The sequence below is a fragment of the Peromyscus californicus genome, unplaced genomic scaffold (genome assembly GCF_007827085.1).
Source record: "Peromyscus californicus insignis strain IS unplaced genomic scaffold, ASM782708v3 Scaffold_12__1_contigs__length_115047231, whole genome shotgun sequence".
Lineage (NCBI taxonomy): Eukaryota > Metazoa > Chordata > Mammalia > Rodentia > Cricetidae > Peromyscus > Peromyscus californicus.
Window position 1 is genome coordinate 78662036 of NW_026294413.1, and position 241726 is coordinate 78903761.

Genomic DNA, 241726 nt, shown 5'->3' on the forward strand with positions numbered 1-241726 from the left:
CTAACTAGCTCTTCTTCAGTTCACCAAAAGTCATGTTGTCATTCCCAGGGGCCTTCTCAGAAACACTAGGAAAGACCTTCAGCACCTCCTCCTTACAAAGCCAGAGATCTCTTTCTGATTCATTAAATATTTTCACTACTTCATGTATGGGAAGTTGAAGACTCACTTCAAAACACATCCCAGGCAATGACTGTCCCCTTCTTGAGATCTCTAATCAATAACATGAGAAATAAAGATTGCTAGGGAATTAAGTCAGAATGGTGGGAAGGAAAGAACGATCCCCTGATGTCAACAAGAACATTGTGGAGGATCCACAAGGCTGTTTTAGTATGTGAATATGGAGGGAGGTTGTGGGTGTCCTGTCAGAACAAAGAAATGTCCCTTAGTTAATGAGAAAAATTTCCCTGAATCATCAGCACAATAAATTCTAGCCAACATGATATTAGCAAATGTGTGATCAACTAGTGACATGTCAGGCTGGATGATAAGAACTGGGACTCTCCAGGTAAGCCCTGGGACACAAGAGCAAACACTCCCAGGAAGAGTGATGGTCCATTCCTCCACTCAACTGTGAGGAAACATGAATGACTAGTGAGAGGCCAGACAAAGCTATGGAAGGACAAATGTATCACAGTCATGGGGACAGTATTTAGTGTGTCACTGCTATGTTGCGCCACCAAGTGCTACACAAAGACTAATAATTCCTTCATCTGGAGCCACCTGTGACAAATCACATGACCTTAGGAAGGAAAGGGGGGCACAGCCAGCTTAAAGAATACTCATCGGAGCATGTGAAGGGCAGGCAAAGGACACAAGAGACATATGAGGGGTCCTTTGCCCGAGACCTTTCCCAGAGCCGTCTTCACACTTGTGAATTTCCTGGCAGTCCTGAAATGGGGAGCTAGCATCCTGTTCAGCCTGGATTGCAAATTCTTCAGAAGACTGGACTGTGGATGCAGAAGTGTACTTGGTGGACCCAAGAACAAATGATGATGTGGGGTAAACTATGTCCATTCAGATGTTATATCACCCTGACATCCAAGTTAGACAAAGTTAAGTATCTCAGTAATTTTGAAGTCTAGAAGTCAAAGCACAGTAACTGCCCTATGCACTACCTCATCTCAGTCAAACCTGACACACTGAAGGATACTCAGGATGTAACTGACAGATGAGTCTTTGTCCTAGCTGTTTCTCCAAGACCAGACTTGAGTCTCCCCCACTGTGAATGTCAGTTCTCCCATCTCTCAATAGCGAGGTGGATATCTCAGAAGTCAGCAGGTTTCCTCTGTCTCCCTAGACAATGTGACCCAGGGGACATCCTCCTAAGGCTTATTCACAGCTACAGAGAATGCACTGTAGCTTTAGAGCACTCAGCCAAGTGCTTTGAAAAACCAGGATCAAATTGCTACTGTCACACTCAGGTAGTATATGGATGCCCGCCTCACTTGCTCTATGTTTCAGACTCTCATGTTAATGGGGAAGCCATGAAGGGGCAGAACATGGTCATCAGTTCACAAAGCAGTCCTTAATGATAGTCCAAGACACCCAGAGCTGGCAGAATGGGGACAGTATCCGTCCAGGTCCAATGAATCTAACAGCTCTCAGGCTGAACTGCAGACCTGTGTGCCATCAACAGTTGGTAACTCAGAAACCACAGGGGTCATTTGAAGACAGCAGCACTTGGTGGATCCTGCCCTGCTGGCGGCTGTGATGTCAAGTATGAGAACCTCAGGATTGCCAGAGTACTCTCCTTTCCCTATTATTATTGGCACACAACTAAAGAACTCCAGTGTGTGGAGGAGGGAACACAGTTATGGTACAGAAATCTCATTAACTCCTCTGTGCCTCCTTCCCCACTCAGAGTGAAAGCAGATGGTACCCAGCAAAGCAGCTAAAGCCTTGTCAATTCCTGATTCTGCCAAACTAACCCTCATGGATCCTTGATCAGGGTCTGCTCTTTAGGAATCCAGAGCAGGATAGGCCTATTCCTTCCCACAAGTTCCCAGCTCTTGAGCCCTAGCTCTGGAAGGCTCAAGACCATCACATCCAGAAAGCTGGCCAGCCCTACTGGACTCACTGTGTCTTCCCCAGCACCAGAGATTTCTCCATGTTTTCCAGTGAGACCTAGGGCCTGCTTCTTTCTTCCTTGCTCTGGTCTCTCCACTCTGTGTACTCTCTCTCTCAACTAGACGCCTCAGTCTTGACCACATCTCTGTAGGTGAACCTTATAGCACTGAACTAATGTCCTAAGCTCACGGGGTGTTGCTACAACACTACTGACATCACAGGGGATTCCAAGAGCTCCCCAGGAAACAGTAGAATTCCAGAGAAGAGACTGCTGATGTCATGGGGCACAGCCATTGCTTCCTTGCTGATTCTTCCTCAAATGACCAGAAGCTGAGCATTTTTTTCCAGGAGTCTCTGCTGTGACACAGGGGAAGCCATTCAGCTCCTCCTCCTTCCAAAGCTAGAGATTTCTCTCTGCTTCATTAGAATCTTTTCACTACTTCACACATGAGGAGTTGAAAGCTCATTTATAAACACTGACAATAGTTGGCCCTTCCCATCCTATGGGGAGGCTACTCATTACCCCCACATTTCCCCAGAATGCTCTTGAGTAGGAGCAGCTGGAAATATTACTTAGAAGTTTAGAGGTGGGAGAAACAGACAGAAAATACAGGATAACCTCCAGGGGGCCTGGCTGTCGCTGCACTAGGGTATTTAAAGAAAACCTAAGGGGTGGAGCAAAAGACCTCACCCCAGCACAGCCAAGTGCAGACTATCTCAGACACCTGCACTAGGGCCAGTGGTCCAATCATCCTCTCTATGCAGACCTGCTGCATAAAGCCACTAGGAAACCTAAAAATGGGCTCCAATCCCATTCTAATATCCATACCCAATAATATGAGAAATAAAGCATGCCAAGAATTGGTCAGGATTATGTAGAGGAGGAGAGTTGAGTCCCCTGAAGTAAACAAGTGCCTAGAGAAGGGTAAGGTTAAGGGAAGGTGGCCATTGGGAATTTGTAAGTGAACTGAGACTCTTAGGAGACACAAACTGTTCTAGAATGTCCTCTCTACATGCCTGGTGTATTAGTCAGGGCTCTGTAGAGAAGTTATAAAATGAATCTCTCTATATATTGAAAAGGGATTTGTTATAATGACTTACAATCTGTACTCTGGCTAATCCAACAATGGCTGGCTATAAATGGAAAATCCAAGAATCCAGTAGTTGCTCAGTCTGCAAGTCTGGATGTCTCAGCTGTCTGCAGTCTATGCTGTAATCTCAAAATGTATGCTCTAATGAGAGTGAAGGAATGGATGTGCTAAGAAGGTGGAGGAAGCAGAGAAAGAGGAAAAGCTTCCTTCTTCCAGGTCCTTCTATAGACTTCCAGCAGAAAGCATGGTCCAGATTATATCTCAATTAAAGATCTGAATTAAAGGTGTGACTTCCTACCTCTAAGATCTACACTAGAAATAGATCTACCTACTTCAAATGAAGCAAAAATGGCCCACAACTTTGCCCTCTATTTTCTGGGTGTTAGTTGACCATAGATGTAGTCACATTGACAACCAAGAATAGCCATCACAGGTGTATTCTCCTGTTCACTGATACTCATGAGCAAATGACTTAGAGAGTGAAAGCAAGGAGTGATGATGATCAAACATCACATCTCAAACACCTGTAGATCTCTCGTCATGATGATGTTCAGTGGCCTTTTTATGACCATGGATGGCTAAAATAGGATGAAATGCCAGTCTGTGGTTTCTTGGGTAGGAGGGATCAACTAGAAACCCAGTTACAAAAGAATCCAGTCTCTCTATAATTGAAGATTTGGAACCAAATAATTATGTTATGTTTGGTAGAACTGTTTTGGAAAAGGGTCCAAGAGGCAGAAAATGAGTACTCCTTCCTTAAGGAAATAGGAAGAAAGCAAACACACTGGACAGAAAGAGTGGGGTGTCAGAAGTAGCCTGTGAATTTGGACTTGAACTCCGCCAGGCCACATCTTGCTTACTCCATGCATTCTGAGAAAGGAAAAAACTCCTACTAAAGATAGGAGAACCCTGGGAAGATGTCTGTGGGGTCTTCATTGTAAACAACAGCTAGTAGCCTCCTATTATTTTCTAAGCAAAAATGATTTACTAAGATTTGATGTTGCTCTGGTGGTCAAAGAGGCAGGATTTGGAGACAGCAGCAACAGGAAACAAATCATACCCCAGAGTTAAATCATGTTACAGAGCTCACCCTTGGCACTAGCATGATGAGCATGGCACTACAGTGTGTGCCACCAAGAATATTGTCTTTGTGCCTAGTGCTGGTTTAGAAGTTTTCAACATCTATGGCTCCGAAAATTGGATACAGCCTTCCCCAAATCATCAAGCAGAATGGGCTCATTCATTTCTTTAGAATATAAGCTTATAAGGGGCAGGAATTCTGATGGGAACTCCTCCACCAAAACACTGCAAGGATGGCCAAAAGTGCTGTCAACCATCAGCTACTCCCCATGACTACCCTGCAGCCTCCAGAAGGGACTTCAATAGTCAAATTTACCAACTTTTCCTTTGTGGCTTGTGTGATTGTCACTCATTTTAAAGAGAGTTACATTTTCCAACATAAATACTTTGTAATTATTCTTCACACATCAAAATTTCACTTTGGGCATAGAATTCTATTCATAGAGGGTCTATTTTCTTTGCAGTAGGCTGAAGTTAATGTTTTCCCCTTTATGGCTTGCTGTGATGGCTAATCTTGGCTGTGTACTTGACATGTAGTTGAGAATTTGACTTCTTCAGACTAGCTTGCAGGCATGCTTCTTGGGCATTTTCTTGATTGCTAATCGATGGAGCAGGGCTCCATCCTCTGTGGGTAGTGGCATCCCCAGGCATGTGAGCCTGGCCATAGAGGAAAAGTAGCTGAGCAGAGCAGTAAACAGCATTCTCTGTGGATTCAAGCCCCTGCTTTGGGATCATGCCTTGGCTTCCCTTGATGATGGACTGTAACCTGTGAGGTGAATAAACCCTTTACTTTCCCAGATTGGCTTTTGGATATTTATTAGAGCTTCAGAAAGCTAACTAGGACATTTGACATATACTCAGGGCATGCTCTGTTGGCCCATCCTTTTCATTGCGGCCTGTAGCCTCTTCTTTCACCAATTACAAAGTTTGGGGACACTGCATCTGTTGCCATATCCAGTCTACCAATCTCACCCACTGCTTACATAACTCTACAAAATATTTTTTTATTTTTTTGTCAACATATGACGTATTTCTCTCTAATATGGCATGCTTCCCTAATTTTCCCTTTTAAAATGTACCTCTGGATGTTCCTGCACTTTCTGCTTTATTAATTATCCTTTGCCTTTAATAGTGCAGTTATTGTTAGATTATGAAGTTCCAAAGAAAATAGTGATTTTTTTGTACTCACATTTTCTAATTCAAGATTTATTGAATTAGTATTATCAATTTAGCAAAATTGACCTTTTCTATTACCTACTTATCCACCAAGTTTTAAAACCCCCCATTCATTTCAGTCTTGAAGGTCTCTCAGAACATCAGCTCTAAGGGTCTTGAATATATTTAGATTTCTCTTGGGTACTCCATAGCTATTTTATTAATAGTGTCTTTAAAAGTATGCTAATCCAAATGTCTAATGTGTTTTAAGCCTATTGTGAGTGGAATTGTTTCCCTGATTTCTTTCTCAGTTTGTTTGTCATTGGTGTACAGGAAGGCCACTGAGTATTTTGCATTCTTCCACTTTTATGAATGTATTTATCAGCCTTAAGGGATTTCTAATAAATTATTAGTTTTATTTGTTTAGAATCATATCATCTGCAATAAGGACATTTTGAATTGCCTCTTTTCCATTGGTATCTTCTTTATCTACCTCAGTTGTCTTATTGCTCTAGCTAAGAGTTCAAGTACTGTATTGAATAGGGTTGGAAAGAGAGAATAACCATTTCTTGTTCCTGAATTTTTTGAAATTGTTTTGAGTTTTTTTTTCTATTTAGCATGATGTTACCATGGGCTTGTTGTACAATGACTTTGTTATGTTGAAATATATCCTCTATATACCTTGGTTCTCCAGGACTTTCATCATGAACGGAGGTTGGACTTCTACAAAGGCCCCTTTATTTAATACTCTGATGGTCATGTAGTTTCTGTCTTTTATTCCTTTTATGTGGTGGAATAAATATGTTGATTTATGTCAGTTGAATTATCCTTGCAGGTCTGGGGTGAAGATGATTTGATCATGGTGGGTGATTATTCTTTGATGTGATCCTGAACTTGATTTGCAAGTATTCTATTGAGAATTTGTGTGTATATGTTCATCATCATAATTGTCCTGTAATTCTATCTACCCATCTATCTATCTATCCATTATCTATCTATCTATCTATCTATCTATCTATCTATCTATCTATCATTCTACCTATTTATTTACATTTTTATCTATCTATGTTTCTATCTGCCTCCCTCTCTCAACATCAGTGTGTTCCTGGCATAAAGAAGAATTTGGAAGAGATCCTTCATTTTTTATTTTATTGGATAATTTGAGAAGTTTAAGTTGTACTTCAAATGTCTGGTCAAATTCCACACTGATTTTGTCCTGCAATAGTCTTCTTTTAGTTAGGCAATTTTTAATTACTGTTTCTATATCATTAATTAGTAAGGGACTATTTAAATTATTCATGTTATCTTGACATAACTTTGGAGGATCACAGACATCTAGAAATTCATCAATATTTTAAAACGCGTTTTCCAATTTGGTAGAATGAATATTCTTAAGGACTGAATCCCCCTCCATGTCTCCTTTATCCTCCTGTGTTTTATTATTTTCATCCTCCTCTTCCTATTGGTTAATTTGGCTAAAGGTATGCCCATTTTGATAGTGTTTTCAAACAATGGACTCTTTGTTTTACTGTATCTTTATATTTTTCTGTTTATTTCACTGATTTCAGCCGTATTTAATGGGACATCTGTATCATACCCTTTCCACAAGGCTCAAAGACCATCATGAAAGATGAGGCAGAAAGATTGTAGGATCCAGAGGTCATGGAAGACTAGAGCAAACAGTGTCTTCTGGCCATGACAGGACCACTGCACTCATGACCCACAGCACCTGTGGTCATTTATACAACATCAAGCCAGTCAACTTTCAAGCATAGATTGGGAAGGGTACTTGAACCCCTACTCCTGACGGATGACCTACGGATAGACAATGACTTCTGGGAGAAGGAGAGTCAACTTTCTTCAAGAGTCTGCCACTGGAGTTATTAAAACATAATTTAATAATAAAGATACAAAGTTGGGCATCACAGAAGTGGGGGCAGATTTGAGGTGAATTACTTGGAGTTGGGGGGGTGAATATGATCAAAATGCAGTCTATGCAATTCTCAAAGAATAAGTAAAATACATTGAAGTATATTCATTAAATTATTAATGTAAAGAATGTATTATTATATAGGGATCTTTTATTAAATAACTTTAATGAATTCTGTGAAATCCATTGTGTTTCTCCACTTGTGGGTTCACCCAGGGAGCATTATCTATTCTGCTGCTAATAGTGTTTTATTCCAAATGGCAGCCTACAAAATTGATAAAGGATTTTTTTGTTTTATTTTTTGAGACAGGGTTTCTCTGTGTATTTTTGGTGCATGTCCTGGATCTTGCTCTGTAGACCAGGCTGGCCTCAAACTCACAGAGATCCGCCTAGAGCTCTGACTCACTAGTGCTGGGATTTAGGTATACACCACTATCACAAGGCTGGGAAAGGGATTTTTTATCAACTACATATACAATAGAAGGCTAATATCTAAAATATGTAAAGAACTAAAAGAAACCCCTGGATATCAGGAAAATGAATGACACAATTAAACTTGAGTTACAGAAAAAACAGAGAATTTTCAGTAGAGGAAATTCTTGTGTCTGGGAAACAGTTTGAAAAAATGTTAAGTATCCTTAGTCATCAGGGCAATGCAAATCAAAACTATTGAGACTTCACATTACATGAGGCAGAAGAGAGGAGATTAATAAAATAAACAACATCTAATGTTGGCCAGGATATGGAGTATGGAAAACCCTCATCCATTGCCGGTGGGAATGCACACTTGTACAGCCACTATGGAAATAGGTGTAGCTGTTTCTTGGGAATCTAGGAATCGATCAAGACCCACCAGCTCTGCCACCCTTGGTGTAAACCTAAAGGATGCTTCACCTACCACAGAGACACTTACTTGATCAACCATGTTCATTGCTGCTGTATTTATAATAGCCAGAAATTGGAGACATTCTAGGTGTCCCTCAACACATGAATGTCTAAAGAAAATATGGTTCACTTACAGAGATGGGCTATTACTAAGCAGTTAAAAAGGAAAAAGAAATCCATGAAATTTGTAGGTAAATGGATGAAGCTAGAAAAAGTTATCCTGAGTGAGATAACCCAGACACAGAAAGACAAATAAGGTATGTTTTCACTTATATATGGTTGTTAGCTGTTGAGTCAAAGATAAATAAGTTACAATCTGTATCTGCCCAGGTTAGGGATGTAATAAGGGACTTAGTGGGAGGGACAGATCTCCACCTAGGGGAATAGTATAGATTGTTATAGATGGATGAAGGACAGAGTCTGAAACAGGATGGTCAAATGAGGGGGGAGAGAGAAGAGGGGGCTGTGAAGAAGTATAAGGAGGGAGAGGTAAAATTAAGGGCCATGTGAGGGATCTTATGCAAGTCTAATACAGTAGAGCACTCTAATATATATATATATGAGGGATGTAGATGGAACAGCCAAAAAGAAAAAAACAAAAAAATCAGGAAGACAGAACCCCAAATGAATATCTCTTGTCACCAAATGAAGCTTCCAATATTGGTGCTGGGTTACATTTAGTCAATTTGTTGGCCTAATGAGACCAATTGGACCCCATAAAACCCAAGGTATTGTAAGGCTATTGGTTGCTCTCCATAAAATGACAGGAAGGTGCTATTCTTGAAGATGACACCATCACAACTCATTGAACATAGATCAGTCAAGCTGATGCCTCCTTAAATCCCTCACCACATATGGACTAGATTTCATGGCAGTGGAAGGGACTCTGCTCATGATCAAAGAGAAAAGTAACACCAACCCAGCTACAATGGTGACTGCATCCAAGATATGATGGTTCCGTAGTAACAAACTAGTCTGAGAAACCAACCAATATCTGTCTTGAATAAGGCCCACTCCATGTGAGATGGAACTCAAGCACTCTGCGTGTCAACAAGACCTGAGACTGGATAGGCCAGGGTCCACAGGGAAAACCAAATACTACTGTTCTGCTTAAGGAACATAGCAATAAAATGACTCCTAACAATATTCTGCTGTACTCATAGATAATGCCTTTCTCAGTCCTCATTAGAGCACCTTCCTCCTATGGCAGATGGGAACAAATACAGAGACTCTCAGCTAGAGCATAAGAAGAGTAGAAGAGATCTTGGAACACTAAACCCTAAACAGGACATCTCCACACAAATTCCTTCCCTCAGGACTTAGAGAACCCTGTGGAAGAGGAAGTGAAAAGAATGCCACAGAATACTGCAGATGGCAGGGCAATGCATTGTCCATCTACTGAGGTGAAGCACAGATGTGGAGTGGAACCAGACTAACCATGAGAAGAGCTGCACTGCATGTGTTGTACAGGGTATAGCTGGAGAAGGAGGAATGCCCCATCCATTTGGAGCTCAGAAGATCACATGAGTACCAGATGCTGGACATTGGGCTGTAGGATTTGAATTAATAAGATGAATTTTGGTATTCTTCCCATCTGAAAATTTCTGTGCTCCAGCTCTTTTCTTGTGGAATAAGAAAATATCTAATTTTTTTATTTTGTTTTACCAGATCCAACTAATAGACTTTTGTTTTGTTTTGTTTTTTAGAGACCTTGGACTTTTGAAGTGTTCTAATTTTAAAGATTGTGGGATTTTTTAAAACTTATACTGTGTTTTGAATTATGATATTAACATAAGAAATTGGAGAACAAGAAATAAATGGTTATGGCATTCGGGTGATGTGTGTGTGTGTGTGTGTGTGTGTGTATGTGTGTGTGTGTGTGTGTGTGTGTGTGTGTGTGTGTGTGTGTATGCGTGTCTTGCTGACAAGGAATAGAAACCCCTAGTTAACTTTATGTGTCAACTTGAAGCAGCATAGCAACAATGGAAATGAGAATCTCAGTATAGAACCTGCATGGATCAGAAGGCACATTAATCACAGAGAAATTTTCTTTCATAGTTTTACATTATTATACTGGATAAACATTTTCTGTATTACAATAAGTTTACAGCATGTGTAATTTGTATTTGATAATAACTTTTATGGCCTGAACACTTAGGTTTGGATAACCTATGAAGGGATTTTTTCCTAGGAAAGGTTAATTTTCTCACCTAGATTTTGGAAATATTGTGGGCACCGCTTCCCTGTAATATATAAAAGAAAGCACCTAGGAAATAAGATTAAGTTTCAAATTTTCGTTGAAACATATTTCATGTTATTATGTAAAATAATGGGTTTTTTTAATTTTATTGGATAATTTAATTTAATTTTACATATCAGCCCCGGATTACCCAGTCCCCCCCCCCCCGCCCATTCCCCTCAGTCCACCTCCCATTCCAATCTCATCCAGGGCAAGTACTCCCCTGGGGATTGAGTTCAACCTGTAGTTTCAGTTCAGGCAGGTCCAGTCCCCTCCTTCCAGGCTGAGCTAAGTGCCTCTGTATAAGCCCCAGGTTCCAAACATCCAGCTCATGCACTGAGAACAGGTACCAGTCCCACTGCCTGGGTGCCTCCCAAACAGTTCAAGTTAATCAACTGTCTCACTTATCCAGAGGGCCTGATCCAGTTGGAGGCTCCTCAGCTATTGGTTCATAGTTCATGTGTTTCCATTCGTTTGGCTATTTGTCCCTGTGCTTTTTCCAACCTTGGTCTCAGCAATTCTCGCTCATACAAACCCTCCTCTTTCTCGCCAACTGGACTCCTGGAGCTCCACCTGGGGCCTGGCCATGGATCTCTGCATCCGGTTCCTTCAGTCACTGGATGAGATTTCTAGCATGACAATTAGGGTGTTTGGCCATCCTATCACCAGAGTAGGTCAGTTCGGGCTTTCTCTCATCCATTGCCAGTAGTCTATTGTGGAGGTATCTTTGTGGACCTCTCTAGCACTTTGCTTCTTCCTATTCTCATGTGGTCTTCATTCATCATGATCTCTTATTTTTTGTTCTCCCTCTCTGTTCTTGATCCAGGTGAGATCTCTCGCTCCCCAAAGTTCTCTTCCCCAAGACCCTTGCCCTTCATTACCCCCACTCACGTCCATGCTGTTCATGTAGATCTCATCCATTTCTCTGTCATTGGGCAATCCCTGTGTCTTTCTTAGGGTCGTGTTTTCTAGGTAGCCCAGGCTGGCCTTGAACTCACAGAGATCCGCCTGGCTCTGCCTCCCGAGTGCTGGGATTAAAGGCGTGCGCCACCACCGCCCGGCTCCCTGTGTCTTTCTTAGGGTCCTGTTTTCTGGGTAGCCTGGAGTTGTGAGTAGCAGTCTAGTCATCTTTGTTTTACATCTAGTATCCTCCTAGGAGTGAGTACATACCATGTTTGTCTTTCTGAGTCCGGGTTACCTCACTCAGGATGATTTTTCTAGATCCATCCATTTAGCTGCAAATCACATGATGTCATTGTTTTTCTCTGCTGAGTAGTATTCCATTGTGCATATGTACCACATTTTATTTATCCATTCTTCAGTTGAAGGGCATCTAGGTTGTTTCCAGGCTCTGGCTATTACAAACAAGGCTGATATGAACAAAGCTGAGCAAGTGCCCTTGTGGTATAATTGAGCATTCCTTGGGTATATGCCCAAGAGTGGTATAGCTGGGTCTTGGGGGAGATTGACTCCCAGTTTTCTGAGAAAGCGCCATATGGATTTCCAAAGTGGTGGTCCAAACTTGCATTCCCACCAGCAGTGGAGGGGAGTTCCCCTAGCTCCACATCCTCTTCAGCATAAGGTGTCTTCAGTGATTTTGATCTTAGCCATTCTGACAGGTGTAAGGTGGTATCTCAGAGTTGTTTTGATTTGCATTTCCCTGATGATTAGGGATGTTGAGCAATTCCCTAAATGTCTTTCAGCCATTTGAGCTTCCTCTGTTGAGAATTCTCTGTTTAGTTCTATAGCCCATTTCTTAATTGGACTATTGGGCATTTTGCTGTCTAATTTCTTGAGTTCTTTATATATTCTGGATATCAGCCCTCTGTCAGATGTGGGGTTGGTGAAGACCTTTTCCCATTCTGTAGGCTGTCACTTTGCCTTGTTGACTGTATCCTTTGTTCTACAAAAGCTTCTCAGTTTCAAGAGGTCCCATTGATTGATTGTTTCTCTCATTGTCTGAGCTACTGGTGTTATATTTAGGAAGTGATCTCCTATGCCAATGCGTTCAAGACTACTTCCTACTTTCTCTTCTATCAGGTTCAGAGTAGCTGGATTTATGTTGAAGTCTTTGATCCACTTGACTTAAGTTTTGTGCACCGTGACAGATATGGATCTATTTGCAGCCTCTACAGCTTGATATCCAGTTATGCCAGCACCATTTGTTGAAGATGCTTTATTTTCTCCATTGTTCATTTTTGGCTTCTTTGTCAAAAATTATATGTTCATAGGTGTGCGGATTAATGTCAGGGTCTTCAATTGGATTCCATTGATCCACATGTCAGTTTTTATGCCAATACCAAGCTGTTTTTATTACTGTAACTCTATAGTAGAGCTTGAGGTCAGGGATTTTGATGCCTCCAGAGGTTGTTTTATTTTACAGGATTCTTCTGGCTATCCTGGGTTTTTTTGTTTTTCCATATGAAGTTGAGTATTATTCTTTCCAGGTCTGTGAAGAATTGTGTTGGTATTTTGATGGGGATTGCATCGAATCTGTAGATTGCTTTTGGTAAGATTGCCATTTTTACTATGTTAATCCTGCCTATCCATGAGCATGGGAGATTTTTCCATTTTCTGACATCTTCTTCAGTTTCTTTTTTCAGGGACTTAAAGTTCTTGTCATATAGGTCCTTCACTTGCTTAGTTAGTGTTACCCCAAGGTATTTTGTATCATTTGTGGATATTGTAAAGGGTGATGTATCTCTGATTTCCTTCTCAGCCTGTTTGCCAATTGTATATAGGAGGGCTACTGACTTTTTTGAGTTGATCTTGTATCCTGCTATGTTGCTGAAGATGTTTATAAGCTGTATCAGTTCCTTGGTTGACTATTTGGTGTCACTCAAGTATACTATCATGTCATCTGCAAATAGGGAAAGCTTGACTTCTTCCTTTCCAATTTGTATCCCATTAATCTCCTGATGTTGTCTTATTGCTCTGGCTAGAACTTCAAGTACTATATTGAATACGTATGGGGAGAGTGGACAGCCTTGCCTTGTTCCTGATTTTAGTGGAATCGCTTTGAGTTTCTCTCCATTTAATTTGATGTTTGCTGTTGGCTTGCTGTAAATTGTCTTTATTATGTTTAGGTATGTTTCCTGTATTCCTGATCGCTCCAATACCTTTATCAAGAAGGGATGTTGGATTTTGTCAAATGTCTTTTCTGCATGTGGTGCGATGATCATGTGGGTTTTTTTTCTTTGAGTTTGTTTATATGGTGTATTGCATTGATGGACTTTCGTATGTTGAACCACACTTGCATCCCTGGAATGAAGCCTACTTGATCATGGTGGATAATTGTTTTGATGTGTTCTTGGAGTCTGTTTGGCAGTATTTTATTGAGTATTTTTGCATCAATGTTCATGAGGGAGATTGGTCTGTAGTTCTCTTTCTTTGTTGCATCTTTTTTTGGTTTGGGAATCAGGGTAATTGTAGCCTCATAGAAGGAGTTTGGTAATGTTCCTTCTGTTTCTATTGTGTGGAACAATTTAAAGAGTATTGGCATTAACTCTTCTTTGAAGATCTGGTAGAATTCTGCGCTGAAACCATCTGGTCCTGTCCTTTTTTTGGTTGGGAGACTTTTAATAGAATCACTTATTCTATTTCCTTAGGGGTTATTGGACTATTTAAATAGTTTACCTGGTCTTGATTTAACTTAGGTATGCGGTACCTATCCAGACAATTATCCATTTCTTTTCGATTTTCCAGTTTTGTGGAGTAGAGGTTTTTGAAGTATGACCTGATGATTCACTGGATTTCCTCATTGTCTGTTATGTCCCCCTTTTCATTTCTGATTATGTTAATTTGGATGCTCTCTCTCTCTGCCTTTGGTAAGTTTCGATAAGGGCTTGTCTATCTTGTTGGTTTTCTCAAAGAACCAACTCTTTGTTTCATTAATTTTTTTGTGTTGTTCTCTTTGTTTCTATTTTATTGATTTTAGCTCTCAGTTTGATAATTTCCTGGCATCTATTCTTCCTGGGTGAATTTGCTTCTTCTTGTTCTAGAGCTTTCAGGTGTGCTGTTAAGTTGCTAGCGTGAGATTTCTCCAACTTCTTTATGTGGGCATTTAGTGCTATGAATTTCCCTCTTAGCAGTGCTTTTATAGTGTCCCATAAGTTTGGGTATGTGGTGTCTTCATTTTCATTGATCTCTAGGAAGTCTTTAATTTCTTTCTTAACCCATCGGTGATTTAGTTGAGCATTATTCAGTTTCCATGGGTTTGTAGGTTTTCTGTAGTTTTTGTTGTTGTTGAAATCTACCTTTATACCATGGTGTTCTGATAGAATGCAGGAGGTTATTCCAATTGTTTTGTATCTGTTGAGATTTGCTTCATGGACAATTATGTGGTCGATTTTAGAGAAAGTTCCATGGGGTGCTGAGAAGAAGGTATATTCTTTTTTGTTAGGATGGAATGTCCTGTAGATATCGATTAAGTCCATTTGAGCCATAACATCAGTTGAGTCTTTTATTTCTCTGTTAAGTTTCAATTTGGCTGATCTGTCCAGTGTTGAAAGTGGGGTGTTGAAGTCTCCCACTATTAATGTGTGGGGTTTTATATGTGGTTTAAGCTTTAGTAATGTTTCTTGTACATATGTGGATGCCCTTGTGTTTGGGGCATAAATGTTCAGAATTGAGACTTCATCTTGGTGGATCTTTCCTGGGATGAGTATGTAATGCCCTTCTTGATCTCTTTTGATTGATTTTAGTTTGAAGTCTATTTTGCTGCATATCAGGATGGCTACACCCGCTTGCTTCTTAAGATCATTTGATTGGAATGTCTTTTCCCAGGCTTTTATTCTGAGGTGGTGTCTGTCTTTGAATTTGAGGTGTGTTTCTTGTATGCAGCAGAAAGATGGGTCTTGAAAGCAAAATTAGTGTAACTCAAGGAGGTGGTCAGCTTCATTGACTGTCTCAATCCATTATCAATGGTAAACTTCAGAAGCAAATCATTTATTTAAATTTAAACATCATTAAATTAAGATTAATAATTAATATGAAGTTAATTGCAGTCCATCAGAAGTTGTCTTAGAATAACATGATATATGAAAATGAGCAAGGCAGAGGAAAGTTGTATACTTTCAAATGTTTGTTAATCTATCAATCCAGATAATTTATTACAATGATTGTTTGTTCTTATTACATATCAAACAAGTCAGCTCTTTTGCTGTGGATGATGAGACTTAATGACTAAGGGGAAAATATAACAAATAAATTTATTTTTATATTTTCAAAGGAAAACATCTTGTCAATATAATGGTATATTATAGATTGTGGAAATTGTACATGAATTATTTCCAACGGCTTTAGAACAAATTATTGGCACAGGGTAGACCTTTTAACATTCCTTGTTGGAGATATCTTCTATTGATATCTCTTAAAAAGCTGAGAATTATTGTAAGTACATACCATGGAGGCAAACTTTTCCCTATCCTTCTCTTGTGGAGGTATAGTGAAGGAACAGTTTTTTAAGACAATAGTATAACAGGCCATTCTTTAGGTAACAGAGAAGGCAAAGGCATTCTAGGCTGTAGAGAGCCCATTGATTGAATTATTTTATTTATGGCTCTCAGATGTGTCAGCATTCTCCATTTTCAATCACAAATACAGGAGAATTCCAAGGACTGAAGTCCCACAACACCTCACAGGTTACAGTCCATCATCAAAGGAAGCCACGGCAAGATCACAAGGCAGCGGTTTGAAACCACAGAGGAACATTGCCCATTGCTCTAGTCAGCTACCTTTCCTCTATGGCCTAGGCTCTCTTGTCTAGGGATAGCACTACCCAGAGGGCTGAGCCTTCCAAAATCAAATAGCAATCAAGAAACTGTCAAAAAAGCATGCTGCAAGCCATTCTGATGGTGTAAGTTCCTCAACTATGTGTCAAGTAGACTTCCAATATTAGCCATCATAGCAAGCCATAAAGAAGAAAACATAAGCCTCAGTTTGCTACAAAGAAAAAAATTGATCATTGATGAATAAAATTCTATGTCCAAAGTTAAACTGCAATTGTAGAAAGAAAATTTAAAAGGATTTATGTCAGAAAATGAAATATTTAAAATATTGAGTGAAAATAAGCCCGAGTCGCAAAGGAAAAGTTGATACATTTGACTATTGAAATCCTTTCTAGAGGCTACAGGATGAGCATGGGGTGGGGAATGTTGGCTGACAGCACCTTTGACCATCCTCACAGTGTTTTGATGGAAGATTGAGAAGCCCTTACCCTTACTGCAGAGACCAGGTCCCAAATACAAGCCTGAGACATCAACTGGATGCCAGAGCTTATGTTCTAGAGAAATGGAGGAGTCCATTCTGCTTGATGACTTGGGAAAGGCTGCATCTCATTTTCAGATCTGTAGATGTTGCAATCTTCTGAAGCAGCACAAGGAACATTGTCTAAAGCCAGTATTCTTGGGGACACACACTGCAGTGCCCTCGCTCACCATGGTAGTGTCAATGGAAGCTCTGCAATAAGATTTAGTTCTGGACTATTATGTGGTTCCCAGTGCTGCTGCTTCCAAATCCTGCCTCTTTGACCACCAGTAAACTTCAAATCCTAATAAACCATTTTTTCTTTGAAAGCAATTGGAGTCTTCTAGCTGTTGTATAGAATGAAGACTCCACAGAAGTCTTCCCTGGCCCTCTTGTGTTAAGAGGGAATTTTGGCTTTTTGTGGTTTTTTTTTCATTTGTCTTTCCTTTTCAGGAAGAATGGAGTGAGCAACAAGGGGTCTGGAGGATTTAAAGGGCAAAACACATGCCCTAGTAACCCCACTCTTTCTGACTGTTGCAGTGTGTTTGCTGTGTTGGGCCTTTCTTCCTCTTTCTAAAGAACACACATTTCTCACTCCTAGGCCCCTTTCCACCATAGTTACTAAAAGGGACATCATACTTATTTCAATGTCTAATCTCACGCTAATCCCTTGTTCCCAAGAACCAGAGATGGGTGTTTAGTCCTATTTCAGCCATTCATGGTCATAAGGAGGCCAATAAAGTCATCATGACCATGGGATCTACAGCTGAACTAGATGTAACTTATGATTATTGTCACTCCTTCCTTTCACTCTCTAAGTTAGCCATTTGCTCAAGAATATTAGTGTAGAGGGAAATACAACCATAATGGCTATTCTTGGTTGTCCATGATATACATATGATAATAACCAAAATCAAAATATATAGAGCATATCTATGGGAGATTTCATTTGAAGTAGGAGGATCTACTTCTAGTCCTGCTCTTTGAGGTAGGAAGTCCCACCTTGAATTCAGACTTTAACCCACATGTAATCTGGACTACTCCTTCTGCTGGAAGGTTATATAATGAAATGGAAGAAGGAAGATTTACTCTTTCTCTGCTTGCTCTTGCCTTGTGAGCACATACATTCTGTAGCTAGAGTTTTCCTACCTGGCCCACAGTCAGGACAAATCTCTATCACCTGCCAGTCCCACAGCCGTCAGACCCGACCAAGTAAACACAGAGACTTATATTGGTTACAAACTGTATGGCCGTGGCAGGCTTCTTGCTAACTGTTCTTACAGCTTAAATTAATCCATTTCCATTAATCTATACCTTGCCACATGGCTCGTGGCTTACCAGCATCTTCACATGCGGCATGTCATCATGGCAGCTGACATTGTCTCTCTGACTTAGCCTTCCTCTTCCCAGGTTTATTCTCCTCCTTGTCCCACCTACACTTCCTGCCTAGCCAATGGCCAATCAGTGTTTTATTTATTGACTAATCAGCAACACATTTGCCATACAGAAGAACCTACTTCTTTAAGATTACAGCATAGACTGCAGAAAACTAAGACTTCCTGTCTTGTGGACTGAGCAACTACTGGATTCCTAGACTTTCCATCATAGCCATCCTTGTATAGTCTGGACCACAGCCTGGAAGTCATTCTAACATATTGCTTTTCTAGATATAGAGAGATTCAGTTTATAACTTCTATTACTCTAGAGATCCCTGACAAATACACCAGGCATGTAGAGAAGGCATCCTAGAGCAGTTTGTGTCTCAGCGATGTCACAGATTCCCAATGGCCACCTTCCCTTAACCATTCTTCTGGTGATGCTTTGGTGTTGGCCTTCTTGGCTCCTATAACATCTCAGTAATGACAGTAAAATAGTGAAAATTCCACTTCTCTCAAATGGAATGCAGAGTAATACAATTAAATGAGTGCCTCAGATGGAGAGATTCTAGGATAAGTGAGGAATGGACACAAATCCCCATGTCTTAGCTTTTGTGGGCCATGACCAGGCTCCTGACCCACATGAAGATCAGAGGACAATTTGTCAGAGGTTTGTTGTCTCCTTCAATCATGTGGGTCCCAGGGAAGGAACTAAGGCCTATAGGCCTGGCAGCAGGTACCTTTGCCCACTGAGCCAATTGTCCAGCTGAACACATCATCCATGGAATTGAATGAGCTTTGTATATATATACATGTTCTGTGTGTATATATGTTCTTTATTCATGAAGAGTAGATTATTTCTACCCTTGTTTGACAGCACCATTTTGGGACTCCACAGGATTATTTCCTCCACACATTAACTCTTCGATTCAGTCTCAGATGTCAGAACAGGTTCAGGGGAGCTTCACAAGAATACAGAACTCATCTGGAAAAAACTCTTCATCAGTACACAGTGGGATCATGTGGGAAAAGAGCAGCATCAACCATCCCTCTCCCTTCCTAGCCTTGCACAGGCGTGCTCTCCATCAGAGGCACATGGCTTTTCTGCAGGCTTCATCCCCTCTGGCTCTTCTGAAGCTTCCTCCCAACACTTAGCTGGAGTGTCAAGAGGGACTCCTAACCACACCTCCACCACCAGGAGTGTCGTCTTATTTCTGCATTTCATCAGATGGCCCTAATGTTTATTGTCATCCAATGTGAGATGTGAGAAATCTGCTCCAACGCTGACAATAAGTGATGCTGGAGCAGGATCCTGAACCCATGAACGCCTTACATGGATGCATGGCATCCTAAGACAATTACCACCATGCCTACATCATATATTTGTCCCTACAGAACTCCTGAACTTTCTCTTTGGTTAGTGCTGATTCATTCCAACTAATACAGCACACGTGACTAGAAAGAAAACAGCCAAGTGCAGGAGCTGAAGAGATGACTCCTTTACTTTGAGTAATTGTTTCTCTCCCAAAGAAAAAACAGAGTAGCTAAAAAGTATCCTCCAGTTTCAAGAGGAATTTGATGCCCTCTTCTGGCCTCTGGTGGAATTGCATGCATGTAGTGTACAGCCCTTCAGCAGGCGTAAGGCCAATACATGTAAAAAAAACAAAGAAATCTTAAAAAGAGATTGCTTTAATGCATCATTAAGGCCTACAGCAGCAAAAAAAAATATATGACCACTTATCTTTGAATTCAATCTGTCCATTATTTGGTTATCACACAAGCTTTATTTCAAGAAAATCAGAGGCAGATAGCTCTGGTTTTTTAATACGTTTTTTTAAATGTTTTATTGATTCTCTCTTGTTTTCACATCATGCATCTCAGTCCCACTCTTTCAACTCCCTGTTCCCTTGCATCTGTGCTGTGCCCGTGATACCTCCAATCTAAAATAAAATAATACAAAGAAAAATGCAAAATCCAAAACCAAAAGAAAACAAACAAAAATCTTGCTGAGGAATATGTAGTGTGGCCCAGTGAGTCACATAGTACATCTTTTAGTCTATACATCTTATTTTGTAAGTGTACTGGCCTCTGACTTCTCCTATACTGTCAATAATCCACCCTCACTGGGACTCCTCTTTTATAGAATTGGTGTCTGTGTCATGGAGATACTGCAGCTCTGATCTGCAGATCTGGGCCATTCACGTGTCCTGCAGTTCATAGATGAAGAGTGTGTTAGGGTGGGATAACTTGTAGCCCTTGTTCTGAACCTGGGTGGCACCTGGGTTAGTGAGTCCACCGCTTTCCCTCATCTTCACCACCTGAGTAAGCTCTCCAACTCTGCCCCAGCTAATTCACCATATGCAGCAGGCAGAAGGAACAGAGCCCAATTCTCCTCCTTTATGCCCTCACATCTGGGTCACCCATACTCAGACCACAAGAACCAGCTCTGCTGTTTGAACTGGCAAGGTGCTGGGCCAATTTTCCCAATTGTTACAGATGGTCAGGGACAGACCCAGCTCTTCTGTTCTCAAGCCCCAGAGGACAACTCTCCCACCAGCTTCAGATAGCATGTGCTCAGGTGGGGAAGGCATTTTCCCTCACCCTTACCAACCAGTTAAAAGAAGGGGAGCAGCCGGGCGGTGGTGGCGCACGCCTTTAATCCCAGCACTCGGGAGGCAGAGCCAGGCGGATCTCTGTGAGTTCGAGGCCAGCCTGGGCTACCAAGTGAGTTCCAGGAGAGGCGCAAAGCTACACAGAGAAACCCTGTCTCGAAAAACCAAAAAAAAAAAAAAAAAAAAAAAAAAAAAAGAAGGGGAGCAGAGTCAGCTCTTCTGCTCTCATACCCTCATGACCAGCTCTCCTGCACCACCACTAACAAGGACAGCTCTACATGCTGCTCAGTCCAGGTGCAGGATCCACTCTCCAAGTGCTGCAGTTGGTGAGGGGCAGATCCAGTTCTCCCTAGTGCTGCAGCCTGTGAGGGGCAGGGTTAACTCTTTGAATCCCTATCCTGTTGTCTTCAGTGGTAACAGGAGCCACTGACACCAACATAAACTGAAGCTGTGGCAGGGTACAGGTTCCAGATATGGCCCTTAGCAGCAGCCTAGACCAGGAGGCCACCATGGCCCCTGGTGGCAGCATAGGCCACTGAGAGCTGTATGGCCCTGGAAGAAGTATAGCCCTAGAACATTAACATGATCTTAAGTGGCTACTCACACACTAACTATTTCTGTGTATCTCTTGGTTGACAACTCAGGCCATGGACATGAACATAGAACCAGGTTGCATTTGCAACATGGACCTAGACATGATCCTAGGCTGCATCCTGAGTCTGCATGTCTCCATGGCCCTGTTTGGCAATGCAGGTCACTCAGAACAGCATGGACTGAGCAGCAGGCCCCAGATATGTCCATGTGACTGCCAAGATTCCAGGAATTTGCCATGTCTTTGATGGCATTAGGAGCCTGGTATATCAATGCAGACCCTGGTTTCAGCAGAGATATGGACCCAGATGTGGCCCTTGGCAAGCTTCCTGGCACATATTTCACTATGGTCCTTGGTGACAGCATAGTTGTCTAGAACACACACACTGCCCCTGTGGGATCATATCCTTGAAGTACGATAGTCACAGGTGGTGCCCAGACTGAAGGTGGCTGCAAAGACCTCAGTGATACCAGGAGTCACAGATATCAACACATATGCCCACATCTGTGTCAGGGCCATGGACAAGATATGGTCCTTGGATGCCCAGACAGGGACATCACAAAGGCCCGCATGGCAAGCAGGTCTTGGAGTTTTTGCATACTCCCTTAGTAAATGTTTGGATTTCCTGAGAGGCATTAGAGCAGTATTGTTGTGTTTCATTAATATGGTTCACATGATCATTTCATAAAATGTGTATACAGAATACTATAGTTTAGGGATAACTAAAATTGTGTCCAGAAAGAACAGTATGGATACTTTTTCTATCAGGAAACGGGCATACAGAGTTGGAAACACCATCCACATCCAAAGCCCTGTGTATCCCTGCCTTGGCTGGGAACTCACTATGTAACCCAAGCTGGGCACACTAAAGTTCTGGAGTTACAGATGGTTCTGGAGCTATAGGAGTGAAACATCACACATGACCTAGAAATTGATATTAAGAGGGAAGAATTGGAAACTGTCTGTCTAGAACAACTTGACATCAAGATAGTCTTCCGTGATGGATTTCCCACCACATGGGGAGGGCTAAGGACTCAGTGAGCTTGCCAAAGTCATGGACATTAAACTGACAGAAAAAGTCTTGCTTATCAACATCTCTACCCTTCACATTGTTGTATCCTTCACAGGGAATACATTCTGTTGACTGTCATGGTTCTGAGTAACTCTTCTCTCAGATTTTCTGTATCTCAAGTTCGTTAGTGATGCTTTCTTTTGTTCAGGAGTAGTGAGTCAATAGACCATGGATCTGATGGGGCTGGACCACCTGGAGGTCAGCTGGTGTCTGTCTCACTGGTGAGATCACAGCTGAAAGGGGTGTCTTCATCTGAGAGGACCTTGACCCTAGGGTGGAGAATGTTGCACGATCAAGCTGACTGCGGCTTCTATGGCTTCCTCAGTTTTCCCACAAGAGCTGCTGACAGTGAAGGAAAGGATATCATACCTAAAGCAGTTTGACTGGGACACAGCTAGATAAACTTTGAGCCCAGAGCAATACTGACCAGAGAAATCAGTCTTAAGAGTTCAGAATGGGAAATCACATTTTTATTTACAAAAAAAAAAAAAAATACAGTCATTTTACTCAATTGTGCCTTAAAAGGAGCACAATATAAACAGTAAACAGCCTTATCAAAATACCAAACAACAAGAACAAAAGAAAGAACAAATGAATTCAAAACCTCAAACCATAACAAAGAAAACCAAAAAATCCAAACCAAACAAAACCCAACAAAACAATGAATCAAAAAAAAAATTAAGCTAAGCAGCTTGCTTAATTAAAATAATAAGATTAGGTTAATCATGCAACAGACTTTGAAGCACAGACCAATAGCCTGTGGCTGGCCTTGGAAACATGGTAGGAAGGCAGTCGCAATTGTAAAAAGCATTTTCAAAGCAAGTATAGCCATGCTTCCTTGGAATCTCATAGGATGTCTTCTTCTGAGGAAGCTACGATCCATGGGTTCAAGTTGCCTGTGGCGTCTTTGGCCTCCTCAGTTCTCTCATAGCTGCTGTGAGAGAAGGAAAGGCAATCAGTCCCAGAAGCAGCCTGCCTGGGCCACAGGCTAGACAAAATTAGGTCTATTCACATTGGAAGCCAATGTCAAGAGCCCCCAGTCCCCATGAATGCCATGGTTGCAGGGGTTGGAATGCAGTGGTGGCTCACTTGCCTGTGATACTTCCTGCTCCTGCTCCAGCAGCTCTGTATGCAGGAGGCTCTCATCCTGGGCTGTGACATGTTCCAGCTCATGTTGCAGATTTTCTGACCTAGAGGAGGAAGGCAGTTAGGGAACAGGCCTGGTGGGGACCTGCTATATCAGCTGTTGAGCCTGAACCAGCTCTAGTCAGCTGGACAGTCCAGCATGACCTTTCTGCTGAGGTCATTCCCTGCATTTCCTAGCTGAGAAATGTCAGCTTATACCTGGGTCTGGGTTTTATTCTCAACTAAATTCTACTAGAAAATGAACTGAGAACTACACTGTGCTGGGCAAGATATTCAGCATGTTTTTCCAGTTTTTTAGATATATTGTTGTGAGAAAAAATAACAGTGTCTGATAAACAGTTAAGGGAAGATATAGATGGCCCTGATTAGATACCAGGTGAATGAGCAACCTGGGAAACTGAATGTAGACCCTCTAGAGAGCCTACAAAATAAAAGCAGTGAAGGTTCTGATTATTCCTCCAGCACAGAGACCTGCCTGAGTTCAACACCTCAACCCCTAAATAATCTCATGTCCAGAAAAGTCTTTTCACAGGAGACAGATGCACAGTGCAGAGAGCCTGTAATCAGCAAGAGTGTGCTGCATGCAGATCTGCCCAAGTAGGAAATTTTCTGTAAAGGTGATGTTCTAAAAGGAAAATAAAGTGTCAGGAACACACTCTATCCTCCACAACTAACCCTGCTCCTGCTAGATTGAGGACTACCATAGTGAGATTTATGGGGAGACACAGGGGACACTGAGAAGATACCTGAGAGCTCAGAAGGGAATAAGGGGTACACATTCCCCAGAAACATTAAAGATCAAACATAGTGTTTCCTGGAGAAGTTCTTGTTAACTGGGCCAGCACAATACCCTGAGGTGGTCTTTCCTTGGCTGTGGCTGAGAGCCATCCAGATGGGGAGAATCCCAAAAAGGACAGAGATCCAGGTACAGGTGACCTACATGGTTCTAACCACTCCTCCCAGCTTGGGCTCCTACCTCATCTCAGAGACATTGAAGTGTTGTTGCAGCTTTTCTGTCAAGTCCCTTTGCTGGGTGGCCAGCTCCTTCTGCTTCAGCAGGTCCTTCATTCTTTCCTCCAGGTTTTCTTGCTCCTGTTCATTAGAAGATTGTGTTCTCAGTGGACTTTTGCTCACTCACATGGACACACATAAAGTCATGAAAGCACACAAGTACATGTTGCACACATACAAGCACACTGTAATGCACTAACATGTTTAGTTTCCCAGCTAATGCTAATATAAAGAGCAATCACCAGAAATACTATTGAGAAGAAGATTAACTTTTCTTGGATGAGAAATGAACACAGTGAGCATGAGAGATAGGCAGTTGAGACCCTGAATTGCCTGTCCTGTAACCTAATGCACAGGCAGGTAGACCTCCGGGGTCCTGGCCCATTAGCCAACCCTGCTTAGGAAGTTCCCCAAGCTGTGCAGTATAGGAATGTTCCCCAGTACAGGACCATCACATGGTGGTAGACCAGACCACTGATCTTGTTCAGGGCTTCCCAGTTGCCCTCAAGTTGAGCAAATTCCTCCAAGAGAAGCTCCCTTTACCACAGGCTGCCTCACTTCAGACACAAAGCAATGAGCTCAAAAAACTTGAAAATCTCCACAACCAGGATCCAAAAGGAACAGTTCCTCCCTGTAAGGTGATCATTTCAGAAGTTTGTATGAGTAACAAAAGGCTGACTAAATCAGAGTCAAATGATATTCCATGGAAGGGCTCAACCACACTGTACTACACTCTTCCAATAATGGACATCTAGATAGTTTCTACTAGAGGCTACTCTGAGGAACACTGCTAAAACTCTGCTGCCCTCTAGCTTCTCTAGGGACATCTACTTCATGTTCTGGATCACTGTGTCACCTGGGGATTGCAGTTCAACCTTCTGAAGAATTGTGTGTGGCTTCTCACTGCACTATATCATTTTATATGACCAGTAATGTCTGAGGGTTCTCATTTCTCCCAGCCCTCATGAGGCAGATTTTAACTCAGAATGAAGAACTTTGAAGAAAAGCAGTTACTGAGTGCTGCAGGCATAGCACATGGTGAGTTCTTTAGACCATCATGAGCCTAAGTTGGGTGTGCTGAGACAGCCCCCTTCTCACACCTCAGCATGGCTAGGGGACTTCTGCTGGACTTGGATGCAGAAAAATGCACACTGCAAGTCAGAGTCTCTCAACAAATAACATCCAGTCCAAGCTCCACAGCCAAGGTAAACTGAGCCAAGGTTAGGCAAAAGTGGAAAGAAAGTGGTAGCAGGCAATGTGGATGAGGACAAGACAGGACACAGAGAAGACAACGTAAGCCACAGACCATTGAGTATACAGTCACCATTCACCCAGGGCAGAGAAGGGACACAAACTCTCAACCAGCCAATCCTGCCTCAAAGACACAATGGCCTCAATTTCCTGTACCAAGTTCCTTTGGTTTGCTCCAAGGATTTCCTTGCAGATAAAAGTTTTTGACTCTACAAATACTGAAAACCACTGAATTACAGCAGTTTTTCTATCCTTTCATTCTAGAGAGATAGGTGGACATGTAGAAAGATGGGCAAAAGAATACAGAATTTGATAGATGCCAAGTGTGTGGGCACAGTACATTCTCAATAATGTTGGGTCTCCATCATCATGAAAGATGTTTCATGAATAAGTTTGGAGAACTACACACACATACACACACAAACAAGTTTACACATTCACACACAGAAGCACATACTTGCACTCATAAGCACCCATACTCTCAACACACAGAAGCACTTACCCATACACATACAGGAAACATGGGCAGAGAAACACCCATTAACACACACAAGGTCATAAACACAAACATAAAGGAACACTACTGTAGAAAGAACAGCCAGAATTCACACACACACAGAAGTTCACCCTCACAGTTGGACAGAAATGCAAACACAGATACAAACACACACACACACACACACACACACACACACACACACACACACACCCTTCCTGAACATATGTCCAAGAGAGGACTGCTGCCTTGTAGCAGCTTTTCTGCTCTGGGGGAGGTCATGGGTCTTCCCTGCTATGTACCAGTCTCTTAGATTCAGCCAGCCTCTGCTACCCTGGCCTGCACTCTTTTCCTTCCATGAACTTTATGCATCCCAAGACTCATTGATCCCACAGGCTGCAAGGTAATCCATCATAATCTCTTCACTAAACTTACCCTAGCTCCTCCAAGAAGACCTGGATAGCTCAAGTGAAAGAGATTGACCCATGGTCAACACCCAGGAGGTTGTCAACAGATTACAGTGCATATGATATGAATTCACCCCAATGGCATTCAGAAGGAGGCCAGTGACATCACCTGCAGTGCTTTTCAGGAACACAGTACTCCACACAGCTATGAGAGGCAATCTGTTCCAAGACACAGCCATGCACATGATATAGTCAGCAACACAATGTCAGCAAAGAGATGCACTGTAGGATTCCGTGTTGTGAAGCCAATGAGACAAACCAGACACTGTTGTGTTAGCTTTGTGTAGTGAAAAGGAAGAAGTCTAATTTTATTTTTAAAATACCCGTATTGTTTTATTTTTGTTATTTATTAAAAAACACATGTATACCAATCAATAAAAGTGTATAAACACAGCCGGGCGGTGGTGGCGCACGCCTTTAAAACCAGCACTCGGGAGGCAGAGCCAGGCGGATCTCTGTGAGTTCGAGGCCAGCCTGGACTACCAAGTAAGTTCCAGGAAAGGCACAAAGCTACACAGAGAAACCCTGTCTCGAAAAACCAAAAAAAAAAAAAATGTGTATAAACACAACAGAAAGCAATTTAAACTTACTACAATTACATGAGACAAGACAAAAGAACCCCTTGGGAAGAGAGGAGACAGAGTGCTGGCCAGGCAGAATGGACCAAACAGAAATTTTTAGGTTCAGTGAATGACCTGGGCTCAAGGGAACAAGGGAGTGAGCAACAGATGACAACATAGGATTTCATTATGTAGCCTCTGAACACACACATATGCACACATTTACACATGCCTGCATAGATCACACACCGACCACAGAAATCAAAAGTGAGCAGAAAACAAGGAAGGGTACATCGTATTGAGTGAACAATTGAAGTTAGACTATGCACATCACATGTTTCAGCAGAGACTTACAACACAGCCATCCGTCACTTGGGAACTAAAAATGCCTAGAGGAGAGCACACAGCTTAGTCAAACTATGTTGAAGTGATTGGAGAAAATGTTCTCTTGAAGCCTCAAATCTGTCACTTCAACCCTCAGGCTGTCAAAATCCTCCCACATCTCTGGTCATTCAGTCAGCTCCAGACTGGAAACTCCAGGATGGGAGAACTGTCCAGCACCACCCACAGAAAACAGGCTGACAAGCTGATACTCAGGCCTCTGACAGTATGGACCAAGAGTTAAGCTAAGGAAAGAGAGCACACTGCGATGTAGGAAGAAAGGAGAAGACCACATGCCTCCCCAAAATTGACCCCACAATGAGAACTACTCACTTTGCACTGGCCCTGGGCTCTAATTCTTACAAGCTCTTTCGTACCTGAGATCTCACATGACATCTGCAAAGCAAATGAGCCACAGGCCACTGACCTAATCAATGAGAGCTCTGTGATATTCTCCAAGTAGCTCTCTGCATAGCAGACTGGTAACATAATAACATGTAGGTGTGTTATAGCTGACTGACCCATCTCTCTGAATGTACTGCAGCTTCTAGCAGAGCAGGAGGGTTTGTTTGCCAATCATCCAGTATCTTGAAAGAGGCTAACTCTACAGAGAGACTTGTGAATGATCACAGATGAACAATTGGATGGTATGTAAGTGGGAGTCTGCATGGATGGTGGATGGTTACATGGGTGTCTCTATGTCTATGGTTGGACAGGTGGGCAGCCTGCCCCTAGTGCCTCAGCCTACCTGCTGCTGCTCAGCACAGGGGTCACAGATCTTCTCATGAGCCTCCTTCAAGAGCTTCTTCACCTCCTCACAGGTCTTTTGCAGTTCAATCTGCTCCTTCCACAGCTGTGTGTTCTGGATCGTCAACACACGTACATTCTTCTTTAGGTGATTACACTCTTGTAGGAACCAGCCGTGGAGGTAACTGAACCACCAAAAAAAACCAAAAAAAACAAAAGAAAAGAAAAATGGTGAGCCTCAGAGAGGCTGCATTTGCCATCTCTATTTCTAAATGCTATGAACCCTGAAAAATCGGAGGCCCAGGACAGCACAAGAATGGAGCTCTCAGTAGCCAAGCCAGCATCACTCAAATGCAGGCCAAATCCAGAGAATAACCAAATTCCCGATAGATTCAAATTACTTCTGAAAATCCTGGTACCGAAAGGGATCCTGTGCCTCTAAGAACAGGGTGCAGCCCATACCTGTGTTTAACTGTTCATGGTCTTGGGAAAGCATCAGCAGATAGAGGGCAAACACTCTCTGAAGGAGGGCAGAAGTCCCAACCAGAATAAATTCTCTCTACAGATCCCAGGCAAACCAGATCTGTGATGCTCTAACCAGAGCCCTGGAGGCCCTGGGCTTCAGGACATCCCCTTCATGATACAAAGGATATTCCTATCTAAGGGCTCCCACAGCTGGACAATGATGGGAGGGACTCAGTGTTTTTCCACACTTAACAAAACTGAGTCCAAGAGGCACAAATCCAAGGGTCACAAAGGAGGATGCTGGCTAAGAGGCACACAGGCTAGAACCAGAGCCTTCACTTTGAGTCAAGGACAAAGAAAGGCAGAAACAGTCCCTCCCAAGCCAGTAGGCACTTACCTAAAGTATTCAGTCTCCTCAATCAGCCCCTTGCACTTGTTTAAGGCATCACTAATCTCCATGGGCAATTTCTGGAGAGCTGACATCACCTGCTTGTGTTCCACTTCAAGCATCTCGAGTTCAAAATTTAGCCTGTGGTAGGGCATGGACCCAGGAGGGAAAAAAACCCATGAACACAGGCCAAAAGGAACACATGAAAGAAGCTGTGCCATGGACTACCCCAGTCCAGTGGATACCAAATCTTGGCACTTAAACAGTGGGACCTCCTGGTGCTTATTAAACATCCTATCCTGTCCCCAGGACAGAACAGCCAGGAGGTCTAAGGGGAGGAATCCAATGATGCATGAGCACCCACAGTGGGCTTGGAGCTATAGATAAGCGCTCTAAGAAGTTCTCAGGAGTCTGTGTCACATATGTGGACTCACCAGAAACCTATGGGGACATTCTCCTGTCTTCAGAACAGGGATTCTCATTCCTGGGTGTCTATTGCTACACAGAGGACCAGAGCACACAATCAGTACTTCCAGGAGGGAGCCCCAACTTCAGGATGGTTTTGTAAACTTCACATGTGTTTCGAATGTTCGACCAAGCTGAGCACAATGCTCAAAGTGGGGTTCCCTGGACTCAGCAGTGCCATCATCTGGAAGCTATGTTAAATCCTCAGACCATGCCCTCAGACTCTCAGGAACACACACACACACACACACACACACACACACACACACCAACCCACATGAAATCAGGATGCCCAAGAAATATTGGCATGAGGCATTGTTACAAAGTATAAGAAGACCAGAGGGGAGCTGTGATGAGCTCCAGGCCTTCCAGCCACATCCTGAGATGGATGAATGGACCAGGCCTCTCCAGCTGCTGACAGGAGCTTTCAGTTTGCAATCATCTGCTGGTCAAGTACAAAGACTCAACACTAACGCACAACACCTAGCATCACCCACAAGCCACACCTGTCAAGACCTCTTGAAATGCATGATGAGAGCTCACACACTACTGTCCCTATCCTCAGACTGTGATTCAAGCCTTAGGCTCTGCTTTTCATTGGAGGAAGCAGACAAGTCTGCATCCCCATCTCACTCCTAACCAGGCTCCAAGTTCTGCATCTCAAAGGAACTCATGAAAATTAGTTTAGGCAGCAGGACACCATGGATTCTCAGCCTCTGATTCCTCAGGAAACCTGGCCTTGATACTGTGGTGTCATGATGGCCAGCAGAGAACTGGGAATAAAGACTACCTGTTGTTCAAATCCTTGTTTGTGTAATTGGCCAGGATTCCACGCATCTCATTTCTCTCACATTCCATATCATGTAGACGAATGGTGAGTTTCTCTAGTTTTTTCATTTCCTGCTCCTGCTCCTGCTCAGTGAAGGTGGAGCATTGGGATGGTGCCACCCGAGTAGTCCCTGCAGGTAGACAAAGACAAATGAACTTGTATTCTAGAATGGCATAGGGCCAGGAGAGTCCATGCTGAGTCCCAAGACGAAGCCTAAGGAAGAGAAAATGCTAGGAACCCTGTGAAGCTTCCAAACAGCAGGGCAGCTATCCTCAAACTGGGGCCCCTGAGCTCTGTCTCTGTCCTCAAGCACTGTGGATAATCTTGTGCCTCCCTCCGTATTGCAGCCCTCTGGTCCTGGAAGGCCTAAGCAAACCCAGCCATGTAGAATTGGAGGACAGGGTCAGGTCATATCTGATGTGATGCAGCTAAGTCCTGTTGTCCCTAGAAGTTAGCAGCACCAAGGCCTGATCACATGTCCAGGACCAAAGCATCTGAAGATGTGCTGTGTGGTCAGGGGAGTTCCTTCCCTTCCTTTTGGAATAATATTCCCATGGAAACTGAAGAAATCGACTGGGATGAAGTGCAGCAACACCCTACCCAGAGAGAGCCATCTCAGCAGTCAATCTGTTCCTCCTGCCCTTCTTTGCCTCTAAGAATGAAATGAAAGAATTCCCAGCTGCAGCCTGGACAATTCATAGCTCTCCAGAAACTAAGCATCAGAAACTCTTGACTCTGGGTCTGCTCTTTAGAAAGCCAGAGAAGCTGGTTTGGCCCATTGTTACTCAGAAACCCCCTGCTGCTGAGCTCTACTACCAGAAATCTCAGTTCAAGTTCACTTCCTCCAGCAAACTTCTCCTACTCTGCTCAGGAGTCACTGTGCCTTAGACAGATCCATCTGTTTCTCCAGGTTTGACACTGAGGCCAGCTTCCTTCTTCCTCTCTTTGGTCTCTCCATGTTCTCCATTCTCTCTCCCAAGCAGCCTGCTCAGTCTTGCCAACTGAGTCTATGAGAACTGAATGAATAACCCACAGGCATTGGTGTTACCACAACACGGGTGACATCATAGAGATTACCAAGGACGCTCCAGGAGACAATAGAATCACCATAGAAGGGATGATTAGGGTCACCTCCAGCAGACCTCAACTATCAACTAACTAGCTCTTCTCCACTTCACCAGAACCATGTTGCCATTCCCAGGAGCCTTCCCAGAAACACAAGGGAAGACCTTCAACACCTCCTCCTTACAAAGCCAGAGATCTCTTTCTGTTTCATTAGAGTATAATCACTACTTCATGTTATGGAAGATGAAGACTCACTTCAAAACACATCCCAGGAAATGACTGGCCCCTTGTTGAGATCCCCAAACAATAACATGAGAAATAAAGTTTGCTAAATAACATGAGAAATAAAGGTCAGGATGGAGGAGAGGAAAGATCAGTCCCCTGATGTCAACAAGCACATTGTGGAGGATCCACAAGGCTTTTACTGTATGTGGGTGTGGTAGAGCTTATGGGTGTCCTGTCAGAACAAAGAAATGTCCTTTAGTTAGTGAGAAAAATTTCCCTGAATCATCAGTACAATAAATTCCAGCCAACACAATATTAGCTAATGTGATCAACTAGTAACATGTCAGGCTGGAGATGCTAAGAACTGGGGTTCTCCAGGTGAGCCCTGAGACAAAAAGAGTAAACACTCCCATTAATCATCCATTCCTGCACTCAAGATTGAGGAAAGATGAATGGCTAGGGGGATGCCATACACAGATATGTAAGGGCAAATGTGTCACAGTCATGGGAGAGACTGTAGTGTGACACTGCTATGTTGCTTCACCTAAAGCTACACAAAGACTAATTTCTTGATCTGGAGCCACCTGTGACAAAGCACATGCCCTTAGGAAGGAAATGGGCACAGCCAGCTTAAAGAATACTCATCGGAGCATTGAAGGGCAGGCAAAGGACACAGGAGACATATTATTAGGGTTCATTTGCCCTAGACCATTCCCAGAGCCGAAGTTCACACTTGTGAGTTTCCTAGCAGTCCTGAAATGAGGAGCTAGCACCATGTTTAGCTTGGATTGCAAATTCTTCAGAAGTCTGGACTGTGGATTCAGAAGTGTACTTGGTGGTACCAAGAACAAATGATTGATGTGGGGTAAACCATTTCCAATCAGATGTTATATCACACTGAAAACCAATTTAGACAAAGTTAAGTATCTCAGTAATTCCCTATTCTAGAAGTCAAAGCACAGTACCTGCGTTATGCACCACCACATCTCAGTCAAACCTGACACACTGAAGGATGCTCAGGAAGTAACTGGAACATGAGACTTTGCTCTAGCAGCTTCTCAAAGACAAGCCTGAGTCTCTTCCTCTGTGGATGTCAGTTCTCCTATCTCTCTATAGCGAGGTGGATATCTCTGAAGTCAGCAGGTTTCCTCTGTCTCCCTAGACAATGTGACCCAGGGTGCACCCTCCTAAGGCTTATTTATTGCTACAGAGAATGCACTGTAGCTTCAGAGCCCTCAGCCAAGTGCTTTGAAAAACCAGGAGAAAATTGCTACTTTCATACTCAGGTAGTGTATGGATGCCCGCCTCACTTACTACACACTACAAACTCTCATGTTAATTTGGAAGTCATGAATGGGCAGAACATGGTCATCAGATTCACAAAGCAGTCCTTAATGATAGTCCAAGACACCCAGAGCTGGCAGGATGGCAACAGTATCCATCCAGGTCCACTGAATCTAACAGCTCTCAGGCTGAACTGCAGACCTGTGTGCCATCATCATTTTGTAACTCAGAAACCACAGGGGTCATTTGAAGACAGCAGCACTTGGTGGATCCTGCCCTGCTAGTGCCTGTGATGTCAAGTATGAGAACCTCAGGACTGCCAGGGTACTCTCTTTTCCCTATTATTATTGGCACATAACTACAGGACTCCAGTGTGTGGAGGAGGGAACACAGTTATGGTACAGATATCTCATTAACTCCTTTGTGCCTCCTTCCCCACTCAGAGTGAAAGCAGATGGTACCCAGCAAAGCAGCTAAAGCCTTGTCAATTCCTGATTCTGCCAAACTAACCATCATGGATCCTTGATCTAGTTTGCTCTTTAGGAACCCAGAACAGGATAGGCCTATTCCTTCCCACAAGTTCCCAGCTCTTGAGCCCTAGCTCTGGAAAGCTCAAGACCATCACATCCAGAAAGCTGCCCAGTCCTACTGGACTCACTGTGTCTTCCCCAGCACCAGAGATTTCTCCATGTTTTCCAGTGAGACCTAGGGCCTGCTTCTTTCTTCCTTGCTCTGGTCTCTCCATGCTGTGTATTCTCTCTCTCAACTAGACGCCTCAGTCTTGACCACATCTCTGTAGGTGAACCTTACAGCACTGAACTAATGTCCTAAGCTCACGGGGTGTTGCTACAACACTACTGACATCACAGGGGATTCCAAGAGTTCTCCAGGATACAGTAGAATTTCAGAAAAGAGACTGCTGATGTCATGGGGCACAGCCTTTGCTTCCTTGCTAATTCTTCCTTTACCAGAAGATGAGGTTGCCTTTCCAGGAGTCTCTGCTGTGACACAGAAAAGGGAAGGGTAGGGAAGGGAAGGGAAAACTGAAGGGGAGGGAAGGGAAGGGGAAGAGGGGACGGGGAGGGGGGAAGGGGAAGGGAGAAGGGGGAGGAAGGGGAAGGCAGAGGAAGGGGAAGGGGGAGGAAGGGGAAGGGGGGAGGAAAAGTAAGGGGGGAGGAAGAGGAAGAAGGAGGGATGAAGGGAAAGGAGGGAGGAAGGGAAAGGAGGGAAGAAGGGAAAGGAGGGAAGAAGGGAATGGAGGGAAGGAGGGAAAAGAGGGAAGGGAAGGGAAGAAGGGAGGGAAGCTCCTCCTCCTTCCAAAGCTAGATATTTCTCTCTGCTTCATTAGAATCTTTTCACTACTTCACCCATGAGGAGTTGAAAGCTCATTTATAAATACTGACAATAGTTGGCTCTTCTCATCCTATGGGGAGGCTACTCATTACCCCCGCATTTCCCCAGAATACTCTTGAGTAGGAGCAGTAGCAAATATTACTTAGAAGTATAGACATCGAAGAAACAGAAAGTAAATACAGGATAACCTCCAGGGGGCCTGGCTGTCTCTGTCCTAGGGTATTTAAAGCAATGCCAAGGGGTGGAGCAAAAGACCTCCCCCCCAGCACAGCCAAGTTCAGACCATCTCAGACACCTGCACTCAGGCCCTTGGTCCAATCATCCTCTCTATGCAAACCGGCTGGGAAAAGCCACTAGGAAACCTGTAAATGGACTCTAATACCATTCTAATATCCATACCCAATAATATGAGAAATAAAGCATGCCAAGAATTGGTCAGGATTATGTAGAGGAGGAGAGTTGAGTCCCCTGAAGTAAACAAGTGCCTAGAGAAGGGTAAGGTTAAGGGAAGGTGGCCACTGGGAATTTGTAAGTGAACTGAGACTCTTATGAGACACAAACTGTTCGAGAATGTCCTCTCTACATGCCTGGTGTGTTAGTCAGGTCTTTGTAGCACAACAGAAGTTATAAAATGAATCTCTCTATATATTGAAAAGGGATTTGTTATAATGACTTACAAGCTGTACTATGGCTAATCCAACAATGGCTGGCTATGAATGGAAAGTCCAAGAATCCAGTAGTTGCTCAGTCTACAAGTCTGGATGTCTCAGCTGTCTGCAGTCTATGCTGTAATCTCAGAATGTATGCTCTATTGCCAGTGAAGGAATGGATGTGCTAAGAAGGTGGAGGAAGCAGAGAAAGAGGAAAAGCTTCCTCCTTCCAGATCCTTCTATATGTGTTCAGCAGAAAGCATGGTCCAGATTATATCTCAATTAAAGATCTGAATTAAAGGTGTGACTTCCTACCTCAAAGATCTAGACTAGAAATAGATCTACCTACTTCAAATGAAGCAGAAATGGCCCATAGGTCTGTCCTCTATTTCTGGGTGTTAGTTGACCATAGGTGTAGTCACACTGACAACCAAGAACAGCCATGACAGTTGTATTCTCCACTTCACTGATACTCATGAGCAAATGACTTAGAGAGTGAAAGGAAGGAGTCATGATGATCAAACATCACACCTGCATCACTTGTAGATCTCATGTCATGATGATGTTCAGTGGCTTTTTTATGGTCATGGATGGCTAAAATAGGATGAAATTCCAGTCTGTGGTTTCTTGGGTAGGAGGGATCAACTAGAAACCCAGTTACAAAAGAATCCAGTCTCTCTATAATTGAAGATATGAAATCAAATAATTATGTTATGTCTGGCAGGAACTGTGTTGGAAAAAGGTACAAGAGGCAGAAAATGGTTACTCTTTAAAGAAATAGGAAGAAATCAAACACTGGACCTGTCAGGAAGAGTGGGGTGTCAGAAGGAGCCTGTGAATTGAGACTTGAACTCCTCCAGGCCACATCTTGCTTACTCCATGCATTCTGAGAAAGGAAAAAACTCCTACTGAAGAAAGGAGAACCCTGGGAAGACATCTGTGGGGTCTTCATTGTAAACAACAGCTAGTAGCCTCCTATTGTTAAACGATTTATTAAGATTTGATGTTGCTCTGGTGGTCAAAGAGGCAGGATTTGGAGACAGCAGCAACAGGAAACAAATCATACCCCAGAGTTAAATCATGTTATAGAGCTCACCACTGACACTAGCATGATGAGCATTGGCACTACTGTGTGTGCCACCAAGAATACTGGGTTTGTGCCTGGTGCTGCTTTAGAAGCTTTCAACATCTATGGCTCTGAAAATGGGATACAGCCTTCCACAAATCATCAAGCATTTGACCTCATCCACTTCTTTAGAACATAAGCTTATAAGGAATAGGCCTTCTGATGGAAACTCCTCCACCAAAACGCTGCAAGGATGGTCAAAGGTGCTGGCAGCCAACAGCCACAACCCATGTCCACCCTGCAGCCTCCAGAAGGGGCTTCAATAGTCAAGTTTACCAACTTTTCCTTTGTGGCTTGAGTGATTGTCACTCATTTTAAAGAGAGATACATTTTCCAACATAAATTCTTTGAAATTATTCTTCATACATTTGAAACTTCACTTTAGACATAGAATTCAATTCATAGAGGGTCTATTTTTTTTTTCTTGCAGTAGGCTGAAGTTAATGTTTTCCCCTTTATGGCTTGCTATGATGGCTAATCATTGCTATCTACTTGACAAGTAGTTGAGGTTTGACTTCTTCAGACTAGTTTGTAGGTATGCTTCTTTGGCATTTTCTTGATTGCTAACTGATGGAGAAGGGCTCAGTCCTCTGTAGGTAGTGGCATCCCCATGCATGTGAGTGTGGGCCATAGAGGAAGGGTAGCTGAGCAGAGCAGTGAGCAGTGTTCCTGTGTGGTTTCAAGCCCCTGCCTTGGAATCTTGCCTTGGCTTCCCTTGATGATGGACTGTAACCTGTGAGGTGAATAAACCCTTTACTTTCCCAGATTGGCTTTTGGACTTTTATCAGAACAACAGAAAGCTAAGTAGAACATTTGACATATTCTCTGAGCATACTCTGATATTCCATCAATTTCTATGTTGCCTGTAGCCTCTTTTCTCACCAATTACAAAGTTTGGGAACACTGTATCTGTTGCAATATCCATACTACCAATCTCACCCACTGCTTACATAACTCTACTAAAGTGGTTTTTGATTTTTTTATTATCATATAACATATTTCTCGCTAATATGGCATGCTTCCCTACTTTTCTCTTTTTAAAAGTAACTTTGATGTCCCTGCCTTTTCTACTTTATAAATTATCCTTTGCCAAATAATAGTGCACTTATTGTTAGATTATGAACTTCCACAGAAAAGGGTGATTTATTGTACTGACATTTCCTTATTCAAGATTTATTGCATTAGTATTATCAATTTAGCCAAAATGACCTTTTCTATTACTTACTTATCCACCAAGCTTTAAAAACCTCCATTCATTTTGGTCTTGAAGGTCTCTCAGAACATCAGCTTTAAGGGTCTTGAATATATTTAGATATCTCTTGGGTACCTCATAGCTGTTTTATTAATAGTGTCTTTAAAAGTATGCTATCCAAATGTCTAATGTGTTTTAAGCCTATTGTGAGTGGAATTGTTTCCTTGATGTCTTTCTCAGTTTGTTTGTCATTGGTATACAGGAAGTCCACTGACTACTCTGTGTTAGTTTTGCTCTCTTCCACCTTTATGAATGTGTTTATCAGCCTTAAGGGACTTCTGAAAATTTTTAGTTTTATTTGTTTAGAATCATATCATCTGCAAATAAGGACATTCTGACTTCCCGCTTTTCTATTTGTATCCTCTTTATCTACTCAGTTGTCTTATTGCTCTAGCTAAGAATTCAAGTACTATATTGAATAGGAGCGGAAAGAGTGAATATCCATTTCTTGTTCCTGAATGTTTGGAATTGTTTTGAGTTTGTTTTCTATTTAGCATGATGTTACCATGGGCTTCTTATACAAGGACTTTATTATGTTTAAATATATCCTCTATATCCCTAGATTCTCCAAGACTTTCATCATCAACGGAGGTTGGATTTCGACAAAGGCCATTTTTTTTCATATACTCAGATGGTTATGTAGTTTCTTTATTCCTTTTATGTGGTGGAATAAATATGTTGATTTATGTCAGTTTAATTATCCTTGCAGGTCTGGAGGGAAGACAATTTGATCATAGTAGATGATTATTTTTTGATGTGACCTTAAACTTGATTTGCAAGTATTCTATTGAGAATTTGTTTGTATATGTTCATCAGGGTGATTGTCCTATAATTCTATCTACACATCCATATATCTATCTATCATTCTACCTATCTATTTATTTACATTCTTACCTATCTAAGTATCTATCTCTCTCTCCCTTGCAACATCAGGGTATTCCTGGCATAAAGAAGAATTTGGAAGAGATTCTTCGTTTTTTATTTTATGGTATAATCTGAGGAATGTTAGTTGGTCTTTAAATATCTGGTCCAATTCTACACTGATTCTGTCCTGCTCTTTGCTACTTTTAGTTGGGCAATATTTAATTACTGCTTTTATATCATTAATTAGTATGGGACTATTTAAATTATTCATGTTATATTGATACAATTTTGGTGGATCACAGACATCTAGAAATTCATCAATATTTTTGAAAAGCTTTTTCCAGTTTGGTGGAATGAAGATTCTTAAGGATTGACGCCTCCATATCTCCTTTTTCCTCCTGTGTTTTATTATTTTCATCCTCCTCTTCCAGTTGGTTAATTTGGCTAAAGGTGTGCCCATCTTGTTAGTGTTTTCAAAGAATCGACTCTTTGTTTCATTGTATCTTTATATTTTTCTTTCTATTTCACTGATTTCAGCCATATTTAATGGGACATCTGTATCACACCCTTTCCACAAGATTCAAAGTCCATCGTGAAAGATGGGGTAGAAAGATTGTAGGAGCCAGATTTCATGGAGAATTAGAGCAATCAGTGTTTTCTGGCCTTGACAGGACCACTGCACTCATGACCCACAGCATCTGTGGTCACTTACAAAATATCAAGCTGGTCAACTTTCAAGCATAGAGTGGGAAGGGTGCTTGAGCCCCCACTACTGACCAATAACCTAAGGATGAATAATGTTTTCTGGCAGAGGGAGCGTCAGCTTTTTTCAAGAGTCTGCCACTGGGGTTGTTTAAAAGTAATTCAATGATGAAGATGCAAAGTTGGGCATCACAGATGTGAGGGCAGATTTGGGGCGAATAACTGGGAGGTGTTGTGGGGTGCATATGATCAAAATGCAGTCTATACAATTCTCAAAGAATAAGTAAAAATACATTGAAGTATATTCATTAAATTATTAATGTAAAGAATGGATTATTATATAGGGATCATTTATTAAATAACTTTAATGAATTCTGTTAACTCCAATGTTTCTGTCCACTTGTGGGTTCACCCATGGAGGATTATCTATTCTGCCACTAATACTGATTTATTCCAAATGGCATCCTAAAAAAATGGAAAAAGGATTTTTTTGTAATTTTTTTTTGAGTCAGGGTTTCTGTGTGTAGTTTTGTTGCCTGTCCTACAACTTGCTCTGTAGACAAGGCTGCCGTCGAACTCACACAGATCCTCCTGGCTCTTATTCATGGGTGCTGGGATTAAAGGTGTACACCACTATCACAAGGCTGGGAAAAGGATTTTTATCAACTACATATCCAATAAATGGCTAATATCCAAAATATGTAAAGAAGTAAAAAAAGAAACAACTGGGTGTCAGGAAAGTGAATGACCCAATTAAAAATGAGTTACAGAAACAGAGAATTTTCAGTAGAGGAAATTCTTGTGTCTGGGAACAGTTTTTAAAAATGTTGAGTATCCTTAGTCATCAGGGCAATGCAAATCAAAACTATTGAGACTTCATGTTACATGAGACAAAACACATAAGATTAATAAAATAAACGACATCTAATGTTGGCCAGATTGTGGAGTAAGGGAAACACTCATCCACTGCTGTTGGGAATGCACACTTGTACAGGCACTATGGAAATGTGTGTAGCTGTTTCTGGGGAAGCTAGGAATCAATCAAGACCCAGCTATGCCACTCTTGGTGTAAACCTAAAAGATGCTTCACCTACCACAGAGACACTTACTTGCTCAACCATGTTCATTGCGTTTGTATTTATAATAGCCAGAAAGTGGAGACATCCTAGGTGTCCCTCAACACATGAATGTCTAAAGAAAATATGGTACACATACAGAGATGGGCTATTACTAAGTAATTAAAAGAAAAAAGAAAACCATGAAATTTGAAGGAAAATAGATGGAGCAAGAAAAAGTCATCCTGAGTGAGATAACCCAGACACAGAAAGACAAATATGGTATGTGTTCACTTATATATGGATGTTAGCTGTTGAGTTAAAGATAATTAAGCTACAATCAGTATAACCAAGTTTAGGTATAGAGTAAGAGACTCTCAGGGAGGGATATGTGTCCATAAAGGGAGAATAGAATAGATTGTTATGGATGGATGAAGGATAGAGTCTGGAACAGGATGGTCAAATGAGAAGGGAGAGAGAAGAAAGGGTAAGTGCAGAAATAAAAGGAGGGAGAGGTAAAATTAAGGGCCATTTGAAGGACCTTATGGAAACCTAGTGGAGTAGAACCACTCTAAAATATATACATATATGAAGGGAAACTAGATGAAATCGCCAAAAAAAGAAAAATCCAAAAAGCAGGGAGACAGAACCCCAACTGGATATCTCTTGTCACCAAATGAAGCTACCAATACTGGCAATGGGTTACATTTAGTCAATTGGTTGGCCTAATGGTCCAATTGGACCCCATAAAACCCAAGGTATTGTAAGGCTATTGGTTGCTCTCCATAAACTGACAGGAAGGTGCTATTCCTGAAGATGATACCAATACAACTTGTTGAACATGGATCAGTCAAGCTGATGTCTCCCTAGATCCCTCACCACCTATGGACTAGATTCCAGGGTGCTGGAAGGTACTCTGCTCACTATCAAAGGAGAAAAGTAAACACCAACCCATCTGCAATGGTGACTGCATCCAAGATAGTGGAACAAAGCTTGTGGGAGTAACCAACCAATATCTGACTTGATTAAAGGCTCACTCCATGAGATGGACCTCATACCAAGCACTGTGTGGGTGGACAAGACCTGAGACTGGATAGACCAGGGTCCACAGGAAAAACCAAATACTACTGTTCTCCTTAAGAGGCATAGAAATAAAATGACTCCTAACATTATTCTGCTGCACTAATCGATAATGTCTTTCTCAGCCCTCATCAAAGCAGCTTCCTCCGGCAGCAGATGGGAACAAATACAGAACCCACAGTAGATTATAGGCAGAGAAGAAGAGATCTTGAAAACTCAACCCTAAACAAGACATCTCCTACCAGACTCCTCTTCTCAGGCCTTAGGGAACCCTGTGGAAGAGGAGGTGAAAAGAGTGCCACAGAATACTGCAGATGGTGAGACCATGGTCCATCTACTGAGGTGAAGCACAGATGTGGAGTAGAACCAGACTAACCATGAGAAAGCTGCACTGCATGTGTTGCACAGGACAGAGCTGGAGAGGGAGGAATGGCCCATCCATTTGGAATCCAGAAGATCACGTGAGTATCAGATGCTGGACACTAGGCTGTAGGATTTGAATTATTACAGCTTGATTTTGGTGTTACTACCGTCTGAAAATTTCTGTGCTCCAGCTCTTCTCTTGTGGAATAAGAAAATATTTAATTTTTTTTTTAGTTTTTTTTTTAGCAGACCATTTAATAAACTTTTGTTTTGTTTGTTTTTTAGAGGCCTTGGACTTTTGAAGTGTTGTAATTTGTAAAGACTGGAGGATTTTAAAAATTACACTGTGTTTTATATTATGATATTAAGATAAGAATTTGAGGAACAAGAAATAAATGGTTATGGTGTACAGGTGATATTTGTGTGTGTCATGGTGACATGGAATAGAACTCCTAGTTAACTTTATCTGTCAACTTGAAACAGCTTAGCGACAATTGAAATGAGAATCTCAATATAGAACCTGCATGGATCAGAAGGCACATTAATCACAGAGAAATTTTCTCTCATAGTTTTACATTATTATACTGGATAAACATTTTCTATATTGCAATTAAATTTTCAGCATGTGTAATTTGTATTTGATAATAACTTTTATGACCTGACCAATAAAAGTTAGAGATTGCATAACCTATGATGGGATTTGTTCCTAGGAAAGGTTAATTTTCTCACCTAGATTTTTGAAATATTGTGGATGCCCCTTCCCTGTCATATATAAAAGAAACTACCTAGGAAATAAGATTGAGTTTAAAATTTTTGTTAGGGGTTGAGAGATGGCTCAGCGGTTAAGAGCACTGGCTGCTCTTCCAGAGGTCCTGAGTTCAATTCCCAGCACCCACATGGTGGCTCACAACCATCTGTAACAAGATCTGGTGCCCTCTTCTGGCCTGCAGTTACACATGCTGTATACATAATAAAATTTTTGTTGAACCTTATTTCATGTTATTATGTAAAATAGTGTTCTATAAAGGAAGATTAGTGTAACTCAAAGAGGTGGTTAGCTTCATTGACTGTCTCAATCCATTATCAAGGGTAAACTTCAGAAGTAAATCCATTTATTTCAATTTAAACATTAGTATTATATTAATGTTAATAATTAATATGAAGTTAATTGTAGTTCATCAGAAGTTGTCTTAGAATAACATGATATATGAAAATGAGCAAGGTAGAAGAAAGTTTTATACTTTCAAATGTTTGTTAATTTCTATCAATCCACACAATTTATTACAATAATTGTTTATTGTTATTGGATATCAAGCAAGTTGGCTCTTTTGCTGTGGATGATGAGACTTACTAATGGGAAAATATAACACATTTATTTTCATTTCTTCAAAGGAAAAGATATTGTCCATATAATTGTCTATTATAGATTGTGGAAAACTGTACATGAATTATTTCCAACAGTTTTTGAACAAATGAATGGCACAGGGTAGGGCTATTTAACATTCCCTTTGGGGAACCTTCTATTGATATCTCTTACCAGGCTGAGAATTATTATAAGTACTTATCATGGAGGCAAACTTTTCCCTGTCCTTTTCTTGTAGAGGTATAGTGAAGAAACAGTCTTTTAAGTCAACAGTATAACAGGTCATTCTTTAGGTAAGAGAGAAGGCAAAGGCATTCCAGGCTATAGAGAGCCCATTGACTGAATTATTTTATTTATGGCTCTCAGATGTGTCAGCATTCTCCATTTTCAATCACAAATACAGGAGAATTACAAGGACTGAAGTCCCACAACACCTCACAGGTTACAGTCCATCATCAAGGGAAGCCAAGGCAAGATCCCAAGGCAGGAGCTGGAAACCACAGAACATTGCCCATTGCTCTGCTCAGCTACCTTTCCTCTATGTTTTAGGCTCTCTGGTCTAAGGATAGCCCTACCCAGAGGGCTGAGCCTTCCAAAATCAAATAGCAATAAAAAAAATTCCAAATAAGCATGCCTGCAAGCCACTCTGATGGTGTAAGTTCTTCAATTATATATCAAGCAGATCTCCAAAATTAGCCATCCAGGCAAGTCATAAAGCCTCATTATGCTACAAAAAAAATTGATCCTTGATGAATAGGACTCTATGTCCAAAGTAAAATTTCTAATGTAGGATAAACAATTTAAAAGGATTTATGTCAGAAAATGAAATATTTACAGTAATGACTGACAATAAGCCCAATCCACAAAGGAAAAGTTGGTAATTTGACTATTGAAGTCCTTTCTAGAGGCTGAAGGGTGGATATGGGGAGCAGCTGTTGGCTGACAGCACTTTTGACCATCCTTGCAGTGTTTGGTGGGGGAGTTCCCATCAGCAGCCCTACCTCTTAATGCAGAGAGCAGGTCCCAAATACAAGACTGAGACATCAACTGGATGCCAGAGCTTTTGTTCTAGAGAAATGGAGGAGTCCATTCTGCTTGATGATTTGGGGAAGACTACATCCCATTTTCAATGTTGTAGATGATGCAATCTTCTGAAGCAGCACCAGGAACATTGTCTAACACCAGTGTTCTTGGGGACACACGCTGCAGTGCCCTTGCTCATCATGGAAGTGTCAGTGGGAGCTCTGCGATAAGATTTTCTCTGGAGTATTATGTGCTTCCTGGTGCTGATGCTTCCAAATCCTGCCTCTTTAACCATCAGTAAACTTCAAATCCCAATAAAACATCTTGTGCTTTGAAAGCAATTGGAGTCTTCTACCTGTTGTATACAACGAAGACTCCACAGAAGTCTTCCCAGGCCCTCCTGTTTTAAGAGGGAGTTTTTGGCTTTTTTGGGTTGTTTTTCCATTTGTCTTTCCTTTTCAGGATGCATGGAGTGAGCAAGAAGAGGTTTGGAGGATTTAAAGGCCAAAATATATGGCCTGAGGAACCCCACTTTGTCTGACTGCTGCATTGTGTTTGCTGTGTTGGGCCTTTCTTCCTTTTTCTTTAAAGAACACCCATTTCTCCCTCCTGGAGCCCTTTCCACCATAGTTACGACCAGGCACATCATACTTCTTTCAATGTCTAATCTTCTGTTGTATAGAAACTGGATTTCCAGCTGATCTCCTCCTTCCCAAGAACCAGAGATGGGTGTTTAGCCCTATTTCAGCCATACATGGCCACAAGGAGGCCAATAAAGTCGTCATGACCATGGGATATAGCTGAACCAGATGTAAAATGATTATTGTCACTCCATCCTTTCACTCTCTAAGGGAGCTATTTGCTCAAGAATATTAGTGAAGAGGGAAATAGGACCGTGATGGCTATTCTTGGTTGTCAATGAAAATATATATGATATTAACTAAAATCAAAATATACAGATCACATATATGGGAGATTTCATTTGAAGTAGGAGGATCTACTTCTAGTCCTGCTCTTTGAGGTAGGAAGTCCCACCTTGAATTCAGACTTTAACCCAGATATAATCTGGATCACCCCTTGTGCTGGAAGGTTGTATAATGAAATGGCAGAAGGAAGATTTACTCTTTCTCTGCTTGCTCTTGCCTTGTGAGCACATCCATTCCTTCACTGGAATTAGAACCTACTTCTTTAAGATTACAGCATAGACTACAGACAACTAAGACATCCAGTCTTGTGGCCTGAGCAACTACTGGATTCTTGGACTTTCCATCATAGCCATCCTTGTATAGTCTGGACCACAGACTGGAAGTCATTCTAACAAATCCCTTTTCTAGATATAGAGAGCTTCAGGTTATAACTTCTATTACTCTAGAGAGCCCTGACTAACATGTAGAGAGGACATTCTAGAGCAGTTTGTGTCTCAGCGATGTCACAATTCCCAGTGGCCACCTTCCCTCAACCCTTCTTCAGGTGATGCTCTCAAATGGAATGCAGAGGAATATAATTAAATTAGGGCCTCAGATGGAGAGATTCTAGGGTAAGTAAGGAACAGAAACAAATCCCCATGTCTTAGCTTTTGTGGGCCGTGACTAGGCACCCCCTACCCACATGAAGATCAGAGGACAATTTGTCAGAGGTTTGTTTTCTCCTTCAATCATGTGAGTCCCAGGGAAGAAACTGAGGCCTATAGGCCTGGCAGCAGGTACCTTTGTCCACTGAGCCCATTGTCCAGGTGATCACATCATCCATGGAATTGAATGAGTTTTGTATCTATATTGATGATCTGTGTGTATATACGTTCTTTATTCGTAGAGAGTAGATTTTTTCTACCCTTGGTTGACTGCACCAGTTTGGGATCCCATAGGATTAATCCCTCCACACATTAACTCTCTAATTCAGTCTCAGAAATCAGATCTGGTCCAGGGGAGCTTCACAAGAATACAGCACTCATCTGGAAGGAACCCTTCCTCAATATACAGTGAGATCTGCTGTGGGCAAAGAGCAGCATCAACCATCCCTCACCCTTCCTAGCCTTGCACAGGCGTGCTCTCCATCAGAGGCACATGGCTTTTGCTGCAGGCTTCATCCACTCTGGCTAGTCTGAAGCTTCCTCCCAACACTTAGCTGGAGCATCAAGAGGGACTCCTAACCACACCTCCACCACCAGGAAGATCTTCTCATTTCTGCATTTTATCAGATGGCCCTAATCTTTATTGTCATCCAATGTGAGATGTGAGAGATCTTCTCCAACCCTGACAATAAGTGATGCTGGAGCAGGATCCTGAACCCATGAACACCTTGCATGGATGCATGGCATCCTAAGATAATTACCACCATGCCTACATCATATATTTGTCCCTATTGAACTCCTGAAATTTCTCTTTTTGCTTAGGGCTGATTCATTCCAACTAATACAGCACAGGTGGCTAGAAAGAAAACAGCCCAGTGCAGGAGCTGACGAGATGGCTCCTTTACTTTGAGTAATTGTTTCTCTCCCAAAGAAAAAACAGAGCAGCTAAAAAGCATCCTTAACTCCAGTTTCGGTGGAATTTGATGCCCTCTTCTGGCCTCTGGTGTAATTGCATGCATGTAGTTTACAGCCCTTCGGCAGGAAAAACATCCATACATATAAATAAAGAAATCTTAAAAAAAAAAAAGAAAAAGAATAAGAAAAAAATATTGCACTAATGCATCATTAAGGCCTACAGCAGCAAAAAAATAATGTGAAAACTTATCTTTGAATTCAATCTGTCTGTTATTTGGTTATCACAGGAGCTATATTTCAAAGAAATCAGAGGCAGATAGCTCCGGTTTTTTAATTTGTTTTTATTTAATATTTTATTGATTCTCCTTTGGTTTCATATCCCGCATCCATATTCCACTCTTCCAAATGCCTATTCCCTTGCATCTGTGCTCTGCCCTTGAGATTTCCCATCTAAAATAAAACAATATAAAGAAAAATGCAAAATCCAAAATGAAAAGAAAACAAACACAAATCTTGCTGAGGAATCTGTATTGTGGTCCAGTGAGTCATACAGTACACCCTTTCCTCTATATATCTGTTCTTGCAAGTATTCCTGACCTCTGACTTCTCCTACACTGTCAATAATCCACCCTCACTGGGGCTCCTCTTGGATATAGAATTGATGTCTGTGCCATGGAGATCCTGTAGCTCTGATCTGCAGATCTTGGCATTCTCATGCTCCTGCAGTTCATAGATGAAGAGGGTGTTAGGATGGGATAACTTATAGCCCTGGTTCTGAACCTGGGTGGTAGCTGGGTTAGTGAGCCCACCAGCTGTCCCTCATCTTCACACCTGAGCAAGCTCTCCAACTCTGCCCCAGCTAAATCAACAAATGCAGCAGGCAGAAGAAACAGAGCCCAATTCTCCTCCTTTCATGCCCTCACATTTGGGTCATCCACACTCAGACCACAAGAACCAGCTCTGCTGTTTGGACAGGCAAGTAGCTGGGCCCACTCTCCCAATTGTTGTAGTTGGTCAGGGGCAGACCCAGCTCTACTGTTCTCAAGCCCCAGAGGCCAACTTTCCCACCAGCTTCAGATAGCATATGTTCAGGTGGGGCAGGCATCTTTCCCTCACCCTTGCCAACACAGGTCAGAAGAAGGGGAGCAGAGTCAGCTCTTCTGCTCTCATACGCTCAGGGCCAGCTCGCCTGCACCACCACTAACAGGGTCAGCTCTACACGCTGCTCAGTCCAGGTGCAGGATCCACTCTCCAAGTGCTGCAGTTGGTGAGGGGCAGATCCAGTTCTCCCTAGTGCTGCAGCCTGTGAGGGGCATGGTTAACTCTTTGAATCCCTATCCTGTCTTCATGGTAACAGGATCCACTGACACCAACATAAACTGAAGCTGTGGCAGGGTACAGGTTCCAGACATGGCCCTTAGCAACAGCCTAGACCAGGAGGCCACCATGGCCCCTGTGGCAGCATAGGCCACTGAGAGGTATATTACCCTGGAAGAAGTACAGCCCTAAAATATTAACATGATCTTAAGTGGCTACTCACACACTAACTATTTCTGTGTATCTCTTGGTTGACAACACAGGCAATGGACATGAACATAGAACCAGGTTGCATTTGCAACATGGACCTAGACATGATCCTAGGTTGCATCCTGAGTCTGCATGTCTCCATGGCCCTGTTTGGCAATGCAGGTCACTCAGATTGACATGGACTGAGCAGCAGGCCCCAGATATGTCCATGTGGCTGCCAAGATTCCAGGAATTTGCAATGTCTTTGATGGCATTAGGAGCCTGGGACATCAATGCAGACCCTGGTTTCAGCAGAGATATGGACCCAGATGTGGCCTTTGGCAAGCTTCCTGGCACATATTTCACTATGGACCTCGGTGGCAGCATAGTCCTCTAAAACACACACACTGCCCCTGTGGGATCATATCCTTGAAGTACCATAGTCACAGGTGGTTCCCAGACTGAAGGTGGCTGCAAAGCCCTCAGTGGTAACAGGAGTCACAGATATCAACACAGATGCCAACATCTGTGACAGGGCCATGGACAAGGTATGGTCCTTGGATGCCCAGACAGGGACATCACCAAGGCCCAGATGGCAAGCAGGTCTTGGAGTTTTTGCATACTCCCTTAGTAAATATTTGGATTTCCTGAGAGGCATTAAAGCAGTACTGTTCTGTTTCATTAATATGATTCACATGATCATTTCATAAAATGTGTATACAGAATACTATAGTTTAGGGATAGCTAAGAACAGTATGGATACATTTTCTATCAGGAAATAGGCATACAGAGTTGGAAACAGCATCCACATCCAAAGCCCTGTGTATCCCTGGCTTGGCTGGGAACTCACTATGTAAGCCAAGCTGGGCACACTAGAGTTCTGGAGTTACAGGTGGTTCTGTAGCTATAGGAGTGAAACATCACACATGACCTAGAAACTGATATTAAGTGTGAAGAGTTGGAAACTGTCTGTTTAGAACAACTTGACATCAAGATCATCTTCCGTGATGGGTTTCCAACCACATGGGGAGGGCTAAGGACTCAGTGAGCTTGCAAAAGTCATGGACATTAAACTGACAGAAAAAGTCTTGCTTATCAACATCTCTACCCTTCACATTGTTGTATCCTTCACAAGGAATACATTCTGTTGACTGTCATGGTTCTCAGTAACACTTCTCTCAGATTTTCTGTGTCTCAAGTTCGTTAGTGATGCTTTCTTTTGTTCAGGAGTAGTGAGTCAATAGACCATGGATCTGATGGGGCTGAACCACCTGGAGGTCAGCTGGTGTCTGTCTCACTGGTGAGATCACAGCTGAAAGGGGTGTCTTCCTCTGAGGGGGCCTTGACCCTAGGGTGGAGAATGTTGCACGATCAAGCTGACTGTGGCTTCTATGGCTTCCTCAGTTGTCCCTCAAGAGCTGCTGTCAGTGAAGGAAAGGCTATCATACCTAAAGCTGTTTGACTGGGACACAGCTAGATAAACTTTGAGCCCAGGGCAATACTGACCAGAGAAATCAGTCTTAAGAGCTCAGAATGGGAAATCAAATTTTTATTTACAAAAAAAAGAGTCATTTTACTCAATAGTGCCTTAAAACAAGCACAATATAAACAGTAAACAGCCTTATCAAAATACCAAACAACAAGAACAAAAGAAAGAACAAATGAATTCAAAACCTCAAACCATAACAAAGAAAACCAAAAAACCCAAACCAAACAAAACCCAACAAAACAATCAAAAAAAAAATTAAGCTACGCAGCTTGCTTAATTAAAATAATAAGATTAGGATAATCATGCAACAGACTTTGAAGCACAGACCAACATCCTGTGGCTGGCCTTGGAAACATGGTAGAAAGGCAGTCGAAATTGTAAAAAGCATTTTCAAAAAGTATAGCCATGCTTCCTTGGAATCTCATAGGATGTCTTCTTCTGAGGAGGCTTCGATCCTAGGGTGGAGAACACCATGGGTTCAAGTTGTCTGTGGCATCTTTGGCCTCCTCAGTTCTCCTATAGTTGCTGTGAGAGAAGGAAAGGCAATCAGTCCCAGAAGCAGCCTGGCTGGACCACAGGCTAGACAGAATTAGGTCTATTCACATCGGAAGCCAATGTCAAGAGTCCCCAGTCCCCATGAATGCCATGGCTGCAGGGGTTGGAATGCAGTGGTGGCTCACTTGCCTGTGATACTTCCTGCTCCTGCTCCAGCAGTTCTTTCTGCAGGAGGCTCTCATCCTGGGCTGTGACATGTTCCAGCTTGTGGTGCAGATTTTCTGACCTAGAGGAGGAAGGCAGTTAGGGAACAGGCCTGGTGGGGACCTGCTATATCAGCTGTTGAGCCTGAACCAGCTCTAGTCAGCTGGACCTTCCAGGGTGATCTTTCAGCTCAGGTCAATCCCTGCATTTCCTAGCAGAGAAATGTCAGCTTATACCTGGGTCTGGGTTTTATTCTCAGCTTTTAAAATCTACTAGAAAATGAACTTAGAACTACACTGTGCTGGGCAAGATATTCAGCATGTTTTTCCAGTTTTCTAGATACATTGTTGTGAGAAAAAATAACAGTGTCTGATAAACAGTTAAGGGAAGATATAGATGGCCCTGATTAGATACCAGGTGAATGAGCAACCTGGGAAACTGAATGTAGACCCTCTAGTGAGTCTACAAAATAAAAGCAGTGAAGGTTCTGATTATTCCTACAGCACAGGAACCTGCCTGAGTTCAACACCTCAACTCCTAAATAATCTTATGTCCAGAAAAGTCTTTTCACAGGAGACAGATATACAGTGCAGAGAGCCTTTAATCAGCAAGAGTGTGCTGCATGCAGATCTGCCCAAGTAGGACTTTTTCTGTAAAGGTGATGTTCTAAATGGAAAATAAAGTGACAGGAACAAACCCGGACCTCCACAACTAACCCTCCTCCTGCTAGATTGAGGACTACCATAGTGAGATTTATGGGGAGACACAGGGGACACTGAGAAGATACCAGAGAGCTCAGAAGGGAATAAGGGGTACACATTCCCCAGAAACATTAAAGATCAAACATAGTGTTTCCTGGAGAAGTTCTTGTTAACTGGGCCAGCACAATACCCTGAGGTGGACTTTCCTTGGCTGTGGCTGAGAGCCATCCAGATGGGGAGAATCCCAAAAAGGACAGAGATCCAGATACAGGTGACCTACCTGTTCTAACCACTCCTCCCAGCTTGGGCTCCTACCTCATCTCAGAGACATTGAAGTGATGTTGCAGCTTTTCTGCCAAGTCCCTTTGCTGGGTGACCAGCTCCTTCTGCTTCAGCAGGTCCTTCGGTCTTTCCTCCAGGTTTTCTTGCTCCTGCTCATTAGAAGATTGTGTTCTCAGTGGACTTTTGCTCACTCACATGGACACACATAAAGTCAGGAAAGCACACAAGTACATGTATGCACACACACAAGCACACTGTAATGCACTAACATGTTTAGTTTCCCAGCTAATGTTAATATAAAGAGCAATCACCAGAAATACTATTGAGAAGAAGATTAATTTTCTTGGATGAGAAATGAACACAGTAAGCATGAGAGATAGGGAGTTCAGACCCTGAATTGCCTGTCCTGTAACCTAATGCACAGGCAGGTAGACCTCTGGGGTCCTGGCCCATTAGCAAACCCTGCTTAGGAAGTTCCCCAAGCTGTGCAGTATAGGAATTAACCCCAGCACAGGACCACTGCATGGTGGTGGACCAGACTACTGATCTTGTTCAGGGCTTCCCAGTGGCCCTCAAAGTGAGCAAATTCCTCCAAGAGAAGCTCCCTTTACCACAGGCTGCCTCACTTCAGACCCAAAGCAATGAGCTCAAGAAACTAGAAAATCTCCACAACCAGGATCCAAAAGGAACAGTTCCTCCCTGTAAGGTGATCATTTCAGAAGTTTGTATGAGTAACAAAAGGCTGACTACATCAGAGTCAAATGATATTCCATGGAAGGGCTCAACCACACTGTACTACACTCTTCCAATAATGGACATCTAGATAGTTTCTACTAGAGGCTACTCTGAGGAACACTGCTAAAACTCTGCTGCCCTCTAGCTTCTCTAGGGACATCTATTTCATGTTCTGGATCACTGTGTCACCTGGGGATTGCAGTTCAACCTCCTGAATAAGTGTGTGTGGCTTCTCACTGCACTATAACATTTTATATGACCAGCAATGTCTGAGGGTTCTCATTTCTCCCAGCCCTCATGAGGTGGATTTTAACTCAGAATGAAGAACTCTGAAGAAAAGCAGTTACTGAGTGCTGCAGGCACAGCACATGGTGAGTGCTTTAGACCATCATGAGCCTAAGTTGGGTGTGCTGAGACATCCCCCTTCTCACACCTCAGCATGGCTAGGGGACTTCTGCACACTGCAAGTCAGACTCTCTCAACAAATAACATCCAGTCCAAGCGCCACAGCCAAGGTAAACTGAGCCAAGGTTAGGCAAAAGTGGAAAGAAAGTGGTAGCAGGCAATGTGGATGAGGACAAGACAGGGCACAGAGTAAGCCACAGACCATTGAGTATGCAGTCACCATTGACCTAGGGCATAGAAGGGACACAAACTCTCAGCCAGCCAATCCTGCCTCAAAGACACAATGGCCTCAATTTCCTGTACCAAGTTCCTTTGGTTTGCTCCAAGGATTTCCTTGCAGATAAATGTTTTTGACTCTACAAATACTAAAAACCACTGAATTACAGCAGTTTTTCTATCCTTTCATTCTAGAGAGTTAGGTGGACATGTAGAAAGATGGGCAAAAGAATACAGAATTTGATAGATGCCAAGTGTGTGGGCACAGTACATTCTCAATTATGTTGGGTCTCCATCATCATTAAAGATGTTTCATGAATAAGTTTGGAGAAATACACACACACACACACACACACACACACACACACACACACACACACAAGTTTACACATTCACACACAGAAGCACATACTTGCACTCATAAGTACTCATACTCCCAACACACACAAGCACTTACCCCTATACATACGGGAAACATGGGCACAGAAACACCCATTAACCTACACAAGGTCATAAACACAAACATAAAGGAACACTACTGTAGAAAGAACAGCCAGAATTCACACACACAAAGAGGTTCACCCTCACAGTTGGAAAGAAATGCAAACAAGGATACACACACACACACACACACACACACACACACACACACACACACATACACACACACACTCACTTCCTGAACAGATGGCCAAGAGAGGACTGCTGCCTTGTAGCAGCTTTTCTGCTCTGGGGGAGGTCATGGGTCCTCCCTGCTTTGTACAAGGCTCTTAGATTCAGCCAGCCTCTGCTACCCTGGCCTGCACTCTTTTCCTTCCATGAACTTTATACATCCCAAGACTCATTGATCCCACAGTTTGCAAGGTAATCCATCATAATCTCTTCACTAAACTTATCCTAGCTCCTCCAAGAAGACCTGGATAGCTCAAGTGAAAGAGAGTGACCCATGGTCAACACCCAGGAGGTTGTCAACAGATTAAAGTGCATATGATATGAATTCACCCCAAGGTCAGTCAGAAGGAGGCCAGTGACATCACCTGCAGTGCTTTTCAGGAACACAGCACACCACACAGCTATGAGAGGGAATCTGTTCTAAGACACAGCCATGTACATGATATAGTCAGAAACACAATGTCAACAAAGAGATGCACTGTGGGATTCCATGTTGTGAAGCCAATGAGACAAACCAGACACTTCCTGTTGTGTTAGCTTTGAGTAGTGAAAAGGAAGAAGTCTAATTTTATTTTTAAAATACCTGTATTATTTGATTTTTGTTATTTATTAAAAAAAACACATGTATACCAAAGCAATAAAAGTGTATAAACACAACAGAAAGCAATTTAAACTTACTACAATTACATGAGACAAGACAAAAGGACCCCTGGGGAAGAGGGGAGACAGAGTGCTGGCCAGAGAGAATGGCCCAAACAGAAATTTTTAGGTTCAGTGAATGACTTGGGCTCAAGTGAACAAGGGTGGAACAACAGATGACAACATAGGATTTCATTATGTAGCCTCTGAACACACACATATGCACACATTTACACATGCCTGCAGAGATCACACACCGACCACAGAAATCAAAAGTGAGCAGAAAACAAGGAAGGGTACATCATATTGAGTGAACAATTGAATTTAGACTATGCACATCACATGTTTCAGCAGAGACTTACAACACAGCTATCTGTCACTTGGGAACTAAAAATGCCTAGAGGAGAGCACACAGCCTAGTCAAACTATGTTGAAGTGATTGGAGAAAATGTTCTCTTGAAGCCTCAAATCAGTCACTCCAACCCTCAGGCTGTCAAAGTCCTACCACATCTACGGTCATTCAGTCAGCTCCAGACTGGAAACTCCAGGATGGGAGAACTGTCCAGCACCACCCATAGAAAACAGGCTGACAAGCTGATACACAGGCCTCTGACAGTATGGACCAAGAGTTAAGCTAAGGAAAGAGAGCACACTGGGATGTAGGAAGAAAGGAGAAGACCACATGCCACCCCAAAATTGACCCCAAAATGAGAACTACTCACTTTGCACTGGCCCTGGGCTCTAATTCTTACAAGCTGTTTCCTACCTGAGATCTCACATGACATCTGCAAAGCAAATGAGCCACAGGCCACTGACCTAATCAATGAGAGCTCTGTGATATTCTCCAAGTAGCTCTCTACATAGCAGACTGGTAACATAATAACATGTAGGTGTGTTATAGCTGACTGACCCATCTCTCTGAATGTACTGCAGCTTCTAGCAGAGCAGGAGGGTTTGTTTGCCAGTCATCCAGTATCTTGAAAGAGGCTAACTCTACAGAGAGACTTGTGAATGATCACAGAAATGAACAATTGGATGGTATGTAAGTGGGAGTCTGCATGGATGGTGGATGGTTACATGGGTGTCTCTATGTCTATGGTTGGACAGGTGGGCAGCCTGCCCCTAGTGCCTCAGCCTACCTGCTGCTGCTCAGCACAGGGGTCACAGATCTTCTCATGGGCCTCCTTCAAGAGCTTCTTCACCTCCTCACAGGTCTTTTGCAGTTCAATCTGCTCCTTCCACAGCTGTGTGTTCTGGATCGTCAACACACGTACATTCCTCTTTAGGTGATTACACTCTTGTAGGAACCGGCCATGGAGGTAACTGAACCACCAAAAAAAGAAATGGTGAGCCCCAGAGAGGCTGCATTTGCCATCTCTACTTCTAAATGCTACTAACCCTGAAAAGTCGGAGGCCCCCAGACAGCACAAGAATGGAGCTCTCAGTATCCAAGGCAGCATCACTCAAATGCAGGCCAAATCCAGAGAATAAACAAATTCCTGATAGATTCAACTTACTTCTGAAAATCCTGGTACCAAAAGGGATCATGTGCCTCAAAGAACAGGGGGCAGCCCACACCTGTGCTTAACTCTTCATGGTCTTGGAAAGCATCAGCAGGTAGAGGGCAAACACTCTCTGAAGGAGGGCAGAAGTCCCAACCAGAATAAATTCTCTCTACAGATCCCAGGCAAACCAGATCTGTGATGCTCTAACCAGAGCTCTGGTGGCCCTGGGCTTCAGGACATCCCCTTCATGATACAAAGGATATTCCTATCTAAGGGCTCCCACAGCTGGACAATGATGGGAGGGCCTCAGTGTTTTTCCACACTTAACAAAACTGAGTCCAAGAGGCACAAATCCAAGGGTCACAAAGGAGGATGCTGGCTAAGAGGCACACAGGCTAGAACCAGAGCCTTCACTTTGAGTCAAGGACAAAGAAAGGCAGAAACAGTCCCTCCCAAGCCAGTAGGCACTTACCTAAAGTATTCCGTCTCCTCAATCAGTCCCTTGCACTTGTTCAAGGCATCACTAATCTCCATGGGCAATTTCTGGAGAGCTGACATCACCTGCTTGTGTTCCATTTCAAGCATCTCGAGTTCAAAATTTAGCCTGTGGTAGGGCATGGACCCAGGAGGGAAAAAAACCCATGAACACAGGCCAAAAAGAACACATGAAAGAAGCTGTGCCATGGACTACCCCAGGCCAGTGGATGACAAATCTTGGCACTTAAACAGTGGGACCTCCTGGTGCTTATTAAACATCCTATCCTGTCCCCAGGACAGAACAACCAAGAGGTCTAAGGGGAGGAATCCAATGATGCATGAGCACCCACAGTGGGCTTGGAGCTATAGATAAGCACTCTAAGAAGTTCTCAGGAGTCTGTGTCACATATGTGGACTCACCAGAAACCTATGGGGACATTCTCCTGTCTTCAGAACAGGGATTCTCATTCCTGGGTGTCTATTGCTACACAAAGGACCAGAGCACAAAATCAGTACTTCCAGGAGGGAGCCCCAACTTCAGGATGGTTTTGTAAACTTCACTAGTGATTTGAATGTTCTACCAAGTTGAGCACGGAGCTCAATGTGGGGTTCCCTGGCGTCAGCAGTGCCATCATCTGGAAGCTATGTTAAATCCTCAGACCATGCCCTCAGGCTCTCAGGAACACACACACACACACACACACACACACACACACACACACACACACACACCCCAACCCACATGAAATCAGGATGCCCAAGAAATATTGGTATGTGGCATTGTCGCAAAGTATAAGAAGACCAGAGGGGAGCTGTGATGAGCTCCAGGCCTTCCAGCCACACCCTGAGATGGATGAATGGACCAGGCCCCTCCAGCTGCTGCTAGGAGCTTTCAGCACACGGTAATCTGCTGGTCAAGTACAAAGACTCAACACAAACTCACAACACCTAGCATCACCCACAAGCCACACCTGTCAAGACCTCTTGAAATGCATGATGAGAGCTCACACACTACTGTCCCTATCCTCAGACTGTGATTCAAGCCATAGGCTCTGCTTTTCATTTGGAGGAAGCAGACAAGCCTGCAACCCCATCTCACTCCTAACCAGGCTCCAAGTTCTGCATCTTAAAAAAACTCATGAAAATTAGTTTAGGCAGCAGGACACCATGGAGTTTCACCCTCTGATTCCTCAGGAATTCTGGGCTTGATACTGTGGGGTCATGATGGCCAGCAGAGAACTGGGAATAAACTACCTGTTGTTCAAATCCTTGTTTGTGTAATTGGCCAGGATTCCACGCAGCTCATTTCTCTCACATTCCATATCATGTAGACGAATGGTGAGTTTCTCTAGTTTTTTCATTTCCTGCTCCTGCTCCTGCTCAGTGAAGGTGGAGCACTGGGATGGTGCCACCCGAGTAGTCCCTGCAGGTAGACAAAGACAAATGAACTTGTATTCTAGAATGGCATAGGGCCAGGAGAGTCCATGCTGAGTCCCAAGACGAAGCCTAAGGAAGAGAAAATGCTAGGAGCCCAGTGAAGCTTCCAAACAGCAGGTCAGCTATCCTCACACTGGGGCCCCTGAGCTCTGTCTCTGTCCTCAAGCACTGTGGATAATCTTGTGCCTCCCTCCCTAATGTAGTCCCCGGGTCCTGGAAGGCCTAAGCAAGCCCAGCCAAGGAGAATTGGAGGACAGTGTAGGTCATATCTGATGTGATGCAAGTAAGTCCTGCTGTCCCTAGTAGTTTGCAGAACCAAGTCCTGATAACATGTGTCCAGGACCAAAGCTTCTGTATATCTGCTGTGTGTCCAGGGGAGTTTCTCCACTTCCTATTGGAATCATATTCCCATGGAAACTGAAGAAATCCACTGGGATGAAGTGCAGCAACACCCTACCCAGTGAGAGTCATCTCAGCAGTCAGTCTGTTCCTCCTGCCCTTCTTTGCCTCTAAGAATGAAATGAAAGAATTCCCAGCTGCAGCCTGGACAATTCATAGCTCTCCAGAAACTAACCATCAGAAACTCTTGACTCTGGCTCTGCTCTTTAGAAAGCCAGAGAAGCTGGATTGGCCCATTGTTACTCAGAAACTCCCTGCTGCTGAGCTCTACTACCAGAAATCTCAGTTCAAGTTCACTTCCTCAAGCACACTTCTCTTACTCTGCTCAGTAGTCACTGTGCCTTAGACAGATCCATCTATTTCTCCAGGTTTGACACTGAGGCCAGCTTCCTTCTTCCTCTCTTTGGTCTCTCCATGTTCCCCATTCTCTCTCCCAAGCAGCCTGCTCAGTCTTGCCAACTGAGTCTATGAGAACTGAATGAATAACCCACTGGCATTGGTGTTACCACAACACAGGTGACATCATAGAGATTACCAAGGACTCTCCAGGAGACAATAGAATCACCATAGAAGGGATGATTAGGGTCACCTCCAGCAGACCTCAACTATCAACTAACTAGCTCTTCTCCACTTCACCAGAACCATGTTGCCATTCCCAGGAGCCTTCCCAGAAACACAAGGGAAGACCTTCAACACCTCCTCCTTACAAAGCCAGAGATCTCTTTCTGTTTCATTAGAGTATAATCACTACTTCATGTATGGGAAGATGAACACTCACTTCAAAACACATCCCAGGAAATGACTGGCCCCTTGTTGAGATCCCCAAACAATAACATGAGAAATAAAGTTTGCTAAATAACATGAGAAATAAAGGTCAGGACAGAGGAGAGGAAAGATCAGTCCCCTGATGTCAACAAGCACATTGTGGAGGATCCACAAGGCTGTTACTGTATGTGGGTGTGGTGGAGCTTATGGGTGTCCTGTCAGAACAAAGAAATGTCCCTTAGTTAGTGAGAAAAATTTCCCTGAATCATCAGTACAATAAATTCCAGCCAACACAATATTAGCCAATGTGTGATCAACTAGTGACATGTCAGGCTGGAGATGCTAAGAACTGGGGTTCTCCAGGTGAGCCCTGAGACAAAAAGAGCAAACACTCCCATTAATTGTCCATTCCTGCACTCAAGATTGAGGAAAGATGAATGGCTAGGGGGATGCCATACACAGATATGTAAGGGCAAATGTGTCACAGTCATGGGAGAGACTGTAGTGTGACACTGCTATGTTGCTTCACCTAGAGCTACACAAAGACTAATTTCTTGATCTGGAGCCACCTGTGACAAAGCACATGCCCTTAGGAAGGAAATGGGCACAGCCAGGTTAAAGAATACTCATTGGAGCATGTGAAGGGCAGGCAAAGGACACAGGAGACATTATTAGGGGGTCCTTTGCCCTGGACCATTCCCAGAGCCGCAGTTCACACTTGTGAATTTCCTGGCAGTCCTGAAATGAGGAGCTAGCACCATGTTTAGCCTGGATTGCAAATTCTTCAGAAGTTTGGAGTGTGGATTCAGAAGTGTACTTGGTGGTACAAAGAACAAATGATTGATGTGGGGTAAACCCTTTCCATTCAGATGTTATATCACACTGACAACCAATTTAGACAAAGTGAAGTATCTCAGTAATTCCCTATTCTAGAAGTCAAAGCACAGTACCTGCCCTATGCACCACCTCATCTCAGTCAAACCTGACACACTGAAGGATGCTCAGGAAGTAACTGGAACATGAGACTTTGCTCTAGAAGCTTCTCAAAGACAAGACTTGAGTCTCTTCCTCTGTGGATGTCAGTTCTCCCATCTGTCAATAGCAAGGTGGAAATCTCAGAAGTCAGCAGGTTTCCTCTGTCTCCCTAGACAATGTGACCCAGGGTGCATCCTCCTAAGGCTTATTCACGGCTATAGAGAATACACTATAGCTTCAGAGCCCTCAGCCAAGTGCTTTGAAAAACCAGGAGAAAATTGCTACTGTCACACTCAGGTAGTCTATGGATGCCTGCCTCACTTAATCTACGCTTCATACTCTCATGTTAATGGGGGAAGCCATGCAGGGGCAGAACATGGTCACCAGATTCACAGCCATCCTCACTGACAATCCAAGACACCCAGAGCTGGCAGGATGGGGACAGTATCCGTCCAGGTCCACTGAATCTAACAGCTCTCAGGCTGAACTGCAGACCTGTGTGCCATCAACAGTTGGTACCCAGAAACCACAGGGGTCATTTGAAGACAGCAGTACTTGGTGGACCCTGCCCTGATAGTGGCTGTGATGTCAAGTACGAGAACCTCAGGCTTGCCAGGGCACTCTCCTTTCCCTATTATTATTGGCACACAAGTAAAGAACTCCAGTGTGTGGAGGAGGGAACACAGTTATGGTACAGATATCTCATTAACTCCTCTGTGCCTCCTTCCCCACTCAGAGTGAAAGCAGATGGTACCCAGCAAAGCAGCTAAAGCCTTGTCAATTCCTGATTCTGCCAAACTAACCATCATGGATCCTTGATGTGGGTCTGCTCTTTAGGAACCCAGAGCAGGATAGGCCTATTCCTTCCCACAAGTTCCCAGATCTTGAGCCCTAGCTCTGGAAAGCTCAAGACCATCACATCCAGAAAGCTGGCCAGCCCTACTGGACTCACTGTGTCTTCCCCAGCACCAGAGATTTCTCCAAGTTTTCCATTTAGACCTAGGGCCTGCTTCTTTCTTCCTTGCTCTGGTCTCTCCATGCTGTGTATTCTCTCTCTCAACTAGACGCCTCAGTCTTGACCACATCTCTGTAGGTGAACCTTACAGCACTGAACTAATGTCCTAAGCTCACGTGGTGTTGCTACAACACTACTGACATCACAGGGGATTCCAAAAGCTCTCCAGGATACAATAGAATTCCAGAGAAGAGACTGCTGATGTCATGGGGCACAGCCTTTGCTTCCTTGCTAATTCTTCCTGAATTGACCAGAAGCTGATGTTTCTTTCCAGGAGTCTCTGCTGTGACACAGGGAAAAGGGAAGGAAGGGAAAGGGGAAGGGGAAGGGGAAGAAGGGGAAGGGGAAGAGTAAGGGGAAAGGGAAGGGAAGTGAAGAGAAGGGAAGAAGGGAAGAAGGGGAAGAAGGGAAGAAGGGGGAAGAAGAAGGGAAGAAGGGGGAACAAGAAGGGAAGGGGGAACAAGAAGGGAAGGGGGAAGAAGAAGGGAAGGGGGAAGAAGGGAAGGGAAGGGAAGGGGGAAGGGAAAGGGAACTGAAGCGAAGGGAAGGGAGGAAGGGAAGAAGGGAATGAAGGGGAAGAGGAGATGGGGAAGGGGAAGATGGGAGGAAGGGGAAGTGGGAGGAAGGGAAAGGGGGGAGGAAGAGAAAGGAGGGAAGAAAGGAAAGGTGGGAAGTGAAAGAAGGGAAGGGAAGGGAAGAAGGGAGGGAAGCTCCTCCTCCATCCAAAGCTAGAGATTTCTCTTTGCTTCATTAGAATCTTTTCACTACTTCACCCATGAGGAGTTGAAAGCTCATTTATAAATACTGACAATAGTTGGCTCTTCTCATCCTATGGGGAGGCTACTCATTATCCCCGCATTTCCCCAGAATACTCTTGAGTAGGAGCAATAGCAAATATTACTTAGAAGTATAGACATCGAAGAAACAGAAAGTAAATACAGGATAACCTCCAGGGGCCTGGCTGTCTCTGCCCTAGTGTATTTAAAGGAATGCCAAGGGGTGGAGCAAAAGACCTCCCCCAGCACAGCCAAGTGCAGACCATCTCAGACACCTGAACTCAGGCCAGTGGTCCAATCATCCTCTCTAAGCAAACCGGCTGGGTAAAGCCACTAGGAAACCTGTAAATGGACTCTAATACCATTCTAATATCCATACACAATAATATGAGAAATAAAGCATGCCAAGAATTGGTCAGGATTATGTAGAGGAGGAGAGTTGAGTCTCCTGAAGTAAACAAGTGCCTAGAGAAGGGTAAGGTTAAGGGAAGGTGGCCATTGGGAATTTGTAAGTGAATTGAGACTCTTATGAGACACAAACTGTTCGAGAATGTCCTCTCTACATGCCTGGTGTGTTAGTCAGGGCTCTGTAGCACAACAGAAGTTATAAAATGAATCTCTCTATATATTGAAAAGGGATTTGTTATAATGATTTACAAGCTGTACTCTGGGCTAATCCAACAATGACTGTCTATGAATGGAAAGTCCAAGAAACCAGTAGTTGCTCAGTCTACAAGTCTGGATGTGTCAGCTGTCTGCAGTGTATGCTGTAATCTCAAAATGTATGCTCTAATGAGAGTGAAGGAATGGATGTGCTAAGAAGGTAGAGGAAGCAGAGAAAGAGGAAAAGCTTCCTTTCTCCAGGTCTTCCAGATGTGTTCAGCAGAAAGCATGGTCCAGATTATATCTCAATTAAAGATCTGAATTAAAGGTGTGAATTCCTACCTCAAAGATCTACACTAGAAATAGATCTACCTACTTCAAATGAAGCAGAAATGGCCCATAGGTCTGTCCTCTATTTCTGGTTGTTAGTTGACCTTAGATGTAGTCACATTGACAACCAAGAATAGCCATCACAGGTGTATTCTCCACTTCACTGATACTCAGGAGCAAATGACTTAGAGAGTGAAAGGAAGGAGTGATGATGATCAAACATCACATCTCAAACACCTGTAGATCTCATGTCATGATGATGCTCAGTGGCCTTTTTATGACCATGGATGGCTAAAATAGATTGAAATGCCAGTCTGTGGTTTCTTGGGTAGGAGGGATCAACTAGAAACCCAGTTACAAAAGAATCCAGTCTATCTCTATAATTGAAGATATGAAATCAAATAATTATGTTATGTCTGGCAGGAACTGTGTTGGAAAAGGGTTCAAGAGGCAGAAAATGGTTACTCTTTAAAGAAATAGGAAGAAAGCAAACACTGGACCTGTCAGAAAGAGTGCGGTGTCAGAGGGAGCCTGTGAATTTAGACTTGAACTCCTCCAGGCCACATCTTGCTTACTCCATGCATTCTGAGAAAGGAAAAACTCCTACTGAAGATAGGAGAACCCTGGGAAGACATCTGTGGAGTCTTCATTGTAAACAACAGCTAGTAGCCTCCTATTGTTAAACGATTTATTAAGATTTGAAGTCTCTCTGGTGGTCAAAGAGGCAGGATTTGGAGACAGCAGCAACAGGAAGCAAATAATACCCCAGAGTTAAATCATGTTACAGAGCTCACCACTGACACTAGCATGATGAACATGCCCACTATAGTGTGTGCCACCAAGAATACTGGGTTTGTGCCTGGTGCTGCTTTAGAAGCTTTCAACATCTATGGCTCTGAAAATGGGATACAGCCTTCCACAAATCATCAAGCAGAAGGGGCCTCATCCACTTCTTTAGAACATAAGCTTATAAGGAATAGGAATTCTGATGGAAACTCCTCCACCAAAACGCTGCAAGGATGGTCAAAGGTGCTGGCAGCCAACAGCCACCACCCATGTCCACCCTGAAGCCTCCAGAAGGGGCTTCAATAGCCAAGTTTACCAACTTTTCCTTTGCGGCTTGAGTGATTGTCACTCATTTTAAAGAGAGTTACATTTTCCAACATACATTCTTTGAAATTATTCTTCATACATTTGAAACTTCACTTTAGACATAGAATTCTATTCAGAGAGGGTCTATTTTCTTTGCAGTAGCCTGAAGTTAATGTTTTCCCCTTTATGGCTTGCTATGATGGCTAATCATTGCTGTCTACTTGACAAGTAGTTGAGGTTTGACTTCTTCAGACTAGTTTGTAGGTATGCTTCTTTGGCATTTTCTTGATTGCTAACTGAGGGAGCAGGGCTCAGTCCTCTGTAGGTAGTGGCATCCCCATGCATGTGAGTGTGGGCCATAGAAGAAAGGTACCTGAGCAGAGCAGTGAGTAGTGTTCCTGTGTGGTTTCAAGCCCCTGCCTTGGGATCTTGCCTTGGTTTCCCTTGATGATGGACTGTAACCTGTGAGGTGAATAAACACTTTACTTTCCCAGATTGAATTTTGGACTTTTATCAGAACAACAGAAAGCTAACTAGAACATTTGACATATTCTCAGAGCATACTCTGATATTCTATCATTTTCTATGTTGCCTGTAGCCTCTTTTTTCACCAATTACAAAGTTTGGGAACACTGTATCTGTTGCAATATCCATACTACCAATCTCACCCACTGCTTACATAACTCTACTAAAGTGGTTTTTTTTATTTTTTTATTATCATATGACATATTTCTCGCTAATATGGCATATTTCCCTACTTTTCTCTCTTTAAAAGTACCTTTGATGTTCCTGCCTTTTGCACTTTATAAATTATCCTTTGCTGCATAATAGTGCATTTATTGTTAGATTATGAAGTTCCACAGAAAAGGGTGATTTATTGTACTCACATTTCCTTATTCAAGATTTATTGCATTAGTATTATCAATTTAGCCAAAATGACCTTTTCTATTACTTACTTATCCACCAAGCTTTAAAAACCTCCATTCATTTAAGTCTTGAAGTTCTCTCAGAACATCAGCTTTAAGGGTCTTGAATATATTTAGATTTCTCTTGGGTACTTCATAGCTGTTTTATTAATAGTGTCTTTAAAAGTATGCTATCCAGATGTCTAACGTGTTTTAAGCCGATTGTGAGTGGAATTGTTTCCCTGATTTCTTTCTCAGTAGGTTTGTCATTGGTGTACAGGAAGGCCACTGACTACTCTGTGTTAGTTTTGCTCTCTTCCACCTTTATGAATGTGTTTATCAGCCTTAAGGGACTTCTGAAAATTTTTAGTTTTATTTGTTTAGAATCATATCATCTGCAAATAAGGACATTCTGACTTCCCCCTTTTCTATTTGCATCCTCTTTATCTACTTCAGTTGTCTTATTGCTCTAGCTAAGATTTCAAGTACTATATTGAATAGGAGCGGAAAGAGTGAATATCCATTTCTTGTTTTCTATTTAACATGATGTTACCGTGGGCTTCTTATACAAGGACTTTATTATGTTTAAATATATCCTCTATATCCCTAGATTCTCCAAGACTTTCATCATCAACGGAGGTTGGATTTCGACAAAGGCCATTTTTTTTTCATATACTCAAATGGTTATGTAGTTTCTTTAGTCCTTTTATGTGGTGGAATAAATATGTTGATTTATGTCAGTTGAATTATCCTGCAGGTCTGGAGGGAAGACAATTTGATCATGGTAGATGATTATTTTTTGATGTGACCTTAAACATGATTTGCAAGTATTCTATTGAGAATTTGTTTGTATATGTTCATCAGGGTGATTGTCCTATAATTCTATCTACCCAAACATATATCTATCTATCATTCTACCTATCTATTTATTTACCTTCTTACCTATCTAAGTATCTATCTCTCTCTCCCTTGCAACATCAGGGTATTCCTGGCATAAAGAAGAATTTGGAAGGGATTCTTCATTTTTTATTTTATGGTATAATCTGAGGAATGTTAGTTGGTCTTTAAATATCTGGTCCAATTCTACACTGATTCTGTCCTGCTCTTTGCTACTTTTAGTTGGGCAATATTTAATTACTGCTTCTATATCATTAATTAGTAAGCGACTATTTAAATTATTCATGTTATCTTGATACAATTTTGGTGGATCACAGACATCTAGAAATTCATCAATATTTTTGAAAAGCTTTTTCCAGTTTGGTGGAATGAAGATTCTTAAGGATTGACCCCTCCATGTCTCCTTTTTCCTCCTGTGTTTTATTATTTTCATCCTCCTCTTCCTGTTGGTTAGTGTGGCTAAAGGTGTGCCCATCTTGTTAGTGTTTTCAAAGAATCGACTCTTTGTTTCACTGTATCTTTATAATTTTCTTTTTATTTCACTGATTTCAACCATATTTAATGGGACATCTGTATTACACCCTTTCCACAAGATTCAAAGACCATCATGAAAGATGGGGCAGAAAGTTTGTAGGAGCCAGAGTTCATGGAAGACTAGAGCAAACAGTGTCTTCTGGCCATAACAGGACCACTGCACTCATGACCCACAGCACCTGTGGTCACTTATACAATATCAAGCCAGTCAACTTTCAGGCATGGAGTGGGAATGGTGCTTGAACCCCTACTCCTGACTGATGACCTAAGGATGAACAATGGCTTCTGGCAGAGGGAGAGTCAGCTTTCTTCAAGAGTCTGCCACCGGGGTTATTAAAAAGTAATTCAATGATGACGATGCAAAGTTGAGAATCACAGATGTGAGGGCAGATTTGGGGCGAATAACTGAGAGGTGTTGTGGGGTGCATGTGATCAAAATGCAGTCTGTACAATTCTCAAAGAATAAGTAAAAATACATTGAAGTATATTCATTAAATTATTAATGTAAAGAATGGATTATTATATAGGGATCATTTATTAAATAACTTTAATGAATTCTGTTAACTCCAATGTGTCTGTCCCCTTGTGGGTTCACCCATGGAGCATTATCTATTCTGCCACTAATACTGATTTATTCCAAATGGCATCCTAAAACATGGAAAAAGGATTTTTTTGTATTTTTTTTTTTTGAGTCAGGGTTTCTGTGTGTAGTTTTGTTGCCTGTCCTACAACTTGCTCTGTAGACAAGGCTGCCCTTGAACTCACACAGATCCTCCTGGCTCTGATTCATGAGTGCTGGGATTAAAGGTGTACACCACTATCATAAGGCTGGGAAAAGGATTTTTATCAACTACATATCCAATAAATGGCTAATATCCAAAATATGTAAAGAAGTAAAAAAATACTGGGTGTCAGGAGAATGAATGACACAATTATAAATGAGTTACAGAAACAGAGAATTTTCAGTAGAGGAAATTCTTGTGTCTGGGAACAGTTTTTAAAAATGTTGAGTATCCTTAGTCATCAGGGCAATGCAAATCAAAGCTATTGAGACTTCATGTTACACGAGGCAGAACAGATAAGATTAATAAAATAAACGACATCTAATGTTGGCCAGATTGTGGAGTAAGGGAAACACTCATCCACTGCTGTTGGGAATGCACACTTGTACAGGCACTATGGAAATGTGTGTAGCTGTTTCTTGGGAAGGTAGGAATCAACCAAGACCCAGCTATGCCACTCTTGGGCTAAACCTAAAGGATGCTTCACCTACCACAGAGACACTTACTTGCTCAACCGTGTTCATTGCTGCTGTATTTATAATAGCCAGAAAGTGGAGACATCCTAGGTGTCACTCAACACATGAATGTCTAAAGAAAATATGGTACACATACAGAGATGGGCTATTACTAAGTAATTAAAAGAAAAAAGAAAACCATGAAATTTGAAGGAAAATAGATGGAGCAAGAAAAAGTCATCCTGAGTGAGATAACCCAGACACAGAAAGACAAATATGGTATGTGTTCACTTATATATGGATGTTAGCTGTTGAGTTAAAGATAATTAAGCTACAATCAGTATAACCAAGTTTAGGTATAGAGTAAGAGACTCTCAGGGAGGGATATGTGTCCATAAAGGGAGAACAGAATATTTTGTTACAGATGGATGAAGGATAGAGTCTGGAACAGGATGGTCAAATGAGAAGGGAGAGAGAAGAAAGGGTAAGTGAAGAAATAGAAGGAGGGAAAGATAAAATTAAGGGCCATTTGAAGGACCTTATGGAAACCTAGTGGAGTAGAACCACTCTAAAATATATACATATATGAAGGGAAACTAGATGAAATCGCCAAAAAAAGAAAAATCCAAAAAGCAGGGAGACAGAACCCCAACTGGATATCTCTTGTCACCAAATGAAGCTACCAATACTGGCAATGGGTTACATTTAGTCAATTGGTTGGCCTAATGGGTCCAATTGGACCCCATAAAACACAAGGTATTGTAATGCTATTGGTTGCTCTCCATAAACTGACAGGAAGGTGCTATTCCTGAAGATGATACCAACACAACTCTTTGAACATGGATCAGTCAAGCTGATGTCTCCCTAGATCCCTCCCCACCTATGGACTAGATTCCAGGGTGCTGGAAGGTACTCTGCTCACTATCAAAGGAGAAAAGTAAACACCAACCCAACTACAATGGTGACTGCATCCAAGATAGTGGAACAAAGCTTGTGGAAGTAACCAACCAATATCTGACTTGATTAAAGGCTCACTCCATGAGATGGACCTCATACCAAGCACCTTGTGGGTGGACAAGACCTGAGACTGGATAGACCAGGGTCCACAGGAAAAACCAAATACTACTGTTCTCCTTAAGGGGCATAGAAATAAAATGACTCCTAACAATATTCTGCTGCACTAATCGATAATGTCTTTCTCAGCCCTCATCAAAGCAGCATCCTCCGGCAGCAGATGGGAACAAATACAGAACCCACGGTAGATTATAGGCAGAGAAGAAGAGATCTTGAACACTCAACCCTAAACAAGACATCTCCAACCAGACTCCTCTCCTCAGGCCTTAGGGAACCCTGTGGAAGAGGAGGTGAAAAGAGTGCCACAGAATACTGCAGATGGTGAGACCATGGTCCGTCTACTGAGGTGAAGCACAGATGTGGAGTAGAACCAGACTAACCATGAGAAAGCTGCACTGCATGTGTTGCACAGGACAGAGCTGGAGAGGGAGGAATGGCCCATCCATTTGGAATCCAGAAGATCACGTGAGTATCAGATGCTGGACACTAGGCTGTAGGATTTGAATTATTACACTTGATTTTGGTGTTACTACCGTCTGAAAATTTCTGTGCTCCAGCTCTTCTCTTGTGGAACAAGAAAATATTTAATTTTTTTTTTAGTTTTTTTTTAGCAGACCATTTAATAAACTTTTGTTTTGTTTGTTTTTTAGAGGCCTTGGACTTTTGAAGTGTTGTAATTTGTAAAGACTGGAGGATTTTAAAAATTACACTGTGTTTTATATTATGAAATTAAGATAAGAATTTGAGGAACAAGAAATAAATGGTTATGGTGTACAGGTGATATTTGTGTGTGTCATGGTGACATGGAATAGAACTCCTAGTTAACTTTATCTGTCAACTTGAAACAGTTTAGCGACAATTGAAATGAGAATCTCAATATAGAACCTGCATGGATCAGAAGGCACATTAATCACAGAGAAATTTTCTCTCATAGTTTTACATTATTATACTGGATAAACATTTTCTATATTGCAATTACATTTTTAGCATGTGTGATTTGTATTTGATAATAACTTTTATGACCTGACCAATAAAAGTTAGAGGTTACATAACCTATGAAGGGATTTGTTCCTAGGAAAGGTTAATTTTCTCACCTAGATTTTTGAAATATTGTGGGCGCCACTTCCTTGTCATATATAAAAGAAACTACCTAGGAAATAAGATTGAGTTTAAAATTTTTGTTGAACCTTATTTCATGTTATTATGTAAAATAGTGTTCTATAAAGGAAAGTTAGTGTAACTCAAAGAGATGGTTAGCTTCATTGACTGTCTCAATCCATTATCAAGGGTAAACTTCAGAAGTAAATCCATTTATTTCAATTTAAACATTAGTATTATATTAATGTTAATAATTAATATGAAGTTAATTGTAGTTCATCAGAAGTTGTCTTAGAATAACATGATATATGAAAATGAGCAAGGCAGAAGAAAGTTTTATATTTTCAAATGTTTGTTAATCTCTATCAATCCACACAATTTATTACAATAATTGTTTATTGTTATTGGATATCAAACAAGTTGGCTCCTTTGCTGTGGATGATGAGACTTACTAAAGGGAAAATATAACAAATTTATTTTCATTTCTTCAAAGGAAAAGATATTGTCCATATAATTGTATATTATAGATTGTGGAAAACTGTACATGAATTATTTCCAACAGTTTTTTAACAAATGATTGGCACAGGGTAGGGCTATTTAACATTCCCTTTGGGGAACATTCTATTGATATCTCTTACCAGGCTGAGAATTATTATAAGTACTTATCATGGAGGCAAACGTTTCCCTGTCCTTTTCTTGTAGAGGTATAGTGAAGAAACAGTCTTTTAAGTCAACAGTATAACAGGCCATTCTTTAGATAAGAGAGAAGGCAAAGGCATTCCAGGCTATAGAGAGCCCATTGACTGAATTATTTTATTTATGGCTCTCAGATGTGTCAGCATTCTCCATTTTCAATCACAAATACAGGAGAATTACAAGGACTGAAGTCCCACAACACCTCACAGGTTACAGTCCATCATCAAGGGAAGCCAAGGCAAGATCCCAAGGCAGGAGCTGGAAACCACAGAACATTGCCCATTGCTCTGCTCAACTACCTTTCCTCTATGGCCTAGGCTCTCTTGTCTAAGGATAGCCCTACCCAGACGGCTGAGCCTTCCAAAATCAAATAGCAATAAAAAAAATTCCAAATAAGCATGCCTGCAAGCCACTCTGATGGTGTAAGTTCCTCAACTATCTATCATGTAGACCTCCAAGATTAGCCATCCAGGCAATCCATAAAGGGGAAAACATAAGCCTCAGTTTGCTGCAAAAAAAATTGATCCTTGATGAATAGGACTCTATGTCCAAAGTAAAATTTCTAATGTAGGAAAACAATGTAAAAGGATGTATGTCAGAAAATGAAATATTTAAAATAATGACTGACAATAAGCCCAAGCCACAAAGGAAAAGTTGGTAAATTTGACTATTGAAGTCCTTTCTAGAGGCTGAAGGGTGGATATGGGGAGCGGCTGTTGGCTGACAGCACTTTTAACCATCCTTGCAGTGTTTGGTGGAGGAGTTCCCATCAGCAGCCCTACCTCTTAATGCAGAGACCAGGTCCCAAATACAAGCCTGAATCATCAACTGGATGCCAGAGCTTATGTTCTAGAGAAATGGAGGAGTCCATTCTGCTTGATGACATGGGGAAGGCTGCATCCCATTTTCAATGTTGTAGATGATGCAATCTTCTGAAGCAGCACAAGGAACATTGTCTAAAGCCAGTAGTCTGGGGACACACACTGCAGTGCCCTCGCTCATCATGGAAGTGTCAGTGAGAGCTATGCAATAAGATTTGGCTCTAGACTATTATGTGCTTCCTGGTCCTGATGCTTCCAAATCCTGCCCCTTTGACCATCAGTAAACTTCAAATCCCAATAAAACATTTGTGCTTTGAAAGCAATTGGAGTCTTCTACCTGTTGTATACAACCAAGACTCCACAGAAGTCTTCCCAGGCCCTCCTGTTTTAAGAGGAAGTTTTTGGCTTTTTTGTGTTCTTTTTCCATTTTCTTTCCTTTTCAGGATGCATGGAGTGAGCAAGAAGAGGTCTGGAGGATTTAAAGTCCAAAACACATGGCCTGAGGAACCCCACTCTTTCTGACTGCTGCATTGTGTTTGTTTGTTGGGCCTTTCTTCCTTTTTCTTTAAAGAACACCCATTTCTCCCTCCTGGAGCCCTTTCCACCATAGTTACTACCAGGCACATCATACTCATTTCCATGTCTAATCTTCTATTGTATAGAAACTGGATTTCCAGCTGATCCCCTGTTTCCCAAGAACCAGAGATGGGTGTTTAGCCCTATTTCAGCCACCCATGGCCACAAGGAGGCCAATAAAGTCGTCATGACCATGGAATATAGCTGAACCAGATGTAAAATGATTATTGTCACTCCGTCCTTTCACTCTCTAAGGGAGCCATTTGCTCAAGAATATTAGTGAAGAGGGAAATATGACTGTGATGGCTATTCTTGGTTGTCAATGAAAATATATATGGTATTAACTAAAATCAAAATATATAGATCACATATATGGGAGATTTCATTTGAAGTAGGAGGATCTACTTCTAGTCCTGCTCTTTGAGGTAGGAAGTCCCACCTTGAATTCAGACTTTAACCCAGATGTAATCTGGATCACCCCTTCTGCTAGAAGGTTGTATAATGAAATGGCAGAAGGAAGATTTACTCTTTCTCTGCTTGCTCTTGCCTTGTGAGCACATCCATTCCTTCACTGGAATTAAACCTACTTCTTTAAGATTATAGCATAGACTACAGACAACTAAGACATCCAGTCTTGTGGCCTGAGCAACTACTGGATTCTTGGACTTTCCATCATAGCCATCCTTGTATAGTCTGGACCACAGACTGGAAGTCATTCTAACAAATCCCTTTTCTAGATATAGAGAGCTTCAGGTTATAACTTCTATTACTCTAGAGAGCCCTGACTAACATGTAGAGAGGACATTCTAGAGCAGTTTGTGTCTCAGCTATGTCACAAATTCCCAGTGGCCACCTTCCCTCAACCCTTCTTCAGGTGATGGTCTCAAATGGAATGCAGAGGAATATAATTAAATTAGGGCCTCAGATGGAGAGATTCTAGGATAAGTGAGGAATGGACACAAATCCCCATGTCTTAGCTTTTGTGGGCCGTGACTAGGCACCCCCTACCCACATGAAGATCAGAGGACAATTTGTCAGAGGTTTGTTTTCTCCATCAATCATGTGAGTCCCAGGGAAGAAACTAAGGCCTAGAGGCCTGGCAGCAGGTACCTTTGCCCACTGAGCCAACTGTCCAGGTGATCACATCATCCATGGAATTGAATGAGTTTTGTATCTATATTGATGATCTGTGTGTATATAAGTTCTTTATTCGTAGAGAGTAGATTTTTTCTACCCTTGGTTGACTGCACCAGTTTTGGATCCCATAGGATTAATCCCTCCAGACATTAACTTTCTAATACAGTCTCAGAAATCAGATCTGGTCCAGGGGAGCTTCACAAGAATACAGCACTCATCTGGAAGGAACCCTTCCTCAATATACAGTGAGATCTGCTGTGGGCAAAGAGCAGCATCGACCATCCCTCTCCCTTCCTAGCCTTGCACAGGTGTGCTCTCCATCAGAGGCATATGGCTTTTGCTGCAGGCTTCATCCACTCTGGCTAGTCTGAAGCTTCCTCTCAACACTTAGCTGGAGCATCAAGAGGGACTCCTAACCACACCTCCACCACCAGCAAGATCTTCTCATTTCTGCATTTTATCAGATGGCCCTAATCTTTATTGTCTTCCAATGTGAGATGTAAGAGATCTGCTCCAACCCTGACAATAAGTGATGCTGGAGCAGGATCCTGAACCCATGAACACCTTGCATGGATGCATGGCATCCTAAGATAATTACCACCATGCCTACATCATATATTTGTCCCTATTGAACTCCTGAAATTTCTCTTTTTGCTTAGAGCTGATTCATTCCAACTAATACAGCACATGTGGCTAGAAAGAAAACAGCCCAGTGCAGGAGCTGAAGAGATGGCTCCTTTACTCTGAGTAATTGTTTCTCTGCCAAAGGAAAAACAGAGCAGCTAAAAAGCATCCTTAACTCCAGTTTCAGGGGAATTTGATGCCCTCTTTTGGCCTCTGGTGTAATTGCATGCATGTAGTGTACAGCCCTTCAGCAGGAAAAACAGCCACACATATAAATAAAGAAATCTTAAAAAAAAAAAAAGAATAAGAAAAAAAATATTGCACTAATGCATCATTAAGGCCTACAGCAGCAAAAAAATAATGTGAAAACTTATCTTTGAATTCAATCTGTCTGTTATTTGGTTATCACAGGAGGTATATTTCAAAGAAATCAGAGGCAGATAGCTCCGGATTTTTTATTTGTTTTTATTTAATATTTTATTGATTCTCCTTTGGTTTCATATCCCGCATCCATATTCGACTCTTCCAAATACCTATTCCCTTGCATCTGTGCTCTGCCCTTGATACGTCCCATCTAAAATAAAACAATATAAAGAAAAATGCAAAATCCAAAATGAAAAGAAAACAAACAAAAATCTTGCTGAGGAATCTGTATTGTGGCCCAGTGAGTCATACAGTACACCCTTTCCTCTATATATCTGTTCTTGCAAGTATTCCTGGCCTCTGACTTCCCCTACACTGGCAATAATCCACCCTCACTGGGGCTCCTCTTGGATATAGAATTGATGTCTGTGTCATGGAGATCCTGTAGCTCTGATCTGCAGATCTGGGCCATTCACATGCTCCTGCAGTTCATAGATGAAGAGGGTGTTAGGATGGGATAACTTGTACCCTTGTTCTGAACCTGGGTGGTAGCTGGGTTAGTGAGCCCACCAGCTGTCCCTCATCTTCACACCTGAGCAAGCTCTCCAACTCTGCCCCAGCTAAATCACCAAATGTAGCAGGCAGAAAGAACAGAGGACAATTCTCCTCATTTCAGGCCCTCACATCTGGGTCACCCACATTTAGACCACAAGAGCAAGCTCTGCTGTTTGGACAGGCAAGGTGCTGGGTCCACTTTCCCAATTGTTGCAGTTGGTCAGGGGCAGAACCAGCTCTTCTGTTCTCATGGCCCAGAGGCCAACTCTCCACCAGCTTCAGATAGCATATGTTCAGGTGGAGCAGGCATCTTTCCCTCACCATTATCAACACAGGTCAGAAGAAGGGGAGCAAAGTCAGCTCTTCTGCTCTCATACCCTCATGGCTAGTTCTCCTGCACCACCACTAACAGGGACAGCTCTACATGCTACTCAGTCCAGGTGCAGGATCCACTCTCCAAGTGCTGCAGTTGGTGAGGGGCAGATCCAGTTCTCCCTAGTGCTGCAGCCTGTGAGGGGCATGGTTAACTCTTTGAATCCCTATCCTGTCTTCAGTGGTAACAGGAGCCATTGACACCAACATAAACTGAGAATGTGGCAGGGCAAATGTTCCAGACATGGCCCTTAGCAGCAGCCTAGTCCGGGAGGACACCATGGCCCTTCTTAGCAGCAGTCCACTGAGAGCTGTATGGCTCTGGAAGAAGGACAGCCCTTGAGACTAAGATGGTCCTGTATGTCTCTTGATTGGCAACAGAGGCCACAGACACTGGCTGTATTTGCAACATGGACCCAGACATGTTGCTAGGCTGCTTGCTGGGCCTGGATGTCTCCATGGCCCTGGTTGGTAATGCAGGTCACTCAGATCGGCATAGACCCAGCAGCAGTACCCAAGTGGGTCCATGTGGTAGCCTAATTCCAAGCATCTGAACTGTCTTTGATGGCGTCTGGAGCCTGGGACATCAATTCAGACCCTAGTTTCAGCAGGGCCATGGACACAGATGTGGCCCTTGGCAACTATCCTGGCACAGATGTGACTATGGTCCTGTGTGGCAGCACAGTCCTCTAAAACACACAAGTCACCTGTGGATCATATCCCTTTAACAGTACCATAGTCACAGGTGGTGCTCAGACTGAAGGTGGTTGCAAAGCTCTCAGTGCTAACAGGAGTCACAGATATCAACACAGATGCCCACATCTGTGTCAGGGCCATGGACAAGATATGACCCTTGGATGCCCAGACAGGGACATCACCAAGGCCCGGATGGCAAGCAGGTCTAGGAGTTTTTGCATACTTCCTTAGTAAATGTTTGAATTTCCTGAGAGGCATTAGAGCAGTATTGTTGTGTTTCATTATTATGGTTCACATGATCATTTCATAAAATGTGTATACAGAATACTATGGTTTAGGGATACCTAAAGTTATGTCCAGAAAGAACAGTATGAATATTTTTTCTATCATGAAATAGGTATACACAGAGATGACAACACCATCCACATCCAAAGTCCTGTGTATCCCTGGCTTGGCTGGGAACTCACTATGTAAGCCAAGCTGGGCACACTAGAGTTCTGGAGTTACAGATGGTTCTGGAGCTATAGGAGTGAAACATCACACATGACCTAGAAACTGATATTAAGAGTGAAGAGTTGGAAACTGTCTGTCTAGAACCACTTGACATCAACACAGTCAGTCTTCTGTGACGGATTTCACACCACATGGGGAGGTCTAAGGACTCAGTGAGCTTGCCAAAGTCATGGACATTAAACTGACAGAAAAAGTCTTGCTCACCAACATCTCTACCCTTCACATTATTGTATCCTTCACAAGGAACACATTCTGTTGAATGTCAGGGTTCTCAGTAACTCTTCTCTCAGGTTTTCTGTATCTCAAGCTCATTTGTGATGCTTTCTTTTCTTCAGGAATACTGAGTCAATAGACCATGGATCTGATGGGGCTGGACCACCTGGAGGTCAGTTGGTGTTTGTCTCACAGATGAGATCTCAGCTGAAAGGGGTGTCTTCATCTGAAGGGACCTTGACCCAGGGTGGAGAATGTTGCATGATCAAGATGTCTGTGGCTTCTTTGGCTTCCTCAGTTGTCCCTCAAGAGCTGCTGTCAGTGAAGGAAAGGCTATCATACCTAGAACAGCTTTGCTGGGACACAATTAGACAAACTTTGAGCTCAGAGCAATACTGACCAAAGAAATCAGTCTTAAGAGTGAAGAGTGGGAAATCACACATTTATTAAAAAAATACAGTCATTTTACTCAATACTATATTAAAGAGGGAACAATATAAACAATAAATAGCCTTATCAAAATACCAAACAACAAGAAAAGAAAGACAGAACAAATGAATTAAAAACCACAAACCATAACAAAGAAAACAAAAAAAAAAACCCAAAGCAAACAAAACCCAAAAAAAATCAAACAAAAAAATTAAGCTAAGCAGCTTTCTTAATTAAAAGATGAAAAGATTAGCTTAACCATGCAACGTATTTTGATGCACAGTCCGACAGCCTGTGGCTGGCCTTGGAAACATGGTAGAAAGGCAGGCACAATTGTAAAAAGCCTTTTCAAAGCAAGTATAGCCATGCCTCCTTGGAATGTTGTAGGGTGTCATCTTCTGAGGAGGTGTCCATACAAGGGTGGAGAATACCATGGGTTCAAGTTGTCTCTGGTGTCTTTGGCCTCCTCAGTTTTTTCAAAGCTGCTGTGTGAGAAGGAAAGGCAATTAGTCCCAGAGGCATAGTGGCTGGGCCACAGGCTAGACAAAATCAGGGCCTATTCACACTGGAAGCCAATGTCAAGAGCCCCCAGTCCCCATGAATGCCATGGTTGCAGGGGTTGGAATGCAGTGGTGGCTCACTTGCCTGTGATACTTCCTGCTCCTGCTGCAGGAGCTCTGTCTGCAGGAGGCTCTCATCCTGGGCTGTGACATGTTCCAGGTCATACTGTAGATTTTCTGACCTACAGGAGGAAGGGAGTAAGGGAACAGGCCTGGTGGGCCCTGCTATGAACCAGCTCTAGTCACCTGGACAGTACAGTGTGACCTTTTAGCTGAGGTCATTCCCTGCATTTCCCAGGAGAGTAGTGTCAGACTGTACCTTAGCCTGGATTTTTTCCTGTGTTTTAATATCTGCTAGTAGATGAACTGAGAACTACATAGTGCTGAACAAGAAAATCGACACATTTCTCCAGTTGTCTAGATACATTATTTGAGAAAAACATAACAGTGTATCAATGTCTGAGTGACAGTTCAGGGCAGATGTACATGGCCCTGATTAGATACCAGGTGAATGAGCAACCTGGGAAACTGAATGTAGACCCTCTAGAGAGTCTACAAAATAAAAACAGTGAAGGTTCTGATTATTCCTACAGCACAGGAACCTACCTGAGTTCAACACCTTAACCCCTAAATAATCTTATGTCCAGAAAAATCTTCCACAGGAGACAGATGCACACTGCAGAGAGCCTGTAATCAGCAGGAGTGTGCTGCACGCGAATCTACCCAAAAGTAGGAACTTCTCTCTAAAAGCGATGATCTGGAAGGAAAATAAAGTAACAGGAGCACACACTGTCCTCCAAAACTAACCCTCCTCCTGTAGATTGAGGACTACCATAGGGAGATTTGTGGGGAGACACAGGGGACACTGAGAAGATACCAGAGAGCTCAGAAGGGATTAAAGGGTACACACTCCAAAGAAACACTAAGGCTCAAACAGTGTTTCCTAGAGAAGTTCTTGTTGACTGGGCCAGCACAATACCCTAAGGTGGTTTTTCCCTGGTTGTGGCTGAGAGCCATCCAGATGGGGAGAATCCCAAAAAGGACAGAGATCCAGGTACAGGTGATCTACATGGTTCTTACTGCTCTACCCATTTTGGGCTCCTACCTCATCTCAGAGACACTGAAGTGATGTTGCAGCTTTTCTGCCAAGTCCATTTGCACGGTGACCAGCTCATTCTGCTTCAGCAGGTCCTTCAGTCTTCCATCCAGGCTCTCTTGCTCCTGTTCATTAGAAGATTGTGTTTTCAGTGAAGTGTTGCTCACTCACATGGACACACAAAAAGTCAGGGACACACACAAGTACATGTATGCACACATACTTGCACACTGTAATGCACTAACATGTTCAATTACCCAGCCAATTCTAATAGAAGGATCCATCACCAGGAATACTATTGAGAAGAAGATTAACTTTCATTGGATGAGAAATGAATACAGTGGGCATGAGAGATAGGCACAGTACTTTCTCAATAAATTTAGTCTCCATCATCATTAAAAATGTTTCATGAGTAATTTCAGAGAAAAACACAAGTGAGTTTACACATTCACACACACAAACACACACTTGCACTTTTAAGCACCCATACTCCCAACACACATACAAGCACTTACCCATAGGAGGTCATATACAGAAACCAAAGGAACATTAATGTCCAAATAATAACCAGCATTCACACACATACAGAGGTTCACCCACACAGAAATGCACAACACACATACACACACACATACAAATACACACACACACACACACACACACACACACACACACACACACACACACACAACTTCCTTAACCTAGAATGGCCAACGAGAGGACTGCTGCCTTGCAGTACCTTTTCTGATGCAGGGGGAGGTCATGGGTCTTCTCTGCTGTGTACAAAGCTCTTAGACTCAGTCAGCCTCTGCTACCCTGGCCTGCACTCACTTTTCCTTCCATGAACTTTATACATCCCAAGACTCACTGATCTCACAGGTTCCAAATCAACTCATCATAATCTCTTCACTAAACTTACCCTGGCTCCTTCAGAAAGACCTGGATAGCTCAAGTGAAAGAGAGTAACCCATGGTCAACCAACACCCAGGAAGTTGTCAAAAGACTACAGTGCATATGATATGAATTCACCCCAATGTCAGTCAGAAAGAGGCCAGAGACATCACCTGCAGTGCTTTTCAGGAACACAGCACTCTGCACAACTATGAGAGGGAATCTGTTCTGAAACACAGCCTTGCACAGGATTTAGTCAGCAACACAATGTCAGCAAAGAGATGCACTGTGGGATTCCATGTTGTGAAGCCAATGAGACAAACAAGGCATTTCCTGTGGTATTAGCACAGTGTAGTGAAAGGGAAGAAGTCTAGTTTTTATTTTTAAAATAGCTGTATTGTTTGATTTTTGTTATTTATTAAAAACCACATGTATACCAAGGCAATAAAAATGTATAAACACAAGAGAAATCTCCTCCCTCCTTTTTCTTTTTGAGCAATTGAAACTTGTGACAATTAGATGAGACAAAACAAGACAGATGGTCCCTTTGGGGACAGGAGACCCAAAGAGTGCTGATCAGCCAGATTAGCCCAAACAGAAAATTGCAGGTTCAGTGAATGACCTTGGTTCAAGGTACCAAGAGAGTAAGCAACAGATGACAACATGGGATTTCATTATGTATTCTCTAAACACACCCACAAGTGTATACATTTACACATGCCTGCATAGATCACACAGACCACAGAAATCAAAAGAGAGCAGAAAAAAGAAGAGGACATCTTATGGAGTGAACAGTTGAGTTTAGATTATGCACATGAGATCTTTCACAGAGCCCTGCAAACAGCTATCCTTCCCTTGGGGACTAAAAATGCCTAGGAGAGAGCACAAAGCTTAATCAAACTATGTTGAGATGATTGGAGAAAATGTTCTCTTGAAGCCTCAAATCTGTCACCCCAAACCTCAGGCTGTCAAAGTCATGCTACATCTATGGTCATTCAGTCAGCTCCAGACTGGAAACTCCAGGATGGGAGAACTGTTCAGCACCACCCAAAGAAAACAGAGCTGACAAGCTGATACTCAGGCTTCTGACAGCATGATCCAAGAGTTAAGCTAAGCGAAGAGACCACATTGGGATGCAGGAAGAAAGGAGAAGACCACATGCCACCCTAAAGGTTGATAATGAAAAACATTCACTTGGCATTGGCCTAGGGCTCTAGTCCTTGCAAACTGCTACCTACTTATGATCTCACATGACCCCGGAATGTAAATGAGACACAGGCCACTGACCTAATCAATGAGAGTTCTGTGGTACTCTCCAAGTATCTCCCTGCATAACAGATTCCTAATATAATGACATGTAGGTGTGTGATATGTGACTGACCCATCTCTCTGAATGTACTGCAGCTTCCAGCAGAGCAGGAGCGTTTGTTTGCCAGTCATCCAGTATCTAGTAAGAGGCTTACTCTACAGGAAGACTTGTAAATGATCACAGAAATGAACAATTTTAATGGTATGGAGTTGGGATTCTGGATGGGTGGGTGGATGGTTATATGGGAGTCTCTATGTCTATGGTTGGACAGTTGGGCAGCCTGCCCCTAGTGCCTCAGCCTACCTGCTGCTGCTCAGCACAGGGGTCACAGATCTTCTCATGGGCCTCCTTCAAGAGCTTCTTCACCTCCTCACAGGTCTTTTGCAGTTCAATCTGCTCCTTCCACAGCTGTATGTTCTGGAGTCTCAATACATGTACATTCTTCTTTAGCTGAGAACACTCTCGTAGGACCCGGCCATTAAGGTAACTAAACAATCACCAAAACATGGTGAGCCAAAGCAAGCCTCCATTTGCCTTCCCTACTTCCATGAAAAGTTGGAGGCCTGCAGACAGTACATGAATGGAGCTCTCAGTAGCCAAGCCAGCATCACTCAAATGCAGGCCAAATCCAGAGAAAAACCAAATTCCACACAGATTCAAACTACTGAAAATCCTGGTACCAAAAGGGATCCTGTGCCTCTAAGAACAGGGTGCAGCCCACACCTGTTCTTGACTGTTCAAACCTTGGGAAAGCATCAGCAGGTAGAGGACAAATACGCTCTGAGGTGGGCAAAAGTCCTAACAGGTATAAATTCTGTCTACAGATCCCAAGCAAACCAGATTACTGGAGCCCATGCCAGGGCCCAGAGGACCTGGGCTGCCAGACATCCTCTTATGCTGCAAATCATTTTTCTGTTAAGGGCTCCTGAGTTTGGTTGGACTATGATGGGAGTCCTCAGTGTTTTTTCACACTTAGCAAAACTGAGTCCAAGAGGCACAAATCAAAGGTCCAAAGGCAGGCAACTGACTCAGAGACAGACAGGCTAGAACCAGAGCCTCACATTGGGTCAAGGACAAAGAAGGGCAGAAACAGTCCCTCCCAAGCTATTGGGCACTTACCTAAAGTATTCAGTCTCCTCAATCAGCCCCTTGCACTTGTCCAAGGAATCACTAATCTCCATGGGTAATTTCTGGAGGTATGACATCACCTGCTTGTGTTCCATTTCAAGCATCTCAAGCTCAAAATTCACCCTGTGGTAGGGCATGGACCCAGGAGAAAAGAACCCCATGAACTCAAGCCACAAGGACAATATGAATGAGGTTGTGTCAAGGACTACTCCAGCCCAGTGGATGCCACAGCCTGGATTTAAACAATGGAATCTCCTGGTGCTTATTAAACATCCTATCCTGTGCTCAGAACATAAAAGCCAGAAGGTTTAAGGGGAGGAAGCCAGAGCTGCATGAGCACCCTCAGTGGGCTGGGAGCTATAGATAAGCGCTCTAAGAAGTCCCAGGAATCTGTGCCACCTATCTGGACACACAAGAAACCTATGATAACATTTCTCCTGTCTCTAGAACAGGGACTCTCATTCTGGGTGCCTATAGCTACACAGAGACCCAGAGCACACAATCAGTATGTCCAGGGAGGAGCCCCAACTTCAGGATGGTTTTATAAAGTGCACAGGTGATTCTAATGTTCTACCAAGGTGAGCACAGTGACCAGGAGGTGTGTTGTTCAAAGTGGGGTTCCCTTGCTTCAGCAGTACCATCACCTGGAACTATGTTAAGTCGTCAGACCCTGTCACATCCCTAGACTCTAAGGAACACACACACACACCCCACATGAAATCAGGATGCCCAAGAAATGTTGGGATGCAACATTGTCACAGAGTATAAGCACACCAGAAAGGAGCACTGATGAGCTCCAGGCATTCCAGCCACACCCTGAGATGGATGAATGGACCAGGTCCCTCCAGCAGCTGCTGCCAGGAGTTTTCAGTATGCACTCATCTGCTGGTCAAGTACAAAGACTCACCACAAACTCACAGCACCTAGTATCTCCCACAAGCCAACACCTGTCAAGGCATCTTGAAATGCATGTTGAGAGCTCACACACTGCTGTCCCTATCCCCAGACTGTGGTTCAGGCCACAGGCTCTGGTGTTCATTTGGAGGAAGCAGAACAGCCTGTGTCCCCATCTCACTCCTACCCAGAATACAAGTTCTGCATCTCAAAAAAAACTCATGAAACTTAGTTTAGGCAGCAGGACACCCTGGAGTTTCAGCCTCCTGTTCCTCAGGAAACCTGGGCTGGATACTGTGGTGTCATGATGGCCAGCAGAGAACTGGGCATAATGACTACCTGTTGTTCAAATCCTTGTTTGTGTAATTGGCCAGGATTCCAGGCAGCTCATTTCTCTCACATTCCATGTCATGTAACCGAATGGTGAGTTTCTCTAGTTTTTTCATTTCCTGCTCCTGCTCCTGCTCAGTGAAGGTGGAGAGTTGGGATGGTGCCTCCCCAGTAGTCCCTGCAGGTAGATAAAGACAAGTTAACTTGTATTCTTGAATGGCATAGGACCAGGAGAGTCCATGCTGAGTCCCAAGAAGAAGTCTAAAGAAGAGAAAATTCTAGGAACCCAGTGAAGCTTCGGAACAGCAGGGCAGCTATCCTCAACCTGGGGCCCCTGAGCTCTGTCTCTGTCCTCAACTGTGGTGGTATTGTGTTCCCCAAAATATTGTACACCCTAATAAACTTATCTGGAGTCACAGGCAGAACAGCCACTAGATACAAAGACTAGAAAATGGTGGCACTCACACCTTTAGTCCTGGCAATCAAGAGGTAGAAATCCCTCTGGATCTCTGTGAGTTCAAGGCCACATTGGAAACGGCCAGGCATGGTGACACACGCCTTTAATCCCAGGGAGTGGTGGTAGAAAGCAGAAAAGTATATAAGGCGCGAGGACCAGAAACTAGAAGCATTTGACTGGTTAATCTTTCAGGCTCCTAGCAGCACAGTTCAGAGCCATTCGGATATGAGGACACAGAGGCTTCCAGTCTGAGGAAACAAGATCAGCTGAGAAGTTGGCCAGTTGAGGCTAGCTGTGGCTTGTTCTGTCTCTCTGACCTTCCAGCATTTCACCCCAAGAACTGGCCTCAGGTTTGATTTTATTAATAAGAACTACTGAGATTCATGCTATAATCAACCACTGTGATTAATCATGTGCCTCACACCCTAGTGCAGCCCACACTGGTCCTGGAAGTCATAGGCTAGCCCAGCCAAGTAGAATTGGAGGACAGTGTCAGGTCTTATCTGAATTGATGCAAGTAAGTCCTGTTGTCCCTAGTCCTAGGACCAAGTCCTGATCACATGTGTCCAGGACCAAAGCATCTGTATATCTGCTGTGTGGACAAAGGGGGTTTCCCTCCCTTCCTATTGGCATCAGATTTCCATGGAAACTGAAGTAATTCACTAGGATGAAGTGCACCAAAACCCTACCCAGAGAGGGACAGCTCAGGGGTCCATCTGTTTCTCCCAATCCTCTTTCTCACTCAGAATGAATTGAAGGAATTCCCAGAAAAGCAGCTGCAGCATGAACAATTCATGGCTCTCCTAAACTAACCTTCAGAAACTCTTGACTCTGGGTCTGCTCTTTAGAAAGCCAGAGAAGCTGGACTGGCCCATTACTACCCAGAAACTCCCAGCTGCTGAGCTACCCTATTAGATATCCCAGCTCAAGTTCTCCTCCTCCAGGAAGCTTCTTGTCCCCTGCTCAGGACTCATTGTGCCTTCCCCAGAACCATCTATTTCTCCAGGTATTACACTGAGACCAAAGGCCATATTCCTTCTGCCTCTCTCTGGTTTCTCCATGTTCTCCATTCTCTCTCCCAAGCAGCCTGCTCAGTCTTGCCAACATGTCTATGGGAACTGAAGGAATAACCCACAGACATTAGTGTTGCCACAACACTGGTGACATCACACATTACCAAGGATTCTCCAGGATAGAACAGCATCTCCATAGCAAGGACGATTAGGGTCACCTCCAGCAGCCCTCACTTATCCACTAACTAGCTCTTCTTCAGTTCACCAAAAATCATGTTGTCATTCCCAGGGGCCTTCTCAGAAACACTAGGAAAGAACTTCAGCACCTCCTCCTTACAAAGCCAGAGATCTCTTTCTGATTCACTAAATATTTTCACTACTTCATGTATGGGAAGTTGAAGACTCACTTCAAAACACATACCAGGCAATGACTGTCCCCTTCTTGAGATCTCTAATCAATGACATGAGAAATAAAGATTGCTAGAGAATTAAGTCAGAATGGTGGGAAGGAAAGAACGATCCCCTGATGTCAACAAGAACATTGTGGAGGATCCACAAGGCTGTTTTAGTATGTGAATATGGTGGGAGGTTGTGGGTGTCCTGTCAGAACAAAGAAATGTCCCTTAGTTAATGAGAAAAATTTCCCTGAATCATCAGCACAATAAATTCTAGCCAACATGATATTAGCAAATATGTGATCAACTAGTGACATGTCAGGCTGGATGATAAGAACTGGGACTCTCTAGGTGAGCCCTGGGACACAAGAGCAAACACTCCCAGGAAGAGTGATGGTCCATTCCTCCACTCAACTGTGAGGAAACATGAATGACTAGTGAGAGGCCAGACAAAGCTATGGAAGGACAAATGTATCACAGTCATGGGGACAGTATTTAGTGTGTAACTGCTATGTTGCACCACCAAGTGCTACACAAAGACTAATAAGTCCTTCATCTGGAGCCACCTGTGACAAATCACATGACCTTAGGAAGGAAAGGGGGGCACAGTCAGCTTAAAGAATACTCATCGGAGCATGTGAAGGGCAGGCAAAGGACACAAGAAACATATGAGGGGTCCTTTGCCCGAGATCTTTCCTAGAGCCGTCTTCACACTTGTGAATACCCTGGCAGTCCTGAAATGGGGAGCTAGCACCATGTTCAGCCTGGATTGCAAATTCTTCAGGAGACTGGACTGTGGATGCAGAAGTGTACTTGGTGGACCCAAGAACAAATGATTGATGTGGGGTAAACTATGTCCATTCAGTTGTTATATCACCCTGACATCCAAGTTAGACAAAGTTAAGTATCTCAGTAATTTTGAAGTCTAGAAGTCAAAGCACAGTACCTGCCCTGTACACTACCTCATCTCAGTCAAACCTGACACACTGAAGGATGCTCAGGAAGTAACTGACAGATGAGTCTTTGTCCTAGCTGTTTCTCAAAGACCAGACTTGAGTCACCCCCACTGTGGATGTCAGTTCTCCCATCTCTCTATAGGGAGGTGGATGTCTCAGAAGTCAGCAGGTTTCCTCTGTCTCCCTAGACAATGTGACCCAGGGGACATCCTCCTAAGGCTTATTCACAGCTACAGAGAATGCACTGTAGCTTTAGAGCCCTCAGCCAACTGCTTTGAAAAACCAGGAGAAAATTGCTACTGTCACACTCAAGTAGTGTATGGATGCCCACCTCACTTGCTCTAGGTTTCAGACTCTCATGTTAATGGGGAAGCCATGAAGGGGCAGAACATGGTCATCAGTTCACAAAGCAGTCCTTAATGATAGTCCAAGACACCCAGAGCTGGCAGAATGGGGACAGTATCCGTCCAGGTCCACTGAATCTAACAGCTCTCAGGCTGAACTGCAGACCTGTGTGCCATCAACAGTTGGTACCCAGAAACCTCAGGGGTCATTTGAAGACAGCAGCACTTGGTGGATCCTGCCCTGCTGGCGGCTGTGATGTCAAGTATGAGAACCTCAGGATTGCCAGAGTACTCTCCTTTCCCTATTATTATTGGCACACAACTAAAGAACTCCAGTGTGTGGAGGAGGGAACACAGTTATGGTACAGAAATCTCATTACTTTCTCTTTACCTCCTCCCCACTCAGAGTGAAAGCAGATGGTACCCAGCAAAGCAGCTAAAGCCTTGTCAATTCCTGAATCTGCCAAACTAACCGTCATGGATCCTTGATCTGGGTCTGCTCTTTAGGAACCCAGAGCAGGATAGGCCTATTCCTTCCCACAAGTTCCCAGCTCTTGAGCCCTAGCTCTGAAAAGCTCAAGACCATCACATCCAGAAAGCTGCCCAGCCCTACTGGACTCACTGTGTCTTCCCCAGCACCAGAGATTCCTCCATGATTTCCAGGGAGACCTAGGGCCTGCTTCTTTCTTCCTTTCTCTGGTCTCTCCACGCTGTGTATTCTCTCTCTCTCAACTAGACGTCTCAGTCTTGACCACATCTCTGTAGGTGAACCTTATAGCACTGAACTAATGTCCTAAGCTCACGGGGTGTTGCTACAACACTAGTGACATCATAGGGTATTCCAAGAGCACCCCAGGATACAGTAGAATTCCAGAGAAGAGACTGCTGATGTCATGGGACACAGCCATTGCTTTCTCGCTGATTCTTCCTCAAATGACCAGAAGCTGAGCTTTTTTTCCAGGAGTCTCTGCTGTGACACAGGGGAAGTCATTCAGCTCCTCCTCCTTCCAAAGCTAGAGATTTCTCTCTGCTTCATTAGAATCTTTTCACTACTTCACCCATGAGGAGTTGAAAGCTCATTTATAAACACTGACAATAGTTGGCCCTTCCCATCCTATGGGGAGGCTACTCATTACCCCCACATTTCCTCAGAATACGCTTGAGTAGGAGCAGCTGGAAATATTACTTAGAAGTTTAGAGGTGGGAGAAACAGACAGAAACTACAGGATAACCTCCAAAGGGCCTGGCTGTCTCTGCCCTAGGGTATTTAAAGGAAACCTAAGGGGTAGAGCAAAAGACCACCCCCCAGCACAGTCAAGTGCCGACTATCTCAGACACCTGCACTCAGGCCAGTGGTCCAATCATCCTCTCTATGAAGACCTGCTGGGTAAAGCCACTAGGAAACCTAAAAATGGACTCCAATCCCATTCTAATATCCATACACAATAATATGAGAAATAAAGCATTACAAGAAATTGGTCACGTAGATGTGGAGGAGGAGAGTTGAGTCCCCTGAAGTAAACAAGCACCTAGAGAAGGGTAAGGTTAAGGGAAGGTGGCCATTGGGAATTTGTAAGTGAACTGAGACTCTTATGAGACACAAACTGTTCTAGAATGTCCTCTCTACATGCCTGGTGTATTTGTCAGGGCTCTTTAGAGAAGTTATAAAATGAATCTCTCTATATATTGAAAAGGGATTTGTTATAATGACTTACAGGGTATACTCTGGCTAATCCAACAATGGCTGGCTATAAATGGAAAGTCCAAGAATCCAGTAGTTGCTCAGTCTACAAGTCTGAATGTCTCAGCTGTCTGCAGTCTATGCTGTAATCTCAAAATGCATGCTCTAATGAGAGTGAAGGAATAGATGTGCTAAGAAGGTGGAGGAAGCAGAGAAAGAGGAAAGGCTTCCTTCTTCCAGTTCCTTCTATAGGCTTCCAGCAGAAAGCATGGTCCAGATTATATCTCAATTAAAGATCTGAATTAAAGGTGTGACTTCCTACCTCTAAGATCTAACTAGAAACAGATCTACCTCCTTCAAATGAAGCAGAAATGGCCCACAGCTTTGCCCTCTATTTTCTGGGTGTTAGTTGACCATAGATGTAGTCACATTGACAACCAAGTATAGCCATCACAGGTATATTCTCCTGTTCACTGATACTCATGAGCAAATGACTTAGAGAGTGAAAGGAAGGAGTGATGATGATCAAACATCACATCTCAAACACCTGTAGATCTCATGTCATGATGATGTTCAGTGGCCTTTTTAAGACCATGGATGGCTAAAATAGAATGAAATGCCAGTCTGTGGTTTCTTGGGTAGGAGGGATTAGCTAGAAAACCAGTTACAAAAGAATCCGGTCTATCTCTATAACTGAAGATTTGGAACCAAATAATTATGTTATGTTTGATAGAACTGTTTTGGAAAAGGGTCCAAGAGGCAGCAAATGAGTACTCCTTCCTTAAGGAAATAGGAAGAAAGCAAACACACTGGACCTATCAGAAAGAGTGGGCTGTCAGAAGGAGCCTGTGAATTTGGACTTGAACTCTGCCAGGCCACATCTTGCTTACTCCATGCATTCTGAAAAAGGAAAAACTCCTACTGAAGAAAGGAGAACCCTGGGAAGACATCTGTGGGGTCTTCATTGTAAACAACAGCTAGTAACCTCCTATTGTTTTCTAAGAAAAAACAATTTATTAAAATTTGAAGTCTCTCTGGTGGTCAAAGAGGCAGGATTTGGAGACAGCAGCAACAGGAAACCAATCATACCCCAGAGTTAAATCATGTTACAGAGCTCACCACTGACACTAGCATGATGAGCATTGGCACTACAGTGTGTGCCACCAAGAATACTGGCTTTGTGCCTGGTGCTGCTTTAGAAGTTTTCAACATCTATGGCTCTGAAAATGGGATACAGCCTTCCACAAATCATCAAGCAGAAGGGGCCTCATCCACTTCTTTAGAACATAAGCTTATAAGGAATAGGGCTTCTGATGGAAACTCCTCCACCAAAACACTGCAAGGATGGTCAAAGGTGCTGTCAACCATCAGCTACTCCCCATGTCTACCCTGCAGCCTCCAGAAGGGACTTCAATAGTCAAATTTACCAACTTTTCCTTTGTGGCTTGTGTGATTGTCACTCATTTTAAAGAGAGTTACATATTCCAACATAAATTCTTTGTAATTATTCTTCACACAACAAAATTTCACTTTGGGCATAGAATTCTATTCATAGAGGGTCAATTTTCTTTGCAGTAGGCTGAAGTTAATGTTTTCCCCTTTATGGCTTGCTGTGATGGCTAATCTTGGCTGTGTACTTGACACGTAGTTGAGGATTTGACTTCTTCAGACTAGCTTGCAGGCATGCTTCTTGGGCATTTTCTTGATTGCTAATTGATGGAGCAGGGCTTAGTCCTCTGTGGGTAGCAGCATCCCCGGTATGTGAACCTGTGCCATAGAGGAAAGGTAGCTGAGCAGAGCAGTAAACAGCATTCTCTGTGGTTTCAAGCCCCTGCTTTGGGATCATGCCTTGGCTTCCCTTGATGATGGACTGTAACCTGTGAGGTGAATAAACCCTTTACTTTAGCAGATTGGCTTTTGGATATTTATTAGAGCTTCAGAAAGCTAACTAGAACATTTGACATATCCTCAGGGCATGCTCTGTTGGCCCATCCTTTTCATTGCGACCTGTAGCCTCTTCTTTCACCAATTACAAAGTTTGGGGACACTGCATCTGGTACCATATCCAGTCTACCAATCTCACCCACTGCTTACATAACTCTATAAAATATTTTTTTAATTTTTTTCTCATTATATGATGTATTTCTCGCATGCTCCCCTACTTTTTCCTCTTAAAAAGTACCTCTGGATGTTCCTGCACTTTCTGCTTTATAAGTTATCCTTTGCCCTTAATAGTGAAGTTATTGTTAGATTATGAAGTTCCAAAGAAAATAGTGATTTTTTTGTACTCACATTTTCTAATTCAAGATTTATTGAATTAGTATTATCAATTTAGCAAAATTGACCTTTTCTATTACCTACTTATCCACCAAGTTTTAAAACCCCCCATTCATTTCAGTCTTGAAGGTCTCTCAGATCATCAGCTCTAAGGGTCTTGAATATATTTAGATTTTCCTTGGGTACTCCATAGCTGTTTTATTATTAGTGTCTTTAAAAGTATGCTAATCCAAATGTCTAATGTGTTTTAAGCCTATTGTGAGTGGAATTGTTTCCCTGATTTCTTTCTCAGTTTGTTTGTCATTGGTGTAAAGGAAGGCCACTGAGTATTTTGCATTCTTCCACTTTTATGAATGTATTTATCAGCCTTAAGGGATTTCTAGTAAATTATTAGTTTTATTTGTTTAGATTCACATCATCTGCAATAAGGACATTTTGAATTGCCTCTTTTCCATTGGTATCCTCTTTATCTATCTCAGTTGTCTTATTGCTCTAGCTAAGAGTTCAAGTACTGTATTGAATAGGGTTGGAAAGAGAGAATAACCATTTCTTGTTCCTGAATTTTTTGAAATTGTTTTGAGTTTTTTTTTCTATTTAGCATGATGTTACCATGGGCTTGTTGTACAATGACTTTGTTATGTTGAAATATATCCTCTATATACCTTGGTTCTCCAGGACTTTCATCATGAATGGAGGTTGGACTTCTACAAAGGCCCCTTTATTTAATACTCTGATGGTCATGTAGTTTCTGTCTTTTATTCCTTTTATGTGGTGGAATAAATATGTTGATTTATGTCAGTTGAATTATCCTTGCAGGTCTGGGGTGAAGATGATTTGATCATGGTGGGTGAATATTCTTTGATGTGATCCTGAACTTGATTTGCAAGTATTCTATTGAGAATTTGTGTGTATATGTTCATCATCATAATTGTCCTGTAATTCTATCTACCCATCCATCTATCTATCCATTATCTATCTATCTATCTATCTATCTATCTATCTATCTATCTATCATTCTACCTATCTATTTATTTACATTCTTACCTATCTATGTTTCTATCTGTCTCCCTCTCTCAACATCAGTGTGTTCCTGGCATAAAGAAGAATTTGGAAGAGATCCTTCATTTTATATTTTATTGGATAATTTGAGGAGTTTAAGTTGTACTTTAAATGTCTGGTCAAATTCCACACTGATTTTGTCCTGCAATAGTCTTCTTTTAGTTAGGCAATTTTTAATTACTGTTTCCAAATCATTAATTAGTAAGGGACTATTTAAATTATTCATGTTATCTTGATAAACCTTTGGAGGATCACAGACATCTAGAAATTCATCAATGTTTTAAAATGTGTTTTCCAATTTGGTAGAATGAATATTCTTAAGGACTGAATCCCCCTCCATGTCTCCTTTATCTTCCTGTGTTTTATTATTTTCATCCTCCTCTTCCTATTGGTTAATTTGGCTAAAGGTATGCCCATTTTGATAGTGTTTTCAAAGAATGGACTCTTTGTTTCACTGTATCTTTATATTTTTCTGTTTATTTCACTGATTTCAGCCGTATTTAATGGGACATCTGTATCATACCCTTTCCACAAGGCTCAAAGACCGTCATGAAAGATGAGGCAGAAAGATTGTAGGAGCCAGAGGTCATGGAAGACTAGAGCAAACAGAGTCTTCTGGCCATGACAGGACCACTGCACTCATGACCCACAGCACCTGTGGTCACTTATACACCATCAAGCCAGTCAACTTTCAAGCATAGAGTGGGAAGGGTACTTGAACCCCTACTCCTGACTGATGACCTACAGATGAACAATGGCTTCTGGGAGAAGGAGAGTCAACTTTCTTCAAGAGTCTGCTACTGGAGTTATTAAAACATAATTTAATAATAAAGATACAAAGTTGGGCATCACAGAAGTGGGGGCAGATTTGAGGTGCATTACTTGGAGTTGGGGGGGTGAATATGATCAAAATGCAGTCTATGCAATTCTCAAAGAATAAGTAAAAATACAATGAAGTATATTCATTAAATTATTAATGTAAAGAATGTATTATTATATAGGGATCTTTTATTAAATAACTTTAATGAATACTGTGAAATCCATTATGTTTCTCCACTTGTGTGTTCACCCAGGGAGCATTATCTATTCTGCTAATAATAGTGTTTTATTCCAAATGGCAGCCTACAAAATTGATAAAGGATTTTTTTGTTTTATTTTTTGAGACAGGGTTTCTCTGTGTATTTTTGGTGCATGTCCTGGATCTTGCTCTGTAGACCAGGCTGGCCTCAAACTCACAGAGATCCGCCTAGAGCTCTGACTCACTAGTGCTGGGATTAAGGTATACACCACTATCACAAGGCTGGGAAAGGGATTTTTTATCAACTACATATACAATAGAAGGCTAATATCTAAAATATGTAAAGAGCTAAAAAAAAACCCTGGATATCAGGAAAATGAATGACACAATTAAACTTGAGTTACAGAAAAAACAGAGAATTTTCAGTAGAGGAAATTCTTGTGTCTGGGAAACAGTTTGAAAAAATGTTAAGTATCCTTAGTCATCAGGGCAATGCAAATCAAAACTATTGAGACTTCACATTACATGAGGCAGAAGAGAGGAGATTAATAAAATAAACAACATCTAATGTTGGCCAGGATATGGAGTATGGAAAACCCTCATCCATTGCCGGTGGGAATGCACACTTGTACAGCCACTATGGAAATAGGTGTAGCTGTTTCTTGGGAATCTAGGAATCGATCAAGACCCAGCTCTGCCACCCTTGGTGTAAACCTAAAGGATGCTTCACCTACCACAGAGACACTTACTTGCTCAACCGTGTTCATTGCTGCTGTATTTATAATAGCCAGAAATTGGAGACATTCTAGGTGTCCCTCAACACATGAATGTCTAAAGAAAATATGGTTCACTTACAGAGATGCCCTATTACTAAGCAGTTAAAAAGGAAAAAGAAAACCATGAAATTTGTAGGTAAATGGATGAAGCTAGAAAAAGTTATCCTGAGTGAGGTAACCCAGACACAGAAAGACAAATAAGGTATGTTTTCACTTATATATGGTTGTTAGCTGTTGAGTCAAAGATAAATAAGTTACAATCTGTATCTGCCCAGGTTAGGGATGTAATAAGGGACTTAGTGGGAGGGACAGATCTCCACCTAGGGGAATAGTATAGATTGTTATAGATGGATGAAGGACAGAGTCTGAAACAGGATGGTCAAATGAGGGGGGAGAGAGAAGAGGGGGCTATGAAGAAGTATAAGGAGGGAGAGGTAAAATTAAGGGCCATGTGAGGGATCTTATGCAAGTCTAATACAGTAGAGCACTCTAATATATATATATGAGGGATGTAGATGGAACAGCCAAAAAGAAAAAAACAAAAAATCAGGAAGACAGAACCCCAAATGAATATCTCTTGTCACCAAATGAAGCTTCCAATATTGGTGCTGGGTTACATTTAGTCAATTTGTTGGCCTAATGAGACCAATTGGACCCCATAAAACCCAAGGTATTGTAAGGCTATTGGTTGCTCTCCATAAAATGACAGGAAGGTGCTATTCTTGAAGATGACACCATCACAACTCATTGAACATAGATCAGTCAAGCTGATGCCTCCTTAAATCCCTCACCACATACGGACTAGATTTCATGGCAGTGGAAGGGACTCTGCTCATGATCAAAGAGAAAAGTAACACCAACCCAGCTACAATGGTGACTGCATCCAAGATATGATGGTGCCGTAGTAACAAACTAGTCTGAGAAACCAACCAATATCTGTCTTGAATAAGGCCCACTCCATGTGAGATGGAACTCAAGCACTCTGCGTGTCAACAAGACCTGAGACTGGATAGGCCAGGGTCCACAGGGAAAACCAAATACTACTGTTCTGCTTAAGGAACATAGCAATAAAATGACTCCTAACAATATTCTGCTGTACTCATAGATAATGCCTTTCTCAGTCCTCATCAAAGCAGCTTCCTCCTATGGCAGATGGGAACAAATACAGAGACTCTCAGCTAGAGCATAAGCAGAGAGGAAGAGATCTTGGAACACTAAACCCTAAACAGGACATCTCCACACAAATTCCTTCCCTCAGGACTTAGAGAACCCTGTGGAAGAGGAGGTAGAAAGAGTCCCACAGAATACTGCAGATGGCAGGGCAATGCATTGTCCATCTACTGAGGTGAAGCACAGATGTGGAGTGGAACCAGACTAACCATGAGAAGAGCTGCACTGCATGTGTTGTACAGGGTATAGCTGGAGAAGGAGGAATGCCCCATCCATTTGGAGCAAAGAAGATCACATGAATACCAGATGCTGGACATTGGGCTGTAGGATTTGAATTAGTAAGATGAATTTTGGTATTCTTCCCATCTGAAAATTTCTGTGCTCCAGCTCTTTTCTTGTGGAATAAGAAAATACCTAATTTTTTATTTTGTTTTACCAGATCCAACTAATAGACTTTTGTTTTGTTTTGTTTTTTAGAGACCTTGGACTTTTGAAGTGTTGTAATTTTAAAGATTGTGGGATTTTTAAAACTTACACTGTGTTTTGTATTATGATATTAACATAAGAAATTGGGGAACAAGAAATAAATGGTTATAGCATTTGGGTGATGTGTGTATGTGTGTGGGGGGGGGTGTGGGGGGGGGTGTGTGTATGTGTGTCATGCTGACAAGGAATAGAAACCCCTAGCTAAGTTTATCTTTCAACTTGAAGCAGCATAGCAACAATGGAAATGAGAATCTCAGTATAGAACCTGCATGGATCAGAAGGCACATTAATCACAGAGAAATTGACTCTCATAATTTTACATTATTATACTGGATAAACTTTTTCTGTATTACAATAAGTTTACAGCATGTGTAATTTGCATTTGATAATAACTTTTATGGCATGACCACTTAGGGTTGGATAACCTATGAAGGGATTTGTTCCTAGGAAAGGTTAATTTTATCACCTAGATTTTGGAAATATTGTGGGCACCGCTTCCCTGTAATATATAAAAGAAAGTACCTAGGAAATAAGATTAAGTTTCAAATTTTCGTTGAAACATATTTCATGTTATTATGTAAAATAGTGGGTTTTTTAAATTTTATTGGATAATTTAATTTAATTTTACATATCAGCCCCGGATTACCCTGTCCCCCCCGCCCATTCCCCTCAGTCCACCTCCCATTCCAATCTCATCCAGGGCAAGTACTCCCCTGGGGATTGAGTTCAACCTGGTAGTTTCAGTTCAGGCAGGTCCAGTCCCCTCCTTCCAGGCTGAGCTAAATGCCTCTGTATAAGCCCCAGGTTCCAAACAGCCAGCTCATGCACTGAGGACAGGTCCCAGTCCCACTGCCTGGGTGCCTCCCAAACAGTTCAAGTTAATCAACTGTCTCACTTATCCAGAGGGCTCCTCAGCTATTGGTTCATAGTTCATGTGTTTCCATTCGTTTGGCTATTTTTCCCTGTATTTTTTCCAACCTTGGTCTCAGCAATTCTCGCTCATACAAACCCTCCTCTTTCTCGCCAATTGGACTCCTGGAGCTCCACCTGGGGCCTGGCCATGGATCTCTGCATCCGGTTCCTTCAGTCATTGGATGAGATTTCTAGCACGACAATTAACGTGTTTGGCCATCCTATCACCAGAGTAGGTCAGTTCGGGCTTTCTCTCACTCACTGCCAGTAGTCTATTGTGGGGGTATCTTTGTGGATTTCTGTGGACCTCTCTAGCACTTTGCTTCTTCCTGTTCTCATGTGGTCTTCATTCATCATGATCTCTTATTTCTTGCTCTCCCTCTCTGTTCTTGATCCAGCTGAGATCTCTCGCTCCCCAAAGTTCTCTTTCCCTAGACCCTTGCCCTTCATTACCCCCACTCACGTCCAGGTTGTTCATGTAGATCTCATCTATTTCTCTGTCATTGGGCAATCCCTGTGTCTTTCTTACGGTCCTGTTTTCTAGGTAGCCTCCCTGGAGTTGTGAGTAGCAGTCTAGTCATCTTTGTTTTACATCTAGTATCCTCCTAGGAGTGAGTACATACCATGTTTGTCTTTCTGAGTCCGGGTTACCTCACTCAGGATGATTTTTTCTAGATCCATCCATTTAGCTGCAAATCTCATGATGTCATTGTTTTTCTCTGCTGAGTAGTATTCCATTGTGCATATGTACCACATTATATGTATCCATTCTTCAGTTGAAGGGCATCTAGGTTGTTTCCAGGCTTTGGCTATTACAAACAAGGCTGATATGAACAAAGCTGAGCAAGTGCCCTTGTGGTATAATTGAGCATTCCTTGGGTATATGCCCAAGAGTGGTATAGCTGGGTCTTGGGGGAGATTGACTCCCAGTTTTCTGAGAAAGCACCATATGGATTTCCAAAATGGTTGTCCAAACTTGCATTCCCACCAGCAGTGGAGGAGAGTTCCCCTAGCTCCACATCCTCTCCAGCATAAGGTGTCTTCAGTGATTTTGAGCTTAGCCATTCTGACAGGTGTAAGGTGGTATCTCAGAGTTGTTTTGATTTGCATTTCCCTGATGATTAGGGATGTTGAGCAATTCCTTAAATGTCTTTCAGCCATTTGAGCTTCCTCTGTTGAGAATTCTCTGTTTAGTTCTATAGCCCATTTCTTAATTTTAATGTTGGGCATTTTGATGTCTAATTTCTTGAGTTCTTTATATATTCTGGATATCAGCCCTCTGTCAGATGTGGGGTTGGTGAAGACCTTTTCCCATTCTGTAGGCTGTCACTTTGCCTTGTTGACTGTATCCCTTGCTCTACAAAAGCTTCTCAGTTTCAAGAGGTCCCATTGATTGATTGTTTCTCTCAGTGTCTGAGCTACTGGTGTTATATTTAGGAAGTGATCTCCTATGCCAATGCGTTCAAGACTACTTCCTACTTTCTCTTCTATCAGGTTCAGAGTAGCTGGATTTATGTTGAAGTCTTTGATCCACTTGACTTAAGTTTTGTGCACAGTGACAGATATGGATCTATTTGCAGCCTCTACAGCTTGATATCCAGTTATGCCAGCACCATTTGTTGAAGATGCTTTATTTTTTCCATTGTTCATTTTTGGCTTCTTTGTCAAAAATTATATGTTCATAGGTGTGCGGATTAACGTCAGGGTCTTCAATTCGACTCCATTGATCCACATGTCAGTTTTTATGCCAGCACCAAGCTGTTTTTATTACTGTAACTCTATAGTAGAGCTTGAGGTCAGGGATTTTGATGCCTCCAGAGGTTGTTTTATTGTACAGGATTCTTTTGGCTATCCTGGGGTTTTTGTTTTTCCATATGAAGTTGAGTATTATTCTTTCCAGGTCTGTGAAGAATTGCATTGTATTTTGATGGGGATTGCATTGAATCTGTAGATTGCTTTTGGTAAAATTGACATTTTTACTATGTTAATCCTGCCTATCGATGAGCATGGGAGATCTTTCCATTTTCTGACATCTTCTTCAATTTCTTTTTTCAGGGACTTAAAGTTCTTGTCATATAGGTCCTTCACTTGCTTAGTTAGTGTTACCCCAAGGTATTTTGTATCATTTGTGGATATTGTAAAGGGTGATGTATCTCTGATTTTCTTCTCAGCCTGTTTGCCAATGGTATATAGGAGGGCTACTGATTGTTTTGAGTTGATCTTGTACCCTGCTATGTTGCTGAAGATGTTTATAAGCTGTATCAGTTCGTTGGTTGAATATTTGGTGTCACTCAAGTATACTATTATGTCATCTGCAAATAGGGAAAGCTTGACTTCTACCTTTCCAATTTGTATCCCCTTAATCTCCTGATGTTGTCTTATTGCTCTGGCTAGAACTTCAAGTACTATATTGAATAAGTATGGGGAGAGTGGACAGCCTTGCCTTGTTCCTGATTTTAGTGGAATCGCTTTGAGTTTCTCTCCATTTAATTTGATGTTTGCTGTTGGCTTGCTGTAAATTGCCTTTATTATGTTTAGGTATGTTCCCTGTATTCCTGATTGCTCCAAGATCTTTATCATGAAGAGGTGTTGGATTTTGTCAAATGTCTTTTCTGCATCTAGTGAGATGATCATGTGGGTTTTTTTTTCTTTGAGTTTGTTTATATGGTGTGTTACATTGACGGACTTTCGTATTTTGAACCACCCTTGCTTCCCTGGAATGAAGCCTACTTGATCATGGTGGATAATTGTTTTGATGTGTTCTTGGAGTCTGTTTGGCAGTATTTTATTGACTATTTTTGCATCAATGTTCATGAGGGAGATCGGTCTGTAGTTCTCTTTCTTTATTGCATCTTTGTTTGGTTTAGGAATCAGAGTAATTGTAGCCTCATAGAAGGAGTTTGGTAATGTTCCTTCTGTTTCTATTGTGTGTAACAATTTAAAGAGTATTGGCATTAACTCTTCTTTGAAGATCTGGTAGAATTCTGCACTGAAACCATTTGGTCCTGTCCTTTTTTTGGTTGGGAGACTTTTAATAGAATCACTTATTCTATTTCCTCAGGGGTTATTGGACTATTTAAATAGTTTACCTGGTCTTGATTTAACTTAGGTATGTGGTACCTATCCAGACAATTATCCATTTCTTTTAGATTTTCCAGTTTTGTGGAGTAGAGGTTTTTGAAGTATGACCTGATGATTCACTGGATTTCCTCATTGTCTGTTGTTATGTCCCCCTTTTCATTTCTGATTTTCTTAATTTGGATGCTCTCTCTTTCTGCCTTTGGTTAGTTTCAATAAGGGCTTGTCTATCTTGTTGATTTTCTCAAAGAACCAACTCTTTGTTTCATTAATTTTTTTGTGTTGTTCTCTTTGTTTCTATTTTATTGATTTCAGCTCTCAATTTGATAATTTCCTGGCATCTATTCTTCCTGGGTGACTTTGCTTCTTCTTGTTCTAGAGCTTTCAGGTGTGCTGTTAAGTTGCTAGTGTGAGATTTCTCCAATTTCTTTATGTGGGCATTTAGTGCTATGAATTTCCCTCTTTGCAGTGATTTTATAGTGTCCCGTAATTTTGGGTATGTGGTGTCTTCATTTTCATTGATCTCTAGGAAGTCTTTAATTTCTTTCTTAATTTCTTCCTTAACCCATTGGTGATTTAGTTGAGCATTATTCAGTTTCCATGGGTTTGTAGGTTTTCTGTAGTTTTTGTTGTTGTTGAAATCTACCTTTATACCATGGTGTTCTGATAGAATTCAGGAGGTTATTCCAATTGTTTTGTATCTGTTGAGATTTGATTCATGGCCAATTATGTGGTCGATTTTAGAGAAAGTTCCATGGGGTGCTGAGAGGAAGGTATATTCTTTTTTGTTAGGATGGAATGTCCTATAGATATTGATTAAGTCCATTTGAGCCATAACATCAGTTAAGTCTTTTATTTCTCTGTTAAGTTTCAATTTGGCTGATCTGTCCAGTGTTGAAAGTGGGGTGTTGAAGTCTCCCACTATTAATGTGTGGGGTTTTATATGTGGTTTAATCTTTAGTAATGTTTCTTGTACATATGTGGGTGCCCTTGTGTTTGGGGCATAAATGTTCAGAATTGAAACTTCATCTTGGTGGATCTTTCCTGTGATGAGTATGTAATGCCCTTCTTGATCTCTTTTGATTGATTTTAGTTTGAAGTCTATTTTGCTGCATGTCAGGATGGCTACACCCGCTTGCTTCTTAAGATCATTTGATTGGAATGTATTTTCCCAGGCTTTTATTCTGAGGTGGTGTCTGTCTTTGAATTTGAGATGTGTTTCTTGTATGCAGCAGAAAGATGGGTCTTGAAAGCAAAATTAGTGTAACTCAAGGAGGTGGTCAGCTTCATTGACTGTCTCAATCCATTATCAAGGGTAAACTTCAGAAGTAAATCATTTATTTAAATTTAAACAGAATTAAATTAAGATTAATAATTAATATGAAGTTAATTGTAGTCCATCAGAAGTTGTCTTAGAATAACATAATGTGGTGGTATAATAAATAAAGTTGCCTGGGGGTCAGAGCTTTTAGAGCCATAGCAAGTGCGTAGCAGTGGTGGTTTACGCCTTTAAGGACCTGGAGGGCGGTACATACAGGCAGTGACGAGGCAGTCACATGATTGGGTTTACAACCAATCAGAAGCCAGAACAAGGAGAATAGAGACAGAGACACAGGAAGTAGGGCTCTCTCTTTTGGAGAGCTCTCTGGGCTGAGGAGGATCCCTGAATCAGGAAGGGTGAGGCTCTTGGCTCTGACCTCTTGGCTTTCTTCTCTGAATCGGCTCTGTGTTTCTTGTCTGATAAAACCGTTGGCTACATCTCCACCGAATTACATCTACATTTGGCGCCCAACATGACAAGAATCCGTTAAAAACCGTTTAACTGCTGAGCTGGATTCACACCTGGGACACTAGGTGGCTGTTTTGAAATTCCCTCGGTTTTGTACTGTTCTACGAGGACTTGGTTATCCAATATTTTAAAGGAAACTATTTAAAAGAGAAATTTTTTTCCACATTTAAAAAAAAAAAAAAGAATGGGTTTTCTGTGTTCGTTGGAAGAAAATTGGGCTTTGTTTGCAATTTTAGACAGTCTAACAATGGAACAGCTATATGAGAAGATTAATGTTGATAGGATTATGCATTTTATTACTATATTTATTCTTATTTTACTATTTAAAAACATAGTCAATTTAAGTGCCAAGGTGACAGCTTTAGAAAAACTTGATACACCTGTAAAAACTCAGACAGAAGAAACTAACAGTGAAGTTGCTTCAAGATTGGATCATAGGGTTACAGAAAGAAAGCCTGTTTCTACACAGTCACCCTTAGTTTGTCCAGTAACCGTACAGCAGTTGCCTGATCAAATGACTACACAAAATATTTGGGCTCCAATTGAAATGTTGGATTTACGAAGGTTTAAGGAAGCAATAGTATCTTATGGCATGCATTCCCCATATGTAAAGCAAATGTTAAACTCTTGGTCAACATATAATAGGATTGTACCACAGGATTGGCGGGAGCTGGCACAAGCTGTTCTGGAACCGAGTCAAAGGCTTCAGTGGCTAACTTGGTTCAAGGATGAAGCTAAAAACATAGAAAAACAGTGGAGGGATAAAGGAATACAAGTCTGCCAGGATCAGCTTATTGGAGAAGGTCAATATGCTTCAGCACCAGCACAATGTTTATATGATGTCCAAACCCTAATTTTATGTCAAACAGCAGCCTTGAATGCATGGGACAGAGTTGAGGAACCAGGAAAAAAACTGAGTCATTTACAAAGGTTGTACAAGGCCCAAAAGAATCTTTCACAGATTTTTTTACAAAGACTGGCTTCAGCAGTAAAGAGAATGGTCCGGGATTCAGAAGCTGGTAAGATAATAATTGAAACTTTGGCCTTTGAGAATGCGAATGCAGCATGCAAAACAATAATCAGGCCGTTAAAGGCAAGATCTGCACCTTTGGAAGATTGGATTAGAGACACGGTTAATGTTGAAACTCATGAGCATGATGATACGTGGGTAGGAGAAGCAATTTCAAAAGGTTTGAGGAAAGTTAGATGTTTTGGATGTGGAAAGCAAGGACATTTGAGAAGGGACTGTAAACAGGTCATTCCTAGAAACAATGTTTCCTCAAGGAACAATAGCAACAGAATGCCCCCTCCTTCTGGAGTATGCAGAAGGTGTGGTAAGGGAAAATACTGGACCAACGAATGTAGATCAACAAGGGACAGACAGGGTAATCCTTTGCCTCAGTCTTCGGGAAACTCCCAGAGGGGCCTCATGCAGGCCCCAATAGCAAATCCAGTTCAAACCTTTCCTGCAGTCGTAGATGAAACCCCTACTCAGAGCAATTAAATAACCAAATGCCTATTGGAATAAGTCATGCTGGTCAGGATGATGAAACAGAGAGAATAGAAAATTCAGGAGAAAACATAAAGAAAATTTTTTGGCAAACTTCTATTAATGAACAAAGACCAAAATTATTGATAAAAATAAATGGTGTTTTGTTGTCTGGTTTGGTAGACACAGGTGTGGACGTTACCATAATTGCACCAGAATTTTGGCATCCAACTTGGCCTCTTCAGGAGGTAAACGTTCAACTGTTAGGAATTGGGACATTATCTCAGGTGAAACAGAGTGCAAGATGGCTCGAATGTATAGGTCCAGAAGGACAGAGAGGAAAATTGAAACCATATGTAGCTAACATAGCTATGAACCTGTGGGGCCAAGACTTGTTGCAACAATGGAATACTCAGATTAACATCCCCCCAATCTCAGAAACAAATCATAAACTAGCACATGTTTCTGAGAGAAATATTAGAAGGCGATATTCTGAATGGTCACCAACCATCCATGTTATGCAAGAACAGGGCACAACAACTGATGATCTTCCAAAGACATCAACAGCTCTACCTTTAAAATGGTTGACAGACAAGCCTATATGGGTCTAGCAATGGCCTTTAACAACAGAGAAACTTCAGGCTTTAGAAGAGCTGGTAGAAGAACAGTTAAATGCTCAGCATATTGAGGAATCAACCAGCCCTTGGAATTCTCCTGTATTTGTTATTAAAAAGAAATCTGGTAAATGGAGAATGGTAACAGATCTTAGAGCAATTAACAAAGTAATTCAGCCAATGGGCTCTCTACAATCTGGAATTCCTTTGCCTACTCTGTTACCAAAAGGATGGCCTCTCATAGTTATTGATTTAAAAGACTGTTTCTTTTCAATACCTTTACAAGAAAAAGACAGAGAAAGATTTGCTTTCACAGTGCCTACTTATAATAATTCTCAACCGGTTAAAAGATTTCAATGGAGGGTCCTCCCACAGGGAATGTTGAATAGTCCAACTCTGTGCCAATATTTTGTACAACAGCCATTGGAAGTGATACGTAAAATATTTCCTAAATCTATAATTTATCATTATATGGATGATATTTTACTAGCTGACTCAAATGCAGATACTTTAGAAAGAATGTTTGAAGAAGTAAATAAAATTTTGCCTTGCTGGGGATTGCAAATTGCTCCTGAAAAGATACAAAGAGGAGATTCTATTAATTATTTAGGATATAAAATAGAGCTACAAAAAATTAGACCCCAAAAGGTACAAATTAGGAGAGATAGACTACAGACTCTTAATGACTTTCAAAGATTATTTGGAGATATTTCTCATCTAAGAACTATTGTTGGGGCAAAAAATGATGAACTGCATAATTTGTTCAAAACCTTAGAAGGTGACAAAGACTTAAATAGTCCAAGAGAATTATCACCTGAAGCTGAGAAAGAATTGGCTTTGGTAGTAAAGAGAGTACATGAAGGACACGTGGATCGTATTGATCCAAAGCTGGATTGCATTTTGGTTATTTTACCTTCTAGGCATTCTCCTACAGGAATATTAATGCAGAGGGAAGATATTATATTAGAATGGATATTTTTACCAAATAAACCAAATAAAAAATTAAAAACTTATGTGGAAAAAATCTCTGACTTGATTTGGAAGGGAAAATTGAGACTTCGTCATTTGGCAGGAATAGACCCAGCAGAAATTGTCGTACCTTTAACTAAGGAGGACATTGAAAAATTATGGACAGAAAGTGAACCTTGGCAAAGGGCTTGCAGTAATTTTTTGGGAGAAATTAACAGCAAATATCCCAAAAGCGATAGAATTGATCTTATAAAGAGAGCTGATTGGATCTTGCCTCGAATTTTACGGGAAAAACCCATATCTGGAGTTCGTACATTTTATACAGATGCCAACAAACAAGGAAAGGCAGGTTACAAATCAGAAAATTTAAGTAAATTGGTTCAAAGTCCTTATAATTCAGTTCAAAAATCAGAATTGTATGCTATTCTGTTGGTATTAATGGATTTTTCAGAACCTCTCAACATAGTAACTGACTCTCAGTATGCTGAAAGAGTAGTGTTGCATATCGAGACTGCAGAATTTATCCCTGATGCTTCAGAATTAACTTCATTATTTATTCATTTACAAGATACAATCAGGAAAAGGAGTCATCCTTTATATATAACTCACATTCGATCCCATACTGGTCTGCCAGGCCCTCTAGCACAAGGCAATGATGAGATTGATAAATTATTGATAGGAAGTTTGCTGGAGGCCTCAGAATTTCATAAAAAACATCATGTCAATAGTAAAGGTTTAAAAAAGGATTTTTCCATAGCCTGGCAACAGGCCAAAGAAATAGTAAAGAAATGTCCTACTTGTTCCTTCTACAATCAAACGCCATTACCAGCTGGATGTAACCCAAAAGGTACTCAAAGGAATGAAATCTGGCAGATGGACGTGTTTCACTTTGCAGAATTTGGAAAACTGAAATATGTACACCACACTATCGATACTTTTTCAGGATTTCAGTGGGCAACTGCTTAGAGTTCTGAAAAAGCTGATTCTGTAATTACTCATTTGCTAGAAGTTATGGCCATCATGGGTATACCTGCACAAATCAAAACTGATAATGCTCCATCATATGTCTCTGTTAAAATGATACAGTTTTTTGCTTATTACAATATAAAGCATATTACAGGCATACCACATAATCCTACAGGTCAAGCAGTTATAGAAAGATCAAACAGAACTCTAAAGGATATGCTAAATAAACAGAAAGGGGTAGCAAAACCCCCCAGAAACAGACTGCATAATGCTCTATTAACTTTGAATTTTCTTAATACCAATGAGAAAGGAACAACAGCTGCAGAGAGACATTGGATGATAGAAAAAACTACAGAATTAAATCAGCCTATATACTTTAAGGATGTGCTGGCCTCAGAATGGAAACCAGGGTATGTGTTACATTGGGGAAGAGGTTTTGCTTTTGTTTCTACAGGAGAAGATAAGTTGTGGGTACCATCAAAATTGATAAAGGTTCGATTTGAACAAGAGAAACCTCTTAATTAGAGGAGGTGATAGTTCATCAACCAACATGAACATCCAATTTAAACTAACTTATACCAGTAACACATGTCTTTTCATTTAATCAGATAATAACTTGCCAAAAAGGAACATCCCCAAAATTAGTCTTGGGGAAAGGTTTTTGTTTTTGTCTTTTAGGAGAATGAAGGTTAAGGAATCTGAAGAACACTGGACAGATGAGACAACTGATCAGCTTTGAACTACAAGGTGCTCAGAGTAATTTTGAGAAGACTAGCTGAGATGATCCAGTCTCAAAGACTACTTGAATAAGGACTTGAGATAAACCCTGAATTTTGGCATTATACACAGACTGGATAATGAAGGATATGGTTACCTTTCCTAGAATTTGACAATTAACCTAAAATTTTTCTTTCAGGATAAAGATAACTTCGCCCATACCCAGTAGGAAGCAATTTTAACAATACGACGCCCACATTCCCAAAGAGGTGGTGTGGGGCAGGTGGTTTTTTGGTCTTTTTAATGGGTTTTGGGTCTGGGATAGTTTTCATTGTTTAGGGGGTTGGTTACAAGTTGTTGTCAAGGGGTAGGAAAAAGGCTAAGCAAAGGAGATTAGATTTAAGGTTCTTATTTAAAAAAAAAGAAAGAAAGAAAGAAAGAAGAAGAAAAAGACAATTACTAGTTTTAAGTATTTTACATTGGATTGGATTGTTTTATATTGTATACAAGTTATATATATTGGAATTGATATTGTTAGAAAATGCTATATGTATATTTCTAATTGTACTTATACCGTTCATTTAACAATGCAACTTTCTGATCCTTGAATGTTATTATTACCAACGATTAGGATATAAAGAAATGAAAGTTAGTAGTTAGACATTACAATGAACTTGTAGTCATATTAGATATGTTTTAAAAATTGAGCAGATATACAAAAGTACAATGACTATATACAATATATACAAGTAATAAATGTCTAAACAATGTCTAGTCCATTTGTATTTGACAAATTCAGAGAAAATAATTTCATTATCTATCCTATTTTGTTAAGTCCAAAATGTATCTAATTCACTTTCTATCCTAATTAATCTTCAACTATAACTAACTAACCTTCAACTATAACTAACTAATCTTCAACTCCCTCAGAGACCCAAGAAGGAAATAATATTAGCTAACAAAAATAAAAACAGAAAGTGCATGCAAGCAACTTCCAAAAAATTTGTGAGTTGACAGAAACAGCCAGCTGCCTGGACAGTCACCTGAGGTTTCTCCACAGTGTTGGGGCATCATCTTCAGCCTATAGGCTTAGCATATCTGACAGACTCATTTGTGAGGTAGGATGTACACAAGGTATATAATTTTTCTTTTGTTAGTTATAACCTTTTTCTTTTTTTTCCTTTTTATTAAAATAGAAAAGGGGAAAAAAAAATAAATACATTTTAAGATTGAAAAAAAAAAAAAAATTAGGCTTTGTATCATTTGACAAGCCAGAATACATAGAAGATAATCTCTATTTTATGTAAAGTGAACAGTTATCCTTCCAAGTGTCCTTAAATATAAACTTTCAATGAATGGTGTGATTATTTTGATCGTGCTTGTTCTCCAAATCAAATTAAATTCATTGTCTACAATAAAAAAAAAAAAAAAAAAAAAAAAAAAAAAAAAAAAAAAAAAAAAAATTGAGCAGATATATTTTAGACAGGTCATCTTCAAACCCTTCAGAGATCTACAGAATATGGCATTTGACAGAGGGATGTGGAGAAGAACGGGATGCTGAGATGAAGCCATATATACACAGCCAAGAAGAATGGACTAGAAATTATTTAGACATTGTATATAGTTATTGTACTTTTTGTATGTAGTTTTTCTTTTGTTAGTTATAACCTTTTACTTTTTTTTCCTTTTTATTAAATTAGAAAAGGGGAAATGTGGTGGTATAATAAATAAAGTTGCCTGGGGGTCAGAGCTATTAGAGCCATAGCAAGTGCGTGGCAGTGGTGGTGTACGCCTTTAAGGACCTGGAGGGCGGTACATACAGGCAGTGACGAGGCAGTCACATGATTGGGTTTACAACCAATCAGAAGCCAGAACAAGGAGAATAGAGACAGAGACACAGGAAGTAGGGCTCTCTCTTTTGGAGAGCTCTCTGGGCTGAGGAGGATCCCTGAATCAGGAAGGGTGAGGCTCTTGGCTCTGACCTCTTGGCTTTCTTCTCTGAATCAGCTCTGTGTTTCTTGTCAGATAAAACCGTTGGCTACATCTACACCGAATTACATCTACAACATGATACATGAAAATGAGCAAGGCAGAGGAAAGTTGTATACTTTCAAATGTTTGTTAATCTATCAATCCAGATAATTAATTACAATGATTGGTTGTTGTTATTGCATATCAAACAAGTTGGCTATTTTGCTGTGGATGATGAGACTTACTGACTAAGGGGAAAATATAACAAATAAATTTATTTTTATATTTTCAAAAAGAAAACATCTTGTCAATATAATGATATATTATAGATTGTGGAAATTGTACATTAATTATTTCCATCGGTTTTAGAACAAATTATTGGCACAGGGTAGACCTTTTAACATTCCCGGTTGCAGATATCTTCTATTGATATCTCTTAAAAAGCTGAGAATTATTATAAGTACATACCATCGAGGCAAACTTTTCCCTATCCTTTTCTTGTAGAGGTATAGTGAAGGAACAGTTTTTTAAGACAATAGTATAACAGGCCATTCTTTAGGTAACAGAGAAGGCAAAGGCATTCCAGGCTGTAGAGAGCCCATTGATTGAATTATTTTATTTATGGCCCTCATATGTGTCAGCATTCTCCATTTTCAATAACAAATACAGGAGAATTACAAGGACTGAAGTCCCACAACACCTCACAGGTTACAATCCATCATCAAAGGAAGCCACGGCAAGATCACAAGGCAGGGGCTTGAAACCACAGAGGAACATTGCCCATTGCTCTGGTCAGCTACCTTTCCTCTATGGCCTAGGCTCTCTTGTCTAGGGATAGCACTACCCAGAGGGCTGAGCCTTCCAAAATCAAATAGCAATCAAGAAAATGTCAAAAAAGCATGCTGCAAGCCATTCTGATGGTGTAAGTTCCTCAACTATGTGTCAAGTAGACTTCCAATATTAGCCATCATAGCAAGCCATAAAGAAGAAAACATAAGCCTCAGTTTGCTACAAAAAAAACGTGATCATTGATGAATAAAATTCTATGTCCAAAGTTAAACTGCAATTGTAGAAAGAAAATTTAAAAGGATTTATGTCAGAGAATGAAATATTTAAAATATTGAGTGAACATAAGCCCGAGCCACAAAGGAAAAGTTGATACATTTGACTATTGAAATCCCTTCTGGAGGCTGCAGGATGAACATGGGGTGGGAATGTTGGCTGACAGCACCTTTGACCATCCTCACAGTGTTTTGATGGAAGATTGAGAAGCCCTTACCCTTACTGCAGAGACCAGGTCCCAAATACAAGCCTGAGACATCAACTGGATGCCAGAGCTTATGTTCTAGAGAAATGGAGGAGTCCATTCTGCTTGATGACATGGGAAAGGCTGCATCTCATTTTCAGATCTGTAGATGTTGCAATCTTCTGAAGCAGCACAAGGAACATTGTCTAAAGCCAGTATTCTTGGGGACACACACTGCAGTGCCCTCGCTCACCATGGTAGTGTCAATGGGAGCTCTGCAATAAGATTTAGTTCTGGACTATTATGTGGTTCCTAGTGCTGCTGCTTCCAAATCCTGCCTCTTTGACCACCAGTAAACTTCAAATCCTAATAAACCATTTTTTCTTTGAAAGCAATTGGAGTCTTCTAGCTGTTGTATAGAATGAAGACTCCACAGAAGTCTTCCCTGGCCCTCTGTGTTAAGAGGGAATTTTGGCTTCTTGTGGATTTTTTTTTCATTTGTCTTTCCATTTCAGGATGCATGGAGTGAGCAAGAAGGGGTCTAGAGGATTTAAAGGCCAAAACACATGCCCTAGTAACCCCACTCTTTCTGACTGCTGCAATGTGTTTGCTGTGTTGGGCCTTTCTTCCTCTTTCTAAAGAACACACATTTCTCACTCCTGGGCCCCTTTCCACCACAGTTACTAAAAGGGACATCATACTTATTTCAATGTCTTATCTCCGGCTGATCCCTTGTTCCCAAGAACCAGAGATGGGTGGTTAGTCCTATTTCAGCCATCCATGGCCATAAGGAGGCCAATAAAGTCATCATGACCATGGGATCTACAGCTGAACTAGATGTAACATGATTATTGTCACTCCTTCCTTTCACTCTCTAAGGGAGCCATTTGCTCAAGTGTAGAGAGCCCTGCAAGGCCGCGCCTCAAAGATAATGCCAGCATCCGGCTTCCGCCTTCCCTATGGCAGGTGTTCTCTGGGATAAACAACTCCTTATTTGGCTAAGGCTAGGATCTGGCTTGCTTCCGCGCACCTGGACCTAATCTAGCTTGCTTGCATTTGTCTTGTTTGGCTGAGAGCCATCCAGATGGGGAGAATCCCAAAAAGGACAGAGATCCAGGTACAGGTGACCTACACGGTTCTAACCACTCCTCCCAGCTTGGGCTCCTACCTCATCTCAGAGACATTGAAGTGATGTTGCAGCTTTTCTGCCAAGTCCCTTTGCTGGGTGACCAGCTCCTTCTGCTTCAGCAGGTCCTTCAGTGTTTCCTCCAGGTTTTCCTGCTCCTGTGCATTAGAAGATTGTGTTCTCAGTGGACTTTTGCTCACTCACATGGACACACATAAAGTCATGAAAGCACACAAGTACATGGATGCACACATAGAAGCACACTGTAATGCACTAACATGTTTAGGTTCCCAGCTAATGCAATATAAAGAGCAATCACCAGAAATACTATTGAGAAGAAGATTAAGTTTTCTTGGATGAGAAACCAACACACTGAGCATGAGAGATAGGCAGTTCAGACCCTGAATTGCCTGTCCTGTAAACTAATGCACAGGCAGGTAACCTCCAGGGTCCTGGCCCATGAGCCAACCCTGCCTAGGAAGTTCCCCAAGCTGTGCAGTATAGGAATTAACCCCAGCACAGGACCACTGCTTGGTGGTGGACCAGATGACTGATCTTGTTCAGGGCTTCCCAATTGCCCTCAAAGTGAGCAAATTCCTCCATGAGAAGATCCCTTTACCACAGGCTGCCTCACTTCAGACCCAAAGCAATGAGCGCAGGAAACTAGAAAATCTCCACAACCAGGATCCAAAAGGAACAGTTCCTCCCTGTAAGGTGATCATTTCAGAAGTTTGTATGAGTAACAAAAGGCTGACTAAATCAGAGTCAAATGATATTCCATGGAAGGGCTCAACCACACTGTACTACACTCTTCCAATAATGGACATCTAGATAGTTTCTGCTAGAGGCTACTTTGAGGAACGCTGCTAAAACTCTGCTGCCCTCTAGCTTCTCTAGAGACATCTACTTCATGTTCTGGATCACTGTGTCACCTGGGGATTGCAGTTCAACATTCTGAAGAAGTGTGTGTGGCTTCTCACTGCACTATATCATTTTATGTGACCAACAATGTCTGAGGGTTCTCATTTCTCCCAGCCATCATGAGGCAGATTTTAACTCAGAATGAAGAACTCTGAAGAAAAGCAGTTACTGAGTGCTGCAGGCACAGCACATGGTGAGTGCTTTACACCATCATGAGCCTAAGTTGGGTGTGCTGAGACAGCCCCCTTCTCACACCTCAGCACGGCTAGGGGACTTCTGCTAGACTTGGATGCAGAAAGATGCACACTGCAAGTCAGACTCTCTCAACAAATAACATCCAGTCCAAGCGCCACAGCCAAGGTAAACTGAGCCAAGGTTAGGCAAAAGTGGAAAGAAAGTGGTAGCAGGCAATGTGGATGAGGACAAGACAGGGCACAGAGAAGACAAAGTAAGCCACAGACCATTGAGTATGCAGTCACCATTCACCCAGGGCAGAGAAGGGACACAAACTCTCAGCCAGCCAATCCTGCCTCAAAGACACAATGGCCTCAATTTCCTGTACCATGTTCCTTTGGTTTGCTCCAAGGATTTCCTTGCAGATAAAAGTTTTTGACTCTACAAATACTGAAAACCACTGAATTACAGCAGTTTTTCTGTCCTTTCATTCTAGAGAGCTAGGTGGACATGTAGAAAGATGGGCAAAAGAATACAAAATTTGATTGATGCCAAGTGTGTGGGCAGAGTACATTCTCAATAATGTTGGGTCTCCATCATCATTAAAGATGTTTCATGAAGAAATTTGGAGAAATACACACACACACACACACACACACACACACACACACACACACACAAACAAGTTTACACATTCACACACAGAAGCACATACTTGCACTCATAAGCACCCATACTCCCAACACACACAAGCACTTACCATTACGCATACAGGAAACATGGGCACAGAAACACCCATTAACCCACACAAGGTCATAAACACAAACATAAAGGAACACTACTGTAGAAAGAACAGCCAGAATTCACACATACACAGAGGTTCACCCTCACAGTTGGACAGAAATGCAAACACAGATACACACACACACACACACACACACACACACACACACACTTCCTGAACATATGGCCAAGAGAGGACTGCAGCCTTGTAGCAGCTTTTCTGCTCTGGGGGAGGTCATGGGTCTTCCTTGCTGTGTACAAGGCTCTTAGATTCAGCCAGCCTCTGCTACCCTGGCCTGTACTCTTTTCCTTCCATGAACTTTATACATCCCAAGACTCACTGATCCCACAGGTTGCAAGTTAATCCATCATAATCTCTTCACTAGACTTACCCTAGCTCCTCCAAGAAGACCTGGATAGCTCAAGTGAAAGAGAGTGACCCATGGTCAACACCCAGGAGGTTGTCAACAGATTACAGTGCATATGATATGAATTCACCCCAATGTCAGTCAGAAAGAGGCCAGAGACATCAACTGCAGTGCTTTTCAGGAACACAGCACTCCACACAGCTATGAGAGGGAATCTGTTCTAAGACACAGCCATGCACATGATATAGTCAGCAACACAGTGTCAGCAAAGAGATGCACTGTGGGATTCCGTGTTGTGAAGCCAATGAGACAAACCAGACACTTCCTGTTGTGTTAGCTTTGTGTAGTGAAAAGGAAGAAGTCTAATTTTATTTTTAAAATACCTGTATTATTTGATTTTTGTTATTTATTAAAAAACACATGTACACGCAAGCAATAAAAGTGTATAAACATAACAGAAAGCAATTTATACTTACGACAATTACGTGAGACAAGACGAATGGTCCCCCTGGGGAACAGGGGAGCTATAGTGCTGGCCAGCCAGAATGGCCCAAACAGAAATTTTTAGGTTCAGTAAATGACCTGGGCTCAAGTGAACAAGGGAGAGAACAACAGATGACAACATAGGATTTCATTATGTAGCCTCTGTACACACACATATGCACACATTTACACATGCCTGCATAGATCACACACCGACCACAGAAATCAAAAGTGAGCAGAAAACAAGGAAGGGTACATCGTATTGAGTGAACAATTGAATTTAGACTATGCACATCACATGTTTCAGCAGAGACTTACAACACAGCTATCCGTCACTTGGGAACTAAAAATGCCTAGAGGAGAGCACACAGCTTAGTCAAACTATGTTGAAGTGATTGGAGAAAATGTTCTCTTGAAGCCTCAAATCTGTCACTCCAACTCTCAGGCTGTCAAAGTCCTCCCACATCTATGGTCATTCAGTCAGCTCCAGACTGGAAACTCCAGGATGGGAGAACTGTCCAGCACCACCCACAGAAAACAGGCTGACAAGCTGATACTCAGGCCTCTGACAGTATGAACCAAGAGTTAAGCTAAGGGTAGAGAGCACACTGGGATGTAGGAAGAAAGGAGAAAACCAAATGCCACCCCAAAATTGACCCCAAAATGAGAACTACTCACTTTGCAATGGCCCTGGGCTTTAATTCTTACAAGCTGTTGCCTACCTGTGATCTCACATGACATCTGCAAAGCAAATGAGCCACAGGACACTGACCTAATCAATGAGAGCTCTGTGATATTCTCCAAGTAGCTCTCTGCATAGCAGACTGGTAACATAATAACATGTAGGTAGGTGTGTTATAGCTGACTGACCCATCTCTCTGAATGTACTGCAGCTTCTAGCAGAGCAGGAGGGTTTGTTTGCCAATCATCCAGTATCTTGAAAGAGGCTAACTCTACAGAGAGACTTGTGAATGATCACAGATATGAACAATTGGATGGTATGTAAGTGGGAGTCTGCATGGATGGTGGATGGTTACACTGGTGTCTCTATGTCTATGGTTGGACAGGTGGGCAGCCTGCCCCTAGTGCCTCAGCCTACCTGCTGCTGGTCAGCACAGGGGTCACAGATCTTCTCATGGGCCTCCTTCAAGAGCTTCTTCACCGCCTCACAGGTCTTTTGCAGTTCAATCTGCTCCTTCCACAGCTGTGTGCTCTGGATCGTCAACACACGTACATTCTTCTTTAGGTGATTACACTCTTGTAGGAACCGGCCATGGAGGTAACTGAACCACCAAAAAAAGAAATGGTGGGTCTCAGAGAGGCTGAATTTGCCATCTCTACTTCTAAATGCTACTAACCCTGAAAAGTCGGAGGCCCCCAGACCCCACAAGAATGGAGCTCTCAGTATCCAAGGCAGCATCACTCAAATACAGGCCAAATCCAGAGAATAACCAAATTCCCGATAGATTCAAATTACTTCTGAAAATCCTGGTACCAAAAGGGATCCTGTGCCTCTAAGAACAGGGTGCAGCCCACACCTGTGCTTAACTGCTCATGGTCTTGGGAAAGCATCAGCAGGTAGAGGGCAAACACTCTCTGAAGGAGGGCAGAAGTCCCAACCAGAATAAATTCTCTCTACAGATCCCAGGCAAACCAGAACTGTGAAGTTTCAACCAGAGTCCTGGAGGCCCTGGGCTGCAGGACATTCCCTTCATGATGCAAAGGATATTCCTATCTAAGGGCTCCCACAGCTGGACAATGATGGGAGGGCCTCAGTGTTTTTCCACACTTAGCAAAACTGAGTCCAAGAGGCACAAATCCAAGGGTCACAAAGGAGGATGCTGGCTAAGAGTCACACAGGCTAGAACCAGAGCCTTCACTTTGAGTCAAGGACAAAGAAAGGCAGAAACAGTCCCTCCCAAGCTAGTAGGCACTTACCTAAAGATTTCAGTCTCCTCAATCAGCCCCTTGCACTTGTTTAAGGCATCACTAATCTCCATGGGCAATTTCTGGAGACCTGACATCACCTGCTTGTGTTCCATTTCAAGCATCTCGAGTTCAAAATTTAGCCTGTGGTAGGGCATGGACCCAGGAGGGAAAAAAACCCATGAACACAGGCCAAAAGGAACACATGAAAGAAGCTGTGCCATGGACTACTCCAGTGCAGTGGATGCCAAATCTTGGCACTTAAACAGTGGGACCTCCTGGTGCTTATTAACCGTCCTATCCTGTCCCCAGGACAGAACAGCCAGGAGGTCTAAGGGGAGGAATCCAATGATGCATGAGCACCCACAGTGGGCTTGGAGCTCTAGATAAGCACTCTAAGAAGTTCTCAGGAGTCTGTGTCACATATGTGGACTCACCAGAAACCTATGGGGACATTCTCCTGTCTTCAGATCAGGGATTCTAATTCCTGGGTGTCTATTGCTACACAGAGGACCAGAGCACACAATCAGTACTTCCAGGAGGGAGCCCCAACTTCAGGATGGTTTTGTAAACTTCACATGTGATTCGAATGTTCAACCAAGGTGAGCACAGAGCTCAAAGTGGGGTTCCCTGGCCTCAGCAGTGCCATCATCTGGAAGCTATGTTAAATCCTCAGACCATGCTCTCAGACTCTCAGGAACACACACACACACACACACACACACACACACACACACACACACACACACATACACACACCCCACACATGAAATCAGGATGCCCAAGAAATAATGGCATGTGGCATTGTCACAAAGTATAAGAAGACCAGAGGGGAGCTGTGATGAGCTCCAGGCCTTCCAGTCACACCCTGAGATGGATGAATGGACCAGGCCCCTCCAGCTTCTGCCAGGAGCTTTCAGCACACGGTCATCTGCTGGTCAAGTATAAAGACTCAACACAAACTCACAACACCTAGCATCACCCACAAGCCACACATGTCAAGACCTCTTGAAGTGCTTGATGAGAGCTCACACACTACTGTCCCTATCCTTAGACTGTGATTCAAGCCTTAGGCTCTGCTTTTCATTGGAGGAAGCAGACAAGCCTGCATCCCCATCTCACTCCTAACCAGGCTCCAAGTTCTGCATCTTAAAAAAACTCATGAAAATTAGTTTAGGCAGCAGGACACCATGGAGTTTCACCCTCCGATTCCTCAGGAAACCTCGGCTTGATACTGTGGTGTCTTGATGGCCAGCAGAGAACTGGGAATAAAGACTACCTGTTGTTCAAATACTTGTTTGTGTAATTGGCCAGGATTCCACGTAGCTCATTTCTCTCACATTCCATATCATGGAGACGAATGGTGAGTTTCTCTAGTTTTTTCATTTCCTGCTCCTGCTCCTGCTCAGTGAAGGTGGAGCATTGGGATGGTGCCACCCGAGTAATCCCTGCAGATAGACAAAGACAAATGAACTTGTATTCTAGAATGGCATAGGGCCAGGAGAGTCCATGCTGAGTCCCAAGACAAAGCCTAAGGAAGAGAAAATGCTATGAACCCAGTGAAGCTTCAAAACAGCAGGTCAGCTATCCTCAAACTGGGCCCCCTGAGCTCTGACTCTGTCCTCAAGCACTGTGGATAATCTTGTGCCTCCCTCCGTATTGCAGCCCTCTGGTCCTGGAAGGCCTAAGCAAGCCCAGCCATGTAGAATTGGAGGACAGTGTCAGGTCATATCTGATGTGATGCAGCTAAGTCCTTTTGTCCCTAGAAGTTAGCAGCACCCAGTCCTGATCACATGTGTCCAGGACCAAAGCATCTGAAGATGTGCTGTGTGGTCAGGGGAGTTCCTTCCCTTCCTTTTGGAATCATATTCCCATGGAAACTGAAGAAATCCACTGGGATGAAGTGCAGCAACACCCTACCCAGAGAGAGCCATCTCAGCAGTCAATCTGTTCCTCCTGCCCTTCTTTGCCTCTAACAATGAAATGAAAGAATTCCCAGCTGCAGCCTGGACAATTCATAGCTCTCCAGAAACTAACCATCAGAAACTCTTGACGCTGGTTCTGTTCTTTAGAAAGCCAGAGAAGCTGGATTGGCCCATTGTTACTCAGAAACCCCCTGCTGCTGAGCTCTACTACCAGAAATCTCAGTTCAAGTTCACTTCCTCCAGCAAACTTCTCTTACTCTGCTCAGGAGTCACTGTGCCTTAGACAGAACCATCTATTTCTCCAGGTTTGACACTGAGGCCAGCTTCCTTCTTCCTCTCTTTGGTCTCTCCATGTTCCCCATTCTCTCTCCCAAGCAGCCTGCTCAGTCTTGCCAACTGAGTCTATGAGAACTGAATGAATAACCCACAGGCCTTGGTGTTACCACAACACAGGTGACATCATAGATATTACCAAGGACTCTCCAGGATAGAATAGAATCACCATAGGATAGAATAGAATCACCATAGAAGGGATGATTAGGGTCACCTCCAGCAGACCTCAACTATCAACTAACTAGCTCTTCTCCACTTCACCAGAACCATGTTGCCATTCCCAGGAGCCTTCCCAGAAACACAAGGGAAGACCTTCAACACCTCCTCCTTACAAAGCCAGAGATCTCTTTCTGTTTCATTAGAGTATAATCACTACTTCATGTATGGGAAGATGAACACTCACTTCAAAACACATCCCAGGAAATGACTGGCCCCTTGTTGAGATCCCCAAACAATAACATGAGAAATAAAGTTTGCTAAATAACATGAGAAATAAAGGACAGGACGGAGGAGAGGAAAGATCAGTCCCCTGATGTCAACAAGCACATTGTGGAGGATCCACAAGGCTGTTACTGTGTGTGGGTGTGGTGGAGCTTATGGGTGTCCTGTCAGAACAAAGAAATGTCCCTTAGTTAGTGAGAAAAATTTCCCTGAATCATCAGTACAATAAATTCCAGCCAACACAATATTAGCCAATGTGTGATCAACTAGTAACATGTCAGGCTGGAGATGCTAAGAACTGGGGTTCTCCAGGTGAGCCCTGAGACAAAAAGAGCAAACACTCCCATTAATCGTCCATTCCTGCACTCAAGATTGAGGAAAGATGAATGGCTAGGGGGATGCCATACACAGATATGTAAGGGCAAATGTGTCACAGTCATGGGAGAGACTGTGGTGTGACACTGCTATGTTGCTTCAACTAGAGCTACACAAAGACTAATTTCTTGATCTGGAGCCACCTGTGACAATGCACATGCCCTTAGGAAGGAAATGGGCACAGCTAGCTTAAAGAATCCTCATTGGAGCATGTGAAGGGCAGGCCAAAGACACAGGAGACATATTATTAGGGGTCCTTTGCCCTGGACCATTCCCAGAGCCGCAGTTCACACTTGTGAATTTCCTGGCAGTCCTGAAATGAGGAGCTAGCACCATGTTTAGCCTGGATTGCAAATTCTTCAGAAGTCTGGAGTGTGGATTCAGAAGTGTACTTGGTGGTACAAAGAACAAATGATTGATGTGGGGTAAACCCTTTCCATTCAGATGTTATATCACACTGACAACCAATTTAGACAAAGTGAAGTATCTCAGTAATTCCCTATTCTAGAAGTCAAAGCACAGTACCTGCTCTATGCACCACCTCATCTCAGTCAAACCTGACACACTGAAGGATGCTCAGGAAGTAACTGGAACATGAGACTTTGCTCTAGCAGCTTCTCAAAGACAAGACTTGAGACTCTTCCTCTGTGGATGTCAGTTCTCCCATCTGTCTATAGCGAGGTGGAAATCTCAGAAGTCAGCAGGTTTCCTCTGTCTCCCTAGACAATGTGACCCAGGGTGCATCCTCCTAAGGCTTATTCACGGCTATAGAGAATACACTGTAGCTTCAGAGCCCTCAGCCATGTGCTTTGAAAAACCAGGAGAAAATTGCTACTGTCACACTCAGGTAGTCTATGGATGCCTGCCTCACTTAATCTACGCTTCAGACTCTCATGTTAATGGGGGAAGCCATGCAGGGGCAGAACATGGTCACCAGATTCACAGCCATCCTCACTGACAATCCAAGACACCCAGAGCTGGCAGGATGGGGACAGTGTCCGTCCAGGTCCACTGAATCTAACAGCTCTCAGGCTGAACTGCAGACCTGTGTGCCATCAACAGTTGGTATCCAGAAACCTCAGGGGTCATTTGAAGACTGCAGTACTTGGTGGATCCTGCCCTGATAGTGGCTGTGATGTCAATTATGAGAACTCAGGCTTGCCAGGGCACTCTCCTTTCCCTATTATTTATTGGCACACAAGTAAAGAACTCCAGTGTGTGGAGGAGGGAACACAATTATGGTACAGATATCTCATTAACTCCTCTGTGCCTCCTTCCCCACTCAGAGTGAAAGCAGATGGTACCCAGCAAAGCAGCTAAAGCCTTGTCAATTCCTGATTCTGCCAAACTAACCCTCATGGATCCTTGATCAGGGTCTGCTCTTTAGGAACCCAGAGCAGGATAGGCCTATTCCTTCCCACAAGTTCCCAGCTCTTGAGCCCTAGCTCTGAAAAGCTCAAGACCATCACATCCAGAAAGCTGGCCAGCCCTACTGGACTCACTGTGTCTTCCCCAGCACCAGAGATTTCTCCATGGTTTCCAGTGAGACCTAGGGCCTGCTTCTTTCTTCCTCGCTCTGGTCTCTCCACGCTGTGTATTCACTCTCTCAACTAGACGTCTCAGTCTTGACCACATCTCTGTAGGTGAACCTTATAGCACTGAAGTAATGTCCTAAGCTCACAGGGTGTTGCTACAACACTAGTAACATCATAGGGTATTCCAAGAGCTCCGCAGGATACAGTAGAATTCCAGAGAAGAGACTGCTGATGTCATGGGGCACAGCCTTTGCTTCCTTGCTAATTCTTCCTGAGTTGACCAGAAGCTGATGTTTCTTTCCAGGAGTCTCTGCTGAGACACAGGGAAGGGAAGGGTAGGGAAGGGAAGGGAAGGGAAGGGAAGGGAAGGGAAGGGAAGGGAAGGGAAGGGAAGGGAAGGGTAGGGAAGGGAAGGGAAGGGAAGGGGGAAGGGAAGGGAAAAGGGAAGGGAAAAGGGAAGGGGAAGAGGGGATGGGGAAGGGGTGAAGGGGAAGGGGAAAAGGGAAAAGGGAAGGGGGAAGGGAAAGGGAAGGGAAAGGGAAGGGGAAGGGAAGGGGAAGGGAAAGGGAAGGGGAAGGGAAGGGAAGAAGGGAAGGGAAGGGAAGGGGAAGGGAAGGGGAAGGGAAGGGGAAGGGAAGGGGAGGGGAAGGGAAGGGGAATGGAAGGGGAAGGGAAAGGGAAGGGAAGAAGGGAAGGGAAGGGAAAGGGAAAGGGAAATGGAAGGGAAGGGGAAGGGAAAGGGAAGGGAAAGGGAAGGGGAAGGGAAGGGGAGGGGAAGAGAAGGGGAATGGAAGGGGAAGGGAAGAAGGGAAGAAGGGAAGGGAAGGGAAAAGGGAAGTGAAAAGGGAAGGGAAAATGGAAGGGAATGAAGGGAAAGAGGAGATGAGGAAGGGGGAAGGGGAAGGGGAAAGGGGGAGGAAGGGGAAGAAGGAGGGAGGAAGGGAAAGAAGGAGGGAGGAAGGGAAAGGAGGGAAGAAGAGAAAGGAGGGAAGAAAGGAAAGGTGGGAAGTGGAAGAAGGGAAGAAGGGAAGAAGGAAGGGAAGCTCCTCCTCCTTCCAAAGCTAGAGATTTCTCTCTGCTTCATTAGAATCTTTTCACTACTTCACCCATGAGGGGGTGAAAGCTCATTTATAAATACTGACAATAGTTGGCTCTTCTCATCCTATGGGGAGGCTACTCATTACCCCCGCATTTCCCCAGAATCCTCTTGAGTAGGAGCAATAGCAAATATTACTTAGAAGTATAGACATTGAAGAAACAGAAAGTAAATACAGGATAACCTCCAGGGGGCCTGGCTGTCGCTGCACTAGGGTATTTAAAGGAATGCCAAGGGGTGGAGCAAAAGACCTTCCCCCCAGCACAGCCAAGTGCAGACCATCTCAGACACCTGCACTCAGGCCAGTGGTCCAATCATCCTCTCTATGCAAACCGGCTGGGTAAAGCCACTAGGAAACCTGTAAATGGACTCTAATACCATTCTAATATCCATACCCAATAATATGAGAAATAAAGCATGCCAAGAATTGGTCAGGATTATGTAGAGGAGGAGAGTTGAGTCCCCTGAAGTAAACAAGTGCCTAGAGAAGGGTAAGGTTAAGGGAAGGTGGCCATTGGGAATTTGTAAGTGAGCTGAGACTCTTATGAGACACAAACTGTTTGAGAATGTCCTCTCTACATGCCTGGTGTGTTAGTCAGGGCTCTGTAGCACAACAGAAGTTATAAAATGAATCTCTCTATATATTGAAAAGGGATTTGTTATAATGACTTACAAGCTGTACTCTGGCTAATCCAACAATGGCTGGCTATAAATGGAAAGTCCAAGAACCCAGTAGTGGCTCAGTCTACAAGTCTGGATGTGTCAGCTGTCTGCAGTCTATGCTGTAATCTCAAAATGTATGCTCTAATGCCAGTGAAGGAATGGATGTGCTAAGAAGGTGGAGGAAGCAGAGAAAGAGGAAAAGCTTCCTTCTTCCAGGTCCTTCTATATGGGTTCAGCAGAAAGCATGGTCCAGATTATATCTAAATTAAAGATCTGAATTAAAGGTGTGACTTCCTACATCAAAGATCTACACTAGAAATAAATATACCTACTTCAAATGAAGCAGAAATGGCCCATAGGTCTGTCCTGTATTTCTGGTTGTTAGTTGACCTTAGATGTAGTCACATTGACAACCAAGAACAGCCATCACAGTTGTATTCTCCACTTCACTGATACTCATGAGCAAATGACTTAGAGAGTGAAAGGAAGCAGTGATGATGATCAAACATCACACCTGCATCACTTGTAGATCTCATGTCATGATGATGTTCAGTGGCCTTTTTATGGCCATGGATGGCTAAAATAGGATGAAATGCCAGTCTGTGGTTTCTTGGGTAGGACGGATCAACTAGAAACCCAGTTACAAAAGAATCCAGTCTCTCTATAATTGAAGATATGAAATCAAATAATTATGTTATGTCTGGCAGGAACTGTGTTGGAAAAGGGTCCAAGAGGCAGAAAATGGTTACTCTTTAAAGAAATAGGAAGAAAGCAAACACTGGACCTGTCAGAAAGAGTGCGGTGTCAGAAGGAGACTGTGAATTTAGACTTGAACTCCTCCAGGCCACATCTTGCTTACTCCATGCATTCTGAGAAAGGAAAAACTCCTACTGAAGATAGGAGAACCCTGGGAAGACATCTGTGGAGTCTTCATTGTAAACAACAGCTAGTAGCCTCCTATTGTTAAATGATTTATTAAGATTTGAAGTCTCTCTGGTGGTCAAAGAGTCAGGATTTGGAGACAGCAGCAACAGGAAACCAATCATACCCCAGAGTTAAATCATGTTACAGAGCTCACCACTGACACTAGCATGATGAACATGCCTACTACAGTGTGTGCCACCAAGAATACTGGGTTTGTGCCTGGTGCTGCTTTAGAAGCTTTCAACATCTATGGCTCTGAAAATGGGATACAGCCTTCCACAAATCATCAAGCAGAAGGGGCCTCATCCACTTCTTTAGAACATAAGCTTATAAGGAATAGGGCTTCTGATGGAAACTCCTCCACCAAAACACTGCAAGGATGGTCAAAGGTGCTGGCAGCCAACAGCCACAACCCATGTCCACCCTGCAGCCTCCAGAAGGGGCTTCAATAGCCAAGTTTACCAACTTTTCCTTTGTGGCTTGAGTGATTGTCACTCATTTTAAAGAGAGTTACATTTTCCAACATACATTCTTTGAAATTATTCTTCATACATTTGAAACTTCACTTTAGACATAGAATTCTATTCATAGAGGGTCTATTTTTTTGCAGTAGCCTGAAGTTAATGTTTTCCCCTTTATGGCTTGCTATAATGGCTAATCATTGCTGTCTACTTGACAAGTAGTTGAGGTTTGACTTCTTCAGACTAGTTTGTAGGTATGCTTCTTTGGCATTTTCTTGATTGCTAACTGAGGGAGCAGGTCTCAGTCCTCTGTAGGTAGTGGCATCCCCATGCATGAGAGGGTGGGCCATAGAAGAAAGGTACCTGAGCAGAGCAGTGAGCAGTGTTCCTGTGTGGTTTCAAGCCCCTGCCTTGGGATCTTGCCTTGGCTTCCCTTGATGATGGACTGTAACCTGTGAGGTGAATAAACACTTTACTTTCCCAGATTGAATTTTGGACTTTTATCAGAACAACAGAAAGCTAACTAGAACATTTGACATATTCTCTGAGCATACTCTGATAATCCATCAATTTCTATGTTGCCTGTAGCCTCTTTTTTCACCAATTACAAAGTTTGGGAACACTGTATCTGTTGCAATATCCATACTACCAATCTCATCCACTGCTTACATAACTCTACTAAAGTGGTTTTTTTTTTTTATTATCATATGACATATTTCTCTCTAATATGGCATGTTTCCCTACTTTTCTCTCTTTAAAAGTACCTTTGATGTTCCTGCCTTTTCTACTTTATAAATTATCCTTTGCCGCATAATAGTGCATTTATTGTTAGATTATGAAGTTCCACAGAAAAGGGTGATTTATTGTACTCACATTTCCTTATTCAAGATTTATTGCATTAGTATTATCAATTTAGCCAAAATGACCTTTTCTATTACCTACTTATCCACCAAGCTTTAAAAACCTCCATTCATCTAAGTCTTGAAGTTCTCTCAGAACATCAGCTTTAAGGGTCTTGAATATATTTAGATTTCTCTTGGGTACTTCATAGCTGTTTTATTAATAGTGTCTTTAAAAGTATGCTATTCAAATGTCTAATGTGTTTTAAGCCTATTGTGAGTGGAATTTTTTCCCTGATTTCTTTCTCAGTTTGTTTGTCATTGGTATACAGGAAGGCCACTGACTACTCTGTGTTAGTTTTGCTCTCTTCCACCTTTATGAATGTGTTTATCAGCCTTAAGGGACTTCTGAAAATTTTTAGTTTTATTTGTTTAGAATCATATCATCTGCAAATAAGGCATTCTGACTTCCCCCTTTTCTATTTGTATCCTCTTTATCTACTTCAGTTGTCTTATTGCTCTAGCTAAGAATTCAAGTACTATATTGAATAGGAGCGGAAAGAGTGAATATCCATTTCTTGTTTTCTATTTAGCATGATGTTACCATGGGCTTCTTATACAAGGACTTTATTATGTTTAAATATATCCTCTATATCCCTAGATTCTCCAAGACTTTCATCATCAATGGAGGTTGGATTTTGACAAAGGCCATTTTTTTCCATATAATCAAATGGCACACACAAAAAGTCAGAGACACACACAAGTACATGTATGCACATATACTTGCACACTGTAATGCGCTAAAATGTTCAATTCTAATAAAAGGAGCCATCACCAGGAATACTATTGAGAAGAAGATTAACTTTCGTTGGATGAGAAATGAATACAGTGGGCATGAGAGATAGGCACAGTACTTTCTCAATAAATTTAGTCTCCATCATCATTAAAAATATTTCATGAGTAATTTCAGAGAAAAACACATGTGAGTTTACACATTCACACACACAAACACACACTTGCACTTTTAAGCACCCATACTCCCAACACACATACAAGCACTTACCCATAGAAGGTCATATACAGAAACCAAAGGAACATTAATGTCCAAATAATAGCCATCATTCACACACATACAGTGGTTCACCCACACAGATAGACAGAAATGCACAACACACACACACACACACACACACACACACACACACACACACACACACACACACAGACACACACACACACACACACACAGACACACACACACACACACACACACACACACACACTTCCTGAACCTAGGATGGCCAACGAGAGGACTGCTGCCTTGCAGCACCTTTTCTGATGCAGGGGGAGGTCATGGGTCTTCTCTGCTGTGTACAAGGCTCTTAGACTCAGTCAGGCTCTGCTACCCTGGCCTGCACTCACTTTTCCTTCCATGAACTTTATACATCCCAAAACTCACTGATCTCACAGGTTCCAAATCAACTCATCATAATCTCTTCACTAAACTTACCATGGCTCCTCCAGGAAGACCTGGATAGCTCAAGTGAAAGAGAGTAACCCATGGTCAACACCCAGGAAGTTGTCAAAAGACTACAGTGCATATGATATGAATGCAGACCCAATGTCAGTCAGAAAGAGGCCAGTGACATCACCTGCAGTGCTTTTCAGGAACACAGCACTCTGCACAACTATGAGAGGGAATCTGTTCTAAGACACAGCCACGCACAGGATATAGTCAGCAACACAATGTCAGCAAAGAGATGGACTGTGGGATTCCGTGGTGTGAAGCCAATGAGACAAACAAGGCATTTCCTGTGGTGTTAGCACAGTGTAGTGAAAGGGAAGAAGTCTAGTTTTTATTTTTAAAATAGCTGTATTGTTTGATTTTTGTTATTTATTAGAAAACACATGTATACCAAAGCAATAAAAATGTATAAACACAAGAGAAAGCTCCTCCCTCCTTTTTCTTTCTGAGCAATTGAAACTTGTGACAATTAGATGAGACAAAACAAGACAGACGGTCCCTTTGGGGACAGGAGACCCAAAGAGTGCTGATCAGCCAGATTAGCCCAAACAGAAAATTTCAGGTTCAGTGAATGACCTTGGTTCAAGGTACCAAGAGACTAAGCAACAGATGACAACATGGGATTTCATTATGTAGTCTCTAAACACACCCACAAGTGTATACATTTACACATGCCTGCATAGATCACACAGACCACAGAAATCAAAAGAGAGCAGAAAAAAAGAAGAGGACATCTTATGGAGTGAACAGTTGAGTTTAGATTATGCACATGAGATCTTTCACAGAGACCTGCAAACAGCTATCCTTCCCTTGGGGACTAAAAATGCCTAGGAGAGAGCACAAAGTTTAATCAAACTATGTTGAGATGATTGGAAAAAATGTTCTCTTGGAGCCTCAAATCTGTCACTCCAACCCTTAGGCTGTCAAAGTCCTCCCACATCTATGGTCATTCAGTCAGCTCCAGACTGGAAACTCCAGGATGGGAGAACTGTCCAGCACCACCCACAGAAAACAGGCTGACAGGCTGATACTCAGGCTTCTGACAGTATGGACCAAGAGTTAACCTAAGGGAAGAGAACACATTGGGATGTAGGAAGAAAGGAGAAGACCATGTGCCACGCTAAAAGTTGACAATGAAAAACATTCACTTGGCATTGGCCTAGGGCTCTAGTCCTTGCAAGCTGCTTCCTACTTATGATCTCACATGACCCCGGAATGCAAATGAGCCACAGGCCACTGACCTAATCAATGAGAGTTCTGTGGTACTCTCCAAGTATCTCCCTGCATAACAGATTCCTAATATAATGACATGTAGGTGTGTGATATGTGACTGATCCATCTCTCTGAATGTACTGCAGCTTCCAGCAGAGCAGGAGCGTTTGTTTGCCAATCATCCAGTATCTAGTAAGAGGCTCACTCTACAGGAAGACTTGTGAATGATCACAGAAATGAACAATTGGATGGTATGGAGTTGGGATTCTGGATGGGTGGGTGGATGGTTACATGGGAGTCTCTATGTTTATGGTTGGACAGTTGGACAGCCTGCCCCTCAGCCTACCTGCTGCTGCTCAGCACAGGGGTCACAGATCTTCTCATGGGCCTCTTTCAAAAGCTTCTTCACCTCCTCACAGGTCTTTTGCAGTTCAATCTGCTCCTTCCACAGCTGTGTGTTCTGGAGTCTCAATACATGTACATTCCTCTTTAGCTGAGAACACTCTCGTAGGACCCGGCCATTGAGGTAACTAAACAATCACCAAAACATGGTGAGCCAAAGCAAGCCTCCATTTGCCTTCCCTACCTCCATGAAAAGTCGGAGGCCTGCAGACAGCACATGAATGGAGCTCTTAGTAGCCAAGCCAGCATCACTCAAATGCAGGCTGAATCTAGAGAAAAACCAAATTCCACAGATTCAAACTACTTCTGAAAATCCTGGTACCAAAAGGGATCCTGTGCCTCTAAGAAGAGGGTGCAGCCCACACCTGTTCTTGACTGTTCAAGCCTTGGGAAAGCATCAGCAGGTAGAGGACAAATACTCTCTGAGGTGGGCAGAAGTCCTAACAGGTATAAATTCTGTCTACAGATCCCAAGCAAAATCAGATTACTGGAGCCCCTGCCAGGGCCCAGAGGACCTGGGCTGCCAGACATCCTCTTATGCTGCAAATCATTTTTCTGTTAAGGGCTCCTGAGTTTGGTTGGACTATGATGGGAGTCCTCAGTGTTTTTTCACACTTAGCAAAACTGAGTCCAAGAGGCACAAATCAAAGGTCCAAAGGCAGGCAACTGGCTCAGAGACAGACAGGCTAGAACCAGAGCCTCACTTTGGGTCAAGGACAAAGAAGGGCAGAAACAGTCCCTCCCAAGCTATTGGGCACTTACCTAAAGGATTCAGTCTCCTCAATCAGCCCCTTGCACTTGTCCAAGGCATCACTAATCTCCATGGGTATTTTCTGGAGGGCCGACATCACCTGCTTGTGTTCCATTTCAAGCATCTCAAGCTCAAAATTCAGCTTGTGGTAGGCATGGCCCCAGGAGAAAAGAACCCCATGAACACAGGCCACAAGGACAATATGAACGAGGTTGTGTCAAGGACTACTCCAGCCCAGTGGAAGCCACAACCTGGCATTTAAACAATGGGACTTCCTGGTGCTTATTAAACATCCTATCCTGTGCTCAGAACATAACAGCCAGAAGGTTTAAGGGGAGGAAGCCACAGCTGAATGAGCACCCTCAGTGGGCTGGGAGCTATAGATAAGTGCTCTAAGAAGTTCCCAGGAATCTGTGCCACATATCTGGACACACAAGAAACCTATGATAACATTTCTCCTGTTTTCAGAACAGGGACTCTCATTCTGGGTGCCTATAGCCACACAGAGACCAAGAGCACACAATCAGTGTTTCCAGGGAGGAGCCCCACTTCACGATAGTTTTATAAAGTGCACAGGTGATTCTAATGTTCTACCAAGGTGAGCACAGTGACCAGGAGGTGTGCTGTTCAAAGTGGGGTTCCCTTGCTTCAACAGTACCATCACCTGAACTAAGTTAAGTCGCCAGACCCTGTCACATTCCCAGACTCTCAGGAACACACACACACACACACACACACACACACACACACACACACACACACACCCCACATGAAATCAGGATGCCCAAGAAATATTGGGATGCAACATTGTCACAGAGAATAAGAAGACCAGAAAGGAGCAGTGATGAGCTCCAGGCCTTCCAGCCACACCCTGAGATGGATGAATGGACCAGGCCCCTCCAGCTGCTGCCAGGAGTTTTCAGTACACAGTCATCTGCTGGTCAAGTACAAAGACTCACCACAAACTCACAGAACCTAGTATCTCCCACAAGCCAACACCTGTCAAGGCATCTTGAAATGCATGTTGAGAGCTCACACATTACTGCCCCTATCCCCAGACTGTGATTCAGGCCACAGGCTCTGGTGTTCATTTGGAGGAAGCAGAACAGCCTTTGTCCCCAGCTCACTCCTAACCAGGTTTCAAGTTCTGGATCTTGACTCCACTCAGGAAAATTAGTTTAGGCAGCAGGACACCCTGAGTTTCAGCCTCCTGTTCCTCAGGAAACCTGGGCTTGATACTGTGGTGTCAAGATGGTCAGCAGAGAACTGGGCATAATGACTACCTGTTGTTCAAATCCTTGTTTGTGTAATTGGCCAGGATTCCACGCAGCTCATTTCTCTCACATTCCATGTCATGTAACCGAATGGTGAGTTTCTCTAGTTTTTTTCATCTCCTGCTCCTGCTCAGTGAAGTTGGAGAGTTGGGATGGTACCTCCCCAGTAGTCCCTGCAGGTAGATAAAGACAAATTAACTTGTACTCTTGAATGGCATAGGACCAGGAGAGTCCATGCTGAGTCCCAAGAAGAAGCCTAAAGAAGAGAAAATTCTAGGAACCCAGTGAAGCTTCGGAACAGCAGGGCAGCTATCCTCAAACTGGGGCCCCTGAGCTCTGTCTCTTTCCTCAACTGTGGTGGTATTTTGTTCCCCAAAATATTGTACACCCTAATAACTTGTCTGGGGTCAGAGGCACAACAGTCACTAGATACAAAGGCTAGAAAATGGTGGCACTCACACCTTTAGTCCTAGCACTCAAGAGGTAGAAATCTTTCTGGATCTCTGTGAGTTCAAGGCCACATTGGAAACGGCCAGGCATGGTGACACACGCCTTTAATCCCAGAAAGCCAGCCTTTAATCCCAGGGAGTGGTGGTAGAAAGCAGAAAGGTATATAAGGCACGAGGACCAGAAACTAGAAGCATTTGGCTGGTTAAGCTTTCAGGCTCCTAAAGCACAGATCAGAGCCATTCGGATATGAGGACACAGAGGCTTCCAGTCTGAGGAAACAAGACCAGCTGAGAAGTTGGCCAGGTGAGGTTAGCTGTGGCTTGTTCTGTCTCTCTGACCATCCAGCATTTCACCCCAAGAACAGGCCTCAGTTTTGATTTTATTAATAAGAACTACTAAGATTCATGCTAGAATCAACCACTGTGATTAATCATGTGCCTCACTCCCTAGTGCAGCCCGAACTGGTCCTGGAAGGCATAAGCTAGCCCAGCCAAGTAGAATTGGAGGACAGTGTCAGGTCATATCTGATGTGATGCAAGTAAGTCCTGTTGTCCCTAGTCCTAGGACCAAGTCCTGATCACATGTGTCCAGGACCAAAGCATCTGTATATCTGCTGTGTGGACAAAGGGGGTTTCCCTCCCTTCCTATTGGCATCAGATTTCCATGGAAACTGAAGGAATCCACTAGGATGAAGTGCACCAACACCCTACCCAGAGAGGGACAGCTCAGGGGTCCATCTGTTTCTCCCAATCCTCTTTCTCACTCAGAATGAATTGAAGGAATTCCCAGAAAAGCAGCTCCAGCATGAACAATTCATGGCTCTCCTAAACTAACCTTCAGAAACTATTGACTCTGGGTCTGCTCTTTAGAAAGCCAGAGAAGCTGGACTGGCCCATTACTACCCAGAAACTCCCAGCTGCTGAGCTACCCTATTAGATATCCCAGCTCAAGTTCTCCTCCTCCAGGAAGCTTCTTGTCCCCTGCTCAGGACTCACTCTGCCTTCCCCAGAACCATCTATTTCTCCAGGTATTACACTGAGACCAAAGGCCATATTCCTTCTGCCTCTCTCTGGTTTCTCCATGTTCTCCATTCTCTCTCCCAAGCAGCCTGCTCAGTCTTGCCAACATGTCTATGGGAACTGAAGGAATAACCCACAGACACTGGTGTTGCCACAACACTGGTGACATCACACATTACCAAGGATTCTCCAGGATAGAACAGCATCTCCATAGCAAGGACGATTAGGGTCACCTCCAGCAGCCCTCACTTATCCACTAACTATCTCTTCTTCAGTTCACCAAAAGTCATGTTGTCATTCCCAGGGGCCTTCTCAGAAACACTAGGAAAGACCTTCAGCACCTCCTCCTTACAAAGCCAGAGATCTTTCTGATTCACTAAATATTTTCACTACTTCATGTATGGGAAGTTGAAGACTCACTTCAAAACACATACCAGGCAATGACTGTCCCCTTCTTGAGATCTCTAATCAATAACATGAGAAATAAAGATTGCTAGGGAATTAAGTCAGAATGGTGGGAAGGAAAGAACGATCCCCTGATGTCAACAAGAACATTGTGGAGGATCCACAAGGCTGTTTTAGTATGTGGATATGGTGGGAGGTTGTGGGTGTCCTGTCAGAACAAAGAAATGTCCCTTAGTTAATGAGAAAAATTTCCCTGAATCATCAGCACAATAAATTCTAGCCAACATGATATTAGCAAATGTGTGATCAACTAGTGACATGTCAGGCTGGATGATAAGAACTGGGACTCTCCAGGTGAGCCCTGGGACACAAGAGCAAACACTCCCAGGAAGAGTGATGGTCCATTCCTGCACTCAACTGTGAGGAAACATGAATGACTAGTGAGAGGCCAGACAAAGCTATGGAAGGACAAATGTATCACAGTCATGGGGACAGTATTTAGTGTGTCACTGTTATGTTGCGCCACCAAGTGCTACACAAAGACTAATGAGTCCTTCATCTGGAGCCACCTGTGACAAATCACATGACCTTAGGAAGGAAAGGGGGGCACAGTCAGCTTAAAGAATACTCATCGGAGCATGTGAAAGGCAGGCAAAGGACACAAGAGACATATGAGGGGTCCTTTGCCCGAGACCTTTCCCAGAGCCATCTTCACACTTGTGAATTTCCTGGCAGTCCTGAAATGGGGAGCTAGCACCATGTTCAGCCTGGATTGCAAATTCTTCAGAAGACTGGACTGTGGATTCAGAAGTGTACTTGGTGGACCCAAGAACAAATGATGATGTGGGGTAAACTATGTCCATTCAGATGTTATATCACCCTGACATCCAAGTTAGACAAACTTAAGTATCTCAGTAATTTTGAAGTCTAGAAGTCAAAGCACAGTAACTGCCCTATGCACTACCTCATCTCAGTCAAACCTGACACACTGAAGGATACTCAGGATGTAACTGACAGATGAGTCTTTGTCCTAGCTGTTTCTCCAAGACCAGACTTGAGTCTCCCCCACTGTGAATGTCAGTTCTCCCATCTCTCTATAGCGAGGTGGATATCTCAGAAGTCAGCAGGTTTCCTCTGTCTCCCTAGACAATGTGACCCAGGGGACATCCTCCTAAGGCTTATTCACAGCTACAGAGAATGCACTGTAGCTTTAGAGCACTCAGCCAAGTGCTTTGAAAAACCAGGATCAAATTGCTACTGTCACACTCAGGTAGTATATGGATGCCCGCCTCACTTGCTCTATGTTTCAGACTCTCATGTTAATGGGGAAGCCATGAAGGGGCAGAACATGGTCATCAGTTCACAAAGCAGTCCTTAATGATAGTCCAAGACACCCAGAGCTGGCAGAATGAGGACAGTATCCGTCCAGGTCCACTGAATCTAACAGCTCTCAGGCTGAACTGCAGACCTGTGTGCCATCAACAGTTGGTAACTCAGAAACCACAGGGGTCATTTGAAGACAGCAGCACTTGGTGGATCCTGCCCTGCTGGTGGCTGTGATGTCAAGTATGAGAACCTCAGGATTGCCAGAGTACTCTCCTTTCCCTATTATTATTGGCACACAACTAAAGAACTCCAGTGTGTGGAGGAGGGAACACAGTTATGGTACAGAAATCTCATTAACTCCTCTGTGCCTCCTTCCCCACTCAGAGTGAAAGCAGATGGTACCCAGCAAAGCAGCTAAAGCCTTGTCAATTCCTGATTCTGCCAAACTAACCCTCATGGATCCTTGATCAGGGTCTGCTCTTTAGGAACCCAGAGCAGGATAGGCCTATTCCTTCCCACAAGTTCCCAGCTCTTGAGCCCTAGCTCTGGAAGGCTCAAGACCATCACATCCAGAAAGCTGGCCAGCCCTACTGGACTCACTGTGTCTTCCCCTGCACCAGAGATTTCTCCATGGTTTCCAGTGAGACCTAGGGCCTGCTTCTTTCTTCCTCGCTCTGGTCTCTCCACGCTGTGTATTCTCTCTCTCAACTAGATGCCTCAGTCTTGACCACATCTCTGTAGGTGAACCTTATAGCACTGAACTAATGTCCTAAGCTCACGGGGTGTTGTTACAACACTACTGACATCACAGGGGATTCCAAGAGCTCCCCAGGAAACAGTAGAATTCCAGAGAAGAGACTGCTGATGTCATGGGGCACAGCCATTGCTTCCTTGCTGATTCTTCCTCAAATGACCAGAAGCTGAGCTTTTTTTCCAGGAGTCTCTGCTGTGACACAGGGGAAGCCATTCAGCTCCTCCTCCTTCCAAAGCTAGAGATTTCTCTCTGCTTCATTAGAATCTTTTCACTACTTCACACATGAGGAGTTGAAAGCTCATTTATAAACACTGACAATAGTTGGCCCTTCCCATCCTATGGGGAGGCTACTCATTACCCCCACATTTCCCCAGAATACTCTTGAGTAGGAGCAGCTGGAAATATTACTTAGAAGTTTAGAGGTGGGAGAAACAGACAGAAAATACAGGATAACCTCCAGGGGGCCTGGCTGTCGCTGCACTAGGGTATTTAAAGGAAACCTAAGGGGTGGAGCAAAAGACCTCACCCCAGCACAGCCAAGTGCAGACTATCTCAGACACCTGCACTCAGGCCAGTGGTCCAATCATCCTCTCTATGCAGACCTGCTGGGTAAAGCCACTAGGAAACCTAAAAATGGGCTCCAATCCCATTCTAATATCCATACCCAATAATATGAGAAATAAAGCATGCCAAGAATTGGTCAGGATTATGTAGAGGAGGAGAGTTGAGTCTCCTGAAGTAAACAAGTGCCTAGAGAAGGGTAAGGTTAAGGGAAGGTGGCCATTGGGAATTTGTAAGTGAGCTGAGACTCTTATGAGACACAAACTGTTCTAGAATGTCCTCTCTACATGCCTGGTGTATTAGTCAGGGCTCTGTAGAGAAGTTATAAAATGAATCTCTCTATATATTGAAAAGGGATTTGTTATAATGACTTACAATCTGTACTCTGGCTAATCCAACAATGGATGGCTATAAATGGAAAATCCAAGAATCCAGTAGTTGCTCAGTCTACAAGTCTGGATGTGTCAGCTGTCTGCAGTCTATGCTGTAATCTCAAAATGTATGCTCTAATGAGAGTGAAGGAATGGATGTGCTAAGAAGGTGGAAGAAGCAGAGAAAGAGGAAAAGCTTCCTTCTTCCAGGTCCTTCTATAGACTTCCAGCAGAAAGCATGGTCCAGATTATATCTCAATTAAAGATCTGAATTAAAGGTGTGTCTTCCTACCTCTAAGATCTACACTAGAAATAGATCTACCTACTTCAAATGAAGCAAAAATGGCCCACAACTTTGCCCTCTATTTTCTGGGTGTTAGTTGACCATAGATGTAGTCACATTGACAACCAAGAATAGCCATCACAGGTGTATTCTCCTGTTCACTGATACTCATGAGCAAATGACTTAGAGAGTGAAAGCAAGGAGTGATGATGATCAAACATCACATCTCAAACACCTGTAGATCTCACATTATGATGATTTTCAGTGGCCTTTTTATGACCATGGATGGCTAAAATAGGATGAAATGCCAGTCTGTAGTTTCTTGGGTAGGAGGGATCGACTAGTAACCCAGTTACAAAAGAATCCAGTCTATCTCTATAATTGAAGATTTGGAACCAAATAATTATGTTATGTTTGGTAGAACTGTTTTGGAAAAGGGTCCAAGAGGCAGAAAATGAGTACTCCTTCCTTAAGGAAAAAGGAAGAAAGCAAACACACTGGACAGAAAGAGTGGGGTGTCAGAAGTAGCCTGTGAATTTGGACTTGAACTCCACCAGGCCACATCTTGCTTACTCCATGCATTCTGAGAAAGGAAAAAACTCCTACTAAAGATAGGAGAACCCTGGGAAGATGTCTGTGGGGTCTTCATTGTAAACAACAGCTAGTAGCCTCCTATTATTTTCTAAGCAAAAATGATTTACTAAGATTTGATGTTGCTCTGGTGGTCAAAGAGGCAGGATTTGGAGACAGCAGCAACAGGAAACAAATCATACCCCAGAGTTAAATCATGTTACAGAGCTCACCACTGACATTAGCGTGATGAGCATGCAGTGTTTGCCACCAAGAATATTGTCTTTGTGTCTAGTGCTGGTTTAGAAGTTTTCAAAATCTATGGCTCCGAAAATGGGATACAGCCTTCCCCAAATCATTAAGCAGAATGGGCTCATTCATTTCTTTAGAATATAAGCTTATAAGGGGCAGGAATTCTGATGGGAACTCCTCCACCAAAACACTGCAAGGATGGCCAAAAGAGCTGTCAACCATCAGCTACTCCCTATGTCTACCCTGCAGCCTCCAGAAGGGACTTCAATAGTCAAATTTACCAACTTTTCCTTTGTGGCTTGTGTGATTGTCACTCATTTTAAAGAGAGTTACATTTTCCAACATAAATACTTTGTAATTATTCTTCACACATCAAATTTTCACTTTGGGCATAGAATTCTATTCATAGAGGGTCTATTTTCTTTGCAGTAGGCTGAAGTTAATGTTTTCCCCTTTATGGCTTGCTGTGATGGCTAATCTTGGCTGTGTACTTGACATGTAGTTGAGGATTTGACTTCTTCAGACTAGCTTGCAGGCATGCTTCTTGGGCATTTTCTTGATTGCTAATCGATGGAGCAGGGCTCCATCCTCTGTGGGTAGTGGCATCCCCAGGCATGTGAGCCTGGCCATAGAGGAAAAGTAGCTGAGCAGAGCAGTAAACAGCATTCTCTGTGGTTTCAAGCCCCTGCTTTGGGATCATGCCTTGGCTTCCCTTGATGATGGACTGTAACCTGTGAGGTGAATAAACCCTTTACTTTCCCAGATTGACTTTTGGATATTTATTAGAGCTTCAGAAAGCTAACTAGGACATTTGACATATCCTCAGGGCATGCTCTGTTGGCCCATCCTTTTCATTGCGGCCTGTAGCCTCTTCTTTCACCAATTGCAAAGTTTGGGGACACTGCATCTGTTGCCATATCCAGTCTACCAATCTCACCCACTGCTTACATAACTCTACAAAATATTTTTTTATTTTTTTGTCAACATATGACGTATTTCTCTCTAATATGGCATGCTTCCCTAATTTTCCCTTTTAAAATGTACCTCTGGATGTTCCTGCACTTTCTGCTTTATTAATTATCCTTTGCCTTTAATAGTGCAGTTATTGTTAGATTATGAAGTTCCAAAGAAAATAGTGATTTTTTGTACTCACATTTTCTAATTCAAGATTTATTGAATTAGTATTATCAATTTAGCAAAATTGACCTTTTCTATTACCTACTTATCCACCAAGTTTTAAAACCCCCCATTCATTTCAGTCTTGAAGGTCTCTCAGAACATCAGCTCTAAGGGTCTTGAATATATTTAGATTTCTCTTGGGTACTCCATAGCTATTTTATTAATAGTGTCTTTAAAAGTATGCTAATCCAAATGTCTAATGTGTTTTAAGCCTATTGTGAGTGGAATTGTTTCCCTGATTTCTTTCTCAGTTTGTTTGTCATTGGTGTACAGGAAGGCCACTGAGTATTTTGCATTCTTCCACTTTTATGAATGTATTTATCAGCCTTAAGGGATTTCTAATAAATTATTAGTTTTATTTGTTTAGAATCATATCATCTGCAATAAGGACATTTTGAATTGCCTCTTTTCCATTGGTATCTTCTTTATCTACCTCAGTTGTCTTATTGCTCTAGCTAAGAGTTCAAGTACTGTATTGAATAGGGTTGGAAAGAGAGAATAACCATTTCTTGTTCCTGAATTTTTTGAAATTGTTTTGAGTTTTTTTTTCTATTTAGCATGATGTTACCATGGGCTTGTTGTACAATGACTTTGTTATGTTGAAATATATCCTCTATATACCTTGGTTCTCCAGGACTTTCATCATGAACGGAGGTTGGACTTCTACAAAGGCCCCTTTATTTAATACTCTGATGGTCATGTAGTTTCTGTCTTTTATTCCTTTTATGTGGTGGAATAAATATGTTGATTTATGTCAGTTGAATTATCCTTGCAGGTCTGGGGTGAAGATGATTTGATCATGGTGGGTGAATATTCTTTGATGTGATCCTGAACTTGATTTGCAAGTATTCTATTGAGAATTTGTGTGTATATGTTCATCATCATAATTGTCCTGTAATTCTATCTACCCATCCATCTATCTATCCATTATCTGTCTGTCTATCTATCTATCTATCTATCTATCTGTCTGTCTGTCTGTCTGTCTATCTATCTATCTATCTATCATTCTACCTATCTATTTATTTACTTTCTTACCTATCTATGTTTCTATCTGCCTCCCTCTCTCAACATCAGTGTGTTCCCGGCATAAAGAAGAATTTGGAAGAGATCCTTCATTTTTTATTTTATTGGATAATTTGAGGAGTTTAAGTTGTACTTCAAATGTCTGGTCAAATTCCACACTGATTTTGTCCTGCAATAGTCTTCTTTAAGTTAGGCAATTTTTAATTACTGTTTCCAAATCATTAATTAGTAAGGGACTATTTAAATTATTCTTGTTATCTTGACATAACTTTGGAGGATCACAGACATCTAGAAATTCATCAATATTTTAAAACACGTTTTCCAATTTGGTAGAATGAATATTCTTAAGGACTGAATCCCCCTCCGTGTCTCCTTTATCCTCCTGTGTTTTATTATTTTCATCCTCCTGTTCCTATTGGTTAATTTGGCTAAAGGTATGCCCATTTTGATAGTGTTTTCAAACAATGGACTCTTTGTTTTACTGTATCTTTATATTTTTCTGTTTATTTCACTGATTTCAGCCGTATTTAATGGGACATCTGTATCATACCCTTTCCACAAGGCTCAAAGACCATCATGAAAGATGAGGCAGAAAGATTGTAGGAGCCAGAGGTCATGGAAGACTAGAGCAAACAGTGTCTTCTGGCCATGACAGGACCACTGCACTCATGACCCACAGCACCTGTGGTCATTTATACAACATCAAGCCAGTCAACTTTCAAGCATAGAGTGGGAAGGGTATTTGAACCCCTACTCCTGACTGATGACCTACGGATGGACAATGACTTCTGGGAGAAGGAGAGTCAACTTTCTTCAAGAGTCTGCCACTGGAGTTATTAAAACATAATTTAATAATAAAGATACAAAGTTGGGCATCACAGAAGTGGGGACAGATTTGAGGTGAATTACTTGGAGTTGGGGGGTGAATATGATCAAAATGCAGTCTATGCAATTCTCAAAGAATAAGTAAAATACATTGAAGTATATTCATTAAATTATTAATGTAAAGAATGTATTATTATATAGGGATCTTTTATTAAATAACTTTAATGAATACTGTGAAATCCATTATGTTTCTCCACTTGTGGGTTCACCCAGGGAGCATTATCTATTCTGCTACTAATAGTGTTTTATTCCAAATGGCAGCCTACAAAATTGATAAAGGATTTTTTTGTTTTATTTTTTGAGACAGGGTTTCTCTGTGTATTTTTGGTGCATGTCCTGGATCTTGCTCTGTAGATCAGGCTGGCCTCAAACTCACAGAGATCCGCCTAGAGCTCTGACTCACTAGTGCTGGGATTAAGGCATACACCACTATCACAAGGCTGGGAAAGGGATTTTTTAATCAACTACATATACAATAGAAGGCTAATATCTAAAATATGTAAAGAGCTAAAAAAAGAACCCTGGATATCAGGAAAATGATGACACAATTAAACTTGAGTTACAGAAAAAACAGAGAATTTTCAGTAGAAGAAATTCTTGTGTCTGGGAAACAGTTTGAAAAAATGTTAAGTATCCTTAGTCATCAGGGCAATGCAAATCAAAACTATTGAGACTTCACATTACATGAGACAGAAGAGAGGAGATTAATAAAATAAACAACATCTAATGTTGGCCAGGATATGGAGTATGGAAAACCCTCATCCATTGCCGGTGGGAATGCACACTTGTACAGCCACTATGGAAATAGGTGTAGCTGTTTCTTGGAAATCTAGGAATCGATCAAGACCCACCAGCTCTGCCACCCTTGGTGTAAACCTAAAGGATGCTTCACCTACCACAGAGACACTTACTTGATCAACCATGTTCATTGCTGCTGTATTTATAATAGCCAGAAATTGGAGACATCCTAGGTGTCCCTCAACACATGAATGTCTAAAGAAAATGTGGTTCACTTACAGAGATGGGCTATTACTAAGCAGTTAAAAAGGAAAAAGAAAACCATGAAATTTGCAGGTAAATGGATGAAGCTAGAAAAAGTTATCCTGAGTGAGATAACCCAGATACAGAAAGACAAATAAGGTATGTTTTCACTTATATATGGTTGTTAGCTGTTGAGTCAAAGATAAATAAGTTACAATCTGTATCTGCCCAGGTTAGGGATGTAATAAGGGACTTAGTGGGAGGGACAGATCTCCACCTAGGGGAATAGAATAGATTGTTATAGATGGATGAAGGACAGAGTCTGAAACAGGATGGTCAAATGAGGGGGGAGAGAGATGAGGAGGCTGTGAAGAAGTATAAGGAGGGAGAGGTAAAATTAAGGGCCATGTGAGGGATCTTATGCAAGTCTAATACAGTAGAGCACTCTAATATATATATATGAGGGATGTAGATGGAACAGCCAAAAAGAAAAAAACAAAAAATCAGGAAGACAGAACCCCAAATGAATATCTCTTGTCACCAAATGAAGCTTCCAATATTGGTGCTGGGTTACATTTAGTCAATTTGTTGGCCTAATGAGACCAATTGGACCCCATAAAACCCAAGGTATTGTAAGGCTATTGGTTGCTCTCCATAAAATGACAGGGGGTGCTATTCTTGAAGATGACACCATCACAACTCATTGAACATAGATCAGTCAAGCTGATGCCTCCTTAAATCCCTCACCACATACGGACTAGATTTCATGGCAGTGGAAGGGACTCTGCTCATGATCAAAGAGAAAAGTAACACCAACCCAGCTACAATGGTGACTGCATCCAAGATATGATGGTGCCGTAGTAACAAACTAGTCTGAGAAACCAACCAATATCTGTCTTGAATAAGGCCCACTCCATGTGAGATGGAACTCAAGCACTCTGCGTGTCAACAAGACCTGAGACTGGATAGGCCAGGGTCCACAGGGAAAACCAAATACTACTGTTCTGCTTAAGGAACATAGCAATAAAATGACTCCTAACAATATTCTGCTGTACTCATAGATAATGCCTTTCTCAGTCCTCATCAGAGCAGCTTCCTCCTACGGCAGATGGGAACAAATACAGAGACTCTCAGCTAGAGCATAAGCAGAGAGGAAGAGATCTTGAAACACTAAACCCTAAACAGAACATCTCCACACAAATTCCTTCCCTCGGGACTTAGAGAACTCTGTGGAAGAGGAAGTGAAAAGAATGCCACAGAATACTGCAGATGGCAGGGCAATGCATTGTCCATCTACTGAGGTGAAGCACAGATGTGGAGTGGAACCAGACTAACCATGAGAAGAGCTGCACTGCATGTGTTGTACAGAGTATAGCTGGAGAAGGAGGAATGCCCCATCCATTTGGAGCCCAGAAGATCACATGAGTACCAGATGCTGGACATTGGGCTGTAGGATTTGAATTAATAAGATGAATTTTGGTATTCTTCCCATCTGAAAATTTCTGTGCTCCAGCTCTTTTCTTGTGGAATAAGAAAATATCTAATTTTTTTATTTTGTTTTACCAGATCCAACTAATAGACTTTTGTTTTGTTTTGTTTTTTAGAGACCTTGGACTTTTGAAGTGTTGTAATTTTAAAGATTGTGGGATTTTTTTAAAACTTACACTGTGTTTTGAATTATGATATTAACATAAGAAATTGGAGAACAAGAAATAAATGGTTATGGCATTCGGGTGATGTGTGTGTGTGTGTGTGTGTGTGTGTGTGTGTGGGTGTGGGTGTGGGTGTGGGTGTGTGTATGTGTGTCTTGCTGACAAGGAATAGAAACCCCTAGCTAAGTTTATCTTTCAACTTGAAGCAGCATAGCAACAATGGAAATGAGAATCTCAGTATAGAACCTGCATGGATCAGAAGGCACATTAATCACAGAGAAATTTTCTTTCATAGTTTTACATTATTATACTGGATAAACATTATCTGTATTACAATAAGTTTACAGCATGTGTAATTTGTATTTGATAATAACTTTTATGGCCTGAACACTTAGGTTTGGATAACCTATGAAGGGATTTTTTCCTAGGAAAGGTTAATTTTCTCACCTAGATTTTTGAAATATTGTGGGCACCGCTTCCCTGTAATATATAAAAGAAAGCACCTAGGAAATAAGATTAAGTTTCAAATTTTCATTGAAACATATTTCATGTTATTATGTAAAATAATGGGGTTTTTTAATTTTGTTGGATAATTTAATTTAATTTTACATATCAGCCCCAGATTACCCTGTCCCCGCGCCCCCCCCCCCCCGCCCATTCCCCTCAGTCCACCTTCCATTCCAATCTCATCCAAGGCAAGTACTCCCCTGGGGATTGAGTTCAACCTGGTAGATTCAGTTCAGGTAGGTCCAGTCCCCTCCTTCCAGGCTGAGCTAAGTGCCTCTGTATAAGCCCCAGGTTCCAAACAGCCAGCTCATGCACTGAGGACAGGTACCAGTCCCACTGCCTGGGTGCCTCCCAAACAGTTCAAGTTAATCAACTGTCTCACTTATCCAGAGGGCTCCTCAGCTATTGGTTCATAGTTCATGTGTTTCCATTTGTTTGGCTATTTGTCCCTGTGCTTTTTCCAACCTTGGTCTCAGCAATTCTCACTCATACAAACCCTCCTCTTTCTCGCCAACTGGACTCCTGGAGCTCCACCTGGGGCCTGGCCATGGATCTCTGCATCTGGTTCCTTCAGTCATTGGATGAGATTTCTAGCATGACAATTAGGGTGTTTGGCCATCATATCACCAGAGTAGGTCAGTTCGGGCTTTCTCTCACCCATTGCCAGTAGTCTATTGTGGAGGTATCTTTGTGGACCTCTCTAGCACTTTGCTTCTTCCTATTCTCATGTGGTCTTCATTCATCATGATCTCTTATTTCTTGCTCTCCCTCTCTGTTCTTGATCCAGGTGAGATCTCTCGCTCCCCAAAGTTCTCTTCCCCAAGACCCTTGCCCTTCATTACCCCCACTCACGTCCATGTTGTTCATGTAGATCTCATCCATTTCTCTGTCATTGGGCAATCCCTGTGTCTTTCTTTTTTTTTTTTTTTTTTTTTTTTTTTTTTTTTGGTTTTTCGAGACAGGGTTTCTCTGTGTAGCTTTGCGCCTTTCCTGGAACTCACTTGGTAGCCCAGGCTGGCCTTGAACTCACAGAGATCCGCCTGGCTCTGCCTCCCGAGTGCTGGGATTAAAGGCGTGCGCCACCACCGCCCGGCTCCCTGTGTCTTTCTTAGGGTCCTGTTTTCTGGGTAGCCTCCCTGGAGTTGTGAGTAGCAGTCTAGTCATCTTTGTTTTACATCTAGTATCCTCCTAGGAGTGAGTACATACCATGTTTGTATTTCTGAGTCTGGGTTACCTCACTCAGGATGATTTTTTCTAGATCCATCCATTTAGCTGCAAATCATGATGTCATTGTTTTTCTCTGCTGAGTAGTATTCCATTGTGCATATGTACCACATTTTATTTATCCATTCTTCAGTTGAAGGGCATCTAGGTTGTTTCCAGGCTTTGGCTATTACAAACAAGGCTGATATGAACAAAGCTGAGCAAGTGCCCTTGTGGTATAATTGAGCATTCCTTGGGTATATGCCCAAGAGTGGTATAGCTGGGTCTTGGGGAAGATTGACTCCCAGTTTTCTGAGAAATCGCCATATGGATTTCCAAAGTGGTTGTCCAAACTTGCAATCCCACCAGCAGTGGAGGGGAGTTCCCCTAGCTCCACATCCTCTCCAGCATAAGGTGTCTTCAGTGATTTTGAGCTTAGCCATTCTGACAGGTGTAAGGTGGTATCTCAGAGTTGTTTTGATTTGCATTTCCCTGATGATTAGGGATGTTGAGCAATTCCTTAAATGTCTTTCAGCCATTTGAGTTTCCTCTGTTGAGAATTCTCTGTTTAGTTCTATAGCCCATTTCTTAATTGGAATGTTGGGCATTTTGATGTCTAATTTTTTGAGTTCTTTATATATTCTGGATATCAGCCCTCTGTCAGATGTGGGGTTGGTGAAGACCTTTTCCCATTCTGTAGGCTGTCACTTTGCCTTGTTGGCTGTATCCTTTGTTCTACAAAAGCTTCTCAGTTTCAAGAGGTCCCATTGATTGATTGTTTCTCTCAGTGTCTGAGCTACTGGTGTTATATTTAGGAAGTGATCTCCTATGCCAATGCGTTCAAGACTACTTCCTACTTTCTCTTCTATCAGGTTCAGAGTAGCTGGATTTATGTTGAAGGCTTTGATCCACCTGACTTAAGTTTTGTGCACGGTGACAGATATGGATCTATTTGCAGCCTCTACAGCTTGATATCCAGTTATGCCAGCACCATTTGTTGAAGATGCTTTATTTTTTCCATTGTTCATTTTTGGCTTCTTTGTCAAAAATTATATGTTCATAGGTGTGCGGATTAATGTCAGGGTCTTCAATTGGATTCCATTGATCCACATGTCAGTTTTTATGCCAATACCAAGCTGTTTTTATTACTGTAACTCTATAGTAGAGCTTGAGGTCAGGGATTTTGATGCCTCCAGAGGTTGTTTTATTTTACAGGATTCTTTTGGCTATCCTGGGTTTTTTTGTTTTTCCATATGAAGTTGAGTATTATTCTTTCCAGGTCTGTGAAGAATTGTGTTGGTATTTTGATGGGGATTGCATCAAATCTGTAGATTGCTTTTGGTAAGATTGCCATTTTTACTATGTTAATCCTGCCTATCCATGAGCATGGGAGATTTTTCCATTTTCTGACATCTTCTTCAATTTCTTTTTTCAGGGACTTAAAGTTCTTGTCATATAGGTCCTTCACTTGCTTAGTTAGTGTTACCCCAAGGTATTTTGTATCATTTGTGGATATTGTAAAGGGTGATGTATCTCTGATTTCCTTCTCAGCCTGTTTGCCAATTGTATATAGGAGGGCTACTGACTTTTTTGAGTTGATCTTGTACCCTGCTATGTTGCTGAAGATATTTATAAGCTGTATCAGTTCCTTGGTTGAATATTTGGTGTCACTCAAGTATACTATCATGTCATCTGCAAATAGGGAAAGCTTGACTTCTTCCTTTCCAATTTGTATCCCATTAATCTCCTGATGTTGTCTTATTGCTCTGGCTAGAACTTCAAGTACTATATTGAATACGTATGGGGAGAGTGGACAGCCTTGCCTTGTTCCTGATTTTAGTGGAATCACTTTGAGTTTCTCTCCATTTAATTTGATGTTTGCTGTTGGCTTGCTGTAAATTGTCTTTATTATGTTTAGGTATGTTTCCTGTATTCCTGATCGCTCCAAGACCTTTATCATGAAGGGATGTTGGATTTTGTCAAATGTCTTTTCTACATGTGGTGCGATGATCATGCGGGTTTTTTTTCTTTGAGTTTGTTTATATGGTGTATTGCATTGATGGACTTTCGTATGTTGAACCACACTTGCATCCCTGGAATGAAGCCTACTTGATCATGGTGGATAATTGTTTTGATGTGTTCTTGGAGTCTGTTTGGCAGTATTTTATTGAGTATTTTTGCATTAATGTTCATGAGGGAGATTGGTCTGTAGTTCTCTTTCTTTGTTGCATCTTTGTTTGGTTTGGGAATCAGGGTAATTGTAGCCTCATAGAAGGAGTTTGGTAATGTTCCTTCTGTTTCTATTGTGTGGAACAATTTAAAGAGTATTGGCATTAACTCTTCTTTGAAGATCTGGTAGAATTCTGCGCTGAAACCATCTGGTCCTGTCCTTTTTTTGGTTGGGAGACTTTTAATAGAATCACTTATTCTATTTTCTTAGGGGTTATTGGACTATTTAAATAGTTTACCTGGTCTTGATTTAACTTAGGTATGTGGTACCTATCCAGACAATTATCCATTTCTTTTCGATTTTCCAGTTTTGTGGAGTAGAGGTTTTTGAAGTATGACCTGATGATTCACTGGATTTCCTCATTGTCTGTTATGTCCCCCTTTTCATTTCTGATTATGTTAATTTGGATGCTCTCTCTCTCTGCCTTTGGTAAGTTTCGATAAGGGCTTGCCTATCTTGTTGATTTTCTCAAAGAACCAACTCTTTGTTTCATTAATTTTTTGTGTTGTTCTCTTTGTTTCTATTTTATTGATTTCAGCTCTCAATTTGATAATTTCCTGGCATCTATTCTTCCTGGGTGAATTTGCTTCTTCTTGTTCTAGAGCTTTCAGGTGTGCTGTTAAGTTGCTAGCGTGAGATTTCTCCAACTTCTTTATGTGGGCATTTAGTGCTATGAATTTCCCTCTTAGCAGTGCTTTTATAGTGTCCAATAAGTTTGGGTATGTGGTGTCTTCATTTTCATTGATCTCTAGGAAGTCTTTAATTTCTTTCTTAACCCATTGGTGATTTAGTTGAGCATTATTCAGTTTCCATGGGTTTGTAGGTTTTCTGTAGTTTTTGTTGTTGTTGAAATCTAACTTTATACCATGGTGTTCTGATAGAATGGAGGAGGTTATTCCAATTGTTTTGTATCTGTTGATATTTGATTCATGGCCAATTATGTGTTCAATTTTAGAGAAAGTTCCATGGGGTGCTGAGAAGAAGGTATATTCTTTTTTGTTAGGATGGAATGTCCTGTAGATATCGATTAAGTCCATTTGAGCCATAACATCAGTTAAGTCTTTTATTTCTCTGTTAAGTTTCAATTTGGCTGATCTGTCCAGTGTTGAAAGTGGGGTGTTGTAGTCTCCCACTATTAATGTGTGGGGTTTTATATGTGGTTTAAGCTTTAGTAATGTTTCTTGTACATATGTGGATGCCCTTGTGTTTGGGGCATAAATGTTCAGAATTGAGACTTCATCTTGGTGGATCTTTCCTGGGATGAGTATGTAATGCCCTTCTTGATCTCTTTTGATTGATTTTAGTTTGAAGTCTATTTTGCTGCATATCAGGATGGCTACACCCGCTTGCTTCTTAAGACCGTTTGATTGGAAAGTCTTTTCCCAGCCTTTTATTTTTAGGTAGTGTCTATCTTTGAATTTGAGATGTGTTTCTTGTATGCAGCAGAAAGATGGGTCCTGCTTTCGTATCCATTCTGTAAGCCTATGTCTTTTTATAGGTGAATTAAGTCCATTGATATTGAGGGAAATTAATGACCAGTGATTGTTCATTCCTGTTATTTTTTGGTGGTGATGTGTGGGTACTTCTATACGTTGGGGTTTACTGCTGTGGCTTTATCTGTTGCCTGTGTTTTCGAGGGTGTATCTGACTTCCTTAGGTTGGAATTTTCCTTCTAGTGCTTTCTGTAGGGCTGGGTTTGTGGATAAGTATTGTTTAAATCTGGCTTTGTCATGGAATGTCTTGTTCACTCCATCTATGGTGATTGAAAGTTTTGCTGGGTATATTAGTCTAGGCTGACATCCATGGTCTCTTAGTGTCTGCATTACATCTGTCCAGGTTCTTCTGGCTTTCAAAGTCTCCATTGAGAAATCGGGTGTTATTCTGATGGGTTTGCCTTTATATGTCACTTGGCCTTTTTCCTTTGCTGCTCTTAATATTCTTTCTTTATTCTGTACGTTTAGTTGTTTAACTATTATGTGGCGAGGGGACTTTTTTGGGGGGTCTAGTCTGTTTGGTGTTCTATAAGCTTCTTGTATCTTCATAGGCATTTCCTTCTTTAAGTTGGGAAAGTTTTCTTCTATGATCTTGTTGAATATATTTTCTGTGCCCTTGAGTTGGTATTCTTCTCCTTCTTCGACCCCTATTTTTCTTAGGTTTGGTCTTTTCATGGTGTCCCAAATTTCTTGGACATTTTGGTTCATGACTTTGTTGGCTTTAGTGTTTTCTTTGACTGATGAATGTATTTCTTCTACTGTATCTTCAACGCTAGAGATCCTCTCTTCCATCTCTTGCATTCTGTTGATTATACTTGCATCTGAAGTTCCCAATCGTTTTCTCAGATTTTATATTTCCAGCATTCCCTCTGTTTGTGTCTTCTTCATTTTTTCTATTTCCCTTTTCAGGTCTTGGACTGTTTCCTTCATTTGTTTCATTGATTTTTCTTGATTTTCTCTCAGTATTTTATTGTTTTCTTCCAGGACTTTATTGATTTCTTCTAATTTGTTTGCCCTTTCCCCTAGTTGTTTACAGCGTTCTTTACATTTTTTTGTCTTTTCCTCTACACAAGCCTCTAGCTTCTTCATGATGTCATTCATAAGGCTGTTTTCTTCTGCTTCTTCCAATTTCTGATGTTCAGGTCTAGGTGTTGGAGGAGGGCTAGGGCCTGGTGATGCTGTATTGCTATTCATTTTGTTGTATATGTTTCTGCCTTGACGTCTGCCCATCTCCTTGTAGTTCGTTCTTGGCCTTATCCGCACACTTGGTTCAGACAGACCAGTGTTCCAAAAGGGAAGTCAGTGTTCCAAAAGGGAAGTCCGGAGCAAGATGGGAGCTGGGGGCCGGCCTCTAAGTCTCAGGAAGAGGCTTGGGGCTCAGGCGGATGGGCGTGGGGGCAGGGCATGGAGACTGCAGGGTCTGCCAGGGGTCTTGGAGAAGGGGATCCTTCACGGTGGGGCTAGCAGGGAGCCTGCCCGGTGGCCAGAACCTGGGGCCGAGTTGGGCAGGTCTTCCCTGGAGTGGCTGGTGCCCAGGGATGGGGTCTGGGGCAAGGACGGGCACTCACCAGTGTTGTAAAAGGGAAGTTTGGAGCAAGATGGGAGCTGGGGGCCGGCCTCTAAGTCTCAGGAAGGGGCTTGGGGCTCAGGCGGATGGGCGTGGGGGCAGGGCGTGGAGACTGCAGGGTCTGCCAGGGGTCTTGGAGAAGGGGATCCTTCCCGGTGGGGCTAGCAGGGAACCTGCCCGGTGGCCAGAACCTGGGGCCGAGTTGGGCAGGTCTTCCCTGGAGTGGCTGGTGCCCAGGGATGGGGTCTGGGGCAAGGAAGGGTACTCACCAGTGGGGAAATTACATTTTTATTTACAAAAAAAAAATACAGTCATTTTACTCAATAGTGCCTTAAAAGGAGCACAATATAAACAGTAAACAGCCGGGCGGTGGTGGCGCACGCCTTTAATCCCAGCACTCGGGAGGCAGAGCCAGGCGGATCTCTGTGAGTTCGAGGCCAGCCTGGTCTCCAAAGCGAGTTCCAGGAAAGGCGCAAAGCTACACAGAGAAACCCTGTCTCGAAAAAAAACCAAAAAAAAAAAAAAAAAAAAAAAAAAAAAAAAAAAAACAGTAAACAGCATTATCAAAATACCAAACAACAAGAACAAAAGAAAGAACAAATGAATTCAAAACCTCAAACCATAACAAAGAAAACCAAAAAACCCAAACCAAACAAAACCCAACAAAACAATCAAACAAAAAAAAATTAAGCTAAGCAGCTTGCTTAATTAAAATAATAAGATTAGGTTAATCATGCAACAGACTTTGAAGCACAGACCAACAGCCTGTGGCTGGCCTTGGAAACATGGTAGGAAGGCAGTCACAATTGTAAAAAGCATTTTCAAAGCAATTATAGCCATGCTTCCTTGGAATCTCATAGGATGTCTTCTTCTGAGGAGGCTACGATCCATGGGTTCAAGTTGTCTGTGGCGTCTTTGGCCTCCTCAGTTCTCTCATAGCAGCTGTGAGAGAAGGAAAGGCAATCATTCCCAGAAGCAGCCTGCCTGGGCCACAGGCTAGACAAAATTAGGTCTATTCACATCGGAAACCAAGGTCAAGAGCCCCCAGTCCCCATGAATGCCATGGTTGCAGGGGTTGGAATGCAGTGGTGGCTCACTTGCCTGTGATACTTTCTGCTCCTGCTCCAGCAGCTCTGTCTGCAGGAGGCGCTCATCCTGGGGTGTGACATGTTCCAGCTCAGGCTGGAGATTTTCTGACCTAGAGGAGGAAGGCAGTTAGGGAACAGGCCTGGTGGGGACCTGCTATATCAGCTGTTGAGCCTGAACCAGCTCTAGTCAGCTGGACAGTCCAGCAGGACCTTTCAGCTGAGGTCATTCCCTACATTTCCTAGCAGAGAAATGTCAGCTTATACCTAGGTCTGGGTTTAATTCTCAGCTTTTAAAATCTACTAGAAAATGAACTGAGAACTACACTGTGCTGGGCAAGAAATTCAGCATGAATTTCCAGTTCTCAAGATACATTGTTGTGAGAAAAAATAACAGTGTCTGATAAACAGTTCAGGGAAGATATAGATGGCCCTGATTAGATACCAGGTGAATGAGCAACCTGGGAAACTGAATGTAGACCCTCTAGAGAGTCTACAAAATAAAAGTAGTGAAGGTTCTGATTATTCCTCCAGCACAGAGACCTGCCTGAGTTCAACACCTCAACCCCTAAATAATCTCATGTCCAGTGAAATCTATTCACAGGAGACAGATGCGCAGTGCAGAGAGCGTGTAATCAGCAAGAGTGTGCTGCATGCAGATCTGCCCAAGTAGGACATTTTCTGTAAAGGTGATGTTCTAAAAGGAAAATAAAGTGACAGGAACACACCCTGTCCTCCAAAACTAACCCTCATCCTGCTAGATTGAGGGCTACCATAGTGACATTTATGGGGAGACACAGGGGACACTGAGAAGATACCAGAGAGCTCAGAAGGGAATAAGGGGTACACATTCCCCAGAAACATTAAAGATCAAACATAGTGTTTCCTGGAGAAGTTCTTGTTAACTGGGCCAGCACAATACCCTGAGGTGGTCTTTCCTTGGCTGTGGCTGAGAGTCATCCAGATAGGGAGAATCCCAAAAAGGACAGAGATCCAGGTACAGGTGACCTACATGGTTCTAACCACTCCTCCCAGCTTGGGCTCCTACCTCATCTCAGAGACATTGAAGTGATGTTGCAGCTTTTCTGCCAAGTCCCTTTGCTGGGTGACCAGCTCCTTCTGCTTCAGCATGTCCTTCAGTCTTTCCTCCAGGTTTTCTTGTACCTGCTCATTAGAAGATTGTGTTCTCAGTGGACTTTTGCTCACTCACGTGGACACACATAAAGTCAGGAAAGCACACAAGTACATGAATGCACACATACAAGCACACTGTAATGCACTAACATGTTTAGTTTCCCAGCTAATGCTAATATAAAGAGCAATCACCAGAAATACTATTAAGAAGAAGATTAACTTTTCTTGGATGAGAAACGAACACAGTGAGCATGAGAGATAGGCAGTTCATACCCTGAATAGACTGTCCTGTAACCTAATGCACAGGCAGGTAACCTCTGGGGTCCTGGCCCATTAGCCAACCCTGCTTAGGAAGTTCCCCAAGCTGTGCAGTATAGGAATTAACCCCAGCACAGGACCACTGCATGGTGGTGGACCAGACCACTGATCTTGTTCAGGGCTTCCCAGTTTCCCTCAAAGTGATCAAATTCCTCCAAGAGAAGCTCCCTTTACCACAGGCTGCCTCACTTCAGACCCAAAGCAATGAGTGCAGGAAACTAGAAAATCTCCACAACCAGGATCCAAAAGGAACAGTTCCTCCCTGTAAGGTGATCATTTCAGAAGTTTGTATGAGTAACAAAAGGCTGACTAAATCAGAGTCAAATGATATTCCATGGAAGGGCTCAGCCACACTGTACTACACTCTTCCAATAATGGACATCTAGATAGTTTCTACTAGAGGCTTCTCTGAGGAATGCTACTAAAACTCTGCTGCCCTCTAGCTTCTCTAGGGACATCTATTTCATGTTCTGGATCACTGTGTCACCTGGGGATTGCAGTTCAACCTTCTGAAGAATTGTGTGTGGCTTCTCACTGCACTATATCATTTTATATGACCAGCAATGTCTGAGGGTTCTCATTTCTCCCAGCCCTCATGAGGTGGATTTTAACTCAGAATGAAGAACTCTGAAGAAAAGCAGTTACTGAGTGCTGCATGCACAGCACATGGTGAGTGCTTTAGACACTCATGAGCCTAAGTTGGGTGTGCTGAGACAGCCCCCTTCTCACACCTCAGCACGGCTAGGGGACTTCTGCTGGACTTGGATGCAGAAAGATGCACACTGCAAGTCAGACTCTCTCAACAAATAACATCCAGTCCAAGCTCCACAGTCAAGGTAAACTGAGCCAAGGATAGGCAAAAGTGGAAAGAAAGTGGTAGCAGGCAATGTGGATGAGGACAAGACAGGGCACAGAGAAGACAAAGTAAGCCACAGACCATTGAGTATGCAGTCACCATTCACCCAGGGCAGAGAAGGGACACAAACTCTCAGCCAGCCAATCCTGCCTCAAAGACACAATGGCCTCAATTTCCTGTACCAAGTTCCTTTGGTTTGCTCCAAGGATCTCCTTGCAGATAAAAGTTTTTGACTCTACAAATCCTGAAAACCACTGAATTACAGCAGTTTTCCTATCCTTTCATTCTAGAGAGCTCGGTGGACATGTAGAAAGATGGGCAAAAGAATGCAGAATTTGATAGATGCCAAGTGTGTGGGCACAGCACATGCTCAATAATGTTAGTCTCCATCATCATTAAAGATGTTTCATGAAGACATTTGGAGAAATACACACACACACACAAGTTTACACATTCACACACAGAAGCACATACTTGCACTCATAAGCACCCATACTCCCAACACACACAAGCACTTACCCCTACACATACAGGAAACATGGGCACAGAAACACCCACTACCCCACACAAGGTCATAAACACAAACATAAAGGAACACTACTGTAGAAAGAACAGCCAGAATTCACACACACACAGAGGTTCACCCTCACAGTTGGACAGAAATGCAAACACACACACACACACACACACACACACACACACACACACTCACTTCCTGAACATAAACTGGCCAAGAGAGGACTTCTGCCTTGTAGCAGCTTTTCTGCTCTGGGGGAGGTCATGGGTCTTCCTTGCTGTGTACAAGGCTCTTAGATTCAGCCAGCCTCTGCTACCCTGGCCTGCACTCTTTTCCTTCCATGAACTTTATACATCCCAAGACTCATTGATCCCACAGTTTGCAAGGTAATCCATCATAGTCTCTTCACTAAACTTACCCTAGCTCCTCCAAGAAGACCTGGATAGCTCAAGTGAAAGAGAGTGACCCATGGTCAACACCCAGGAGGTTGTCAACAGATGACAGTGCATATGATATGAATTCAGACCCAATGTCACTCAGAAAGAGGCCAGTGACATCACCTGCAGTGCTTTTCAGGAACACAGCACACCACACAGCTATGAGAGGGAATCTGTTCTAAGACACAGCCATGCACATGATATAGTCAGCAACACAATGTCAGCAAAGAGATGCATTGTGGGATTCCGTGTTGTGAAGGCAATGAAACAAAAAAGACATTTCCTGTGGTGTTAGCTCTGTGTAGTGAAAAGGGAGAAGTCTAATTTTATTTTTAAAATAGCTGTATTGTTTGATTTTTGTTATTTATTAAAAAACACATGTATACCCAAGCAATAAAAGTGTATAAACACAAGAGAAAGCAATTTAAACTTACAACAATTGCGTGAGACAAGACAAAAGGTCCCCCTTGGGGAACAGGGGAGACAGAGTGCTGGCCAGCCAGAATGGACCAAACAGAAATTATTAGGTTCAGTGAATGACCTGGTCTCAAAGGGAACAAGGGAGTAAGCAACAGATGACAACATAGGATTTCATTATGTAGCCTCTGAACACACACATATGCACACATTTACACATGCCTGCATAGATCACACACCGACCACAGAAATCAAAAGTGAGCAGAAAACAAGGACGGGTACATCGTATTGAGTGAACAATTGAATTTAGACTATCCACATCACATGTTTTAGCAGAGAATTACAACACAGCTATCTGTCACTTGGGAACTAAAAATGCCTAGAGGAGAGCACACAGCTTAGTCAAACTATGTTGAAGTGATTGGAGAAAATGTTCTCTTGAAGCCTCAAATCTGTCACTCCAACCCTCACTCTGTCAAAGTCCTCCCACATCTATGGTCATTCAGTCAGCTCCAGACTGGAAACTCCAGGATGGAAGAACTGTCCAGCACCACCCACAGAAAACAGGCTGACAAGCTGATACTCAGGCCTCCCACAGTATGGACCAAGAGTTAAGCTAAGGGAAGAGAGCACACTGGGATGTAGGAAGAAAGGAGAAGACCACATGCCACCCCAAAATTGACCCCAAAATGAGAACTACTCACTTTGCACTAGCCCTGGGCTCTAATTCTTACAAGCTGTTTCCTACCTGAGATCTCACATGACATCTGCAAAGCAAATGAGCCACAGGCCACTGACCTAATCAATGAGAGCTCTGTGATATTCTCCAAGTAGCTCTCTACATAGCAGACTGGTAACATAATAACATGTAGGTAGGTGTGTTATAGCTGACTGACCCATCTCTCTAGCAGAGCAGGAGGGTTTGTTTGCCAATCATCCAGTATCTTGAAAGAGGCTAACTCTACAGAGAGACTTGTGAATGATCACAGAAATGAACAATTGGATGGTATGTAAGTGGGAGTCTGCATGGATGGTGGATGGTTACATGGGTGTCTCTATGTCTATGGTTGGACAGTTGGGCAGCCTGCCCCTAGTGCCTCAGCCTACCTGCAGCTGCTCAGCACAGGGGTCACAGATCTTCTCATGGGCCTCCTTCAAGAGCTTCTTCACCTCCTCACAGGTCTTTTGCAGTTCAATCTGCTCCTTCCACAGCTGTATGTTCTGGATCATCAACGTACGTACATTCTTCTTTAGGTGATTACACTCTTGTAGGAACCGGCCATGGAGGTAACTGAACCACCAAAAAAAAAAACAAAAGAAAAAAAAATGGTGAGCCTCAGAGAGGCTGCATTTGCCATCTCTACTTCTTTTTTTTTTTTACAGGGTTTCTCTGTGTAGCTTTGCGCCTTTCCTGGAACTCACTTGGTAGCCCAGGCTGGCCTTGAACTCACAGAGATCCGCCTGGCTCTGCCTCCTGAGTGCTGGGATTAAAGGCGTGCGCCACCACCGCCCGGCCGCCATCTCTACTTCTAAATGCTACTAACCCTGAAAAGTCGGAGGCCCCCAGACAGCATAAGAGTGGTGCTCTCAGTAGCCAAGCCAGCATCACTCAAATGCAGGCCACATCCAGAGAATAACCAAATTCTGGATAGATTCAAATTACTTCTGAAAATCCTGGTACCAAAAGGGATCCTGTGCCTCTAAGAACAGGGTGCACCCCACACCTGTGCTTAACTGTTCATGGTCTTGGGAAAGCATCAGCAGGTAGAGGGCAAACACTCTCTGAAGGAGGCCAGAAGTCCCAACCAGAATAAATTCTCTCTACAGATCCCAGGCAAACCAGATCTGTGAAGCTCCAACCAGAGTCCTGGAGGCCCTGGGCTGCAGGACATCCCCTTCATGATGCAAACGATATTCCTATCTAAGGGCTCCCACAGCTGGACAATGATGGGAGGGCCTCAGTGTTTTTCCACACTTAGCAAAACTGAGTCCAAGAGGCACAAATCCAAGGGTCACAAAGGAGGATGCTGGCTAAGAGGCACACAGGCTAGTACCAGAGCCTTCACTTTGAGTCAAGGACAAAGAAAGGCAGAAACAGTCCCTCCCAAGCTAGTAGGCACTTACCTAAAGTATTCCGTCTCCTCAATCAGCCCCTTGCACTTGTTCAAGGCATCACTAATCTCCATGGGCAATTTCTGGAGAGCTGACATCACCTGCTTGTGTTCCATTTCAAGCATCTCGAGTTCAAAATTTAGCCTGTGGTAGGGCATGGACCCAGGAGGGAAAAAAACCCATGAACACAGGCCAAAAAGAACACAGGAAAGAAGCTGTGCCATGGACTACTCCAGTGCAGTGGATGCCAAAGCATGGCACTTAAACAGTGGGACCTCCTGGTGCTTATTAAACATCCTATCCTGTCCCCAGGACAGAACAGCCAGGAGGTCTAAGGGGAGGAATCCAATGATGCATGAGCACCCACAGTGGGCTTGGAGCTCTAGATAAGCGCTCTAAGAAGTTCCCAGGAGTCTGTGTCACATATGTGGACTCACCAGAAACCTATGGGGACATTCTCCTGTCTTCAGAACAGGGATTCTCATTCCTGGGTGTCTATTGCTACACAGAGGACCAGAGCACACAATCAGTACTTCCAGGAGGGAGCCCCAACTTCAGGATGGTTTTGTAAACTTCACATGTGATTCGAATGTTCTTCCAAGGTGAGCACAGAGCTCAAAGTGGGGTTCCCTGGCCTCAGGAGTGCCATCATCTGGAAGCTATGTTAAATCCTCAGACCATGCCACAGCCCCCAGGCTCTCAGGAACACACACACACACACACACACACACACACACACACACACACACACACACACACACACCAGATGAAATCAGGATACCCAAGAAATATTGGCATGTGGAATTGTCACAAAGTATAAGAAGACCAGAGGGGAGCTATGATGAGCTCCAGGCCTTCCAGCCACACCCTGAGATGGATGAATGAACCAGGCCCCTCCAGCTGCTGCCAGGAGCTTTCAGCACACGGTCATCTGCTAGTCAAGTACAAAGACTCACCACAAACTCTCCGCACCTAGCATCACCCACAAGCCACACCTGTCAAGACCTCTTACTGTCCCTATCCTCAGACTGTGATTCAAGCCTTAGGCTCTGCTTTTCATTTGGAGGAAGCAGACAAGCCTGCATCCCCATCTCACTCCTAACCAGGCTCCAAGTTCTGCATCTCAAAAAAACTCATGAAAATTAATTTAGGCAGCAGAACACCATGGAGTTTCACCCTCTGATTCCTCAGGAAACCTGGGCTTGATACTATGGTGTCAAGATGGCCAGGAGAGAACTGGGCATAATGACTACCTGTTGTTCAAATCCTTGTTTGTGTAATTGGCCAGGATTCCACACAGCTCATTTCTCTCACATTCCATATCATGTAGACGAATGGTGAGTTTCTCTAGTTTTTTCATTTCCTGCTCCTGCTCCTGCTCAGTGAAGGTGGAGAGTTGGGATGGTGCCACCCGAGTAGTCCCTGCAGGTAGATAAAGACAAATGAACTTGTCTTCTTGAATGGCATAAGACCAGGAGAGTCCATGCTGAGGCCCAATATGAAGCCTAAGGAAGAGAAAATGCTAGGAACCCAGTGAAGCTTCCAAACAGCAGGTCAGCTATCCTCAAACTGGGGCCCCTGAGCTCTGTCTCTGTCCTCAAGCACTGTGGATAATCTTGTGCCTCCCTCCCTAATGTAGTCCCCGGGTCCTGGAAGGCCTAAGCAAGCCCAGCCAAGGAGAATTGGAGGACAGTGTAGGTCATATCTGATGTGATGCAAGTAAGTCCTGTTGTACCTAGAAGTTTGCAGAACCAAGTCCTGATCACATGTGTCCAGGACCAAAGCATCTGTATATCTGCTGTGTGGCCAAAGGGGGTTTCCCTCCCTTCCTATTGGCATCAGATTTCCATGGAAACTGTAGGAATCCACTAGGATGAAGTGTAGCAACACCCTACCAGAGAGAGCGAGCTCAGAGATCAATCTGTGCCTCCTGCCCCTCTTTGCCTCTAAGACTGAAATGAAGGAGTTCCGAGAAAAGCAGCTGCAGCCTGGACAATTCATGGCTCTCCTAAACTAACCATCAGAGACTCTTGACTCTGGGTCCATTCTTAAGAAGGCCAGAGAAGAAGGATAGGCTCATTGCTTCCCAGAAGCTCCCAGCTGCTGAGCTCCACTACCAGAAGGCATGGCTCGAGTTCACCTTCTCCAGGAACCTCCCATCCCTAGCTCAGGAGTCACTGTGCCTTCCCCAGAACCATTTATTTCTCCAGGTTTTACACTGAGACTGAAGGCCAGCTTCCTTCTCTAGTCTGTCCGTGTTCTCCATTCTTTCTCCCAAGCAGCCTGCTCAGTCTTGCCAACATGTCTGTGGGCACTGAACAAATAACCCACAGGCATTGGTGTTACCACAATATTGGTGACATCATAGAGAACACCAAGGGCTCTTCAGGATAGAACAGAATCTCCAGAGAAGGGACAATTAGGGTCACCACCAACAGCCTTCACTTATCCACTAACTAGCTCTTCTGCAGTTCACCAGAAGCCGTGTTACCCTTCCCAGGAGCCTTCCCAGAAACACAAGGGGAATACATTCAGCACCTCCTCCTTACAGGGCCACAGATCTCTGCTTTATTAGAGTATTTTCACTACTTCATGTATGAGAAGTTGAAGATTCTGTTCCAAACACATCCCAGGAAATGGCTCATCCCTTCTTGAGATCTCTAATCAATAACATGAGAAATAAAGGTTGTAGGAAATTAGGTCAGGATGGTGGGGTGGAAAGATCAGTCTCCTGATGTGAACAAGCACATTGTGAAGGACCCACAAGGCTGTTACAGTATGTGGGTGTGGTGGGAGATTGAGGGTGTCCTGTCAGAACAAAGAAAAGTACCACAGTTAATGAGGAAAATTACCCCGAATCATCAGCAGAATACATTCCAGCCCTCACAATGTTAGCCAATGTGTGATCAACTAGTGACATGTCAGGCTGGAGATGCTAAGGACTGGGGCTCTCCAGGTGAGCCCTGAGACAGAAGAGCAAACACTCCTAGGAAGAGTGATGGTCCGTTCCTGCACTCGAGTTTGAGGAAAGAAGAACGGTAGTGAGAAGCCAGACACAGATATGGAAGGACATTTTTAGAAAAGCAAATGTGTCACAGTCATGGGGAGAGTATGTAGTGTGTCACTGCTGTGGCTAGAGCTACACAAAAGCCAAATTCCTTGATTGGAGCCTCCTGTGACAATACACATGCCCTTAGGAAAGGTGACACAGCCAGCTTAAATCACAACATCCATCGGAGCATGAGAGAGGCGGGCAAAGGGCACAAGAGGACAGATTATTAGAGGTCCTTCACCATAGACCTTTCCCAGAGCCCCACTTCACACTTTTGAATTTACTGACAGTCCTGAAATGAGGAGCTAGCACCATGTTTGGTCTGAATTGAAAATTCACCAGAAGTCTGAACTGTGGCTTCAGAGGTGTACTTAGTGGACCCCAGAACAAATGAGTGATGTGGGGTAAACTATGTCCATTCAGATGTTATCTCACACTGACAACCATGCTAGACAAGGTGAGCTATCTCAGTAATACCAATTCTAGAAGTCAAGGGACAGTGCCTGCCCTACACACCACCTCATCTCAGTCAATCCTGACACACTGCAGAATGCTCAGGAAGTGACTGAAAGATGAGACTTTGCCCAAGCACATGCGTGCGTGCACACACACACACACACACACACACACACACACACACACACACACACACACACGGGGTTTGCACGATGAAGAAAGGATAAGACACAGTGGATCTAGAATGTAAGGTGTGAAGGATTGCCTTCCAATCTCAGAACCTCGAAGGGAGGCTGGGAAATAATTGTGTCCTGATGCTTTCAGACAGCTTGGCCATGTGAACAATGAAATGTGAGAAACACACCTCCATGTCCTGAGCCCAGCCCAGGAAAACACCCAAGAGTCTATTGCATATGGTTGCTGCTTATCACACTGACCTGTCATGGAAGAGGGTTAGGTGTCTCTCTGAGAGACAGCAGCTGAAGGACTACATCTGTCCTACAAACCACTTCATCACAGTCCAACCCTAGCACACTGAAGGATGTTCAGGAAGTGGTTGACAGATGAGACTTTGCCCTAGCTGGTTCTGAAAGCTCAGGCTGTGGGTGTCAACCTTCCTATAGCTCTGTAGAGAGGTGGGTGCTGACTTCCTCTGGCTTCCTTAGCAACGCTTCGGGGGACCCAAGTGACAGTTTCCTCAGGCATGTTCGCAGCTGCAAGTATAAAACTTGGCTTCAGAACACTCAAGTCTCTGGTTTCAGAAGTCAGGAGATAAACAGCGAAGTCCACAAGCACTCAGATGCTGTGGAGATGCCCAGATCTCCTGCTAGGTCCCTACAGCACATGGCTGTAGATAGAGAAGCCATGAAGAGGTAGATCATGGTCACTGGACTCAAGTCACCCCACTGACAGCCCAGGCACCCAGAGCTGGCAGGAAAAAGCCAGTCTCTGTCCTAGTCCACTGCTTCTCACAGTTCTTTGCTGCACCGGAGAACCGCCTGACACCCACACCTGCTGACTCAGAACCCAAAGGGAGCGCTGAAGGGAATGATGGTCAGAGGAGTCTGCTGGACAGCCTGAGGACAAAAGGTCTCGGCCAGAAGCACGTTTCCCTCCCTGTGACTGATGTCAGACATCCACTGCACCTAAGGGAAACCACTGGAGGTGAAGTGCAGTGATGCCCTGCCATGAGCATGTTACACCTCACTCGTCCCTCCCTTTCTTCCTGATGGCCTCTTTGCCTCCACCCACACACACACAATAAGAGTGAAAGCCAGGAATTCCCAGCACAACAGCTATGCCCTTGCTAGCTCCTGGCTTTAAGGACAAACTATTCTGGAATCCTTGACTTTCAGGAATTATGAGAAGCAGGGAAGTCCATTTGCTTCTCAGGCCCCAGCTCCTCTGCCCCATTACTGGAAGGCCCAGTTCAAGCCCACCTCCTCCAGGAAGCTCCCCATCCCCTGCCCAGCGCTCACTGTGCCTTCCCCAGAACCATTTCTTTCTCCGAAGGCCAGGTTCCTTCTGCCTCTCTCTGGTATTTCCATGCTCTCCATTCTCTCTCCCAAATAGCCTGCTCAGCCTTGCCAACATGCCTACGTGAGCCCGACAGGCACTGAACTAACACTCCACAGGCAGTTGGTGTCACCAAAATACCAGTGACATCACAGAAGAGCTCCAGGATACAAGAGATTGTCCAGGGAAGGGATTGCTGATGATGTCACTGGCCACTGTCCTGCCCAGCTCTCCCCAAATTGATCAGAAGCTGAGGTTTCCTTTCTAGAAGTCTCTCCTGTGGCACAGGGGAAACCCTTCAGCATCTTCTTCCAAAGCTAGAGAGTTCTTTCTGCTTCATTAGGAGTCAAGTGCTTTGGATGGGTGAAGTTGGTTGGGCCTTGGCATGGATAGGAACTTTCTATTAGGACTCAAAGGCCTAGGGACCTGCCGGGCGGTGGTGGCGCACGCCTTTAATCCCAGCATTTTGGAGGCAGAGGCAGGCGGATCTCTGTGAGTTCGAGGCCAACCTGGACTACAGAGTGAGTTCCAGGAAAGACACCAAAACTACACAGAGAAACCCTGTCTCTAAACCCCGCCCTCCAAAAAAATGGCCTAGGGACCTAGGCAGCGGTGGGGGTGGGGCTTCTGGATAGTAAACCTATCCCCAGTGTCCGTTCCTATAGCACAGAGTCCAACTTCCCAGATTTTCCCTGTTTCCCAAAGGCCAGTATCTTCCAGACCTTTAATTTTATGGCCATTGGATTATGTTTTCATATGCATTCTTTGGGAGGGGGCTTTCTATATATTCATCCATGTGTTTTCAGGAAGTCTCTGTTTTACAATCCGTTTTTTTGCAATGGAAACTCCCTTCTTCTTGGCAACTTAGGTGGCTCAGCTGCAAGGTAGGCATCGAATTGTAAACTCTGTATTCCTATCTCAAAAGATAGACTCTCACATCCTCCCTTTCTCCAGTACAACCAGACACATAAAGGGAGCATCCGTGAGCAAAGGTTAAGACGGAATATGGGTTGCTGGTCTGTAATCACATCGGCTGTCACCTCCCCTGTATCTGTCTTCCTCAGTTCTCAGGTCCAGGCCTGAGGATGGTAGTGGTTGAACCATGATCCTGTATTCGTACCAAACATCAGACTCAGGAGGAGAGACAGGGAGTGGAAGGGCCTGAGGTCCAATGAAACCAGGGCTAGTAAGGTGGTTTGCACCTTAGACTGTAATCTTCTGACCCCAAGCCGTTTATTTTGACATAGTTAAGCACAGTGCAACTTTGGAAAAAAAGTTTCCTCATGACAATTATCACAATAAAGCTTAAGGCACGACTATCTTGAAACTCCCTTGCAAAGTACATGTCTTTTTCAAAGCATTCGTGACCTCTTTCCTAAGGCTGGGTTTTATTGACTGAGAAACAATGCTCAGGATAAGGGTCTAGGAAGGAAGGGTCTGGGATAAGCATAATGGTAAACTCTTTTGCAAAGTACATGGGTCCTCATTCATAAGGATGGGTTCTATTGACTGAGAGACAAAGCTCAGGAGTCTGGGGCATTTGGGTGAAGCCTGGCCCCACAGATATGAAAAGATCACTAAGTTGTTAACTACACCCGATCCCAGCTTTCCAGGCAGAAATAGTTGTAAATCCTTTCCATCAAATAGAAAAGCCTGCGAGTTTAACGTTCCTGGTTTCCCTAGTTCTGTCTGTGAGCATGAGGACCTTGTGCCCTCTACATGGTGATAGCTTTGCATGACGGTTAATATCAACTGTCAGCTTCACAAGATCTGGAGTCCTCTGAGAGATGAACCCCTGGGTATGCCTGTGTGGGATTATTTTGATTATGTTACTTGTGGTGGGAAAACCCACCCACTGTGGGTGGCACCCTTCACTAGGCTGGAATCCTGGACTGTATAAAAAGGAGAAAGGAGCTGAGCACAAGCCTTTGTCTCCCTTTGCTTCCTAACTGCAGATTCAATGTGACCAGCTGCCTCGAGTGTCTGCTGCCATGACATTTCCATCTTGGTGGACTGTATTCTAGAACTATGAGACACAATAAACCCTTCCTCCCTTTTCTAAGGGTATTTTATCACAGCAACACGAAAAGACACTAAGTCACTCTGGTTTTGAACTCCTGACTTCCAGAGTTGATGCTGAAAATCCTGTATTGCTTAAGACATCCAGTTTGTGGTACTTTGTTGTGGCAGCTCCAGCAAACTGATGTGAGACTTCCCAAATGGCTGTTACTCAAACATTTGCTGAAGCTTATTTGAGGGAGGGTAATTTCAGCTCCTGCTCATGGGGGGATCTGTTGCTTTCCTCTAGAATGCACCAGACTTGTGTCTTAGCTGTTTATATAAGGGCTTTTTAACTTCCCATAAAGATAAACACCTCATGAAGAGGTCCCAGATGTCCAATCTAATCCAGCCCTTTTCACCCCACACCAGCTGTCTCAAAGTCCTGACGACTCAGAAGCTCTTGACCTCATATTAGCTTACTCCAGATCTTCTTTTTCTTGGAATTAGAGAATGCTGTTCTAGTGGGGGAGGGGTAGACTTGGACTTACAGCAATGCCTGAGCATTACTATAACCACTGGAGCTTTGTGAAAACAACTTTGCTTGGGTCCCAGTCCTCTAGAAAAACCTTGTGAACTTAACATTGTCAACCACCTTGTTAGACAAGCAAAACTTATCTTGGTTAAAACATATTTTCCTAAGTCAGGTGCAGATAGATAAATACATGTTCCCACAGTGGAAACTCAAAAGTTGATCTCACAGAAACAGAAGGGCTAGGGGTGGTCAGTGTAGGATGCTGCCTAGTGTGCGTGAACCCCTGGGCTCCCTCTCCAGTGCCACCTACTAAATAAGTAGACATCAGAGGAGTGTTTGCCAGATCTTGGGACAGGTGTCAGAGGGTAATGGTGGACATAGGGTTGCAGAGTCGTGTAAGAGAGATCATCTCATTCTATATAATAACTGGTTGATGGCAATTAACCAAGGATCTCAACATAGCTGCTAAAGAGGAAATTGTGCATTTCTCAACACAAAGAAATGATAGATACCTGACTTATGACTATGCCAGTTACCATCGGCTTCATCAATATGGTCTTACCATTGAGTTCTGGAAGGCAATCAAGAGCAATGGCAATCGTCTTTAATGTTTGGAGAGTGTCTATGGGACCCCAATGATCAACAACTCAGAAAAGATAATCCATACCTGGCACTGAGCTTTTTATTTGGTAGTCTATAGTGTTTATTGTCACCCCCTAATAGGGTAACTTCATTTAAACTGCCTCTATATGTGTCTGTATATATGAGGAAGCTTCTTTTATAATTGTAGGTTCAAATGTCTTTAGTGTTAGTTATCCCACCTCCAATACTCCCTCCTCTACAATTCCCTACAATTTCCTGCCACATTTAACCTTTCCTGTCTCACTGTTTTCCTTTTCTCCTTCACAAAACCTGTGTTCTATCATTTCATTGAAATATCCATAACCCCTCACCAGTTTATTACCTCCTATGGAGTACTCCAATTTAAACACACATATATAGAGATTCAAAGCTAGCATCCACATAAGAAAGAACATGTGGCATTTGTCTTGCTGAATCTGGGTTACCTCATTCAAAATGATTATTTCTGGCTCCATCCATTCACCTGTGAATTTCATTTTTCTTCATAGCTGAATTCCACTGTGTATATGAATCATATTTTCATTATTCATTCATCAGTTGTAGGACATCTAGGTTGTTTCCATTTCCTGGCTATTGTGAATAAAGGAGCAAGGAATATGAATAAGCATGTGTGTCTGCAGTGGGATAAAGTCCTTTGGGTATGTGCCCAGGAATAGTGTCTTAGTTGGTGTTCTATTGCTGTGAAGAGACACTGTGACCACAGCAACCCTTAGAAAAGAAAGCATATGATTGGGGTTGGCTTATGGTTTCAGAAGTTTAATCCATTATTCCATTATTGTTATGGTGGGAGCATGGTGGCACACAGGTAGACATGGTGCTGGAGGAGTAGCTGAAGAGTTCTACATCCAGATCTGCAGGTAAAGAGAGACACTGGCCCTGGCTTGGGCTTTTGAAACCTCAAAGCCTATCCCCAGTGACACACCTCCTCCAACAAGACCACACCTCCTAATCTTTTCAAATAGTGCCACTCCCTGGTGACCAAGCATTCAAATCTATGAGCCTATGGGAGACATTTTTATTCAAACCACCACAAATGGTATAGCTAGATCATATGGTAGAGCTATTTTCAGAATCTCCTTGCTGATTTCCACAGTGGCTATACCAGTGTACTTCTTCCATCAACAGTGAGTAAGTGTTCCCCTTCCCACACCCATGCCAACATTTGTTGTCATTTATTTCACTGATAATGACCATTGCGACTGGGGTAAGATGGAAAGTCAAAATAGTTTAATTTGCATTTTCCTAATGGCTAAGGATATTGAACATTTTTAAAAGTGTTATCTGTTTTTCTTCTTCTGAGGACTCTGTTCAGTTCCACAGAACATTGGGATGGGGGTGTTTTAGACAGGGTCTCTCTACATATCCCTGGCTGTCCAAGAACCTACTACATAGACCAGGCTGACCTCAAACTCACAGAGATCCTCCTGCCTCTACCTTTTGAGTACTGGGATTAAAGGTGTACACTACCATGTCTGGAGTCCTACTTAGAAAGTTCTTAGCCTATATCTTTAAATGTACTCCTATTTCATTTTATAATGATTTCAGAACTTCTGCTCTAACACTGAGATCTTTGATGCATTTGGAATTCTTATGCATGGTGAGAGATACAGATCAAGTTTCATTTTTCTATATGAGTGTGTCCAGTTTTCCCGGCACTGTTTACTGAAGAAACTATTCTCTGATGTGTATTTTGGGTCATTTGGGTAAAAATCAGACAGCTTTTGGTGTGTGAACTTATATCTGGGTCCTCTATTCTGCTTCATTGATCTGTGTGTCTATTTTTGTTCCCGTACCATTTGTTTGTATGACTATGGCTCTGTCATATAACTAGAAATCAGGCATGAATTACCTCCAACAGTGTCATTACTGTTCGGGACTGCTTTGGCTAGCTAAGGTCTTTTGTGCTTCCATATGAATTTTAACATTTTTTTCCCTAATTCTGTGAAGAATCAAATTGATGTTTTATTGGTATTGCATTTAATTTGTAGATTGCTTTTGGTAGGATGGTCATTTTCACAATATTAACCCTACCAATCTGTAGTCGTGGTCTTTCTATCTTCTAGTGTCTTCAATTTCTTCAGTGTTTTAAAGTTTTCATTTTAGTGGTCTTTTACTTCCTTGGGCTAGACTTATTCTAAACTATCTTTCTCTCTGTTGTGAATGAGACTGTTTCCTTGATTTCTTTCTCAGTATTTTTATCATTGGTAAATGTGCTGGCTAGTTTACTTGACACAAGCTAGAATCATTTGAGAAGAGAGACTCTCAGTTGAGAAAATGCCTTCATAAAATTAGCCTGTAGGCAAATATGTTGGCATTTTCTTGATTAATGATTTATGTGGGAGGGCCCAGCCTGAATTGGATGAGAAAGCAGGCTGAGAAAGCCATGAGAAGAAAGCCTGTAAGCAGTATTTCTTCGTAGCTTCTGCTTTAGTTCCTGCCTCCCAAGTCTCTGCCTGTGTTTAGAACATAGTTAACACAGTGACTTCCAGGCCAGGCAGTGCTTCATATGTGACCCTGTCAAAAAATGATCATGGTTGTGACGGTTGTGATGGTGGTGGTGGTGGTGGTGGTGGTGATGATGATGATGATATGATGATGATAGCAGGAAAGTATTTTACAGTTTGGGGGCATGAAGTTCTCCTTCTGTGCCCATAATTAATAAATTTCCTCTTTCTGTGGTATCTCAAAGATCTTACATGTTCCACTCCTAGGCTTCTTTAAACTGCCATTGACTTTGACTGAGTGACGCGACTCCTCTACTTTGTCTTCATGTTTTCAAATCCTGTCCTCTACATGACCTCCACATCATTCACATCATTCTGTTGATGAGGTTCTCCATCGATGAGGTTCTCCAGAGGTTCCTATATTGCTCAGTGTCTTTTTCATTTCCCTCATTACTTCAGTTTGGATTTTCTTCAGTATTTTTCTTTCTTTATTGATATCTATTTTTGTATCCTGGGCTGACTTTCTTATTCATCCAGCTGCCTGTGTTTTCTTGGAATACATTCATACCATCTTTGAGTTGTTTGAACATATTTATAATTGTTCTTTTGAATCATGGGTCTGGAATTTTCAAGGTCATTTCATTCTGGAACATCACTATGCAATTGGTCATTTTTGGAGGACACAAGCTGTCTTGTTTTTTTTTGTGGGGGGGAGGGGAGACTTGTCCATCTTGGGTTAGCTCATTGGTTGAGATTTTTATTGTTGTTTTCTAATTTGGGACACCTTTATGCTTTTAGTAGAGGTGTTTACAGTGTACAAGAAAGACTAGCTTGCAGTAGGGTTGAGGAGATGTTTTCTTCTTTTAGATTGTTGTTCAGGGAATCCATCTCCATCCTTAGACTTCCAGTTCAAGTTCAGTGCTGGCTGCAACTATACATGTGTTCTGCCTGTATTTTTGGAAGAAGTAAAGGAAATACGATAGGATATAGAGAATAGAAAAATAAAGAGATGGGTGATTGGCTGGAAGTACCTGCAACATTGGCCTTGGATGTTTTATAAATAGGAAATAGCTGAAGAGAGGAACAGGATTAAGTGTGGGCACAGATTCTTTGCTGACCTCCTGACCTCATGGGATGACCTAGGATGGGGACCTAGATTAAAGGTCAAAATCTCAGTGGTAACAGAGCCTGGGCCAAACATGGGTCTGCCCCCTTCCTTCAGTGGTAACATAGAGCTGGGCTGGAATATGGGCGTGCTGCCAAACCTCAAATGGTAAACTAGAATGGGGCAAAAGTATGGATGGACTCCCTTCCTCAGATGGCACACACATGTTATTTGAAGATGCCACATATGAAAGAAAACATGTGACATAAGATTCTTTCATTGCTATTCCATCCCCAGAGACCTTCTCCTGGGCCTCATATGTTCCCTTCAGCCATGTCCCCAAGCTGCTCCTGCAGTAAAATGAGCACCACTTCCAAATTCATGGGAAGCCCATTGCTGTCCCTGCATTCCAAGTAAGAGTCTGAACCTGCTTACTCAGACATAAACATTTATGTCTGGCTCGGCTAAACAAGAAAACGCTTGACCTGTGACTTAATCATGAATATATATATATATATATATATATATATATATATATATATAATAGACAGAAGTTTTGGAATTCCTGCTGTCCTATAATAAAATCCAGGATCAAATTCTTAGGCAGACACTACCTGCAGAGACCCCAGGAGTATGAGCTGTTTCCTTCTTACAAGCAATTATCTGCAAACTTTAGAAGTTATAATCATGTTTGCTCAGCTGTTCCCACTGTGTCCACCAGTGCACAGCCAAGCTGTGTGAAACAAGGTAAGCTTTTGTCTGCCTCCAAAGCTCTTTTAGTTCATCTCAAACTTCATGGAGCTTTTTGTTTTAAAAGTTATACGGTTAAGGAAAAAAAAAAAAAAAGCGCCGGGCGGTGGTGGCGCACGCCTTTAATCCCAGCACTTGGGAGGCAGAGCCAGGCGGATCTCTGTGAGTTCGAGGCCAGCCTGGGCTACCAAGTGAGTTCCAGGTGAGGCACAAAGCTACACAGAGAAACCCTGTCTCGAAAAACCAAAAAAAAAAAAAAAAAGGCTTACTGTAAGATTTATCCTCCTAAAATGAAAGCATATAATGCAGTTTGGTTGGTGATAAATACAGTGTTGTATGGTGTTAAAGTCCCCACAGACCTCTGGAACTTTCCCACTTGCATGACTTTAGCTCTTCATCCACAGGAATTCCTTGTCTCCCTGCCCTCCTAGTTTCTGCCAACCCCCACTCTGCTTCCTGCTGTAGATACTTCCTAGAACTGGAACCGTCCTCAGTGTGTGCTTCTGTAACTGGCTTCTTTCACTTAGTGCAGTGTCCTCCATGGCCAGCCATGCTATAGCATGACAAGGCTTCCTTCTTCGGTAGGTGAGTAGAATTCCTCTGTGCACAGCATATAATACGTCATTTCCTCACACACCCACTCATGGACATTTAGATTCTTTTCACCTCTTGGTTATTGTGAATAGTTGTGCAATGAACACAAGACAGCAAAGGCTGCAAGTATCACTGTACGACACTGGTTTTAATTCTTTCAGATAAATTTAGAAGTAGGAAGTCAAACTGATGGATCATATAGTTTTAAGTCTGAGAACCTTGATACTGCAGTGGCCACATCATTTTATATCCCTACCAACTGTGCACACTAAGTCTACTTTCTCCATATATGTGTTAACACATATTAGTTTCTGGCTTTTCTTGTTGTTCTTATTCTTATGACAATCATATTAACAAATGTGGGGTTATATATCCTCATTTGCATTTCTCTGATTATTAGTGTATTGAATATCTTTTGTTTTGTTTTTATAATTTTGGGGGGGGGGGGTTCGAAACAGGGTTTCTCTGTGTAGCTTTGTGTCTTTTCCTGGAAGTCACTTGGTAGCCCAGGCTGGCCTCGAACTCACAGAGATCCGCCTGGCTCTGCCTCCAGAGTGCTGGGATTAAAGGCGTGCGCCACCACCGCCCGACTTTGTTTTGTTTTTAGAGACAGGGTTTCTCTGTGTAGCCCTGGCTGTCCTGGAAGTCACTCTGTAGACCAGACTGGCCTCAAACTCACAGAGATCTACCTGCCTCTGCCTCCCGAGTGCTGGGATTAAAGGTGTGTACCACCACTGCCCAGCTATATTGAATATCTTTTATGGTCCTGCCATTCACTGTTCCTCTTCTTTCAACCTTTTTTTTTTTTTTTGAGGCTACTTGTTTTCTAGCCATTTTAAAAATTTCTCTCTATATCTTGGATGTTAATCCAGTTTCAATAGATGGCTTACAAATATTTTCTCTAGTTCGGGGAATTCCGCTTCACTCCATTGACTGTCTCATTTGCTCTGCCGAAGTTCCTTCCTGTGACGTAGCCCAACTTGTCTATTTTCAGCCTCATTGCCTAGGATTCCTCTTACATCAACAGTAAGAAAATGAGGGCTCTGGAGACAGTTGGTGGTAAGCCAGACCTAGAATCCAGGATTCCTAGCCTGAATTCCATTATTCTTTCTCCACTGTAAGATAAATGTAAGAAGTGATTGCTAAGAGGAATATTATGAAAATGTTCCCTTCCATTTGTTTTCAGGAGTTTTATCATTTGGGATCTTCATTTAATTCTTCATTTGTTTGTTTGTTTGTTTAGGGTATCACTGTGTAGCTCTGGCTGGATGGAACTCACTCTGTAGACCAAGCTGGCCTTGAACTCAGAGATCTGCCTGTCTCTGCCTCCTGAGTGCTGGGATTTAAGATGTGTGCCACTTTAGGCTTTCATCTATTTTGAGTTGATTTGTACATGAAATAAGACAATTGTCTAGTTTAATTTTTTTACATGCAACCATCTAATTTTCCCAATATTGGTTTTTTGGGTTTTTTTTATTTTTTAGAGATTTATTTATTTATTACAATATACAGTGATCTGCCTGCATATGTCTCTGCAGGCCAGAAGTCACCAGATCTCATTACAGATGGCTGTGAGCCACCATGTGGTTGCTGGGAATTGAACTCAGGACCTCTGGAAGAACAGCCAGTGCTCCTAACCTCTGAGCCATCTCTCCAGCGCCCCCAATATTGGTTTTAAAGACCATCCTCTCTCTCTGTGTTGTATTATGGACATGATTTTAGAAGCTTAAGTCAACACACACACACACACACACACACACACACACACACACACACACACTTTTCTCACTTTTTATTAGTTCTTTGATAATTTTTTAGAGTCTTTCTATTCCCTCTTCCTTAATGATCCTGAACCTAGAGAGGATGGAGTATGATGTAGATGTCCCACACATAGTCTCTTATTCTCTGCACCTTGATCAGCTGTGGGTCTCTGTGTCAATCACCATCTACTGCAGAAAGTAGTTTCTTTGACGAGGACTGAGTGATGTCCTGATCTATGGGTGTGAGCCTAAGTCATTAGGAACCAATTTAAATTTGGGGGGCTTCTCTACTTTGTTTATTTGTTTACTTTGTTTATCTGTACCTCTGTCTTCACAACAGTTCCGTAAGTCTTTAAGAATGTAGCTTTGTGGTAAACTTTGAGCTCAGATGGGCCACTGGCTTTGTTTTCTTTCTCAAGACTGTTTTAACTTTGGGGAACTTTTCTTGTCCCCAACAGAAGTGATTTTCAGGCTTGATAGTTTCATTTGAGGAGGACTCTCAGGCTCAAAATCTTTTCCAGGGACTTCTAGAGATCTGCTCTGGTGTCTCATCATTCCTAAGATGGGCAAGCTGGTTTTAGAAATTACACATATTCACTTCTGACCTAACTGATGAGGTGATGGCAGTTAGTTGGTGGCGAATCTGAGCTGGAACCCAGGATTTCCAGCCCCAATTCCATTATTCTTTCCCCTGTGAGTTTAATGGGTAGAAGGAGAGTCAGTAGGCAGAAGATACACCCAAAGGCCACCAAATAGTACAGCTCTAGACAGAAAGGGCACAAGTCCAGGTGGACCTTGAGAGGTCACTAGTTAAAGGATTGCTGAAAGAGTCCATTTTCAGGGGTGTCTTTCTCTTCTTTTAACAAACAGTCTCTATTTTTGGAAACTTACCTGGTAGAATTCTTTGTCCTGGACACAAGAGTCTGGAAGTCTCCTGATAATGGGAGTGGGCCAGTGAGCTGGGAGGAGACATATATTTAAATCTCATGACCCTTTAAAGTCATTCACACAGCACCTGCCTCCTCTCACATTTCTATAGTACAGACTTCCCTTCACATGCTCTGTTTCTTACATGTAGCTCAGATGGTGTCTTAGTCAGGGATGGTGTCTCATTGCTGCGATGAAACACCATGACCACAAAGCCAGTTGGACAGGAAAGGGTTTATTTGGATGACACTTCCACAATGTAGTCCATCACCAAAGGAAGTCAGGACAGGAACTCAAACAAGGCAGGATCCTGGAGGCAGGAGCTGATGGCAGAGGCCATGGAGGGTGCTGCTTACTGGCTTGCTTCCCATGACTTGCTCAGCCTGCTTTCTTAGAGAATGCAGCACTACTGGCCTAGAAGTGGCACAACCCACCATAAGCTGTGCCCTCCCGCATTGATTACTAAGTGAGAAAATGCCTTACAGCTGGATCTCATGGAGGCATTTCCTCAGCTGAGACTGCTTTCTCTGATGACTCTAGCTTGTGTCAAGTTGACACACAAAACCAGCCAGAACAAATGGGCCAAGGTTTCCAGTTTGTTTGAGTCAGCTGGCTTCTTTCAAGTGCTAATCTTGATGTCTCTCTATTCTCCTGCCACATCCCTATTCCCCTGCCCACGCCTTCACTGCCAAGATATCCCGAACTCTCAAAACCCATGAGCCTGAGCAAGTCCTCTTGTTTCAGGTTGTATCTTGCCAGGTATTGGGTCAAAGCAATGAGAAAAGCAACTAACACAGAAAACTGGGCCCAAGAAGTGGTGTCATTACTGGAATAAGCCTGACTGTGGTTCATAATCTTCAGGGACTGGTTTGTTGAAGGAGTATAGACTGGCAATGCCCTAGAATGTGGTAAGCAGAACCCAATGTACCCTTCTCATGGGAGTGTGGGCTGGAATACCAACAGCAGACAGTGAAAGGCTGGGCTCGTGGCATTTCAGATGGGAACAAGGATCCTATTGACAAAAAGAAAACCCTGGCCCCTCTAATTCCAGTGCCCCAGTCTTAGCCCTAGCTTCATAGCAGACCATATGCTACCACCTCCCCTTCCTCTATGCCCTCTTTGCCAGTGGGTCATGAAGCCTCCCTCCATCACCACATCCCCCAGTGTACAGCTTCCAGAGGCACCCCCTGGGATCCTGCCAGCAACACCCACCAAGGAATCAAGTCAGCAATCTTCACCATCCCTCCTGTCCTGCAATTCCAGTGCCCCAGCCTTATCCCCAGCTCTGCAGCAGACCACCTGCTGTGGCCTCTGCTCCCTCCCTGCCACAATCCCCAGGGGACTACTCAGATCCTGGTGAGAGATCCAGCTTTCCTGCCCTCTATAGATCATCACACACACACACACACACACACACACACACACACTGAGTCTAACCCACCCCAGTCCTTAGTGTCAGTTCCCAATACCTAGAAACATTCTACCTTGGACCCCCAGTGGCCACGCCTGGAAGGATCTCAGAAGCATTCCCAGGCAACCCACTGCCACACTGTACTTAATCCAGAGAAGAGGGCAAGGGAATCCTAGGAACAAAACACCCACCCAACAAACACAAGACCAGTTATTAGCACCTAGAATTACGATCATCCCAAACCTAGATGCCTAGAGGCCAGCATAAAAACACAATGGCGCCGGGCGGTGGTGGCGCACGCCTTTAATCCCAGCACTCGGGAGGCAGAGGCAGGTGGATCTCTGTGAGTTCGAGGCCAGCCTGGACTGCCAAGTGAGTTCCAGGAAAGGCGCAAAGCTACACAGAGAAACCCTGTCTTGAAAAACCAAAAAAAAAAAAAAAAAAAAAAAAAACCACAATGGCTAACAGCCTGGACAGTATGTCCCCCTAGAGCCCAATGACCCTACCACAGCAGGCCCTGAGAAGTGAGACATACCTAAAGCTGAAGCACAGGACAAGGGCGTCAAAATAGTCCTTAGGAATCTGCTCAAGGACTCGAAAGAGGATATGATTAAATCAGCTAACGGGATCTATGAAAACATGAAGGAACAATGAGATGAAAGAAGAAAACTGAGACATAAAAGTGAAACCAAATCATTAAAGAAAACCCAAACTAAGGGAAAACTGGAAATGAAAAAATGTAAGAACTGGAACACCTCAGAGGCCAGCCTCACCCACAGAATATGAAAGATTGAAGAGAGCATCTCAGGCATTGAAAACAAGATAGAAGAAATGGAAATGTTCAAAGAAAATGTTCAGTCTAAAAAAATCCTGACAGAAAACACACAAGAAATCTGGACACTATGAAAAGACCAAATCTACAAATAGCAGGTATAGAGGAAGAATAGGAAACCCAGATCAAAGGCATAGAAAAATATTTTCAACAAAATCATAGAAGAAAAGTTCCCTAACCTAAAAAGGAAGTGCCTATCAAGGTACAAGAAGCACAGAGAACACCAAATAGACTGGATCAGAAAGGAAATTCCCTTCGGCATATAATTATCAACAGTAAATGTACAGAACAAAGAAAGAATATTAAAAGCTACAAGGGCATAAGACCAAATAACATAAAAGCAGGCCTAATAGAATAACACCTGACCTTTCTATTTAAACTTTAAAAACCAGAAGGGCCTGGACAGATGTTCTACAAGCTCTAAGAGACCATAGACGTCAGCCCAGACTACTCTACCCAGCAAAATTTCCAATCACAATAGATGGAGAAAGAGAGACATTTCATGATAAATACCAAATTTAAGCAACATCTGTCTACAATTCCAGCTCTACAGAAGGAGCTAGAAGGGAAACGTCAACTTCACAAGGTTAACCACACCCAAGAAAACACAAGGAACAAATAATCTCAGACCAGCAGATCGGAAAGAGGGACCCATACCACACACCCTAACAACAAAATAATGGGAATCAACAAACACTGCTCATTGATAACTCTCGACATCAATGGCCTCAATTCCCCCAATAAAAAGACACAGACTAACAGATTGAATGTGAAAACAGAATCCATCCTTCTGCCGCATCCAAGAAACACACCTCAACATTAAGGAGAGGCATCTTCTCAGGGTAAAAGGATGGAAAAAGATATTTCAAGCTAATGGACCTAAGAATCAAGACAGTCATTTTAATATCTGACAAAATAGATTTCAAACCAAAACTACTCAGAAGAGATAGGGAAGGTCACTACACACTCATCAAAGGAAAAATTCACCAAGAGGACAGTGCAATTCTTAAAATCTACACACCAGAAATAAGGGCACCCAAGTTCATAAAAGAAACACTACTCCAGCTAAAACCACACGTTGACCTTCACACACAGATAGTGGGAGACTTCAGTACCCCACTCTTTCCAATAGACAGGCCATCCAAACAAAAACTAAACAGAGAAATGCTGGAGATAACTGATGTTATAAACCAAATGGACCTAATAGATATTTACAGAGCATGTCACTCAAACACAAAAGAATATACATTCTTCTCAGCACTCACAGAACTTTCTCCAGAGTTGACCACATACTGGGACACAAAGCAAGTCTCAACAGATACAAAGAAAATTGAAATAACCCCCTGCATCCTATCAGTCTGCCACACATCTAAGCTGGATATCAACAACAGAATCAGAAAGCTTACAGACTCGTGGGAACTGGGTAACTATCTACTGAAAAAAAAAATTGGTCAAGACAGAAGTTAAAAGCCTTCCAAAACTGGATGAAAATACACAACACGCCCAACTATATGGGACATGATGAGATGGTTCTAAGAGGTGAGTTTGTGGCTCTAAGTGACTACATAAAAAGTTGGGGCTACCATGCCACTTAGCTTTCTTTATTTAAGCATCCAATGGTGTCAAGGGAGCACCTCCAGAGCAAAGCACCTGCTCACATTTGGGGAGTCCTCTTGAGAAGAAGGCAAGCTTTGGAGGAAATACTGCACACACTCAGTCTATGACTTCAGCCTCCACCACCAGGAACAGCTGGTGGAGAACAGTGATCTCTGAAGAGGAAATTCCGGGTGGATTTGCTGAACCAAGTGTGTCAAGGATAACCAATAAACTGCAGTAAAGAGAAAGGAACAATCTCCACTGGAGAGCTGAATACTGGGCCTGCTGAAGCAGAAGGGGCTCCATGGCAGGCTGGGTTGGGTTTTGTGCGTTTTCTAGAAGGCGGCATCTTTAGTCATCTGGTGGCCTGTCTGCACTCTCTGAGTTCCACTTGTCAGGGCCAGCATCAAGGGCCACCTTCCAGGCCTCCTCCACGAACCAACTGAGGAGTGGTACTTCCACCATACCTCAGCCTTAAGCCACAGGTTGGGGCATGATCAACCCCGAAACAAACTCAGGAGGGTTGGAAACACACCCAGCCATGCCTCCAAAGCCACCTCTGAGCAGCCCCCGGAGTGATTCTTTCACAGCAGGGCCACATCAAACCTGCCAGTTTTATCACAACATTATTCTTTATTTGTTTTCCAAATTATTCTTCATGCAGTCACATTTTTCCTTGAGCCGCTTCTTCCCTCCAGTGAAGTCTGGCACCCCAAGCAGCTCTCAGAACTAAGTTAATTATAAAATCATATTAATGTCATCCATATAGCAATGAAATTGATTTATTTCATACATCTGAGGGAAAGTCATCGATTAAGATCGGGGACTGTAGCATTTTGTGTTATAACATTTACAGTGCTTATGAATTTTAATATTTCTCTCAGCAAGAATTGCTGTAAATATCACCTGCCATGAAGTCTTGATTTATGAATTAAGCCCAGCTTCCAGGTACCATTAATATTTAAATGCTGAACATTTAATTCTGACTAAGTACATGCTGGAGATATTTATCCCTGTATGAAAAATAAGTCCCTCCACCTCTCAGGGCTGACCTCTGCCCTAGGATGTGAGCACATGTAATAAAATCTGAGCTGGGATGTTGGGAAAAAATGGGAGAGACCTCATATTAGTAAATTAACAGCACACCCGAAAACTCAATAACATGAAGAAGTCACACCCTAAAGAAGTAGACAGCAAGAAATAATCAAACTCAGGAATGAATCAATAAAATAGAAACAAACAAACAAAAATACAAAGAATCAATGAAAGGAAGAATTGGTTCCTTGAGAAAATCAAGAGGATAGACAAACCCTTAGTGAAATTAACTGAAAAGCAGAGAGAGGATCCCAGTTAACAAAATTGGAGGCAGAAAGTGGAACATAACAACAGAGACTAAGGAAATCCTGAGAGTCCTAAGGACATGCTTTAAAAACCTGTACTCCGGCCGGGCGGTGGTGGCGCACGCCTTTAATCCCAGCACTCGGGAGGCAGAGCCAGGCGGATCTCTGTGAGTTCGAGGCCAGCCTGGGCTACCAAGTGAGTTCCAGGACAGGCACAAAGCTACACAAAGAAACCCTGTCTCGAAAAACCAAAAAAAAAAAAAAAAAAACCTGTACTCCACAAATAGGAAAACCTAAGAGATATGGGTAATTTTCTTTTGATAGGTAATACCACCTATCAAAGTTAAATCAAAAACAGATAAACAATTTAAACAGACCTAAAGCCCCTGTGAAGTAGAAGCCATCATTAACAGTCTAACAACAAAACCCAGGGCCAGGTGGTTAGTGCAGAATTCTGACAGACTTTCAAAAAAGAATTCACACCAGCTGGGCAGTGGTGGCGCACGCCTTTAATCCCAGCACTGGGAGGCAGAGCCAGGAGGATCTCTGTGAGTTCGAGGCCAGCCTGGGCTACCAGGTGAGCTCCAGGAAAAGCGCAAAGCTACACAGAGAAACCCTGTCTCGAAAAACCAAGAAAAAAAAAAGAATTCACACCAATAGTCCTCAAATTATTCCACAAAATAGAAACAGAAGGAATATTGCCCTTTTTATGAGGCTACAGTGTCCTGATACCTAAACCACATAACGACCCAACAAACAGAGAGGATTACAGATCAATTTCCCTTACAAATATAGATGCAAACATTCTCAATAAAATACTTGCAAACCAAATCCAAGAACATATCAAAAAAAGATTATCCACCATGATCAAGTAGACTTTATCCCAGAGATGTAGTGATGGGTCAATATAAATAAATTAATGTAGCCAGGCAGTGTATGGTGATACTTCATTTGTGCTGAAATGTGATTTTATTTGAATGTTAATAAATAAAGTTGCTTGGAGATCAGAGGTCAAAGCGAGCCCTAAGCAGAGTCAGGCAGTGGTAGCACATGCCCTTAATCTGATCACATGGCAGGCAGAGTCTTGGTGTGGTCAAGGACACAGCCAAGCATGGTAACAGGAGCTTTTAATCCTAGTACCAAACATAGAGACCTGGAGGTCTGTATAGACAGGCAGTGATGAGGAAGTCATGTGTGGTTGGGTTTAGAGCCAATGAGAAGGCAGAACAGAAAGGCAATAAAAAGACAAGTCAGACAGGAAGAAGCTCTCTCTGGAGAAGCTACTGCTGGTGGTAAGCTAAAGTTAGTCATGGCTATTGCTCTGATCTCTTTGGCTGTTTCCTCTGTATTTGGCTCTATGTTTCTTATTTACTAAAACAGTTTAGAAATTCGTCTACAACAGTGGTGGCACATGCCACAATCCCAGCACTCAAGAGGCAGTGGATCTCCAAGAGTTCGAGGCCAGCCTGATCCACAGAGCTAGTTCCAGGATAGTCAGAGCTACACAGAGAAACCCTGTCTCAAAAAAAACAAAAAACAAAAAAAAAGAAAAAAAGAAAGAAAAGAAAAAACCACACACACAATAAATAAAGATACATAGATAAATAAATACATGTGGCCTACCATATAAACACACATAAAAACATAAAACAACAAAACCCACATGATCATCGCATTAGATGCAAGAAAAGCCTTTGACAGAATCCAACATCCCTTCATGATAAAAGTCCTGGAGAGACTAGAGATACAAGGGCTATACCTTAAAATAATAAAGGCAATTTACAGCTAGCCCAGCTACGTAAAATCAGTCTAAACAGAGAGAATCTCAAAGCATTTTCACTAAAATCAGGAACAAAGACAAGGCTGTCCACTCTCTCCATACCTATTTAATATAGTACTTGAGAGATCTTGCAACACTCAGTCCTAAACAGGATGGCTCCATCAAATCTCTCCCCCACAGGGCTCAGGAACTCTGCAGACCAGAAGGCAGAAAGATTTTAAGAGCCAAAGGGGATGGAGGACACCAAGAAAACTAGGCCCTGTAAACACAGCAGGACGGACATATCTGTGAACTCACAGAGACTGTGGCAGCATGCACAGAGCCCACAAGGGTCTTCACTAGATGGGGTCCCGGTGCTGAGAGGAGAAGGGGACAGAAGCCCCCATCCCTAACTTTGCCACTGTCTCCAACTGATAACCACTTGCCAATGAAAAATTAGCTATCTCAAGGTGTATAAACTGAGGACATGACTGTTCTAAGGCATGGTTGAGGGGAAGGTTTTGATTGTAGATATGAGGGAGAACACAACCAGAGACATCTGGAAGAGTCCAGACAGAGAAAGCAGCAGACTGAACATGGCCAGTAGACTGGACTTGGCCATGAGAGGAGGGGGTGAGCAGAGTGAGAGAGGAAGGCAGAGAGAGTGCGGGCCAAGGAGGCAAGAGGGAAGGACAAGAGCACATAACCAAAATAGTGGGGTACAAGGACTGAGAAGCGGTGGAGGGAAGCCCGATTACTGGACAAGTTCAGGTTAGGGGCAGGGTCAGAACAGCTGAGAAAAGCCACAGATACTTGGGGTACTGAGGGAGGCTGGAGGCCAGCTGGTGCTCTGGTACGCTAATAGGCACCACAGATAACCACTTGTCCCCGAGTTTCTTTTGGACCTGACACAAGGGAGTCTCACCGGGGTACAAACCACTCTTCAGGGCAGTCCCCATGCCCAGGAGTAGATGGCCAACAGAAAACAAACTCAATGGCATCTCTGGGGGTTCTTTGTCTTAGAATGTTTTGTCAGGGCATTTAAAAAAACTTCCCAGGTTCTTTGCATATAGATTATGGCTTCTGATTTTGTGTTTCATAACTATAATTCTGCTACTGTTATGAATCGTATCTGATATGCAGGATACCCAAAGAGATCCTGACCTATAGGTTGAGAGCTATTAGAATTAGAATTTGTCTCCCTCCCTCTCTAGGTCTCCATTCCTTTCAGAGTGTCACTCTGTACTGTTGTCTGTTGGATATAACTTCTTTTTTTTTTTTCCCACAATCACTCACAGCAAAGAGTTTGCCTTGAGTCTCAGAAGACTTGGAAGTTTCGAATAATGTACGACTACGAAGATTTTTAAGTTCTACTCGGGAGATGGCCGTGAGTCTATGGGGTCAGGAACAGAATGTTACAGTTTACATGTGAGATGTCTCCCCTAGGTTCATGTATTTGAACCCTTGGTCCCCAGCTGGTGGCACTGTTCAATGAGATTATAGACCTTTAGAGGGTAAAGCTGAACTGGAGGAACTGAGCTCCTGGAGGGGAGAGTTGGCCTTGAAGGGCATAGGCCAGCTCTGCTCCTAGCCCCAGTTACCCTGCTTCCTAGTTGACCACCAACATGTGAACAAGTAGCCCTATGCTCCCACCACAGCAGCCCCAGCCCCTCCAGCTGTTCCGCCTTCACCGCCGTGATGAACTGTAGGCTCTCCAACTGTAAGCCAAAAATAAATCGTCCTCCCCCAGGTGGAGAAAAAACCTGAAAAGAATAAAGAAAATTGACCAAGGGATTGGGGGTTTGTGGTTTAGTGTTAGAACGTGGACTTAGTATGCGTGAGAAGCCCTGGGTCCGACTGCTAGTACCACATATATGTAAACAAAATGGACTAAGGGCGAAAGGAGATTGTGTAGAGCAGTTAGCACAGTATTGGTACATAGCAAGGTAAACTCATTAGTGGTTATTATCATAACTGTAATTATGTATATGTTAATAAAGCATTAGAGAGTTGGTCCCTGGGTAACATTGGGGCATGCCTTGAAAACAAAAGACAGCGAAAGTACAGTGACTCTGAATCACTGTAGTGTGTATGTTCTGATTCTACTCAGAACACATACACTCCATTCCTGTGACACAACTGTAGGAAATGGCTTTCGCCATCCCCTATACTGAGTTCTGACCTCGTCCCTCTCACTGGACCACAAGCACTGGTTTCTGTCAGCCTCTGTGATTTCTAAGCTTGTGGGACAAGAGGTTGGGCTGCTATAGAGAGTTTATGCAAGGCGTGGAGCAGAGGCTGGAGTTTTGAGAATGCCTTCTGCATCTCTGGATCCAAATGAGCCTGAAACCCGACACACTCCAGATTGTCGCGTCCGCCTCGACCAGCAAGGAAGACACAACACCAAGCTCTTCTTCAAACTGTTTATTCAGGCCTTGTCAATCTGTTTCTTTTGTTCTTCTACCCCTAGGGAGAGCCCGTCCCAGCCTTATATAGGTCTCAGTCCACCAGCCACCATGCGCCACATGGGATTCCCGGATAGGTACACGTATGCCTTAGCAAGCCAAAATCTAAAGCCAAGCCAAATAAGGTGTTGTTTAACACAGAGAGCACTCGCCATCAGGAGGGCGGGGGGGGGGGGGGGGGGGGGGGGGGGGGGGGGGGGGCAGAAGCCAGCGCCATCTTAAGGATGCAGCTCCACGCAGCTCTCTACACCAGATGTCCCCAACTTATGACTTAATTGTTCTCTTTTTGATTGTTTGAGTTCAATTTTCATCTCTGTCAGGCAAAGACTCCTGATATAGTCGTAAATGCTATTTGAGTAGATCTCTAAATTGTGGTATATGCGGATTTCATATTTTACTATTCCCAGGATTTTTTTTTATCTACTTTCTGCTTTCATCAGAAGAACTGTGCCCACCTCCAATCCTTCTGCCTGATTAAGTCTGACAATTTGTCCAAGCTAATAAGAAACAGGGTGTGATTCAAAAACACATTTAACTGGTTGTACAATCTGATGGTCATCTACATCAAACTTCCTCTCCACTTGGAGGTGCAATGTTCTCAAGGGGATGGAATGATGGCTTAGTGGTCAAAGGCACTTGCTGCTCTTGCAGAGGAGCTGAGTTCGATTCCCAGTGGTGGCTTCTAACTCCAGTTTTGGGACATGGCACCCTCTTCTGGCCTCTGCAGACACCACTCAGGCATGCAGTACACATACAAAAATGCAGACAAAACAGTCATACACAAAATAAATATAAGTAAATCTTGTGAATCTTTCTGTCTCAGTGTATCTCTGATATTAAGATAAAAGTCAATAAACAAAAAAGGTAAATTTAGCAAATTTCACTTTTAGTACCTTGTGCAGATCAGATCCTTTCTGAGAATTACCACAAAAGTGCGCCATCTAAGACCTCCCTACCCAACCCTGCCTCAGTCAGTCACACCGAGTCCTCTTCAAGAAGGGAACTCAGAGTCAGGCCTGACGATGCAGTTTTGAAATCCCAGCTACTCAGCAGACCGAGAAGGGAAGTCTACAAGTTCAAGACCAGCCTAGGCAACTTAGTGAGACTCTATCTCAAGAGAAAAAGGATGTAGTTCAGTGGTAGAAAACCTTGGTTTCCCCTTCCACAAAACATGAAACTGCATGAGGTAAATAAAGGAATGGGACTTGCATTCCAATGGGGAAAATTTATAAACAACTAAGTCTCTTACAAGCCATAGTTAGGAATGTGCTACTGTCAGTACAAACGGTGGTCTGTAGAGACTGAAGAAGGAACAGCCTTCGTGGGTAGGGGCACAGCAGGGAAGCAAGGCCCCCCGAGGAAGGGAAGAGCTGACCTATGTCTCAGAGCATGAGAAGGATGTCTCAGAGAAGGATGGCACCGAGAGGTCACGTTCCAAGTCAAGGCTGACCCTAGAATGGTGGTTCACAACCTGTGAGTTCCGACCCATGGGGGGGGGGGGGTCAACCGACCCTTTCACAGGGGTCACCTAAGAGCATCTGCATATCAGGTATTTACACTGCAATTCATAACAGTATCGAAATTACAGTTGTGAAGTAGCTAGGAAAATAATTTTATGGTTGGAGGTCACCACAACATGAGGGACTGTGTGCAAGGGTCACAGCATTAGGAAGGTTGAGAAACACTGCCCTAGAAAGTGAGGCCACCCCTTGTGTAGACAGAGTTCCTGTTCTCGCAGCACTAGGCAGCTGGGGGAGAACGACCAAACAGGGTTTGCACTGTAGAGTGTTTTGCATAAAGGACCTAGGGCTAAGGATGGGGTACCCTGGCCGTATCTTCAGCAGCCAGGGACATCTGAAACAGGATCTGGGGGTAAGAAAAAAAAACTTAGAAGGGAGCACTCTGCGGAGTCCTCGGGGGCAGCGGATGCAGGTGCAAGACAGTGAAAAACTTTTTTCTCGTGTTTTACTCACTGAAGGCCCCAACACACTCGAATGCAGGAAATGTGGCCGTAAGACAACAGGGCTGCCACATCCAAGAGGAACCCGCTTTCCTCTTCACAGCCCGAGAGTCCCGCTGTTGCCGAGTGTACTACCGGCGACCCACCGCTAGGGGGAGGGGGCCCGCCCGCAGACGTGTTCCAACTCTGACCTGTGTTGGTTGTAGAACTTTCTCTCGGGAGACCGTTTTAAAGGAAATTACTGTGTGACTATTGAGAAGGAAGGTTATCTAGAGGTTTGTGTTCGAAATGTACTTACCAGATTCCCAGAGTCCTTGAGCCCCAAAGTGAAACTCTTCTCAGACTGATGCGTGACTTGGAGTTCCGTTTTCTGTGTTGATATTTGCACTTGCCTTTTTTTGGTTTTGGTGTATTGTGTTTTGTTTGTTTTTCAAGACAGGGTTTCTCTGTGTAACAGCTCTGGCTGTCCCTAGAACTCACTTTGTAGGCCGGTTGGCCTCGAACTGAAAGAAATCCATCTGACTCTGCCCCCCCACCCCCCACCCCACCCCACCACCACCCCCACCACCCCACCTCCCCCCCACCCCCGCAGTGCAGGGATTAAAGGCGTGTGTCACCACACCTCGCTCGTCTTTAAAATGAATTCAGGTTTGCTACGATTAGGACATAATTTCCAAAATGGTCCTAAATATATTTTTGTCGTGTGTACTACATATTTAGTACTGTTCTGTTCTCAGTACTGTCGTGTGTACTAACTACATATTTAGGTGAAGCACTGTTCTCAGCATTGACGATTGTAAGATCAAAGTATCGATCAACTCTGAGAAACTCTTTAGAAGCTCTGTATCCTGCAGTAACAAATCATCAGCCAATAGTTAATTCTTTATGTAAAAGTTATTACTTAGCAAATTTGCTTCCATCTTTAGGAAATGATAAAATTTTATATGTATACCAAAGAGTTATTTTAAAATAAGTTTCCTTATAAAATATTATTAGCAGGGGATTGATTAATATACCAATTTTATATACTTAGCCATGAAAATTTCCAGTCGGGAAAAGCAGCCCCAGGACTTGAGACCTAGAAGGGGCTCTTTCCAGTTGTTTCCTCTAGAGGGCGCCAGAGGTCTTCTGCCAGCCAGGGAACGTTACCGCCAGGCAGAGCAGGAGCCGCTTCTGGAGACCTGGTTCACATTGCTGACTTCAGCCTTGTTTCATCTTAGTTTCAGGTAGGAGCAGACAGACAGGACGAAATCACAAAGAGAGATGTGGATGCAGCCAGGACACGTCAGGGTTCAAGAGTAGTTTAGAAGGTCTTCAGCACAATCTCTGCCTTTGCCCTGTGTTTCCCTTTGCACATCTCTATAAAAACTCGGTTACTTTAACAGGACTTACGTTCCTATGGCCCCTCGGGATTTCTAACAGATTTTCCCAAGTATTATGTGTTGGGAGCCTCGGACTTCTGCGAAGCCAGCCGAGCAGGCACAGTGGCCTGCACGGCCTTTGGCAAGCAGGGTGGTTTTTACTTGTGACACCGAACGAGTGGGGAGAGATCCTCCATTCAGCTAACCCAGAACCAGGTTCACTTTGTGTGTGACGCGGAGGAGGTAGCAGAGGCCACACTGCTCCCCAGCCCAAGGAGCCAGTTTCTAAGTTAGATGCTTTGGGGTGGGGCCTGAGAATGAGCCTTCTCAACCACCAACCTCAGATGCTACCAGTCCAGAGACTGAGAACGGCTTTAACACTTCCCACATGTTTGCTAATTTGATCCACGCCCTGTAACTGGCTGGGTGGCATGCCTGCCTATGGAAGAACTCACCTCCATGGCCAGGCTGTTTCACTGCTGAGGAAGGTAAGTAGGAATAAATACCAGATTCCAGGGCCACAGTGACAGAGCTTGGTACTGTCCGGAGAAGGTCCGGGTCTTCCGCTCCTGATCAATGCTAGCTCCTGAGGCTAACGATCTTTCAGTGGTTTCTTTAATAGCAGGCAGGGATGCTTGGCAAATGTTACTTGGAAAATGCTTAACATTGAATATGGGGGTGCTGGCCCTTGAGTCTACAACTGTGGGACCTGCCCCCATTATAGCAATGCCATGGTTTCCCCTCTGGGGTTCAATGGTCTTCTGCCCCTGCAGCAACCTAGGAAAGTGTTTCCTCCACACAGGCTACTTAGGAAACAGGTCTATTTGAGCTTTACATGGAGCATAATGTAAGGAAACAGGAAACGAGAGCCCTCCCTGTTTTCATCTATGGCATGGCGTAGAGATAAAAATATCCTTGAGTGTACCTAAAGTTAGCAGAGGAGAAACAGAAAATGCCAAATTGCACCTCTTTAGAATTGTCTGTCTAAATGCTGGTGGGTTTCCAAAAATAGTGAAGTTCAGTCTGCTTTAACAGAACTATTTTTTTTTTCTTTTTTAACATTGTCTCGGTGAGTAACTAACTGCTGGGGCTATAAATAAGATCCTGGCTACAAATCTGGTCTCCGGCTTAGAGGAATTTATAGTGAAGTGGAGAGGAGCAAAATGTTCATAATTAACTACAGTATCATACCAGGCAAATGGAAGTCCACATGCATTGTGCCGGGGGATGGAAGAAGAGAGAGAGGGAGGGAGAGAAGGAGGGGGGGAGGGAGGGAGGGAGGATGCCAGTTTTCACTCAGAGAGAATGGATGACAGCTGCAGAGGAAGGGGTGTCGCCCTGTCTCTAGGTGACAGGAAGACCTGGTTTGTTTACGTCTCCCAGACAGTGAAAGCCACGTGGGAAAAGACACAGGTAGGTGCCTTCCCATGTGGACCGTGCAGAGCGTGAGTACGCTGAGTTCCACATCAGTGTCACTGAGAAGCAGAGCAGTTCTGAGCTGGGGGAGACCTGCACATGGGTCAGAGCCACGCTACAGACTGTGGAAAGGCAGCAGTCATGGGTAAGGGGAGAACAGTGGGGCTCGGAACAGTGAGAAAGACACGCCCAGGCTGACTCGGTTAGTAAGCCGTTTGGGGAACATGGGCTATCTCTGCTGTAACAACTGATTCTTCAGACTTTAGTTTTCTTACCTGTGAAACAGCGGTTGCTGGGTAGTGAGCGCCCTTGCCTCCTCATGCTCTGTGATTCTGGAGGCCTCGTTTTCTACAAGAATAACGCTGGATGGCTTAAGTCACCTCCTCACCCTTCTTTTATTATTATTATTATTATTATTATTATTATTATTATTATTATTATTTCTTTGGGAGTTACACATCCTGCTCATTTCCCAGTCCTTCTGTATCTGCCCTCCACCCTTGTAGCCTCCCCCACAAAAGAAAAAGAAAAACAATAACAGATAAAACTTCTTACCAGCCCGTCTAGGCAACAACCTGCTCCTCTATCAATCCCCATCTTCTGTCACACCCGCCGGAGTTGCCGAGTCTCCAGCTCTGCCATACATCTTTCCTGCCCCTCCATCATACGTTCGCTGGCCGTAGTGGCATTGGGAGCTGTGGTGTGTCACACTGTAGACCCTTCTGTCCAACAGCTTTACTTCCGAATATTCAGTGCAGTGCGTCATTGGTCTGGTTCAAGGCTTCTGGTTTCTGCTACTTTATCAATACTGGACCCTCTCTGAGATCTCAGATATCCTGCTGATGCCCAAGGTCACGGAGACCCCATGGTTATGGCTCCCCAACCCGCCCCTTCACCAGCTCCAGCAGTTCATCGATGGGGTAGGTGTTCCTCGCCCTTCTAATTCCCCCAAAATGATGGATTTAGCGAAGTCAGATGCAACCACAGGCCCTTGTTGTTCTGGCTGTGGTTGGGGGGGAGAGCTAAGATGGAATTCTTGACTTAAAACTTAATTCTGACCCATCTTCTTTTGAACTGACTTCTGTTATTGCAGCCTTTCAGACATGATATAAAAGTGAAAATTCATCTTACTGTGTTTATAGACATGAAAAAGCGTGTTCCCAGTTCTGAAAATGTGCGGTGACTTAGGTTACATCTTACAAACGCAAGGGTTTGTATCCGGAGCAGAGACCAGATTTCATGACTATAACCGGAAATCTCAGACACAGATGAATCACATAACACATCACTTCAGCCACAAGAGTAGCCTACAGTTAGCATTTATCCTACGGTTAGTATTTATCTCGGAATGCTTACAGAAATCTAGGCAAGCTGGAGGAGCCCTCCGGTCTCTTCCTGTGTGGGGTGCAATGGTCCAGCTCAGACTCCAGCCAAAAGACCAACGAGCACCTTTTGTTCTCTGAGGGGGGTGGGAAGGGTATGGGAAACGAGGATCCGGCCGGCCACGAAGATTCAAGGGAGAAAAATGAGTCACCGGCTACCAGGAAACACCAGGCGCTCTCTAAATGGAGCGGAATCCTGTGCTGGGGTGGGGCGAATGATACCGGAGCTGCGGGAGAGACCCTCCAGCAATTCAGCAAAGGAACAAATCCAAAGCCACATGAGCTTCGGGTGGCATCTATTCCAGGGGCCTTAGTGACTTCCCCCGGCAGCTGCCCCCAGTGTCCATCATGGGCAGCATCATCTACTTAAATATGTGAAGAATGTTTCCACTGTTCAGACCATGTCCAAAACGGCTCTGAATGAGGAGGCTGCTCATGCAGTCTGCACATGCGCCTCCAACCAGCAGCCCTGGAATGCTAACCTCTGACCTCGACAGGAAGAGATAAGGCCCCTGCTGCTCTCTGAAGGTCCTGATCTATAGCCTGGGGAGATTTTAAGCACACTTTGCTAGTTCCAGAACCCTGGAGCATCATGGAAATGGATTCCCTTTTGATGTACCATGCATCTTTAATTAACTTGGTTTATTACTTTTAAATCATCCTTACACTAAAATCTCTTCATTTTGTTTGGCTCTTCTTTAGTGTTTCTAAATTAGTCTTCTTTTAATAGACCTCTAAAAACGTTGACAGTTTACGTGTATAAAGATTAGCAAGGAGACACCATGATGAACTGGCATGGCCTTACCCATTTCTTCAAGCATTCTGCCACATTGGTTCTGCTCCTGTCCAATTCTTTTTCTAGGTATACTAAAGTGAAACCCAAATGTTACATCAGGTCATCTCTAAGTGACTTGAAACTCACTGTTCGCACACACAGATTCTTTTAACCTAACAATATTGCTACCATATGTAACAATGATTTTTTGGTATCATAAAATACCCAGCATTCCACTCGCTTTTAAACTATTAGAGGAGGGTAGCCATGGCACTCATGTGGAGGTCAGAGGACACCTTATAGGAGTCAGTTTCCTCCTTCACCGTGTGGGTCATGGGGATGGGACTCGGGACACCAGGCTTCTGCTGAACATCCCGCCGAGCCTCCACTCACTCTGCTTGTCTGATGTGTTCTTTCCAGGTGGGTTGAGATCCACATGAGGTCTACGCACAGGCATTAGTTCCTGTCTTTGGCCATGCTGTTCACTTGCTAAAAGAATCGGGTCATCGGTGGTACTACGGAGTTTCCCGCATTTCAGACTGCCTTACTGCATTCTTGTGGTGTTTTCGCCAAGGACCCTCATTCCTTTCAATTGAGAAATGGACTTAGAGACCACAGTCTCTGGTCAAGGGGTATTCCTTGTCCCTAAATTGTCATTGTTTATAGTTTTTTGTTTTGTTTTGTTTTCAGAATAAACAGTTGGAAAATTTCTGTGCAATGGAAAATGAGAAACAAGGACTTTCTGTCTTAACGTGTTTAAAAGCTTGGTTTGCCTGATAGTGACATAGATATTTACTAATTTTAGTTTATCACACATCTGTTGTTTTATAAATCCCAGAATTCATGTTACTTACAATGAAAGTTTTGAACACGATGTGCTGGTTGGGCTCCTGTCAACTTGACACAAATTAGGGTCATCTGGGAAGAGAGACCTCAATTGAGACATTTTCTCTGGACGATTGGCCTGTAGGAGAGTCTGTGGAGAATTTTTTTATTATTAATGATTGACACAGAGAGCACCCACCCACTGTAGGTGGTGACACCCCTGGGCAAGTGGTCCTGGGTTGTCTAAGAAAGCAGGTTGAGTAAGTCATGAGGAGTGAGCCAGTACACAGCGCTCGCCCATGGCCTCTCCTTCAGTTCCTGCCTAGAGTTCCTGCCCTGAGTGCCCCTCACAATGAACTGTAAGCTATGAGGTAAAATGAATCCCCCAGGCCAGCACAAGGTGTTTTTGATCATGATGTTTATCACAGCCTAGAAATCTAACTTGAACTCAGGGTAAGATTTCTTTGCAGGAGTTCTGTAGAGACACTATCTTCTCTTAGGCATCGAGGGATGTTAATTACAGTGATTTCTTTTTTTTGGTTCCTGTCCTGGATCTCGCTCTGTAGACCAGGCTGGCCTCGAACTCACAGAGATCTGCCTGCCTCTGCCTCCCGAGTGTTGGGATTAAAGGCGTGCGCCACCACCGCCCAGGTAGTGATCTCTTTCATAATAATGTTTTCTTTCATTCTTGTTTCTGTTTTTACTTTTCAGACTTCTTTAAATATACACTGAAACCTGGCTGTGTTTCAAAGGCAAAAGATACTAACACATCAGTGTTAATAATAGGGAGATAAGTGCAAAAATCAAAGTGACTGAGTAACAGTCCCAAGGTGTCGTGTTTATATTAGAAACATCACTGTGACCTTGGTTTTTCTCTTAATAAAGAGAACTTCTTGTCTGTTTTACGATGCTGTGGATCAAATTCATAAACCTGTTCACACCAGGCAAACAGTACGCTACTGAGCTGGAGCCCCAGACCCAGAGCAGCTGTTGAGACAGCATATGCATTACACTGGGTATAAGTAATCTGGGGAGGACTCAGGGTGTACAAGAGGGTATGGCTGGGTGACACGCAAGCACCATGTCATTTGATATGAGAAACTTGAGCATCCACAGACAGACCTGAGAACTAAACCCCTGCAGATACCAAAGGATGACTCTAAAATCATGAAATTAGTATGAGTTCTGACTGGATTGCCCAAGCATCTCAGAACTGACCTTTTGGTGTCTACTGGGAATAATGCTATTTATCACCTTTGTTGTAAGCAAGGCAAGAAGGTGTGGGCGCTTAGTTAGGAAGAAGGGGTAACTTATTTCTCGACAGCTGGTGTCTTGTTAGAAGTTCACATCCAAGCCGGGTGGTGGTGGCACATGCCCTTAATCCCAGCACTCAGGAGGCAGAGGCAGGATCTCCGAGTTCCCAGACAGCCAGGGCTGTTACACAGAGAAACCCTGTCTCAAAAAAAAAAAAAAAAAACTCACACACACACAAAACCAAAACCAAGCAAAAAGTTAACATCCCAAAAGAACATTCTTGCTGGTGGTGTTATTGGAAAATGGGTCTATGAACCATACTCAACATCAAAGGAAGATGCCCATCTTCGCCATTTGGAGTTTGGATGTATATGAAGCCTCAAGTGACTGGATTTCAAGTTCCTGGACTTGGGAGGGTTTTTCCTCCAGTCTGGGAAGCAGTTTGCCTAGAGACAGTTGAATAATTTCAGGGCACTTCTCCAAATAAGAGGGAGAAAAGCTTGAAGACACAGCCAGGTCACAGCTAGGCAAAGGCCAGCCACACAGGATGAGTGCTGAGGGGATGCCATCAGTAGAGAGAGTAGGATTCTGAAGGGGCAACAAGTTCCAAATAGACAGAACACTAAAGGGTATGTGTGAGTGTGTGTGTGTGTGTGTGTGTGTGTGTGTGTGTGTGTTTGGATTATGGCTAAATATTTTATTTTGTTTATATTTTTCTCCATTTTAAGTTATACTTACTAGTTGTACTGAGTGGCTTTGTGTATCAATTTGACACAAGCTAGAGTCATCAAAGGAAGGAGCCTCAGCTGAGGAAATACCTCGATGAGATCCAGCTGTAAGGCATTTTCTCATTTAGTGATCAGCGGGGGAGGGCCCAGCCCATGGTGGGTGGTGCCGTCCCTGTGTAGCTAGAGTTTTCCTGCCTGGCCCACAGTCAGGACAAATCTCTCTCACCCGCCAGTCCCACAGCCACTCAGACCCAACCAAGTAAACAGAGAGACTTATATTGCTTACAAACTGTATGGCCGTGGCAGGCTTCTTGCTAACTGTTCTTATAGCTTAAATTAATCCATTTCTATAAATCTATACCTTGCCACGTGGCTCGTGGCTTACCAGCATCTTCACATGCTGCTTGTCATGGTGGTGGCTGGCAGTGACTCTCCCACTCAGTCTTCCACTTCCCAGAATTCTCTCTCCTTGTCCCGCCTATACTTCCTGCCTAGCCACTGGCCATTCAGTGTTTTATTTATACAGAACGATATCCACAGCATCCCTGGGCTGCTGCTCCTGGGTTCTATAGGAAATGGGCTAGCAAGCTAGTAAGCAGCACCATCCATGGCCTCTGCATCAGCTCCTGCCTCTGGGATCCTGCCCTATTTGAGTTCCTGTCCTGACTTCCTTCAGTGATGAACAGCAATGCGGAATGTAAGCCAAATAAACCCTTTCCTCCCCAACTTGCTTTTTGGTCATGGTGTTTCGTCCCAGCAATAAAAGCCCTAACTAAGACACTAGTATCCCATAAAGAGCATATTTAGCCTTTGTAACAACAATGAAACCAGGAAATACGCTGTTACTTTTGACCCTCAAAGGATTTTGATGATAAGGGAAGTCCTCTTAATATGGACCATGGTGTGAGCTTTCAATCTATATTTAGCAAGAGGGGTCTGCCAATCAGAAATGAACAGTAACAAGGAAAAAAGGTAGAGAAACACAATAGAAGATCAAGTATAGGAAAGAACTATGGCACTGTGAAATAGTTCCAAATAAACTAGACTACTGAAAATGAGAAACAGCCCAGTAAGTCTGTGCTCCTTGTTGGGACAAAAGAGGTTAACACAGCAGCAGAGAATGGAGCTGAGCCTCTCCACAGAGAGCGCTTCCTACAGGGCTGAACAGGGCAGCTGGGATCCAACCAGCCCCTGGCTGGGCCCTACAGAGCGAGAGTAACAAAGTCACATGTCCTGGACTTTGGATGGGGTTGTCCTGGTAAGCCCACAGTAGGATGAAAATACATTCCTTACACCTACCCTGCAGAACACAACAGTTTAGCAATGGTGCATCATTCCCTCTGGGACTGTCCGGCTGACTGGGAGTCACTGTTGCTACCCAGCATCAGGAGAATTACTAGCATAAATAATTACCCCAGCCCAGAAAAAGATCAAAACTGAAGTTTGGTTTCTATTGAATAGTGGTGTTTTCACAACATTGTAAAGTAAATCAAAACAAAAACAAACAAACAAACAAAAACCTTGGAAGTCAACCCCTCAGGAGTCTCTGTGGTGTATAGGGTGCAGGAGGTATGCATCAGGTCACCCCAGGGTGGCGGCTCAAAGTTAGGCATGAAAAGAGTTGAGTCCATTGTCCTTCAGTATTCATGGGGGACTGATTTCTGAGCATGTGTGTGTGCTGGAACAGGCACACACACACACACACACACACACACACACACACACACACACACCATAAACACCAAACTCTGTAGATGCTCAAGTCCCTTACATAAAATGGCATAGTGTTTACATATAGTTTACATATACTTCCTGTTCATTTTTCTAGTCATCTCTAGGGCCCATGGCCTATGCAGTGTCAGGTTCTTGACCTCACTGATAGTGCCATGGACCCTAGGGAAGAACCTACCACTATTATTCTGCTAGACAGACACAGTAATAAAATGACTCCTAGTAACCCATCTGTCCCATCTGTACATTGCTCATCCTCATCAGAGATGCTTCTTGCAATAGATGGTAACTAACAAGAGACTCACCCCTGGTCAGTGTACAGAGAGCAAGGGACTTCAGAGTGCTCATTCCTAAATGGGATATTTGTATCATAGCCCTCTCTTTAGAGCTCAGGCATCTATGGAAGAGGGAGGCAGTAAGATTGTAAGAGCCAAAGGTGGTGGATGACTTCAGAGAGGCAGTGTTTTCTGGAAGCAACAAGGCAGATGTGCGTATGAACTCACAGAGACTGTGTCAGCATGCACATGACCTGCAAAGGCTCAAGCCAGACAAAATACCAGTATGGGGAAGGGGAGGTAGGCATGAAGTCCCACTCCTAGTCAAGGAGTTCTTTACAATTGCTAGCTGCTGGGAGAGGAGAGTCACAATGGAGGGACACCAGGTATACCAACCACACGCCTGGGCAGCTCCCATGCTCAGGAGTAATTGGCCAACACAATTGGACTTCATGTGGGTGTTGTTTCTTGTTTGTCTGTTTGTTGTTTTGTTTGTGTGTGTGTGTGTGTGTGTGTGTGTGTGTGTGTGTGTGTGTGTGTGTGTTTTGATAGAGAACATGAGATCGGGTAGTTAGGGAGATGGGGGAGGATCTGGGAGGAGTTGGGAAAGGGATGAATATGATCACTGTATATTATATCAAACATTCAAGGAATAAATAAGATATAAAAACAGATAATGACAATAAATATGTCTCTCTGTACACCTTTAGTACAGTTACTTTTTCAGGTGTTTTTGATCTGTAATTGGTTAAATGTGGGGAGGTGGAATTCACAGATACTGAGAACTGACTGTGTTTGTACTACAGAAATCAGTAAAACATTATAAATCGGGACTCTTTTGTTTGAAGAACCAGTTATTAAATATTTACAAGCTCCAAGACAAACCATGTAACTATTCAAGGAAAAAATCCAGGGACTATCAAGCAAGCCTGGCAGAAATTCAAAATTACACAAACCCAGGCACCAGCCACTTCCCTTCACTACCCCAGCCTAACCCAGAGCCCCAGGCCTCTGGACCCACCTCACCAAACACTGCTTGTGCTGGAGCAGGAAGTGCCCACACACCCTGATTCGGGCCTGAGAAGGTTACGGCACATTCACAGGAGAGGACTCCTTCCATGACCCGTCCCCTTACGTGGAAGCACAAAGGGGGACTTGAGCTACTCCTTTAAACTTCCAATGAAAACAGGAAAGAGAACGAGATCAAACGTGCCCTTTGCGGCACTTGAACTTGCGGAGGAGCAGCTCTGGATTCCTTGATTCTTTGTCTCCAACATCTGCAGCTGCTGTCAGGTGGCTGGTTGTCGCATTTCTTAAATGTCTGGAGAAACAGTTCAGTTTTCCAAGTAGACTGATTCAAATAATTCCCGGTGGAACATAAAACCTTTCCCACTTTCTGGGACATCAGCTTCCCCTGCATTATCCCAGATTCTGTATGCTTACCTAGTTCACTCCCCCTTCAGCAGTTCTAGTGATAAAGCAGGAAACAGACATGCTCCCCCCGGTAGAGTTTTGGGAGGAGAAGAATCATTACTAAAATGAAATCACGGTTGGCATCTTGCACCCCAGGCCCCTTCATCGTCAATGTGTAATAGAAATAAGCCGCCTGCTAAGTAGTAAGATTTGGTCTTTCCTCTATGGTTGAGGATCTAGCCCGTCCTTCCCCATCATTATGTTGGTGAATATGTCTTCTAGCAAAGATTGTTCTTTATTAATGCTTTTCTTAGCATAAAAAGTAATGGGTTTCTTTTTTGACGTTTTCATACACATGTGTCATTGTACTTTGTTCCCAAAGACCTTTTCTTCTGGCAGGACATATTCCTGGAAAGGGACTATACAATGAAAGGATACAATTTCAGAGCTTGCAGTGTGTGCGGAAGGGCTGTATCCTAACAGGCCTGTGCAAATTTTTACATTAACCTGCATTTTGTGAGATTGTGTTTCGTGACGACACAGTGAACAAAAGTAACTGTATACAGTCTTAGCCATATAATGCACTTACACGTGTACTGTATGTGCACACAGCTGACTTGATGCAGCAGTGTGGCACCTTCTGGTTTAATGTGCATTCTTCTCCTCCCCCAAGAACCCAACTTTGGTCTTGGAAATAAGCAGAGTATCACTGTTTCAAATGGATGTGGAGGCAAGTGTTTGAGAAAGGAACTCAAATGCTCACATTGACAGAACTGGGAAGATTCGAGAGCCTGGATTCCTGAGGACAGGATGAGCCAGAACCAGAGGGGGCCTCAGTCAGTCCTGCGAAGCCCAGAAAAGCTCATTCTGTGATCCAGGTCTCACAGCAAAAACCCCAGACAGCTGACTGGGCAGGATGCATTCATTTCATCTTCTAGTCCATAGTGATTCCAGGTCCAGCATGCTGACGAGGCCTGTGTCTCGGGGGGACCTGAGCAATTTCTCCATTTCCCTGTCAGATTCTTCCCTAATTCATCCCATCAGCTTGAAATTTCTCTTGAAAAAAAGTTCTCCATAGCCCTCTACCCCGATCTGAATCACGTATTCAACTCACAGAAGCAAGGACTCAGACTGGACATTGATCCCGCAGATCTGGGTAAAAGAGTTTGAATTAAAATCAGCTGGGACAGGAAGACGAGATCATCAGGGCCAGCTGTGCTCCAGAGCCAAGGGCAACACAGAGGGTCCAGTGCTCAGTATTAACCTGGAGGGAAAGACTTCTCATATGTTGTCCCTGTAAACACTTCATGTAGCCAAAGTTTGCAAGGCAAAGGATATATGAAGACTCTGAGCTCTCACACACGCCGGAGGGCACTTAGCTACAGCAATGTGTGGCTACACTTGAAGGGAGCAGTTGGTTCTAGACTGAATATGAAATCTGCTTAGATGAGGCATTTTTATTGGTTGCCAGTGTCTAGGCTTTTGGGTCGGAGCTTTTTGCGACCCAGGAAACAGGACAAGAATGAAAGTTACAGTTTGTCTATCAGGTCATCTAGGAGCATCTGCAAGTAAGTCAGCCCTGGCCTGTTGGGCATTGTCTGTGAGCAAAGAGGGATTGTTAGATACTTAAAAGGTTGAGAAGGAATCAGAAGACAAAAAAACTGCATGAAATCCAACTTCTAATGTCTAGAGAGCAGACTCCATAGCCTAGGTATTGTTTGAGGCTGCTTTTCTGCTACTGTTGGAGAGCTAAGCAGTTACTGTTGTGACAGAGATCTTTTGTCCCCCAAAATAAAAATATGTAACTTCTGGCCTTTAAAAGAAACATGTTTCTAGCCACTGATGGTGTGTGCCTGTAATGCCAGCACTCAGGAAGCTTGAAGCAAAAAAATCCAGGTCTGTAGGTATCCACCCTAAGCTGATTATTAAGACTGTCTCAAAACAAACAAGGCCTGGGATGTAGTTCAGTGGCACTTGTCCGGTGTACACAAGAGTTGGACTCCTAGAACTTGGAAAAGAAAAATGTTTCTGAAAATTGGGAATCAATCTACCTCAAGACCCAATGATACTACTCTTGGGCATATATACCCAAGGCATGCTCAATCATACGACAAAGACACTTGCTTAGCTATGTTCATAGCAGCATTATTTGTAATAGCCAGAACCTGGGAACAACTAGATGCCCTTCAACCGAAGAATGGATAAAGAAAGTGTGGTACATAGGCACAATGGTACATAGACACACTACTCAGCAGTGAAAAACAATGACATCATGAAATTTTCAGGCAAATGCATGGAACTAGAAAATATCATCCTGAGTGAGGTAACCCAGACTCAGAAAGACAAACATGGTATGTACTCACTCATCAGTGGATATTAGATGTAAAACAAAGGACAATCAGACTGCAACCCACAGCCCCAGAGAAGCTAGGTAACAAGGGGGGCCCAAAGAGGGATGCATGGATCACTCTGGGAAGGGGAAATAGATGAGAACTCCAGAGTAAACTGGGGGGGGGGGGGAATAGAGGGGAGGAAATGGGGGATGAGAACATGAGGGAACGGAACTGGGGGAGGGATGGAGTGGGAGAGCAATGAAAGAGATATCTTAATAGAGGGAGACATTATGGGGTCAGGGAGAAGCCTGGTGCTAGGGAAGTTCCCAGGAATCCACAAGGACGACCCCAGATTAGACTACTAGCAATTAGTGGAGAGGTACCTGAGCTGGCTTACCCTGGTAATCAGATTGGTGAATACCCTGTCATCATAGAGCCCTCATCCAGTGACTGATGGAAGCAGATGCAGAGATCCACAGCCAAGCACCACTCCGAGCTCTGGGAGTCCAGTCGAAGAGAGGGAAGGGGAATTATATGAACAAGGGTGGTCAAGATCATGATAGGGAAATCTACAGAAACAACTGAATCAAGCTCGTGGGAACTCATGAAATTTAGACCAACAGCTGTGGAGCCTGCATGGGACCGAACTAGGCCCTCTGCATGTGGGAGACAGTTGTGTAGCTGCGTCTGCCTGAGAGGCCCCTAGCAGTAGGATCAGGATCTATCCCTGGTGCATGAGCTGGCTTTTTGGATCCCATTACCACCTTGCTCAGCCTTGATGCAGAGAGGAGGGGCTTGGTCCTGCCTCAAGGAATGTACCATGTACCAAGCTTTTCTGACTCCCCACAGGAGGCCTTACCCTTTCGGAGGAGGGGATGGGGGATGGGGGGATGTTTGGTGGGGGGGATGAGAGGGAAACCTGTGGTTGGTATGTAAAATTAATAAAAAAATTCTTAAATAAAAAAATACATTTTAAAAAAAGTAAAATGTTTCCCGATTCCTGCATTAATACATTTAGAGGCGTGGCCTCAAGCAGTATAATGTCCTTATGGAGGATCCAGCCATAGTAAAGGATGAAAGAAAGGGAGGGAGGGAGGCATGAAAGAGGGGGGAGAGAAAGAGAGAGAGGGGAGGGTGACGTGAAAGAGAGAAAGAGGGAGAGTGGAAGCCGTGGGACTTGAGAGGACCGAGTTTGCAGTCTTGCTTATTGAAGGTTGCTGCTAAGTCTGGCAAGGTAAGGAGAGCGGAGTTTAATAAGGTATCAGAAGAAAAAATTAAAACCGGCTCGGAGCTAGCTCAGGCAGGCAAAATGCTTGCCTTGAAGGCCTAAGGAGCTGAGTTTGACCCCAGAACACACATGAAAGCTGAGGACGGTGGGAGCCATCTGAGGTCCCAGTGCAGGGGAGGTGGAGACTGAGAGCAGCAGATCCTGGGGTTTGGAGTGCCAGTCAGTGAGTTCCAGCTTCAGTGAGGAGTCCCATTTCACTAAATAAGGTAAAATGCAATGGAGGGAGACAACTGACCTGACGCTGACCTTTGACCTCCACACACATGCACACACACACACACACACACACACACACACACACACACGTACCGGTTAAATACATGTGGACACATAGAGATATGTGCCAGACACACACACACATGAAAAATAATGATGTGATAAATGGTCGAGCTGAATTAGACATTCAATGTCTGTAATAAAACCCTCCAGTTCTAAAATAAGGAAAGCCTGAGAGGAGGGAGCGTGGCATGTAGCTAGAGTTTTCCTGCCTGGCCCACAGTCAGGACAAATCTCTGACACCCGCCAGTCCCACAGCCATTCAGACCCAACCAAGTAAACACAGAGACTTATATTGCTTACAAACTGTATGGCCGTGGCAGGCTTCTTGCTAACTGTTCTTACAGCTTAAATTAATCCATTTCCATTAATCTATACCTTGCCACATGGCTCATGGCTTACCAGCATCTTTACATGCTGTTTCTCATCATGGCGGCTGGCAGTGTCTCTCTCACCCAGCTTCCTGTTCTCTCAATTCTCCTCTCTGTTAGTCCCGCCTATACTTCCTGCCTGGCCACTGCCAATCAGTGATTTATTCATTGACCAATCAGCAACACATTTGACATACAGACCATCCCACAGCAGTGGCATTAGCATTCTGGTGACTACTGTTCAATGGTAGTGTTAGGCACTACTGTCACATCCTCCCGAGAAGCAAGCATGGACCAGCTTCAGTTCAAGACCTGAAAGCAGATCTTCACTGAAGACCAAGGGTGGCACCTCTCAGTTCTCATTGACTCACCAGTAGGATGGTACCTGGATTTAGAGCTCTGTGGTATAAACAGACATGATGCTGAGATTTCTACAAAGGTGGTTGTAGTTAAGACATGGTATGTATGGTGGTTTAAAAGAAAATGGCCCCCAAATAGTGGCACTATTAGGAGATGTGGCATTGGAGTAGGTATGGTCTTGTTGGAAGTGTGTCACTGTGGAGGCGGGCTTTGAGGTCTCATATATGCTCAAGCCACACCCAGTGTCTCAGATCACTTCCTGTTGCCTGCAAGTCAAGATGTAGGACTCTCAGCTACTTCTCCAGCACCATGTCTGTCTGCATGACACCATGTCGCTCCATGATGATAATGGACTGAACCTCTGAAAATGTAAGTCACCTCAATTAAATGTTTCCTTTATGAGAGTTGCCGTGGTCAGTGTGTCTCTTCACAGCAATAGAAATCCTAACTGAGACAGTATCAAAGACGACTACGTGAGCTGGTGCACTTTTCTGCAGAAGGTAAAAGAAGCAGCTTTGATGCTATGGAGCAAGGACTGGATGTGAAACAGAAGGCTTGGCTTCGAGTGTGGCTTTGCCACTTTCCAGCCAGGCATTTAATCTCTCCAAGCTCCCTTGTCTCTGAAGCTCCTTAAGTGATTCTGAAGAACTCCATGAGATAACATTGAAACAGCTGTGTAAACACCTCAGCGAGAGACACTGTGACAATAACACCTGGAGTACTGAAGAACTATCTCAGGAAGTTTGGGGGTTTGTGGACAGTTCAAAGAGCCCAGGAAAGGCCTGTAAGACCTCCCCAGACTGCTCTGGTTCACACTGAACTGCTCAGGAGACTATTTCTCAGCCTTGCCTTTCCCTTACACTGTGGTATCATGGGCTGGTAAGAATGCTTGCCCAGAGAAAGACACACTCTTCCTCCCCTCCCTCCTCTGGCCAAGGGGCTTCCAAGTGTCCCATATTTCTGTGTGAGTACACAGCAGCACCATGTTTTCCATGGGAAACCAAGCGATGGCACTGGATAGGTATTTTCCTTTTCTACGGAGAAGGTGGAATGGCGCTGAACTTGCAGAAGACACCAGGCAGGCCAAGTTGGGATCTGAGACACTTGGCATGGCAGCGCAAAATCCACCTTGGAGACACCCTGTAAGACAGATGGGAAACCTTCTTAGCATCCATCATCAGAGCATCTGTCTGCTTACTATTCTTTTGGTCCTCCGACTCTGTCACTCTTCCCGGGATTAAAAGAGAGAGAGAGAGAGAGAGAGAGAGAGAGAGAGAGAGAGAGAGAGAGAGCGCACACGCGCGCGCGCGCGTTTTAATTAATTAATTAATTATTATTGGGAAGGGTGCTAAGAACTAAACTGCATGCCTCGTGCATGCTAGACAAACGCACACCATGCACTGAAATATATCTATGGATTTCTTTTAACTCTTCGTTTTGAAACAGGGTCTCTCTAAATTGCCCATACAGGCCTTGAACTTGAAATCTTCCCTGCCTCAGCCTGCTACAAAGCTGGGATTATAGGCCTGCACCACCAGGCCTGGCTCTTCTACAGTGACTACCTAGAAATAAAACTGTTTCTTTTGCTTAGACAGATTTACACTTATCAAATATCAAACTGTACCGCGTCGAGGATAGGAGGGGAGGCGACAAGCTGGAAGAGAGGTGTCTAAGGTTTTCGGAGACTTTGGCAATGTCTGTGTCTTGCAGCTATATCTAACTTACGCAAACCTTCTAATGTTTTACTGGTGAATCCATTCCACTTTTTAGCTAATCAGTAAGAAGTACCTGCCAGGTTAGGGTGACGCTTGTCTGCAGATGCAAGAGGAAGAGGGGGAGGTGGGCGGAGTGATGCCGTCTACAGACTTCAGCCGCGAGGATGCTGCCTAGTCCGGAGGAGAAGGAGACAGTGAGTTCAGCCAAGTGCAGCTGTCATTCACCTGAGGGCGCATCTCCCCTTCTGGGAATCTTGAGGAATCTGCAACTGGATCTTTCCAAGTGAAATAATGGCTTCTCTGCTGAGTACTTTATGCCGAGGACTCTGCTTCCAGCACATTGTAAAGAAATGGCGATGATCTCATCACACATACAGCTTTGCACCACAGAGGGGTAGCCACACCTAAACACTGCTTAAAAGGAAAGTATTAAGTAACTTACAGGGTTTCTCAGTCTCCCACCTCCTTCCTTTTTCCTCCCTCCCTTCCTCTCTCCCTCCTTCTCTCCTTTCTTTTCTTCCTCTCTCTTTTTTGAATTTACTTTGTTTAGCTGGGTGGTGGTGGCGCACGCCTTTAATCCCAGCACTCAGGAGGCAGAGCCAGGCAGATCTCTGTGAGTTAGAGGCCAGCCTGGTCTACAGAGCGAGATCCAGGAAAGGTACCAAAACCCTGTCTCAACTGCCCCCCCCCAAAAAAAAATTTACTTTGTTTGAGACAGGGTCTTACTATGTTGCTCAGGCTAGTTTGGAATTTACTGTGTAGCTTAAGCTGGCCTTGATCCTCCTACTTCAGCTTCTTAGGTGTTGTGATTATAAGTATGCCTGCCTTATATGGTTTAAAAACAATTATTAGCCGGGCGGTGGTGGCGCACGCCTTTAATCCCAGCACTCGGCAGGCAGAGCCAGGCGGATCTCTGTGAGTTCGAGGCCAGCCTGGGCTACCGAGTGAGTTCCAGGAAAGGCGCAAAGCTACACAGAGAAACCCTGTCTCGAAAAACCAAAAAAAAAAAAAACAAACAAAAAAAAAACCAGTTATTATGTCTCAATTAAAACTGTTAAATTTTTTAGTAACTTTTTTTCCCCAGTAGCCTCAAAAGCATAGAAAAAGACAGAATTTAACCTACTTTGGCTATCCTTTATTTCCATGGGCTTGGCCTTTCGGGGACTATTTTCATTCCATCACCAGACAAATAATAGTTCCCATCTACACTGAGTGACTGCCTTCAGAAACTTCTAATTAAGTCAGGGAGGCAGACCATGCATATTCAGAATGGAAAATACGAGTGTAATCCTAGTGTGTAAAGCAGTTAACCATCACTGTGGTTCTATTCACACACATGCCAATCTGAGGGCAGTTGACTAAGAGAAGGCCGGTCTCTGAAAGCCTTCCTCCCTAAGCAGCTTGGGAGTGCCCACACAGACCACTGTGTCTGGGGCCCAGTCTTGGTTCCTGAAGCTACACTGAACGGCAAAGCTGAGGCTCTGAGCTCCTCATTCTGACAGCCCTAGCGAGGGGTCTGCTGTGATTGTGAAGACGTGTTCATCCTACATGCTCTCTACCATAGTCACTCATGCGGGCACCACCGAGAGGCCAGCTGGACATCTCCTTCCAAACACTGGCGACGTTCAGACGTTGACTTCTGCCTGTGTAGGACAACACCTATTTGTTCCACAAAGTTATCGACCATGTTACACAGCAGACTGCAGTATGCCTGGGCACACGGAGAGGATGGTGGTGAGACAGTCTTCCTTTTCACGAACTCATATTTTAGTGCAGGAGGAAGACAATAAACAAACACACATCCATCAAAACAAAACAGAAACAACTTACCATGAGGGTCCCAGTCTCTTTTTGTGTGGTATAAAAAAAAAAACAGAGAAGCACCCATGTATGCAAATAATTCATTAGCTCGAAATACTGGAAGTCCCTTTAAATTCACTCTTTAGTTGTTAGCCTGGGCCAAGTCAGTAGGGTCTCAAGGATAGATTTGATCAGTTTTAATTAAACAATGATTTTGTGAGCTTTATTGATTGTTTTTAATATATTTAATCAGATACAATAAAATACATTAGGTGAGCTGGGGTGGTGGTGGCACACGCCTTTAATCCCAGCACTCAGGAGGCAGAGCCAAGCGGATCTCTGTGAGTTCGAGGCCAGCCTGGGCTACAGAGCAAGTTCCAGGAAAGGCACCAAAACTACACAGAGTAACCCTGTCTCGAAAAACAAAAACAAAAACAAAAAATACATTAGTTGTTAGTAGACTGTCTTCACTGGCCAGTAATAGTTCAGAGCAATTTTCTTGTTTAGGACTCTTTTGGCCACCAAATTTATACTAGCTTCTCAAGTAACTCCATTTTGAGGAGTTACAGGGGGTTAAGGCATAAATTATGCATCATACATTATAGCCTAGGAATCTTTGAAGCCATTGTGTTGGACCCTTTCTGGCAAATTACCATATGAAGCTCCTAATGAAATGCAAGGAAATCAGCAAGTAGCTTTGACTTCTTGGAAAAACTGGAGTACCATGTGTGAAGAACAAAGCACACCTTCTCTTGGTAAGGACAAGCAAGCTGTGCCTTCATTTAAGATGACTAGACACAGGGTTACTGATGAAGGGCCCTTTAATCAGAATAGACACAGCAATCTGATTTAATTGGTCTAATTTCGGAGGACAAAATTCCCAGGAGAGTTTAAAAAAATTCATGCAAAAGTTCTTGCATAACTTTCTAGGAAAATAATTGGGGCATCATTTACATAATCATTTGCATATCCCCTTATTTTCTAGAACCCTTAGATCCCCTTGAGACCCTGGATAGCAGCAGCTAATTGGTTAGGGGTAGTGAGCCCGTTAAAGTGGATAGATTTCAATATTAAAATATATATATTAGTGATTTTATTAAAATATATATATTAGTGATTTTTGAGGCTGCAAATAAAATTTAATATTTAGAAATATCTGTGGTCCTTGAAAAAATTTCTGAAAGAAAAATTTAGTACAGAAAATTACATAGGAAAGGTGGTAGTTAGGAAATGATCAGAAAGGGTTAATTAAAAAAAATGAAAGAAGCGAAGAAAAGACAAACAATAAAACTTAAGTCCAATTACAATGTCTGTCTCACCACAGACATTTCCCTGAAGGGACTGAAAGGCAGCTGTCTGCACTAGACGTCCATTCCCATCCACAGATGGTGGGGAGAGACGTCGGGTGACTCTGCTTCCTGGGGTGTTGTGGAATATCATTTTAGCTGTGTAAAGGGGTGTGTGTGTGTGTGTGTGTGTGTGTGTGTGTGTGTGTGTGTGTGTGTGTGTGTGTTACATTTGTTTCTGCTGCTTTTGTGAACAATGTAAGATGTGTTACAGTTGTTTGATTAAATAAAACTAACCTGGTCTCAGGAGGCTGAGTCAGCAACTAGCCGACAGGAAGTGGTAGGGAGGAACTAAGGTAAGGAGGAATCTTTAGTGGGGGCTGAGCGAAGGAAGGCCCTTTTTCAGGAGACCCGAGAAAGGAGAGGTGAGCTACTTGCTATTCAGCCTCTCTGAGCCAGCAGGATATCACCTCAACCTTTAAATCCTGAGTTCCATAGAAGGATAGAGATTTAGATAAAGTTTCCTTTAGTGGCTATGATAGAACCAGTGCCTGAGGGAACAGAATCCCCGCCTGGCTGCGCCCCATGTTTCCAAATTGCCGCTGGTAGCTGTGGAGTCACAGTCGCCTGTTGGGACAGCAGTCGCTTAAGATGCAGCCACTGTATTGAATGCAAGCCTTTGGATCAGACATGGCAGTGGTTCCTTTAATAAGATCCAGCCAAGGACCCCAAGTATGTTTACTGGGAAGCAGGTGCCCATGACGCATGGCTTAGAAGTTAGGAATAGCGTCAGACCGGAAGTGACCAGTATCAGACAGGAAGTAACATCTGGGCTTGGTCGCACATGCTTATAGTCTCAGCCCTCATTCTGGAGGCTGGAAAAGGAGGGGAATCTGAAGCCACCCTTGACTACAAAATGAGACTGAGTCTAAAAAGAAAGGAAGAGGCAGGCACGGTGGCATCTACCTTTAATCCCAGCACTTGGGAGGCAGAGGCAGGTAGATGTCTGTGAGTTCGAGGCCAGCCTGGTCTACAGAGCAAGTACTAGGGCCGTCAGGGCCACATAGTAAAATCCTGTCTCAAAGCAAAACAAAACAATAAATAAAAGTTTTAAAAAGCAGGAAAGGAGGGAAATGGAGTCAAGGAGAGGAGGCACATTACCTGTTGTTGTCCGTGTTAGTTCTGAAGCTGACATCAGCAGATTCCATTTGAACACACTTGTCTCTTAGGTTGGTGTCCTGGGGCAAGTCCAGCATGGACGTTTGGAATTGTACTTTTTAATCTGTTGGATTCATGGCCACGTATCTATCTGACCATAGCCGGCCAGCCAGGAAATGGGGGCTGTCAGAGGAAAAGTCTTGCAGGCCTCATGTAGGGATGCTATGCAGTGAGAATTTATAGATATTTCTGGCAGACCCATTCTATTGGAAGAGTGGAGCAGTTCTGACTATAAGACACCATTGGTTCGATCTATATGCTTAGAACTTCAAGTGTGATATGCCAATGACATTTCTTTAGATGTTTTAACTGTAAAGTGAGATAATTTTAAATAATCTAGTTTTTCCTGGATTATGATTATTAGAGAAAAGGTAAATTTTGGTCACCTGATGAATTTCATGGCTTAAAAAAAATATTTTCCATAGTTTCCTAAAATTTGAAGTAATTTGAGACTGACCTCTCACCTGAGTTACTTCCTGATTAAGTGTAAAAGCCTAAAGCTGTGAGTTCTCAGGCATCACGTAGTACGAGGAATTTTTGGAGTGGCCGATATAATATATTCCAGGTGGAATAAATTGTTTTATTCAACTTGGTTGATTTTATTATGCATTATGAAATCAGTTCAAACGATCATCTTATAATTAACCACACCAAATGGTGTCTTTTCATTGTATCTAATGTTTGGCCCGAATGTTTTTATTTAGAAAGGCTCCATCTCAATTATGGAGATAGATGTCTGACTGTCTCTAAAATATAAAATATTTTTCTAATTAAAATCATTGCTTGAGCCAGGCAGTGGTAGCGCACACCTTTAATTCCAGCACTCGGGAGGCAGAGGCAGGTGGAACCTCTGTGAGTTCAAGGCCAGGCTGATCCACCAAGTGAGTTGCAGGACAGCCAGGGGCTACACAAAGAAACCCTGTCTGGAACATGAAACAAAGAACATGGAATACCCCTTATTATGTTAGTCCCTTTACTTTTATATGGTGAGGGGATAAATCTTTTTATTTACCCAGGGGCCCTCTAGAAAGCGTCAAGGATGGTTAAAATGTAAATTAATCTTGACTTTTTTTTTTTTTTAATGTGCATTGGTGTTTTGACTGAATGTAAGTCTGTGTGAGGGTGTCGGATTCCCTGGAACTGGAGTTACAGATGGTTGTGAGCTGCCATGTGGGTTCTGGGACTTGAACCCAGGTCCTCTGGAAGAGCAGACAGTGCTCTTAGGCACTGAGCATCTCCCCAGTCCTAATCTTGACTTTCAAAAATGTTGTATGTTGTGTTTAGCTTTTGGAAAGACATAAAAAGATTTCACATGTGTTGGGTGGTGCTTAATGAAGAACACTCCATCACTGTGACAATTTGGAGTCCAGGACGGGCTGTAGCCAAGAACACTAAATGGGGACAGTGCACTGGTGGTTATGCAAGACAATGAGGGACTGGAGGAGAGCTGAGTTGCAAATGGAAAGGCAGGGACAGATGTGACACAGGAAATGAAGTGAGGACTTGGAGGATACCATGAGCGCCTGGGAGAGAAGGGACAGGGGAAAGCCAAGGTCACTTCTGCCCTTCAGTCCCAGGCCACTGGAAGAAAGACTGGATCCCTGGACAGGGGTGGGGAGCCGAAGAAGCAAAATCAGGAGGAGAAGGCAAGTGTGACTTTACAAAGAAGGAAGCAGATGGAAAGATGGAACTGTGCTCTCTCCATCCATTCGTTTAACATACCACCTCGTTCGCAGTGGGTCGAAAGCCAGCTGTAATTACACAAGCTGGAAACCAATGAGGAAATTGGGAGACAAGAAAAATATGCCTGGGGAATATAAAATCCAGATGTGGTGTTTGTATGCAGCTTTGCATACTTCAGATACTGTACTGTGCATTACTGGAGTGACGGTGTGGGTCTGGCGCTGCGCTGCTCCATGATGCAGGCAGGTCCCAGGACTCAAACACAGATCTGCCATTCAGGAGAAGTGCAGGTTTGAGGATACTGAATCAGGTAATTTCCTGTGTTCTGGGGAGGACACTATGATGTAATAGATGGTGCACTTTCCTGACCTACCCTGCAGGGTTAGCAGTGAACACTTCCTCCTCCCCCGCTCCTTGTTCTTCGTTTTTGCTTTTGTCTCTTGAGAAAAGGTTTATTCTGTGTAGCCCTGACTATAATGATGCAGCACGCAGGAGGCCTTGGTGGGTTGGGCCAAGGTGCCCTGTGGGTGAGGGAGACACACCACGCAGACTCGGCCAGTGGGCTGCAGTGTGGAGCAATGGAAAGTCACACACACCATGCAGACACACGTCCACGTGGAAAGTTTATTTTGGAGGGTAGAAGGAATAGAGGGGAGGAGAAAGGAGAGAGAGAGACAGAGAGAGGAAGAAAGAAAGAAAGAAAGAAAGAAAGAGAGAGAGAGAGAGAGAGAGAGAGAGAGAGAGAGAGAGAGAGAGAAAGAAAGAAAGAAAGAAAGAAAGAAAGAAAGAAAGAAAGAAAGAAAGAAAGAAAGAAAGAAGGTACACACCTCGTGGGAATAGAGAAAGAGAGGGAGGGAGAAGAGGAGTTTTCTCTTAAAGGGGACTTTATGTTAGAATGCTGGGTGGGTCCCCAAGGGGTGGGAGAAAATGCCAACACTGACTGTCCTGGAACTCATTCTGTAGACCAGACTAGCCTCAAACTCACAGAGATCCACCTGCCTCTGCTTCCCGAGTGCTGGGATTAAAGGCGTGCACCACCACCACCTGGCTGCCCTTCACTTCTTAATGGATTTTGTACTCTACTGGCTCACTCGCTCTTCTTCCTCCACCATTTAAAGTTACTTTTGCATTTGTAGACTTTCTCTCCTTCTTTTGCCCTTTCTTGATTTTGTTGATGAGTAACTGAGAGAAAAATAAGAGTAATGAAAAATCAGGATATGAGTGAGGAGAATCTTTTAGTGAGATTTTGGAGGAAAGGGGTTTGGGGGTCTGTGGTAGTTTGAATGTAATTGGTCCCCATAAGCTCATAGGGAATGGCATTATTAGGAGGTATGGCTTTATTGCAATAAGTATGGCCTTGTTGGAGGAAGTGTGTCAATGTGGGATGGGCTTTGAGGTCTCATATATGCTCAAGCCACACCCAGTGTCACAGTTCACTTCCTGTTGCCTGCAAGATCAAGATGTATCTCCTTCTCCAGCACCATGTCCCTCCAGGATGATAATGGACTAAACCTCTGAAACCATAAGCCACCCAATTAATTATTTTCCTTTATAAGAATTGCCATGGTCATGGAGTCTCTTCACAGCAATAGAAATCCTAACTAAGACAGGGTCCAGTACTATTTTTTGTTTGTTTGTTTGTTTGGTTGGTTGGTTTGGTTTGGTTTTTCAAGACAGGGTTTCTCTGTGTAGCTTTGGAGCCTGTCTTGGAACTTACTCTATAGATCAGGCTGGCCTCGAACTCACAGAGATCCACCTGGCTCTGCCTCCCAAGTGCTGGGATTAAAGGCTTGCTCCCCCATTCCCCCAGCCTGTTTTTGTATTTTGAGACAGGGTTTCATGTATCCCAGGTTGGCCCCATACTTGCTATGTAGCCAACAATAACTTTGAATTTCTGATTGTTTTGCCTCCATCTCCCTCCCACATGCTGAGATTACAGATGTGAGCCACTGTGCCTGGTTTATGTAGGACTGTGAACATCATGTGTGCTAGGTAACCACTGGGCCACATCCCCAGCCCAAAACATTGATTTGGAAAAGCCATGATGCATGAGCGAAGCCCGAGGACAACACCATGCCTTTGAACATCACTGCTAATCAGTGTCTCTTCCTTAGCTCTTGCAGAATGTTGGTCATAGGTTGCTTCAGTTAAAAGTCTCACCTGGTTGTTGGATGCAGACTTGGAGACTGGGGGTGGGGAGCCAGGCTTTGGCTTAGTGGTGGAATAGGAGGGAGACGAAAGGGGGACAGTGGACTCATGATGTAACCGTGTGCTACCACCACTGCAGATATGAGTGCATATCTGTAACATTGTTCCGGGGTTAGGCCAAGAGCACAGGTGGCCTTGCAACTTTGGAAGAGACTCTAACCCACTGTGACACAGGCTCTCCTTGGAGCAGCACACTGAGCACGCTATGCTTTGTTTGGAGATTGGTTTTTCCTCCTCCTCTGTCCTCTAGTCAGGATCTTGAATTGATAAACTAGTTAATCTGAGGATTCATGACAAATTGATAGAACAAGGATAATGAAGGAGAATCAGAGGAACACGGAGAGATAAGGAGAGTAAATTGGGCTTGCAGAGATGGTGGCTTCTTGTCCCCAGAAGACACTGCAATACAAGACAGGGAAGGTGTCTTAGTTAGGGTTTCTATTGCTGTGAAGAGACTCCATGGCCACGGTAACTTTTGGGAAAACATTTAATTGGGGCTGAAGGTTTAGTACATTGTCATCGTGGCAGGAAGCACAGCGGCACACAGGCAGACAGGGTGCTGGAGAGGTAGCTGGGAGTTCTGCATCCAGATGGGCAGGCAGCAGGAAGAGACAGTGTCACACTAGCCAGGCTTGAGCATCTGAGACCTCAAAGCCTGCCCCCTAGTGACACACCTCCTCCAGCAAAGCCAAACCTCCTCCAACAAGGCCATACCGCCTAGTAATGCCACTCCCTATGGACCTATGGGGGCCATTTTCTTTCAAACCACCAGAGAAGGCATAGAGGCAGAGGAGACCTAAACAGGGTCAGTAGAGGAAAGGGGAGAACCCACTGGCCCTGTAAAGTACCCACACCCAGTCTGATTAGAAGACTCCAATCATTAGGGACCTTCCCATCCTAAAGGGATAACACTATTGCTTTCATTTTCTCAGAGGCTTGGTCTTCTGTCTTTCTCTGACACTCAGTTTGCTATTCATGCTGCAGAATCAATTCAGCAATCCCCTCAAGGATGCACCAGCAGCCCGTTACAATAGCACAGTCAGTTAGTTTTATATGCCAGCCTGACTGGGCTAAGGAACGCCTAGATAGCTGGTAAAGCATTATTTCTGGGTGGTTCTGTGAGGAAATTTCCAGAATACATAGCACTGGGATCAGTAAACTAAGCAAAGAAGATTCCCTCACCAGTGTGGACAGCACCTTTCAAGCCCTTGAGGGCTTAAGTAGAGTGAAACAGCAGGAGAGTCCCTCTGGCTGAGCAGGAACATGTTTCCCCTGCCCTGGGATACCAGCACCCCCATCTTTCTGGTCTTTAGACTTGAACTGAGGATCCATGATAAAACCACTGTTTCTTCTGGTACTACAGCGTAGTTGGTTTTTATTTTCCTTTGGCTCTTTGGGAGGCCCACCACCCAGCTCCCAAATAAATCACACGGAGACTTATTCTTTCTTACAAATGCCTGGCCTTAGCTTGGCTTGTTTCTAGTCAGCTTTTCTTAAATTATCCCATCAATCTTTTGCCTCTGAGCTTTTACCTTTCTATATACCTGTCTTTACTTCTTTTTTTTTTTTTTTTTTTTTTTTTTTTTTTAGTTTTTCGAGACAGGGTTTCTCTGTGTAGCTTTGCGCCTTTCCTGGAACTCACTTTGTAGACCAGGCTGGCCTCGAACTCACAGAGATCCGCCTGGCTCTGCCTCCCGAGTGCTGGGATTAAAGGCGTGCGCCACCACCGCCCGGCCTGTCTTTACTTCTTACTCTGTGGCTTGCTGTGTAGCTGGGTGGCTGGCACTTGATGTCCTCCTCTCCTTTTTCTTGCCCATCTTCTCTTCCCAGATGTCTCATTCTATTTATTCTCTCTGCCTGCCAGCCCCACCTATTCCTCTCCTGCCTAGCTATTGGCTGTTCAGCTCTTTATTAGACCAATCAGGTGTTTTAGGCAGGCAAAGTAACACAGCTTCACAGAGTTAAACAAATTCAACATAAAAGAATGCAACATGGGGTTGGGGATTTAGCTCAGTGGTAGAGCGCTTGCCTAGCAAGCACAAGGCCCTGGGTTCGATCCTCAGCTCCAAAAAAGAAGAAGAAGAAGGAGAAGGAGGAGGAGGAGGAGGAGGAGGAGGAGGAGGAGGAGGAAACAAATCTTTGCATCATTATGTGGAACAAATGTTCCACAGCATAAACTAATATTCCACAACCCTCCAGATCTTAGAGAGCAAATATGGGCTGCTCAGCCTCCAAATCATGTGGCCTAATTTCTGGAAAACCAAACTCTCTCCGAGCCTCTCTCTATCCCACCCTCACTCTCCTTATCCATCCTATTGGCGTGTTTCTCTGGAGAACCCTGACCAAAACAAGTAGTGAAAGACAATGTGTACAATGGATAGGCAGGCTCAGATGAGTTGGGCATTTTCCTGACTGAGAGACGGTAAGAACTATGGGCCATGATGGTTGAGCATGTAAGATTTTTTTTTTCCTGATTTACTACTCTTTTACAACTTTACTGAAACATACTTTACTTAAACTACACATATTTAAACCATACTTTTTTTGAGGTAGAGTCTTAATCTGTCTTTGCTGGCCTTGAAATGACTATGTAGCCAAGTATGACCTTGAACTTCTGATCCTCCTGCCTCCACCTGGAATAGCAGGTATGCATCACCATGTTTTATGCTGAAGATTCAGCAAAGGGCTTTGTACATGCTAGGCAAGCACCTACCAACTGCACAATCTACAACTACATCCTCTGCCGTGGGTAGGTTTTCTGTTTGTTTTTATGTGTATATGTGTGTGTGCCTGTATGTGTGCATATGCACTATGTGCGTACAGAAACCTGAAGAGCTTAGGAATTGGATCGTCTGGAGCTGGATTTACAGGCTGTTGTGGGCTGACATGTGGAACCTGGATCTTCTAAAGAGCGGTAAGTGTTCTCAACTGCTGAGCCACTCTCCAGGCCCCTCGGTTTTGATATGTAGATTTCCATGGACCCGTCACTACAAACTAAACAATGAACTCACAGACAGGGGACTGGATGTAACTCAGTATACAGCCCATGTCTTCTCACATGCTGTAGAGCCCCACACCGCCCCTCTATGCTTCTTCTGTCTCACGTTACCAGAAAAGAAGAAGAAGAAGTCCGGCTGAGCACACGAGGAATGAAGCTTGCAGTCATCCACCCACTCCTACACATAGAGCGTCCCTCTGAAGAGAGGCCCCCACACCCTCTGGGATAATTAAAATCCGTGTCTTTTTAACCTTGGGATTTCAGCAATTCAAGGATAAGCCAGGAAGCGTCTCTGAGGAGCCACTGTGACTACTAGTGACTGTCAGACTTTAACTTAAGCCTCTGATCTTCATGGAAGGACCCGTACTTGATCCTCAGTACTTGCTGTACTCTTGGGGAGAGGCAGGATGTGAGAGAAGCAAGGAGACATTTTGGTCAACTACTTGCTCACAATCCCAGTGACCATCTGCCTGCAGGACAGACCCGAGAAGCCCGCTGCTTGAGATTGCAACATTCCAACAGGGACCCACAGGCATGGACATGAGGGAATGTAGAGCGCCTCCTCAAAGGGAAGAAAATTGTACTAAAAACCTGGTAAACCTGATAAGAGCAGCGATGTTACTCAAAAAAAAATGCGGGAAGAATCCTGCCTTGTTTCTCAACAAGCTAGCTGAAGACGGTAGAAAATGGGGGTTGCCTCAGCTGCTCCCTGCTCTACTGTTTACCTCTTAAGCAGAGAAAGGGATTGCTTGAGCTCTGTCTTTCTTTCTGGCTTCTGCTTGGACCTTATCAACACTTGGGTTAGACTCTGTCTTTGAGAACCATCTAAGCTTTGTACCTTGCCGCTCTTTAAAGTGTTTTTTTTTTTTTTTTTTTTTTTTTTGAAGTGCAGGGTTTGGATGAATGCTTTGGAGAGACTAATCAGATCAACAGTCTGTCTTTAAAGCTGGCAAATGAGAGATCTAAATAAAATCAACACAGCTCCCCCCCCACCCCGTTTTTAAAGCTGTCTTTATGTACAACTATAGATACATATGCATTGCTACACATGCCTCTGTCTTTTTTTTATTTATATGGTACCAAATTAGCTCACATGTAAGTGGTCATATAAGATAAAATTGGTAAACTAGTCCAAATTCCTTTTAGCTCACAGTGTAACTAAGTTTTAAGGCAAGCGCCCTGTTTCCGGCAGCCCCCACTAGTCCTGAAGAGATAGAATAATGGCAAGGGACAAAGAGAAGAGACTTAATAAATGTAGCCATGTTGGCAAAGCAAGCAAAGAGGTCTGATGGCCTTGGGGCTATCTTTGGGGTACCAGCAAATTTAAATAGAAAAATGACATCAGGGATGCCTACAGCGGGGACTCCCATCTCATTGTAGGAGACACAACGAAGGTGATTGGTTCAAATCCTGGTCTGGGAGAAGAAAGCATAGAAAAGTTATGTGCTCAAGCCAGTGTTTCTAAACCTCCCATGGGATATGCTCAATTTAAATACACATTTTTTTCTTTCAAGTAAAAAAAATTAAAACAGCAGACGAGGTATGCATAACTGGGACATCTTAGGAAGGCTTGGTTAGTCACTGTCTCAGTTCTGGTTCTTGGAAATCATCTGAGGAAGACCCTACTTGACGGGATGGCCTGGTTGTCAGGTATGATTGCCCCAGCCCAAGATGTAACTGCGGGGGTAGGACGTTGGTGCTGTTGTTCCTGGAATCTAAGACCAGGACAATGACTTTTCTTTCTTCTTTAACAAGCTCAGGTAAAGCAAGTAACCCAAAGGAATGGAGACGAAAAGAAAATGAGGCCGAGATGGAAAACTTCTGTCCTGTTTTAGGTTTTAAAAAAATCCATTGTGGCCTGGTGAGACAACTTGGCCCACAAAGGTCCTTGCTACCAAACCTGATGAACAAGTTTGACCTAATCACTGGGACCCTCACTGTGGAAGGAGAGAACCAAATCCTGCAAATTGTCCTCTGACTTCTAGACACACACCACGGCATGAGCATGTCCACACATATGCACATACACAAAACACATAAAGAGAAATGTAAAAAAACTATTAGAAATTTTCCTAAGGTCACATATGGCTAGGTGAGATACTATCTGCCAGTCAGCCTGCTCCCAGCATTGGAAGGAAGGGAGCTGCAGACCCTCTGAGTTAACTTCTAAATTTGACTTTTGGGGTTTTCAACAACAGGAACCAAATACCATCCCAAAGGTCTAGGGAAGAAATGACAGGCCAAGAACAAGCCAGATGAGAGCCCTGAAAACATTCCCCAGGGAGATAGCAGTCCGCCCCCTCACAGGAATCCCAGGCCGAAGAAAGGAACCTAGAGCAATGCATACCACAGCTGGGGGAAACCAGGGAACTGGAGAATAACTGCCTTCTGTCGGGTTCTGAAAAGCAGGGCTTTGCCCCCTTTGCAAAGAGAGAAGTCACAGAGGGAGTCACTGGATCTTAATCTCCAGTGAGGAATGAAGCTGCCCAGGGTTTCCCATTGAATACATTTCCAGAGACCCATCAAGGCACCTTGAGTAACTCTTGACAGTAACTGGCCAGTCAAAAAATTAAAAACAGAAAAATGTTTATTTTCATTCTAATACTGGGGCTTTATTTTCTGCCTTAATCCATCATCTAGAACCTGATATAGAAACAAATATATCAATGAGAAATAATCTAAGTGAACTTGTAGAGAAACAAGTGTTGATGGGAATGTCTCCCCAGCCAAATGAGTTATTGTTTCAGCTCCAGCCTTGAAGATTGCCCTGTGTGTGGCCCAACAGCAAGGCATGACATTGGACATCCTCACTTAAAAGCTAGCAGACATTCCTAAAGCCATGGTTCACTTCTCCAACAAGACTCTTAACGTGGATGGCCAGGATGCTTCCAATTTATGGCAGCTAAGACTGGCAAGATGGCTCAGCAGGCAATGGTGCTTGACACCAAGTCTGGTGACCTGAGTCTGATCCCTGGGACCCACACTGTCGAAGCAGAAAGTCAACTCTTTAAGTTGTCCCCTGACCTCTACATGCATGTCATGGCTTTTGTACATGCATGTATACACACAAATAAATAAATGCAAAACGTTGTAGTGGCTACAGTCATGCTGACTGATGAGCCTTGTTAAGGATATAAGTATCTTGTGGTGACATATATACCTTCTCAGGGTTGATAGAGGCTAGCCCCACAGAGACTAAGAGAACTAAAGAGTGTTAGTCTCCAGGATAGAGCTCTCCTTTATGACTCTCCAGTGTCGAGAACACCCCAAAGATGCGGCCGCTCACACCTGAAAACTGTGAAAATGCCAGAAGACTTGAAATTTGTCTTAAACAAGAAAACTGTACTTATTACCCTAAAATGCAAAGATAAGTCTTATTTATAAATCCATCTGCAGTTGCAACCCTGCTGTATATCTTGGATTTCAGCTTTGGGCAATGTTGGTATAAAAAAAATGCAATGATTACAATTTCATACTATTTCCCTAAAGGAAAAAAAAAAAGTGTGGAGGATGATTGTCAGGGCTGGAGAGATGGCTCAGCACTTAAGAGAATGCACTGCTCTTTCAGAGGACATGAGTTTAGTTCCAAGCAGCCACATCGAGCAACTCACAACCATCTATCACTCCAGGGAACACAGTGTCCTCTCCTGACCTGCAGGGGAACTTGCATTCACATGCATACACCTGGCCCCAACATACACAATTTAAAAAGTAAATTTTAAAAGGTATAATTTTTAATTTAAAAAATATGAATATATGTGTGTGTATATGCGCGCATATGTATAAGTGTGGCTAACTTGGTAGACAGAAGAGGGTACAGGATCCTGTCTTAGGGTTTTTTTTTTTTGGTTTTTTTTTTTTTTTTTTTTTTTTTTGGTTTTTCGAGACAGGGTTTCTCTGTGTAGCTTTGCGCCTTTCCTGGAACTCGCTTTGGAGACCAGGCTGGCCTCGAACTCACAGAGATCCGCCTGGCTCTGCCTCCCGAGTGCTGGGATTAAAGGCGTGCGCCACCACCGCCCGGCTCTGTCTTAGGGTTTTTATTGCTGTGAAGAGACACCATGACCACAGCAACTCTAATAAGGGAAACATTTACTTGGGATGGCTTCCTTCCTTTCAGAGGTTCAGTCCATTATCACCATGGCAGGGAGCATGGCAGCATGCAAGCAGACATGTTGCTGGCTACATCTTGATCAGAAGGCAACAGGAAGTCCACTGAAACACTGGGTGGTATCCTGAGCATAGGAAACCTCAAAGCTGGTCCCCTCAGTGACACATCTCCAACAAAGCCACACCCACTTCAACAAAGCCATGCCTTCTAATAGTGCCACTCCCTATGAGATTATGGGGGCAATTACGTTCAAACTACCATAGATCCCTTGGAGCTGGAGTTACAGAGAGTCGTAAGGTGTCTGACATGGATGATGAGAATGAAACCTTGGTCCTCTTCAAGAGCAGTAGTCACTTACCATGGAACAATCTGTCTGTCCCACTATTTACCTTCAAATCTGCCCCATGGTCATAGCTTTGTTGGTTCTTGCTCCTTTGAAGGTTGTTCCTTGATGTAATCAGTTAACTCTTTGGACCTTATGTTTCTGACTCATTTCCTTATAAAACTTGTGTTCTCGTACAGAAGTTTCAGACTAAACTCCTGTGATACAGGGATTATAGCCGTTCCAATGCCAGGGGACCAGGGTTTCCGTGACAGCTATAACATAGAACAGGGAGAGCCTTGTGGTTCCTCTCAGGCTGGGACGACATTCGTCCCTCGACATAAAGGAAATAATTACAAACAACAGATCATCACTCTTCAGCTCCCCCAAAAGACTTCTGGGACCACAGCTCTCAGAAAGAGTCGATGTAGAACAGGGTGGAGTGCACGGTCCAAAAGGCATTTTACAAAAGCTGAAAAATTAGCATACAAAAAAAACCCCCAAAAAACCCTTACTGGAAAAGAAGAGGGCTAGACACCTCAGGACCGGGGCTAAGTAGAACAGTCCGGGGTCACTGGCACAGGTTCTGTGGCACTCCGGTGTCTGTAGGTGACTCACTATAAACTACATGTAGGAGAGCATGCATGAGAAAGTCTGCACTATGCAAACGATCCCCAAGCCTGCGCCCCCACCCTCCCCTCCACCCAACCCCTGAGCCCCCATCTATTGTGCATCGTCGTCATTGTCATTGAACTTCCAAAGTGCTTGAGCCCACGTCCCCCCTCAGGAATACATTCTCTCCTCATAAATTCTTCTGCTTTGCCTGCCTCTGTCTATGCGTCTCGTCCAATTACTTAATCCAGGAAACAAGAATCTGGAAATCCCAGTGGGTGCCCACAGAATCCTGATATTAAATTAGTAATTTTTCTGGCCAACCGATATCTTGAGAGGGAGAAGGAAGCATACTGTCACGGGCAGGCTTGCTGGACAAACTTGAGCCCAAGGCAGTTTCTAATCTCCGGCAGAATGATGGATCACGGGACTTTTGGCAAGCCCCATGCTTGCAGCTGGACTCTGGCTGAGCCGGGGACCACAGAGAGTTGAAAGCTGCAGCAGTCAGCAGAGCATGGAGTGGGGGTATCTGGGCCGCTAACCGAAGTCAGATTCAGATGTTTGGACTATCCGTGGAGCCGAGGGCAAGAGTATTACCCCGTTACTGCCATAAAGGAGGCTGACGGGGTTAATTCGCGGGGTGGACGGGTGTCATACCTCCACAGAGCAAAACTAAAGTTATCCTTGGTGTTTCTGGTTTACCCCAACATTCTAGAGTTACCTGAGAGGAAAGCCTAGATGGGGAAGTCGCCTAAATCAGATTAGGTCTGTAGGCATCTGTCTATTCTAAAGTAAACCACTGACTGTACCTGCTACACAAGGCGTCAACGTTGAGTAACAGAGATCCTGACTCAAGTGTCCCAAGAAATAAGTGTTAACTACCTGGAATTACATAGTTTTAGCATCTGTAAGGTTGGTTACTTTAGCATCTAAAAGACACATCAAGAATTCGTGAGTTTCCCTACTTTCCACCATGCTGTTATCAATCACAGCTTCAGGCTGACCTCCCGTCATAAGATAGCTGTGATAGTTCCAAACAATCCAAGGCTGGAGAAGTGGCTCAGTGGTTAAGAGCACTGACTGCTCTTCCAGAGGATCCAGGTTTGATTCCCAGCACCCTTATGGTGGCTCACAGCTGTCTATAACTTCAGTCTCAAGGGATCCAGCACCCTCTTGTGGTCTCATGGTACCAGGCATGCACATACAGACAAAACACCCATACATGCAGACAAAACACCCATACACATAAAAATGTAACAAGTCTTTCTCTATCCCGCCATCCAACTCCTAAATAATGACATGGAGACCCATTATTAATTATGAAAGCTTAGCCACAGCTTAGGCTTGTTTTTAACTAGCCCTTATAATTTAAATTAACCCATTTCTGTTAGTCTATGTTCTGTTACATACCACCTGTCCTGCTTCTTCCATGTCTTCTGATGTCCCTTGCACACCTAGATTCATCTCCTACTTTCTTTCTCTACCCACAAGACCTGCCTATACCTCTTACCTAGCTATTGGCTGTTCATCTCCTTCTTAAACCAATCACAACAATATATCTTCACACAGTGTACAAATATCCCACATTTCTCCTTTTTCTCTAAATAAAAAAGGTTTTTTTTTTTTTTAACTCTAACATTGTAAAACTATATACAATAAGAACAGTTATCAGGTAAGAATTACATTTAAAATAAATACAAAAAGAAGTTCCTAGAATTCATTGTCACTCAATCATCACTGGCAATAAGGCCATTCCCCACTTTTGTCTACCTTAAGATCAAGCATGACCTCTACCCAAACCCCATGGCCATCCACTTCCTCATAATTCACTGACCGGGAAGGTGAATATGTCCACACTCAAACAACTATCAAAGGTCAATGGGACCAGTGTAGGAGCATTAGACCAGTCAGGACTGCACCTTGGTTGTTAAAGGCGGCTCTTGAAACAAAGTAAGTACTCTGCTAAAGTTAAATAAGTAATACTTTTTTAAAAGGGAGGGGTAACCACATTGTCCATGAAGAACTACATATATAATTTGATGATAGTTTTCATTAAGATTCATTCTTCTGTTGTTTTGAAGCATGGTCATATGCTCTAGCCTAGGCTGATTCGCAACTCACTATGGACCCCTTGCTGACCTTGAATTTCGGTACCCTCCTTCTTCCTCCTCCCAAGTGTTGAAATTATAGACATGAACAACCACTGCTGGCTAATTCACCCTTAAACCATTCTTGGAAAAATTTATTAGCAGGACTCATCTTTTCGGAGACAATTTGTAGTACACCATAGTAAACCATAACCTTTGGATAGAGAATCAGTGAGCTTTTTTTGGTTTTGTTTGGTTGGTTTTGGTTTTTCTCTGTTTAGCTCTGTCTGTCCTGGAACTCACTCTGTAGACCAGACTGACCTCGAACTCACAGAGATCCACCTGCCTCTGCCTCCCAAGTGCTGGGATTAAAGGCATGCACCACCACCGCCCGGCTAGTGTTTTCATTTTAAATAGGTGAGGTTGGCACAGATGGGAAATGGAAGGAGAAGGGCTCTGCTAAGTGTGACTATGGTTCAAGGTTAGCCTCGGGAGGCAGAATTCACAAGATGAAGTTAGAGAAGGGAAACTGAACTCTAAGGACTTGTAGGTGAACAAGGGAAATTTGCATTTGAAAAGAAATGAAAACACCTGAATCCTAGATACACCATTAGAAAGTTTCCCAACTTCCCAAACAGGATTTCACTATGCGGAAACGTGTGGATAGAACAGGGTAAAACTGTAAGGTTCCATTTGCTCATCTTTTAGCTTCCATAGCAATGGGGCAGTGTGGTGGTGCTATGGTGTGTGCTGTGTGACAAACTTTTCCTAGGGAGGTGCTACACACACATCTGTTCACCCTAGATATAGAACCCATGATCGACCAGAGTACAGATACCACCAGAGTCCAACTTGGTGGACCAATGAGTTTTACTAGGGTTGCTTACAGGAATATGGGTGAAGGGTTACTCACAGGAGTGGAAATGACTCAAAGAGAGCTGCATTACCAAGACCCACCCCAACATGGGTGACAGCTCACAACGCTGGGAACCTGGAGCCCACTGCACAGCCTGCAGGCATCTCAACAGGTTGGAGACGGTCCTTTCCAAGTGACTCTGGTCTATACCTCTTCCAGGCAGCTTTTCTTCTCTCAGATCTTCTTCCTAACTCAGCTTTCCTCTAGCTGACAGGGACTCTCAGCTTTTAATGCTTACTCTGGCAGGGAGGGGCCTAGTGAGTCTGGTCAGTTTCAGGAACTTCCTGAAGCTATTTTTGAGTTGTTTATCTACCTGCTTAAGGATCTTCCATGCAGGATGGAATGTCCCAATCTCTGAGGAAACTATTACACAACACTCCACTGCCTCCACTCAGCACCCCCACTCATTTCTGCCCCTCCTCTGTAATGATCCCTGAGGCCACCACATCACAGTAGCAGTCACTTGTTCTCAGGAACTTCACCGGTGGTTATGAGCTGAGGCTGACAAAAACAGTGATCTATGGGCGCAAACACACACGTTTAGAGAGCAGTTTGACAGACGTGTCACATCTGTCTAGAAAAGTCATAGAAGTTGCTTCCCCATTGGGACCTATGACCTCTCTAGCCACAGGTTTTTGTCCTGGTTTATAGTACCGGACACGAACTCCCTTTTGTGGAGCAGACCTTAAATCTAATTGGAAGGCCTTTGGTCTTACCCACAATAGCCAAGCCACTATTGCACAAGCAGAATATGTCAGGATTTCAGCACACAGTCCATAGCCAAGCAGGCATGTTGGTGACAGTTCTCCACCAACAGCCTGCATGGCCACTTCTGGCACTCTGAAAGCCAGCCAGCAGGGTGGCGGTTTCCAGTTCAGCCCCAGCTTCATTCCTCCATGTCCTGTAGTCACAGCATGGACATGCAGCATCTTCAGCAATGGGGTTTTACAGTCTCGTTCTGGCATATAACCAACGGCAGTGGCAACAGCCTTATGGTTTGTGGAGCCTCAAAGGCTCCACTGGCCAACAGTTCAAGGGGAGGTAGCCCACCCCTGGCACTGAGGTTTTCATTCAACAGCTGTATGGCCTCTGGAAGTGTCCTTTGGGATATATATAGAGATCTCTCTCTCTCTCTCTCTCTCTCTCTCTCTATATATATATATATATATATATATTCCTTTCAGTTAACCCAGCCCCAGTAGGGTTGTAAGGTAGTTGGAAGAACCTGGTTGTCTCTCCTCTGGCTTTCTAAATCTGCAAAGACACTCAGGTTAGCATTATGTCGTCTATATAACAGAACCTTTTCCAAATGACGGACACAACAAGGCAACACCACAGATCGCCATCCTATACCAAACAGTGGGGTTGCAAAGGTGACCTCGGCGAAGAGCTCTGAAAGTCTGTTGTCACCTGTGCTCAGTGGGGCCAGGTGAGCCCAGAGGTTCCCAACTAGGAAGATACTAACCTCAAACCCAAACAAGGTCTAGGCAGGCTGCAAAGGTTCCATCCATTCCTATCAATTGCTTTCTCCACAGATCAAGGTTGGATATGAAGCACGGAGAGGAGACGTAGACTTAAATTAGCTCTCTGCAGTCCTCTGTCATTCTCCCTGGGCCATTATGTCCCCATATCCTGGAGCTCTTCCACACAGCCTCCCTCTATGTCTCCACATCTGATGAACTCACTGGCCTGACTTAATCTCCTCAGACCCGCTCAGGGCCCAAGGGGAACGTGACCTTGTGCTCCCCGCTGTACCTGCTGGCCCTGGAGATCAGAGTGGCCCTGGGACGGCACTGTGGATACAGCTGTAGCTGTTGCCTCTGCAACCCATACCTGGCTGTTGGGGTTGTTCCCGACTGGGCAAACCCCTAGCATAACCTTTGGCTGGAAGGAAACATGCTCTTCTTGGTGTGGGGAGATAACTACCCACCCCTGGGACAGGCTTAACCATCCTCACATGTATTCTGCTATTTTTCCCCCTTAGGAATTCCAGCTAGATCCTGCCACATTTCTCTTGAGGAACCCAGATAAACCTCTTTCTCTGCTTTACACTTTTCTCATCTCCTCTAGGCTGCTCTCCCACTCTATGGACACTTTACATGCTGGACTAAGTCACTGAGACCTGTCAAAGCCTCTCCTACTTTAGAAAGATCCTGCGTGCGCCACCACCACCCACCCTTCACCCTTTCTTTAAATCCCCTGTGAACATAGTCCTATCTGGCTGAGTGAACGGGGGTTCAAACACAGAATTCCTTATTTTCAGTCTTCTCAATATGCCCTTCCCTCTTCCACAGTCCTCTATTCCTGGTCATTCATGGACAGTTACAGGACATTACAGGACATGCAGGTTATGGAGCCTGTGCCTTGGGGGATGGAAAGTTACATTGATCAGTTTTCCTGCCTCCACAGCCAGACTGATCCCGGCCACTCCCGTGTCCCACAGCCTCACAAGCCAGGCTGACAGGCTGTTTCACTGCTTGTTTAAAAGTCTTCCCTAATTCTAGCAGTTCAGTTGCTGAGTGTTTCCTGATCACACTGGTTTCTTGAACGGGACCTTTGTAAAGGCCCCCATCTATATGGAGGATCACAGTTTCCCCCTCCTTTTCTACTAAAGGTCAAGCTTGAGGGGTGCCTTCTACTGCTTTTCCTACCTCTTGCTCATCTTCTAGTTGTCTAATTTACTTGCCAAATTGGATGCTAACACAATGCTAGCAATCACTCCCTTTCTTTTTGCAATTGCTCCTTTACACAAACAAGATCCTGCCTGGCCACCATCTCAGCCTCAGTTCATTCCTGACTACACACAACAGAGGCTGAGCAACCTCTGTCACGGCTTCCTGACAGTCTTGACCCTCATGTAGGGTAAAAGGTCCAAGTTTTGAAAAACCCACCAATCCCTGAACTCAAAATCCCACTAATCCCTGGGCTTGTTCCAAGCTCAGGACTTGAAATCCCATCAATCTCCACCCTAGACATCTCCACCCTGGATAACTCCACCCCCAGGAAACCCTCCCTACATAAGCCTGTCTCCAGCTCAGTTCCCTGTTGCTCCTCACCAGGCAGAGGCAACTACCCTCCTGTGTCTCTCCCAATAAATCTCTTGTGTGAGGTTCATTGCCTGGTATGACTTTGTGGTATTCCTTGGCTCCCAACTGCCAGGGCACCTTTCTCTTAAGAGCTGCAATACTTGAGCTAGGGGAGCCTTCCCCTCAGAGCTGTAACACTTACACCTTGTGCACTAATCTCAAAGATTTCCTCTAAACCTTTAACTCTTTCCAGGGTATTTCCATATTCATGTGGTGGACCTAATCATCAACCTACCATAAAAGACTGCCATCCTGGGACCCCCTCCCCCAGAAACTCCTAATCCTGATGGCTCAGCCTTAGTTGCATGTCTCATTACCCATAGCAAGAACCACACAACGGCTGTCATAGCACAGAGGCACACTAGCATACAGGAAAGGACAACTATTGGAATTTCCTCTGTGGACGATGACCACCCAGGCTTCTCAGCCTCAGTTGCATTCCTTGATAGTCACAGCCAGGACCATGTACTCCCTCCTCCCCACCTCATCTTTGGTTCTGTTCTGTCCCTGTCAGGACACCAACTGTGTTGTCTGACACAACTTTTTCTGGGGAGATACAATACAGACATCTACTCACCCCAGATATGGGGGGAACCCATGACTGACCAAAGTACAGATACCACCAACGTCCACCTTGGTGAACCAATAGGTTTTATTGGGGTTACGTACAGGCATATGGGTGAGGGGTTACATATATAAGTGGAAATGACCCAAAGACAGCTGCATTACCAAGGCCACCCCAGCATGGGTGACAGCTCATAAAAGTTGGGAACCTGGAGCACACTGTACAGCCTGCAGGCAGCTCAGCAGGTTGGAGAGCATCCTTTCCAAGTGACTCTGGTCTACACCTCTTCCAGGCAGCTGGGTTGGTTTCTGCTTCTTCCAGGCATCTGGTCCATCTCAGTCTTCTTTGCAGCTCTTCTCCTGTCAGAGTCTCTGTGGCTCAGCTTGTCCGAGAGTCTCCTTGGGAGCTTGGCTCCCATCTGAGAGGGACTCCAGCTTTTAATGCTTACTCTGGCAGGAAGGGACCTGGTGAGTCTGGTCAGTTTCAGTGACTTCCTGAAGTTATTTTGAGTTGTTTACCTACCTGCTTGAGGAGCTTCCCTGCAGGATAAGAATGTTTCCATATCAGGGGAAACTATTTTGTAACAGTGTGCCAGAGAAATTCTGTAGCAGAGGCTTAGTCTGTAAAGTACCTGCTGCACAAACATGAGGACCCTAGTTCAGATCCCCAGCACCCGTTAACAAAAAAAGAGAGAGAGAGAGAGAGAAAAAGAAAGAAAGAAAGAAAGAAAGAAAGAAAGAAAGAAAGAAAGAAAGAAAGAAAGAAAGAAAGAAAGAAAGAAAGAAAGAAAGAAAGAAAGAAAGAAAGAAAGAAAGAAAGAAAGAAAGTGTCCTCATATATATACATCTGCAACTTTAGCACACAGAGGCAGAGACGGGTGGATACCCAAAGCTGACTGGTCAGCCAGTCTAGCCAATCTGGAAACACTGGGTTCTTCGAGAGATCCTGTCTCAAAAGATGAAGTGGAAAGCGATCAGTGAAGACACCTGACATGCACCTAGGCCTCTACATACACACATACATATGTACACACACACACACACACACACATACACACACAGAGCGCTGGTGTGTGACTAGCCTAGGGTGGGTACACTGAGTACATTACAGGCTCACAGCAGCCCTGACAACAAAGGAGGCCGACAGCCGGGCAGAGGGGAAGTACTAGAACTTCCCTAACACTGGAGGGCCTCTTTGCCTCCTTCCTTCCCCAGCCCGTGAGGTGTGGCTTCCGGAGCCACACCAGTGTCTCGAATCAGTCTTCCCTCTCCTGTTCCTGCCACTTCCTCTGCACACGTTAGCAACAGAGAGCAAGGAACCCCATGGCTCTTCCCAGAGCTTCCCAACTGGATGACTTTAAGCTCCTTCAGGAATCCCATCAGGAGTGTGACCTTGATGCTGTCTGCATGATGAATGAACTGAAGGGGACACTTGGAGTTGGACAGGAAGCCAGCTGCGAGGTTGTCTGGGCTCTTCCTGCCACAAGGCAAGAGTACAGCTGACGGTGGTCTTCCAATGCATCCTGGGGTCCACAGATTTTCATATGTTAGTATTCCCTCCTCCCGGGTCTGTTACATTGTAAGGTCTTAGTTACTTTTGTTTTCAAAGGGAAAGGATGAAAACCTTAAGACATTTTCAGGAGGAAGATCCTAATGTTGGCACTGTATCAAATTCTTTGCTCTGGGGGAGGATAGCTGTGGAGACAGGGTGGGGTGAGTTCAAAACGTTTCTAACATGTTCTGGCTCTGGGCCCAACATTGTTGAAAACTGCTCAGAGGAGAGCCCCAGAGCACTTAGATTTGGGGCTTTAAAACCCTCTTTGTTTAGATGGTCAAATCTGTTTAGTTTCTCAAAGGAAACAAGGAAAGAACTTGAATAGAAATGATCCCCCCATAAAACAAACCCTTTCCCAACATGGTGTCCTTATCTTTATCAAGTGTTTATCCAAAGAAGTAAAAGATGCAAGATTCAGCTGAGATTTTTGTCCTCGGGGTTTTTAGCAATAACTAACAATTATCATTTGATTTGCTGTTACATTTTAAGTGTTTCATGTATCTCATCCCTTCATCATTTTACTGATCCTTTCTGGGGAAAGGGAACAAGGCTCAGTATAAAGGCCAGGCTAGCTTCAAATCTGCAGTCTTCCTGCCTCAGCCTTCCAAGTGCTGAGATCACAGCCTGGTCTGCCATGCCTGGCTGGGACAGTCCTTCACCTTACATATGTATCCCAAGGGATAGGGATGGGCAGGAAACTGCGGCTCACTTGGCTAAGGGAGCTGGTGTAAGGCAGGGATTCTTACACTTTTCTGACTTGCAACTCTTTTCTTTGAGAAACTTTTACATGAATCTGGACATACAAGTTTATAAGATAGGTATACAAATCAAACATTTACTGTTAATGAGTCATGATTTATTTTGAAGCAATGCTTTGATTTTATACATATATCTTCCCCAGTTATTAAAGAAAAACAAATTTGCATGCTAACGAGATAATGTGCTTGTTTATTTTTGCATAAAGAACTAAATCGGGTGAATATTTAGTACTTCTGGACATAATATTTTTCATTCTTTCTACATTTTTTTCATAATTGATGGGTTTTGACTTTATAATGCTAAGAATACTGATCTGAATAAAACCTGGCTGACAATGGCAAAAGTGTGTTTAGAGCCATTTCAGAAATTGTTAGAACTTCATTGCATGATTGCCAAAATTTATTACATTAAGAAAGTTAAGTCTGCCAGGTGGTGGTGGTGCACGTCTTTAATTCCAGCACTCGGGAGGCAGAGGCAGACGGATCTCTGTGAGTTCGAGCCTAGCCTGGTCTACAAAGCGAGTTCCAGGAAAGGCACAAAGCTACACAGAGAAACCCTGTCTCGAAAAACCAAAAAAAAAAACAAAAAAAAAAAACAAAAAAAACCCAAAAAAAGAAAGTTAAGTCAGCAATTCAAACAGCAATTTTTGAAACCAAACATTTCAGCATAATGAAACCCAGAGCTGTATGTGTTTGACATTTACATGCTGAAGTGCAATGGTCAGATAATATTAAAAGCCTTTGTTTTCTGTAATGAGACCACTCACTGTGTTTCCATGAGAGCAGAGAGCTATAGGGAAAGCTTGGCCGTTTATAACACACAGTAGTCTTAGCTCAGAACTCAAGTGCTTCGCTGGGCCCTCCGCAGTCTTGCCAGCATGACACGTGTGCTGTGCAAAGTGCTCAGATCTTTTACTGTTTGCCAAACATTGGGTGATCTCCAGCTTAAGAAGCCGGGGTTTGGATTTAAGAGCTGATGAGGGCCAGAGCTGGGATGCAAACATAGGTATCTGCTTGAGGTCTGGGTTCTATCAGTGTGTTCTGATGAGTGTTTACCACTTGGGGCTCTGGTAGGGAAGAGACTCTGTTTCATGGTGTTTGTGGTTCCCATCATATGAATATCCCCGCCATAGCTGATCTCAAGCTACTAACTTCATTGCACCAAATGGACTCGTGAAGAGACGCGCCAAATCTACTCTTCCTGACGTCAGCTGTTGTCAGCACCCCAAGCTCGCCTTGTGTGTTCTTATGTCATCGAATATCCTGAGGAGCCTGGCACACTTGTGTTGCACTGATTCTCTGTACTCCTGTACACCCAGGCACTGCCCTGAAGGTTTATATGAGTATTTCCAGCTTGACTTGCCCATAGCCATTTCAAGGAGACACTATAGAGGTCCAGAGAGTTTAAAAGATTTGGTGAAGGTCACATAACATACAAGTGAAGCGTGTCTAGACTAAGGCTAGACCAGACTCTTAAACCTCGTAGATGATGAACTTTAGAGAAAACATTGAGAGTAAATGAAGACTGGAGAGAAGCAATTTCAGTCAAGTGTTATGGGATAGGTGTTGTTTTCCCTATATGATACCAACAAAAAGCATCAGTTACCTGTATTGGTGATAGCAAACATTGGGGTATTAGGCTGTGTTTACATTTTTTTTAATATTTATTTTTATTTTATTTGCATTGCTGTTTTGCCTGCACGTATGTCTGTATGAGAACATTGGATCCCCTGGAACTAGAGTTACAGACAGTTGTGAGCTGCCATGTGGGTGTTGGGAATTGAACCTGGGTCCTCTGTAAGAGCAGTTGGTGCTCTTAACCACTGAGCCATCTCTCCAGCCTCCTGTTTAATTTTTTTTAAGTTTTATTATTTGTTAGGCATACAGTGCTCTGTCTGCATGTATGACTGCGGGCCAGAAGAGGGCACCAGATCTCATTACAGATGGTTGTGAGCCACCGTATGGTTGCTGGGAATTGAACTCAGGAACCTCTGGAAGAGCAGACAGTGCTCTTAACCTCTGAGCCATCTCTCCAGCCCCATTTTCAAAAACCTGGACTTTCCATGGATGTGGTGGCACACACCGTTAATCCCAGCACTCTGGAGGCAGAGGAAGGTGGATCTCTGTGTTGGCGGTCATCTAATCTACATAGACCCTGTCTATAAACAAACAAACAAACAAATAAATAAATAAATAAACAAATAAATAAAACAAAAATCTGGACATTCTAGTAGATCCCTTCTGATGGAGAAACAGAGATCTAGATTTGAGTCCACACTCAGCTAGCAGAAATTTCATCTCTAAAACTATGTAATTTTGAGTTTGATGGTCAAAAAGGATGATAACTAAATACATTATTATTAATTAATTAATTTTGAGACAGGGCTTCACTATGTAGCTCTGGCTGTCCCAGAACTTGCTATGTAGACCAGGCTGACCTCAAATTCACAGAGACCTGCCTCTGCCTCCGCCTTCAGAGTACTTGGATTAAAAGCATGCACCAGCATATCCAGTTTGTGATAACTGATTTTTAAAGTATTTTTAGATTTATTTATCTTATTTTATGCACATGAATGTTTTGTCTGTATGTATATATGTGCAATGTGTGTGTGTGGTGCCTGTGGGAGTCCAGAAGGGGGAGTCTGATCTCCTGAAACTGGAGTTAGGGATGGTTATGAACTACCATGTGGATGGTGGGAACTGAATCCAGATCCTCTGCAAGAGCAACAAGTGTTCTCAACTGCTGAGCCATCTCTCCAGCCCCTATAACTAATTTTTAAACAAAATTCAGAGGCCTTAAAAGTATGTCTAGGGGCTGGAGGGATAGTTCAAACAATCCCCACCGCCCCCCCCCCAAAGAAACAAAACAAAACAAAAAAAAAGAAAGAAAGAAAGAAGGAAGGAAGGGAGGAAGGAAGGAAGGAAAGACAGGTGTGATGGCATGTGCTTGAAATTCCAGCGCTGTTAAGATGGACCTTGGGGACTCACTGCCAGCCATCCTGGCCTATGAGTTCTAGGCCAGTGAGAGATCCTTTCTCAAAAAAAAAAAAAAAAAAGGGAAGGCACACATACGGTCATCGTCCACACCCACACCCACACCCACACCCACACCCACACCCACACCCACACCCACACCCACACCCACACATGAAGAAAAGAGAAGCAAAGAAAAGTATGCCTGCAATCTACACTAGAGGTGTGGGCGTGCATTCCTGTAGCCACAGAACTGGAAAGGCTAAAGAAGGAAGAGCAAGCGTTTGAGGCTAGCCTGGGCTACATAGCAAGACCTTGTTTATTTGTCAAAACAAAAAACAAAACGGGAGTGCGGGGCGGGGCACGTGTTCCAACTAGTTGTTCCCACGGCACTGAGGCTACGAGGTGCAGATGGCCCGGCACTCCTGTCCTTTCACAGAGCTTGGTCTGGTTGTTTCTCCTGTTTCTTAGGCTTTTCTGATTTTTGCTGACTTTAAGGTTTCAATAGATTCAACTAAATATTGCTCAGGCCCCTTTGTGGGGTCCTCATGTAGCATAGGATTTGGTGCATCCATAAACTGGCCTAGGGGAGTTTCTCTCCTTCATAGCTACACGGAAACCACAAGCATTCTTAGGTTATGAACTGCTGTGCAAGAAATCAAATCCTCCTCATTCTCCTCTGGCCAGAAAGAATGTTGAGAAAGAAGAGCCTGGTTCTGCTTCCCTGTGGATGTGATAAAGTCCGAGACTTGCAAAAGAGCTTAAGTAGTACAACTTGTGTAAGAAGAATTCCTTGGGTGCATTTACTATAAACAAAGGGTCCTTGGCACGAACAGAGAACTGAACAGCTGCAGCTGCAAGAGATTTGCTTAGACAACCAAAACATTAAATGCTCTTGAGACAGGAGGCAGGGGAGAAGGAGAGAGAGGGAGAGAAGGGGGAAGAAAAAAGAAAAAGAGGAGGGAGAGGAGGAGGAGAGAAAGAAAGAAGGAGAGAGAGAGAGAATACCTGCCAAGTCTCTGGTATGTCCATCTTCCCCCTAGATCTATGTAGCCTCCTAGGATCAACTGTGCCTATCTGTGCCTAAAAGGAACCTCTTTAAGCAAGACCAGATTTTCCCTTTATTTCTTTCAAGTTAAGCAAACACAGGGGTCTAAGGTTAAGTTACTAAACATAAATTAAATAAATCAAAAGGAGGACACAGGTGAGACTTCAGCTCCCCTGAGAATATGACAGAAGTTAGTGGGAGAGACTGAACAGAAAGGATTGCCTTGAGGTGAGATTATTGTGGGTATACTGGACTCGACTTGCTTACCATGGAAAACCCGGGGACACAGTGACACAGTCGTGTACTTCTTGGTCATCCTGCTCACCCTCACAGCACTGCAGTTCTCCAGACTCTTGAGTTTCTTGGGACATCACCATGAAATCAACTGGAACTTGTTTCATGTCTCTGCAGAATTCAGTTAATCACGGTACTAAAATAACTGCCACATGCTCAGAGCATGAAATGTGTAGTTTCATCATTTAGTGGTAGCACCCCAAATTTTACTAGACTATACTAGACGTACAATTGCTATTATTTTGAACCATGGAATTGTCAAAATGTGACTTTTCAACTTAAAAATAGTAAATTTATGTTCTACTAGAAAATATAATACAATAGATGATTGGATAAAACATGAAATTATCACAAAATCACCAGAAAAAAATAGATTTGAACTATATGTTCTAATACAAAAAGTTATATGAGATTATTATGAAATGACTTTAAAATATTCTCAAGTAATATAAACAAAATGCCATCATTGAAAAAAATACTTTTATAAGGGGTTAGAGTGATGGTTCAGTGGTTAAGCACACTCATGGCTCTTCCAGAGGACTAATTCCCAACACACAGGGCACCTCACAACTGTCAGTACTTCCATTTTCAAGAGATCCAACTTCCTCTTCTGATTTCCAAGCACATATGTGGTACACATACATACATGCAAGCAAAACAATCATACCCATTAAAGTAAATAAAATATTTTAAGTATATGCTAGTACATAAAACAGGAGAGAATCTGTTAACAGAAGCTATAACCAGAAACTGAAATGGTTATGGAAAACTTGTATTTTCAATAGTTCTGTAGCATGTTATCAGTGGGTTATTGTCTTGTTTTTGTTTGTTCATTGTGACAGATTTTCTCTGTGAAGCCTTGACTGTTCTGGAACTCACCATATAGACCAGGCTGGCCTCGAACTCACAGAAATCCACCTGCCTCTGCCTCTCAAGTGCTGGGATTAAAGGTGTGTGCCACCACCGCCCGGCTTTTATTTGTTTATTTGAGAAAGTGTCCCCTGAGCCAGCATGGAACTCACTGTGTAGCCCTGTGTAGCCCACGCTAGACTCAAACTCCTAATTCTTGGGCCTCATCTTCCTCACAGCTGTTATCAAAGGCATGGGTCACCAATCCTGGCAATACATTGTCTTTTTATTTTTAATAACAAGCATGTATCATCTTTGAAATAAAATAATCACTATTTTAAACATCTGGAGGTAGAGATAACAAGTAGTCATAGGATAAAGTCTCAACACCAATTAGTGATTAATTATTACAATTAGAATAATACAAGTTAAAAATCATAAGGTAATACTGTTCCATATCAATAATCATGACAGGAGGACAAAGTAGTGAACACACTAAATGCTGGAGCAGATGCAGCAAAAGCAAATCATTTGCACCTTACTGGAGGCTGCAAAGGGGTACAGCCACTCAGGGTTTTGGCAAGTTTTCTTAATAAGTTAAACATACAGTTAGTCAATGACCCAACAATTCCACTTCTAGGAAAAGGGAGATACTTATTTTTCATGCAAAAATCAGACACAAATATTTGTAGCTGATTTATTCACAAATATTGCCATCTGGAAGCAGCTCATATCCTCCAACTGGTGAACAGATAGCGGTGACACACTCATGTAGTGCAACACTTGGCCGCAGTAAAGGAAAATGAGCCACCCATATTTGCAACTCTGTGAATGAAGGCCAAAGGCATTATGCTAAGTGAAAGAAGCCAGATGCCAAAGACTGTATGTTCCCATTTATATGCTGTTCTGGAAAAAATCACTGCTGGAGGGCTGGAGAACAGAGTCAGGATGCTGGAGCAAGAGTAAAGTGGAAGCCTTAGAGGATGCTGTAGGGATGGAATAGCTAGCTAGCAGTGTATCTTGATTGTGGTGTTGCTCACACATCTCTAAGCATCTGCCACGCTCAGAGATCTGTGCATCAAAACGAGCGTTCTTGTATGTAAATCAAAAAAATAATGCTTAAAAAGAAATGTGCTATCAGAAATACCCAATTCATGTTCTAGTTTTAGAAATCTCTTCACAAGTGAGTTTTTGTTGTTACACAATGCTGGGGATGGAATCCAGGGCTGCAGGCATGCTAAGAAAGCTCCAACCTTCTCACACCCCTGCACTCATCCTATAGCTTTGCAAAGTCCAGTCAAGAGAAGCAGCTTTGAAACTGGCAAGACTGCTTTGGTGAGATCAGACTCGATCACCAAGGATGAATGAACTGTGATATTCTCATTACTTCAGGGACGTTTGGGAGTTCATAGCTACAGTTTGGAAAACTCTACACAGATGCAGAATGGATGAGGTAGCAGCCAACACTTCAAGGAGGCCAGTCACTCATAAGCACATCCTATATCATGGATGGTGTATGCCAAGTCTTAGCAACATCCCGCTCCCCTTTCACACTGGAGGAACCCCCAATCCTACTCAAAGGGTAGTCAGGTACTATCAAATTGTTCAATCATGTTTGCCTTAAGTCCTTCAACTTCTTCCATCTATGAACACTCTGGGGGGTGGGGGGTGGGGGGGAATGGTGGTGAGGCACTTCACAGCCAGAGCAAGGTGCCACTCCTCTGACAGATTTCTGGACTGAACTCAGTGCTTCTGCTTAAGCTCAAAAGCATAACCCAGAGCACCACACTAGGCAGTGCAGGAGTCACTGAGGGTGACCTCCTCAGTTGTTAGCACCATCTGCAGTAAAGTAAAAGCATTGTTTCAGGTTACATTTTTCCTTTCCTGTTCATGTGGGATATTGCTCCTCTGAGCAATAAGAGCGAACCAGAGCAGATGGGCGGTGGTGGCTCATGCCTTTAATCCCAGCACTTGGGAGGCAGAGCCAGGCAGATCTCTGTGAGTTTGAGGGCAGCCTGGTCTACAGAGCAAGATCCAGGATAGCTAGGGTTGTTACACAGAGAAACCCTGTCTCGAAAAATCAAAATAAAAGGGGGGCCCTAATAACAATACAGAATAAGGAAAAGAGAGAATGGGGAAGGGGGACCCCTAGGTAACAATAGAGAGGGATCTGCTGAGCTTGAGGCTGCAAAGCTAAACTTTTCTTTGTCACATCCATTTTTTTCAGACCTTCTACAGAAGAATCCTACTCTATTTACATGACTTATTAAAGATTCATGCCTAAGAAATTAAGCCTTTCAAATAAAAGAGGCAGAAACGGGCTGTTCCATGTAAATAAATCTTCAAAATGGAAGCCTAGGTAATGATTATGGTGTACCAGATTTTCTTCGTGAACTGGCCATTTCTCACAACCACACACTCAGGGTCAAAGCTAATGGAGCCTCCTACCATTGTGTCCCCTTATAATAGACCAACTCTTTCTTCCTCCAGAGACCAGTAGTTGGAAGTTCATGTTCTCTGATTTGTTCCTTTGAGTCTGTAATTGTTTACCATGGCTGTCAAATACTTCAAGGAGCTGCTAAAAGGAGAACTTTGCACTCTCAAATAATCATAACTCCTATGGGTCAACTACAGTCACTGACTAGCCGGGTAACTCTGAGCTTGTCATCGACCTTTCCACTAGGTTACTGATGCATATCTATCTCTCTACAATGTTGAGATGAGTTGTGTGAAATAACACACTTCAAGGTGTGCATAAAAAAGTCACTAACCAGCCGGGCGGTGGTGGCGCACGCCTTTAATCCCAGCACTCGGGAGGCAGAGCCAGGCGGATCTCTGTGAGTTCAAGGCCAGCCTGGGCTACCAAGTGAGTCCCAGGAAAGGCGCAAAGCTACACAGAGAAACCCTGTCTCGAAAAACCAAAAAAAAAAAAAAAAAAAAAGTCACTAACCCAAGGCTGGAGAGACAGTTTAGTAGTTAAGATCACATACTGCTCTTGCAGAGGACTGGGTTTTATTTCCCAGCACCAGCATATGCATGGCAGTTCATGATTTTCTGTAACCACAGTTCCAGGGGACCCAATACTCTTTTCTGGCCTCTATGGGCACCAGGAGTGCATGTGGTGCACATACATACATGCAGGCTAAACACTCATGCACATAAAATAAAAAGTAAATCATAAATCACAAACTTCTCTACCAATGCAAGGATTGTTATAATTTCATAAGATTTTGAACCAAAATCTTTAGCAGAAGTATTTGTTTTGAGACAGCTTGTTGTGGAATGTTCATTTACACTGTAAAAATATATCTTTGCCAAGGAGCCTTCTGATGGGTTTAATAAAGAGCTGAATGGCCAATAGTTAGGCAGAGAACGAGGTTAGGTGGGACTTCTGGAGACAGAGAAGATTCTGGAAGAAGAGAGGAAGAGTTGCTAGCCAGACACAGAGAGGAAGCAGGAGGTGCAAGATTAAAAAGAGGTAACACCACATGGCAGAACACAGATTAAAAAATATGGGCTAATTTAAGTTATAAGAGCTAGTTGAAACAAGCCTAAGCTAAAGGCCAAGCTTTCATAATTAATAATAAGTCTCCAGGTCATTATTTATGGGCTGACAGTCCAAAGATAGTCTAACAAGAAAGCTTGCTACAACAGCTGCTGCCATGACATGCTGAAACACTTTGCTTCTTAGAAAATGACTCGGGGTTGTTTCATGCAAATCTATTAAATGTGCCCATCTGTGACATTTTGCCATTTTAACCCACTTTCACATATATAACCTCCACTTCTTCCCATACTCTGAAAGAGCATAGGCCATCTGCCCCACACTGACCCTGCCCTTACTTCTTCATGCTGTCCCAGGTTCCCTCTGCCCTCTCTTCTCTGAGGCTGTATTATTCAAAACAGACATACGGATGATGGTAAACACTAATCCCGAATGCTAGAGCAAGAGCATCCTTAAGCAAGACAAAGGCTGAAGATCTGGAGAGAAAGGGACTAGCAGCATGTGAACTCACAGAGCCTGAGCTGTGTGGACTTCATGAAGAGGGAGGGACTGGAATGAGGTAGACATTGTACCCTTAGGACAGGAAGGGTGCTGAGGACTCACAATGACAGTGAGATGGAACAAGGTGAGAAACCCTGCGGGAAACGAGTCCGTGAAGTAAGTCATTCATTCAATGTTCATTGAGCTGTTTTTGTGTTAGAACTGGGAATGCCTCAGTGAATAAAATTGGAAAAATCTGGGTCTCTGCATATTTAGGGTCTGGAGCCCTTGTAAAGTCACTGGATGTCAGTGAAATGGAAAGGGGGAAGTCATGACACCATTTCCAGTGGGTGCGGGAGGGCAGGGTGGTACAACAGATAACAACAGAAGGTAGGTGAGGGATGGGCTGGGAAAGTGGCATGGACACATCAGTGCTCAACACAGTGAATGTGAAGTCCCAATACCCAGTCCAAGTTCTGTTCTCAATGAAACACTCTCTACAGTAAATTCCTGGGTTTGGTGATTTCCGTAGTATTCCAGTTTCCCAAAGTCTAATTGAGGGAACACTCATTTGATTGAAATGTTCACCTAGTGCAATCCTTAATGTTTAGGATTTTTTCCTTTTGTACTAATACAGGAAAATTCATCAAAATAATAATGTACTTGAATATATCTTTCAAAAAAGAGATTTGTTAAGTCAGTTTTCCTCATGAAGACCTATTTATAAATATTCAGGGCCAGCAAGAGGCCTCAGCAAGTAAAGGGATTTTCCATCAAGCCTGACAACTTGAGTTTGATGCCTGAACCACACATGGAAGAAGGAGCCAACCCCCAGAGTTGTCCTTTGACCTCTGTACCTACACGTATCCACACAAATAGTTAATAAATGTAATGAAAATTTAACATTTAAAGCCTAAAAAAATTCATCTTAACTCATCCAAGGTACCTCTCTGGAGGTGATAAAATAGTGTAATCCACTGACCTAACAATAGAGGTAGAATGGAGAGAAATGGTGTGTCCGTTTGACTGTATCTCAAACATCAAGAATGCCAAAGAAACTATGACTACTAGTTAGGTTTTTCTTAGTTTCTAACCAAATTCTTCACTTGGTGCCTGACACAGCCATGTTCAGTGTGGTGCTTGATGTGGCAGCATGAAGTGTGGCCCATCAGAGGTCACTCTGTAGGTCATAGATGTGTGCTCTCAGAGTTGACATATTATTGACAAAATGGAGCAGCTTTTTCTTTGACTTCTACAGAAGCAGGCCTAGACTGAAGATCATCATAGTTTCCCACAGAAGTATTTTCCCAAGATCATATTTCCTTTGATCACAACTTTCATCAGTTCTGCTGAGACTCTTAAAGAATTGATTTAAATCTTACTGCTTTGCATCATAAACTTTAAAGAAAGGACTATATTATTTTGAAAAAATGTTGAAATTATATTCCATCAATTAATATTTTGACAAAGAAGCCCTCTATATCAGACTTCAGTAGGCCAGTGGCTTTGCCTACACTCTGAATCATCTAGGGAATTTTAATATCCACTGATGTCTGAGGTTCTAATTGAACTGAGTTGTGGTCTTGGCTTTAGGATAAGAATTTTCCTAAATGGTTCTGATATGCAACCCGTGCCCAAGTGTAGCTGTTTCTGAGGTCTGTTGTAGTGTCTTGGTGATGAGGGCATGAGGGAGCCCTCATTGCCGGGGGGGGCTTTTTCCCACTTTACATTAGCAGTGGGAGGTGCACCTTCTGTAACACATAGACATCTTTCTCAAGTGCATAGCTCTGCTAGCTTCATTTCTCACCTCAATTAACAACCAAGATGATCTCCTACAGATATGGCCACAGGTCAACTTAATCTAGATAAATCTTCCTTAAGACCCTTTTTCCAGGTGGCTCTAGGTTGTGTCAAGTTGACAGTTAAAACTAACCAGCATAAGCCGGGTGTGGTGGTGCACATGTTTAATTCCAACAGTTGGGAGACAGAGGCAGGTGAACTCTGTGAGTTCAAGCCTAGCCTGGTCTACAGAGTGAGTTCCAGGACATCCAGGGCTGCTACACAGAGAAATCCTGTCTTTAAAAACCAAAAAAAAAAAAAAAAAGAAAAAGAAAAAAAAAGGAAAAGAAACAAAAAACCCTAACCAACACAATCTACCCCTTGTCAACTTGACATACAAACATATCACCATAACCTTCGTGTGTGTGTGTGTGTGTGTGTGTGTGTGTGTGTGTGTGTGTGTGTATGTGTATACATGTATATATTTTATCCCAATTCCTGGTACCAATTTCTGTTCTAGTTTCATTTATATTACTGTATAAAATATCCTGATAAAAAGCAACTTAGAGAAGAAGGGATTGTGGTGGTTTAAATGAGAATGGCCCCCGTAGGCTCTATGTTTGAATACTCAGTCACTAGTGAGTTGAATTGTTTGGGAAGCATTAGGAGATGTGGCCTTGTTGGAGTAGGTGTGTCACTGGGAGTGGGCTTTGAGGTTTTTAAAAGCCCACACTGGGCCCCGTGTCTCTCTCTGCCTACAGATCAGGATATAAAGCTCTCAGCTACTGCTCCAGCACTATTCCTGTCTGCTTCCCACCATGATGCTATGATCATGGGCTAACCCTCTAAAATTGTAAGCAAGCCCCCAATTAAACACTTTCTTTTATTTTTTACAAGAGATGCTTTGGTCATGGTATCTCCTCACATAAATAGAATAGTAACTAAGACAGGGCTTATTTGGCATATCATTTTAGGTAACAGTCCCCCATTGCAGGAAAATCATAGAGGCAGGAACTTAAGACAGCTGGTGGAAACATATCCACAGTCAAGAGGAGAGAGAGAATATATGCATGGATCCTTGCTTGCTAGCTTTGTTTACTTTTACACAGTTGAGGGCAGCCTAGGGAATGGTGCTGCCCACAGTGGGCTGGGCCTTCCTACTAAGCACTCAAACATATGAGCCTATGGGGTCCGTTCTCATCCAAGCCACCACAGTCCCTTCTTCCATAAATTGCTTCTTGTCAGGATATTTTATCACAGTAATATAAATGCAACTAGAACAGAAATTGGTACCAGGAGCAAGATAGTTGCTGGTACTGGGATGAAAAACAAATAATCTAGGTAATTCCCCCCACTTCCACCCGCCACACCCCACACACCATGTCTATAGCCCAACATGATCTAAACAATTCCTAATTAAAACTCTCTTCCCACGTGATTCTAGGTTTCGTAAACTGACAGTTAAAACTAGCCAGCACAGTGACTGAAGCAAAGAAGAAAAGCAGCCTTAGAACACAACCCCTTTCCATCACGGAGAAGGTGAGAACTCACTACTGCCCAGGATAACCGTGGCAATAGTATTTCAGGAGGAAGAGACATGGTGAGTGTATGTGAACATTCCACTACCGTAGAGTCCGTCTGTATCAATGGAGCCAGGCACTGTGGAGTTTGTGGCGCCTTATACCACTCTTCATTTATTTATTATTTTAGGGTTTGGGGTAATGTCTGATGTTCATGCTTGGAGGAATTCTGAGAATTTTGAACTTTGCAGTCATTCTGGGTGGCTTACAAATCAGATTTCTGCTTCCAGATTAATGGACCATAGCTATGTTGATGTGCGATGTGACTCTTTGGGGTCATTCAGATTCTCATTCAGCTACTGCTAGCTCTTGGAGCCTCAGCAAGCCACCTAACTTTTCAGAATCTTGATTTTCTTATCTCATAGGTTGTGGTGAGGATTTCAAATGCATTGCAATGTCTATTGTATAATAAATTTTCAATAAGTTACAACAACATCATCAATAAATCTAGGTTGTAGGCCCTTAAAGGGCACAGTGTTATACTTCCTCGGTCTGTAGAATTTAGGCCGTTACAGTTCTCTAATGTTTATGAAGTATGTCCAGTCGCGAGAGCACAGTTCTAACTTCATGAATAACGGGGAAGGCAAGAACATTCCTTTGCAGGCAGCAGAATGAGAGGTTTTGCTGGTGCCCATGTTTTTGAGGAAGGTCCCTGATTGATCCCAGCATCAGAGCCAGTCTTAGGAAGTTTAACAGTCTGGATCCTAGATCCAGATAGCTTGGGTTTGAATTCTGCTCTTCACTCTTGCTTTTCTTGAAGTCACCTAATCCTTCTCCACTCCATTTCTTTATCCGAAAACTGGGCGTGTTCACTGGATGAATAAAGCAGTGAAGAGCCCTCAGACTGAGCCCTGGACATTACTGAAAGTTCAGTAGGGACTTGCTATTGCTATCATTGGCTTCAGGAGCATCGTTCTGACTCAGGTACCAACTTCTAGAGGAAGTGCCAGTGGCCAGCGGGTCACATGTCACAGAAACGAGGTGATCTGATTGGGTGAGAAGCGCAGCATATCTCGGAAAGCAGCTCAGAGGAAGCCAAAGACAATGGGAAACATGGCTGCTCTCACTACCCAGTGCGGACAGCTCACACTGATGTCACTTTCGGGCCATCATCCAACTCATCAGAAGTTGACCAGCCCTTATTTACAGAATATGTCACAGGGCAGCTGTGAAGGTCTTAAAGGAAGTGAAACGTAGAACCTCTGAGGAACATGGAGTCCGGGACTGGACATGAAGTCTGTATGGAGGACAGAGAGGCTGATGTAATGTGATGAAGTATAACTTGTGTGGATTTGTCCGTTTTTGTTTTTGTTTTTCCCCTAGCAACAATCAAGAATGAAACAAGAATGCAGAGAATCAGGGAGTGTGTGATCCAGGAAAAGCTATAGGAGTTAGGAAAGCCTTCTTAGTAGTATTTTTTTCTATTCATGTCAGCAGGGCTTCCTGAACAGCCCTGTGTGGCAGGTTCTGTGCTAAGTGTGGGAAACACAAGATAAAAATATACTATGTGTTTCTGACCATATTCCAATGACCATGCAGGACCATCCAGGAGTACATTTGTAAGGCTCTTTCTTGTCCTGTGATCAGAGGAAAAAGCATTCTGAAGTGAAGATACAAGGTAGGTGAGCGTGTTAGAGAGGACAAAGGTGTAGCATTACGTGAAAACTCGGAGAGAGAAGGGGGAGGGTAGGGGTGGAGTGGGAGTGGGGTGCGTGGGGGACAACAAAGGTGTACCATTATGTGAAAACTGCACTCCTACACTCCAGGCTTTGTCTGTCACTGTGGGAGTGACAGACGTAACTAGAGAACTGGATATTTTAGGTGAGAGACTGAGGCAGAGATGCCCAAGCATTAGGCATCCAAAATGAGGAGATGCTCTGTGTAACATCTGGAGGTGGGAAGGGCAAGAAACACCATCCATAGAGGCATACCAGGACCCAGCTGTTTTTGTGGATGGGGTACCAGAAATAGCTCAGTATTCTGAGGCTGTAAGGTTGGAAAGAACAGGATATGACAGATCTATCTCTTCCCAGGACTGAAGGACCGCAGCAGCTGTCCTGAAAATGAGGAAACTCCACCCAAGCATGTAAGACAAAGATATGTCATAGTCAGGTTTATTTAAAATTCATAAAAGGCACAGGTTTAGGGGCAGAGTGTGTTAGTGAGGAGTGGGAATTGCTACATGTAAGAATAGCTTAAGCCAACAGAGGTGTGTTTTCTCACACAGCAAAGGGGTGGTCAGCTGTCAGGCCTGGTTCAGATACTCTGCTTTCTGCATTTTGGCTTTGTCGTGCTTTATTCTCACAGTGGCCATCCACAGATGGTTGGTTGAGCTCAACACATTACATTTGTGTTTGAGGCCACAAGAATGGAGAAAGAGCCAACGGTTCCTTCATCATCAATTATAAAGACCCTTCCAGAGACCAACAGGCTCTTAGCAGATTTTTGGCAGTTAGGTAGATATGATCCCAGATGGCCTCCTTTGGCTATAAGAGAAGCTAAGCAAGCAATAATTCTCCTCCTATGAAAGTGTGGATGTAGGAAGTTGGAACTAAGCAATGAGCACTTCAAGCTGTCATTTCCTCTACCAAAGCTAGCAGGTGATAGACGGAGAACCGGCGGTGGCGGGATAATGGTAACAAAAAGGCATGGTTATTGCCTCTGCAGAAAACTTGGACCTTAGAAATTCTGATCCAGTTCTTCTTGATGGGGGTGGGGGTGGGGGAGGTCAGGAGACATCTCAGGGGAAGCTCAGCAAAGGAATGGATGTAAGTTCAAAAGGAAGGCTCAGGGCTGGGTCTGAGACTACAGACGGGATGAGGGCCTTTAGAAGAGTCTGGACACTCAGGTGTGGCATGGACAGGAAAGAGCAGCAGGCCACTGTGATGACATACTTTTAGACAGTGGAGGCAGAAGATGAAAACCCTAAGGGAGACTCTATAAGGAGATGGCCAGAGAAGTCAAGGGAGCAGAGAATTTCTTGAAAGAAGTCCCGGAAGGGCCAGAAATACCAAAGAGGTCCCACAAGGTAAAGAAGTGGAAAATGCCTGGAGGATCTGGTCATATGATTTCATAGTTGGTCATGATGTGAGCAGTCTATTGGTGGAGATGATCTGGTCATATGATTTCATAGTTGGTCTTGATCTGAGCAGTCTATTGGTGGAGATGATCTGGTCATATGATTTCATAGTTGGTCATGATCTGAGCAGTCTATTGGTAGAGATGATCTGGTCATATGATTTCATAGTTGGTCATGATCTGAGCAGTCTATTGGTGGAGATGATCTGGTCATATGATTTCATAGTTGGTCATGATCTGAGCAGTCTATTGGTGGAGATGGGGCATTCTTTTACCCTGTACTGTAAGGGAGGGCGGCTGGTGAATTTAAATTCCTTCTCAGTAGAGGCTCTAGAAGTCCAGAGAAATAAAAACAGGCAATAGGAAGTAGAGAAAAAAATTAATGGCTTGACTGGAGTGTGCTTGGAGGCTAGGAGAAGGGCCAACAGAAGGGAAGGGTTGAAGACACAAGAGACTCTTAAATAAAAGAGGAAAGGCACGCAGGCCTCTCCCCTCATCCGGTCAACCAACTGCAGCCCCAAAACTTCCTGAAAATGCACAGATACAGATAATGAATAGGTTTTTAATGAGTCTTATTAAAGCATGGTGTTATAATTGTTCTATTTTGTTACTGTTAATATTTTTTAAGATTTACTTTTATTATTATCTTTAATTATGTGTAGGTATATGTGTCTGCATGTCTCTGGTCTCCACATTCCCTGGAGCTGGAGTTACAGACAGTTGTGAGCTGCATGACGTGGGTGCTGAGAACCAAATTCAGGTCCTCTGTAAGAGCAGCACATTCTGTTAACCACTGAGCTGCCTCCAGCCTCTTCTGCTGCTTCTAATGCTTCTAATGAACAATGAAGTGCTGTCCCGGGGATGCATACAAAAAGTCATAATACACAGTTTCAGACATCCACGGAATGTATCCTGCATCTGAGGAGGTGGTGACTGGAATCGTGACTCCCTGAACAATATCAGTTTATCTGTCAAAATGGAAGAGGCCGCTGCCATTCCTAGATTGGTTGCTCTCTGAATTTGAACAATACGAAGATCCTGAGTCTGAAGAATACAAGAGGAAGGCTGTTGGGAAAGAATCCAAATGTACACCACACCAGGTCTCTCTGTATTTAAAATCATGGTAAAATCTGCATCTTCAGTAACACAGATGACAAGATTGTAAGACTTGGCGTCTTTATACACTGTACATTTACAGCAAATACTTTCTTACTCCGTGGTATTTCTTAGGCCCAACATAATTTCATTTGAGCCTGAGTCTGGGAAGACATACTAATTTGCTCAATTCTATTTTTTCACAGGCTAGCACACCCTCCTTGGAATATAATTAGTAGTTAAGTTATGCAAAGAATCCCTGAGTGCTATAAGAACTGGAGCATGCTCATCTGACTGTGCATGGAGCATGCTCATCTGACTGTGCATGGAGCATGCTCATCTGACTGTGCATGGAGCATACTCATCTGACTGTGCATGGAGCATGCTCATCTGACTGTGCATGGAGCATGCTCATCTGACTGTGCATGGAGCATGCTCATCTGACTATGCATGGAGCATGCTCTTGAGTACTTGCATCTATCTGCACAGAGGAGCAACTGTGCTTTCATTTTCCTGATCAAAATAACAGGAAGTATCATCATTCTTGAAGTCCTGGTATTCATAACAGAAATGTAACTATAAAAAACCAGAACTGTGGAGAGTCACTAGAGATCTATTAGGCATGGTGTTTGGTACTATCCCCGAATTGAGATGGATAAAATAATCTCCATTCTCAAACAGTGTTCAGTCTAATGTAAGAACCCAACCCAAGAGGGCTAAACACTTCTACAGGAGTCCTTTATAACTTCAGCTTGAAGGGGCCTCTGGCTCTTCAGCCAGCTGGGCAGATCATGGAAATTCTACCCTTGCAAAGGGAGCTGTGGGTACAAGAGAAGCATTTCTTCCCTCTTCACGCTGACTACTGAAACAGCTATGAGAGAGTTTTTCTTTTCCCTAAGATACACAGTGACATTTTTTAAAGGAGAAACCTCTCTTTTGGTGCCAGAGTTGTTTAAAAATAAATTGGAATAAAAGCTCCAAGGAATGTCTGTTTAAGCACAGCTGTCCAAAGCCTCATATTTTAAAAATTCAGGAAAACAGGGCTGTTCATTTCAATCATTTCTCTCCTGGGTCCACTTCTTGTACTCAGATCACATCGGATTCAAAGCTAGTGCTATCTTTAGTTTCCAAGGCCAGGTTTACCCATTTTGCTGGTGAGCGCATGGAATGTTACAGCCTTGTATTTATGCTCTGTTTACTAGACCTGATCATGATGATGAGCTTGTAGGGTCAAAGGTGAGGTCATGAGAGCCTTCATCTCTTACCTGTCATGGTAAGCTTGCAGGAATATTGGATGAATGAATGAGAGAATGAGGAAAACTGGAGAACAGTGGTGGGCGGGTTGCTAAGCAGCCTGGTAAGGAGGATTACAAACTAGGCCTGATTAGTAGAAAAGGTGGCAGACAGGAAAGAAAGGTCTGAGTCAGCAGACCTGGGTCCTAGTCCCAGCATGCCTTGCTTGACTTCACTCACTCAGCAAACATGTCTTGAGTTTCTAGGCATCGTGACAAGCTCTGACAAAATTCCTGCTCTCAAAATTCACTGATGGTGGCTAAGGGGCTCACAGGAGGGATGTGTGGGAGGAGATACCACCATGGTAAGCCCAGGGCAGGTGCTAAGCAAGAAGGGGCTTCTAAATCAGGCTGTGTTTTCCAGGAAAGCCTCTTGAAGGATGCAAAGTGTTATTTAAAGACTGATTGGGAAAGCTGGGCAGTGGTGGCACATGCCTTTAATCCCAGCACTTGGGAGGCAGAGGCAGGCGGATCTTGGTGAGTTTGAGGCCAGCCTGATCTACGGAGCGAGTTCCAGGACAGGCTCCAAAGCTACACAGAGAAACCCTGTCTCCAAAAACCAAAACCAAAACCAAAACAAAACAAAAAACAACAAAAACTGATTGGGAAACCCATTGTAGGGAAGAGAACTAGCATGTGAGTTATTCTGCATCATGAAATACAGGAGGTGGCATTTGCGAGCTGGTGGCCATAGGCAGAGAAGAAGCAAGAGAAGTAACCTAATCTACTTTGCAAAGTAAAAATGCCATTGCATCCATATAATTGGAGCTTGAGGGTAGAAGTTTAGAGATTTGACAAAAATGGGTTCAAATCTAAGCTCTGACAACACTGATCATGTGGCAATAATCACTGTTTGAAACAACTCTCCAAACTTAGTTTCTTCAGCACAGTGTCCAGCCGATTCTGTAATCTATTGCTGTACAGTTACCCTTGTTAAATGCAATGGCTTAAGACAACACGTATTTAGTAAGTCTCAGGGTTATTATGGCTCAGGAATCTGGGTCAGCTTAACTGAGGCCTCTGCTTCAGGGTCTTGCACAAGGCTGCACCCAAAGTCAGCCAGGGCTGTGGCTCTTGGCAGAATTTAGTTTCTTGCTCACTGGTGGCTAGAGGCTGTCCGAAGTTCTTTGCTATGTATTGCCTTCCGAATACAGTATCTGGCTTCCTCAGAATCAATGGAGATATCAGTGTTGGCCAGCAAGACAGAAGGGTCATAAGTCATCACTATGGCCGAATTCTGCTGGTTAGAATGCACAGGCTAGCCCACCTGGGGATTCCTTCTTGGAGTTTGCCT

General features: G+C 43.3%; 1 protein-coding gene, 1 long non-coding RNA gene and 1 other non-coding gene across 3 annotated transcripts; 2 read left to right on the forward strand and 1 right to left on the reverse strand.

Annotated features, from left to right (window-relative positions):
• Positions 1 to 23333: 23333 nt before the first annotated feature.
• LOC128106966 (RB1-inducible coiled-coil protein 1-like) lies at positions 23334 to 152772 on the reverse strand. Its single transcript, XM_052732333.1, has 25 exons — positions 152627 to 152772; positions 151610 to 151793; positions 147872 to 147987; positions 146840 to 146936; positions 125765 to 125895; positions 124947 to 125130; positions 123516 to 123570; positions 114551 to 114719; positions 113284 to 113415; positions 112445 to 112628; positions 108659 to 108774; positions 80875 to 81006; positions 80059 to 80242; positions 77565 to 77680; positions 76541 to 76641; positions 57022 to 57190; positions 55763 to 55894; positions 54925 to 55108; positions 51152 to 51267; positions 50117 to 50217; positions 30513 to 30681; positions 29267 to 29398; positions 28406 to 28589; positions 24468 to 24583; positions 23334 to 23535 (listed from the first exon to the last, which is right to left on the reverse strand). The coding sequence occupies exons 1-25, from the start codon at positions 152770 to 152772 to the stop codon at positions 23334 to 23336; spliced, it is 3552 nt and encodes a 1183-aa protein (XP_052588293.1).
• A 29639-nt stretch (positions 152773 to 182411) lies between these two features.
• On the forward strand, positions 182412 to 185393 carry LOC128108015 (uncharacterized). Its single transcript, XR_008217272.1, has 3 exons — positions 182412 to 183452; positions 183675 to 183862; positions 185110 to 185393. It is a non-coding gene; the product is annotated as an uncharacterized LOC128108015 (long non-coding RNA).
• A 22057-nt stretch (positions 185394 to 207450) lies between these two features.
• On the forward strand, positions 207451 to 207523 carry Trnaa-agc (transfer RNA alanine (anticodon AGC)). The gene has a single exon. It is a non-coding gene; the product is annotated as a tRNA-Ala (tRNA).
• Positions 207524 to 241726: the final 34203 nt, after the last annotated feature.

Coding starts and splice junctions, on each gene's coding strand:
- LOC128106966 (XM_052732333.1), bottom strand. CDS start 152,772: ATGCCCTACCACAGGCTAAATTTTGAACTCGAGATGCTTGAAATGGAA. Junction 57,191..76,540: donor GCAGGAAGTATCACAGGCAA/GTGAGCCACCAC, acceptor GTCTACCTGCAG/GGACTACTCGGGTGGCACCA. Junction 55,109..55,762: donor GAGGAGACGGAATACTTTAG/GTAAGTGCCTAC, acceptor TTGGTGGTTCAG/TTACCTCCATGGCCGGTTCC.